The sequence below is a fragment of the Lepidochelys kempii genome, chromosome 7 (assembly GCF_965140285.1).
Source record: "Lepidochelys kempii isolate rLepKem1 chromosome 7, rLepKem1.hap1, whole genome shotgun sequence".
In the NCBI taxonomy this organism is placed as follows: domain Eukaryota; kingdom Metazoa; phylum Chordata; order Testudines; family Cheloniidae; genus Lepidochelys; species Lepidochelys kempii.
Window position 1 is genome coordinate 33,186,142 of NC_136386.1, and position 273,728 is coordinate 33,459,869.

General features: G+C 56.7%; 17 protein-coding genes and 1 long non-coding RNA gene across 55 annotated transcripts in view; 6 read left to right on the forward strand and 12 right to left on the reverse strand.

Moving 5' to 3' along the window:
- Positions 1-2,058: 2,058 nt before the first annotated feature.
- SF1 (splicing factor 1) lies at positions 2,059-19,040 on the reverse strand. 6 transcript variants are annotated; one of them, XM_073352012.2, is made up of 13 exons: positions 18,483-19,039; positions 16,286-16,414; positions 13,364-13,439; positions 10,353-10,505; positions 9,193-9,282; positions 8,087-8,270; positions 7,561-7,676; positions 7,352-7,459; positions 6,153-6,333; positions 5,016-5,256; positions 4,335-4,394; positions 4,069-4,242; positions 2,059-3,553 (listed from the first exon to the last, which is right to left on the reverse strand). In XM_073352012.2, the coding sequence occupies exons 1-13, from the start codon at positions 19,021-19,023 to the stop codon at positions 3,216-3,218; spliced, it is 2,391 nt and encodes a 796-aa protein (XP_073208113.1). In that variant the 5' UTR covers positions 19,024-19,039; the 3' UTR covers positions 2,059-3,215. The 6 variants fall into 6 exon arrangements, with proteins under 6 accessions (XP_073208113.1, XP_073208116.1, XP_073208115.1 ...); XM_073352014.2 differs by having other exon boundaries at positions 3,157-3,553; positions 4,335-4,389; positions 18,483-19,040; XM_073352013.2 differs by having other exon boundaries at positions 3,157-3,553; positions 4,065-4,242; positions 18,483-19,040.
- A 1,444-nt stretch (positions 19,041-20,484) lies between these two features.
- Positions 20,485-41,898, reverse strand: MAP4K2 (mitogen-activated protein kinase kinase kinase kinase 2). 3 transcript variants are annotated; one of them, XM_073352000.2, is made up of 33 exons: positions 41,690-41,898; positions 41,070-41,256; positions 36,316-36,373; positions 35,777-35,867; positions 35,475-35,539; positions 34,808-34,863; positions 34,291-34,338; positions 33,735-33,777; positions 33,251-33,323; positions 32,633-32,764; positions 32,330-32,392; positions 32,016-32,097; positions 31,580-31,687; positions 30,877-30,955; positions 30,389-30,447; positions 30,016-30,056; positions 29,589-29,627; positions 29,124-29,154; positions 28,879-29,038; positions 28,132-28,244; positions 27,782-27,823; positions 27,495-27,579; positions 27,009-27,088; positions 26,665-26,725; positions 25,839-25,962; positions 24,766-24,824; positions 24,528-24,631; positions 24,084-24,261; positions 23,701-23,769; positions 23,528-23,614; positions 23,230-23,300; positions 22,923-22,978; positions 20,485-21,969 (listed from the first exon to the last, which is right to left on the reverse strand). In XM_073352000.2, the coding sequence occupies exons 2-33, from the start codon at positions 41,163-41,165 to the stop codon at positions 21,882-21,884; spliced, it is 2,541 nt and encodes an 846-aa protein (XP_073208101.1). In that variant the 5' UTR covers positions 41,166-41,256; positions 41,690-41,898; the 3' UTR covers positions 20,485-21,881. The 3 variants fall into 3 exon arrangements, with proteins under 3 accessions (XP_073208101.1, XP_073208103.1, XP_073208102.1); XM_073352002.1 differs by lacking the exons at positions 36,316-36,373; positions 41,690-41,898 and having other exon boundaries at positions 41,070-41,152; XM_073352001.1 differs by lacking the exons at positions 35,475-35,539; positions 35,777-35,867; positions 36,316-36,373; positions 41,070-41,256; positions 41,690-41,898 and adding an exon at positions 35,220-35,448.
- Positions 41,899-43,169: 1,271 nt separating this feature from the next.
- Positions 43,170-51,547, reverse strand: MEN1 (menin 1). 2 transcript variants are annotated; one of them, XM_073352003.1, is made up of 10 exons: positions 51,463-51,547; positions 50,619-51,078; positions 49,990-50,198; positions 48,090-48,218; positions 47,721-47,761; positions 46,671-46,758; positions 46,179-46,315; positions 45,762-45,900; positions 45,365-45,535; positions 43,170-44,964 (listed from the first exon to the last, which is right to left on the reverse strand). In XM_073352003.1, exons 2-10 carry the CDS (start codon positions 51,058-51,060, stop codon positions 44,518-44,520), a joined length of 1,803 nt encoding a protein of 600 aa, XP_073208104.1. In that variant the 5' UTR covers positions 51,061-51,078; positions 51,463-51,547; the 3' UTR covers positions 43,170-44,517. The 2 variants fall into 2 exon arrangements, with proteins under 2 accessions (XP_073208104.1, XP_073208105.1); XM_073352004.1 differs by lacking the exon at positions 51,463-51,547 and having other exon boundaries at positions 50,619-51,206.
- An 849-nt stretch (positions 51,548-52,396) lies between these two features.
- On the reverse strand, positions 52,397-73,598 carry LTBP3 (latent transforming growth factor beta binding protein 3). Of its 7 annotated transcripts, XM_073352005.2 has the most exons (28): positions 72,851-73,596; positions 68,677-69,009; positions 68,101-68,336; positions 67,507-67,612; positions 65,413-65,505; positions 64,449-64,571; positions 63,924-64,082; positions 63,012-63,197; positions 62,354-62,370; positions 62,019-62,103; positions 61,758-61,853; positions 61,259-61,384; positions 60,517-60,648; positions 60,031-60,159; positions 59,450-59,569; positions 58,992-59,114; positions 58,589-58,711; positions 57,675-57,794; positions 56,948-57,076; positions 56,681-56,848; positions 56,251-56,334; positions 55,686-55,814; positions 55,116-55,253; positions 54,513-54,653; positions 53,975-54,136; positions 53,488-53,568; positions 53,122-53,253; positions 52,397-52,832 (listed from the first exon to the last, which is right to left on the reverse strand). In XM_073352005.2, exons 1-28 carry the CDS (start codon positions 73,107-73,109, stop codon positions 52,678-52,680), a joined length of 3,885 nt encoding a protein of 1,294 aa, XP_073208106.1. In that variant the 5' UTR covers positions 73,110-73,596; the 3' UTR covers positions 52,397-52,677. The 7 variants fall into 7 exon arrangements, 6 of the variants coding, with proteins under 6 accessions (XP_073208106.1, XP_073208109.1, XP_073208110.1 ...); XM_073352008.2 differs by lacking the exon at positions 53,122-53,253 and having other exon boundaries at positions 72,851-73,597; XM_073352009.2 differs by lacking the exon at positions 54,513-54,653.
- An 8,096-nt stretch (positions 73,599-81,694) lies between these two features.
- Positions 81,695-96,822, reverse strand: MAP3K11 (mitogen-activated protein kinase kinase kinase 11). Its single transcript, XM_073352026.2, has 10 exons — positions 95,699-96,822; positions 91,545-91,725; positions 91,075-91,223; positions 90,691-90,866; positions 89,892-90,132; positions 89,174-89,287; positions 87,393-87,534; positions 86,983-87,074; positions 83,629-84,147; positions 81,695-83,376 (listed from the first exon to the last, which is right to left on the reverse strand). Exons 1-10 carry the CDS (start codon positions 96,387-96,389, stop codon positions 82,907-82,909), a joined length of 2,775 nt encoding a protein of 924 aa, XP_073208127.1. The 5' UTR covers positions 96,390-96,822; the 3' UTR covers positions 81,695-82,906.
- Positions 96,823-99,652: 2,830 nt separating this feature from the next.
- Positions 99,653-125,707, forward strand: PCNX3 (pecanex 3). 4 transcript variants are annotated; one of them, XM_073352021.2, is made up of 35 exons: positions 99,653-100,919; positions 103,175-103,371; positions 103,710-103,815; positions 104,303-104,342; positions 105,063-105,158; positions 105,794-107,182; positions 107,587-107,716; positions 108,032-108,201; positions 108,717-108,813; positions 109,314-109,449; positions 109,818-109,978; positions 110,923-111,076; positions 111,574-111,606; positions 112,043-112,214; positions 112,536-112,646; positions 112,975-113,066; positions 113,459-113,568; positions 113,871-113,976; positions 114,583-114,675; positions 115,265-115,415; positions 115,798-115,945; positions 116,475-116,652; positions 117,076-117,184; positions 117,904-118,033; positions 118,331-118,389; positions 118,801-119,016; positions 119,351-119,604; positions 120,016-120,246; positions 120,599-120,702; positions 122,370-122,517; positions 122,869-123,099; positions 123,185-123,459; positions 123,661-123,869; positions 124,142-124,203; positions 125,060-125,707. In XM_073352021.2, exons 1-35 carry the CDS (start codon positions 100,767-100,769, stop codon positions 125,243-125,245), a joined length of 6,237 nt encoding a protein of 2,078 aa, XP_073208122.2. In that variant the 5' UTR covers positions 99,653-100,766; the 3' UTR covers positions 125,246-125,707. The 4 variants fall into 4 exon arrangements, with proteins under 4 accessions (XP_073208122.2, XP_073208119.2, XP_073208121.2 ...); XM_073352018.2 differs by having other exon boundaries at positions 124,142-124,545; positions 125,060-125,706; XM_073352020.2 differs by lacking the exon at positions 118,801-119,016 and having other exon boundaries at positions 124,142-124,545; positions 125,060-125,706.
- Positions 125,708-127,226: 1,519 nt separating this feature from the next.
- On the forward strand, positions 127,227-151,573 carry SIPA1 (signal-induced proliferation-associated 1). Of its 5 annotated transcripts, XM_078853664.1 has the most exons (18): positions 127,227-127,287; positions 134,972-135,032; positions 137,383-137,481; positions 138,521-139,910; positions 140,254-140,381; positions 140,573-140,761; positions 141,650-141,824; positions 143,097-143,200; positions 143,492-143,649; positions 144,153-144,735; positions 144,902-145,176; positions 145,814-146,047; positions 146,566-146,656; positions 146,994-147,159; positions 147,712-147,810; positions 148,076-148,157; positions 148,640-148,721; positions 149,036-151,573. In XM_078853664.1, exons 4-18 carry the CDS (start codon positions 138,944-138,946, stop codon positions 149,180-149,182), a joined length of 3,480 nt encoding a protein of 1,159 aa, XP_078709790.1. In that variant the 5' UTR covers positions 127,227-127,287; positions 134,972-135,032; positions 137,383-137,481; positions 138,521-138,943; the 3' UTR covers positions 149,183-151,573. The 5 variants fall into 5 exon arrangements, with proteins under 5 accessions (XP_078709790.1, XP_073208125.2, XP_073208126.2 ...); XM_073352024.2 differs by lacking the exon at positions 137,383-137,481; XM_078853662.1 differs by lacking the exons at positions 127,227-127,287; positions 137,383-137,481 and adding an exon at positions 133,935-134,005.
- A 19,777-nt stretch (positions 151,574-171,350) lies between these two features.
- KCNK7 (potassium two pore domain channel subfamily K member 7) lies at positions 171,351-176,737 on the forward strand. The gene is given in 5 exon segments (XM_078853939.1): positions 171,351-171,905; positions 174,316-174,717; positions 175,257-175,443; positions 175,445-175,504; positions 176,359-176,737. Coding segments are annotated over 5 exon segments (1,041 nt in total). The 5' UTR covers positions 171,351-171,580; the 3' UTR covers positions 176,426-176,737.
- A 7,547-nt stretch (positions 176,738-184,284) lies between these two features.
- Positions 184,285-211,561, reverse strand: EHBP1L1 (EH domain binding protein 1 like 1). 4 transcript variants are annotated; one of them, XM_078853665.1, is made up of 20 exons: positions 211,278-211,559; positions 210,683-210,910; positions 205,484-205,541; positions 205,220-205,315; positions 204,686-204,739; positions 203,137-203,315; positions 202,294-202,445; positions 201,523-201,636; positions 200,855-201,245; positions 197,252-199,880; positions 196,393-196,565; positions 196,115-196,163; positions 188,203-189,204; positions 187,827-187,896; positions 186,180-186,265; positions 185,961-186,081; positions 185,435-185,534; positions 185,235-185,308; positions 185,011-185,125; positions 184,285-184,919 (listed from the first exon to the last, which is right to left on the reverse strand). In XM_078853665.1, exons 2-20 carry the CDS (start codon positions 210,784-210,786, stop codon positions 184,832-184,834), a joined length of 5,655 nt encoding a protein of 1,884 aa, XP_078709791.1. In that variant the 5' UTR covers positions 210,787-210,910; positions 211,278-211,559; the 3' UTR covers positions 184,285-184,831. The 4 variants fall into 4 exon arrangements, 3 of the variants coding, with proteins under 3 accessions (XP_078709791.1, XP_073208128.2, XP_073208129.2); XM_073352027.2 differs by having other exon boundaries at positions 199,775-199,880; positions 211,278-211,551; XM_073352028.2 differs by lacking the exon at positions 197,252-199,880 and having other exon boundaries at positions 201,109-201,245; positions 211,278-211,550.
- LOC140914375 (uncharacterized) lies at positions 184,934-204,244 on the forward strand. The gene is made up of 2 exons (XR_012159839.2): positions 184,934-185,619; positions 202,767-204,244. It is a non-coding gene; the product is annotated as an uncharacterized LOC140914375 (long non-coding RNA).
- A 3,235-nt stretch (positions 211,562-214,796) lies between the features above and the next one.
- FAM89B (family with sequence similarity 89 member B) lies at positions 214,797-219,081 on the reverse strand. The gene is made up of 2 exons (XM_073352031.2): positions 217,879-219,081; positions 214,797-215,566 (listed from the first exon to the last, which is right to left on the reverse strand). The coding sequence occupies exons 1-2, from the start codon at positions 218,131-218,133 to the stop codon at positions 215,282-215,284; spliced, it is 540 nt and encodes a 179-aa protein (XP_073208132.1). The 5' UTR covers positions 218,134-219,081; the 3' UTR covers positions 214,797-215,281.
- Positions 219,082-221,336: 2,255 nt separating this feature from the next.
- Positions 221,337-224,786, reverse strand: ZNRD2 (zinc ribbon domain containing 2). Of its 2 annotated transcripts, none has more exons than XM_073352030.2 (4): positions 224,605-224,786; positions 223,946-223,992; positions 222,358-222,442; positions 221,337-221,903 (listed from the first exon to the last, which is right to left on the reverse strand). In XM_073352030.2, the coding sequence occupies exons 1-4, from the start codon at positions 224,699-224,701 to the stop codon at positions 221,524-221,526; spliced, it is 609 nt and encodes a 202-aa protein (XP_073208131.1). In that variant the 5' UTR covers positions 224,702-224,786; the 3' UTR covers positions 221,337-221,523. The 2 variants fall into 2 exon arrangements, with proteins under 2 accessions (XP_073208131.1, XP_073208130.1); XM_073352029.2 differs by having other exon boundaries at positions 223,841-223,992; positions 224,605-224,782.
- Positions 224,787-225,217: 431 nt separating this feature from the next.
- LOC140914381 (uncharacterized) lies at positions 225,218-230,981 on the reverse strand. Of its 2 annotated transcripts, XM_073352042.1 has the most exons (3): positions 230,898-230,977; positions 230,613-230,695; positions 225,218-230,426 (listed from the first exon to the last, which is right to left on the reverse strand). In XM_073352042.1, exons 2-3 carry the CDS (start codon positions 230,635-230,637, stop codon positions 229,087-229,089), a joined length of 1,365 nt encoding a protein of 454 aa, XP_073208143.1. In that variant the 5' UTR covers positions 230,638-230,695; positions 230,898-230,977; the 3' UTR covers positions 225,218-229,086. The 2 variants fall into 2 exon arrangements, with proteins under 2 accessions (XP_073208143.1, XP_073208141.1); XM_073352040.1 differs by lacking the exon at positions 230,613-230,695 and having other exon boundaries at positions 230,898-230,981.
- On the reverse strand, positions 230,907-256,144 carry LOC140914384 (RNA-binding protein 4B). Of its 6 annotated transcripts, none has more exons than XM_073352055.1 (4): positions 256,042-256,144; positions 255,020-255,442; positions 243,835-244,551; positions 230,908-230,995 (listed from the first exon to the last, which is right to left on the reverse strand). In XM_073352055.1, the coding sequence occupies exons 2-3, from the start codon at positions 255,429-255,431 to the stop codon at positions 243,842-243,844; spliced, it is 1,122 nt and encodes a 373-aa protein (XP_073208156.1). In that variant the 5' UTR covers positions 255,432-255,442; positions 256,042-256,144; the 3' UTR covers positions 230,908-230,995; positions 243,835-243,841. The 6 variants fall into 6 exon arrangements, with proteins under 6 accessions (XP_073208159.1, XP_073208156.1, XP_073208155.1 ...); XM_073352054.1 differs by lacking the exon at positions 230,908-230,995 and adding an exon at positions 238,360-238,517; XM_073352058.1 differs by lacking the exon at positions 243,835-244,551 and having other exon boundaries at positions 230,907-230,995.
- Positions 244,464-273,728, reverse strand: part of LOC140914383 (RNA-binding protein 4B) — a 71,458-nt gene continuing 42,193 nt past the window's right edge. The window contains exon 4 of the mRNA XM_073352049.1: positions 244,464-244,551. The gene's annotated coding sequence lies outside the window, so the exon portion shown is untranslated. The remainder of the gene's footprint in view (positions 244,552-273,728) is intronic.
- On the reverse strand, positions 262,633-265,847 carry CCDC87 (coiled-coil domain containing 87). Its single transcript, XM_073352033.1, has one exon. It carries the CDS (start codon positions 265,569-265,571, stop codon positions 262,809-262,811), a length of 2,763 nt encoding a protein of 920 aa, XP_073208134.1. The 5' UTR covers positions 265,572-265,847; the 3' UTR covers positions 262,633-262,808.
- The window catches only part of CCS (copper chaperone for superoxide dismutase), a 30,128-nt gene continuing 21,954 nt past the window's right edge, over positions 265,555-273,728 (forward strand). Inside the window, exons 1-8 of one of the 5 annotated variants that reach the window (XM_073352043.2) lie at positions 265,555-265,977; positions 267,067-267,139; positions 267,225-267,362; positions 268,096-268,273; positions 268,801-268,861; positions 269,765-269,842; positions 270,855-270,958; positions 271,377-272,804. In XM_073352043.2, coding sequence (XP_073208144.2) covers positions 265,570-265,977; positions 267,067-267,139; positions 267,225-267,362; positions 268,096-268,273; positions 268,801-268,861; positions 269,765-269,842; positions 270,855-270,958; positions 271,377-271,530 — 1,194 coding nt within the window. In that variant the 5' untranslated portion in view covers positions 265,555-265,569 and the 3' untranslated portion in view covers positions 271,531-272,804. Of the gene's footprint in view, positions 265,978-267,066; positions 267,140-267,224; positions 267,363-268,095; positions 268,274-268,800; positions 268,862-269,764; positions 269,843-270,776; positions 270,959-271,376; positions 272,805-273,728 lie in introns of those variants that run through there. The other 4 variants (XM_073352044.2, XM_073352045.2, XM_073352046.2 and 1 more) reach the window with 4 other exon arrangements.
- LOC140914380 (RNA-binding protein 14) overlaps positions 272,988-273,728 on the forward strand; it is a 36,171-nt gene continuing 35,430 nt past the window's right edge. The window contains exon 1 of one of the 3 annotated variants that reach the window (XM_073352039.1): positions 272,988-273,728. This exon is cut by the window's right edge and continues 227 nt beyond it. In XM_073352039.1, coding sequence (XP_073208140.1) covers positions 273,610-273,728 — 119 coding nt within the window. In that variant the 5' untranslated portion in view covers positions 272,988-273,609. The other 2 variants (XM_073352038.2, XM_073352034.2) reach the window with 2 other exon arrangements.

Sequence of the window (273,728 nt, forward strand, 5' to 3'; positions counted from 1 at the left end):
CAAGCTTTCACTCTCCTGCACTTAATCCAAGCTACCTGGAGTTGAAAAAGGTCTAACAGATAGAGCAATAGATTTCAGATTCAGGTAAGCCTAGAGGCCCTGAACGATAGGGCGCACCCCTACCCCCACATCATGCAAAGTGCAGCCTAGGCCTGTCAGGCCAGGGACAGTGCACGTGTGGGGAGAGTCCCTGCTTCAAGTTTACAGCCTAGACCCAGGCAGGGTCACACTATTTCCAGTCACAAGAGGAGTCTGTAGCTTCCTGAGCCCCAGACAAAAAGGTGGGAAAGACAACAGGTACAAAGAGAAGTGTCTTACCCAAGGTCACATAGTGGGTTATTGGCAGAGCCAGGAATCAAACCCAGGTGTTAGAGCCCCAGTCGTCTCTCTGTCCCATGGGCCACACCACCTCTCCCCACAGATCCTTCTTCCTGCTGTACAAGAGGAAGATGGATGTGTTTGGGTACCTGTCAAGCAGCTTGGTTTTGCTTCAAAATTTTTCCTGTTTCAAGGGTCTTGGAAGCTCAGGGAAGATGATCAGCAACTGGTAGAGGATACCCCTTCTGTAGATTTGGGAGCCACAACCCTGGGCTCTATGGGCTCTGGAAAGAGTGGGGGCTGATGCTTAGAGCAGGGGACACTGGGAGTCAGGACTCCTGTGTTCTATTCCCAGCTCTGGGTTGGGAGTAGGGACTAGGAGTCACTGAGAACTGGGTTTTATTTTACAAAAATCACAGTAAGGCCAATAGCTGAATAAGGATTAAAAACAAGTTGAGACCCTGATAGCAAGGGTATACAGTTACAGCCGGCTGTGAAGAAACACCAACAGGTTATTTCATAGTGGCCCTGAGACAGCATGCCAGAGTAGATGGACCCAGTGACAAGAGTCTGACAATTACCAAGCTCCTGTCTCTTGGTCGATTTCACTAAAGACAGAGCAAGAGACTGAGCACCACAGAACCTGGTCCCAACCCCAACTCTGCCACTCATGCATGTGATCTTGTGGATAGGCACTCCAAACATCACCCTTATTCTACTGCTGGAGAAACCCTGATCTCCCTCCTTACATGGGGGGCTGGGAGACCTAACTCCTGAGTGTTAAAGTGTCGAGATTAAATTGCCATCCATGTGATCAGAGCAGGAGATGTAGCTGCTGTTTGGTAACTTTGCAAGCAACCACCAACACCCAGTTTATTTTAAAGGGGTCAAAGATGGAAGAAGCTGACATTCAGCACCACACAGTGGAGACTCAGCCAGACAGACCAGGGCTGATGTCATTCTGACCATTCACACTTAGAGTCCCTAAATCTACATTTTACTACACCTCTAAGTCAACTGTGCCCACAGTACCACTGAAATGCTGCATCAGAGCTAGACGATCAACTGAAGTATTTATATGCAGTCACTGCATGCTTTTCCTGACCCAAATCCACTAGGGAAACTATCACAATGCAAGAATATTCTGCTGGCCCTACCCAAACAGAAATGATGTGCAATGCTTGGAGGAGGAACAGCACGCTGCAGTGAAGTGGAAGGAATGTTCCTCAGGGGACTAGTTTGAGAGGTTCAGTCATCTCTGCTCACATTTGCTATGGACATGGAGACTGTGGTATCAGTGACTGGACGAACCACGCCGCCCAGTGTTGTCATGCAAGACTTGGTGTTTTAGCTAGCTCTTGGCTTAAGGAGTGAATAGCTCTACAGAACATGAATGTTAATTGAGCCAGTGACCCCTTTAATGGGTCACACAATATGACAGCAGATCAGGCAGCCCTCCCAACCCTGTCCCACCAACAGGGGCGTCAGAAATATCCTGCAGTTGGATTACTGCTGTGGCACTGACCTCCCATTGCAGCAAGGACCCTGTTTGTAAGGCTGAAGGCCTCAAGAGCTGAGCTTCCAGGAGCACACACTTTCCATGCAAGTGTGCTTGGGATCATACCCCCAAACCCTGCCTTTAAGAAATATAGCCCAACTCCTACAGTAGAGCACAGCACCACATGTTGGTAGCAAATGGTTATGGGCTCCCTCATCCAAGTCCACAGAATTAATTAGGCCTTTATTAAAAAACTGCTTTTATTCATTGGAACCTCCCCTCTTAATGCAGTTTTATTCATACACAAAAAAAGCAGTAAGAAATGGCTGCGGGTGACTGAACGGAAGAGCATTTTACACATTATCGTCAACAGAAATTGCTCCAATTTGGGGGGCAAAGGGACCCCAGACCACAAAACATTCAGATGTTAAAAGATTCTAGGCACATGGCAAGAGAAAAGCAAATGGACCTTGAGTGTATGCAGTAGCAGGGCCTTCTCAGTGCCTACTGAAACCTCTTAACTACCCAATTAACCACTAACAACTCGCTACTGCCCCCTATGGGGCATTCCAATACCCAGTTAAGAGGACAATGGACCCACCCCTCCAGCATGCTTACCACTATTGTCTGGTATAGTTATCCCTTGACAGAAACAACCCTCACCAAGCCAAAGCCCTGACTTGGGGTGTATTACAGCTGGGGTTCATAAGGCCCAAAGATCAGCTATGGTACTTTCCTGCCTCTTTCCTCTGGTATGAAGTCATGTCCAAGGAGATCTCTAAAATCCATTTGCTTGCCCCTTGCTCGCATTCCAACCTACAGGCACTAGCAGTGCTGGAAAGTGTCTAGACTCAGAGCATTATTCTCCTCAGATGGATTTAAAATCTAAGTCGCAGAGAGAGTGAGAGAGAGAGAGAGAGAGAGAGAGAGAGAGGGGAAAATAAAGTAACAAACAGGTTCACAATATGGAGCCAGCATTCCGACTGCGTTCTTCAAGGGAAGAGTTGCGTCGCTTCACAGAACTGTCCTTTCTCCCAACATGGCCACCAGCCAACTACAGGCAGGTTCCTGCTGAGGGAGTGTCCTCACTGCATTCCCAGAGTCCTCCAATCTCACTGTGGGAGCCCCGGCAGCCCCTGCTTCAGAAGAGAGACTCTGTGCTACAGTGCCCTGAGAGCTAGTGTGGATTCTGCTACCCAAACACACCAGTCGGACAGGAATCGGACATGACAAAGTCCCGAGCCTTCATTCTGAATAGAGTAAGGAGGAGGGTGTGAGATGTCATCTCTGGCACGTTCCCAGCAGCCTGGCTTCACGTGCCTCTCCCCTCCGATTCCTGGCTCCATAAGGTGAGATTCAGCATTTTATGAGACAATTGAATAGAAAAAAAATCCATCCTTCAGTTCTGTGGTGGGGGTGGCGGAGGCGCGGGGGGCATGCCGAATGGTGGCAAGGCCGGCACCCCCATCCCCATCATGGTGACGAAATTAGAAGGGTCCATGGGGGGCGGGGGAGGGGGCGGGGCGTACATCATGCCCGCGGAGCCAGGCGGCGGCGGCGGCGGAGGCGGCGGGGCCCCGGGCGGCAGCGGAGGCTGGACCCCTGGAGGCAAAGGGACCATGGAGGGGTTGCCTTGCATCTGCGGGGCCCCCGTAGAAGCCGCCACCGCAGCCCCCTGCTGCTGCCATGGCGGGATGGACCCGGTGCCAGCGCTCGTGGTGGTGGTGGTCGTCGTATCTGGAATTTAAAGAAGAACAAGGTCACTTGACAGGATCAGGGGTGAAGCTCAGAGTAATTGCAGGTAAGGGAAGTGTCAGCCTCGCTAAAGGGACTGGACTGTCATGGGATGCAGGCTCACCACATGCACAGAGGGCACTACTGGTCCTGGGAGTGTAGGGAGCATTCTCTGGCATCAGTCAGGGCAAGGGAGTCATATGGAGAACTCTACGTGCAGAGAGCTATTTCCATCTCTGCTTTGGCACAGCTGAGCAAGTGGGGTGCAGGAGTGCAGCTCCCAAAAGCAGCCGGGGGAACTAACTGCTATGACAGTGTTTCCCTGCCAATGGGCAGCGGAGAGCAGCAATGGGGATGGGGAAGTTATACCACCACAGCCTCTGCAAACATGCTGCCGTGCTCCCACCTCCCCTACCCCTCCTTCTACACCCATGTAACCATATGGGTGAGTGGGGTAGCGTCCCTTTCTCGCACGCATGCGGGATGGGGATAAAGGTAAGAGAATTGCTCTTACTCACTTTGCTGCCATGGCAAGGGAGTACTGGACGCCATACTGCTGCTGGGAGGTGGCGGCGGAGGCTGCTGCTGCTGCTGCTGCCATGGGGGGAGAGGACCAGAGGGAGGCGGGGGAGGCTGACCACTGGGCGGAGGGGGCGGCGGGGCCATCATACCCATCGGCGGCGGCATCATACCTGCAAGGGAGAGGGGCGGCCGATTAGGGGCTGGGCATCGAGGCGACACTGAATCATGACTTGGTTAAGGGCTCGTGACACAAGACACTCACCTTTTCCTTGATGTAGGCGATAGACCCCAGAGCCCACAGGCGTATTTCCCAGGTACTGATCTTGAGGGAATGAAAGACCGTAGCCTTAGTGCCAGTTAATGAGACTAGGAGATTCTCCCCCCAACAAGCCTACCCGTTAGCCAATAGCCCAATAGTTCACAGACAAAAGCCCACGCAGACACCATAGCCCAGTGATACTTAAATTGTGGCTCTCCAGTCTCAAGTGGCTCTTTAATGGGTCTTCTGCAGCTCTTTGCAGCACGAAATTAAAACACTGATTTAAACAACAACCATTAACCACCAATCAGGATGCTTTTACTAGGTTAATAAGCAATAGAGTTACTGACTTGCACTAAGTTATTAACGTATTTGCTGTGAGAGAGAGAGAGAGTGAGTGTGAGAGTATGTGTAAACACTAAACATTTCTCCCGTCATTCACATTGCTGTGGCTCTTTTGGGTAATGCTGATCACTAACCTGGCTCCTGAACCACTGAGGTCTGAGTATCATTGCTGTAGCCTAAACTGGAAGATGTAAGGATAAACCCTTCTGTTTTGAGAGGGAGCATGCTGATTAGTGGAGTGCATCACAACTACGGAGCACTCCCCCATGGCCAAACCTCAACAGCAGTCCCCACCCAAGCCAACCCCCAAGTATCCCCAGTGCCTTGGAATGTACTTACCCATGTGGTGGGGGCCTGGGTGACCTGGAGGATGTGGCCCCTGGTTCATGGGTGGATGATGTGGCTGCATCCAGGGTGGTGGGCCATTGGGATTGTGCTGCATTGGATGGCCACCATGCCCACCCATGTTGGGCATGGGGTGGTGGAAGTTGTGAGGCCCACCTGGACCCCCAGGTCCTCCATGCATGCCATGGTAGGGCCGGTTATCAGAGGGGCCAGAGTTCATCCATGGAGGACGGTTCTAGAGTGGGGGTGAGAAAGGAGCTATTCAGACCTGGCTTTAAATACAATCAAAGCCATCTTATCACGTACTTCAGAGGGGAAAGGTGGAACCAGACTGCTAACTATTAACTGTCGTATTACGGGAACTACAGGACAGGACCAGACTTGGAGGGTCCATCTAGTGTGATATCCTGTCTGATAGTGGCCAGAGCCAGATGCTTCAGAGAAAGGTGCAAGAAACCACACCCTGCATCAGGCAGATGTGGGATAACCTGCCTGAAATTAGCTCTCACCCTGTTCCTTACCAGTAACAGACTGCTGTAAGCTCCAAAACAGGTGGTGTAACACCCCTACCAAAGCTTGTTAACATTGACTACTGTAGCTCTGGATATTCTTGATGTCTGTAGAAGCATCCAATCCTTTTTGAATCTAGCTAACTTTTTGGCCTCAATATTAGGGCAATTATGTGTAGTGTGGAAAAGTATGTGTCACTCGTTTTGAAATTGCCACCTTTCAATTTCACTCAACATTCCCTTGTGCTTGTACTGCGAGATACGGAGAACTGAAGCTCCTGATTTCCCTTCTCTAGGTCATTCAGAGAACATAGATCTGTAAATGAACAATCCCAACGTTTTCATTCTCTCTACATGAGAATTTCCAAACCCCTCAACATGGTTTGGGGCACCCCAAAGTAGGACAAAACCCAGAGCTGACTGCACAGTTGTTTCTCTCCCTATGAGCCATTCAAAAAAAAAAGGGGTGGGGGGGTGGGGGACAGGACGGACTGATTCCTGTCACCACCACTGAAAAGCTGTGGGACTGACACCACAGTCCATGCGGACGGAGAAAAGGGGCCTATTGTAAGGTGTTTCCTTTCAAGCAAACACTACCAGGTGAAAAGGCCCAATCACTCACAGGAGGCGGCGGGTTGTTTCCTGGTCCCGAGGGTCTGGGCCCGCTTGACAGAGGTGTATTGGTGGGGCCAGAGGAAGATCCCACAGATGCCGGGACTGGCGCTTCTCCCAACTCTGCCATCAGGGACAGGTATTCTTTGTCCATGCGGGCTTTGTCCTGAGCAGACTGAGGATCACCAGGTCTGGAAGCAAAGTCATATGCCACTAAGCCTGTGGTTTTCAACCTTTTTTTGTTTGCGGACCCCTAAAAATTTCAAATGGAGGTGCAGACCCCTTTGGAAATTCAACCTGTGGTCCACAGACCACTACCACAGAAGTTAGTTTAGTTCTGTTCAGTTAGACTGAAAACTATAAAAGTTGCACGTGCTTGGCACGACATTTGATGCAGCGTAAGAAAGGGTGCTAAACTGTGGGCTTCTATGGTAATGACAACAATTTGGGGGTTTGACCTGTAGATGGGGGCATTCACATACTTTTGATTTATCAGAAAAACAGAATGCCTTTCCTAGGATCTGGATTTTTTTTTTAAATTTATTATTATTATTATTAGAGTCACCTTTTGCAGACCTCTTAGATAGTCTGTAGACCAGAGATTGAAAACCACTGCTCTAAGCCACACACACCAGATACCAGTGCTATGGGAGGGGAGCAGAGTCCACTGTGCAGGACAGATGGATCCAAAGCTACATCATTCATCTCCTCGGCTTCATATGGAGCAAACTATCAAGCTAAATGAATACAGAAAACTGCTACCATGGATTAGGCCAGTGCCTCCATCTAGCCCCATCTCCAGCATCAGCCACTAGCTGCTGCTTCAAAGGAAACGTACCAGAAACCTTACAGTTAAGGAATAACCTATCCCAGGGAAAAGTTCCTTCATCCCAATCAGAGGCTGGTTTGGACCCCCATTTCTAATCACCATTAGGTATTGTATGGGATTCATTTCCAAGCCAAATATTTGCTAAATCCTACCCCTTCCCTGGATATTGTGCTCAGAGGAAGACTGATTTGTCAAGTGCTTCTGTGCTGGATAGTACATGGATTTCCTAGGACTAGCAGGATGGTCTGCTGCAACTGGCTGCCAAGACGCCCTTCTGGAAGGCTATAGCAGTCCAACCACAGAGCCCATCTACTGACACAAATGATGAGCAGGCACAGCTGACAGAAGATTGCTTAAACAAGCTGGCCTGTGAGATTTACCTAGAGAACTTGCAGTCAGAGGCAATGTGTCCAGCTCCTCCGCATTTGGTACACACAGTGGTGTTGGTGATGCTGCGGGTCTCCGCGCTTTGCCAAGGCCGCAGGATTCTAAGGGATAACAAAGCAGAATTAGATCAGCTTGACACGCAAGCAGCAGCAAACATATGCAGCTGCACTAACTTTGGTACTTCCAACAGGCAGGTACTTACCTGTTGTCATCTTCCCGCAGAGTCCCATTAAGCCGGGCCAGCTCACGCAGCTGCATCTTCCGCAAGTCGTTCTGGTCCTCTGGTGTTTCAATGCCTTGCTTCAGAATATTCCGGATCTGGAAGAGACACGTTGCTTAGTCGTATCAAGCTCAAACCCTTATCTGCCCTGGAGAAATTCAGCTCCCAAACTCAGGTCTACACCACAGTTAGAATTCCAGCTTCCCTGCAGGTCAATGATAAAGCCAGCCCCCTCATTCCAGTTCCTTTCCTATGTCCCTCCATATCGCTCTTATGAGTGGAGTGCTGAGATTGAATCTTCCTCCGAAGTGCCCAGACAGGTCTTATTTATTTCATCACCGTGACTCTTTAAAAGAATAACAGTAGTATGCAGAGCAAGAGGCTGGCAATGGATTACAGTGCAGGAGGCAAGCTGGAGTTGAGTTTCCATGATGTGATCTTTTACCATAGCTGAGACTGACTCCCCCAGATGTTTTCAGTTTGATCACCCTGAGCTTTGCATTTATACCTGTTCCACAGCCTTCTTCACATTCTCCATGGTGTTGGCAGTGACCAGAGCGTGAAGAGGCTCATCTTCTCCAGGCAGCATCTGGCCATCTTTTCGGCCCACCTTCCCTTCCTTCACCGACCCCTTGCCCCGGATCATGATCTTGGCATTGCATTCCTTCTCAATATTCTTCAGTGTATTACCTCTGTAGAACAAATGGTTTTGTTTTTCCCATGCAAACTGGGGGATTTCTCCACTCCCCCACAATGTGACTGTATCACTACCCCAAGTACTCCTCTTCATGTGATGCCAGTTTTACCCCAATCAACACCCTAGTTAGAACACTTCTAGGGGTAGGTCTACACTTAAACTATTAGTGCTGCACAACTGCAGCTGTAGCACTTTGGTACAGACACTACTTACACCAACAGGAGGCAGTCTCCTGTTGGCATAGGTAATCCACCTTCCAGAAAGGTGTTAGCTAGGTCACTGGAAGAATTCTTCCGTTAACCCAGAGCTGTCTACAACAGGGGTAAGGTCAGCATAACCACATCTCTCAGGGGTATGGAGTTTTCATACTCCTGAGAGATGCAGCTATGCTGGTGTAAATTCCCAGCACAGATCCAGCACTAGGTCAATGCCAAGCACACACTCCTCAAACACAGGAATATTTCTGCATTGCCAGTGAAGGCATAAACACACTGTCAGGCATGCTATCAAGGATGTCCTGTGAGAAGATAACATGACAGGTAGTAGTTTCAGTGCCACGAAGTTCTACATAAATATACTGGGGCTTGCAGGGTAGAGACAAGAACGGGAATAGCTTCCAAGCGCCCAGCGGGCTGCAAGGCAGTAAAGCTACTTTGAGTGTTTTGCCTTTAAAATCCCACAGTACATTCAGCTTGGCTCTCAAAAAGACATGCTTTGAATCATTTTAAAGGCTGACAATTCCTCTCTGGTCTTGATGTCACACCAGCTACCTGCTAGAGTCCTGATGTGCTTTTTCCAGCACCATCTCTCAAGCATAAGCAAGTAAGCCAGCACTGTCCACTACTGCCAAACTCCTGGACTCCAAATTTGATCACCTCTGAACTGCCCTCATTTCACAGAGAGGAGTAGCATCTCACCTGGGTCCAATCAGAAGCCCCACAAAGTTAATCTCAGGATATTCATCCTGTGGGATCATCACCTTATCACTCACTCGGGTCGCTGGAGGTCTGAAAACATCAAAAAGTGAACATCAAAACATGCACTTAGCTAGCCAATACATACATCCACAAGGAACCTGAGCCAGCTGAGATCAGAACTCTTTCCCCAGTTTAGAATGCATTGGTAGTCCAGGGAAACACAGTGGCTATATGCTTTATAGCACTGGTCTCCAACTCTTTTAAGCCCCAAATCACTTTTTGAATTTAAGGACAATCCAGGATCTACCCCGCCCCTCCCACAAGGTCCCTCCACTTCCCCAAAAGCCCCACCCCACTCACTCCATCTCCCCATCGCTCTCCCCCACCTGTACTCACTCTCACCTGGCTGGGGCAGGGGTTTGGCTTCTGGGCTGGGACCGAGGGGTTTGCAGGGTGGGATGGGGCTCCGGGCTAAGCCTGGGGCAGGGATTTGGGGTGCAGGAGGGGGTTGGGGTGCTGGCTCTGGGAGGGAGCTGGGGTGCAGCCTCCCACCGGGCAGCACTTACCGCAGGTGGCTCCCGGTTGTCAGTGAAGCGAGGTGAAGGCAGGCTTCCTGCCTGTCCCAGCCACACGCCGCTCCTGGAAAGGGCGGATGTGCCCCTGTATGTGTGTGGTGGTGGTGGGGAAAAGCATGGGGCACCGCACGCTGCCCCTCTCTGCCAGCACCACTCCCTCAGCTTCCATTAGCTACAGCTCCCCGAACCTGGCTAATGGGAGCTGCGGGGGCAGTGCTGGCAGGCAGGAGCAGTGCACCAAGACCCCTTCCCCCCAATGATGTGCTGGCTGCTTCTGGGAGCAGCGTGGGGCCGGTACAGGCAGGGAGCAAGCCTAATGGCAGCCCCACTACACCACCAGAGATCACAATCAACTGGGGGAGTCCCCAGGATCGACCAGTTGATCGTGATCAACCAGTTGGTGACTTGCTTTGTAGGCAGATCCCAAAGAGCTATTTACGCAGCAGCACTTGTGCAGAGGAAGCTGAGACCATCTGTAATAGGGCAATATTCAAACGTGGATTTTGGAACAGGATGAAACCATCCAGGAATGACAGTGCAAAGGCCTACCCATAACATTTGGCAGGATCTTCTCCCTCCACTTACTTGTAATCAGCTGGTGGCTTGAAGTCCGGGTTGAGGGCCACCATCTCTGTGATGAGGTTATGCCTCTCCTCCTCCAGCTTCTTGCGGGTACGGAACTCACGGGTATTCAGGCGCTTCCCCTCGCTATTGTAAATGGGCTCAGGGGAAGGGGACCTGCAGAAAACACCCATGGTTATTCTTCCTGTGGTCAAACCCAAGTGGCCACTTACAAGTACAGCTTCCCCTGAACCCTAGCATAATTTAGGCAAATCAGAGCTAAATGTGCTATTAAGACCACAGGAAAGGAAGGTGTAAGTTCATTCATGCCTGTCTTATTGCTACCTGGATAAGGAGGTTGCAGCAAAACACTGTATGCCACGAGGAAGGGGGAAAATGAGGTGCTTTATAGGGGTAGCAAGGCTGGAAACAGCGACAATGACAGCAACTCTGCCACAAGTGTGCTCATGTATTTTAAAGGGGAAGGTGGAGAGAGTTAATTCGCACAGAGAACAAACTTTCCAGCTTCACTAGGCAATGCAGCCATGAGTTTAGAGAGACTCTTAACGCAGGAGGTAATGCAGGTTAAATGTGGACTTTTAACACCATAACAGAGTAACAAAAGAGATTAGTCTTTTATCAAAGGTGACTAATCCTGCTGGCAACACCCATTAACTCTAGTTCACTGCCCCAGTGTAGAGAGATGGTCATGGCTTCTGTCCTGGCTTTTCCATCATTGTGCTGGCAGCTTCAAGGCCGACTCTCAACCTGTTTTCTGTGTTAAGGCTTAAAGGCTGGGTCAAACCGCCTTCTCTTGGTCCACAGTTTGGAGCTGTAAACCTCTATGGAGAACCCTGTTTTCTCCACAGGGTTTAGATGCCCAGAAAGCTGAATTTTTTTGTTTTTGTTTTAACAGCAAATGTTGTAAAGCTAAAATAAAAGAGTCAGTTTGATTTACCACAGCTGTGTTTGCGGTAAGAAAAAAGCCACACTCCTAGAAATTTGATTAAGTTATGGACCTTTTTTAAAAACATGAAGGAAAATTTAGGATTAGCTGCAAGAAGGGAAGAGATTATGTGGATCAGGTTATTAAAAAAAATACATCCCGGAAGTAATCAGAAACCTACACCTTTGTTTTAGGTTAAGAGAAACTTTTTCTAGCGGGTTAGAGCAAGGATTAAAATCAGTTGATCCCACTGTCTTCTGAGCCTAAAGTGAACCATCAACACATGGAATAAAAGGTCAGGTTTGATCAGGACTAATCATGTCTAAATTACACCTCCATTTCTAGGATTTGAATAAATGTAACACAGTCCAATAGCAGAGAGAGCAAAACAAAAATACAAGGTATCACCCTCCCAGCTTGTTTTTACTAAGCATCTTAAACTCATGTTAGCTAGTATGTGGTTTAGAAACACATTTTAAAGAATTCAAGGTACAAAGAATTATTAAATGGCTTAACTTGATATTACACCTTCAGAAATTAATGCTAAGACAGTCATTTCATGCATTTGATTCTGTTGAACTGCTGAGGAGCAATTAAGAGTTAGACTCTTCTGTAACTGAATCAGAAACTCCAATAAATTGTTTTTTTTAAACCACTAACAAGTTTGATATTTGACAGATCAGACGACTCTGGCTTTGGATTCTTTTGCTAAACTGATCATTAAAAATGTTAAAGGCTGTTACAGCAATGCCTCACCTTCACAGGAAAAAATTAAGACACCAATAACTCTCCCCTCATCAGTCTGGGTTATTGTTCACATAAGAAATGTCAATCTGTCAGTCAAATTACGACCAACTGCCCCAACTCAATCTTAAAAACCAAGAGCAAGGGAAAAAGGATAGGCTTTACATCTATTCCCTCCTGACAATAAAAGGATAAAAAAATCACCTTTCAAAGTTTACTAGTAACTTGTAATAACAGTTAAAGGTAATAGTCAAAAAGACACTATGCAGTGGTGCCCTGTAATGTAAAAAGTGCAATGGGAGTGCAAAATTTGTGCGCTAAAGAAAACTAGAGTTATTGCAAGGAAATAAGGCATAATAATTTGACTCCTAGCAAGGCTAAACGAAGATGCAGAAGTGAATGGCTTTAACATCCATGACACCATCTTACTGATCTAATACACCTTCAGCTGGGTAGAATTCAAGCCAAAGAAGGTTTCACTCCCATTTTAAAAGGAAAATGACTTCAGTTGTGCTAAATGCTATAACACAACAAATTCCAGCTGCAAGATTGGGGGGCGGGGGGGGGTTACTCCCCTTCTGTAAACAAACCAGACTCTGCTGTTCCATGATAACAACCCAATTACAAAAATAAAGCGGTTAAATGCTGTTACTTTTCAGAATGTCACTGAAGCCCAACATAGCCACAGCTGTCCAAAAACCTACTGCAACATTTTCACTTCAAAAAGAGTAAATGAGGCTGGAATTACCCCACCACCTTGAGTCCCCAGAATTCCCCGATGTTGGCCAATGCTGTACAATAGCTGGCAGCAAAGAAATTGGTTAGAAAACTCATCTGGCTTTTAAAAAATCATCCTCAACAACCAAGCAGAAAGCTCTGCCATACAAGCTGATCAGAGTATGTTTCCAGGCTGCTCAAACTCAATGATGCAAAAATAAAATAAAATAAAATAAGTGCTTAAAAGTTTGCAAGGTGAACCTGTGAGAAAGACCTCTAGATACTGGGCACGTGCACAAGTCAGACCCTGAAAAAGTACATTAATTGGCTACCTTAATTTCCCTTAAAATAAGTCAGGTTAATTAAACCTACAAGCTTATAAAAAACAAAAACAATTATATACCCTTATTACCCCTTTCCCTGTGGTTTTTGTAGGGCTAGAATTGGTTCCATTCCATCTTCCCTAACAGAAAAACCCCAGCTCTCCTCCACAACACTGTCACATCAGAGCATTGCAGTCATCTGACTAGAGCAGGATTGTATTGAACTGACACATTATGATGCCACCAAAAAAATGTATTAAAAAGGTAAAAGTGTTACTGTCAGCTGGTTAAAACTGTTTCCCAACCTGTCCTCTGGGTTAGGGGGGATGCCCAGGTCTCCTGTGCGCAGTTTACGAGTCAGGTCTTCAATCTGCAGTTGCACTGGAAGAAACCAGGTTAGGAAAGAAAAAAGGATGGAAAAAAGACATTGTTACCAAAAAACATTTCAAATCTTAACATCAAAGCATGAAGAACGGGAGACTTTGCAATGGATGACTGATATTGTGAACAAATCGAAGGAGACCCGCACAATGTTATGTCAGCCAGCTAAGTTCAGCAGGAATCCAGAAAGGCTCACATTGATCTTATTTACATCTAGCTAGCCTTCTTCAAAGAGGATTATTAATTAGAAAGCAAAGTGCTCAACTGAAATGTGGTTAGCAGAAAGAACTGTCTGATCCCTGAGACTACAACTAGCAAGTCACTGGAAGCCAAAACTCTTTCTGACCCGCTAAAACTGGTATTAGATCCAGGCCTAATGGAAAATGCCTTTGCAAGCAATTCCATTGTCCTACTGGACTACTTCTTTTCATAGCAGAGTAACAATTTTTGTAAATACCAAAATAATTTTACTGCTGATTTCAGAGCCAATTAAAAATGTGACTTGAATTAATGTTGCTGAAGTCAGACATACCAGTTTAGAAAAGGTCTCATTTCTTTTCCTAAGGCAAAAGCACATGGGCCATGCACCGGTGCATGTCTTTATTCTTAACAGAACTCCTTAAGGTAAATGAAAACAAACATACAGAAATTGCATGCACTGTACCATGCTACCTAACCCATACTATGTACAGACTCCAAAAGGCCTACTGCCGTTATAGGTCACAGACAAGGTAAGTCAGAAAGATTCAGGGTCAATTGTCAGATGATAAATTACTAAAATGTACAAGCAGCTAAGCTTGATTCTGTTCTGGGTGCCTGATGCTGTACAAAAGAAGAAAGATCAGAATCTCTGAACCCTGAGCAATGAGATCTGGTTAATTTCTGGAGAAGCTGAATAGTAAGTGGTGGAGAGGGGTGCTAATCTGATCCACACTATTTCTTCTCAACATCCCTCCCCCATTTACTATTATTTTTAAATAAAAGTGCTGGTGTTACATTTGCTTCTTACCTTAGCATAGACTGAGAATTCTGAGCTGCAGTTATTTCATCCAATTGGCAGTAGTTATATGCTGGTTCCAGTTTAAGATTGTGTCATTCACACAGGAACCTTGCTTTTGTTTTGTGTGCACTATGTCTTGCACTTTTAACTCCTTTCAAATGATATTTAGAGCCTCTGAGAAACTGGGATGCTCACTGTCCTTGCCTACCAATCATTTCCCTTCTTTAAACTGTTCTTCAAGCAATTCTAGCTCTGCCTACCCCCCAAACCCTACATCTCTCCTCCTCAATCCCTCGTCTCCCTCTTCTGAACTTGTATCCTGTGTTTTAAGTTATGCACAGATTATAAGCTCTTTGAGGCATGATACATGTCTTAGCTTTGTTGCTGAAATAGCATGTACACATAAGGCTCTACACAAGTAACAAAACAGCAACTTCAAAAAATCTGGAAGTCAGACTATTCATGTCTACATTTCCCTCTGTAGAGCAGCAGATGTCAAAGCAGCTAACAACTGGCTCTTCTCTTAAATATCAGATGTTTGTTTTACGATACTGTATCAAAATCAGCTTTAAATTTCTGCCTAAAGAAGATCTTCTGGTACAGAAACTGACAGAATCAAGGGCAAAACCCACACTGTCTAGAAATTGACCTAGCAACCTTGACAGCAAACCATTAACAAACTTAGCTCTCAAGTAGCTCTCAGCACTGCTGTGGATGAATAAAAAGACTAGTTACAATGCAAGTCAAAATTCTCAGTGGTTATGCAGAAGAAAGAAACCAAGGATTATTTTCAATCCCAGGGAGATGAACTGGATCACACTGTCTTGTGAAGAAGAGCTCGCTTTATGTAAAATGCAAGGACTAGAATTACATGTGACAATGCAAAGTCTCAGACACATTAAAAGGACTTTTTTGCCCTTTTTCACCCTCCTGGTTTATATTTGGTAGTTCATGAAAAGTGAATTTAGCATCACTGTTTGCAATTGAAGGCAAAGTTAACGTTAAACCTTGTATTTATAAACCAAGTTACTTAAACATTCTTATTCCCATACTGGAATGGGGTAGTCCCAAAGACAAATCTTAACCTTTGACATTCCCTGTTTTCACAATTAACATTTCAAAACCCTTCATTCCCACAGGACTGAGCAGTATCCCTTTCCCAGCAGTTTGTGTGCATGTGAATACAGAGCTCATTTAGCAGAGCTCTAAACTAGAAGAGATACTGAAGGTTTAGATTTCTTGCCAAAGAACAGAAGCGAAGTTTCTCTATTTCCCTCAGAGCAAAACCAACATGACCGATACCACCTTGAACACAAAAACTGAACTTCTACAGGTGTCTTTTTTAAAAATTAAGCAGCCTAAAAGCAAGTCAGAGACTAGGTTTGAGGGGATTTCTGGTGCAAGGCTGTGCTGTGAAAGAGGTACCTGCTTCCCACATAATACATTCAGTTTGAAGAGGGACCGGAGGCAGTGTTCTCCACTGGAGAGGTAATCCTAGAGGCCCCCACTGACTGTAATGAGATTACTAAATAGATGTTGAAAATAGGGGCTAATATACCCAGAGAAAGGACCACCCCACCCCTACAAAAACTGTTCTAGCCATTCCATTTTCACCATGCCTGTGGAGAACACTACTCCTGTCACAAGCAAGACAGGGGAGCTGCAACAGTGCACGACTGAGCAAAAATGTGCGAATTATTGATTTGAAGTTATGGAATAAGGCCACAATAACCTGAAGTCTAGAAAAAACACAGTTAACTTTCCAAACACTCAGCAACCAGAAATAGTCTCAGGATCACACCACTGACAGCAGATCAGATGGAAAAAGGGGAGAACGTGTATTTACCTATATAAGCTCTCTCTTGCTCACGAGTGAGTCCAGGAGGGATAACAGTGGGCATTCCTGGGATGACAGTCTTCTGTTCCATGGTGTCTTGGTTCCATCTGCTTCTCTTCCGCTTCTTATTAGGGAAATCTAAGGGCAAGCATCCTTCTTTAGACACACTTTGTATTTTTGAAGGTGTTTCTACTATTTGACTTACTGCATACATCTTACATAAACCATAATAGCTGCAACACTGAGCACACAGAATTCCCTTAAATCAGAAATACTCCTTTCAATACCAAATCTCTCATTGGGATGAGGAGAGCTGCTCACAGGGGCAGTAAGGTCAAGTGGGTAGCACACTGAACCAAAATTATATTCTAGTCTAATCACTGACCTGCCATGTGACTTTGGGCAAATCACTTCACCTCTCTGTGCCTGTTTCCCCTCACACCCCTTGTCTATTTAGCCTTTAAGCTCTTATTATCACTATGTTTGCACAGCACCTAGCACAGTGGGAGCGCCATCTCTGTTGAGGCCATTGGGTGCTACCGTAATATAGATAATAGCAGCAACGGCAGAATTTAATCAGCCAACGTTGCCACATTAAGACTTATTTATTATCTGCAAACCAGCAAGGGGCAGAACCAGAAGTGAAACTGAAATTCAACAGAACAGTGGTATCAACTAAATAAAGTTATGCCCCTCCATAAGTCAAGACAAATGGAAAAACAGGAAGATGCTTCAAGATCACCACTCCAAAGCAAAAGAACTGCTCTCAAATCCAACTAACATTTTTCTAGTCACTTCAGCCACCATTTTTAAAGGGAACGCTGCAGTTCTGATCTCCGTCAGCAAAACAACATGGCTGCCTCCCACAGCACCATTTCACATTCAGCCGCTCTGCACACATTTCAAGATCCCTTAAGGTAACAACAGTAAGTATTCTAGGGATATTTACATTGGATGATGTGATGGGAAACTATTAAACCACCAGATCAATTTTCCTTTAACACTAGTGTAGGAAATTGTTACCCCCCCCCCTTTTTTATGAAGCTGATCTATGACTGGTTTCACCCACGTACAACCAGAAAAGCATGTTGTATGATTTGAACACATTTTCAAAATGTGCTCTTCTAGAAAACATTAGAAACTTAAAAAGATTAACTATCCCTAATCATTTAAGTAAAGAGAGAGACTAATAAAAATAGGCAGTTAAAGGGACCAGGGCACCCCATTTCTTCCCAATCCTACAGAGACCTCCATTTTGGTTGGATGAGTATTTGCTAACTCCTACAGACAACACCAGGCCTTGTCTCTTCCAATACCACACATCTGAGGCTGTTCAGTGCCTTACGGACTGCAGTTATTTTGTGTCCAAAGTTCCCCTGATTAGCACATGCCCACGTGTTACCTAGAACCCCCATTTAAGTTATCAACCTCCAGATCGGTTTCCATTCCCTTCTTACCCACAACCAGGTCTCGCCACCCAATTAAGAAGAATGTTCTCTTTTTCACTCCCTCCCTCAGAAAAGAGAGCAGCCACCACCTCAACCCCATCCTGGCCCCCACCCCCACATTTGGCACAATTCCAATCCCTTTCTCCAACCTTGCCTCATTTCCCCTTTCCCAGTCTACTCTCTACCTACACCTATTATACCCCCATCCCACCCAACTCTTTATTTGCCACAAACTCTTTCCCCTCCCAGAGCACCCAACATCATTGCTTCCTCCCATTCGCAAATCTACCTCATCTCCCACAAATACCCCTACAACGTAGTCTCATAGCCTCCCATTCCCTAAGCCCTTAAACCCCAAATTTACCCCATTGCTGTTTCTACCCCATCCCACAATTGCCAAAACTATAACCACCCCTAAGTTTCAGCTCCTTCAACTTCCATGGACCATCTCAAGCCCCCCCGCCATTCCTTTGCTTTTAGTGCAACATTCTCCAAACTTGCCCCCTCAGCCTATACAACCAACTAACCTCAAGAAGCCCCAAGCCTACCCCTTCACCCCTTAGCACTGTCCCATTAGTGTATCCCCCCCCACTCCAGCCCTTTAGCTTCCACATCTCTTCCCTACTGTGCATAACTCTACTTCTACGTACCCCCATTACCCTATAGTTCCTCTACATCCCTGCCTCAACCCTATCCATATAACTGACCCCCACCCAACCCAACTCTTCCGAGTCCCCCCCTTTTACCCTGCCCCTCACCGTGATTACTGCCCCCTCCCGGACCGCTCTCATCCTGCTGCTGTTGCTGCGGCGGCGGCGGCTGCTGCTCGTGGCCCTGTGGGGGCGGCGGCGGCGACGGGTACCGGTATTGTCCGTACTGAGGGGGGGGCTGAGGCCCCCCAGCCTGAGGTGGCGGCTGTTGCTGCTGCGGGGGAGGAGGAGGGGGTGGGGGCGGCGGGGGCTGCGGCTGCTGCGGCGGGGGCTGAGGCTGGGGTGGCGGCGGGGGCGGTGGCGGAGGAGGGGGCGGCGGCGGCAGCGCGGCGAAGGGGTAGGCAGCAGCCGCCATGGGGCCTAGCAGAGCGGCTTGGGCCTGGCCCGGGCCTGGGGGTGGTGGAGGGGGAGGGCCTGGAAGGACCAGCCCTGGGGGACCCGGCGGAGGCATCGGGTAGCCCGGTTTCCCCGGCGGTGGGGGTGGATGGAGCTTCCCTAGCGGCGTGGCGTTGGCTCCAGTCGCCGCCATTAGAGTCTCCTCAGCTCGCAGCGTTCGCGTTTCGCGAACCTTCCAGCCTTTGCACCGCATAAAGCTGTTCGAAAGTCATTGGTCGCGGAGATGTCAGTCGTACTCGCGCTTCCTTCCATTGGCAGACTCTTACGTCCATTGTCCTTCCGCGGGGTTCCATTGGCCGAGATGCTCCAATGAAGGAAAGCGATTGGAGAAAAGCGGTCGAGTGGTGCAGGCAGCACGCATAGGTCAGTTGAGATGTCACTCTGCAGTGAACTGCGGTGGGAATGGTTGAGAGGCAGGATGAGTGAGCAGCGTTGGGGAAAGACAAGTTTTGATTGGTCGGCTGGGAACGTAAGGCGCGGTACTAGCTCTATGGCACGGTGGGCGGGAGCGTTGTTGAGTATTCGTGTTGGTACTGGATGAAGAGACGGAGGGCGGGTGCTCGGGGTGGCGAGCCGCGTAGGGATTGGTTGGTTGGGGGGGGTGTCTTGCCACACGCGCGGTGCGCCTGAGAGATTTTGGAAAGGTCGTTGGCAGACCCCGTACTGTGCGGGGGCGTTTGGTAGTGACGTTAATGCGGAGGGTCGCTCTCATTGGGCAATACGCAGAGCGGGCGGTCATGATTGGGGAATGGGGCCTTTCAACCAACGCAGCGTTCCTTCTCTGATTGGTGAGTGACAGGGCAGCAGCGATCCAGGCTGCCGAGTGGCGAGCTGAGCTCCAGGCCGTGTTGGGGCTGTAGTAGGACCCCCCCCTTCCCCCCACAGACATGCTAGGAGCCCCAGGGGCTGCTGGGAGTCACCCAGCTAGGGGGCCATGAGGCTCATGGGAGCTAGGCCAAGGGAAGGCTGCCAGCTGACGGGGGGGGGGGGGGGGGGTGTGTGTTAACTCCTCGCACCCACCAAGGGCTATGTGCCCAGCAGCAGGGGGGCAGGGGCCACACCTTGCAGTCACTGCTGAGCGTGCTCAGGCCCAGTCTCACCCCCTGCACCTGGCAGGGCCTTCGGGGGAGCAGGTTAGGAGCCCAGATAGGTACCATGGTGATAGGACCTGGGGACACCCACAGGAGTCCTTGGCCCCCCTGGCTGCAGTTAGGGGCATGGGAGTAACTGAGCAGTAGCCTGGGGCTGATCTAGTGCACTCTTCTCTTTTCTGGCTCCCCGCTCAGCAGCTATTTCTCCTTTTCCACAAAACCCCTCTGTCTCCAGCCACTCCCTGCTCTGGGGCTGCTTTTCACTTGCAAGGAGAGCATAGCCCCAGCCCCAAAACAAACATCAGTTCTCTATTTTCCTTCTCCCTGTCCAGCTCCCAATGATATTGGGTGGCACTCTGTGAGAACTGCAGAGGGGGCGGAGGGGCATAGAGGGCAGAAGGAGGTTTCAGGCAGGACTGAAGACCAGTCCTTAACAATTGGGGTGACAGTATTAAAGATTAGGGAGGACAGCTAGAACAGCAGTGGAGCTGAACAGCCAAAGAGGCCCCAGTGGCTCTCCCCTCTTCAGTGATTCACCCAATTAACACCAAGCAAACAAAAGACAGGTTTAATATCTCTTTATCTTTTAAATAGCATATTTTTTCAAGTTTGGTTTCTTTTACCCATAAATTCCAGCTTTCAGTTAAAAACCACAGAGAAATTAGCAAAACAGAAAGGAAAGCTTCCACTGCCTGAGTTACTAGAGCCGTCGGCCCCAGGATCCTGGTCTCTGTCACACTGGCATTTGGGGTTGGCACTGGTTTCCAAAGTAGCAAAAGAACAAGGCATCCTAGCAGCCAGCCAATGCAACATACTGCCTGCCAGTATGAAGCACTCTGCTTCACTTCAAAGCAGTCATCTGACCACCCATCTTTTCACACTCAAAATACCAGTCATGCCAGCCATGCACCCAGTCCCTCCATAGCAGACACACTCAAACCTCTCTTACACCAATCAGCCACCCACTCTACCAAGCGATTGGCCTGTTCAGTAATCAAGTCCCTTACCTAGCTACTGTACCTGCCCCATCAACCAAACACATATTTCCTCCCATTCAACCCAAGCACTGCCCCAGTCACTTCTAAACAAACCCTGCTGTCCAAATGGACTCATCTCATCCTAACAACCACCACACCCAACCAACAAGCACTCAAGCTCTCTGCAACCAAGCCACCAGCCAGCTGCTCAAACCAGCCAATCTGGACGCCCAGCTAGCCATCCCACTCATCCCCCATCAGAACCCATCCAGCCAAGCAATCGGCACAACCATTACCAAAATAGTCAAACAGCTATCCCAGCCACTGATTAAATTCAATAGGTTTGTCCCACCTCAGGCATTGCTCGATGCTCACACCTTGAATGACAAGATGCAGAATTGCTTTCCCACTCCTTTTGCAGCTGAAGGCGTGTGCCAGATTTCTGGACCTTAAGTGCTACATAGGGAACACAATGCATCCACTAGAAAACCGATTGTCTTCATGTTGAAGCTGGAAGAGGAGGACACTCACACCCTGTGTCTCCAGAAGACATCTTCTTAGGGTTAAGAACGGGGAGGGAGGGGGAAGCATTCAACAGGCACAGGTATCAGTCAAGACAGACTGCAGAGGTGTCTTTGGACTGGGTAGTCAATTATTGCAGACGTAACGGTCTCAGGAGATGCTGGCCCTAAAAGGGGAGAGGGAATCTCTCCATACACTCCTGAAAAGCAGGGGTATCTCAGGAAGACTTTGGACAATAGGACAAGTGGACTGTAGAGTTTATAGAGTAGAACTCATCTGACATGGATTCCCGCAGCAGAAGACAGGCCGCACTCATGGGAATATTTCCCCAAGGCTCCCGCTACCTGTGCGCCTCCACTGAGCTTCTCAGCTGTCAGCGGTTTAAACATCACAGCAGGATTTCCCCCTCCACCCACTCTGCATCAGTCTACACGGGATGTTGGAAAGGCAGTTCTGCACGCTCAGTAGCTGCTCTCATGTCCCGTTAGGATGTAGAGGTTGCTGTGAGCCAAGGGATTCTCTGTGGGCGTGCTCTCCAGGATGATATCTCTGGGAGGAGAGGTAGAGGCAAGAGCAATGAGTAAACGTGGAGAGACGATGGTCAGAGCATATTTTGAGCAGAACAGGAGGATTGGTAACCCCGACCTGACTTGAGAGGTGCCGCACCCAAGCAAGGAATGCAACTCGGCAAAGCCAGCCCCAGCCATGATTGTACCCCAAACCCAGCCACGTAACCCTGGCCACCATGCAAAACCAGCCTCTCCAACCCAACCATGCAAAATCAACTCTTGGTTCAAGTGCTGGGCACATTTCTCTGACCTCACCATTTATAATATAAACACAGAAGTATTTTATTATATAAACCCCAACCAAACCAAGCATGTGCCATTCCCTGCACATGCTTCTCCCCTGGCAAGATGATGGGAGAACAACCACCACTGCCTAATGTGCTACTGGCTCTGATACTGCAGTGAGAAGCACAATATAAGACTATATATAGAATAGAATAACTTCATCCCAGCCATGCAAACCCAGCCCCCAATGCAGCACATCCACCACGCAACCTCCAGCTACCCCAGAATGCAGCCCAAACCCTGACACAGCCCCGTGCATCCTCAAAACAGGCCTGCAAATCCACCCAGTCATGTAACGTCCAGCAGGAACAGGGGCACAGGATGGACACAATAGAGAGTCAGGGTGGTGACCAGCTACTGAAGTGACCCAGCCCATGCAAGAGGAAGGAAAAGAAGTTCACAACTCCTGGTCTCCCAGTCCCCCGATAATTTTCCCACTGTCCCAGCCTTGCAGCCCCGCAACACTTGATCAGAGGGTGGAGAGAGCAGGTTCCTACCAATGGCACAGACAGACTGGGGGTAGCCAGCCGGAGCAGGGCAGCCACACCACTTGATCAGAGGGTGGAGAGAGCAGAACAAGAATTCTCTGTTGGTGGTGCACTCCCTGCTGCCACCTGCCCTGACTGCATCCTCACTTTGGGGCCTCACCTGTTGGCTCCCAGCACCCGGAACACCCTGGATTTATCTGTGATTTCTTGGGTCACCTGTCAAGGAGAAGGGTCAGATCAGCACACAGTTCTCCTGGCCCAGATCCTTGCTGGGTCAGTGCATCTCCATCCCCCTCCCAAACCAGGGTGGTGGGAGAGAAGGGGACAGATCCTATACCACGTAGTCTCCAGCAGGAGCAATGCCAACTCCATGCATCATCTCCAAGTTAATCCCCCCTGCAGAGTCTGATCCCCCTCTTTGGGGAAGATAGGGAAATACATCCACCCAAGCCCTGACCTGCACTCACCTCGTTGCCCTCCAAGCTGCGGCCCTGCATGCCATGTTTCCAGAAGGCCAGTACGCTGTCTTGAAGGCACACTGCGGTGGGAGGGACAGAAAGAAGGGGGTGAGCAGCAGGTGGTATGGACAACCCCCACCTTGGGGAAGCTGGCAGGTGGAGGACACTGCTACCAGGACAGGGAGGAGAATGCTGGAGGAACAGAAGGCTGGACAGCTCCTGAGGTCACCAGGCCAGGCAGGAGTGTGGGCTGGGAGATGGGCAGACCAGTGGCAGCTCTCTCCCCAAGAGACCTCCCTCCACTCACCAATTGTCTCAATGGGGAAGTTGAAGGTCAGTTCTGGGGCCAGGGCTCTCTTGGGGGCCCCACACAGGTTCACCGTCCTTACATAGCCTGCAGCGGAGAAAGAGCAAGGCAGTCGGTACCAGCTGTGGCCAAGGCTGAGCCAATGAGAGGGCCACGCCGGAGGAGGGACTTACGCTCAAAGCAAACGAGGACTGTGTCTCTGTCCATCTGAGTCACGTGGCAGGCCACACTGGAAGCCCCATCTGCAATGACAGCAGGAGAGACGCATTGAGACTCTAGGGGAGCTGGTGCCCTCTAGTGGGAAAAGGCCCCATACCCCATTCCCTCCCCTAGGAGCCCACCAATTCCTCCAGAGAGGAAAGGACCTGAATCACATTCCCCACCCTGGGGCCAGATTCAAGTTGTCATCCCCTGGAGGGGAAAGGCTCTGAGTCCCATTCCCTGCCTCCCCTAAGCCAGCCATTCATCCCCCCCCACCACCCTGGGGCCCATGTGTGCTGGTACCCCCTAGAGGGAAAAGGCCCCATGTCCCATTCTCCACTTGGGTGTCTCTTACCTGCAGAGGGCTCAGTGCTGAGGCTGGAGTTGGTGCTGAGTGAGAGGACATTAAACTCCAACTCCTGGCCCGGCTGATCTCGGTCCACAACACGCACACACACCTGGGGGTACTCTTCCGTCTCCACCACAAGCAGCTCAAACAGGCTCAGGGGCATAGGCAGGGCCGCAGGAAAGTGCTGGGGTGAGGGAGGGAAGGCTGAGATCTCAGCAGCAACAGGTTTTCCCATGCGGCGAGCTTCCCTAGGGCAGTGCCATCAGTGAAAAGGACCTGGCAAGTTTCCCCCACCAGAGCAGCATCCAATCTATGGCAAGTGTTGCAAGCGTCCCTCCAGAGCAGTGCCCTAGATTTTAGCTCCATGCAGGCCTACATCAGAGTCAATGAGACTCTTGGGTTCACCAGTGGCTCCAGCACCCCGTTTCCCCCCACACACCCCGGACCTACCTTCAGCAGCATGAACTTCTGCAAGGGCTCGTACCACTGCAACAGCACCAGGCTCGAGGGAAGAGCAGCGCACAAGAAGGTGTTGCCGGAATAGGGGTTCCGAACTGAAAGGCAACCAAGGCAGGTGAATAGGTTTCCCCGGAGGGAAAGCAATCAGCTGAGGGGCTCCCCTGTCCCCAGGGAGACAGCAATCCAGACTACAGGAAGCACCCTGGCTGCATGTCAGGATCACACTCACCCACTCGGCACTTGAGGCAGCCCTTGGTATCCGCTATCTTGGACGAGAGCGCAAACTTCCTGCAGGGAGGAGGAACAGAATAGAAGGAAGGAATGAGCTGCCACCGGAGGACAAAAAGGGGCAGGATGAGGGGCTGAGTGGAGAGGGGATTCTACAGCCAGGCATGATGCAAACCCACCCACAATTACCCTGAGGGGAGAACTGTCAGCCAGTTAACCCATGGAACTCTCCAGTACAAGATAGTGGAACTGGAGGAGGGTTGAAGGAAGGTTGGGCGAGTTTTAAGAGAGAAGAGCACGGCTGCTGCTAGGATTGTGAGACGTATCCATGCACCCATCATGGTAAGACTGGCGGTTATTCTGCACTCTTAGGAACACAAGAGCCACCAGACTGGATCAGATAGTGGCCCTCTAGCCTACTATCCTGTCCCTGACAATGGCTTCAGAGGAAGCCCCACATCAGGCCAATTGGGGTAATCTGTCCTCACGAAGGTCTCATCCTAATCCCTAACAGGGATCTTCTTAAACCTTCAAACAGAAGGATTTAGCTCCCTTCCAAATTTGTTACCATGAGCTAGTCTAAATCTGGTTGTTCTCATTCTCCACTGAGCACCCGGTCCCTCTGGGAAACTCACTGCACTCTTTGCCTCAGCGCCAGCCAGTGGCAGAGTGTACCACAGGCTAATCGTACACTGCACGAAGGTTAGGTTTCAGGGCTTGACTACAGCCGGGGGGTCAGGAAGGAGCTTCCCCACCCAAAGTAGCATTGGAAAATGAAGCATCCGGCAGATGCTGCAAATGAAGACAGGAGACCAGGGTAGACAGGCCCATTGGTCTGGTTCAGGATGGCAAACATGAGATGGGGGATACTGGCCTGGATGGACCCAGGGTGGCACTGGGGAAGAGGGGCCCATTGATCTAATCCAAGGGGATACTGGGCCCTAAGGAACATGAGGGGTTCTCAGCCTGAAGCGGCCAGTTACAGGGCCACGAGGACACCTGGCCCCATCTGGGGGTTGACCATCACTCCCTCCTGGCTCGGTGGAGTTTCAGATGCGGAGCCAAGCACAGCACCTGGGGATGATGCGCTCAGTCAGCCGGTTGGTGGCAATGGAGAGGGGGACCTGCCGCTTCTGCAGCTGCCTCCGCTGCTCAAAGAGGCCCACGAGGTTGTGAGAGGAGATCTGGGAGGATTTCCCTGCAGAGAGAGAGCTGCATTAGATACTGGGATGGTGGATCCTAATGTGCTATCCTCAGGGAACTGCACCTATCTCTGCTGGTGTCCCTCACCCCCGCAGCCACAGCCCCGGCCATCCCAGCCCGGGTTCCACACCCATCCCTGCCGGTGCCCCCGCAGCCACAGCCCCGGCCATCCACGCCTGGGTTCCACACCCATCCCTGCTGGTGTCCCTCACCCCCACCCACAGCCCCGGCCATCCCAGCCCGGGTTCCACACCCATCCCTGCCGGTGCCCCCGCAGCCACAGCCCCGGCCATCCACGCCTGGGTTCCACACCCATCCCTGCTGGTGTCCCTCACCCCCACCCACAGCCCCGGCCATCCCAGCCCGGGTTCCACACCCATCCCTGCCGGTGCCCCCGCAGCCACAGCCCCGGCCATCCCAGCCTGGGTTCCACACCCATCCCTGCCGGTGCCCCACAGCCCCACCCACAGCCCCAGGACATCCCAGGCTTCAGATCCAGCCCTGCTGGTGCCCCTCAATCCTGACCTGCAGTCCCCTGCCATCCCACCCTGGGTTGCCTCAGCTCCTCCAACCCTGGGTGATGCCCCTTGATAACTTGTATGACATTCTGTGTACCTCACAGCAGCTGTAGCCAAAGGAATGTACAGTTTCCAGACTGGGCGGAAGCCCAGATTTGGTGCCTCCCCTACTCACTCACCTGCTAAGGAGAGCAGCACGTTGTTCATACAGTACAGCCAGGAACACCTGTGGGGCAGGAGCTGGAGGACACAGACAGACACCTCACCAGTTAGCTCTTCAGTCAACTTAATCAGGAAACTCCACACAGTGCTGCCATTATCTCTGCCCATATTACCCATTGTTTAGTTAGTTCATTACTCACTGCTCCCCACATCACGCCCTGCTGGTAGAGGCCAGGGCTGGAATAGCCAGGCACTCCCCCCCCAGCCAGAGCTCCTGCCCTGCTCCCTACAGTGGCCCCTGCTGGGAGAGGCCAGGAGCTCCCACAGCATTAAGCTATACCCCTATCTCCAAGCATCTCACCTTCTCCATGGTGTCCTCATGGAGTTCATGCAGGTTGAGTGTGTAAATACCCTCCTCAGCCCCTACCACCAGGTACTGATCTGAAACAAGGCCAGCCAGAGTTAGGTTGGGGGGTGGGGTGGGGGGCAGATTCCCAGCACCCACTTAGAAGCCAGCAGTGTGCCTGCTCCCCTCCTACCCACATGCCCCTCTTCGGCCCAATGGCTGGGAGCTCAGAGCTGGTACCCAGGGACTGGAGGGGGCGGAAATCAAGTCCCCAGATCAGCTCAGCTATGACAAAGGCTGGAGGGTGCAGCAAGGGTGGTGGGGAAACAGGAGGGCATAGGGTGAAACTGAACCAGTGCATCGGTGAATTGAATGTGGGAGGAGAATCAGCGTCCTGCCCCCAGCCCCGGATGGAGCAGCCAGTGGGAGATGGGGTTAATACAGACATTGTGGGAGGCAGAGAGCTGCATCGGAGGCATTCGGGGCGGCAGGGGGCCCTACCTCGGGTCTCCGGGTGAATCCACGTCACAGCTGAGTTGATCTTTAGAGGGCAGCCATTAAAGACTTTGGAAAAGCAAGCACCCATCTGCGAAGGAGAGACCAGGGAAGACGCTGGGCCTGAGTAGCAGGGAGCTCCCCCTATAGCCAGCACTCCCGCCCCGCTCCCTACAGCACACCCTGCTGGGAGAGACCAGGCCTGATTAGCCAAGAGCAACCCCAACAGGCAGCGCTCCCACCCTGCTGTCTATAGCACTCCCTGCACGGAGATGCTGAGGAATGGCACTTACATGGACCTTGGGGGTGGGGGGCAACCCATGGCAGCTGGATCTCTGAAAGAGAGAGAAAGCCAATCAACACCAGACACCACCAAAAGAAGGATGCCGAGCTGGCCACCCCAGATGAGAGACAACAAGAGCACTGGGATACCAGCCAACACCCAGACATCAAGTTGGAACCCAGGAGTACTAATTCCCAGCCCCCTGATCTAACCATTAGACCCCACTCCCCTCCCAGAGCAAGTGATAGAACCCAGGAGTCCTGCTGCATTGTTGCCTACACACCATGACCGCCAGGCCATCCCATAATCTCTTACCCCACATTTCTACCCAGGCCTGCTCCCCGAGTGGTTCGCACCTACCTCTGTCTCCTCCCTCCTCTTCATGGTGGCCCATTCGATGGAGAGCAGGGAGGCTCCAGGCTCCAGGGAGCCAGTGTGCCGGGGGGGTGGGACGTCACCTGACTCTGGGCTGCCTGGAAGTGGGGAACACGCACAGCACCCACCTATCAGAGACAGCTCTGCCCTGGCAGCCTCCTTCCTAGGTGGCAACGCCCCCGCCCCCCGCAGGGCTCCCAGCCCCACTGGAGATCCCTGCTCCTCGCCTGGGTTACACTGTGGTGCTTAAACAGCCCTGTTATCCCCTGCAAATGTCATGGCAGGGGCTCCTCTGGGCACCTCCACAGAGTGTCACACACACACTGGCCCCATCTTCCAGTCCCCTATCACACTGCCCCCCGATCTAGGGTCATCGTGTGAGGGAAGCAGAGTCCCCAGTAGCCTGTTCAGCCCCCGGCCTCTCTGCCAGTAAGGAGGTCAGTGTGATGGGAGGCCCCATCCTGTTAGGGACCAATGGGCTAAGATCCAGCCAACTTGTCTCACAGGTGGGAACAACTTTCATTCACTAAGGACCTGGGGCCTGAATGCAGCCGGCGCCCCCTAGAGAGGAAAGTTCCTGTGTCTCACTCCCAACCCAAGAGCCAGACAGTCCCCCACCCTGGAGCTGGCACGCCCTGGAGGCAAAGGCTCCGTATCCCATTCCTTGCCCCTCTAAGCCAGCCAGTCCCTCCAAGCCAGCCAGTCCCTCCATCCTCTGTCAAACCCCAGTACCTGCTGGGGTCTGTCTCCTCATGGTCTCTGAGCCACCCTCAGTCTCCATGCCCCCCAGCTCCCAATTCATCAGGTCCCATAGCGATGCTCTCTTGATTGTTCCCGTCTCATTCTCAGGGACACAGTTAGGGCCCACAGGCTGATCCTCTGGGGTGGGGACCTGGGCAGAGAGAGAGTCACAGAATGGGAGGGGACTTGTGCCAGGGCAGACAGCTGCCCGGGGAGATGTGTGTAGAAGAACTTACCTGTCCAGATGCTGGGCGGATGGTCAAACTCCTGTAAGGGAAAGACAGAGAGAATTGGGGGCCCTGAGGTGGAGGAACTCCCTGCTGTGGGGAGTCTCCAAGGGGACATCAGGGATCTCTGACATTCATCCCTGCCATGGTCCAGACCCAGGATTGAGGAGGGGGAGATACAAAGCAGCTGTAAAGTGCAGGGTCAGCAGAGTTCACACCCTGCCCCTACCCCCCAAAACAGCCCACGTGTCAATCCCCACCACACACACATCAGACGTATCTCTGTAAGGGGGAGTGGCAAGGATGCTTGTGAAACTCACTGTGTGGGGGCAGGGACTCTGCATTACTGCCCCCTCCACTGAAATGACCTGATCTCTACAGGTTGGTGGGAGGTGAAAGGACCCCCCACACACACACACACCTTGCCTGCCCCAACCACTCTAACCACCACCCCCCCCGGAGTCTCAGCTTTACCTTTCCTCCAACGCCTCCTCCACAGACTGCAGGAGACTCCTAAAGACAAGGAGAGGGAGTAGGGATGCGGGCCACACATTACCTGCTCCCCAACCCACTAGACCCCACTCCCCGCCCAGTGCTGGGATGGAACCCAGGAATCCAGACTCCCAGCCTCCCCTGCTGCAACCCACTAGAGCCCAGTGCTCAACACTGGAAGCCCAGGATTACAGCCACCCCCATCCTTAGAGCTGACTAAATTGCCTATCTACCCGCACTTGGAGCCATCAACCCCCCTGCTCCCAGATTATCCAGTAGGCAGTGCTGCTCAGTTCCCCGTACCCCCTCCCCATGATGCGACACTTCCAAGCAGGATGGGGGAGGCTGAACTTTGAACCCAAGACTCCCTCGGGCCGGCCTCCCCGCCCCTCCCCGGACTGATACTTACTCTTCAGCGCCTAGCAACGTCCAATCATCCTCCTCTTCCCTCTGTGGAAGGAGAAGACTTGTAACCCATATGGAGTTACCTGCTCCCCACAGTGCCCACGGCTAGCCAAGGCTGGGGATGGAGTAGCTGGGAGCTCCCTATGCAGCCAGCTCCTGCCCCGCTTCCTACAGCACCCCCTGCTGGAAGAGGCCAGGGCTGGAATAGCCAGGAGCTCCCCCCACAGCCATCTCCTGCCCTGCTCCCTACAGCACCCCCTGCTGGGAGAGGCCAGGGCTAGAATAGCTGGGAGCTCCCCCCACAGCTAATGCTCTCTCCCCGCTCCCCACAGCACCCCCCGCTGGGAGAGGCAAAGAATTAATGGGTTTCCACTCACCAAACCACAATATGGTTCTGTTTCTTTTCTCAGTGGGGGCCCGAATTTAACGTGATTAACTGAAAATCAAATGATACAAATTGGCTCATCTGCTGATTGAGACACACTCCATTCTCCCCCTGGGCTCCAGAGCAGCTAGGACTAACGGGAGGCATCCACTGTAATTTAGGGGTGAGGCAAACAGCCCTGCTGCTAACCACTCCTGCTTTTTGAAGATCCTGTGAACCCAGGCATCCGGGCCAAATCCCAGCTCTGGGAGATTCCATTATTTTTGCCCAGCCTTCCCAGTTGGATTCAGGATTCATCTTCTCTTCCCTAAGCTGTTCTGTAGCCTTGCTGTGTGACTGTTCAAATGCCCCCACACCTCACCCCAGAGGCAGCTGCATCTCAGCGCCATGCAATGGATCCCTGAATAAACAGCATGTGGGGGTGAGTAGCGACTGTGCTAGGGTGCCTGGATCTGGGTACACCAGTTGGGGATGACTTACACTGGATTTCGGAGAGAGTCCGTTCTGCCTGGCCATGTGCCCCATGGGAGTGGATTTTGTCTGGGAAGATGTCGTAAGCCTTATAGGAAATAGTGTGGGGGAAGAAAGGGGGCAAGGAGATTTGGGGGGCACACAGACAGGATGGGGGAGGGGGCAGGGAGATGGGGAACAGTTACTGATAGTCCATTTCAAGCCCCCAACTCTCCCACTTCACCCCTGGCCCCTCTTCCCAGCCAGTTCACAGAACTGGGCCCAGCTGGTTTCGTGGTGTGGGGCTGGATTGTAACGGTGGAGGGGGCTGATCGGGGTAAGTGCCAGCTCGGCAGCCCCCAGGGACTGAACAAACCCAGTCCTATGCATCCCCAGAGCGGGGCAGCATCACTGGGAGCAGCATGGTGCACAGGGCTGCCCGGTCGCTGGTCAAATTCCACCTCAGGACAGGGCCATTTCTAGCAACTCCCTTCCCTTCCCCCCCCCCCCGCCATTATCTTGGGCAACAGGCTTCAGTTTCATGGCTGGGGAGCTGGGCACTGGGACAGGGGAGTCATCGGAGCCAGGCTGCCCCCACCAGTGGCTGGTTGTCATGGTAACCGGCCCTAGTGACTGAGCTGAGCCGGCTGTGGGGTGGTGGGTCAGTGCCCAGGGAGGCTGCAAGGGGCAGGGGCATAATGGGCAGGCCTGGAGTCTCCCCCAGGGCAGGTACCTCAAAGTCTCCGTCATCCAGGGAAGGGGCAGCCAGGTCAGGGCTGTTAACCTTGTCGAGTAGCTCAGTGGCCAGGATGCGGGCAAGGGGCTGGCTGGTGAATGGGTGCTGGGGGGACAGGGGTCATGGTGCTGAAACTGGGAGACAAATGGTCCCCCCAGACAGCCCCCTGCTGTCCAATGCAGCATGCCCCATTTCCCCACCCCCAAACCCTCCCCAGAGACACACCACATCCCAACCCCCGGCCACACACACTGCCCCCAGTTCTCCCACGCCCCATGCCCTGACCTCTCTCCCCCGACACTTCACAGCCTGCCCCCCACTCCAGTAGTCCCCCCTATAGCCCCCAGCTTCTCCCACACCACCCCCAATGCTTCCCACACTCCTCACTCCAATTACCCCCCTGCTCAGCCACCACCCCTTTCCGCCGGTTCACCTGTAACAGTTTTTCCGCTGTGGGTCTCTTTTTGGGGTTCTTGGTCAGGGCCAGTTTGAGGAAATGGTGGAATTCTGGGGACCTGGATGGGGGGCGCAAAGGGGGAATCAGCAAATCCCCCTAGGTCCCTCTGGAGACCCCCTAGCCCTGCCAAGCCCCCCAAATTCTCTGTCACTTTTAAAACAGAATCCTCACCCTCCAACCCCAGCATTCCTGCCCCACTCCCTATAGCACCCCCCTGCAGAGAGAGGCCGTGGCTGGAGTAACTCCCCCGCCCAGCCAGCTCCTGCCCTGCTCCCTGCAGCAACACTCACCAATGAGCTTTATCTTTCAGTTTCGGGGGTTGGAAGCTGCTCTTGGACATGAGCATCAGGGCCCTGCAGAGAGAGAGATCAGGGGGCAGGAGAACCAGACAGACAGAACCAGAACATGAAGGGTTGCGAGGGAGACAGACAGAGCCGGGAGGGGGGAGATCTTCTCTTGCACCCAACTCTGCCTCCAGCAGCCCGACCCGATTCTCCTCGCTCCCACTGCACTCGCGTCACCTCCTCCCTGTGGGGAGAGGAGAGACCTGCTGGGCCCATGCCAAGGGGGTGCTCCACTCTTTGCCCTCTTACCTCATGGGGTGAAGGTCGAAGAGCGGGGGCTGCAGCTCGGCCAGCTCAATGGCCGTGATGCCAATGGCCCAGATGTCACACAGCTGGTTGTAGCCGCCCTTCTTCTCCACTGCAGCCACCTCAGGGGCCATCCTAGATAAGGGAGGGTCCACAGACCAATCAGACAACACCAGGCCATACAAATGGGACTCTAGCATCCAGCTATACTCATGAACTTCCCACCCCTCAAGGGGACCCAGGCATCCAGCTATACCCATGACATCCCCCGCCCACACACACCTGCCAAGCTATCCCTGAGACCCAGGTATCAGACTCAGCTCACCAGCTGCCCCATCAGAAGCCATTCCCTGCCTCCCAGCCCAATTCCCCACCTGCTGGGCACTCCAAAGCACCCCCATGTCCCCCAGGCGCCACACCCTCCTCCATCCCCCCCTCCAAACACCAAGATGCTGCCTCCCCACACCCCATCAAACCCCTCCTCCAGAGACACCCCAGACTCCAAGACAGCCCCAGATGGGGTGTCCCGACGGTGAGATAGGCTGAAGTGGCCAGTTCACTCCACTGCTCCCACCAGGTTCCCCTGGCGGATAGTGGGGCGAGGGTGGGGGTGTGAGGTACCAGTAGGGGGTCCCAATGAAGGACTTCCGCTTTGCCACTGATGCTGTCAGCTCAGCTGAGACTCCGAAATCCGCTGCAAGACAGGAGGTGGGGGAGGGGAACAGGAACCCTCGTTAAGAGGCACTCTGGGGAAGGGACCTCATATGCATATTGTGGGTCTGTACAGCACCTGGCACAAGGGTCATTAGTCACCACCAAGGATGGCAGACAGGTGGGCACACACAGCTTCACTGGTGCCCCTCAGTTCTGACTCTCAGTTTCCTACTATCCCAGTCCTGGGCTCTCCCCACCCCCCATTGGAGCCCCCCAGTCCTAACCCACAGCCACTCGCTATCCTAGCCCTGGACTTCCTCCCCGACTCCCAACTCTGCCAGTGCCCCTCTGTCCTGACACACACCCCCTCCGGTGTCCCAGCCCTGGGCTCCCCCCACCCACACAGGGATCCAAGGTTTCTATGGGGAAGGAGGAAGAGCAGGTAACTCACCCAGTTTCACATCTCCAAAGAGGGTGAGTAGGATATTGGCTCCCTGCACCAGAAAAGGGAAAGTGTCAGTGGGGGAAGAACCACTGTTCCACTGGAGCGACCTCCCCTGCTAAAGCAGCCTGCTCTGGAGATGAACCCAAGGGGCTGATGAAGGAGGGAGGGGAACGTCACTCTGATCTTTTCCCTCCTCAAGGCCAGTGGGATTCTTCCACTACCCTTGTTAACCCTGGGAACAACATGCTGCAGCATGTTACCACAGTGAAGGGCCAAGTCAGCTGCCTGGGTCCTGTTGGTGTTAACTTGGGAAAAGGGGATTAATAATCAAAAATGATCCCAAGCATAGGCTCATGGGTCTCATCTAGGGGGGTAGGATAGGATCTGGGGCTGGATGGGCCTCTGGGTCTGATCTGGGGTGTGGGGGGCGAGATCTGCGGCTGGATGGGGCCCTGGGTCTGATCCGGGGTGGGGAGGGCAAGATCTGGGGCTGGATGGGGCCCTGGGTCTGATCCAGGGGAGTAGCAGGGGATTTGGCCCTGGATGGGCCCAGGGGTCTCACCTTTATGTCCCGGTGCATCTTGCCTTTGGCGTGTAGGTGGCTCAGGCCCTGAAGGGGGAGGAATGACCTTCTGAGTGTCCCCCCCATCCATGCACGTTGCCACACGCCCCCCAAGACTGACCTCCCAGACCCTGGGGAGGATACTGGTCCACGCAGGGAGGAGGCGTCAGCCACCTGTGTCCCCCTATCCATGGTGACGAGGCTAGTGGCTGTGCTGCAACTCACACATCTCTTCCTGCCACCAGGGACAGAGGAAGCTGCAGGGCAATTGACAGGAAACAAGGACTTCCTGCCTGGCCCAGGCCCTGTCAGACACAGCCCCAGGCAGAGAACCCAGGTGTCTGGACTCCCAGCTCACCTCCCCACCACCCTCAAACCCCACTCCCCTCCCAGAGCTGGGGACAGAGCCCAGGTGTCCATCAGGCACTCATCCCCAATCTCACGTGCCCCCAAATGGGGGATGCCCAGCAGAGGCTTTGAAGCCTCCAATCTAACCCCTGGCTCCCTGTTTACTCACCTGCAGCGTTTCTCTGCACACGTAGGCAATCTGCTTCTCAGAGAGGGGGCCTGTGGCTGGAAGAGACGTACAGACGTGGACAGATACACACCTGGGGGGGTCACTATTCTCCTGCCACAATCCAACCAGTCCCCAAATACACCCCCCACAACCCCTTCCAATACCCAGCTACAAACATCCCAATTACTCCACCCCCACAGCCCCCCAAATATCCCCCACACACAATCCAACACATCAGGCTTCTGCCTCAGCACCTTCCCCATGTTCTAACACTGCCCCCACTTCCTCCCATCCACCCCCTGCCTGCCCCCCATTTCCTATCTACCCCCCTGCCCCTCACTTCCTCCTATCCACCCCAACCCCCACAGGACCAGGAACCAGAGGCATTTTGAAAACAGGAAGGGAAACCGACCAGAACGTGAAACAGATGGCTCTTTTACAACATCCTGATGAGAGCACATTCTGTCCCCCCGTGTCAGATAACATGGGAACCAGGACTCCGGCTCTGGGAGCAGAGTGGGACCTTGTGGGTGAGAGCAGTGGGGCTAGGAGTCAGAAGTCCTGGTTTCTGTCCCTGGAAGAGGAGTGGAGAAAAGAACCCAGGAATCCTGACTCCCAGCCACAGCCCTCCCTCCCTGCTTCTAGTTACACCAGGGCAGGGACTCACTGTGGTAGATTTCCTGCAGGGATCCTCCTCCACAAAACTCCATGCAGATCCAGAGACGGTCGTTCCTGAGGGAGCAAGGGAGGAGATGTCAGCACAGCACTGAGATGCAGCCCTCTCTGGGATGGAGCTGTTGACACCAAGTTTTGCACAGGAAGTGAAGCAAAATCATGTAAATGCTGAGGGTGGTGGTGGGGTTGTTGAAGGGAGTTAGCTGAGGTGATCTGTTCCTAGAGCTGCACTGACTGTGCGGGGAAAGCTCCCCACCCAGCTCCCTGCAGCACAGCGCCCCCGGCGTGTCTCACCTGAGATAGCTGCCGAAATACGCCACCACGTTGTGGTGCCCACAGTCCCTGAGCGTTGTGATCTCCTGCTGGATGGAGCTGATGTCATCCCCTGGGAATGAGAGGAGTTGTGGGTGTCAGGGAGGGAGTTGGGGGCTGTGGGCATCATCCCAACGGAGCTGTGTCAGGGACATAGCCAGCTCCACAAGAGCTAATCCCTGCAAGTCGGCTGCTGGGCTCCCCATTCACCATGGAACCCCCTGCCACAGGAGGCCCAGGCAGCACCAGGAGCTAAACAGGCTAAGGGACAGGCAGGTCTGGGGGTCACAGGTTGTTCCTTATGGACCAAAGGTAAGCACTTGGGGGGGAGCACTGGGGGGGGTGATACTGGGGGCAATTTGGGGGTGCACGAGGGTGAGTCTCAGGGCCTATTTGTGGGTAGACCTGGGCAATTTAGGGGTCATTTAGAGACACACTAGGCCAGTGATTCTGGGTGAGCCCTGGGGGTGATATGGAGACCACTGGAGCAGTGATTCTTGGGGGGACGTTTGGATTTTTACCTGGGTCCAGTTTGATGATCTTTATGGCAGCCAGCTCTGCTGTCTGGGTGTCCCGGGCCTAGGAACAGGGAAGGGGCCATCACTTGCAGAGGCCTCAGCATTAGCTGTTTACGCACCTATGGGGGGAGGGGGGGGCGGGGGCGGCTCGGGATCCAGCTCTTCCCAGATCAGTGCCCCACACCCTCCTCTGCGCTGCAGGGGGAGGGTTGTCTCCCAGATGCAGCCATCACCCCGCTCCCCAGGCTGGTAACCCCCCATTACCAGCCCAGACCCCCCTCAACACACCTTGCTGTCTGGCAGGCTCAGTTCTCAGAGCCCAGAGCTGCCCCCAGCCTCCTAGTGCAGAAGGATCCCCACTCCCCAAATAGTCTGGGTCTAGATACACTCTGCAAGGAGTTCCCCCAAACCCCATTTCTGAGTCTGAGGCTCAGAAGCCTGGACTCCACTTTGTACCCCTCCCTGAACCCCAGAGTTTGGGATCCCCCCAGCCCAGTTCCCACCTCTCCTCCAACCAACCTGAGGGCCCATCTCTCCCAGCCCAATACCCCACCTCCCCCCTGAGGAGAGGGTACCTCTCCCTGCCCACCTCATCCCCAGATCTGGAGCCTCTGTTGTGTCATCCGTCCCCCACCCACATTCTCCCCCTCCTTCCAATCTCAGGGTCTCTCCCCTGCTCACACTCGTGGTTTCTGACACCAAAACAGCCTTGTTCCGGGTTTCCGGTGCTGATCCCCCCAGTCGCCCCACCCAGTGCTTCCTGCCCCCAACTCCACCCCATCCTGGGGCCTAGTTGCAGATGGTCAGGGGGAGGGAAGAGACAGATACCTCCTCCTCCCAGCTGAGCTCTCCGACACCCAGCCCTGCGGCAGGTAGGGCATGTTGCAAAGTGCCCTTGTGCTGATGCCCAGACAGACAGGATGTGAACACCCTGTGCCAGCAGTCTAGGGCTGGGGTGGGGGCAGGGGGCTCTGAAGCCCCCTCCCCAGGGCACAGGCATGACAAGGCCAGGTGCCCACCCCAGCCCACAGACACAAGTTAAGCCACGCCACAGCACAGACGCCATCTCCACCCTGACGTTAAGCAACTTCCTTTTCACCCTCCCCATGTCTCTTGCTTGTTCTATCGCTCTGAGCCCTGCACCTGCACAAGGTGTGTGGGGGAGGGAGAGAGGAATTCATGATTTCAGCTTTCTAAAGAGCATTGGCGAGGGAAATGCTCTAACCACTAGACCCCACTCCCCTTCCAGAGCTGGGATAGAACCCAGGTGTTCTGACACCCAGCCCCTGCCCCTAGGGTGACCAGATGAAACGGACAAAATATCAGGACACATGGGGAAGCAAAAAAAAACAAAAGACGGCTGGAGCGGAGTTGCCGATGAAAAAAGAAGAAAAAGAAAAAACCGCCGGAGCCAAGTTGCGAAAGCAAAAAAAAAAACCCAAAATCTGCCAGAGCGGCCAAAGCCGCAATATCGGGACAAATGGCGGCCCGACTGTGCATAGGTCAGGACGCAGGACAAAGAACTAAAAATCGGGACAGTCCCGATTTTATCGGGATGTCTGGTCACCCTACCCGTGCTAAACCACTATACCCCACAGGCTCCGAGGGTCAGAGAAAGAACCCAGGTGTCCTGACTCCCAGCAATCCCCCAACCCCCAATCTCAGGGACCGGTAGGGCATAATACACCCCTAAGAACTACCTGTCTATGCCCTGAACAGTCCCCATGACTGAGATCAGGCCAGGCACTGCACAGACAGTGAGCACCAGTTCCTGCCACAAAGAGCTCACGATTTAATTAGACACAGGATGGGAAGGGAAACAGAGGCACCAAGAGAGGAATTGACATGCCCAAGTTAAGTGGCAAAGTCAGGAATAGAACCCAGGAGTCCTGGCTCCCACCCCATCTAACCCAGTGGCTCTCAGCCTTTCCAGCCTGCTATACTCCTTTCAGGAGTCTGATGTGTCTTGTGTACCCCAAGTTTCACTTCACCTAAAAACTACTTGCTTATAAAATAAGACCTAAAAATACAAGAGTGTCACAGGACAGTTACTGAGAAACTGCTGACTTTTGCATTTTTACCATATAATTATAAAATAAATCTATTGGAATATAAATATTGTGCTTACATTTCAGTGGCTAGCATATAGAGCAGAATAAACAAGTCATTGTCTGTATGAATTTTGTAGTTTGTACTGACTTTGCTAGTGCTTTTTATGTAGCCTGTTGTAAAACTAGGCAAATATCTAGGTGAGTTGATGTACCCCCTGGAAGAACTTGGCGTACCCGCAGGGGTACACATACCCTTGATTGAGAACCATTGGTCTAACCTGCCAGACCCTACCCCCTTCTCAGAGCTGGGGACAGAACCCAGGAGTCCTGGCTCCCAGCCGCATGCACCACAGTGCAGTGAACTCACCAGCACTTGGCCTCTATGGACCCAGCCTGGACGTCTCTCTCTCAAAGCTCTGCTCCCACCTGGCTCGCAGACCTGGGCGGGGCACGCATTGTAGGGGGGAGTCTGTGCCCAGGCTGTGTAGGAGGCTGGGCCCTTGTGGTTCTCAAACCAGAGAGCACTAGGGGGCACAGGCTTCACAGCGACTGTAGGCCCAGCGCATTGCCCACCCCAGCTTCTTGCCTCTCTCCGGCCCCACCACAACTCCCTGAGGCCACCCTCCCAGCGCCTCCATCACAGGGACCCCCTGCAACTCCCCCTCTCTCACGCCAGGGGCTCTGTGCCCACGTGTCAGGTACCCCATGCCCCCCCATGTCAGGGGCTCTGTGCCTCTCCTTCTCCCCAGTACCAGGTTCCCCATTCTCAGGGCTCTGTGTCCTCATTTCCTCCATCAAAGAAAACCAATTTCTGAGTCTGAGCATGCAGTGGCTGCCTCTTGGCCCCACTCATTCACTCCTGACCCTGGCAGATCTCAGCCTCGGAGCTACCCTCACAGGCCCAGCTCTGGGGGGACGTGTGGTGTTATGAGTGGCCCAGCAGGCAAGGGACACAGAGCCTGTCTACCCCACGCAACCCCAGCTGCATGACACCTTTGAGTCAGCATAATGGTGGCACAGAAACAGCTGGCAGCACAGGGTTCTGGTGGCCCTACTGCCTGGAAAGGATGAGCATTAGATCCCCCCAAATGGCCTGACATTGGTTCAGATCTGGCCAGCCACAGCCATGGTACCTCGGGTATAGGGGGCAAAGGAAGCCTTGGGAATTAACCCTCATTAGCTGATGCAAATGCCAGCTCATGCTTGGCAATGCTCAGTGGTGGAGCTGGCTTCACAGGCTGCTGAATCGGGGCTATTCCCCAAGTGCAGGCAGAGCTAAGTCTGCACCACCGGCAGAGCCGGGGCTAGAACCCTGGAGTCCAGGGTCCCAGCCCCCCACTCCAGCAAATATTACACCCCACTCCCCTCCCAGAGCCTGGGGTAGAACTCAGAAGTCCTGGCTCCCAGCCCCTCTGCTCAAACCCAGGACAGGTCACTCCATGCACTGGAGCTCTCTCGAGGGGGGCCCTCCCTGTCTTAGGAGTTTCCCTTCCATCCCCTCACACCTTCCTGGTCTGGCAATGAAGTGCCAGATGCAGAGGTCTGAGTTTCTGACAGCGCCCCAGGGACCCCTCACGGGGCTCCCCCACACATTTCTGCCTGTGCACAACTCCTCACCAGCCCCCCATGCCTGTAACCTCCCCACACATACAGCATGCCCCCCTCAGACCTGAACATCAGCCCCTTCCTCAGAATGCCCTGTGCAGTTCCCCCATCCACCCCCAGGACACTCCCCCACCCCTCGTCCAAAAGACAATCCCCACCCAGGGCAACCCACAGGAACCCCACTGCAGGTATCTGGGTCATGCCCCCCATGCATCAAGCTGGTCTTGCCAGCCACTGCTGTCCTGCTCTACCAGGACAAAAACCCTGCCAGGCGCCCCCAGCCCCTAGATTTCCCTGTGCACCCACCCCTGCCCTTAGCACAACCCCACACAACCCTGCCCTCCATACACCCCAACTCCCATATATCCCCTAGCTCCCCCTGAATCTCTGACCCCAATTCCCTAGGAGCCCCCGAAATACTCTAAGATCCTTCATCCACCCTAGTCTCCCCTTGAATCCTGGGCTGGCCAGGCCCTCCCCTGAGCACCCCCGCCTGGGCCCTCATTTCCCCCATTCATATACCCCACTGTATCCCAGCTCCTAAACCCCTAGGTTACTCCCCATCCCCAGGCCACATGATTCTCCCTCCAGTGTCCCCAGACCCATGGACTCACATACCTCCCAAAGGCCAGGAAATCCCCTAGCTTCCTGCAACTCCCACCCAGCTTCGCTGGCCCCAGTGTCCCCTCTTATTTTCCTGGGCTGCCATGCACCCCACCTCATCTCTCCAGCCTCACATACCTGCTCTTTTGCTCCACGGGACCACTGATCCAGCTTCCCATGCCCCAGGACCCCCTCTGTGTTCTGCCATGTCCCCCACACACACCCCAGCTCTCCATGCCCCTGGATCCCCTCTGTGCTCTGCCATGCCCCAGTTCCCCCTCAGCCCTTGGCTCCCCGCCATGCCCCCCCCACCCCAGTTCTCCCTCAGCTCCCCACCATGCCCCCCACACCCCAGCTCCCCAAGACCTCCTGTGCTCTCTGCCATGCCCCTGCCCCCACCCCAGCTCCCCATGCCCTAGGGTCCCCTCCACACTCCGCCATGCACCTCCACCCCAAGCTCCCCCCTCCCCCCGGCCCGTGCGCCCGGCGCCCCCTCACCTTGTAGACATCGCCGTAGGTGCCCGCCCCGATGCGCTGGATCAGCTCATAGCGGAGCCGGGGGTCCAGCAGGGAAACGTCCCGCAAGAGGCTCATGGTCCCTGGGGAGCCGCAGGGCAGCAGGGTACGGCGCGGCCCGGCCGGCCGGGCAACCAGCGGGGAGGGAAGCGGAGCCAGCCCTGCCCCCCTGGGGGCGGGGAGAAGGAAGGGGGTCACACCCCCAAACAGGGGAGGGGACAGGCCCTGCTGATGGGACGGGGGAGGGGAGGGAAAATCAGCCTTGCTGGTAGGGAGAGCAGCCAGGGCAGGGGGTTACACGCTGCTCCTGCCGGAGACCCTTCCCCTCCCCCCAAAAACAGGAGCCTGCAAAGAGCACAGCCACCCCCTCCCCTGCTTTAGAGCAGCTTGGGGAGGGGGTCCTAGCAGGTCAAATAGGGCCTGGGAGTCAGGGCTCCTGCGTTCTATCCCAGCTCTGAGAGAGGAGTGGGGGCCTCGTGGGGGGAGAGGCTGGAAGTCTGGACTCCTGGGTTCTGTACCCAACTCCGAGAAGCCCATTTGCACAGGGGTAGATCCAGCACAAGGCCATGCACCCGCAATAGTCTTGTGGCTCCACAACCCACCTACACACGAGCAGGAAAATCCATCCACGCTCTAAGCTGAGCAGTAGGCAGCTCCCAACCCCCTTCTTCACCCGGAGCCAGCACCAAATTATCCTTCTCTGCTGCGAACATCACTGATCACTTGTGACAGCCTGAGCCAAGCGCCCTGCCGTGGAGTCTGCGCAGGGCTGGCTCAAGAGCCCCCCCTCTCCAGGCGCAGCCTCGGCCCTGCAGGGAGCTCCACCGCAGGCTAGAACCAGACACAGGCATAGGCAGCAAGTTCTCTGGGCCTGGGGTGCTCATGTCCATCCACCCACTATTCAGGAACGGGGGCCCAGCTCCACCAATGCTTGGACTTACATTTTAAGAGCCATCCCGTCCATAGGACGGACTGGGGTTACTGCCCCACTCTTGGGGGGCCCCTGTGCTTCAAGAGGACACAGGGTCCAGGGCAGCCTGGGGGGATAACACAGGGCCTGGCACCCAGCAGCCAGCAACAGGGCCCCAGCCTGCCCCACCTCTTCCTCCCCTGCTCCACCCCCACTCCTCCCCCCACCAGCATGGAATGCGGCTTCCTTCTCTTTTAGGGGGTGTGGGCTCCAACCCAGCCCCTGGGCAGGGCTCAGGTGGGTCTGTATTTTGGAGACACCTGGCCCAGAAGAACCCTAGTGTGTGTCAGACAGGAGGGAGCCATATCTCCTCAGCAGAAGGGGTGCAAAGTAGAGGGAACCCCTGTAACTGGGCTCCAAGGGCTCCTCCATCCAATTCCTGCAGCTCTCCCAGATACATGGAGAACGCACAGAACTCATCACCCCTTCCCCCAAGCCTTCGCCCCGCCTCTTTCCGGCTTCTGCCCCCTCCCCCAAGCAATGCCAGGAGCTGGCCAGGGGGAGCCAGTTAGGACTGGGTCACTTGCTGCTGCTGCCAGTGCCAGGCTGCCCTGGACCCCAGTCCCCCTGAAGTGTAGGGCCCCACAAAGCACAGGGCCCAGGGCAGTAGCCCCGGTCTGCCCTGCGGACTGGACGGCTCTGCTTGGAGCTGTTCTGGGCACCACCAAAAATTATACAAAGCGGCGCCCACGGACACGCGACAGCCAAGCCCTGAGCTAAGGCAGCAGGGAAACTAGCTTCTCTGGGCCTGAGGGCCATGAGATTGGCAGGGGGCTGAGGCCAGGGAGGAAGGAGGGGAGTGTATTGGAGGGGGCCTCTGTCCTACTCCTTACAGAGACCCCTGCTGGGAGAGGCTGGAGTAACTGGGAGCTGCCCCCACAGTCAGTGCTCCTGCCCCACGCCCTACAGCAGCCCCTGCTGGGAGAGGCCAGAGCTGGATTAGTCAGGCACTCCCCCTGCAGCCAGTGATCCTCCCCCACTCCCTACAGCGCCCCCTTGTGGGGAGAGGCCAGGGCTGGAGTAGCTGGGAGCTCCCCACACAGCCAGCTCCTGCCCTGCTCCCAAGGAGGAACCAGCACCTGCAAGAAACAAACCAGCCAGTAGGGGCAGACTATTTTAAAACCAACTTTTTTATTAACCCTTCATGCTACTAAAAAATACACATTTAGTAGATGCGTCTCCCCCCTTCCTTTGTGGGGACCCTCAGGCTGTTTATCTCAGTCCTGCCAAAGCTGTCCCACCCCAGCACCATCCACCCCCGAACTGTACAAAGCCCTGCCTGCCCTCACCCCAGCTCTGCCCCCCATGGCCTTTAATGCAACTCCCACATCACCCACTGGAGGGAGACAGTGGGGCCCAGCTGGACATGCTGCTTAGGAGTCTGTGGGCTGCCCCAGTTGGCACAGCCTCAGGAGCTCTCTGTCTAAGCTGCACCGGGAAGGCAACACCCACTCCAGATGCGTTTGCCATGGCCCTGCTGGGGCTTGTTTAGTGGGACCCATCAGAGCCCATTAGAAAGCCCTGGGCCTGGTGGCATGCTCAGATTCCCCCCAGCACCCCTTGCTATCTGCCCCGCCCCCGACAGCAGATCTCAACAGAAAGGCCTCGGTTGAGAACAGAAGACAGATGCGGGGGCATGACCACACAGGGGGGGAGAGAGGAAGGGAGGGAGAATGACAGGGGAAGAAGTTTACATTACAAACTCTAGGGGGGGAGGGGGGGGGAAGAGGTACAAAGCCCCCCATCCCCCACGCCGAACAGCTGCGGCTCTACCCAGGGCTTTGTGCAGGGCCAGAAGTCACTTTGGAAGCTCAGGACACAGCAGCTGGACTCCGGAAAAATCAAAAGTCAGCTGCTAACCCACCCCCCCAGCCTAAAGAGAGAGAAGCTCCCCCCACATGACTGGCTCGGGGGCACAGTATGGGATGCGGCTTCCTTCTTCTTTAGGGAGTGTGGGCTCCAACCTGGCCCCTGGGCAGGGCTCAGGTGGGTCTGTATTTTGGAGACACCTCGCCCAGAAGAACCCTAGTGTGTGTCAGAGGGGAGGGGGCCATATCTCCTCAGCAGAAGGGGTGCAAAGTAGAGGGAACCCCCATAACTGGGTTCCAAGGGCCCCTCCATCCAATTCCTGCAGCTCTCCCAGATACATGGAGAACGCACAGAATTCATCACCCCTGAACCCCAGAGCTCAAGGGGGCTGAGGCCATGACAGCTCCTGTCTCTGGGGGTGGTAATATTAGAGCTGCCCCACCCGCCCCAGCATTGAACCCACAGAGCCCCCTCCCCCACGCCATGGGGAGCCCAGGAAAGCTACAACAGGGGTGAGGCAGCCCCTGCACCTAGGAGAGACGGGAGGCAGGGCGCTTCCCCATGCCCTATTTAAAGGCAACTATTCCTCGCCCCGTGAAGCTGAGCCTGGCAGAGCCTGGCAGGGGGCAGCTCTGCGCCCCAGCGCAGGGCTCAGAGGGACTTGCGGGGGCGCTTGAGGAAGGCCAGAGTATAGTCTCTCGGGGCTGACACCTTCTGCTTCTTCATCTGCACCTGGGACTGGGCCGTGAGCTGCAGCTTGATGGCACTCGAGTTGATCTTGGCGGCCACCAGCAGCTCCTTCATGCCCTTCATCTTCTCGCTCTGGAAGGTGAGGACAGGCCCCTCGGGAGGGGGGACAGGGGGGACCCCCGGGGCGGGGCCCCCCCCCTCCTCCTTCTCCACCGCAGAGGGCTTGTCTGGCCGCTGGCCTGAGCTAGGGCGCCGGCGCTCGGTGGCCTTCTTGGGCAGGGGTGGCTCCTCCGGCTTCGACTCGCGGCGGGGTCCACGCCGGCGCCCCTCACGGGGATCCTCACTACCTTGCTCATCGTCCTCATTGGCCTCCGTCTCCCGCGCCACAATTGTCACCTTCTGGCGCACCTGGGGGAGGGAGGGAGTCAGGGGAGGGGCCTGCACCCCACAGCCACTGCCAAAACCCCAACCCTGCCCCCCCCAGGAGCCCAAGCTCCCAAATCCAGCAGGGACCCCCCAAAGCCCAACCCTAAACCCCCTGCCCCGCTGACAACTCCAGTACTGAACCCCTAAAACCAGCAGGGTCCCCCACACGCTCAAACCCCAGCACTGAGCCCCTCAGCACTGATCCCCATCCCCCAGAGCTCCAGCCCTGAGCCCCCAAATCCAGCAGGGACCCCCCAAGTCCCAGCACAAAGCTCCCCATCCCCCCCAATACCACCCGAGCCCCCCAGATCAGACAATTCACCAACCAATGTGCGCTGCTTCCCAGACCCTGCCCTGCCTCCGTTACACCTGCCCCCCTCACCTGCCCATCAAAGCGCCCCAGCGACTGCACCAGGAAAGTGGCCCAGCCTACGTGCAATACAGGCGTGGGGCTGCCCTCCTCCCACTTGCAGATGCCATCATAGAAGCGCAGCAGATGGGCGAAGCACTCTGGGTCCTGCAGGGCTGAGCCCCCAGCCTGCACCGGGGACCCCTGAATGGGAAAGAGAGGGGTTAGTGCCTCCCAGGGGCCCAATGCACCAGGGGCTAAACAGGCCCTCCAGTCTGGTGTTCCCCCCACCCACCCCTGGATCCCATGGCCCCTCCCACCTGGTGTCCTCCCCTCCCCCACAGATCATCCCCAGAACCCTTCCAGCCTGGTGTCCCCTCCATCACCCCAACTCATCCAAGGGGCCCATCCAACTCAGTACCCCCCTCACCTCTCCTCTCTCCCCAGCAACTTTCTCCTCCAGTGGCTCTGCCAGGTTGGCCACCTCCTTGAGCAGGTTGGGAACCACGTCGTTGGCCACATCGAAGAATTCCTTATAGATCTCCTCGTCCTCCCGGCAGTAGTTATAGCTGGGGGAGGACAAGACCAAGGGAGGCAGTGAGCAGCTGGGGCCAGCCAGCCCCTAGGCCTGGGGCCAGCCCCTGTCCCATTCCCCTGCTGCCAGCCAGTCCTCAGGCCTGGGGCCAGATCAGAGCCAGTGCCCCCTTGAGGGGAAGGCCCCATGTCTTTCCAAACATGAATCACCCCAGTCTTCTTTTTAGGCAAGCAGTTCCATGGGCTGGTGGCCAGCCAGGCCCTAACAAAGGGAAGGGTTTGGGGCCATATGGCAGGCTGCTGGGGCACTCACTCCTGGATGACGGTGGCTGTATCAGCCCAGGCCTCCAGCGCCTCCTTGACATTCTTGTTGCGACAGTGGTAGCCAGCCAGGTACATGTAGGGGTAGATGTGCTCGTTGTTGTAGTACTTCCTGGCTGAGCTGATGCCCTGGACGGCGGGGAGACAGAATAAAAGGACATTCTCACCAAACTCCTCAGGAACATTTATGTTTTACTAATTACGTCCCAACCACAACCCCCTGCGATCCCCGCCCTGGGCTTCCCCCAGCTCTGCCAGTGCCCCTCAGTCCCGACCCAAGGCCCTCTGTGATCCAAGCCCTGGGCTCCCCCCAGCTCTGCCTGTTCCCGAGTCCTGACCCACAGTCCCCTGCGATCCCAGCCCTGGGCTCCCCCCAGCCCCGATCCACGGCCCCCCTCCCCCCCATGATCCCAGCTCTGGGTTCTTTCCAGCTCTGCCAGTTCCAACCCCTTGCCCTTGCGATCTCAGCCTTGTACCCCTTCACCTTATGGTAGATGGAGAGGGGATCTGGTCTGCCTGGTGTCGGCTCCAGCTCCTCCAGGTCGGCTAGGTTGCCCAGTGCCATCGGGTACCTGCCAGGGCAGCAGAGCAGACAGGGGTGTTACCTTGGGGAGACAGACAGTTGGAATGGGGGGGGAGGGACCCTCTATCCTGACTTCTGCCTGCCACAGGCGGCACTGGGGCAGCACTGCAATGCCTGGCACTTGGGGGCAGGGCACCCCAAGGCAGCAGAGGGCAAAAGACCCATTGATTTCAAGGGGCGCTGGGTAAGACCCACCCACTGGCTCCTGCCAGCACCATCCCCGGGTACGCCGTGACTGCCTGGTGCACACACCCCAGCGGCCAGCCCTGGGGGCAGGAAGAGGAGAGCCGACTTGACCCAGAGCTGGGCTCTGCTAGAGAACATCTCCATCACCACCAACGCTGCCTAGGTCCCAGCCCTGGAGCTCCACATACTCTGTGAAGGGAGGCTGGGGTTCTCCAGCTCCAGGCTGGGAGGGATTCCCAGCGTTGATTTCACCGCACACAGACTGGTTAAAACATACTTCAGTCGCTAAAAACCAATGGTTACAGCCAGACAAAGTCAGCAGAGCGCGGCCAACGTTGTCGGCTGAAGGACATTTCCTTGGCATACTTGGACATGGGACAGGGACAGTTTGTGCTACTGGTTACAAAGCTGCAAACTTTTGCCATCTCAGCTGCTCTCGTCTCTAAAGAATAGGCTGACCCCGAGAACGTCCTCCAGAGGTGAACATTTAAAATCGATACAAACAGGAAAAACACTTAAAAATAAACATCAACATTAGCTGTCAAAACTATACAAAATAAAAACTTGTGTCTGCCAAGCCTAATGATCCCCACCCTGCAGCTGGAGAAACTACTGCTCAGAGGTGATCGCTCAAGTCCACTGGATGCCCCGCAATGCCCCCCAGAACTGGGATAGAACCCAGGAGTCCTGGCTGCCAGACCCCCATGCTCTAACCACGAGACCTTCCTCCCCGAGCTGTGGTTTCAAAAGTCCAGCTGTACTGACCTCTCCAGGTGCCCCATGTCGTAGAGAACCCACAGGAGCCGCTGCAAGGAAAGCGGAGGGTGGGTTACTGAGGACACAGAGCCATGGGGGGCAGGAGCGGGGAGGACGAGACCCGGTTCACCTGTGGATAAGATCCCTGTGGAAGGGAGGGCCGTGCGTGGCGAAGGGACAAACGGTTGGATGAACATGGAGAGGTGTGGGGTGCGCACGGCGCTGGAGGGATGTGGGGTAGAGGAGATTGGAACAACTTGGAGGGGGCCATGTGGGGAATGAGGGAGAGAGTAGATGGGCCTGGGGATGGGGCAGGCATGGGGGTGCACACAGGGGGAAGGGGACTGGATGCACACGTGGGGAGGGGGCATATCCCACCTGCTGCAGCTGCAGCAGCTCCAGGCTGTCAGTGTGCAGGTCGATGGAGGGGTTGATGGCACACACCATGAAGGCCACCTCCATGTGCCGGTCACAGCGCAGGTACGAGCCCTTCAGGTACAGCCAGCTCTGTGGGAGACAGCGGCAAGTGAGCGAGGGAGCTGGGCCAGGCTACCCCTGAGCCCCACGGAGCTGCTCCTGGCCCATAGCAGGGGGGTGGGGCTGGGAGCCAGGACTCCTTGGTTCTATTCCCAGCTCTGCCTCTGATGCTGGGCAAGTCCCTTCCCTTCTTGGTGCCTCTATTCCATCTGTGAGCTCTTCAGGGCAAGGACCATCTCTCACTGGGTCTGGGCAGCCCTTGGCATCATACAGCCCCTGCCCCGATCTCAGCAGCACCTGGTCCAATGCGGGGGAGCTGGTCTCAGCGGCGTCTGGTCTGATGGGGGCCAGTGACTGAATGCACCCCTGTATTCACACCCTGCACACCATTGTAATAATCTTTGTACCAAATATGCCCTGTGAGCTGTCATTTGAAAAGTAACAACTCCCTGCTCAGTAATATCCTGGTGGAATGTGTGGAGCAGCCCTATATGGAGAGTAATGAACATAACCAGACATTAAGACTGAAATGTGTTTAGCAGACAAGGTGGGCGGGGGGGTGGCGGGGGAGAGAGAGTGGACTGTTCCTCAAAGGACAAGCTGGCATCTCTAGCCAGGTGTCACCAGAGTTAACTGGCAATCACTGGCCAAGCGGCCACTCTTTGGGGAAGGAACAGAGCACTCTGCATTTTAGCAAACAGCATGGAACCTCTTTCACCACAAGACCCCATGGCTCCATCCTCACCACAGGAAGGAACTTGATCTCAGGGTAACCTCAGGACAGTGCATGTCAAAGGGGGATGGGACTGAGAAAACGAGGGGCAAACGCACTGGTGGAGGGGCTGTCTGCCTGTCTGTCTCTCTCACCTGAGAAGTCAAAGGAACCAGTCTTTGCGAGGGGTTCTCACCAGAGAACTGGGGTTGTCCCATTGCTGGGAGCACGAGCTAAGGATTTTACCTTGAACCAAGTCCAGTTTGTTATGTTTAGTTGCTAGAATGCACTTTATCGGGATTTCCCTTGTAATTGTTTCTGACTTTACATCACATACTTCTCACTCACATTCTCTCTGTAATTCAACTGGTTTAATCTTTATAAAAATCAAGTCTAATGCCGTGCTGTGTTTTAACTGAGCTGTCTGGGTAATTCCAATTAAAATAGCAAACTACTGCATACCGACCTCTAATATCTGAGGGACAGGACGGATAGTGCAGAAAATTCGGGACCGGGAGTGTGTTGGAATCGCCAACCAAGGCTGCTGGAAGCAAGAGCATGGCTGGTGTTTGCTGACAGGCTGCTGAGGTCAGAGCTGCTGGACCAGGACTGCGGCTATCCACAGACCCTCAGGGTGGGACCTGCATGCTGCGAGGCTGTTTGTGGGAAACCCAGGTGGGAGCTACAGCCGCAAAGCATTGCGTGGCACCCAGAGAAGGTGGTGACACACCCCTCACTGGTCTGGATTGTGCCCCAGAATGTGACAGAGCCACCCCAGATCTTGCCCACGGTCTGAACAGCACCTAGCCCCACGGGTGGGGCCCTGATCTCAGTCTGGAAGATACCTTAGTGGCAGTAATTAATGCGGATCAGTTACTAGTTACCAGCTGCACCATCTACTAAGGTTAAAGCCCAGGGGATCTTGCACAGCAGCTTTCTGATCCAAGCAGACAGCCCCAGCCCCGCACAGACCCCAAGCCCCATTCCAACCCCCTCACTGCCCCCCACACCCCCACCTCACCACCTCCTGCAGCTACATCTCAATGCACCCCCCCAACCCCTCAAAGCTTATGGCCCCCCCTCACTTACCCGCTCAGCCACGCCGGCATTCACGGTCTGCCCACGCCGGTCCTCATTGCCTTTGCCGTGCCAGGTCACCTCGGCCGTCTGCTCGCCGTCCCGGCCAAACACCACCCAGGCATGGTCCTCCGAGAGCGCGAGGTGCACGTCCGGCAGCCCTAGCACCTGGCAGGCCCCCACCACAGCAAAGGCCACCCCTGAGCTGTCCAGCTTAGTGCCTGCAAGGAACACATGGCACTAGGGGGTGCTGTGCTGCAGGAAGCAGCATGGGGCTCAGGAGGGGGCGCTCTTCCGTTGCAGTCACTGCTGACCCCTGTGCCAGTGTGGTGCTACAGGGTGCTGTGCTGCAAAGGGCAGGGACACTCATTAGGGGGCGCTTCCCCCTTGCAGTCAGTGCTGACCCCTGCGCCAGTGTGGTGCTAGGGGGTGCTGTGCTGCAAAGAGAAGGGTGGAGCTCAGTCAGGGGTGCTCTGCTCTCAGTCAGTCCCAACTCCAATGCGCCATCACTAGGGGGCACTGTGCTGCAGGAAGCAGGCAATGGAAAAGCAGAGCTGAGCATTTTCAGGCTGCCCCAGAGCAGTGCCCCATACTGGGCCAGGGTGGTACTGTCCCCACCCCCATGCTAGTGGGCCCCCTACCTGTGATGAAGCTGAAGAGGGACTGGATGTGGGCCCGGTCTTTGAAGTAGGACCGGCTGAGGCTGTTCCAGATGACGTCTGACACCTTCTTGACCAGCTCGCGGGAGGAGAAGCCCTCAGGCCGGGGATAGAGGGACAGGTCGACAGCGCCGCGGATCTGGGCGGTGAAGCGGGCGTACAGCGCAGCCACGATGGACAGCTCGGCCACAGGGAAGTAGGTGAGGCTGTCGGGCTCGGGGCCCGGGCGTGGCTCGAAGCTGATGCCCGGCACATTGGTGGGTATGACTCGGTTCACGGCCAGGAAATGCTCCACAAAACCCAGCACCAGCGACAGCAGCACCAGATCGGGCTGCTCCTGCTGCAGCTCAGCCTCGAATAGTCGCACCACATCCTCCACCGAGCGCAGCGGGAACAGGGCCTTCTGCCATGGCTTCAGCCCCATGGCAGGCCCCCAGGGCAGCTGGGGAGAGGAGAGAGCGTCAGGGGTGGCTGAGGAGAGGGCCAGGGCCTTCCCAGAGCCGGGTCAGTCAGCTGCAGCTGGGAGTCTGGAGCTGTGTGTCTGCCTCTCTCCCAACCTGTCCCCTGAAGGGGACCCCCACCCCCGTCTCTCGCCCCCCTGCCCACTGAAGGGGACCTTCGCCCTCGACTCTGTCTATCCCCTCCCCCACGCCCACTGAAGGGGACTCTCGCCCCCCCTCTCGGGTGACCAGCTATTAGGGGCTTTGTCTTACACCGACAACTATCCCTCTCCCACCCCCCGCGAAAAGACGTGTCCCTATTTTTCACACTTGCTCTCTGGTCCCCCTCCCCACATGATGCTCACCCTGCCCCAGCCCCCCTTTACCAGAGGCAGCAGCCCCTCCTCCCCCCACCAGCTTCACTCCCCCAGCACAGGCACAGCAGCAGCCATGCTGGGCCCGCAAGGCACCATGGGAGCCGCTGTTCCGCAGGGCACGATGGGAATTGTAGTCCACCTGGCCAGCCAATCACACCATGTCCCCCGAGGCATGCTTGGAGTTTATAGCTTACAATTAACCCAGGTGTCTTATGGGAAATGTAGTCTGATGCATGCGGAGGGAAGCCAGCATGCCCCAGGGCATGCTGGGAGTGGTGGTCCCGTTAACTGCCTGCCCACGACCCCCTGGGAAACGAAGTTTGGCGCCCGAGGGGGAGGTCCCGCCTGCCGTGGTGCATTCTGGGAGCCGTAGTTCTTCCGGCAGTGCATTCTGAGACTTGTAGTCCCCCAAGGAATGATGGGCACTGTAGTCGCATGGCCTACCCCAGGCGGAGGCATTCCAGGGCTCTCTGCACCCAACACCGGTCTGGGCCTTGGAGCCTTTACTTTTTTTAAACCTTGAGGCCATTTGATCCCTCAAAGGCCTTGTGGGAATTTTAATGATGTCATCAACCCTCCCCTGCAGGCCTGGCCCAACAGCTGACCCTGGTGCTGTGAGCTTCCCCGCAGCAGTGCCCGACCCAGCCTTGCAAGGCAGGAGTTACAGCCTAGGGGAGCATGGCTGATGATATCACGGGTGTACTGCATGATGTCAGAGCTCTGCCAAGGCTTTCCACAGGGAGGCCATTAGGAGGTCAGGGTAGGGCGAGGTTATAAGGATGCAGACTGACCTGCCTCACTTGTCACAGCACCCACTGCTGGGGGGCAGCAGCTGCAGGCTTCTCTCCCTGCACTGTCACAGCACCCCCTGCAGGCCAGACAGCAGCTGCAGCGTCTGCCCTCCCCGACCAACGCGGACAGCACAGCACACAAACACCTAGCCCAGGATCCACTTCCACAGTTTAATTAATTCATTAGCTTCTTTCTCGTTATTTACAGGGTTGTTGGCTTTTGTATACCTGGTTCCTACAGAAATGAGTGCAAATAATGCAGCCCTAAGATAATGCTAATAAAAAAATCTTGCAGAGGGAGGAAAACCCAATAAAATGCCCCATTTTTAGCAATTAAAAAATATTACGTTCCCCCCAAACAGGATCTGAACCCTTAGCGACAGAGTCTCTCTCTTGTGTCAGCTGGCAGCGCCCCCGGTGGGTGACAAGAGGGCTATCGGCGACGCTGGGGGATGCACATGCCCCCATGGTGGCGGGATCGGACAAAGCCTGGCTTGCAGGCACAGCGGTATGAGCCATTGGTGTTGATGCAGCGCTCGTTCTTGCACAGCAGGCCTCGCTGGTTCAGCTCCCGGCATTCGTCGATGTCTGTGGGTAGGGAGAGGGAGGGAAGGGGTTAATGGAGTGGCTGTGGTGCGTGAGTATGGGTCTTGAACCTGCATCCCCCAACAGACCAGGCACGGAGAGACAGCTAGCAGCACTGTTTGCGAAAGGTGAAGAGGGAAGAGAACCCAGGAGTCCCGGCTCCCAACCCCACCCCTGCTCTAATCCACTAGACCAGACCCCCGTCCCAGGACAGTACTCAGGAGTCCTAGTGGTGTGGGCAGCACATCCCTTTGCAGTGCATGCTAATTCACGGGAGGCTTGGCACTCTTACCCAGGCAGCGGACGCGGGTGGTGTCTAGCTGGAAGCCAGCAGGGCATTCGCAAACTGCACCGTGGTAGGTCCGGACACAGCGGCCATTCAGGCAGTGACATTCATCTGAATCCTCCTCTGAGGTGTCATCCTCTTGGGGGGGGTGTACAAAGGCGGGGGGACACAGATAAGACGATGGGAATGGCAGGGAACCCATTCCCATGCAGCTGAAATTGAGGGAGGGGGCATGTGGAAGAGTGATCCCTTGTCTGGCACAAAGATGCAGCTAACTCTGAGGTGGGGTGTGGGTGGCTGTTCATACAGGAACCCCTTGGCCTGCAATGAGATGCAGCCACCTCTGGGGCTGTGTATAGAAGGATCACTAACCTTTGCGGGACTTGCCCAGGAACAAGGGGCTGAGATCCCAGAAGGAGTTGCTCTCGCTCTGAGATGGCTGACACTGCTGTCCTGCAAGGAACCATAACAACCAGCCTGGGACACATAGCCAGTGAATCACATCCCATCAGATCCTGCCCAGTGCAAACAGAGCTAGAGCCTCGAAAGGGGAAAGGCCCTGTACCCCCCTCCCCGCTTCCCTTAACCAGCCAGAGCCCCCAGAGGGGAAAGACCCTATAGCCCACTCCCTGCCCCCCTGAGCCAGCCAGTCCCCCGCACTGTGGGGCCAGACAGGAGCCAGCAACCTCCAGAGGAGAAAGGCTCCATACCCTACTCCCCGTCCCCTTGAGCCAGCCAGAGCCCACAGAGGGGAAAGGCCCCGTACCCCACTCCCCATCCCCCAAACCAGCCAGTCCCCCAACCCTGGGACCAGACTGGAGCCAGCACCCCCAGAGGGCAGGCTAGGCATGCATGCTACCTGGGCTGCGGGGGGGGCACGCACGGCACTGGAAGCCCCAGCCTTTGCCGTACCGACAGCAGCATTCCTCGTAGGTCAGGTGGTAGCCGTTGAGCGGGGAGGCGCACATGCTGTCCTCCCCCCGGTGCTGCCAGCAGATGTCGCGCCGGTCAGCCGCCCGGTCTGCCAGGGCAGAGAGAGGGGGGGGGAGCCCACGGCACCATCTCAGCCAGCGCCCGCAGGAGACAGTCCCACAGGACCTGGCATGCTGGACAGGCCCTTGTGCACACCACCACAGTCACTGCACATCTAGGCAGGTGCACACTCACACATGGGCACCGGCAACTCCAGGGGCACACTCACAATCTTCGTAACCACCACGGTCACAATCAGTGATGTGCTCACACTCATACCGGCTCACAATCAGGGACACGCTCACCCTCACAATCACTCATTCACACTCGCCCCCCTGCTCACGCACAGAGTCAGGTTCACAATCCCAAGCCCCCCGCAGTCTCCTGGGCCTGTGAAGTAGCAGTCAGCCCTGCATGCCCCTCACCTGCCTGCATGTCGGGGAGCTGGCACTCCTTGCCACTGGGATCCAGCATCCAGGGCAGGCTGCACTCACAGTAGAAGGAGCCCAGTGTGTTGATGCAACGCCCGTGCCGGCAGGCTCCGGGGTCCCGGCACTCATCCACATCTGCAGGGCCAGGGCACAGTCACAGGGCATCAGGGGCTTGACAGGGTTGCCATGGCATAGGGGACTAGCAGGGATCGCCATGGCACCACCAGACTGATGAGGGTTGCTATGGCATCGGGGCCAGCCAGGGTCAACATGGTAACACTGCACCTGATGAGGTCTCCATGGCACCAGGGGCCAGTAGGAGTCACCATAGGCTCTAATGTCACAGGCTCAGTGGGTTGTCATGGCACCAAGGACCCCAAACTGGTCATCATGACACCAAGGACCAGCAAGGGGCATCTTTGCTCGCACGTCCTCACCCCACCAATGTGCCCCCCAACCGGGCGGGAGAGAAGCTCAGTCCCCAGCATCCCACCTTCAAAGGGGCCAGGAGGAGGTAGGGCTGTGATGGGGCTGCCCACCTGGCCAGGGCCAAGACTCAGAGCCAGTGAGCTTGTGTCATGTGTGAAGGGGACTCACCGATCTCACTGGGTGCCAGGCACTTCTTGTGGGTGGGGTTGTAGACGGCAGGGGCGGGGCAGGTGCACACATAGGCCCCCCGCGTGTTCTCGCACAGCCCGTTCACGCAGTTCGACTCGTCCAGGCACTCATCCACATCTGGGGGGAAGGGGCATAGCTCAGAGCCCAGCCCCTCCTTTCGGCACCCCTCCTGGCTGCCTGGCCCCACCCCAATCACAGCCAGCGCCCCCTGGAGGGGAAGGCCTGTGTCTCATTCCCCCACCCCCTTCAGCCAGCCAGTCTCCCAGCCAAGGCCAGATCACAGAACCGCCCCTTTTAGGGTATACATCCTGTGTCCCATTCCCCATTCACCCCCCTAAGCCAGCCAGCCCCCCTGCCAAGGCCAGATCACAGCCAGCGCGCCCTAGAGGGGAAGGCCCATGTCCCATTCCCCACTCTGCAAGCCAGTGAGACCCCCCACCAAGGCCAGATCACAGCAGCGCCCCCTAGAGGGGCATCCCTGTCTGTCCCCCCCACAGTTCTAGACCAGGATATCTGCCCGACTGGGCTGATGCCACTCGCCCTCCTCACCCACACACTCGAGCAGGTTGCCATCATAGTAGAAGCCTTGCTTGCAGTAGCACTCGTAGCCCGGCTGCGTGTTGACACACTTCCCCTCCTTGCAGATCTCCTCCCTGAACAGGCTGCACTCGTCAATGTCTGCAAGGAGCCCGGAGTGGGGAAGGGGGGCTGTTTACACAGGGATCCCTCACCCAGCACTGAGATGCAGTTGGCTCTGGGGTGGGGTGTGGTGACTGTTTATACAGGGATCCCTCGCCCAGCGCTGAGATGCAGCTGCCTCTGGGCTGGGGTGTGGGGGCTGTTTATACAGGGATCCCTCACCCAGCGCTGAGATACAGCCAACTCTGGGGTGCGGTATAGGGGTTGTTTATATAGGGATCCCTTGGCTGGCATTGAGATGCAGCTGCCCCTGGGGTGGAGTGTGGAGGGCTGTAATGGCTAGGTAGGAGGGTTGCAGGGTTGGAAACCCTGTGACTCATGGTGGGGGGCAGGGGAAGGTGTAACCTTGGCTCCTAATCCCCCAGCCCTCGAGTGCAGGTGCCAAGCAGATCAGGGCATGGGCCCTGGCACTCACCCCTGTGGGCGGGGATGCCATAGTTCAGGATGTTGTCATCCAGGATGAATCCTTTCCCGTCGGGGCAGAGGGAGTGGAACTCAGCTGCAGGGGAGAGAGGTGACATGCACACTGGGGAAGAGGGATTAATGTCTAGACCAGGTATTCCCTCTCCCTGCCCCATGAATCAGACCTTTGGCCCATCCAGACTGGAATCCCCGCTCCCTGCCCCCACATCAGACCAACGGGCCCATCCTGTCCGGTATCCCCCCACTCCCTCCATGGGTAATGCTTTCCTGACCCCCCCAGTTGGATTCTAGTAGTTGCCTTGGAGCCTGGGGGTTAGATGTTCACAGTCACACCATGTCCAGTAGCAGCTAGTTCCTCGGTTCGTTGGTGGCAGTGGGAATGGGGGAGGGTGGCATGGAGGAGGGGGTAGGCTGTGTCCCACCTGAGTTGGGCACAGGACAGGGGTAGATCTCACAGTGGTCACCCCAGCCAGCCCCCAGTGAGCAGCAGCACTCCTGGCGGGTGATGTTGGTGGCCAGGACGCTGTCACAGAAGACGGTGTCATCGAAGTTCAGGTAGCATTCCTTCTTGTTGTTGGGGGGCTCCAGATCTGGGGGGCAGAGGGTAAATCAATCCCACAGTGCCCCACTCTGGTGCCATATCAGAGCTAGTGTCCCCCAGAGGGGAAGGCCCCGCATCCCACTCTCACCCTCACAGCTGTGTTGATCCTCAGATGGGGTGTATCCCTCATCGCACACGCACATGTAGGAGCCATCCACGTTCTCGCACGCCCCGTGGGGCAGGCACAAGCTGGGGTCCAGTGCACACTCATCGATATCTGGGGGGAGACCAGTGGGAGATAGAGGCAGGCGGTGTGCAATGGCACACTTGCTGCACAACCATACCTGTTCCCACTCACAGATACACACTCATCCACGCCACACACCTGTGCCCCGTGTGTGTCACCCTACAGTACACAAACTCACACTCACAGACAATCACACCCAGTTATACGCACACACACACACAGAAGCTTGTACTCATTCCTTTTCCAGTGTGGCACGCTCACTTAGACACACATGCATGGGCCCTTGCAGGGCTTTGTGCAGCTCCACACATTCTGTCCCTCACACACACCCTGGTGTTGGCTCTTACTCCTGGCAGGCCCAGTTTGCAGCCTATCAGGCTCACACTTGGGCACGAGGCGTTCCTGAAGCCGAGAGTTTCGTGTGCCTTCATACCCCGCCATGCCCAGACTTTACTACCTGCCCCCCGTATGCCATGTCCTTGTGTCGCCACACGCAGCGGCTCACACTTGGTGCAACACACTGCCCTCACTGTGTCACACTACCGTGTGAGGAACGCCAGACTCCTGACACGCCGGGCCCACGCACACCCAGATGCTCAACTTCTCTGCACCCCACCCGGCACCTCACCTTGGCACCTCCTGCCGTTCACCAGCTTGTACCCAGCACGGCAGAGGCAGCGGTAGGAGCCCACAGAATTGACACACTCGCCCCCGATGCAGGCAGCCGGGAAGTCACACTCGTTTATGTCTGCAACATGGAGAGCCGCAGGGTGAGGGGGCCACTCCCAGCCCCCACCCTACGCGTCTGTCCATCCTGCTCCCCCTCGCCCCCCCCCGCAGACATGGCCACCTAGCCTGGCCCTCTTACCCAGCCCCACCTGGACCTGGCCACCCAGCCCCCTTCCCCCCCTTGGCTGCCTGGCTCAGTCCCCTCCCCAGCCCCCCCGCAGACATGGATGCCCAGCCCCCTCGCCCAGCCCCCACCACATGGCCACCCAGCCCCGCCCCATCACACAGTCACCCCCCCCCCACACACACACACAGCCACCCAGCCCAGCCCCCTCAATACAGCCACCCAGCCCAGCCCCCTCACTAAGCCACAAGGCCACCCAGCCCAGCCCCCAAACCCAGCCCTCCCCCTGACATGGCCACCCAGCCCCTTCCCAACCCCCCCCACAAGGCCACCCAGCCCGACCCCTTCCCCCAGCCCCCCTGAACATGGCCACCCAGCCAGACACCATCACCTAGCCCCCCCCAGACATAACCACCCAGCCCCCTCCCAATGCCACCCCCTTGACATGGCCACCCAGCCTGAGTCTCTCACAGCTCCCATGTCCACAGCCCCGCCTCCCAGCCCCTTCACACAACTGCTCTATTCCCACAGGCAGCCCCTGCCCCCCCCACAACCCGCTCACCCCCCCACTGAGCCCCACCGCACACAGGCAGCTCCCTGGCCCAGATTCCTCACCCTGAGCCCTACATGCCCCCCCAACCACCAGCTCAGCCCCCTGCACCCTTCCACCCCATGGCCCAGCCCCTCACCTTCGCAGCGTGGCCTGTCCTTCACCGAGTGGAAGCCCGCTGGGCACTGGCACTTAAAGGAGCCCAGGGTGTTGACACAGACCCCGTTGGGGCAAAGCCCCCCATCCTCACACTCATTCACATCTGCAGGGAGAGAGAGCAGGGAACTGGGAGTCAGAATCCTGGCTTCTATCCTCCGATCTGGGAGGGCAGGGGGTGCAGTGGTTCGAGAAGGGGGCTCTGGGAGGGGAGAGGGTGCAGTGGTTAAAGCAGGGGGACTCTGGGAGGTCAGGGGGTGCAATTGTTAGAGCAGGGGACTCTGGGAGGGGAGTGGGATGCAGTAGTTAGGGCAGGGGGCTCGGGGAGGGGAGGGGTTGCAGTGGTTAGAGCAGCGGGGCTCTGGGAGGACAGGGAATCTAGTTACCCAGGCAGCTCCGGGCATTGGGTGCGGGTGCAAATCCCTCCCCACAGGTGCAGCGGAAGGAGCCGGGCAGGTTCTCACACCAGCCGTGTTTGCACGGAGTCTCATCAGAGCACTCATCCACATCTGGGGGGGACACAGACGCTGAACCTCAACCCTGTCCCCCACGCAACTTTTGGCCTGCAACCCACTCCCCTGCAGCCAAGTTTGGTTGGGGCCGAACGTCCCTCAGCCCATTGTGGGCTGCACAGGCCACCTCCCACCACAGGGGCATGAGAGTCTCACCCTAGATACTGCACCAACCCCAGCACTAGGGGGCGGGGGGGTTTACTGGGTTGGAGCCGGGGGCTGGGAGTCGGGACTCCTGGGTTCTATGCCCAGCTCTGGGAGTTGGGTGGGACCTAGTGGGTTAGAGCGGGGGCTGGGAGGCAGGACTCCTGGGTCCTGTGGCCAGCGCTTACCATAGCAAATCCCATGCTGGCCCCGGAAGCCCGGTGGGCAGGGGCTGCATTTGTAGGTACCCAGCCGGTTCTCACACTTCCCGTCGGGGCAGATGCCGGTGTCCAGGCACTCATCAATGTCTGCAGGGAGAGAGAAAAGGTGAAGGGTAAGGTGCCTTTGTGGGAGCCCCATGAGGGGCAGTGCACAGGGCAGGGCCCTTGAGGACTCAGCGAGTCCTCTGGCAAGTGGGGAGTTGGTTTGTTATTGTAGGGTCTCTGACAGTTCTACCTGACAGGTTATTGTGAGAAGGATTGCTCAGGGGCACTGTCTTCTTGTTCTGAGGTCTGTGCAAGCTCTGGGCCTGGACATTGGTTTGTTATTGTAGGGTCTCACTCAGTAACTCTGGGGCTGTGTGCACCTGTTTGTTCTTGTAGGGTCTTTGGAAATTTCAGGCTTTCACTACTGCTCAGGCTGTGCGCACCCGCTTGTTATGATCGAGTCTCTCAGGGCAATTGGTATGTTATTGTAGGGTCTCTGTCTCCCAGGCTGTTGGGGGTCTCCCCTCCCCCTCCCTCTCCACCCCAACCCGGCCAGCCCTTACCTTCACAGAGGGGCTGGCGGGAAGGCTTGAGACGGTAGCCAGGATGGCATTCACACTTGTAGTGCCCAGGGTAGTTGACACAGGCTCCCCCGTCCCCACAGATGTGGGGCTTGGAGCACTCGTCAATGTCTGCCAGAGAGGTGGGCGTGAACAGGGCAGAGGAGCGGGGACAGGACTTTACCGATCACTCCTTCCCCCCAAACCCCTTCCCAACCTCCATGCCCCCTTCCCATCCCGAGCCCCCCTTCCCCAGCCCTCCTTCTCATCCCCCTCTCCCCTTCCCCCAGCCCCCCTTTCCCCAGCCTTCCTTCCCATACCCCAGCCCTCCTTTCCCCATGCCTCCTTCCCATTCCCCAGCCCTCCTTCCCATCCCCCATGTCCCAGCACATCCCCAGCTCACCATGCGTGCCCTGTTTCCCACAGCTCCCAGCAGCCCCTCCTCCAGCCCTGCTGTTCCCCCCCAGCTCCTGCCCCCTGGGTGCTCACCCACGCAGGAGCGCACGCCCTTGTGCACCTTCAGCTGGTACCCCCGGTTGCAGTGGCAGTTGTAGGAGCCGCCCGTGTTCATGCAGACGCCCTTGCCGATGCCGCAAGGCTCCGCCTCACACTCGTTCACGTCTGTGGCAGGCGGGGGGCGGGAGGGAGAAAGCATGACTGACCCCCGCCATGCCGGGATGCAGGCCTGTCATAGCCCTGGCCACATGCGTATGTTGGAGGGGTCACAGGTTTGCATGTGTACTTGCACACGTGTTGCAGGCCTAGCTACCAGCATGCGCAAGCGGGGTGGGTGTCTCAGACTTCCACAGGCTGACGTGCGGGTGTGTCGCACACCTATCGTAGAGCTGTGTGGGCGTGTCACATATCTTTTGTACATGTGTGGGTGTGTCACACAGCTGTTTTACAGATGTGCAGGCGTGCCAGACTTTTGTGCAGCCATGCAGGCGTGTTGCACTCCTGCTGTGCAGCTGTGTGGGCGTGTCACACACTTGCTGTGCAGACACACGTGTGTTGCACCCTTGCATATAGGCTAGTTGGGGGGCGTCACAGACCTGTGTATGCAGGCATACCCAAGGGTCACTCCGTCATACAGATGCATGTGCCCCTCCAGGGTGCTGACACCTCCGTGAATGCAGTGGAGTGGGTGTCACGTGCCCCCAGACAGCCATGCACATGCGTGTCCCTCTGCATGTGTCGCACACCCACAAAGAAGGGCGAGGCAGCGTGTTACCTGTGCAGAACCTGCGCTGGGTGTGCCAGCGGTAACCCGGGTAGCAGATGCAGGTGTAGCCCGACAAACTCATGACGCACTCTCCATGGCCACAGATATTGCGGTTCAGCTTGCACTCATCAGTCTCTGCAGGGACAGACAGACGCAGCCCAGGAAGGGGGATCAGGATGAATAGCTCACACACAGGAGCCAGGAAATCTGTTTCTCATAGACCCCCAGGAGAGCCAGGAGTTCCCCCACCCCTAAGGCTGCTGCGATAGCAGCTCACAGGGACCACACTGCATCGGGCCAGGGGTGTTCAGGAGACATCACCAGCCCGGAAAGGACTTTGGGGACCCCCCTGAAAACGTGCACATCACTGGGGAATGTTTGGGGTTCACCCCTGATAATTAAGGGGGCCCCAGTAGGGAAGTTTGGTCCATAAATGTGAAGTTTTTCCCAAAGGGGAGGAGGGAGTTCGCTGGCGCGCAGCCCCCCACCCCTGCCATGAGGCTCTCACCTGTCACCTGCGTGGGTGCGATCTCCACGGCGCTACGTGTGTATTGGTCCGGCAGCACCTTCTGCACCATGGCAGTCGTGGGACGGGCCACCACCTCTGGGACCCAATGGAGACAGAACAGGGTTAGCAGTGCTGCGAGCTTCCCCGCAGCAGTGCACAGCTGGGGGCTCCAGCGCTGCGAGCTTCCCCGCAGCAGAGCCCAGCCAGGGACTCCAGTGCTGCGAGCTTCCCCACAGCAGTGCCCTTTCTTCCATCACTCACCAGGGTAGCGGGCGCCCAGGGTGGCTGCACTGGCATAGAACTGGTCCACTGACTGCTCCTCTGAGTTGGTCCGATATGCCGGTAGCTGGAGGGGGAGTGATTAAACAGTGGGGGCACCTGCTTCGCTCCACTACCCAGACAGGTGCCCTATTCCTCCCTCTGCTTCACTTCATTCCTCCCCCTCTCTCGTTCTTTCATTCATTCCTCTCCTCCCTCCTTTTCACCCGCCACCCTCCAGGGCTCCCTTTCCCACTCCCTCCATCCTCCCTCCACTCCCGCATCACCCCTCCGCTGCTCCTCCGCTGCACGCCTGCTGCTCCGGGGGCCCTACTCACCATGGCCGTGGTGACAGCTGCAAGAGACAAACACAGGGCCCGGGGTCAGATCCTGTCATGCCAGTCTGAGAATGTGAGGTTCACCTCTGAGAGCGGGGGGTCTGCTCTGAGAGCAGGGTCCCCCGGCTCTGGGATTCTGGGGTTCTTAGATAACAGGGTGTACCCCTGAAAACTGGGGTTTGCCCTTAGAGAATTTGGGGTAACAGCTCTGACAACATGGGGTTTGCACCCTGAGATGTGGGGGTTTGCCAACAAAGAAGGGAGTAACAGCTCTGAGAAAGTGGGATTCACCCTTAGTGAATTTGGGGTGCTCCAGAGAACATGGGCTTTGCCACAGGGGAATGTGGGGGACATCTCTGTGAGAACATGGGATTCACTGTTGGTGAATGTGGGCTTGTCCCTCGGAGGATGTAGGGAGCTCCAAATTTTCTCTCTGTGAACCCTACATTCTCAGACAGGGTTTCACAATGGGAGAATTTGGGGTACAGCCTGTGATAATATTGGGGTTCACCACAGGGCAATGTGGGGTACAGCCCCTGCTATTACTGGGGTTCACTAGGGGAAAATTTAGGGAACCCCCATGTCCTGGTGAGCAGAGCGACAGTGGCACCTCTCTGGCCCCCATGCCCAGTCCAGCCTCCTCCCCGGGGTCTCTGACCTTCGGACTCCTGAGAGTCCCCCTCGAGGGGCGGCAGGCTGGGCAGTTCACGCTGCTGCTGCAGGTCTGTGGTGCCGTCGGGGTGGATGTGCAGGGTGAAGTCGCTCTCCCCCTGGATGGTCAGGGTCTGGTGGGATGTCAGGATGTGGTAGCCCTTCCCTGCTGGGCAAATCTCCTTGAAGGCAGCTGCCAGATGGGAGAGGAGACAGGTTAACACTGGTGCTGCGAGCTTCACCGTGGCAGTGTCCCCAGCCGGTGATTCCAGGGCTGCGAGCTTCCCTGTGGCAGCGCCCCCAGCTGGTGCCTCCAGGACTGCGAGCTTCCCTGTGGCAGTGCGCCCAGCCAGTGACTCCAGCACTGCAAGCTTCCCTGTGGCAGTGCGCCCAGCCAGTGACTCCAGCACTGCAAGCTTCCCTGTGGCAGTGCGCCCAGCCAGTGACTCCAGCACTGCAAGCTTCCCTGTGGCAGTGCCCCAGCCAGGGTCTACAGCACTGCAAGCTTCCCCGTGGCAGTGCCCCAGTCAGTGACTCCAGCACTGCAAGCTTCCCTGTGGCAGTGCGCCCAGCCAGTGACTCCAGCACTGCAAGCTTCCCTGTGGCAGTGCTCCAGCCAGTGACTCCAGCACTGCAAGCTTCCCTGTGGCAGTGCGCCCAGCCAGTGACTCCAGCACTGCAAGCTTCCCTGTGGCAGTGCGCCCAGCCAGTGACTCCAGCACTGCAAGCTTCCCTGTGGCAGTGCCCCAGCCAGGGTCTATAGCACTGCGAGCTTCCCCGTAGCAGTGCCCCAGCCGGTGACTCCAGCGCTGCTAGCTTCCCCGTGGCAGTGCCCCAGCCAGGGTCTACAGCACTGCGAGCTTCCCCGTGGCAGTGCTGTGGCAGATACTCCATCCTGGCCCAGTTTGCAGTTCCTTACCTGCGCCATCAGCCGGGCAGCGCTCGCAGCGGGCCCCCCAGGCCTTGCCAACGCTGCAGCAGCACATCTGGCGGGTCAGCTTAGTGGGCAGTGGGTGCTGACACTGGAGCTCCGGGCTCACCAGCCGGAAACACAGGCTCTTCTCCCCCGACTTCTCCGCTGCAGCCCCGGGAGAGGCAGGGTCAGTGCCGCTCCGAGCCCCTCCCCCGCCCCCAGCTGGGCACCCCAGAGAGACACTGAGCCCCCATCACCCCCCCAGGAGACAGGGTCAGTGCAGCTCCAAGCCCCTCCCCCGCCCCCAGCTGGGCACCCCAGAGAGACACTGAGCCCCCATCACCTCCCCAGGAGACAGGGTCAGTGCCGCTCCGAGCCCCTCCCCCACCCCCCATCCCCAGCTGGGCACCCCAGAGAGACACTGAACCCCCATCACCCCCCCAGGAGACAGGGTCAGTGCCGCTCCGAGCCTCCTGCCCAACCCTCCCAATCCCCTCAACCCCCCAGCCTGCCCCCGGTCCCCCTACATACGGACACACTGGCTGCGGGATGGGCCCAGCATGTGGCCAGGTTTGCATGCGCAGCGAAAGCTGCCCTGGGTGTTGAGACACTCGCCATTCTGGCACACACCCTGCATGGCACACTCGTTAATGTCTGCACAGGGAGAGAGAGGGATCAGTAACACGACACACAACAACACAACGCACACACAACATGCACACACCCCACAGGGCACACTTGTTAATATCTGCACAGGGAGAGAGAGGGTCAGCAACACAATGACACACAACACAACAACACCCAATACAACATGGACACCCCACAGGGCACACTTGTTAATATCTGCACAGGGAGAGAGAGGGTCAGCAACACAATGACACACAACACAACAACACCCAATACAACATGGACACCCCACAGGGCACACTTGTTAATATCTGCACAGGGAGAGAGAGGGTCAGCAACACAATGACACACAACACAACAACACCCAATACAACATGGACACCCCACAGGGCACACTTGTTAATATCTGCACAGGGAGAGAGAGGGTCAGCAACACAATGACACACAACACAACAACACCCAATACAACATGGACACCCCACAGGGCGCATTTGTTAATGTCTGCACAGAGAGAGAGAGAGGAGTCAGTAACACTAGGACACACCACACAGCACACACACCTCACATGGCACATTCGTTAATGTCTGCACAAGGAGAGAGAGGGGTCAGTAACACTAGGACACACAACACAACACCCCCACAGGGCATACTCATTAATGTCTGCACAGGGAGACGGGTCAGTAACACAAGGACATGTAACACAACAACACAAAGCACACTCCCCACAGGGCACACTTGTTAAAGTGTGTTTGGGGAGAGATGTCTCAGCAGCACACCACAGCCCCACACAGGACCCATTCCCAAGGACACAACACACACACAGAAGCAGGTCTTCAGTCCCCCCACCCAGAGAGTGCCCACCGGGTACCCTGGCAGTGCGTGCTGTTCAGTCTCTTGTATCCCTGTGGGCAATCACCCCCATGTTCCCCTCGGATCGGGCCTGTCTTCTGCACCCCCGAGTCTGCAACACATAACAAACCCCAGAGGGGGAATCAGCGGGAGCGAGGACGCAGCATGGTGTACAGGTGAGGGCAGGACTCTTGGGGTCTAGCCCTGGCTCTGGGAAGGGAGCAGGGCCTAGTGGGTTAGAGCAGGGGCAAACTGGCACTCAGGACTCCTGGGTTCTATCCCAGCTCTCCCACTGACCTCAGGCAAGTCCCATTCCCACTCGGTGCCTTTCCTTCCCCTCCTATTTACTTGTCTAGACATTGAGCCCTACAGGGCAGACACTGTCTCTTGTATCTGTGCAGAGCCTGGGGCAGGGCCCTGATCTCAGGTGGGGAGGAGGAGGCTGTGGGGGTCTGCATGGCACCTGGCCAGACATGTCCAAATCTCCAGCTGCGGGGGGGGGGGGGGGTCGGGGGGGGGGGTCTCCATCACCATTGCAATAGCAGAGACATAGACATCACCCAGCACGGGTGCCAGACGATTGCACAGACGGCGGTTTGGCTCAGGGTCTCTGGCTCCTCGCCCCCCTCAGCAGCGGCCCCACTGGGGGTGGTGCTGGGGGAAGCAGTGATCAGCTAACCAGCGCCTGTGCTGGTCTCACTACCACAGCCAGGCTAGCAGGCGCGGGGGGCGGGGACATGGGACGATGTTCATTCCAGCAGGCGTGTGCAGCCAGGCTGCTCCTGATCCGTCCAAGCTGGGAAACTTTGGGGGGGGGGACAATGGAAAGAAAGACTGAGAAGAAAGAGAAAGAGAGGAGCTGGGGGGACGCTCGGGAAGAGGGGGGCTGTCCCAGTGAGATTCAAAAGGAAACAGAATTCCAAGGGACCATGGGAATTTGTTAACCTGAGGGACTCACCACCACTGGACTGTGCACAGGGCAGGGCTGGGAAAAGGGTGAGACATTATCACAACTCATGCGGGTGGCAGAGGCATTGAGGGACAGGGGGAACAGGGACAGCCCCCTGCCCCCAAGTCACAGCCAGCTACTGACTGATGGGTAAGGAAAAACTGCCCCCAGGGGTAAATTAGCTTAGAATGGCCGGCTGAAAGCTCCCCTCTGCTCCTGCCCCGCTCCCCACAGTGCCCCCTGCTGGGAGAGGCCAGGGCTGGAGTAGCCAGGAGCTCCCTCAGCCAGATCCTGCCCTGCTCCCTGCAGAGCCCCCTGTTGGGAGAAGCTGGGGTGGCAGCACCCATGCACTCCCTCAGGTAACAAACAGTTCAATTTTCCTACCCCACTTGCTCCTCTCACCCCCCCAAGGGGGGGACGACAGCGCTTCCCACGGGGGTGGGTGGGTGGCAGCTGCAGACAGGAAGTTGCCCAGAAGAGCCGGAGTGTGATGAAAGGGAGCAGGTTGGGGGCCTGCCCAGCCGGAGAACAAGGAGCCAGGCCATGAAGCACATTCTTGGCTACCTCTAACACAAACACCCTGCGGCTCACAGATCCCCGGGAGCTGGAAAAGCCATTGAGTGGGAGTGCCAGGAAGGAGGGTAGGTGCGGGGGGAGAGGGAGAAAGGAGGGTTGGAACCTGCCACCTGATCCATCCCCTCCAAATCTTAGCCAGCTGGGCATCCCCCCCCACTGTGGCATCCCCCGCCATGGTGCCCTGGAAGCTCTGGGAGGGACTGGTGGGCACTGCCCAGGCCGCTCCCGGGGCCACATGCTGGAATGTGGCAGCCCAGCCTGGCTACGTAAGGCCCCATCCAGGCTTCCCGTAAACCCTGCGCCAGGCTGGGAGAGGTCGGCGCCAGGCCAGGGGGAGAAGTGGCAGCACCAGCTAAACACCAGCTCTCACAGACCCTCAGTAGGTCAGTCCTGGCTCACCCGCACTGGGCAGCCCCTCTTGGCTAGCTGAAGGGCTGCAGGGCCACTGGCTGGGGGGAGCTCCCAGCTAGTCTGGCCCAGCCTCTCCCAGCAGGGGGCGCTGTGGGGCGCAAGCGGGAGCACAGGCAGGGGGCGAGCTGGGAGGGCTTGTGAGGCTGTACCAGGAAGGGGACCTCAGGCATTACTTACACTGCAGGTGGGGGCATTTGTGGCACTTGTTCTGCCCCCAGGAGGTGCCGATGCTCCCGCAGCAATCCTCCTGCTTGGTCAGGCCTGGCAGAGGGTTGCTCCCACACTGAGAAACAGTGCCCCCCATCGCCAGAGAGAAACACGACAGGCAAGTGAGACCATGACCACCACCTCCCACTGCAGCATAGTGCCCCCTGCTGGCCCCTCCCCGCTCCCTACAGCACAGCACCCCTTGCTGACCTCTCCCCGCTCCCTGCAGCACAGCGCCCCCTGCTGGCCCCTCCCCACTCCCTGCAGCACAGCGCCCCCTGCTGACCTCTCCCCGCTCCCTGCAGCACAGCGCCCCCTGCTGGCCCCTCCCCACTCCCTGCAGCACAGCGCCCCCTGCTGACCTCTCCCCGCTCCCTGCAGCACAGCGCCCCCTGCTGGCCCCTCCCCACTCCCTGCAGCACAGCGCCCCTGCTGACCCCTCACTGCTCCCTGCAGCACAGCACCCCCTGCTGACTTCTCCCTGCTCCCTGCAGCACAGCGCCCCCTGCTGACCTCTCCCCGCTCCCTTCAGCACAGTGCCTCTTGGAGGAGCGGGCAACTCACAGATTGTTTGGGCAGGGTCTCCTGGAAGCAGCGTCCCAGGGGTTTGTGCGTATGGGGCCGGGCATGGGGTGTGGGGGGTTTCTGACCCATGGAGCTCTGGGCCGGGTGCTGGATGAGGTGGTGTTGGGCGCCCGGCCCGGTGCCCTCGGTGCTGATGCTGTCGATGCGGTGGACCTGCACGGAGGCATCAGGCGGGTGGTGGACGCGCACATTCAGCAGAGGGGGGTGGACCTGCACTGGAGGGGGCCCGAGGGGGAGTCAGCACATGGACCGTCCCCTGACACTGACCCCCAGCTTCCCAGGCGAAAACGGCTGGCACTTCCCCTAGATGACAGAGGCCCTGGAGGGACACTGCCCCCCCCATGCCATCAACCCCCTGCTCCATCGCCCCCCTGCCCAATCATTCACCCCCAACAACCCCTGCCCCCATCACCCCCACCCAATCACCTGTCTTCTTCCCCCATCACCCCCTCACTCCAAGTTACGCTGTCACCCCATTTACCCTATCACTCCCTCCCTTGCCCTCCATCCCCATCACACTCCCCAGGTCCCCCTCCCCACTCCCAGCAGCAGTACCTTCGGACGAGTGGTGCCCAGGTCCCAGGGGCACCATGAAGGTGGAGTGGCTGACGGTGGCCTTGGGGCTGTGGCCGGCGGGTGGCTCCCCGGCACCGTGCGCATCGGAGATCACCTGCACGGCGTAGATGGCGTGTTTGCTGGAGCCCATCTCACCTGCTGGGCCCTCAAGGGGCCCCAACGCTGCCGGCTGCAGCAGCTGCTGCCCCCCCTGGGCCTGGGCCTGGCGCCCTGCCGGCACCTGGCAGAAGCGCCCCGTAAACTCGGGGGGGCAGAGGCAGTGGTTACGGGATGTGCACTGCCCGCCATTCATACAGGGCAGTGGGCACACCACTGGGGGGAGAGAGAGGGAGGTTAGACCAGGGACCCCCACCCTGCCCCCACTGCCGCACCGTCTGTGTCTACCCCATGGCCGCCCACCCCCACCCGCCCACAGCCACTCCCTGCCCCCACCCCATCCATCCCATGCTCCCACCCACCCCCTGCTTTCTGCCCCCCACCACATCCACCCCCTGCCCCCCACCCCACCCACCCTCTGCTCCCTGTCCCAACCCCGCCCCATCCACCCCCTGCTCCCTGCCCCCCTTCCCACCCACCCTGCTCCCTGCCCCCACTTCCCACCCACCCTGCTCCCTGCCCCCACCTTGCCCCATCCAACCCCTGCTCCAGGGCACACACAGGGGGAGCTGGCGGGCAAGCCAGGGCACATGTGGCAGGGGAGCCTGCAGGCAAGCCAGGGCACACATGGGGTTGAGCTGGTGGGCAAGCCAGGGCACATGTGGTGGGGACAGCCGGCAGGCAAGCCAGAGCACATGTGGGGGGGGGGAGGAACTGGCGGGCAAGCCAGGGCACATGCAGGGGGGAGCCAGCGGGCAAGCCAGGGCACACATGGCAGGGGGAAAGGGGTGAGCCAGCAGGCAAGCCAGGGTACGCACAAGGTGAAGGGGAAGATGGCCAGAGCACAAGAGGCAAGAACTCTTCCTCTGCGTGAGCCTGTGATCTCAGCCGGGCCTCCAGGGACTAATGTAACACCAATGTGTTAATATCCCTGTTAGTATCAGGGCAGCACCTGGAGGCCCCTGACCAAGATCGGGGCCCAGTGACCTGGGCGCTACCCACACACACCCCCCCGAGAACAGGGCCCAGTGCGCTGGGTGTTGTGTACACATACACGAGATCAGGGCCTGGTGCGCTGGGCGCTGTACACACACACACACACACACAACCGAGATCACGGCCCATGCGCTGGGTGCTGTATACGAACACACACACACAACCGAGATCAGGGCCCGGTGTGCTGAGCACTGTATATACACACACAGACACACGAGATCAGGAACCATTGTGCCAGGCACTGCACAGCCCCATGGTGAGAGAAAGGTCCAGCCCCAAAGATCTTACAGTCTAAATAGACACAGGATGGCAGAGTCACAGGCCTGGAGAGGGGAGGGGCTCACCCGGGGTCACACAGGGTGTCTGTGGCAGAGGCAGGAAAATAAACCAGGTCTCCTGGCCCCAGGGCCTTAACCACAAGCCCTTCCTCCCCAACATCCTTCCCCGCAAACCCACACAGGGTGAAATACCCAGCTGAGGCCATCCAGCCGGGAAGTGACATTCCTCAGGTCACAGAGTGAATCAGAGCTGGGGACAGAGCCCAGGAGCCCTTACTCCCAGCCCCCTGCTCTAGCCACTAGACCCCACTCCCCTCCCAGAGCCAGCAGTCCCAGCAAGCACCACCATCCCTGCTCTGACTCCCAGGCTGAGGCTGGGGTTCCAGCTGTTTTGGTTTATTTCCCTGGCTGGGGAGTTTGCTGGGGCAGCTGAACAGCCGCGGCTCAGGGAAGGGAGTGGTGCGTATATACCCGGTTCCCAGGCCCAGCCAGCTGCCCTGGCTCAAGCCCGGGTGACTCAGTGTTGGAGCAGGGATTATCCAAACATTCAGGACAATAACAAAAGGACAGCTAATGGCTCCTTCGGCAGCCCCATCATCAGAAACACCGACACAGCACACTCAAGGCTTGAGATGTGGCCACCTCTGGGGTGGGGCATGAAGGGCTGTTGATCAGCTACACACCAGGTTAGGACAGGAAGTGAAAGGAAATCGTGGTATCCAGGTGAAAAAGTGCACTGGGGTGGGAGAGGGATTTCAGGGACAGAAAATTGTGGGTCAGGACAGAGGGATTGTGTGGCGGAGCCCAGGGCTCAGATGGCAGGGGGCTGCGAGTCAGGACTGAGGGGCACTGGTGAGCGAAGGGGAGTCACCTGGCGCCTGCTCCAGCCCCCCTCACTTCCAGCAGCGACTCAATTTCATTCCCTCCCAAGTGCAAAGTCAGTAAAGGCCATGGTTTCTGGAGCCCGAGGTATTTTTAGTCTCTTTGTGTCACTGAGACAAAATGGGGGGGGAGGAAGACATGCTGCAGTGGGATCAAGTGAGGGGCACAGGGGAGGCTTGGGGAGAAGGGTGTGTGTGGCTGGAGCACACAGTGGGAGTGGGGCTGGATGGAGGACGGGATGAGGTGCAGGGGTGTGTGGGGGTTAAAGGGAGCGGGCAGGGAAGGGAGGGGTGTTGGGGGGAGGAGTGTGGAGGGAAGGGACGTGTGGGGTGGGCCAGCTGGGAGACAGGGGGAGGGGCTCCCCAAGGGTCTGTGACTGGGTGACTGGAAGGGGTGAGGTCTGGGTCAAACCCACAGTGGGGAGGTAGAACTGGTTCAGCAAGAATCAAAGAGTTTCCCCCCCAAAAAATACCCTCTCCTCCCCCAAATCCTCCAGCGTTCCCGCTGGGCGCAGGTGCTGGGCCCGCCCTGGGCCAGGAGGGGATTTTCCCGGCTGGGTCCAGCCCAACTCTGGATTCAGTTAGCCCCAGAGGTCACTCCACCCCCAACACCACCCCCCCCCGGCCTCCCCAGCAGAAGGATGAAGGGGCACCAGGGATCTTTCCCGCAGCTAGTGGAGGGGGTGACAGGGGGGAGGGCTGGCATGGTGCCTGGTGGGAGGGGCACCAGCATCAGCTGAGGAATGTTACAAACCAGGGAATTCGCAGCCGGAGCTGGGCCAGGCTGCTGTGAGTGCAAAGGAGCGTGCGTGTGAGAGCACGTGTCCGAGTGTGTGCCAGTGTGCAGGGGGGTGAGAGTGTGTGCAGGAATCTACATGAGTGTGTATGGGCAAGCGAGATTGCACGCATGTGAGTGTTTGACTGTGTGAGTGGGTGTATGCAGGTGCATTTGATTGTGTTTGTGTGTGCACATCCATGTGTTAGATTGGGTGTGTTAGCTCACGCCCGCGGTAGATGGTGTGGGTGTGTGCGTATGCATGAGATTGCATGTGTGCAAGTGTTAGATTGGGTGTGTGCGAGTGTGTGTGTGTTAGATTCTTTGCATGTGTGAGTTTTGGATTCCATGTGTGTGAGTGTGTACGCATGTGCATGTTAGACTGGAGGCCGGCTGCCGGAGGTGCAGGCGTCGGATGGGCCCCAGGGGACAGGAGCTGGGACGGGGCCATTCGCTGAGGCGAGATTTTCCTCCAGCCCTGAACTGCTGCTGGAAGAACTGCCAGGGGAAAGGGGGGAGCGAGCGCGCAGCTCAGTGAATACCAAGTGTGCGAGCCTCTGAGTACCAGTTAGTGCGCTGGCAAGTGCCCACGGGAGGAAACGCGCCCACTTGAGCATGACGGTGGCATAACATGCGAGATTTGTGAGTGCACAAGGGGCCCAGCCATGCACCATGTGTGGGTGAGGGGCTGGCGTCAGCATGTGAAAACGGGTATGTGTCAGGGGCACACGCATGTGAAGAGAAGCACGTGACAGGTGGAACGGAGCCGTGTGAGCAGCTCCATGTCCAAACTGCGCCAGGGTGAGTGTGCAAAGGCCTGCGTGCAACCAATGCTGGTGAGACAGGTGTGAGCCACACAGGTGAGTGCAGCCACACAGGCAGAGCCATGCATGCTGGCGCAGAGCGGAAATCCGGGAGACACGTGTTCCAATAGCCCCTCATCCCCCATGCCCCTGATCTGCGCCCAGCACCTCCCTCCGGCCCCAGAGGGGCTCTCCAGTGTGCCCCCTCCTCCAGACAGCTCCCCCATCCCCAGTGCAGCTCAGTCCCCTCCCTGGACAACCAAAGCCCCCAATGCCAACCCCAGCTGTCCCCCCTCCATGCCCCGGCCTGTGCCCCGTGCTCACCCACGCGGAAGCCCGAGCCGGTCAGGGTGTCGGCCGAGTGCCCATTCTCGCCGATCAGGGTCATGTTGCTGCCCTGCTTGCAGGTGTCCCGGCACTGGCCCTTGAGGCAGGTCCGTTTGCAGACCAGCGGGGCGAAGACCACCTTGAAGCGCTCCCGCGCTACAGCCGCCCGCTCGGAGGCTGCGGGTGCTGCGGGCCGTGCCCCGGGGGCACAGAGCCAGGGCAAGAGGAGCACCCAGAGTGCCAGCCCCCAGGGCATCTTCACATCGTCCCCCAGCCCCGCCCTGGCACCAGCCGCCTGGCAGGCGGTCAGAGGGGGGCGAGGGAGCCCCTGGAGCCAGGAGACAGCAGGAGGCAGCTCCGCCGCCCAGGGACCGCCTCCGCGGCTCCTTCCTCCCCGTTCGGCTGGCCGGGCAGAGGGAAACAAAGAGGGGCGGATGGAGGCAACGGGGGAAGGAGCGGCGAGGAAGGAAGGAGCGAAACCCTCGCTCCCCTCCCCGAGCCCCCCTCGACCACCCCGCCCTCTCTCCGCTGCCTTTTCTCCTCCCTTCGCTCCCCCGGGACAGACAGCGAGGGACGGAGCGACTGACAGACGCGCCCCGCGGGGGCCCCCGCGCCACCGGCCGGCGCCTGGTCTCCTCCCCGCGCGCCGCGGCCGGAGCGAAGGAGAAGGAAGCAAGGGAGAGGCGCCGGGCCGGGATGGCGGAGCGAGACGGGGCGGCTGGCCGGCCGGCTGTTTGTGCCGCGCTCAGCCAATCCCGGGCCGGGGGCAGGAATCTGGGCCGGGGGCCAAGCGCCAGGGCTGGCTCCGGGCAGCAGGGCGGCTCCGAGGGGCTGTCCCCGTCCCGGCCTCCGAGCCCTGCCCAGGACACGGCCACAAGGGGGCGATGGACAGAGGGGGGCAGCGCCCCAATCGGAGCGGCGTGGGCTCTCCGGGGCGGGGGGGAGGAACAGAGAGAGGGGGTGTATGGGGATAGATAGATAGAAGGGGTGTGTGGGGAGGGATGGATAGATAGATAGAGGGGGTGTATGGGGTTAAATAGATGGATAGATAGAGGGGGTGTATGAGGATGGATAGATAGATAGAGGGGGTATATGGGGAGGGAAGGATAGATAGATAGAGGGGGTGTATGGGGAGGGATGGATAGATAGAGGGGGTGTATGAGGATGGACAGATAGAAGGAGTGTATGGGGATAGATAGATTGAGAGAGAGAGAGAGAGGGGGGGGGGATGTATAGGGAGAGATGGATAGATAGACAGAGGGGGTGTATGGGGATAGATAGCTAGAAGGGGTGTATGGGGATGGATGGATAGATAGACAAGGGGGTTTATTGGGATAGATAAGTAGATAGATAGATAGATAGATGGGGTGTATGGGGATGGATGGATGGATAGACAGACAGAGGGGGTGTATGGCAATAGATAGATCAGATAGAGGGGGTGTATGGGGATGGATAGACAGATAGAGGGAGTGTATGAGGATGCATAGATAGATAGAAGGGGTGTATGGGGATGGATAGATAGACAGACAGAGGAGGTTTATGGGGATAGAGAGAGAGAGAGAGAGAGAGAGAGAGGGAGATAGAAGGGGTATATGAGGACGGATAGATAGATAGATAGATAGATAGAAGAGGTGTATGGCGATGGATGGATAGATAGACAGAGGGGGTGTATGGGGATAGATAACTAGAAGGGGTGTATGGGGATGGATGGATAGGTAGACGGAGGGGGTGTATGGCGATAGATAGATCAGATAGAGGGGGTATATGGGGATGGATGGATAGATAGATAGAGGGGGTGTATGGGGATGGATAGATAGATGGATAGATAAATAGAGGGGGTGTATGGGGATGGATAGATAAATAGAGGGGCTGTATGGGGATGGATGGATAGATAGACAGAGGGGGTATATGGGGATAGATAGCTAGAAGGGGTGTATGGGGATGGATGGATACATAGACAGAAGGGGTATATGGGGATAGATAGCTAGAAGGGGTGTATGGGGATGGATGGATAGATAGACAAAGGGGGTATATGGGGATAGATAGATAGATAGATAGATAGATAGATAGATAGATAGATAGATAGATAGATAGATAGAGGGGGTGTATGGGGTGGATAGATAAATAGAGGGGGTGCATGAGGATGGATAGATAGATAGATAGAGGGGGTGTATGGGGATGGATGTATAGATAGATAGAGGGGGTGTATGGGGATGGATGTATAGATAGATAGAAGGGGTGTATGGGGATGGATGGATAGATAGACAGAGGGGGTGTATGGCGATAGATAGATAGATAGATCAGATAGCGGGGGTGTATGAGGATGGATAGATAGAAGGGGTATATGGGGATGGATAGATAGATAGATAGATAGAGGGGGTGTATGGGGATGGATGGATAGATAGACAGAGGGGGTGTATGAGGATGGATGGATAGATAGATAGAAGGGGTGTATGGGGATGGATGGATGGATAGATAGAGGGGGTGTATGGGGATGGATGTATAGACAGATAGAGGGGCTGTATGAGGATAGATAGATAGATAGACAGAGGGGGTGTATGAGGTTGGATGGATAGATAGATAGAAGGGGTGTATGTGGATGGATGGATAGATAGACAGAGGGGGTGTATGGCGGTAGATAGATAGATAGATCAGATAGAGGGGGTATATGAGGATGGATAGATAGATAGATAGAAGGGGTATATGGGGATAGATAGATAGATAGATAGATAGATAGATAGATAGATAGATAGATAGATAGATAGAGGGGGTGTATGGAGATGGATGGATAGATAGATAGAGGGGGTGTATGAGGATGGATGGATAGACAGATAGAAGTGGTGTATGGGGATGGATGGATAGATAGATAGATAGAGGCGGTGTATGGGGATGGATGGATAGATAGAGGGGGTGTATGGGGATAGAGAGATAGATAGACAGAGGGGGTGTATGGGGATAGATAGATAGATAGGATGTATTGGGGTGGATAGATAAATAGAGGGGGTGCATGAGGATGGATAGATAGATAGAGGGGGTATATGGGGATGGATAGATAGATAGAGGGGTGTATGGGGATGCATAGATAAATAGAGGGGGTGTATGGGGATGAATGGATCGATAGAGGGGGTGTATGAAGCCAGATAGATAGAGGGGGTGTATGGGGATGGATGGATAGACAGAAAGAGGGGGTGTTTGGGGATAGATAGCTAGAAGGGGTTTATGGGGGTGGATGGATAGATAGACAGAGGGGTGTATGGGGATAGATAGGTAGATAGATATATAGAGGGGGTGTATGGGGATGGATATATAGATGGATTGATAAATAGAGGGGGTGTATGGGGATGGATAGATAAATAGAGGGGGTGTATGGGGATGGATGGATAGATAGACAGAGGGGGTATATGGGGATAGATAGCTAGAAGGGGTGTATGGGGATGGATGGATAGATAGACAAAGGGGATGTATGGGGATAGATAGAGGGGGTGTATGGGGATGGATAAATAGATAGAGGCGGTGTATGGGGATAGATAGATAGATAGATATAGATAGATAGATAGGGTGTATGGGGGTGGATAGATAGATAGATAGTAGATAGATAGAGGGGGTGTATGGGGATGAATGGATAGATAGACAGAGGGGGTGTATGGCGATAGAAAGATAGATCAGATAGAGGGGGTGTATGAGGATGGATAGATAGATAGAAGGGGTATATGGGGATGGATGGATAGACAGATAGAGGGGGTGTATGGGGATGGATGGATAGACAGATAGAGGGGCTGTATGAGGATGGATGGATAGATAGAAGGGGTGTATGGGGATGGATGGATAGATAGATAGAAGGGGTTTATGGGGATGGATGGATGGATAGATAGAGGGGGTGTATGGGGATGGATGGATAGATAGAGGGGGTGTATGGGGATAGATAGATAGACAGATAGATAGATAGATGGGGTGTATGGCGATGGATAGATAGAAGGGGTTTATGGGGATGGATGGATAGATAGACAAGGGGCTTTATTGGGATAGATAGATACAGGGGGTATATGGGGATGCATAGATAAATAGAGGGGGTGTATGGGGATGCATAGATAAATAGAGGGGGTGTATGGGGATGCATAGATAAATAGAGGGGGTGTATGGAGGCAGATAGATAGAGTGGGTATATGGGGATGGATGGATAGACAGAGGGGCTGAATGAGGGTGGATAGATAGATAGATAGATAGATAGAAGGGGTTTATGGGGATGGATGGATAGATAGATAGAAGGGGTGTATGGGGATGGATGTATAGACAGATAGAGGGGCTGTATGAGGATAGATAGATAGGTAGAAGGGGTGTGTGGGGAGGGATGGATGGATGGATAGATAGATAGATAGAGGGGGTGTATGGGGATGGATGGATAGATAGAGGGGGTGTATGGGGATGGATAGATAGATAGATAGATAGATAGATAGATAGATAGATAGATAGATAGATAGATAGATAGATAGATAGATAGAGGGGGTGTATGGGGAGGGAGGATAGATAGATAGAGGGGGTGTATGGAGAGGGATGGATATATAGATAGAGGGGTGTATGAGGATAGATAGATAGATTCATACGACTGGAAGGGATCTCGAGAGGTCATCTAATCCAGTTCCCTGCACTCATGGCAGGACTAAGCGTTATCTAGACCAGTGCTTCTCACACTATCTGATATGGGAGATTGGCAATTTTTTTTTCCTATGTGCGTGCAGACTGGCAGCTGATGGCTCACAGACCGGCACCGGTGCGTGGACCACCACTTTGAGTAGCACTGCTCTAGACCATCCGTGAGAGGTGTTTGTCTATCCTGCTCTTAAAAATCTCCATTGATGGAGATTCCACAGCCTCCCTAGGCAATTTATTCCAGTGCTTAACCACCCTGACAGTTAGGAAGATTTTTCTAATGTCCAACCTAAACCTTCCTTGCTGCAATTTAAGCCCATTGCTTCTTGTCCTATCCTCAAGAGGTTAGAAGAACAATTTTTCTCCCTCCTCCTTGTAAAAACCTTTTATGTACTTAAAAAAACTATTATCATGTCCCCTCTCGGTATTCTCTTTTCCAGACTAAACAAACCTAATTTTTTCTGTCTTCCCTCATAGGTCATGTTTTCTAGAACTTTAATCATTTTTGTCGCTCTCCTCAGGACTTTCTCCAGTGTGTCCACATCTTTCCTGAAATGTGGTGCTCAGAACTCGACACAATACTCCAGATGAGGCCTGATCAGCACAGAGTAGAGCAGAATTACTTCTCGTCTTGTTTACAACACTCCTGCTAAAACATCCCAGAATGATGTTCCCTTTTTTTTTTCAACAATGCTACACTGTTGACTCATATTTAGCTTGTGGTCCACTATGACCCCCAGATCCCTTTCTGCAGTACTCCTTCCTAGGCAGTCATTTCCCATTTTGTATCTGTTCAACTTATTGTTCCTTCCGAAGTGGAGTACTTTGCATTTGTTCTTATTGAATTTCATCCTACTTACTTCAGACCATTTCTCCAGTTTGTCCAGATCATTCTGAATTTCAATCCTATCCTCCAAAGCACCTACAACCTCTCCCAGCTTGGAATCATCCACACATTTTACAAGTATACTCTCTATGCCATTATCTAAATTATTGATGAAGATACTGAACAGAACCAGACCCAGAACCAATCCCTGTGGGACCCCACTCATTACGTCCTTCCAGCATGACTGTGAACCACTGATAACTACTCTCTGGGAACGGTTTTCCAACCAGTTATGCACCCACCTTATAGTAGCTCCATCTAGGTTGCATTTCCTTTGTTTGTTTATGAGAATGTCATGCAAGACTATTAAAAGCTTTACTAAAGTCAAGATATACCACGTCTACTGCTTCCCCTCACCCACAATGCTTTGACATCCCTGTCAAAGAAAGCTATCAGGTTGGTTTGACATGATTTGTTCTTGACAAATCCATGCTGTTACGTATCACCTTATTATCTTCTAGATCAGTGGTTTTCACACTTTTTTTCTGGGGACCCAGCTGAAGAAAACTGTTGATGCCCACAACTCAACAGAGCTGGGGATGAAGAGTTTGGGGTGTGGGAGGGGCTCAGGGCTGGGGGAGAGGGTTGGGGTGCAGGGGTGAGGGCTGTGGGGTGGAGCTGGGAATGAGGGGTTCAGGGTATGGGAGGGGGCTCTGGGCTGGGGCATGGGGTTGGGGTGTGGGAGGGGGTCAGGGCTCTGGACTGGGGGTGCAGGAGGGGGTCTGGGGTGGAACCAGGGATGAGGGGTTTGGAGTGCAGGAAGGGGTTCTGGGTTTGGGGGGGTCAGGGCTCTGGGCTGGGGATGAAAGGTTTGGGGTGCAGGAGGGGCTCCAGGTTTGTGGGGGCTCAGCGCTGGGGCAGGGGGTTGGGGTGCAGGAGGGGGTTCCAAGTTTGGGAGGGGCTCAGCGCTGGGGCAGGGGGTTGGGGCATGGGCACGGACTTACCTCCAGGAGCTCCTGGTCAGCAGCGCAGCTAGGGTGCACCATGGACTGTGCTGTACCCTGGAAAGAGGCCAGCAGCGGGTCTGGCTTCTAGGTGGAGGCACACAAGTGGCTCCCCCACACCAGTTCCCATTGACCAGGAAGCCAGTGTTGGGGGTGGGGGCAGTGCGTGGAGCCCCGAGGCCACCTTGCCTACAAGCCGGACCACTGCTGGCCACTTCTGGGGCACAGCATGGTGTTGGGAAAGGTAGGCACTAGCCTGCTTAGCTGGGCAGCACTGCCAACGGGACTTTTAACATCCCGGTCGGCGGTGCTGACCAGAGCAAGGTGACCCAGCACCTTACATGCCGTGACCCAGAACTGGGTTGCGACCCATGGAGTGAAAAACACTGTTCTAGAGGTTTGCAAATTGATTGCTTAATTATTTGTTCCATTATCTTTCTGGGTACATAAGTTAAGATGGCTGGTCTGTAATTCCCTGGGTTGTCCTTATTTCCCTTTTTATGGATTGGTACTATATTTGCCCTTTTCCAGTCTTCTAGAATCTCTCCCGTCTTCCATGACTTTTCAAAGATATCAGCTCCTTGAGTATTCTAGGCTGCATTTCATCAGGCTCTGGTAACTTGAAGACATCTAAGTTGTCTAAATAATTCTTAACTTGTTCTTTCCCTGTTTCTCTCTCTCTCTCTCTGTAGGAACAGAGGCTAAGAGAGAGAGAGAGAGTGTGCGTGCGTGTGCGCCCAGGGATGGCTATGGCTAACAAGATCCAGTGGCTAGAAGTTGAAGCTAGACAAAATCAGACTGGAAATAAGATCCCCATTGATCCCAGGGAGGGTCACTAGCCAGTGGGACACTATACCCACAGTGCTGGGTTCTCCATCACTGCCCACTTTAAAATCTCGTGGGGAGGTTTCTCTAACAGAGCCACTCTGATGGAAGCAGGAACTCATGCAGGGATGTCCTATGGCCCATGCTGTGCGTGTCCTATCAGGTATAATTCGTAACAGCAGGAGGTCAGACTAGTTGAGCACAGTGGTCCCTCAGAGTCTAAATAAACTGGGAGCTCTGTGCAGTGCCCGGCTCAACGGGGGCCTGAGCTGGGGGGGGGTGAATCTGTGTGGCACCCTCTCAGTGGGGGTCTGTGCAGCCCCCAGGTGGCCCCGATCTCAGTTGTGGCGGGGGCATGTATTGAGTCTACACTAGTACACATAATAGCAGCACAACCAATCTCTTGCAATCAGAGGTGGTTCCCCCTCTCTACCCATGTGCCAATCCTCCAAATGCCCCCTGGGGCAGAAACTCTTCAGGCCAGGGCTGGGCCACCACACAGGTCGTGGGGCGGGGGGACTGCTCCCGTCAGAAGTGTGTGTACGTAGGGAGGGGGAGGTACCCCCTACAGCTGCATGCGTCAGGGGTGAGCTGGGAGAGCGTGTCTGTCCCCTTGCTGGGGAGAATGAGCCCTGCTCTGTGTGTGTGTGGGTGGGTGGGTGTCTCCTGCCCCCTGCTGGATGCAGTCCCAGCTGCTCCCCTGCATGTGGCTAACAGCTCTGGGAGATTTGGCTGGAGGCTGCGGCTGCTGCTGCTCGGGGAAGTTCCAGCCCCACTGATGCTCAGGGCGGGTGGGTGGAATCCCCTCGCCCAGGGAAGATCACTGTGTAAAAGGGTCATGCTGGCACACGTGTGCAGCAGTCACTTGTGCCCCTCTTCCCCCCGGGCGCTGGGGGCGTGCGGCACCCGCAGCAGCACTGCTGGTTGTTGAAAAGGCGCCTGCATGTGCAACCGTGAGGTGTGTACACACACAAGCGTGGGCACGCAGAGTACCTGGGTCAGGGCTGAGCCCCCAGTGATATTCATACTTGGCACCTTCATGGGCTAGGGGCATGCATGCACGGGTGGGCAAATGGGGCCGAGCTGCTTTGGTGTCCTGAGCTTCCCTGGGGCTGGAGTCGGAGTCAGCCCGAACCAAGCCAGGAGCAAAACGTGGCACCTGCAAGAGTCATGCGTGCCCACACGCAGGCACCAGAGCCATGTGCCTGGACAGCGCCATGCGCCCTGGGCCGCCGTGAGAGCAAGGCAGCCATTGGCATTGCTGCAGGCAGGCATGCAAGGGGCATGCACGCTGCTGAGTCTTTTTTGCACCCAGAGGCCTTTGCACACCCACATTCGCTCCCCCCGTGCTAGGCTCGTGCCCATACCGGGCAGGTGTGCAAAGCTGGCCAAGCCTCTCAAGGGCCTGTCCTGGCCCAGTGCACCCTGGGAGGCCTCTCTCCTACTGGCGCTCTGAGATCATAACCTGGGGAGGGTGGGGGGGTGCAGCGAGCTGCGGTGGGAGGGAAGGGGAAGGAGACCAAAGCAGGAGCAAGAACGGAAGCAGCAGCTGGGAGTTTATTTGGTCTCAATCCACATGCAGCCCCAGCTTTGGCTGCTCCCCAGCCTGGGGTCTCGGTGCAGTTACAGAAGGTATTGACATGGCCTGGCCCTCCTCCCCTGACCCCAGGGCAGGAACTCACAGCAGGAGGAAGGGACAGAGTTAACGGGAACCCCACGGCTGGGGCAGGGAAGCAGCAGACTCCCACGCTGGAAGTGCAGGCAATGGCACAGCTGCTCCGGCCCAGGCCAGCCCTCACCCGTGCTCCCACACCTCTGGCTTCACACACGCCCACAGACACCAGCACAAAGGTACTGGGGCAGCTGCACACGTGCAACCCCTCATGCTTTGCACACTTGCCCAAGTACACCGCACTCCCAGCCTTGCATGCACACCTATGCTCACACACCCAGGCGCATACTCACCTGCAGCCAGTCCATGCTCGGGAATGTAGCAAATGGGGGGTGATCCCGTATCGGTCTCTCCCAGTGTCCTCCTCCCACAGGGATATCCCCAAGACACCCCTGCTATCAGCAAAAGGGGCTGCTACCTTGGGGGAGGGGTGGCTGGTCCCCAACCCAGACACCAGGACCCCATGCTGGGAACAGGGGGGGCCCACTATTAGTGTTCATGAAACAGATGGGCTGAGCCGGTGCCCCTCACTCCTTCAATCCCAGCCCTGGTCTCCCCCAGCTCTGCCAGTGCCCCTCACTCCCAAGCAGTGATCACTACCTATTCAGTGGTTCTGAGGACCAGGGTGGGAGTTTGGCAGAGACCCGACAACCTCATGCAATGTGTGGCTGGGAATTGCAGATCACAGAGACCATGGCACCCGGCTCAGAGGGTGTCCAAGCCACTCTTAGTCTCTTCTTTAAGGCAGGGGGCGGTGCCCCACTTACCCCACAGGAGCTCCCCAGAACTCCTCCACCTTTCCAGTGTATAGTAAAAGGTCCCCCACCCCCCCAAACATCCAACACAGAGACTTCCCCAACCTGAGCCTTGTATCTGGTACAATAATCCAAGCAAGATGGGACTTCTTGCACTCAGAACTTGAGGAGGGCAGGACTTCCAGTGTGCAATTGTCCAAAGAGGGCAGGACTTCCTCCATGCAAAGTCCGAGGAGGGTGGGACTTCCAATATCGCCCGCTTTCGTTGTAGGACTTCCTGTGTGCAACTGTCCAAAGAGGCCAGGTCTTCCTGTATTGCCCATTTCACTTTGGGACTCTGCTCTCCTCCTGCGGGGATCTGGCCATCCACCACGGCAAGGGGTGGGTCTCTTTGGTCTGCTCCAGGGGGGCAGGAAAGCCAGGGGAGTGGCGTGGAGGGGGCGAGGGGTAGGGACTAAGCTGGCCTTGGTCCAAGTGGCAGGAGAGACTGGTCAATCTGGGCGCCGAGGCAAAGGGGTCGAAGGTCTCCAAGTCAAAAGGTCCCAGTGAGGGGCGGGAGAAGGGGTCAGAAGTCACGAAGGGGTTGCTGGAGTCAGGGGTCCCCGCCCGACGCCGGCGCGGCTCTGGCTGGGGGGATTGGGCTGGGGAGGCACGGGGCCCCGCCGACACAAAACTCCAGGGGTCGATGCGGCTGCGCACAGGGGAGGGGCGGGGCCGGGAGATGAGGCTGGTGTGTGGGGAGGGGCGTGGCGAGTGGGGGCTGCAGGGGGACGAGGGCGATTGTAGGGCCCCACCTACGGTGAGAGAGAACAGGGGATATTAGAACAACAGGAGGGTGGGCACCTACTGACCAAACCTGAACCCCATCCCCCAAGCTGAACCAGCCTGTCCCCTGCCCTGGGGCTGGGTCAGAGCCGGCGCCCTCTGGAGGGGAAAGGCCCCATTCCCCATCCCCCTGAGCCAACCCATACCCCATCCTGAAGCTGGATTGCAGCCAGCATGCCCGAGTGGGAAAAGTCTCTGCATCTTCGTCACTCCTCACTTACCCCACTTATCTGCCCTGCTGCCAGGACTCCGCTCCTCCTCACATCGTGGGCTCTTTGGTGACCTCTGACCCCACAAGGGGGCCAGGGACCCTCTATCACCACCTGGGACCAGGTGGATGAGCAGCTCTGTGGACTCTGGCATCTGGGCTGACCCCTCCTGGCCCTGCTCCGTGGACCGTGGCATCCGGGCTGGCCCCTCCTGGTCCTGCTCTGTGGTCCCTGGCATCCGGGCCGGCTCCTCGTGGCCCTGCTCCACCAGCAGGGCAGGGCAGTGTGTGTCCTTGGGGGAGAAGCGGATGAGCTCAGGAGAAGGCGGGGGAGTGGGCACAGGTGGGGGCTCCCCTTTCTCCTCCCGTCGGGCCTGTGACAGGTCCCGGCCCAGCCCGAGAGAGGCCAGCAGCGCTGTGCCCCTCAGCAGTGCTCTCTGGATGAGTTTGGGGGTGCTGATCCGCTCCGGAGCCGGTGCCCGCTGCTCCTCAGACTCCTGGGTCCCATTGGGGCCTAAAGAGGGGACATCACCTGCAAAGAAGGGACAGAGCCATAAGCAACAATGCCCGTGCTGGGAATCCCCTGTCCGGTGTAGTGCAGGGAACAGGACACACAGCCAGCATGTCCCCAGCAACTTCCCCTCCATCCATTCACCCTCCCACAGATCCCTCCCATCTCTCCCTCCCTCCTCCTCCGCCCCCCTCCATCTTCACACCCACTCAGCTATTCAGACTTGAGCTCTTCAGGCCAAGGACGGTCTCTCTGTGCGTCCGTGCGGCACCCGGCCCAAGGGGGCCCCGGATCACAGGCAGGGGGGTCCGTGCGGCGCCCAGCCCGAGAGGGCCCCGGATCACAGCCAGGGGGGGTCTGTGCGGTGCTGGGCCCGAGGGGGCCCCGGATCACAGGCAGGGGAGTCCGTGCGGCGCCCGGCCCGAGAGGGCCCCGGATCACAGGCAGGGGGGTGTGTGTGGTGCTGGGCCCGAGGGGGGCCCCTGATCACAGCCAGGGGGGTCTGTGCGGTGCTGGGCCCGAGGGGGCCCCGGATCACAGGCAGGGGGGGTCCGTGCGGCGCCCAGCCCGAGGGGGCCCCGGATCACAGGCAGGGGTGCGTGTGTGGTGCTGGGCCCGAGGGGGGCCCCTGATCACAGCCAGGGGGGTCCGTGCGGCGCCGGGCCCGAGGGGGCCCCTGATCACAGGCAGGGGGGTCCGTGCGGCGCCCGGCCCGAGGGGGCCCCGGATCACAGGCAGGGGGGTCCGTGCGGCGCCCGGCCCGAGGGGGGCCCCGGATCACAGGCAGGGGGGTCCGTGCGGCGCCCGGCCCGAGGGGGGCCCCGGATCACAGGCAGGGGGGTCCGTGCGGCGCCCGGCCCGAGGGGGGCCCCGGATCACAGGCAGGGGGGTCCGTGCGGCGCCCGGCCCGAGGGGGGCCCCGGATCACAGGCAGGGGGGTCCGTGCGGCGCCCGGCCCGAGGGGGCCCCGGATCACAGGCAGGGGGGTCCGTGCGGCGCCCGGCCCGAGGGGGCCCCGGATCACAGGCAGGGGTGCGTGTGTGGTGCTGGGCCCGAGGGGGGCCCCTGATCACAGCCAGGGGGGTCTGTGCGGTGCTGGGCCCGAGGGGGCCCCTGATCACAGGCAGGGGGATCCGTGCGGCGCCCGGCCCGAGGGGGCCCCGGATCACAGGCGGGGGGTCCGTGCGGCGCCCGGCCCGAGGGGGGCCCCGGATCACAGGCAGGGGGGTCCGTGCGGCGCCCGGCCCGAGGGGGGCCCCGGATCACAGGCAGGGGGGTCCGTGCGGCGCCCGGCCCGAGGGGGGCCCCGGATCACAGGCAGGGGGGTCCGTGCGGCGCCCGGCCCGAGGGGGCCCCGGATCACAGGCAGGGGGGTCCGTGCGGCGCCCGGCCCGAGGGGGGCCCCTGATCACAGGCAGGGGTGCGTGTGTGGTGCTGGGCCCGAGGGGGGCCCCTGATCACAGCCAGGGGGGTCTGTGCGGTGCTGGGCCCGAGGGGGCCCCTGATCACAGGCAGGGGGATCCGTGCGGCGCCCGGCCCGAGGGGGCCCCGGATCACAGGCAGGGGGGTCCGTGCGGCGCCCGGCCCGAGGGGGGCCCCGGATCACAGGCAGGGGGGTCCGTGCGGCGCCCGGCCCGAGGGGGGCCCCGGATCACAGGCAGGGGGGTCCGTGCGGCCCCCGGCCCGAGGGGGGCCCCGGATCACAGGCAGGGGGGTCCGTGCGGCGCCCGGCCCGAGGGGGGCCCCGGATCACAGGCAGGGGTGCGTGTGTGGTGCTGGGCCCGAGGTGGGCCCCTGATCACAGCCAGGGGGGTCTGTGCGGTGCTGGGCCCGAGGGGGCCCCTGATCACAGGCAGGGGGATCCGTGCGGCGCCCGGCCCGAGGGGGGCCCCGGATCACAGGCGGGGGTGTGTGTGCGGCGCCGGGCCCAAGGGGGGCCCTGGATCACAGGCGGGGGGGTCCGTGCGGCGCCGGGCCCGAGGGGGGGCCCCGGGTCACAGGCGGGGGGGTCCGTGCGGCGCCGGGCCCGAGGGGGGGCCCCGGGTCACAGGCGGGGGGGTCCGTGCGGCGCCCGGCCCGAGGGGGGGCCCCGGGTCACAGGCGGGGGGGTCCGTGCGGCGCCCGGCCCGAGGGGGGGCCCCGGGTCACAGGCGGGGGGGTCCGTGCGGCGCCCGGCCCGAGGGGGGGCCCCGGGTCACAGGCGGGGGGGTCCGTGCGGCGCCCGGCCCGAGGGGGGGCCCCGGGTCACAGGCAGGGGTGCGTGAGTGGTGCTGGGCCCGAGGGGGCCCCGGATCACAGCCAGGGGGGTCTGTGCGGTGCTGGGCCCGAGGGGGGCCCCTGATCACAGCCAGGGGGGTCTGTGCGGTGCTGGGCCCGAGGGGGGCCCCTGATCACAGCCAGGGGGGTCTGTGCGGTGCTGGGCCCGAGGGGGCCCCGGATCACAGCCAGGGGGGTCTGTGCGGTGCTGGGCCCGAGGGGGGCCCCGGATCACAGGCAGGGGGGTCTGTGCGGTGCTGGGCCCGAGGGGGCCCCGGATCACAGGCAGGGGTGCGTGTGTGGTGCTGGGCCCGAGGGGGGGCCCCGGGTCACAGGCAGGGGTGCGTGTGTGGTGCTGGGCCCAAGGGGGGCCCCGGATCACAGCCAGGGGGGTCTGTGCGGTGTCTCAGGAGTGGGTGCATGTGCTGCCCAGCCCTAACCTCAGTCGAGGGCAGCATATGGTGCCCAGCCCGGCAGCAGGAGCTCCTCTTGTACATGCAGTGACACGCTCTCTGGATGCTGAATTCCCCAGGCCCTACGCTGGGGAGTCTGGGCCTGACACCAGAGCCAGCCCGTGTCCCCTCCCCCATGGAGACTCACCGTTCAGGGCAGGCTGGGATGGGGCCGACTCCACTGGATTGGGCTCCTCCTGCTCAACGTACCAAGTCGTCTCCTCCAGCCGGGACCTCCTTCTGCAGGGGATGGGGGTTAGAACCCTGAGAGGAACAGGGAGCGGGGACAGCCAGGAGGAGCAGCTAGAGGAGGGACAATGGAGACCCAGGAATCCTGACTCCCAGCCCCCCTGCTCTAACCCACTGGACCCTACTCCCCTCTCAAAGCCGGGAAAGCACCCAGGAGTCCTGGCTCCCATCTCAGTACCTGGCTCAACATTATTAATCTTATAGTTAGTGATCAGGGGGGCAGCCAGGATTTCTCCCCAAACACCAGGGTGAGGGGCTTAGGGAGGGGAGAAGAAAGATGTATGGGGGAGGGGAAGCAGCATCCCCTACCTGCCATTTTGGGTGCTGCTCTCCCAGGGCTTTGGGGATCCGGGACCCCAGTTCTTGCCAGGGCGGCGCTCCCCATTCCAGGCCTCATCTGTGCGGCGTGGTGCCTGTCTGCCCCAGCTCTGGCTGCTCTCGGCGGGCTCCACTGCATGGGAGGAAGCACATGGTTCAGTGGACGATGATGTCATGCCGGTCAGAAAGAAAGGGCATTGTGGGTGAATATTTTGTGATGTCAGCATGTCCCCCGTGATATCATTTCTTTCTGATCAGAGAAGCACAAGTGATGCTCTCACATATAATCCTAATTACATTATTTCCTTCCGGCCAATTAGAAAAGCACACATAACTAAGTTACATGTAATCTTTGTGTGATATCATTTCATTCTGACCAATCAGAAATCACAAACAATTATGTCACATATAATCGCTTGTGATGTCATTTCCTGCTGACTGGAGAGGTCCAAGAGATGATGTCACATGCTCTGATAAAATTTAATTCTCTCTGATCAACTTGTGTAATGATGTCATAAGCTGTGATGTCATTTTATCAGCCAATCAGCACAAAGCACAGACTATAATGGAAGAGCAAACCCCTGCGTCCTCCCCCACCAACTTCCTCCCCCAGTGTCATTTACTCTGGTCCAAACGGAGCTAGCCACAGGAAGTGATAACACAAGCAACTTCCTGTGATGTCATTTTCCTCCATCCAGTCAACACCATGTTGAATCATCAGAGCCAACAACAGGTGATGTCACTTTACTCCATCCAATCGGCATAAGGATGGACATGCTACAGGCATAGCAGCTATGTAATTTAATTCTGGCCAATCAGTGCTGAGGGGTTGGGTATGTGTGTGTGTATTGGGAGAGGGGGGGAATATAGAGTGACCCATGGATCATTATACCCTGGGCAACCAACCCCTGGGGCGGCTCTTATTGTGCAAAATTACATCATGGCCAAATAGTTATCACATCATAGTTAAGGCTAAGATTTTGTCACGGAAATTTTTAGTAAAAGTCACAGACAGGTCATGGGCAATACACAAAAATTCACAACTTTTACTAAAAATAACCCTGACAAAATGGGAAGTGGGGGGGGGGGGGGGTCCAGCACCCACCACTGCCGCAGCTCACAACGACTGGGAGCTGCAGGCCCCCTGCTGCCCGTGGAGGCTCGGAGCTCCAGGACTGGTGGCTGGGAGCTCCGGAGGCCTCCCACGGTGGCTGGGAGCTCCAGGGGCCGCCCATGGTGACTGAGATCTGTGGAGGCCCCTGCTGTAGCTCAGAGCTCTGGCAGTCTGGAGCTCTGGGCACGCACCTAGGAGCTGTAAGGCCCCCCCACCACCTGCAGGGGCTGGAAACTATGGGGTGGTCCCCTGCCACAGCTTGGAGCTCCAGGGCCCCGGAAGCTGAGAGCTCTGGTGCCCCGGCTGGCTGACAGCTCCAACCTCGCGGCCCTGGGGCTGAAGCAGAAAATGTCACGGAGGTCTCTGGAAGTCACGGATTCCGTGACTTCCGTGACATAATCGTAGCCTTAATCATAGTTTGTGCTTCTCTGATTGACCAGAAGGAAATGACATAATGGGTGAATACTTATGATGTCATCATCTGTACCTCTCTGATTGACCAGAAGGCAATGACAGCACAGCTCTCCCTCCCTAAGCAGATATACCCCAAATGACTGAGTAAGTTCAGGGGAGCCCCAAGACACTATTCCCTAGCGGGGGGGGGGCACGGAGCAGGCACAGAGCTCCTGGCCCCTTACAGCTGCAGTGTCTCACTCACACTGGATGGCTCTTAAGCGCGGGAAGGTCGGGGAGCCCCCAGCCCCCACCTCGAAGACGTTCTTCCTCTTGTCCAGTCCAGGGGAGGCCTGCACCGTGATGCGGTGTTTGAAATCTAAGGGGGAGGGAGAATGAGATGGGTGAGAACAGCCCTCTCTGCCCCTCCCCCAGAATTACCACCTCCAAAAGATCACTGCCCCCCACTGTACTGGAGTCAGGGCCAGATTCTGATCTCAGCTCCCCAGGGTCAACCCGGAGTCCCCCCTGACAGCACTGGGGTCAGGGCTGGATTCTGATCTCAGCTCCCCAGAGGGTTTCCGCACTGGTGTCTGCCCGGACACTCCAGATTTACAGTGGGTGTCTCCATTAGCAGCATTACCCGCCCCCGCTGGGAAAGGAGAGTAAACAAGGTAATTAACCTTGAGTAACCACAGCCTGGAGCCCTCCATACTCCCAGCCAAAGCCCAGAGCGGGGCGTGACCTGGGCAGCCCTGAGAAGGAGCCCGCACGCCCCATAGATGGGAGCAGGGTGGCAGAGGGAGAAATGGGGGCTCAGAGCAAGGGATGGGGGAGCAGCCCTCTTGCTATGAGCCCTAGGTTGCCCTAGCCCTCAGCCCTGCTAGCACCCCTCAATCCAACCCGTAGCCCCCTACCATCCCAGCCCTGGGCTTCCTACAGCTCTCCCGGTGAGTCCCAACCCGCAGCCTCCAGGCCTGTACCGAGAGGCATGCTGATCCTCTCGCTGTCCCGCCCCTTGAGCTTATTCCTCTTGAAAGTGCCCTTCCTGCGCTTCACATTGGGGGGGTCCTTGTTCATCTGCTGGATGAGCAGGGTGAGCTCCCGCTCAAACACCTCCAGCTCCCACTGGGCCAGCTGGTGCTCCCGCTGCCGCAGGAACTCCTCGTGGGACTTCTGCTCCAGCGCTGCCCGCTGCAGCTCCTCCTCCCGGCTCAGCAGCTCCTGCCGTGGAGTGAGGACAGGGTCACCGTGCCGCTGGGGGGAGGGCAGGGGGTCGCGCTTCGCTGGCAGCACTGACCACAATGCCCCTGGGCACCATTAGGGGGCGCAAGGATGCAGCACAGTGCCCCCTACCTGCTGGGATGGGGGCAGGGGTGGATTTGGCAGGGGGTGCGATGCTGCAGGGGGGCTCAGAGGGAAATGGAAGTGCCATGCTGTGGAGAACAGTCAGAGGGCTCACTAAGGAATTGGAGTCAAGGCTGTGGGGGCTGAGTGGGAAGTGGTGGGGGCTCAGTTGGGTGGGTGGGGGGCGAGTGGTGGGGCCTGGCTGCGGGGGCACAGTGGGGAATGGGGGCCGGGCTGCAGGGGCTCAGTGGGGGGGCTGGGCTTTAGGGGCTCAGTCGGGAGTGGGGGAACTGGGCTGCAGGAGCTGAGTGGGGGGCTGGGCTGTGGGGGCTCTGGAAAGTGGGGGGACTGAGTGAGGGGCTAGGTTGCAGGGGCTGCGGGGGGCCCGAGTGGGGAGCGGGGGGCTAGGCTGAGCAGGCCTTGGGGGAGCTGTACCTTTTCCTTGGCTCGAAGCTCATCGAACATGCCCTGGATCTCCAGCTTCCAGTCGTCCTGCATGGAGTGGAAGGAGTCCTGGGGCATCTCCTCCAGCACCTGGGCCTCCAGTGCCGTCAGCTGGGCCAGGATGGAGTCGAAGCTGGGCCGCCCATGGGGGTCCTGGTCCCAGCACTCTGGGGGTGGGGGGGAAACAGGACTTGTCAGGGTCTGTCTCATCCAGCAGGGGTGGGGCAAACTCTGCCTTGCTCAGACTCTGCCCAGCCATCCAGGATCTGGCCCTGGTGAGACACAGGTCCTGCCATCTCTCTACCTACTAGGCCCCACACCCCTTCCAGAGCTGGGATAGACTCCCAGGCATCCTGACTCCCTCCCCGCCCTTACCTGCCATGAGCTGGGCAAACGGCTGGGGGCAGGTGGAGGGAATAGGCAGTGTCAGCTTGTTGACGGCGACGCCGTAGGCCACAGCCAGCCCGTCAATGCTGCGGTACGGGACCTCCCCAGTCAGCAGCTCCCACAGCAGCACGCCATAGCTGGGAGGGGAGAGAGTGTTAGTGGGGCTGGGGGGAGACCATCTTCAGCATCCCTCATCCTCGTGGTAACCCAAGGAGGGGGTCAGGAAAGAGGGAAATGGACATTAGACCCCCTCCCCTCCCAGAGCTGGGATGGAACCCAGGAGTCCTGCCTCCCAGCCTCCTCGGTTCTAACCCAATAGACTCCCGCTCCCCTCCCAGAGCTGGGATGGAACCCAGGAGTCCTGCCTCCCAGCCTCCTCGGTTCTAACCCAATAGACTCCCGCTCCCCTCCCAGAGCTGGGATGGAACCCAGGCATCCTGGCTGGCCTGAGTGCTCACCTCCAGACATCGCTGCCCTTGGAGAAGGTGGAGGCCTTGATGACCTCGGGTGCCATCCAGGCGTAGGTGCCAGCTGCGCTCATCTTGGTGGTGCGATGCCACTCTCGCGCCAGCCCAAAGTCTGTGATCTTCAGTGTCTTCCCGTTCATGTCCTCCTCTTCAATGCGCTGGGACAGCAGGACTTGGGGGGTGAGGGAACAAGGGGTCAGCGCCCCTGCAGGGGAAAGGCGCCATGTCCCATTCCCCCCCTCACCCTCAGAGGCCATATCAGAGCCCCCACCCCCGAAAGGGGACAGGCCCCAAGGCCTCCCAGCCATGGTTGATGTGCTATTTGCAGCGCATTTCCTGTGACATTTTCCTGGGGATCCTGTTGTAGTAGGAAGAGAGCCTGAGACACAAGCTCTTATATTAAAGGCCTGGTATCACTTCCCCTTTCCCATGGCTCATGGGCCTAGTTCATGCTCAGGCAGGTGCCAGTAGGGACAGGTCACCCACAGCTGCTCCTTGGCAAAGGTGGCTCAAGAGCACGTCACAGCTGGGGAAACTGAGGCAGGGAGGGGGGGACTTGGACAAACTCTGTACAGCGTCTCAGTAGCAAAGCCAGGGATAGAATTCATGAGCCCCGACTCCCAGCCTCCCTGCTCTAACCACTAGCCCGCACTCGCTTCCCAGAATTAGAAAGAGAACCCAGGAGTCCTGGCGCCCAGCTCCGCCCAGCTGGGTTCTGCAGCCCCATGACCCGTAGGCGAAAGACAAACATTCCCTGGGTCTGTACTGCACTAAGCGGCCCATTGTACACGTCTGGCTGGAGAATTAGTGCTTTGTCTTCTGCCCCCACCAGTCCCCCCACAACGCTGCCCCCGCCAGCTCCCCGCACCGCTGCAGCCACACCCCCAGCGCTGCCCCCGCCAGCTTCCCCCCAACTGCAGCCACACCCCCAGCGCTGCCCCCCGCCAGCTCTCCCCCAAGCTCCAGCCACACCCCCAGCATTGACCCCTGCCAGCTCCAGCCCAAGCTATAGCCACACCCCCAGCACTGCCCCCACCAGCTTCCCCCCCAACTGCAGCCATATTCCCAGTGCTGCCCCCGCCAGCTCCCCCACAGCACTGCAGCCTCTGCCTCCCTCCCTTCTCCCCAGTACAGCCATCCACCCTGGGGACCCTCCAGGAGGGAGGGGGACAAGCAAGACAGGGAACTCCTTTCCCAGGCACCAGAGCACAGCTGGAATCCCCCCCCACACACACCACTGCCCCCCCATAGCCCTGAGTCCCTCCCCTTTTCACCTCTGCCACCCCCTCTCCTGGGTCCTCTGCACTTACACTCCCTCCCCAACTGCTGTTTTCTCTCTGCTCCCCCCACCATTGCCAGCTGAGGGGGGCAGGAAGCCAGGGCAGGAAGCTGCCGGAAGGAAGCTGAGAAGGGAGGCCTTGGGTCAGTCCAGGCGCTCCGACAGCTGGGGGCCGGGGGGACGGCTGGACAACAGCTCCAACTGCCCCATCAGCAGCCCCCCAATACTTTGCCCCCACACCCGGGGGTCCCCAGATCACAGCCCCCACTGTCCCATCCCACACCCCCTCTGCTCTCCAAACCACAGCCCCCAATGCCTACCACAGCCCCCATTCAATGCCCCTCCCCCAGCCTGCATCCACCAATAGCCCCCACCCCATAGTCACCCCAATAACTCCTCCCCTCCCTCACAGCCTCCAAACTGCAATCCCCATTTTATCCCTCTCCCCCATGCTGTGACCTCCCCCCACTGGATCCTGACATGCTGCAGTGCTCTATGCCCCCACCACAGCCCCCCAATACTCCTCTCTCCCGCCTAGTCTCTCTTCCCCATACTGTGGCCTCCCCTCCCCAGTCCCTCTCAGCCACCTCAATACCAGACCCCTGCCCAAGCAGTGTCCTCCCTCCCCCCGTGTCCCCCAAAGCCCACATTGCCCCTCAGGCAGGCCAGACCCCTGTTAAAGGGAACCCCCACTGAGTGGGGGCAGGATAGGCAGCACTGCCTGCCTCAAACACTGCCCCAGCTACAGGCACCTCCAGTGGAGCCGGTTCCAGGGCTGGTTGGGCAGACAGGAATCAGTCTAATTTAGAAAGACAGGAAATGGGCAGGGAGGGGGAGGGGCTCAGCCTGGGGACAGACCCCCCAACCGTATTAGGGTCAGAGAGACTGACACAGTCCCCACCCCACCAGTGTGGGCTAATGACTGCACCCACCACCAACCACACTGATTTCAGCTCCGGGAGAGGAGTGGGGGCTAGTGATTGGAGCAGTGGGGGCTGGGCGTCAGGACTCTTGGGTTCTATTTCTGGTTCTGCCTCTGATCTTGGGTAAGTCCCTTTCCTTCCCCAGTGCCTCATTTTTCCCTCCCACCCTTTAGTCAATTCAAACTGTGAGCTCTTAGGGGCAGGGCCTCGATCTCGGTTGGGGGTCTGTGCAGCGTCTGGCCCAACAGGGCCCTGATCTCAATCAGGGTGGGGGTCAGGGTCTGTGTGGAGTACAGTCCCATGGGGTCCTGATCTCGTTTGGTGGGGGTCATGATCTGGGTAGCAACCAGCCCCCCAAGGTCCCAATCGCAGCCTGCTCCGCAATGCTGCCCTCTCCCAGTCCCTGAGGAAGGCCACTCCTGCCTTGGGGGTTGGCTGCAGCCCCGGAAAGGGGAGGGAACCTGGGGAGTCAGCCTGGGAGGGGCCACTTGGACAGAGCCAGCTGTGGGCCTGCACCTCCCACCAGGCATGAGCACAAGGGGCATCTGGCATGTGTCCCTGTGCCCTCCCGCCAGTGTGGGTCTAGTCCACCCCAGCTGCCCACCCCAGCTCCTCCCAGTGCCACAGGAGTGCTGATCCAGGCACCACACAAGCCACAGCCCTCACCAGCCCACCCCCTGCAGCAGAGCATGCTGGGAACTCAATGGTGGCCTAGGCCAAGGGAGTGCCAGCCAATCAGCTCCTTAGGAGCCAGTGGGATCCTAACAGGAATGGGGTCAACCAGGGCGAAAGTCACAACCCCAGCCTTCCACTTAACCAGTTTATTATTTATTAGTTAGGAATAGAGAGAGAACCCAGGAGTCCTGGCTTCTAGCCCCACCCCCGCTCTTACCACTAGGCCCCACTCCCCTCCCACAGCTGTGGGTAGACTCTCAGCCTCCCCTGCTCTAACCATTCACCTCCACTCTTCCTAATCAAGCTCAGTCTGGCCCCAGGCTCCCTCACCGTTCAAGCCTCTAAGGGGACGTCTACACTGTGATGACAAACCCGCAGCATTGAGTCTGAGTCTGGCTCTGCTGACCAGGCTTGGGCTGCAAGGCTGTAAAACTGCAGTGGAGACATTCGGGCTTGGGCTGCAGCCGAGGCTCTGAGACCCTGGCGAGCCCAAGTCAACTGAGCCGGACCAGCTGTGGCTGTGCAATCTTTTATCACAGTGTAGACAGACCCTAACACTCCTAGTACCTCATTCAATCCAATGGAACCCCCTGAGCCAGCAAGTCCCCAACCCTGGGGCTAGATTGGAGCCAGTGCCCCCGGGAGGGCCAAAGCCTGAATCCCATTCCCCGCCCCCTGCATTTTATGTACATGTTAAAATCAAACATTTTTCTAAGGTCCCACAACTGTCATCATTTCCTGCTGCCCAGGGTCAGTGAGGTCAGAACTCAGATGCACCAGCTGGGCTGTGTGAGAGGTGTGGGGAGGGGGTCAGGGCTGGGATAGCAGGGGGCTGCAGGTTGGGATTGAGGTACAATAGTGGACCTGGGGGGATCCTGGGGGGGCTGCAGGTGGAGGCAGATTAGGGGTTTATGGGGCCCTGGGCCAGAGCAAGTGGGGGCCCCTCCCCACCCCCTCCCGGCACTCCTGCCAGGGAAATGGGATCGGGGTCCGGTGGCTTGCCCTTCCCCCCACCTTCCCAGCACTCTTGCCAGGAAGCGAGGTTGTGATGCAGAGACTTTCCCTGGCAGGAGCACCAGGCAGGCAGAGTTGGCCCCAGGGGCGTGAAGCGCCCATTTTTCCAGGGGCTGCCCAATTGGCCAGGGCCCCTGGGCACAGGCCCCGTTGGCGAAATGGCTATTCTGCCACTGGCTGCAGGTCGGGTTCGAGGGACACCAGTGGAGTTGGGGGGATCCCATGGGGCATCATAACTGCGGAGTGGCACTCACTGTTGTTGGACTTGAGGTCACGGTGGATGACTGGTACGATGGCCCCACAGTGCAGGTATTGCATGCCCCTGGCAATCTGAACTGCCCAGTCCACCAGCACGTGGGGGGGGATCCTGCGCCCGGCCAGGGCGCGGCTGAGTGGGCCCCCAGCAGCATACTCCATCACCAGGCACAGGTTGGGCTCCTGCAAGCAGACAGCCTTGAGAGTGATGATGTTGGGGTGGCGCAGCATGGCGAAGAGCCGGGCCTCCTGGCGCACGCTTTCCGCAGTGGCACTGATGTCCTCATCTGGGTCCTGGCGTGCCGCCTTCACTGCCACCAACTCACCCTTCCAGCTGCCGCGGTACACCTTGCCAAAGCCCCCCACCCCAATCACCTCCTCCAGCCTCAGTTCCCGGAAGTCGGCGTGAACTGGAGCTTCGCCATAGCCAACGGGCTGCAGGGAGACATAGCTGGAGGGGAAGATGCCCACCTGGCTCCGCACCCGACCTGCCCACCAGCCCTCATCACCAGACACGGTGGCATCCCACGACAGCACCTCCACACGGTCCCCCTGTCGCAGGCTGAGCTCGTCGCTGCTCGCTGCCTCGTAGTCGAACAGCGCCGTCCACACTGGGTTGGTGTAGGCCGCCCCACCACTCCGCTCCGGCCCCCATGCGCCTTTCCGCAGCAGGTTCTTCAGTGGCTCCATCCTGGGTCAAAGGCTGGGGGCAGCCTCTAGTGAGACCCTGCCCAGATGTGGCCCTTCACGGCACAGGCATCTTCCCAGAGAGGTGCTGCAAGGCCAGGCTGGGGGTCCCGGCTCGCAGGGGTCTCACAGGAGCAGGGTGGTTATGGGGCTGGGGAACCTGCCAACTTACAGGAGCCCCCTCCCATCTGGGAACCAGGATTGGCCCCTACAGTTTAATCCCCCCTTGCTGGGGCAGGATCATCCCAGTTACAATCTATTCCCTCTGCCAGGGGTCACGATCATTCCCTGCAGTCTATTCCCCCGTTCCCTCCCCGGGGGGCACAGACTTGTTCTCTCCGGTCTATTCCCCCTCACAAGGGGCGGGATCCCCCCGAAAGCCTGCTCCCCCCGACAGGGACCAGAATCACCCCCTACAGCCTGCTCCCCTCCCACAGGGGCTAGGATCACCCCTACACCTTTCCCCTCCCACAGGGACCAGGATCGCCCCCTACAGCCTGTCCGTCCCGTCCCCGTTCCCCACCAGGGACCAGGGCTGTCCCCTACAGCCTATCCCCTCAGAAGTGCCCCTCTGCCTCCAGGATGCTCCACTCCGATCTAGCTACCGCCCCGGCGATCTCCAAGCACCCAGAGGCCTCAACTCCCCGTGCCCTGCCGTGCCCAGACCCCGCTCCCTCCAGCTGCCCCGACCCGAGCTCTGTCCCAAGCCGCGGCAGAGCGAGGAGGAAATGCCTCGGCTGGAGAAGTTCCCCGGCTGGAAGCCGCCGCTCCTGGGGGCGTCTCTCCGGCAGAGTCCCGGCCGGTCCGGGGCATGGGAAATGCCTTTGCCCCTCGGTCGCTTGCCACCCTTGGCACCCACAGGAAGGCAGCTGGTTCCGGGCGCAAAGATCGATCGTCTGCGGCGGCGGCCCCGTCTCCCCGCCTCTCCCGGGGTGTGCTTCGGATCCCCCAGTGAAGCGCCCGCTGGCCTGGCCCGTCCCCCCGCCCCGCACAGGCTCTGGGGTGGAGTCTGGGACCAGGAAGGCGGAGCGGGTCACATTGTTACCGGGACAAAGGAAAAGGAACAAGAACGGAGACACAGTTCAGGAGTCCGACGAGAGTGGGGGAGGGGCTGGGAGCCAGGACGCCTGGGTTCTCTCCCTAGCTCTAGGAGCAGCAGCGGAGTGAGTTAGGCTGGGGGAGCTGTGAACCAAGACACCTGGGTTCTAGCCCCAGCTCTGGGAGGAAGTGGGGTCTAGTGCTTAAAACGCGGGGGCTGGGAGACAGAATGCTTGGGCTCTTCAGTCATTCCTCCCTGCACCCTTCTTGCTCCTGACTCTTTGCTCATTCATGAGTTGTTCCGAATTTGCTTTTTTGGGTTGTAGCAACAGTAAGCTCCCGCGCGGAGCTCCCCAGCCAGGAACTCCCCCATGGCAGTGCCCAAATAGGGACTCTGACACTGCGAGCTCCCCCCGATAGTGCCCACTGCTCAGCCTGGAACTCCGGAGCTGTGAGCTTCCTCATAGCAGTAGCCAAAATGGCCTTCGATGCAGTAAGCTTTCCCAGAAGCAGTTCCCGGCCAGGAAGTGGTAGGGAACTGTTGTGTGGGTACTCACTACCCATCCCCAAACCCATCCCCACTAAAGTCAGCAGTTCCCTTGGGAATGGCTTAGTCCCATGACCGTTTTCTAGAGGATCTGGGGAAATATTTCCTGACTGCTGGGCCATGGTAAGCTTTCTGGGGCAAGGACTATCTCAGACTGTTAGTGTGTGTATTACGATAGCGCTGGGCAGATTCTGACAGAGATCACGGCCCCTCTCCAACTGGATGCTGCACAGACCCTGACTGAAATCAGGGCCATGTTGTGCCAGGCACTGTATAAACCTTAACCAAGATCGGAGCCTCCATTGCACTGGGCACTGTATGGACCTTGACCCCGTGGTGATAGCACTTGTCTGGGACTCAGCACTCCTGGATTTTATTTTTGATTCTGCCATTGATCTGCTGTGGGACCCTAGCTGAGTCCTTTCCCTCACACTATTTAGACTGTGTGAGCTCTTTGGATTAGGGACTATCACTCACTTTGTGTCTGTACAGAAAGCTTTTGCTATTCTTATAATAATCATTAACTGTCAATCCTCATTGCTTCCTGTTGGGTCCTGATCTTTGGGCATCACTCCATTGACTTCCCCTCATCAAGTGGGAAGGGATAAGGGGTATGCACCCTGCTTATTCCTAACCCCACTCACTCTGACCCAGTTTTCTATCTCCAATACACAAGAGGAGTCCCTTATGGAATACTAGTCTACTACGGCAACTGGTTACAGAGTGACACCTGTAGCTTTGAGGATGGTACCAGGAGGCCTGGGTGGAGCTGTTCAAGCTCCACTGACAGCCTGTGATGGGGCAAAGAACCCAAGCGTCTAACTGGGGATCACAGTTTATTGGCTGAGGCTCCATACATCTGGGGCAGCCAGTGCCCATCAGAGCCCCAGGTCCTACCCAGGAGTCTGGGATCCTGATGGAGCAGCAGTGAACATCATCCCCTGTGAAACCCCCCTGGGAACCTGGTAAGGAGCCAGGATGGACATTACCACAGCCTGGGCTACCAAATCCAGCCCGGGCTACCAAATCCAGCCCCATGGAGACTGCCAGTGCACAGCTAACCGGGCCCTATGAGCGGGCAGGCAGGCAGGCAGTCACCCGGAAGCCCAGAATAGTGCAGCTCAGCTCTCCCACTCACCCCCTCCCTTCTTCTCTAGCCTACTATTTGGTTGGGAGAATTCGAGCCCCCAACACACCCCTTTAACCCTTCCTCAATGCTCATTGGGGGACTAAAATGTCGACCAAACTACCCAGTCCAATAGGAATTAAATCCTAGAGAGAGCGCGAGTTAACTCCCGGATCATGTGCATGCGCAGTTCACCATCATGTATCCACCTCGGGGATCAGTTGCCCATTTACGGCCCTCAGCTTATGTGCGCATGCGCACCTCCGAGCTCCTGAGTGCTCGAAGAACCCGATTGAGAGGGAAGAATGGCGGAGATTAAAACCTGCTGCGCATGCGTACACGAAGGTCCGTGAAATCTGCTCACGCGCACAGAGAAAATTTCTCATTGGACCGGGGAGCGTGGTAGTAGTGCGCATGCGTATAGAGGAAACAATTCAGTGCATGCGCAGTGATGCTTCAGCCGTCCACAGTCTCTCAGTTGACCCAAGCACCCTCACTTCCGCTTCCTGTCTGTGTGTGTGTGTATATATATATATATATATATTTTGCGGGGGGTGATCGGCGCATGCGTGCTTCTCCTGCTGTTCCTGCTGCTTCCCGGGCTCCTCTTCCGGCCTCCCCAGTTTCTAGTTGGGTTGAGGTGCCGCGGCCGGGTGCCCCCTCCGCTCGGGGCTACCGAACTGACCTCTGACCCCGGAAGTGAACCAGACCTTGGGTCCCCTTAGCGTTCCTGGGTGCCTGGTGGGCGCCGCTCGGGCTGGCTCCGACCCTCCTACCCTCGGGTTCCCCCGGCTGCCTGGGCCCTTCACCCGTGGGGTCCCCTGCCCCCGCCCCTCGGATTCCACCGGCTGCCGGGGCCCTTCACCTGTGGCGTTCCCCACCCCTTCCCCCCTGTCTAGGTCCCTGCTTGCCTGGGCTCCCCTGCTCCCCCCATCCTCTTGCCTGGGTCCCCACTTGCTTGCCCCCCCAGCCCTGCTCTCCTGCCCCCACTGCACCAGCTACCCTCTCCACAGGGTCGTGCTTTCCCACCAGCGGTCCCCCCTCACCACCGTGCTGACCACTCCCCTTCCTGGGCCATTCACCTCACTGAGCTCCCCCCCCCCACTCCGGGGTCCCCATCTGCTGGGCTGCTGTTCAGTGGCAACAAGGCAGGTGCCAGCCTGTTCCACAGGGTGCCCCTCTCCTATGTCCCCAGTTGGTCCCACCTCTACTTGAGCCTGCAGTCCCCTCCACTGGAGAGTTAGCTCCCTGTCACCCTACCTCCTTCCTTAGCCCCTCCACTGTTTAATTGTAATTTCCTTATGACAGTGGAGACCAGTCCTCCCCAGCAATCATAATGGCATGAGCGGAGGGGGGGGTGAATGTGGAGGGAGGGAGGAGGCTTGTTGCCGGGGAGGGAGAAGGGCACCCCGGACGGCTAGTGAGACATCACGGCAGCAGTAGCTGAGGTTCTCACGTGTGGGTGTATGAGGTGCCCATCCCTGCTGGAGGAAGGAAGCCTGGTTTAACAGGGAGAGAGAGGTGGGCATCGGTGTTTGGGGTCCCAGCCTGTGGATCATGGCCTTCAAGTTGCCTTGATGAAGGATATTGCAGGTGCAAGCTTGGTAGTCACATTCCCTGAGCAGGAGGAACAGGCGGAGGGGGAGGAGGAAGAGGCACCGCCGTGGCCATGGGCTCACAGGTGCTGCAGATCCTGCGCCAGGGTGTCTGGGCCTCGCTGACGGGCGGCTGGTTCTTCGATCCCCACCAGAGCACCTTCTCCAACTGCTTCCACCTCTATACCTGGATCTTCCTGCTCACCTTCCCTTTCTTGCTCTACATGGTGAGTCCACCTCAGGCCCCTCACTGCAGACTTGGAGTTAGGCTCCTGACACTAGTGCCAGTCGTGCAAGTCGCTCTTGGTAACCTGGGGTGTGGATGTTGGCATTGATGCCCGAACTTTGGGTCCTGAGACACCTGACCTTGCATTCGTGCCCTGGCATGATTTAGCATATGTCTTTCAGTAGGGCTTAGCACTCTGACCAGGGCCCTTGTTCTTCTGGGTGCTGTAAAGACACTCCTCACTGAGGTCGCCCCCTGCCCCATTTGTGCACAGACAGGCTGTGAGAGATAGTCCCCGCACTGAAGAGCTCCCAGTCTAAGTAGGCAAAGGGTGGAAGGGGAAACTGAGGCACTGAGCAGTAAAGGATGTGGCCCAAAGTCACCCCGCAGGTCAGTGGCAGAGCTGGGAGTAGAACTTGTATTTTTCTCACCCCGCTTCTCTGGCCCTGCTTTGCACTGAGCTGTTGCTCTGTAACCTGAGGGGATGATCCCCAGAGCTAACTCTTTCCTGGAGATGAGCTCCCCTCACCACTGAACTTGGCACAGAAATTAGAAGCAGCTTGGGGGACTCTAGCCAAGATGGGACTCTTGGTCCCTTGTTGTCACTGGGTGCCCTGGAGCGCTGAGCCTTTGGTGGAGGGGATGATCGGCATGTTGGGTTCAGAGAGAGGTGATGGGTTTGTGTGTGTGGGGTTGGAGTGGAGTGCAGGATGCCTGTGTTCAGTCCTCTGCCCTGCCTCGGTGTCTCACTTTATTCATCTGTAAAATGGGGAGATGACCTTAGCTTTGCTTGTTGTCGTGAGCTCTCTGGGGCAGGGACTGTCTGTCACTGTGTCTGTGCAGCTCATAGCACAACAGAGCTGTAGCCTTTAGTTGGAGGAGGGGTGGGGGGCTCCGGTCATGATTGGGGGGAGGGGTCAGAGTAACACCCAGCACGGTGGGCGCCACTCAGTCTCAGTGGGGAGAGGAGTCTGTGTAGTGCCTGGAGCTATGGGGGAGGGGTACATTCTTGGTCAGGGGGTCCTTGCCTGATCTCTGCTGAGGGCAGTTGAGTGGTCTGTGTGGAATGAGGGTGCCCCTGACCTTGGCAAAGAGCAGTAAAGGGGTCCAGGAAGCTCATGATGTGACCAGGATGCCCATTTGCAGTTGGAGACTGGGGTGCTCTGAGCACACCTGCTGAGAAAGAGGAGGCTTGAGCTTGGAAGCAGTTCGTGGGTGCAACCATAACGCAAACAAATAATGTCAGGGCTTTGCTTGAGTTGCTGTTACGAGCAATGCCCGAGGCAGTGAAATCCGAGAGAACCAGAGCAGGCCTGGTACCAGCCCTCCCAATGCCATTCCCTGCCCTGTACCTCACTGATGGAAATAGCCTGGCTGCGAAAAGAGCATTTGAAGCCACTTTCGCTCCTCTGACCCAAGACTGGGGTGGGGGGCGGTGGAGGGTGTGTGGCAGATGCTGCAGGAGAATGTCTGTAGCCAAAGAGAACAGAAGCCTATTTTGAGAAACTCGCATGGTTTGTGTTGGGGAGAGGGTGCTGGGGCTCCTGGCACTGTGATGTTACAGGTGGTAAATAAATATCAGCTTCACCTGAGTCAGGGAAAACGAAGGCACAGGGAGCACAGTGTTTCACACCAAGTCGGTGGGCAGTGCTGGGGATAGAGCCCTGGAGGCCTGGCTCCCAGCCCTTTGTTGTCACCCACTAGGCTGCACTGCCCTCCCAGCACCACGGTAAAACCCAGGAGTCCTGGCTCTGGTCCTGAGTGTCCCTTGGCAGCTGAAAACACTTAAAGCTGCTTGTTGAGATAGTGTTTAACAGAGGCGATGGCAGAGAAAATGACCCGAACACCGCTGCCCCAGAGCTCTGTTACCAGCGTCCCCAAGGGGCCAAGAGACTGGGTGTATAGAGCCCATATATTACAACCAGAAGTATTACCCAGTGGTTGGGAGGCAGGACTCCTGGGTTCTATTTCTGCCTCTGGGAGTGGAGTGGGGTTCAGTGGTTAAAGTAGGGCTGGGGATGGCTGGGAGGCCGGGTTCTTTCCCTGGCTCTGGGAAGGGAGTGGGGCCTAGTGGTTAGAGGGGAGGAGGAGGAGGAGGGCCTGGGAGGACTCCTGGGTTTAGCCTGACAAGTCATTGTCAGTGCCTGAGTTTCTGTGTAGCAGGCTAAGTAGGCTGAGGTCCCTGGTGGAGAGCATGGAGGCCACCTAATGCTCCGACTGGTGCTAACCCCATGCTGTCCCGTCTCTCTCTACCAGGTGCTGCCACCCAGCATGCTGGTAGCTGGCGTATATTGTGCGGTTATAGCGGTCTTCTTCACCACCATCAAGATCGTCAATTTTCGGCTGCACACCATGTTCGACCAGGGCGAGATTGTGGAGAAGGGCAGCTCGGTGCTGGGGGATGGGGCCAAGGCTGAGGAGGGCACTGCAGGGGATGACAGCAACCTGGCCAGGTGGGTCTCCAGCATCTGGGGTGCATGGGTGGGGGGAGCAGTGAGGTCCAGGGCTGTTTGAACAGGGATCCTTCACCTGGTGCTGAGATACAGCTTCCTCTGGGGTGAGGTGTGGGAGCTGTTTATACAGGGATCCTTTACCTGGCATGGAGATTCAGCTGCTTCTCAGGTTGGTTCATTGGTCTTGCCTGTGAGGGTGGGTGGGGATATCAGGCTTTGGGGGCCCGTTGGTCTGATCCCAGGCAGCTGGTCTGTTTGCACTGCTCTCCTCTGTACTAGTATTAACAGCGCTCACCCGTCAGTGCGTGCCATGCAACGCTCCCTCCCTCTCTCTACAGAGACCCGGGCGGGGGGGTCGAGATGACGGTGTTCCGGAAAGTCAGCTCCACGCCCCCGGTGAGATGCAGCTCCCAGCACTCAGTATTTGGTTTCAACCAAGTCATGGTGAGTACTGGGAGGATCCTCTGGGCTTCCAGTTGCCTTCCTGGCTGGGAGGTGTCCATTGGTGATCTCTCACTCCTGGAACACTGGGTTTCTACAACCTTCCCCAGCCCGGGGAGTTGAGGCGTGTGTGTGTGAGTGCTGGGCAAGGGGTCCATGTACAACCAGCCCCTCTGCCTCACCCCAGAGATGGTTGCATGTGAGTGGTGGGTGTTGGGGGATCAGTGAGGTACCTGGCTCTCCCGTGGCTACTGCCACAGGCTCTTTGCAGCCTGAGCCTGGCGTTTGGATCAGTTACGCTTGCATCAGGGTTTGTGGGGGGAAGTGGCTGCCCTGCAGCAGGGAGGCTAGAAAACCCCGTCCATGCCCCGCAGGCCCCATCGGTGCATCAGGAGGGCTGGGCTTTGGGCCCTCTGCAGCGAAGGGCTCTCCTGGGCCTGCCTGGCTGCGGACGTTGGCATGTAACCCCCTGACTGATTCCCCCTCGTAGGAGCTGCTGCCCCACTTGGAGGACGCGGGAGCAGTGAGAGGTGAGTGGGTGGCTGGCTCCCAATAGCCCAGCTGGCTCCCAGTGCAAATGTTTTGCCCCCCACCAGTGTCCCTGACCCTTTGAGGAGCCTGGCCCGTGCTGTAGCTGTGGGAATTGCCCCTCTCCAGGGTGTTCCCTGATTGCTTCTTCCTCCTTAATATCCTGCCTTGTCTCTCCCCCGGCAACCAGAACCATAGAGTTGGGGGTGGATATTCCACTGACTTCCCTGCCTTGGGACCAGACTGGAGCTGGGGTTCCCTAGAGAGGAAAGGCCTCGTATCCTCTTCCCCACGCTCCCCCATGCGCAGGCTGTTCCCACCACCCTGGGGCTGGATTGGAGGCACCGCCCCCTAGAGGGGAAAGGCCCCATGTCACATTCCTTGAGCCACCTAGATCAAAGTTTCCCAAAGAAACTCAGACTTGCAGGTACCCAGGGGGCACAGCTGCAACGCCTGTATATTGGTGCCCCTTTAAGGTGACTTGAGCCCCACTAGTTGCTGGATCCATTGTGGATATTGAAGCCTCACCCCACTTTCTGTGGGGGGAGCCTGACGGTGCCCTAGATGTCTGTAGCTGGTGGTGTAAGGTTGGGGGAGGGCAGCAGTGTAGGCGATACGGGGTGGCGTGGGGTGCGAAGGGAACAGGGAAGGCAGGTCTCCCCTTGGGATCAGCAGCCCCTGCTCTCCAGTAATGCCTCCTTCCCTCTCCATTCACCCTTCAGACATCAAGGAGCTAGTGCGGGAGCAGGGCAGCAATAACGTCATTGTCACCTCGGCGGACCGCGAGCTGCTCAAGCGCGGCTCCCAGGAGAACTTCAGTGGGTACCCTGCATGGGGGGTTGGGCTATACAGCCTGGGGGGAGCCCAGCTCCCAGGAGAATATCAATAGGTGCCCTGTGTTTGCGGGGCGGAGCCCGGCTCCCAGGAGAACATCAGTGGGTACCCTGCGTGGGGGTGGGGGGGGCTGTGTAGCCTGGGGGAGCCCAGCACCCAGGAGAACATCAGTAGGTGCCCGGGGTGGGGGTGGGGCTGTACAGCATGGGGGGAGGTCGGCTCCCACTGGGTGTGGGGGCTGTACAGCCTGCGGGGAGGCTGGCTCCCAGGATTCCTGGGGACAAAATGGAACTGGGCATCTCAGCCTCCAGTGCAGTAAGCAGCCTGGGAGCCACACCCAGGAAGGACCTGGGACGGGGGCAGTGTGTTACTACTGGAAAGAGTCTACTGCTTGGAGTGCAGGGTCAGGACTCCTGGGGTCTGTCTCCAGCTCTGAGATGGGAGGGGAGGAAGGTCTACTGGGTTGGAGGGGGGGTGGGGCGGGGCGGGGCGGGGGGCTGTGAGTCTGGACTCCTGGGGTCTATCCCCAGCTCCTTGGTCATTGGCTAAGCATGGTGCCCTGCCTGTGCCTCAGTTTTCCTGCTGTGTGTGTAACCCATGTTGTCTCGCTCCCTTGCAGTTGGTGACTCGCAGCTGGCCTCTCTTGTCCCAGGGTCCTGTGGTGAGGCACCAATGCCCCCTCCCAAGGGAGAGCCCCATACAGCTGGGAAGAAGCTACCCCCCTCACTGCCAGCTCAGACGTCCATCCAGAGCACAGACTCCTCCGACCAGTCCCCCTTGGGCATGGGATCGTTGTTAGGGGTGGGGCCAGCGGTGGCGGGGGTTGTGGCCCCGCGTCAGCTGCCCAGCAGCTGGCACGCCAGCGAGTCGGAGAGTGTGGGCGACACCCCCCTCAGCCCCCTGATCAAGAGCAGCCTGAGTGAGGAGCTGAGCCAGAGCTTCCTGAGCCTGGCGCTGCCCCACCGCACCATCCTGCGCACCAGCAGCCGCAAGGAGAAGCGCCGCTCGGGCACCGAGTACAGGCCCCTGGAGGGGCGGGGTGAGCCCAGCGAGGAGCGCCCCCGCAAGGCCGGGTCCTCCGACAGCTGCTTCAGCGGCACCGACAAGGAGACGCCCAGCACCCTCAGCAGCTACCGCAGTGAGAAGACCAACTCCACCCACCTGGACAGCCCCTCGCTGGGTCCAGCAGGGGACGCGGCGCCGGCCCTGGACGCTGGGGTCCTGCCGGACGGCAGCGACACGGACGCCCTGTCGGACAGCGAGCTGCTGCGTTCGCCCGAGCAGGGCCTGCTGGGGGAGCTGAGCCTCGCCAGCCACACGGACGATACCCAGAACACCCTGGCCTCGCTGGAGACGGTGCGGGGTGACGGGGAGCCCTGGGAGGGCCCGGCTGAGCAAGTGGTGCGGCCCAAAGACCTGGCCCTGCTGCGCCCGGGGCACAAGCCAGGGCGCCGGCGCCCCTCCCGCAAGCACGGCGGGGGCAGCAGCAGCTTTGACAGTGGGTATGCACGGGACTATGCCCCCGTGCGCACCATCCTGGACAGCAAGGCATACAGCGAGACCTTCTTCGAGGATGAGGACTCGAGCGACGGCAGCGACCTGAGCCGTGCCTCCAGCCTGCCCTCCCAGCACAACTACAGCTCCGACACCTCCTCCAGCACCTCCTGCTACTCCCCGGAAGCCGCACCCCAGCGCCCGCGCCACACCCCCAAGGCCAAGCCGGCCCCCGAGGTCGCCGAGCCCCCCAAGCGCCCGCACTACGCCCAGCGGAGCGCCAGCACGGCCAGCGCCAAGACCCACGCCCGCGTGCTCAGCATGGACGGGGGCAGCGGGGACAGCAAGGCCGCTGCGGTGCTCACCGTCTCCAAGTCGGACCTAGAGGCTCGAATGGGGCAGCAGGAGCACTTTCCCCCGTGCCGGCTAGAGTCGGGGGGCAGCACCCGCAGCCAGTCGGCGAACCAGCCTGGTTGGAGGGGGGAGCTGCTGGAGGAGGGGGCCGTTGGGGGAGGTGAGCAGCTGTGTGGGGCCCTGGCTCTGGCAGCCCTGGGAGCTGGGGTGAGGAGTGACACGCCCCTTCCCCCCCACACACGTGCACACTGTCCCACCCCAGCCTTCAGCCCCCGGGTCCTGTATGTGAGCCCACAGCTGGCATGGAGACAGGCCCAGGGACAGAGTGGGATTTAGCCTTTGTGGCCTGTTCAGTCCCTGGCCACGCTGCTGAGGGGCTGGGGTTGGTGTGATAGGGTCCCCCGGCCCATTCGGAACCCAGTTGAGACCCAGCACGCTCGTCTCACGGATGGGGCTGACTTGTAATCGTTATTGACCTAGAGCTGGATCGGATCCCTGGAGGGGGTCCCCATTGGGTGGAGTGCTCTCAGTCCGGGGTTCCTGACAGCTCTTTCTCCATTGCAGCCGCCACAGGTGAAGAGGGGAGCAAGCGGGATCGGGCGAGCAGCGTCAAACGCACCCAGGCCATGAGGCGGCGGCACAACGCAGGCAGCAACCCCACACCCCCATCCTCGGTGATGGGGTCCCCACCCAGGTGACACTTCTCCCCACCTGAGACACTGAAGCACCGGTCCACGCAGACGTTCGCTCAGTCCCTCCCCAAACAGCCCAGAGTCTGCTAACAGCATAGGCCAGCCCCGTGCCCCAGCCCCGTGCCCCATCCTGGCCCGGGCACCCTGATCCTGACCCGCAGCCCCCTGCTATCCCAGCCCTGGGCTCCGCGCAGCCCTGCCAGTGCCACTCTGTCCTGACCCGCAAGCCCCGGCTATCGCGGCCCTGCCCCTCTGTCTTCCTAACACTGCCTCCCCACCCTGTGCTCATGCCTGACAGCGCATTCCCCTCTCTGCAGCCTGCAAGACTTGCAGCGGGGCCGTGCCTCCTCCCACTCTCGGGCGCTCACGCTGCCTTCGGCCCTGCAGTTCGCCAGCTCCCTGCTGCTCCCGCGTGGCGCCATCCACGAGGCCTGTAACTTTGACGACACCTCCGAGGGCGCCGTGCACTACTTCTACGATGAGAGTGGTGAGTGCAGGTGGGCAGGGGGATTGCCACTGGTCTGCCCGTGGCTTGTCCCGCCCCCGCAGGGGCCTTGGGGCTCGTGGGGAGGTTACAAGTGTGGCAATCTAACAATGCCACTGCCCTGCCCTCCCCAGCTCTGCCAGTGCCCCTCAATCCTGACCCGGAGCCCCCTGCTATCTCAGCCCTGGCCTCCCACCCAGCTCTGCCAGTCCCCCCCAATCCCTATCCACAGCCCCCTGCTATCCCAGCCCTGGGCTGCTGCTGGTATAAATATTCTGCAGCCGGGGGTGGGGACTGCTCATTCCCCTGGGCACCCTCCACCTGAGGTAGAATCGGGGGGTATTCCCTTACAGAGGGGAGCCTGTAATTTCCCAGGGCTCCCCTGGGTGACATGGTGACTGTAGCCACGAGTTGGTCCCATCACAGGGCTGTTCCTTCCAGCCCCATGGTTGTGGGGTCTCCCCTCCTCGCCTGCTATGCTTTTCCCAGTCTAGCTGGTTCCTTGCCTCCCCCTGCAGGTGTGCGGCGCTCCTACACCTTTGGCCTGGCAGGAGGTGGCTACGAGAACCCGGTGGGGCAGCAGGTCAGTGTGGATCACGTGACCAACAGCGCCTGGTGAGTGACACCGCCTTCCTCTCCGCTTGTCATGGCATGCTGCTCTTTGTCCCTGGCACCAGGGGGCACCGGGGCAGCGCTCAGGGGAAATCACTGGCAGGGTCTGTGTTGCCCTCTGCTAAGCTGGGAGGGGCCAGGTCAGCGGTTGGGTGGGGGAGCTGCAGGGAGCGGGGCAGGGTCCCAGTAGGCGGCATTCTTACAGGCAGTTCTGGCCCCTGCGGACTGTAAGGGGTGTTGTGCTGCAGGTTTGGGGGAGCCAGCAGGGACGCTCTCCCCTCACAGGCAGTACTTGCCCTAGGGGGTGCCTTGCTGCAGGGTGGGAGGCCAGCAGGGGGCGCTCCCCCCTCACAGGCAGTGCTGGCCTCAGTGTCCAGTGTGGCCCTAGGGGGCGCTGTGCTGCTCATTATGCAGTGGTGGAGCCATGAGTCCAGGATCTGGAACTGTGGTGAGGAGGGGGCTGCTTCCTTCCCTCACCTCCCTGCCCCCTGCTGCCCTTTCAGGGACCGGCATTCGCACTCCTCCAGCTTCAACTCCACCGACGTGCCCGAGGGGACGCCCGCCCTGTCGCTGCTGCAGCCACGCCCTGTGGTGCTGCAGGGCATGCAGGTGCGCAGGGTACCCCTGGAGATCCCTGAGGTAACGGGGGGTCAGTGCCCTGGGAGTTGGGCAGTGAGGAGGGCTCTGTTGGCAGATGGGGGGAGGTCTTGGTAGGGTTCTGATGTAGGGGGTTAATTTGGGGCCTGGTCTTTGCGGTGGAGCAGGGTCTCTGCGGTGGGAGGCTCCCCGTTTGGTGTGAGTGGGTTACCCATGAGAGGGGCAGGATCTCTGTTGGAGGGGGTCTCGTTGGGGGCACCATTAGTTCGATTGGGTTTGCGGCATGGGGGGTGGTTTGCTGGGGGGTTCTGTGCTGTCTGGAGGGAGCACCCCCTCATCATGGCTTGGCTTGGCTGTTGGTAGTCTATGGGCAGGGGGCCTGCCCCCCACTGAGCCTGCTCTCCCCTCAGTTTGACCTGCTGGATCAGGAGTCCCTGCACGAGTCCCAGGAGAACACGCTGATGATTGAGGACAAGTCCAAGCCGCGGCAGTACTACAAGTACTGGGTGCTGCCTGGGCGCTGGATGCGGGTGCGCTACGATCGGCTGGCGCTGCTGGCACTTCTCGACCGGTCAGTCGCTCCCCCCATCCCGCCTAATTACTGCCCCCCCCATCAGCCCCATGGGCCCATCCCGCCTAATTACTGCCCCCCCCCCATCAGCCCCATGGGCCCATCCCGCCTAATTACTGCCCCCCAGTCCCCGATCAGCCCCATGGGCCCATCCCACCTGATTACTGCCCCCCACTCCCCCATCAGCCCCATGGGCCCATCCCGCCTAATTACTACCCCCCCATCAGCTCCATGGGCCCATCCCGCCTAATTACTACCCCCCCATCAGCTCCATGGGCCCATCCCACCTGATTATTGCCCCCCACTCCCCGATCAGCCCCATGGGCCCATCCCGCCTAATTACTGCCCCCCCATCAGCTCCATGGGCCCATCCCGCCTAATTACTGCCCCCCCATCAGCCCCATGGGCCCATCCCACCTGATTACTGCCCCCCACACCCCGATCAGCCCCATGGGCCCATCCCGCCTAATTACTACCCCCCATCAGCCCCATGGGCCCATCCCGCCTAATTACTACCCCCCCATCAGCCCCATGGGCCCCATCCAGCCTAATTACTACCCCCCCCATTAGCCCCATGGGCCCATCCTACCTGATTACTGCTCCCCACTCCCCGATCAGCCCCATGGGCCCATCCAGCCTAATTACTACCCCCCCCCATCAGCTCCATGGGCCCATCCCGCCTGATTACGGCCCCCCACTCCCCAATCAGCCCCATGGGCCCATCCAGCCTGATTTCCCCACCACACACACTGATCAGCCCCATAGGCCTGTGCAGCTTGGTTTATCTGTCCACCCCCGACCGGAACCAGCCCCATGAGCCCATCCAGCAGGCTGCCCAGGTTAGGGCTGAATAGACCAGGGCCCTGGCAGTGCTGGGTGCCTGGGGAACCTGCTGACAACTGCCAACAGTGGCTGATGCTGCCTTGTGCTCTGGGCCCCCCCAGAAACCGCCGGGTGATGGAGAACATCTTTGTGGTGTCTTTGGGGTCCTTAGTGGCCTTCCTGGGCTACGTGCTGCTGCTGGAGGGCTTCTTCTGTGACATATGGGTCTTCCAGTTCTGCCTGGTCATCGCCAGCTGCCAGTACTCGCTGCTCAAGGTGAGAGCCCGCCTGTGTGACCATGCCCTCTGGGCGCTGCACAGCTTTGCCATTGCCCTGCAGTCCTCACCTGCAGTCCCCTGCTATCTCAGCCCTGGGTGCTCTCCCACTGCCCCAGCTCTGCTAGAATCGCTTAATCCTGACCTTCAGCCCTCCTCTGACAGTTCTCGGGGCACCCAGCACAGTGAGCCCCACTGGTAGCCCTGCCTCCACAGTGAGGGAGTCTTGCCTGTGCCTGGCTGGTGCCTTTCAGCCACTCATGCACTATCCTCTGGCAGTGCCAGCCCTCTCTTCCCTGGCAGGCTAACAAGAGGGGCACCCCAGCCCTTTTGAATTACTCCCCTCTGAGATCCAGTCCCTGACACTGGCTAATCACAGAAATCCCAGCTCCTCTGCCTCCAGCGGGGTGCTGGGCCATTTTACTTCCCAGTCCTGCCCTGGTGAGCAATAACTGGGGAAACGGGCATCACTAAGATCACCTTGATTCTGTTTTTCAGAGCGTCCAGCCTGATGCTGCTTCTCCCATGCATGTAAGTGACCTTCCTGGGGGGGCTGCAGGGCCAGGAGGGGGTGCTCTCCCGTTGCAGTCAGTGCTGGCCCCCAGGCACCAGTGCTGCACTATAGGGAGTGGGATATTAGAGCTCCGAGTGAGCCATTCCTCTCTAACCAGCCCTGCGCCCCATCCCAGAGGCAGCTGCATGTCAGCACCGAGTGCAGGATCTCTGTTTAAATGGCCATGGGGTCCTCAATGTAGTTTGGTGCCCGGCTCTGCAGCCTCTGAGACTCCTGGGAGTTGGGGGTTTCTGGGAGTTGGGTGCGGGCCCCTTAGCCTGTGCAGTGCCCTGTCTGTAGGCTGTGGGGGTCCCTTAGTGCCAGCTGGGAGCTAGGCTGCCCCCCACCACTGAGGTGTGGGGAGGGCCAGCCGCTTGGCTGCTCCCATGCCCCTCACCCTACGCTCTCTTGCAGGGGCACAACTGGATCATTGCCTACAGCCGGCCTGTCTACTTCTGCGTGGCCTGCATGCTGATTTGGGTGCTGGACTTGTGCGCCCGGGCTGTGCCCGTCCCACCTGTCACCTTCTATGGGCTCACCCTCTTCTCGACAGATTTCTTCTACGGTGCCCGGGACGTCACCACCGGTGAGAGTGGGGCACCAGCCAGGGGTAGGGTCACCGCCTCCCCATGCCCTGCTGCAGCCTTCCCCTGTCCGGGGGTAGGGGGCACCACCTCCCCATGCCCTGCTGCAGCACCCCTCAGCCAGGGGTAAGGGGCTCTGTGAGTCCGCAGTCCCCCGGCGAGGAGTTAGGGGGTGCCATGCAGGTTTCTCTGTGGACTCCATTCACCAGTGTGAGGGGGGGTTCTCTCTCGAAGTAGGGGTGGGGGCAGTCCCGCTCTGCAGTGGGAATTGGGGGGGGTGGGGGTCACTGATTTAACCCCCCCATTTGTGGTGTCCTTCACAGTCTTCACTCTCTGCTTCCCTGCCATCTTCCTCTTCGGCCTCCTGCCCCAGGTCAACACCTGTCTCATGTACCTGCTGGAGCAGGTGGATATGCACATCTTCGGTGGCACAGGTACGGCCCAGATGCCTGGATTCTGTCCCAGCTCCGCAGGGGGAATGGGATCTAGTAGTGAGAGCAGAGTGGGGCTGGGAGCCAGGACTCCTGGGTTCTGTCCCAGCTCTGGGAAGGGAGTGGGGTCTGGCGGGTTAGAGCAGGGGGCCTGGGAACCAGGGGTTCTGGGTTGTCTCGCTTCGCTGGTGTGTTGCTGATGCTGCCCCATGCGAGCGCCAGTGCTGGGCAGCAGGTGGTGCTGCAGCCTTGGTGGGCGCACAGGGCCTGGAGGGGGCAACTGGGGGATATTCCCATGTGACACTGACCCTGCCACCTCTCTGCTTCCCAGCCGCCACCAGCCCCCTCACTGCCCTCTTCAGTCTCCTGCGTAGTCTCCTGGTCGCTGTCCTCCTCTATGGCTTCTGCCTCGGAGCCGTTAAGGTACCTGGGTGCATGGAGGAGGGACTTTCCCCTCGAGGGGGCGCCGTCTCCGATCCAATCCTAGGATGGGGGACGGCTGCCTCGGGGGTGGGGATTGGGGGCCTTTGCCCTCTGGGGGGCGCCAGCTCCCATCTAGCCCTGCAGTGGTGGGCCAGGGTGGCGAATGGGATATGGGGCCTTTCCCCTCTAGGCAACCCCAGTTTCAGTCCAACCCCAGGGTGGAGGACTGGCTGGCTCTGGGTGGGCAGAAGTCCCAGAACTCTAGTTCCGTGTGGGCTGGGCTATGGTTTAAGGTGCAGTGCGATGTGTGGGTGCTGATGGGCCGGGGGTTCTGAGGCTGGGGAGGGGTCTCCCTGCACCGGGACTCACGCTCTCTGCTCTCTCCTCTCCAGGCCCCTTGGGGTGACCAGCACGTCCCCGTCCTGTTCTCCGTGTTCTGCGGCCTCCTGGTCGCCCTGTCCTATCACCTGAGTCGCCAGAGCAGCGACCCCACTGTGCTGTGGTGTGTACCCCAGGGCTGGGGCATCTTTCACTGTGGGGACTGGGAGCCAGGGCCCCCGGCTGCTATCCCAGTTCTGCTGGGGTAGAGCAGGGACGGGGCTGGGAGTCAGGACTTCTGGGTTCAAGCCCTAGTTCTGGGAGGACAAAGGTTTGTTCTCTGTCCTGGGGAGTGGGGTAGGGGTATGCTCTGTCACGGGAATGCCAGGCTGGGCCCCTTGGAGAGGGGCTGAGGTGTCAGGGACCCGCCCCCGATGCTGCTCCTGTGAGGAGGGAACGAACTCCTATAGCCCCCTTGCCTTCTAGGTCCCTGATCCGGGCCAAGCTCTTCTCCGAGTTTGAGAACCGAAACGTGGAGAATGCACCAGCCGAGATCCGGGACCCGCTGCCTGAGAAACTGCGCAATTCCCTGGTGAGGCGGGGGCGGGGTAGATGGTGAGGCTTATGGGGCGGGGGATGGGTGAGGGAGGGGGCATGTGGCTGGGGTTACGGGGGGGATAGGGACTGGGTGGGTGGGGGAGGGGGTTGTCGCTGGGGCAGAGGGCGGAATAGGAACTGGGTGTGGGGGGCGGGGATGCTTGGCTGTGGTTACTGGGGCGGGGAACCGACGTTGTGTGGGGGAGGGGGCACGTGGCTGGGGTTACGGGGCAGGATAGGGGATGGATGGGTGGGGATATGGAGGGATGGGGCATAGGTGGCTGGATATGTGGGTGCAGGGCACATGGCTGGGAAGATTGGGGCAGGGGTAGGGGACTGCAGCCTGCATGGGGCGAATTGGAGAGAATGGAATCAGCTGGTGCCTGGATTAATGTGGTCAGTGGGGGCACATGGCTGGAGGTGGGGGGGCATGGATGGTTGAGGGGTTACATAGGTGGAGGGAATAAGGACTAGGCCTGGCGGTGGAGGTGGATGGTGGGGGCCCATGGCTGGGCATAGGGAGGCCCGTGCATGGCTCTGCTTGGAGGGGTGCATGTGCCTGATGGCTCCAGCTGCTCCCTCTCACCCTCCTCCTCCACAGCGGGAGATCCTGCACTCAGACCTGGTGATGTGCATGGTCATCGCGGTGCTCACCTTCGCCATCAGTGCCAGCACCGTCTTCATCGCCCTCAAGGTACCGCCTGGGTCGAGAGGGAGGGTACCGCCAGCCGTGGGGCTCCTTGGGCAGCGTGGGGCCATCGCAGCTCATGGCGGCAGTGGGTGCAGGAGGGACAGGCAGAGGGCACGGCAGCTTGGTGGGGTCAGAGACTAGGCTGTGTCAGGGTCCCCTTGATGGTAGTCTGTGGTGATGCTAACAGCTGAGAAGGCAGAACAAGGAACCCAGGAGTCCTGGTGCCCAGTCTCTACTTGGTCTAACTCACTATACCCCGTTCCCCTGGCAGCGCTGGGGTAGAATCCAGGAGTCCTGACTCCCACCATCTCCTGCCCTGGCAGTGCTGGGGTAGAAGCCAGGAGTCCTGGCCATTACGCCAGCCTGCTTCTCTGAGTGGACCATAGAGGGAGTTACAGCAAGCTGGGTAGGGGTGGGAGTCATTGGGGGGTGGTTTGGGAGAGGAAGGCTGCTGTGAGTGGTGGGTGGCAGCTGGGTAGGTGGAGTGGGGGGTGGTTTGGGAGAGGAAGGCTCTGGGGACCTGTGTGTGGGGTGGGCTGTTTGGGGGCGGACGGGGGTCCCGTCAGGTGCCCTGATCCTTCTGGGCGCTCAGTCTGTTCTAGGCTATGTGCTGTACGCCCTGGCCGGGCTGGTCGGGCTGCTCACTCACTACCTGCTGCCCCAGCTCCGCAAGCAGCTGCCTTGGTTCTGCTTCTCGCTGCCCATGCTGAAGCCACGCGAGTACAGCCAGTTTGAAGTGCGCAGTAAGTGCTCCTGGGTGTGCCCGGCAGGAGGCGCTTTCCCCCCTCCTGCTCAGCGCTGGCCCCAGTGCCCCAGGATAATGCTGCGGGGGTGTGCTGTAGGCAGCAGGGGAGAGGGGCTACTGTCGCCAATGCCCTAGTGCAGTGCTAGCAGGGTGACTTGTTCTTCTGGAGGTGTGACAAAAAACATCTCAGCGCGGGCGAGGGATCCCTGAACAAACCACCCTGGCCCCCACCCCAGAGGTGGCTGCATCTCAGCATGAGGTGAGGGATCCCTGCTGTTGGGTGTGGGGTTCATTGGGACTATCTGTGCATTAGAACCATGTGCTGTCCCCGGGCTGGTGCCTTCTGGTGAGTGCGGGGAGTAACCGCGTGTCCCCCGCAGGCGCAGCCCAGCTGATGTGGTTCGAGAAGCTGTATGCCTGGCTGCAGTGCGTGGAGAAGTACTTCATCTACCCGGCCGTGGTGCTCAACGCCCTGACGGTGGATGCCCACTCAGTCAGTGCCCCCCACCAGGACAAGATCTGCATCTAGTAGGTATCTGCAGCCCCTTCCCGGGGCTCCACCCCCGCAGCACCTCCCTGGCTACGGCTCCCCCTAGTGCTGCCTCAGGGAGTCCTCCCTTTCCCAAGGAGCAGATCCCTGCAGGGTCCTTCTGCCTCCCACCCTCCCTGGGGCTGAGTCGGCAGCACACATCCCGGCCCCACCCAGCTCCCCCCGCTAGTGACGGTGCTGTTCAGACCCAGCAGAAAAAGCAACTGGGAGCAAGAACTGGATACAGCGCAGGAAGGGGGGCCTGGAACAGCAATAATAGGCAGTGAGAAGCTGGCCCTCGCAGAGGGAGAGTTTCTAATCTTCCCCTTCATGCAGACAGGTGGGGAAGTAGAAACTCACAGTAGAAAAGGGGGGGGGGCTGGAAACTGCTCCTTGGTTAGTTTTTAGCATTCTGCTCCCGTCTAACTAACGGATCTAGGAAAGGGGACAGGGCTCCCTGCCCCACACCTGGCTGGGCTGGTGGTTACATGCTTGGGTGCCCCCTAATATTCTCCCTCTTGCTCCCAGCTGCCGCGCGCTCCTCATCACCGTGGCTGGCATGAAGCTGCTACGCTGCTCCTTCTGCTGCCCGCCCCAGCAGTACGTGGCACTAGGTTTCACCGTCCTCTTCTTCCACTTCGATTATCGGCGCTACTCAGAGGGCTTCCTCATCGACTACTTCGTCATGTCCATCCTCTTCAGCAAGGTGCCCACACACCCCTCTGCTTCGCTGGCGCCCCAGACCCCACATACCCAGAGTGACTTTGCCCCCTGCTCTTCTTCGTGGACCCACAATCCCCTGCTTCCGCTGCTCAGCAATAGTCTGCCTCCCACACGCCCTGGCACTCGTTCCTACTGGTTTTTCTGCTGATGTTGTGCAATAGGTACCAGAACTGCCCTGCCCAGAATGATCCTGCTGTCTGAGGATCCCTCAGCATTTGAGTCTCGCAGGGAGCCTGAGGATAGAACCCAGGCATCCTGGCTCCCAGTCCCCCCAATCTAATCCACTACACCCCTGTCCCCTCCCTCCCAAACTGGGATAGAACCCAGTGATCCTGGCTCCCTGTGGCTGAGCTGGGATCTGTGTTGCGTGACATATCTCTCTCTCTTCCCCCCCCCCCCCCCCCAGCTATGGGACCTGCTCTACAAGCTGCGCTTCGTGCTCACCTACATCGCCCCCTGGCAGATCACGTGGGGCTCGGCCTTCCACGCCTTTGCCCAGCCCTTTGCTGTGCCCCGTATCCTTGGGGAGCTGCCTGCGGGTGCCCCAAACTGTGGGGCAGGGCAAGGGCTGCATGAGTTGCTGGGAATGTGCATGGGGGAAACTACTGGAGGGGGGTATGAGCCAAGGAGTGTTGGGCGGAGGGGAATTACTTAGGGGGCTTATGGGATACAAGTGAGGGAGTCTGGGGAGGGGGGCTGTGGGATAGTGGAGTGCTAGTGGGATAATAGTGAGCGGTAGTTGGGCAGTGATGGGACGTGGGACCAAGGCGGTTGGGTTGTGGCAGGACAGGGTGCCATGGCTTCATGGTTGTTGAGCAGCGGCGGGATGGGGAGGTTGGGCAGGGTGCCAGGATGGTTGGGCTGCGTTGGGATGGGGCACTTGAGTGGTTGGGTGGTGGCAGGATGGGGTACTAGGGAGGTTGGGTGGCGGCGGGACGGGGCAGATGGCCAGGGCAGTTGAGCGGTGGCGGGATGGGGCAGTTGGCCAGGGCACTTGGGCGGTGGCGGACGGGACACCAGGGCGGTTGGGTGGCAGCAGGATGGGGTGCCATGGCTCTGCGATGGTTGGGCGGTGGCGGGACGGAGTAGTTGGCGGGGCAACGGCAGAGCAGTTGAGCGGGGCACTGGGGTGGTTGGGCGGCAGCAGGGTGTGGTGCCGTGGCTCTTTGGCAGTTGGGTGGAGGTGAGATGGGACACTGCGGCTCCACAGGGGTTGTTGCCTTGACACCCCCAGACTCAGCCATGCTGTTCGTGCAGGCCGTGCTGTCGGCCTTGTTCTCCACCCCACTCAACCCATTGCTGGGCAGCGCTGTGTTCATCATGTCGTACGCCCGCCCCGTCAAGTTCTGGGAGCGCGACTACAAGTGAGTGAGAGACGCCCTCTCCCAGCCAGCAGGGCCGCTTGCATCCCACCACACCCCTCACTGCAGGGCCCCCTCACGTCCCCCACCCCACCTAGCCAGCTTCCCTCCCCTTCATGGCCCCCCCCCCACTGGGTCAGCCTGCCCCATCCCACTCTCACACATGTTTGGCCAGTCTCCCCCCGCCCAGGCTGGCCCCCTCCTGGCCTAGCCAAGAGCTTCAGGGGGCCACCCCAGGTGGGAGACCTGTGCAGGGGTCCAGTGGCGCACTGTGCTAACCTGGCTCTCCTCCTTCCCCAGCACAAAGAGGGTCGACCATTCCAACACCCGCTTGGCCACCCAGCTCGACCGCAACCCAGGTGCGTACCCAGTGTGCCCGCTGAGCCCCCACCTCTGCCGTGTGCCTAGGGCCAAGGGGGCTGGGCTCCCCCGCCCAGAAAGTGGTGGCTGCAAAGGGAGAGCACACCCCACTGAACGCCCTGCTGCATCTTGCTCTCTGCAGCACAGCCCTTAGCACCACGATGGAGACTTAGGACCAGTGGTGAGTGCAAGGGGAGAGTGCCCTCTGCTCTGTGCAGTGCAGCTTCCCCCTAGTGAAATGCTGGGGCTTTGGGGCCAGCACTGACAGTGAGGGGGGAGAGCTCCAGCTACTGAGGCCCCCACTCCCTGCAGCACAGCGCCCCCTAGTGCCATGCTGCGTCAGCACTGACTGCGAGGGGAGAGCGGCCCCTGCTGAGCCCCCACGGCCTCCACTCCCTTTTCTATGCCAGGCGCTGATGACAACAACCTGAACTCGATCTTCTATGAGCACCTGACACGCTCCCTACAGCACACGCTGTGTGGGGACTTGCTGCTAGGCCGCTGGGGCAACTATGCCACTGGTGACTGCTTCATCCTGGCCTCGGACTACCTGAACGCGCTGGTGCACCTCATCGAGCTTGGCAATGGCCTCGTCACCTTCCAGCTGCGCGGCCTCGAGTTCCGGGGTGAGGGCTGGGCCCTGGCTGAGGGGAGTGGGGAGCCTTGTAGTTCTGGCCTGGTTAGGGCCCTTCTCACAGATCCCATTTACCCACAGCCCTCTAGTAACCTCATTCATACATTCATAGCATGTGCCAGGTCTCCTCAGCCCACGCAGCCTGGTACCCCGCCCCACCCCCAGATCAGGCCCCTGGGTCTACCCAGCCTGGTACGCCCCCATCACTCCAGATCAGACTCACAGGCCCAGCCAGCCTAGTGTCCTGTCTGCCTGTTCTCGTCCCATGGCGGTGGGTTGCCCTGAGGGAGTCCCTGGCAGCTCTGCTCACCCCCCACCCCCCACAGGTACGTACTGCCAGCAGCGTGAGGTGGAGGCCATCACGGAGGGTGTGGAGGAGGACGAGGGTTGCTGCTGCTGTGAGCCGGGCCATCTGCCCCATATGTTGTCATTCAATGCGGCCTTCGGGCAACGCTGGCTGGCCTGGGAGGTGGCGGCCACCAAGTACGTGCTGGAGGGGTACAGCATCAGCGACAACAACGCCGCATCCATGCTGCAGGTCTTCGACCTGCGCAAGATCCTTATCACGTACTACGTCAAGGTGTGGCGGCCGGGGCTGGAGATGGTGCCTGGGACAGGGAATGGGGGCAGGGCCTTGAGGATGAGGCCAGGGGACCAAGGCAGAGTACAGAAGGCAGATGGGGTGGGGGATGGGGCAGAGAGGGTGCAGCTGAAGGGTAGAGGGGGTGGGAAGACCCATGGGAGTTGGGGGCAGGCACAGGCAAGAGAGGAGGAGTTGGGAGCTCAGCGAGAAGGGCTAGAGGAGGTGGGGGTGGGAGGCAGGGAAAGCTGCAGTGCGGGGATGGGGAGAAGGCCAGGCAATGGGACGCGGGGCCTTCCCCCTCTAGTGGGCGCTGGCATTGATCCGTCCCCAGGCTAGGGGACTGGCTGGCTCACAGAGGTTAGTGCCAAAGTCTGTGCTCTGGACGTCTAACTCTTCTTGCCCCGGCAGAGCATCATCTATTATGTGACGTGCTCATCCAAGCTGGAGGAGTGGCTGGGGAACACGGTGATCCAGGAGGCACTGCGCCCCTGCACCACCCCCAGCTACGCCGACAGTGATCCCACCTTCAACCTGAACATCGACGAGGACTACGACCCCCGCATGGCTGGTGTCACCCTGTCCTCCTTCTGCAATGTCTACCTGGACTGGATCCAGTACTGTGCCGGCCGCAGGGACAAGGTGGGCACCTGGATGTCAAGGCCCACACCCGAGAGCCAGAGGAGCCTGGGAGCCAGGACACTGGGGATCTGGCTCAGCTCTGGGTGGGGAGTGGGGTCTAGTGGGTTGGGGGGGGGGGGAGCTGGGAGCCAGGACTCCTGGATTCTATCCCAGTTCTGGGAGGGGAGTGGGGTCTACTGGGTTAGAGCAGGGTGGGGCTAGGAGACGGGACTCCTCGGTTCTATCCCCAGGACATGGGGTAAGTCCTACATAGGAAGCTGCAGGTCTGTTAGAAGCAGGGGGTGTTGCGCTCCATGGTGGGGTTCCTGTCCTCTCCTCCCTCCCCCTCACAGCTGACTCTCTCTCCCTGCAGCCCATGGACAAGGAGTGGGACTCCCCGTTGGTCACCCTCTGCTTCGGGTTGTGCATCCTGGGGCGCCGGGCACTGGGCACGGCCTCCCATAGCCTGTCTGCCAGGTGAGACACCCCCTCCCTCATTGCCCCCGCCCACAGCATGTCTACCAGGCAAGAGAGCCCCTTCCGTGGCAGTGAGGCCCGCCTCCAGCCTGTCTGCCAGGCAAAATAATGGAAAAGCAGATACGGGGTTCGTTTAATAACAAATGGAAGGCTGGGAGTATAATTACTGCTAGTCAAATAGGTCTTGTCAAAGAAATGTGGTTTTGTTCGGTGATGAGATGGGTTGATGCTGTGCAGATGTAATAGACTGTTGTACGGTGTTCTGATAACACACGAGCGCTGTGCAATATCAGTAAAGCCCACGTTCAATGGCTGAATCTCTGGCTGGCTGACAGCTCTCAGGAAGTCATCGGGGGGACTGCTCACCTAGTGCTGGTGGTTCTGTGGGGATCGGTTCGAGGGCACATGCAAGTCAACATTTTCATCACTGATTCATAGCTTCCCAGGCCAGCCAGAACCACTGTGATCATTTGGTATGACCGGCTGTATCACACAGGTCAGAGGAGTTCCCCAAAATACTCACTAGAGCAGAGTTTTTAGAGGATACATCCTGTCTTAATTTTAAAAAATGGCTAGTGATGAAGAATCCACCACGACGCTGGGTAAATTGTTCCAGTTCCTCACTGTTGAAAATGTGTACCTTATTTCCACTCTGAATGTGTCAAGCTTCAATGTCCAGCCACTGGACTGTGAGACATTTCTCCGCTAGATTGAAGAGTCCGTGATCAGTATTCAGTCTCCCTGTAGGTACCTACAGACTGATCAAGTCACCCTTCTCTTGGATCAGGAAGTAAATATAAAATCACTGCTGATAAAATCTGTGCGTAGCACAAAGATGGGTGAAGTGATAAGGACAGGACAGCCCTGCAGAACTATCAGGATCACTTGATAAGCTGGGCCTATACAAACTGTTTTAATACAGCCCGGTGCAGAGATCTATACCCGGGGTGAGGAGTGCAGGCCAGACCCCACGGAATGTGGGACGGCATCTTGGCAGAGCCCTGAGGGACCAACAGCTCAACATGAGCTCCCAGCACAACGCTGTGGCCAAAAGCGCCAATGCGGCCCTTTGGTGAATGAACAGAGGAATAGTGAGTTGCAGCAGGGATGGGTTTTACCTCTGGCTACAGCATTATTGAGAGCAGGACTAGGGTACTGCGCCCTGTTCTGGGGGCTGCTTCTTAAACAAGAAGTTGGGGACGGTGCAGAGAAGAGCCCCAGCTGTGGTTGGAGGACTGGAGAAAACCCCTGCAGGGAGAGAGTGGATGAGCGCCATCTGTTTAGTTGATCAGAAAGCCGATGGAGAGGTGACTTGATCGCTGTATAAATACCATCCCTGGTGAACCACCAGGTGCCAGAGGGCCTTTAAGCTAGTGGGGAAAAGCAGGACAAGAACCGGTGTCTGGAAGCCGACCAGATGCTCTCCAATGAGAAACAAGACCCGTGTTTGCCAGGGCGGGCGATTGACCATTGGAACAAACGCCCCAGCGCAGGGGTGGAGTCTCCATCTCCAGTGCAGGCAGTAGACTAGGCCATCCAGTGGTCTCTTCTGGCCTGGCATGCCATGAATTTGTGAGACACACACACACCCACCCCTCACTGGCAGGACCCAGCACAGCCTGGCGACCAGATCCCCCACCCCCTGCTGAGCCATGCTATCCCTGCAGCCTGGAGCCCTTCCTGTATGGCCTGCACGCCCTCTTCAAGGGCGACTTCCGCATCACCTCGCCCCGCGACGAGTGGGTCTTCGCCGACATGGACCTGCTGCACCGCGTGGTGGCACCCGGAGTCCGCATGTCACTCAAGCTGCACCAGGTACCACCCCTGCCCGCATGCCCTGCCCCTAGGACAGATGGGCAGTGGGTTCCCCCTCCGTGCCCTAAGGGCCACGCCTGTGGGAGGGGAGAGGGCTTGTCCTGTCACCTGCCTGCATGCTAGGGAATGGCCTGGGGATGGTGGTGACTGGCTGAGAGAGAGGGGAGGGCAAGGGGTAGGGTGGGCTGGCCTGCTGGCAGGGAGGGGGTTGGAGCACTGGGAAGGAGGGGAGGGGTAACCCTGTTAGCTTGTTGAGGGAGGGGAGATGATCCTGCCCTATGCTGGAGAGGAAGGGTCTGGAGGTCAGAGGGTTGTAACCCCCCCTCCGTGACCCTCCCACTTCCCACCCAGGACCATTTCACGTCGCCAGACGAGTACGAGGACCCAGCCGTGCTGTATGATGCCATCACAGCCAACGAGGAGAAGATGGTGATCTCACACGAGGGTGATCCCGCCTGGCGCAGCGCCATCCTCACCAACACGCCCGCCCTGCTGGCGTTGCGCCACGTCATGGATGACGCCAGCGACGAGTACAAGATCATCATGCTCAACAAGCGCTACCTGAGCTTCCGTGTCATCAAGGTGAGACCCCCCCAGACCCCACTCCCCTCGCAGAACTGGAGCGAGAACCTGACCACCCCTCACCCCGTTTTCTCTCCTTGGCCAGGTGAACCGGGAGTGTGTGCGAGGGCTCTGGGCCGGGCAGCAGCAGGAGCTGGTGTTTCTGCGGAACCGCAACCCAGAGCGGGGCAGCATCCAGAATGCCAAGCAGGCTCTGCGCAACATGATCAACTCGTCTTGCGACCAGCCCATCGGCTACCCCATCTATGTGTCGCCCCTCACCACCTCCTACGCTGGCAGCCACCCCCAGCTGCGCTCCCTCTGGGGCGGCCCCGTTAGCCTGCACAACATCTCCACCTGGCTCATCAGTAGCTGGGAGAGGTGAGTGCTCTGGAGCTCCCCCCAGCCAGTGCTCCTGCCCCGCTCCTCACAGCACCCTCTGCTGGGAGAGGCCAGGGCTGGAGTAGCCGGGAGCTCCCCCCCACAGCCAGCGCTCCTGCCCCTCTCCCTACAGCGTCCCCTGCTGTTGAGGAATGCAGTGCTCTCCATGAATTGTTACCCCTGTGCCTCATCTCCTCACAGGCTACAGAAGGGCTGCGGTGCCGGGTGCAACAGCGGTGGGAACATTGAGGACTCGGACTGTGGCGGAGGCTCCTCGTCCATCAGCAACAACCCTGCAGGGCATGGGCAGCAGGGGAGCAGTGCCCCAGGCGGGCCAAGCATGGGCATGGCCATCCCGGGGGCTTCAAACCCCCAGGAGCCACCCGTCACCACTGCCCAGCCTCAGCCAGGTATGGAGACCACCAGCAGCACCTCCCTGCTCTGGAAGGGGTGGGGTGTAGGCACAGGCAGGGCCCATCTGTGCAGTGCTGGGGGGTGTTTTGGGAGACCTAGTGGGATGAGCTGGGGGTGCCAGGCTCTCTCTCAATGGTGGGGGTGGGGCTATCTTGCTGCGGACTGGGAGCTGGAGCAGGGGGATGGGGTGGGTGCCAGGGCCGTAGGTGGGTTCACGGTAGGGCTGTCTCAGCCATGCCAGCTCTAACTTTCCCATCTCTCCCACCAGGGTCGGAGCAGAGCCTTCCACTGGGCCAGAACTGGGTCGTGCGGCCGGTGCCAGGGAGCCAGGTGGAGAGCCGACGCGAAGCCCCCCCTGCCGCCCCCTGGGTGCCCGCCCAGTGCCTCTCCAGCAGCCAGCTGTCCTGCACCAGCTCGCTGGCCTCCATGGCCTCCCAGCTTGAGGGCGCAGGGCCAGGCCGGGCCCCCCTGCCGCTCCCACTGCCCCTACGGCCAGCGCTGGGCACCTCAGCCACCTTTGCCTATGAGGGGCTGTGTGGAAAGTGGAGCCTGCCTGGCCGCAAGGGGCTTAATGGGCTGGGGGGGGGCGAAGGAGATGCCTCCCCAGGGACCCCCGCTAGCACCGGCACCAGCCAGGGCACACCCCCCCGGGGGGTCAGTGCCAGGGCACAGGTGAGAATAGCCCCCCCCACCCTGAACCTCAGGGAAACCCCAGCCCCTGCCTGCCTCCAGTGGGAGACCCCACCTCCCTCCTCCACACCATGTGGCCTAGGGGGAGCTCCCTTTCATTCCCCCCACTCCCACATCCAGGGCACCATGGATGGCTGACCCCCTCCCCCCCTTAGGGGCTATGCGTGCTGCACAGAGCTCCCCTCCATATCGGACACGGCTCTTTCTTTGTGCATGGTGGAATCACCCCTGCACACACCGTGCCCCCACCCAACAGGTGGCTCAGGCCAGCTCTGGCAGATCAGCTTAGTGCTAATGGAAAGCCCTTAAGCCGGCTTGGGGCACCTGTGTGACGCCCCCGCCCCTACAACAAGCCATTTGAAGGGCACCTGGGATTAGTTGCAGCTCTGATGTTCCCCACCTCCACCAACCCCTTCTGTCCTCTATGGGGCCCTATCCTGGCCTGTCCCCCATTCCCTCCATCTAGCCTGTAACCTGTCTATTTCTTTTCCCACAGCCCTCTGCGCCCCTGGACTCAGGCCCTCTTGCCGACACCATGGAGGCTGACTCCCCCCAGCAGTGCCCCCCACAGGCAGAACCAGAGCAGCAGCAGCCCGGCCCGGGTGCCCCACCACCTGAGTGGGGCCGACAACGGGAGAAGGAGAGCCCTGCTGCCCAGCCGCTCCTGGAGCACCAGTACTGAAGGGGGGGGGGCAGTGGGAGCAGCTGTTGTCCTCCCCTCTCCCCCATCGATATCAATGGGCTGGTCCCACCACACAGTGCCCCCTTCCCCCCGCCTTCAGGACCCTGGACAGCAATAAGGGGGCTAATGGCTCCTCCACCTGTCCCTGCCTTCCCCCACCGGACTCTAGAGGGGACCCTATGGACAACAGTACTGTCCCTCTGTAGTGGGGGAGGGGCAGAGACTCGGCTGCCCCTCAGTCTCAGTACTGCTCCCTTGGCGCTGACCGCTCAGTGCTGTATTTAAGGGGGGTTGGGGCCTAAGCGAATAACACTATTTTTGATTTTTTTTTTTTGATGGTTTATTTTTCTCTGATCCTGGATTTTTGGTTGATACAAAAAATTAAAAAAAAAAATACAGGAAAAAAAAAAGCAAAACACCCCCCCCCCCCCGATGTGCAACCTTCCACCAAATCTGTGTTTGGGGGAGGGGAGGGACTGGGCTCCTGGGTTATATCCTAGTGCCGGGGAGGAGGAGAGGGTTGGGGGTTAGAGCAGGCTGAGGCTCAGAGGGCTCCTGGGTTCAATCCCAGGCAGGGGATGGGGCTCCTGGGGGTTACATCAGGAGGGGCTGCATTAGGACATGTAGGTTCCAATCTTGCCTTCTGCACCTCTGCTCAGATTCTCCCTCTGTCCAAGGGAGAAGTTTAACCCTTTATCCTGCCTGGGGGCCCTTTCCCTCCAGGTGCTTAGAGATGTGGGGAGAGGTCCGCTCCAGCCCCTGCCCTCCCCCAGGCTCTTGCCATGGAGTTACATCCTCCCAGGCGTGGCTACTCCTGGGGGAGTTGGAGGTGCCCCTCCTGTCGAGCTGCACTCCTCCAGAGAAACAGGGCAGCCCCCTCTCCTTTCCCTTCCACATCCAACCTGCCTCCTCCAAGGGGGAGCCAGCCCTTCAGGGGGCTGGGGCTCCCTGCTCTCCCCCATAATTGGTGAATCTCTGAACCCCAGGCGGTGGGGGAGCACATGGTTTCACAGAATCATAGACTATCAGGGTTGGAAGGGACCTCAGGAGCTCATCTAGTCCAAACCCCTGTTCAGAGCAGGACCAAACCCCCAAATGGCCCCCTCAAGGACTGAACTCGCAACCCTGGGTTTAGCAGGCCAATGCTCAAACCACTGAGCTCTCCCTCCGCCTCGGTTCCTAGCCGAGGGGATGCTGCAAGGCTGGTTGTGGGGTGGGCCCAAGAGGGGAAAGCACAAGGAGGGGTTCTCCTCTAGTGCCAGGGGTCTGCCTCAAGGCTGGTTCCTGTGTGGGTCAGGGGCCCCCTTTGCAGGTGAGAATCTTGTGCCTATCTGGGCCTGCCCGAAACTTCTTGTCTTGCCGAGCACAGGGCAGTTATTGGCAGGAGTGGGAATTATGTGGGGGAGGAGGGGTGGTCAAGGAACGAATGGGGTGCAGCTTGTGTGGCTGCATCCATCGACTGGGGTATGCTACCCCCACCCTAAATATTCACTGAGCCAACTGCCCCCCTGCCATACTCTTTGTATATGGGGATCTCTCTAGGATGGGTCTGCATGCCTGGTTATGGGTCCTGGCAGCAAGGACCTTGGCCCTATCCTGTCCCCCAACACTTCCCTTGCCCTCAGGTGGGGGGGTCTGTCCATTCATCCCTCCAGTATGCAGGTTGGGGGGGTCAGTCTGTCTGTCTGCCCCTTGCCGGACCAATCTCTTCCCTCTGTGCCTGGTAGCACACCGCATGCCTCTGTCTTTCTCCTCCTCCCGTCCCGCGCCTGTCTCTCTCCTTCCCACCCTCTCTGCCTGTCCCCCCCGCCTGTCTGTCTCCCCTTCCCCCCCCCCCACACCAGACTCTGTCCTCCCCACCGCCCCCGCGCCTGGCTGTCGTCCCCCTCCCCCGCCTGTCTGTCAGTTCCCGCTCCTCCGTCCGCAGCAGCGCCGGCGGCGCTAGGACACTGCGGGGACGGGGAGGGGGGTCCTGTCAGCTGGGAGGGGAGGGAGCGGCCGGTGCGGAGGCTGGGGGGAAACGCGGGACGCCGGACCCGGAGGTAGGAGCCCCCCGCGCCCATCCCTGCCCCCGCACCGCCCGCCCCACACGCTGCCCCATCCCCTGCGCTCCCCGCTCCCCCCTGCTCGACACAGCGCCCCCCCTCTTATCCCTACACAGCTGCCCCCTCCCCGCCCATCCCAGCGCCCCCCTCCTCTTATCCCCACAGCTCCCCCCTCCTCTTATCCCCACACAGCTCCCCGCTCCCCCCTGCTCGACACAGCGCCCCCCCTCTTATCCCTATACAGCTGCCCCCTCCCCGCCCATCCCAGCGCCCCCCTCCTCTTATCCCCACAGCTCCCCCCTCCTCTTATCCCCACACAGCTCCCCGCTCCCCCCTGCTCGACACAGCGCCCCCCCTCTTATCCCTACACAGCTGCCCCCTCCCCGCCCATCCCAGCGCCCCCCTCCTCTTATCCCCACACAGCTCCCCCTCCCATCCCAGTGCCCCCTCCCCTTATCCCCACACAGCTCCCCCTCCCATCCCAGTGCCCCCATCCTCTCATCCCCACACAGCTCCCCCCTTTCTGCTCCCCCCGCCCATCCCAGCAACCCTCCCCTTATCCCCACACAGCTCCCCGCTCCCCCCTCCCCCCGCCCATCCCAGCTCCCCCTCCCTTTATCCCCACACAGCTCCCCCTCCCATCCCAGTGCCCCATCCTCTTAGCCCCATACAGCTCCCCCCTCTCTGCTCCCCCCGCCCATTGCAGCGCCCCCTCCCCTTATCCCCACACAGCTCCCCCTCCCATCCCAGTGCCCCATCCTCTTATCCCCACACAGCTCCCCCCTCTCTGCTCCCCCCGCCCATCCCAGCAACCCTCCCCTTATCCCCACACAGCTCCCCCCTCCCCGAGCCCCCATCCTCTTATCCCCACACAGCTCCCCCCTCTCTGCTCCCCCCGCCCATCCCAGCAACCCTCCCCTTATCCCCACACAGCTCCCCCCTCTCTGCTCCCCCCGCCCATCCCAGCAACCCTCCCCTTATCCCCACACAGCTCCCCCCTCCCCCATCCCAGAGCCCCCATTCTCTTATCCCCACACAGCTCCCCCCTCTCTGCTCCCCCCGCCCATCCCAGCAACCCTCCCCTTATCCCCACACAGCTCCCCGCTCCCCCCTCCCCCCGCCCATCCCAGCTCCCCCTCCCCTTATCCCCACACAGCTCCCCCTCCCATCCCAGTGCCCCCATCCTCTTATCCCCACACAGCTCCCCCCTCTGCTCCCCCCCACCCATCCCAGCACCCCCTCCCCTTATCCCCACACAGCTCGCCTCTCCCCCCACCAATCCCAGCGCCCCCTCCTCTTATCCTCACACAGCACCCCCACTCACCGCTCCCTTGCCCATCCCACTGCTCCCATCCTCTTAACCGCACAGAGCACCTCCGCTCCCCCACCCATCCCAGTGCCCCATCCTCTTATCCTCACACTGCACCCCTGCTCCCACCCCTCACCACTCCCCCACCCATCCCAGCATGCCCATCTTCCTAACCCCTCACAGCACCCGCACTCCCCTCACTGCTCCCCTGCCCATCCCAGTGCCCCCATCCTCTTATCCCCACATAGCGCCCCTGCTCCCCCTCACCCCTCCCGTGCCCATCCCAGCACCCCCATCCTCCTCACACCTCACAGCGCCTCCGCTCCCCCCATCACCGCTCACTGCTCCCCCACCCATCCCAGCACCCCATCCTCTTATCCCCACACAGCGCCCCCGCTCACCGCTCCCCCGCCCATCCCAGCACCCCCATCCTCCTCACCCCTCATAGCGTCCCTACTCCCCTGCCCATCCCAGCACCCCATACTCTTAACCCCACACAGCGCCCCACCCATCCCAGCTTTCACATCTTCACCTCTCCCAGCACCCCCATTCCCCCCTCACTCCATACAGTGCCCCCGCCCATCCCAGCTCCCCCCCATCTACTTCACCCCACACAGCGCCCCGGCCCATCCCAGACAGTGCCCCTGCTCCCCAGCCCCACACAGCACCCTGGCCCATCCTAACCAGTGCCCCCACTCCCCATCCCACCCATCCCCCTGAACCCCACCCAGTGCTCCCATTCCCCACCCCGTCCTGCTCACCCCACACAGCACCCCTGCCCATCCCATCCATCCCCCTGCTCCCCATCCCCCTCACCCCACACAGTGCCCTCAACCCATTCATCCCCCTAATCCCACACAGCACCCCCAATGCCCACTGCCATCCCCCTCACCTCCTACAGCTCCCCCACCCATCCCAGCTATTCCCTTGCACCCAGCACCCATGATTTCCCCATCCCCCTCATCCTACACAGTGCCCCCTGCCCATCCTATCCATCCCCCTCACCCCACATAGCATCCTCACCCATCCCATTCATCCCCCGGTCCCCCACCCATCCATCTATCTCTCCTGTAGCCCTACCCAACGCAGTGCCCCTCTCCACAGCTGTCCTTCCCAGTGTCCCCCAATGCACACACACACCCTTAAAAGGCACCAGGTTTCCACTTTTCAGGTGAAGGGCAGACCCCCAGTGTGTGTGGGATGTTGGTGCCTCTGGGTTGGGGGGATTTGCTCCCACAGGAGTAATGGAAGGATTTACGGGAGAGCTGCCCCCCATTTATCCCGGGTTTGCTTTCACTGAGGGGAGAGTATCCAGCCGGGCATCATCTGGGACTATTTATAAAAGAATGGGATAACTAGAGGGCAGGAGTTGGGGAGAGCTATGGGGCAGGAGGGGCTGAGGGTTGGGGGGCTGGAGCTTGGAGGGCTGGAAGAGGGCAGTGGGTCTCATTTCTCATCTTTTAAAAATTCTTTTATTAATATTTTAAAACTTCCCTGATCCCCACACAACGCAACCCCCACCACAATGCCCATATAACACAACCCCCCAACACAACACCACCCTATCCCACAATGCCCACACTACACCCCCCTAACACAATGCAACCCCCTACACCAGCATCCACACAACACTGCCCCTCCCCCAATGCCCACACAATACAGCCTTGATCCAACACTGCCCATGCCCCAATGTCCACACAACACAGCCCCCCACTCCAACACAACACAGCCCTCTCCTCCTATGCCTACACAACACAACCCCCATCACAACACAGCCCCCCTTCACCGAATGCCCACACAACTCCACCCCCCAAAACAATAACCTGCCCCAACACAACGCAGCCCTCCTCTCCCCCCACAGCACCCACACAATACAACCCGTCTGGCACCATGCTCAGCACACGCAGCACCCTGGGTACAATCCACAACACAACCCCCTTACCCAGCACCCAGCCGCAGCTGGTTGGGAACCACAAGCAATGGGCAATTCCGACATTCTGGATTTTGTTTTTCTTTCCAAATCGGAACCAAAAAGCTGGAATCTTGGGCAAAACGAACATCCCAAAACGGTGATTTAGGGCCTTGGCCCTGCTTGGGTTTGATTAAAAAGTTACGCCATTTTGATTTTCTCAATTTGGTCCATTTCATTTTGACTTGTCCAGCGTACTGAAATAGTAAATCCAATACGTTCTAGAGGAGATGAGCTATTTATATATATAATAATAATAATGGAATTAAGATTGTAAAATAGTATGTCTCCAGTATATCACCATGCCTCTATTACAATATTCAATATCTATATCTATTTTAATATGACAAATGTCCTAGCAGTGCTAATATTTTGATATTTATAGCTAGTAGATTTAGTATTTTCATAAAACAAAAAAGTCCAAAGGAAACGAACCAAAACAATAAAAATCAAAACTGGTCATTTTTTCCTTCATTGAACCGGTGCAGTCAAAACCGTTCGTTTTTTTCCCCATGAAAAATTTTGTCGTAATTGGCAAGTTCCCGCAAAACATTTCACATTCAAAGAATGGCTGTTATCAGCGGAGAACTCCAGCCAAAAAATTCCAACACATAACGCAATACAACACAACCCCCTTACTCCGGGCCCGGCATGACCCCATATGCATAACATAACTCCTGCACTTGATGCTCAGTGAAACCCGATATACACAATACAACACAACCCCTTCACTGGATGCCTGGTGTGACCCAATATACACAACACAACACAACCCCTTCACCCAGTGCCTCCTGTGGCCTGATATACACACCACAGCCCCACTTGCACAGTGGACATCTCCCACCACAACACACCCACAAAATGCAGCATAGCTCAGACCTGGCCCAGTGCTGCCCCCTCCCAGCACACTTCCCATACACCCCACTATCTCAACACAACACCCTTGGCCCATGGCACAGCACCACAACCCAACACCCCTACCACTGCAACCCCCACACACACACACCCCATCCCACCACTCCTGCATGGCCCACACTCACATAGCCCCCTCCAGCCTACTCTCTGTGGGGCAGAGGGCAGGCTAGATGGGCTGGGCAGGGCAGGGCAGGGGATGGAATCCCTGGGGGGTGGACTTTTAATCAGGGGGCCCCAGTGTCTCCCCCTGCCAATCCGAATTGCCCAGATCAAGGAGATGGGAGGGAGCTGATGGGATAATTATAGTGTGGAATATAATTAAGCAGGGAGGGGTGGGTCACAAGGGAGCTTATAAAAGAATGAAGGAAATAAACGTGTAACAGAAAAATGGGAACAGATGAGTATTAATGGAGGGGCAGGGCTCAGTGCATTGTCGCGGGGGGGGGGGTAGGTTGTTCTGAGTAACACCAGGCCAGCTTTGCAGAACCAGAGATGCTTGAGGGGAAGGGAGGAAGCTGAAGGGGGGAACTTCACACATCTGTGTCCACTCCCCACCCCCTCCGCACCAGGGATCCAGGCCCTGGGACACCTGTCCAGCTCTGATCCACCTGCCAACACCCCTCCCCCTTTGTTCTGAGTGACTGGCAAATCCCTCAGGGATGCTGGGGCTGTGAGTGGGGGAAAGCTGGGGGGCGGGAGGGAGCAGTGGGGATTTTAGATGCAGTTGGAGACTCAATATCCTGCTATTAGGCAAATCTGAATAGAAACATACACAGCCCCCTAGTTCTGCCAGTGACCCTCAGTCCTGACTCGCAACCCCCCGCCACCTGAGCCCTGGCCCCCTCAGTCTTCTGAACCACAGCTCCCCGTCATGCCAGTCCTGGTCCCCCCTAGCCCCCAGCTCTGCCACTGCCCCTCAATCCCAACCCACAGGTCCTCATCATGCCAGCTATACCCCCTCCATTCCTAGCTCTGCCAGTGCCCCTCAGCCCCAATCTGCAGCCTACCCGCCATCCCAGCCCTGCCCCCCCTCCACCTCCACCTCTGCCAGTGCCCTTCAGTGCACCCCAGACAGAGCAGACAGACAAACATACCCAGGTGGTAGCCAGAGCATTAAGCTGATGCAATTGCTCAAAGGAGTAATTCGGTGGTGAATTTATAATCCAAATAATTAATTATAATAGGCAGGAGGTGTTTAGTGGTTAGAGCAGGAGGGCTGGGAGCCAGGACTCCTGGGTTCTATCCCAGCTCCGGGTTGGGCCTGGAGCGCAGTGGCGGGTGAGGGGAAGCTTGAGGGAAAGAAGGGAGACGTGGGGCCTAGGCACTGATAAACTGGGCAGTGAAGAGAGGAGGGGAAGGGGGGGGCCATATCTAAAGAGACTTCATTGTCCTGGGGCCCAAAGCTGGTTGAATTCCATCCCCTCTAGCTGGAAGATGGGCCAGATGCCGGCTGCAGGGGGGAGCGAAGGCCTAGGAGAGGGGATGGTTGCGGTCGGCAGGGTTCCCCTGACACTGCAGCCACACTGGAGCCCCCCAGGCAGTGGAGCCCTCCAGGCCATGGATCTCGAAGTACTGGGGCAGGGGAGCACCCTGGTGAATGCGCAGCGTCCCTCATACACGGGTTACCATTCTGTTAAATGGCTGCCAATGTCCCCCGTTCCCGTTCACCCCCCTCCGCATGTCCCTGAAAGGCCCCTTTGAGGGCAGCAGCCTCGGGGTGACGCAGCCCAAATAGCATCCGCCCCCACTACCCTGTGGGGGCGGGGAACCAATTCATGGCCAGGCAAGGGCATCTGCTTGCCTAAGTTCACTTGGACCAGGGGACCAGCTGCAGAGTCACTGGGGCAGCGTCGGGGCCTGACTCAGCACGTCCTGGTACCAGTAATAAGGATCCCCCAATATTCATAGAGCTCTGCTGGTGCCCCTCAATCCTGACCCATACCCCCTACTATCCCAGCACTGGACTCCCTTGCCCCTCCCCCACTGTGCCAGTACTCCTGATCCACAGCCTCCCCTCCCCCCCCACCCCTTATCTCCCTGTGGGCACGAGGCACCGATTTGTGGTTTCCACTCTGAACTGGCAGGGGAAAGAGCAAACGACCAGTTGGTTGGGTTCTGGGCTGGGCTGTGTGAAGCAGGAAGCCCAGGGCTGGGAGTGGGGGGGCCTAGGGCTGGGCTAGCAGGGGTATGTGGGCTGGGAGTGAGCGGCACTGGCAGGGCTGTGGGGGAGCCCAGAGCTGGGATAGCAGGGGGCTGTGGATCGGGATTGCGGGGCACTGGCAGAGTGGGGGGCGGGGGTGGCGTGGTTAGGCCTAGCTGCATGGCCAGGAAGCTGCTCACCGGTTTGGGGGTGGGGAGTTGGCAGGTCACACTCGGGGCCTGGCTCTTTCCTGAGGATGTTGGGGGGGTGGGGGGGGGTGGCTCAGGCTCCTGGTTGCGCCATCACTTCCTGCACAGCAGGAAGCGAGTCAGAGCGTCCGCGCCACCCAGCGCGTCTGGACCCCGAGGTACCGACCCCCCAGGTACCGAGCCCTTCGCCTGGCTTGGAGGGTGCTGGAGAATCATGGGGGGGGTACCAGGGGGCTGATGTGGGCGGCTCCCAGGCTGATGGGGGTGCAGGTCGTTGGGGAGTCCCTCACGCTGGAGCAATGAAGCAGGTCTGGGGGGCAGGTGAGGGGGGGCCAGCTTAGGCTGACCGGGGATCTTGTGGTGGGCTGGGGCCCAGCCGGTGGGAGGAAACAGTCAAGGGCAGCATGGCGGGGGGGGGGGTGCGTCTCCAACCATCCTTCCTGGGGGGTGCCCAGAGAGGGGGTGTTTTCCCAGGGCAAAATAAGTGCGACAGGCAGCTCAGACAACAGGTCCCAGAAGAGCTCTGGCCGAGTCCCTGTGTCCATGGCCATGCGGCTGCGGCCATGTGTCTGTCCCCCTCCCTGCCCCCATCTCCTCAGTCTAACCAGATGAATTTTGTGTTTCCTGCCATTGTCGCTTCCTGAGACCTGAAATCACACCCTGAAACTGAGCACCTTCAGCCCCCTGCCTGAGTGTGGAGTCCCCTGACCCCCCATGTCCCTTCCCCCCACATCCAAAACAGAGGGGGGGTGATGGGAGCATCTCCCACTTGCACAGACACCCCAGCCCTAGGCCCACCACTGTCCCCAAGCCTCCGCATCCCCCCAGACAGAGGGAGTGAACGCCGGTGTGCAGGAAAGGGTCCCAGCAAGCTGAAGCTCCACACCTTCCTAATTCCCCCTCTGCTGATACAATAGGATGCAGGATTCTCTTTCACTTCCTGTCCTAAATCCTTGGGAACTGTCAATGTGCAGCTGTTAAACAAGGCCCCATACACAGCTGACTCTCATCACCCCACAAGGGAGCTCTGTACAGAGAGCCCCTGTGCCCCACCCCAGAGGTGGCTGTGTCTCAGCTCTGGGCAAGGGATCCCCCTTCCCCCTGAGGAAATACTGATTTCTTGCTCTCTGTTTCTCCAGGTCCCTGTGACACCCCTGGTCTGAGACATCTGTTCCGTCATCCCCCGGTCCGGAGAGCTGGGTGAGTTGCTCTTTCCCACGTGTGGGGATGGGGGTCAGACACATCACCCATGTGTGTGTGGGGCGGAGGGCACTGTGCTATGGGGGATTATGGGAGCCCGAAGGGGGCTGGTTCAGCGACCAGCTCCACATTTGGTCCCCAATAGACACCAAGCAACCCCACCTCCCCCTCCCCCAGGCATTCAGCTCCCATTAACCCTTTCCCTGCCAACCCCCCCACAATAGAGACCCAGGAATTCCACCCCACTCTCTGGAAAAAAAACATTGGTTTGTCCCAAGTCCGACCTCCAAACTGGTGGGGAGAGTAAATGGGGTGTGTGTGTCCAGGGTGAGGTGGGGCTTGGTGGTTGCCCCAGCACAGTGATGGGGCACGATGGAGCTGCTAGGTGGGGGGAGGAGGGGCTGCATCAGGCGGGTCCTTTGTTAACACTCCAGCAAGCAACTAGGTTAACAAATATCAGAGAGGTAGCCATGTTAGTCTGTATCCACAAAAACAATGCGGAGTCTGGTGGCACCTTAAAGACTAACAGGTTTATTTAAACGCTTGTGCCTAAATAAACCTATTAGTCTTTAAGGTGCCACCAGACTCCTTGTCTTTTTAGGTTAACAAGCTCGTCTGCACCAGAGACTAGGAGATGGGGCCTTTCCCTCTAGGGGGCACTGGCTCTGATCCAGCCCCAGGGTAGGGAATGGGCCTGCTCAGGGGGCAGGGAATGGGGACACAAGGCCTTTCCCCTCTAGGGGACACTAGTTCTGATCTAGCCCCAGGTTCATAGTGAACATCGTTCCTGTTTGTGAGATGAGGTTGCTGGGTCTTAGGCCAGTCATCCCTAGTAGAATAGGACACCTCCCACACTGGGCCTGGACCCTGGCTAGCAGAAAGGCCTCAGGAGTGGGGCTGAACAGGCTCTGGGGACCATGTTTTCCTCTCTGCCCCCATGACACGGGGACCATACATGGTGCGGGGCTGTGTGTTTGGAAGGGAGCCCTGGGGGGGCAGGGGTGAAGAGGAAGAGGGTATTGGGGAATGGGGGAAGGGGAGAAGGAAGGGGAGAAGGATAGCTCAGTGGTTTGAACATTGACCTGCTAAACCCAGGGTTGTGAGTTCAATCCTTGAGGGGGCCATTTAGGGATCTGGGGCAAAAATTGGGGATTGGTCCTGCTTTGAGCAGGGGGTTGGACTAGAGGACCTCCTGAGGTCCCTTCCAACCCTGCTATTCTATGATGAGGGGTAGTGGGCCTCTCCCTGCTGTCTTCCCTGATTTGGGGACTGCACAAGGGGTGTATAGGAGCTGGGGCCTCTGAGCCAGCACCTGCCCCCGCCATGAGCATCACTTCAGACACCCACTTCCCCCATGCGTCCTCACCTCACAGATGTGGCTCTAGCATATTAGAGAGGGGGAGGGGGAGATCAGTGGCTCATCTGACACTTACAGGGCCAACCACAAATGGGGAAGTCCGGGCCACTCATGCACCTCCCCCCCCAAGAACGTCTGGGCGCTTCAGTTCCAATATAGATTATGTCACCATCAAAATGAGCTTGATGGGTCTTAACCTTGGCATTGTCTGGGCTGCAGGTTGGCAGTGAGGGGCACCAACAGAGCTTGGGAGGGGAGATACCAGAGCTCTGCGGGTCGTGAATGAGGGACACCAACAGAACCGTTGCAGAAGCTGATCTGCTGCCCCCCTTCTCTGTCTCTCCCTTCTGTTCTTGCCGCTCCCTGAACCTCTCCCCAGCCTGGTTTGTCACTGGCCAAGCAGTCAGCTCCCCGCCCCCAGAGTCCTGGGGAACCAGGGACCAAGGAGGGACTGGGAATGGCGGATCCAGGACAGGGGCTGTTCTGCAGATGTTTGGAACCCCAGTAGTTGTGGGGAGTCGGTGTGGGAGGGACAGGTTTGGGGGAGTCAGTTCCAGGTTGGCAGGGCCACAACTAGCTGGGGGGGCAAGTTCAGTTCTGGGGTGCAGGGTGATTATTTGTCCTTTTGACCTTCCCCCTGCCCCCGGCTGGTCTCCTTCACCTCCCTCCCCCACCCCCCACGGTCTGACCTTTCCCTGACAGATTCCACTCTGCAAGGCTCAGCAACTTCAGAGAAAGCAGAAATGTGACTGGGGGGGCACTGGGTGGGTGCAGGGAGTCGGGGGATGGTGCAGGGGGCAGGTGTGTGTAGGGGTGTGTCACTTCAGCTGGGGTCAGGGCAGCAACTCTGTTTCTGCCCCTGGGGGGGCATTGCCTCCAGGCTGGGCGCCTCAGCCCTTTGTCCCCAGTGTCCCCCCACCCCCTGCAGGAGGAAACTGCTACAAAAACAGGTACTTGTGCAAGTTCCTGTTTTTTGGCTCTTTCTGTTGGCAGCTCCATGTGAGGGCCCTGTTGGTCCTGTCTCTCTCCCAAACCGAGCCAGCCAAACCCTAGTTCTGGGCGCAAATTTGGGCCAGTGCCCCCTGCTATCAGGTCAGTATCTGGGTGGTTTTGCCTCAGCCATTATGCGTCACAGAGTGTACCTGTGTCAGGCAGCTGCTTGTCCCTGATCCTCCCCATTCAGCGCCGAGACATTCTCACACACACACACAGCCGCCCCGTCTGAGCGAGGGCAGGAAGCTGCAGCTAGAGGGGAGCATACGGGGAGATTTCCTGCACAGAGCCCTGACCACAGAGCCCTGTCCCGTCTGCAGCTGCTGCTAATGTCCCCACCCACCGGTCACATCAGCATCCCAGAATGCACCTGCCTCCCCATCGTTCATGTCAACCTCTCATAATGCACCTTCCCACCCATAATGGTCACATCAAACTCCTAGAATGCACCTGCCCTCTCTTTCCCAGACTGCCCTGGGTATGCAGCAATAGCCCTGTGTCCCCCCCACACTCCCCTGTGATAGGGCAAAGCTGCCTGACATCAGGGCTCCATCGGGCCCAGTCTACTATCGGGGGCATACCCAGAGGTCAGAGGGGAGAGGGCACAAAAGGGATTCCCACTGAGTGAGGATGACAGATCAGTGTCCCAGAACAGGACCCAGTTAGTAGAGAGAAAACGTGACCTAAACATTATTGAACCAGCCCAGGAAAGTGCCTACATGTTAGAGAGGGAAGCACAGGGGTTTCAGAGTGGAAATGTACTCTGGGTACTAGGTAGATAAACAGCCCAGAAAAGTACCCCAGTATTAGAAGGAGAGTATCCTGGTATCAGAGAGGGAATGGCTCAGTACTTGACAGAGAAATTTGCTGTAGAAATACCCCCTCCTCAAGCCCCTGCCCCCGTCACCTCCATGGCGAGCAGCCCAGGTTGGCACCTGGTGTGTTTCAGTGCTGGCCCCATCACATCAGGGGAAGGGTGTCCAACCAGTCGTCAGAAATGCTCCTGGTGTTTTCGGGTAGCTGGGGAGATGGGACCCAGCATAAGCTGCCTCAGTGCTGGGGGGACAGAGTCCAGCATCGCAGCCTGGGCCTCTCCCCATCTCCCCCATCTCAGATCTCCCCTCAACTCCTTTCGCAGGAAGGCGGCTCCCCACCCCATATCAGGATCTGGGATTGAGCAGGCTGCTTCACCAGGAGCTGAGAGCAGAGCGCTCTGCTCAGAACCCGGGCTGCACCAGGACCAGCCCTTAACCCCCAGCATGGCACGCCGGCCGGCCACACCCCATGGCTGGATTTGACGCCTTCCAGCACAGCAGCGCCTCCACAGCGGCTCCCCATGACGCTCTTGTCCAATGAGATGGTGGGCCACGCCCACTGATGGCCAGAGGCCATAAAGGAGAAAGCTGACTGGCAAAGGGTAGAGCACGTAGTTGTCCTTCCCAGCCAATTGGATTGCTTCCTTGACTCTCGCTCCCCCAAGCCTGTGTGCATGTGATTGGCAGCTGCGCCTCGCCGTCCGCCAGGCCGTCTCATTCCTGTTTTCCGGGGGGGGAGGGGGGGCATGTTGGTGAGGGGGAGGGCCATGCAGTCAGATGACCTCTTCGTCCGCAAGATCAGGCGCCACTCCACCCGGCCCCATCTGGCCTCCATCTCCTTTGACGCCAAGGGGATCCCGGCCCCCCTCCTGCGCCCCCCCCGGAGTGAGGTGACTCAGGGGCTCCCCAGAGGGCATGGCACCGCCCCTGGCCTGGCCTTAAGGCCTGCCAGCCACATCATGCACCGCAGCAACAGTGACGTGACCCTTGGGGAGGGGGTGCCTGGGGACGGGGCACCTCCCTCCTCGTCACTGGTGGGGGCTGGGGATTGCGGGCTGCACCGGGACTATGGCAGCCTGAGCTCCATCGAGAAAGGCCCAGGGCCTCCCCGCACCCGTGCCCACAGCCATGAGGAGCCACGGGCAGGCAGCCCAGCCGCTCGGCGCTTCTGGGACCCCCTGGTGCTGCTGGGGCTTGTGGGAGACGAGGTGTGGGAGGGGGACAGCCAGGGGGCTGGGGCTGCCATGTCAGAGCAGGACAGGGGGGAGGAGACCCCCAAGTTCCCCCCACAGGTCTGGGTGCGCCAGCTGGCCCACTATGACGTGCAAAGCATCCTCTTTGATCCAGGTGAGGCGGCCTGGTGCCAGGGCAGTGCCGGGCGCCGGGTGCGTAACATCACCACAGGGGCCTCAGCCGCCTCGACAGGGCCTGCCCCCACCCCTGTCCCTGAAGAGCCTGACCCAGGTGATGGCAAGGATGGGCCTCTGGTGCTCAGTTGCCCCCACTTCCGCAATGAGATTGGGGGCGAGGAGGAGAGGGGGCTGGGCCGGCGCCAGGAAGCAGGAGGGGGCGCCGGGCAGCTGCCCAATGCGGCCGTGTCTGTGCTGGAGGAGCCACGGGAAAGTTACCCCACCAGAGGCAGCCGGGCCACCCACTGCATTGAGTATGCCGACCTGGGCGCCAGCTACTACCGCAAATACTTCTATGGCAAGGGTGAGCCAGGGCAGGGGAGTAGGACACAGGGGGCAGAGTGCATGGGGGGGGTACAGGGTATGGGGAAGAAGGAGCAAGGGGCACAGGACATAGGGAGCATGGAGGTGGGGCAAGGGGCCAGCTGCTCTGAGTGCTGCTATGCAAGGGTGAGCTGGCAGCAGGAGAATGGCCCTGGCGGGGGCAAAAGCTGGGGGCGGGTGGCAGGAGGCTGGCACTCAGGAAGAGGGAGGTGCAAGTGAGGGTCCGTGGGGCTGGCATGCAGGAGGGGTCAGGGAATGTGTGAGAGGGTTGGGGGCAGTCCTGGCGATGCCCGTCTCTAACAAAAGCCCGTCCCCTGGCACAGAGCACCAGAACTTCTTTGGGGTGGACGAGCGCCTGGGAGCGGTGGCCGTGTCGCTGCGGCGTGAAGAGAAGGAGAAGGAGGGTGCCAGCCCGCAGTACAGCTACCGCCTCATCCTGCGCACCAGCGAGGTGGGCGCCACCAGGGAGCCTGGGGAGAGCTTGCAGCACAGGGGCACTCCCAGGGGGAGCAGGACACTGTGGGTAGGACACCGCCCTGGAGGAGGGGGGTGCTGTGGGGGGAGTCCTAGTCAGGAGGCAGTGCAGGGGTACAAAAATTCCCTGGCCTTCTCCCCACCCGCCACGGCTTCTCCTCCCCACAGCTGCGGACCCTGCGTGGCTCAGTGCTGGAGGAGGCACTGCCCTCCACCGCCCGTCCCCCCACTGCCCGCGGGCTGTCCCCCAAGAAGCTGCTGGAGCATGTGTTGCCCGACCTGAACCTGCAGGGGCTGCGCCTGGCATCCAACTCACCCAAGGTGCCCGAGACACTGCTCAAGCTGGATGAGCAGGGGGTGAGTATGTGAGTGACGGAGTGCCACAGGGATTCTGCCATGGGCCTGCCCACTATGGGGGGTACAGCGGTGGGGGTGGTGAGGGACCTGGGGGCAAGAAGGAAGCCAGGCTCTGTGGGAGGGGAAGTTCAGGAAGAGTATGATCAGGGTGGTTTGGGAATGGGGGGTCCTGAAGTGTTGTTTTGGGGGAGTTGGATCAAGGTCTTCTGTTGGGGGCTTGGGTCGGGGGGCTTGAGCACTTTGAGGGGGTCAGCTCAGGGGGCCCCATCAGGGGTCACTGTGTTGAGAGGTCTGGGCAGTTTGTGCGGTTGGATCAATGATCCTATCAGGGATGCTACATTGGTGGTGAGATTGGGGTATTTTGAAGGGTTGAGATAGGGGTCCCATCAGGGGTTGCTGTGTTGGGGAGGTTGGGGTATTTTGGGGAGTTGAGTTAGAGGACCCATTAGGGGTTGCTGTGTTGGGGGGTTGAATTGGGGCAGTTTAAGGGGTTGAGATAGGGGTCCCATCAGGAGTTGCTGTGTTGGGGGGGTCAGGGTATTTTTGGGGGTTGGGGTCTCACTGGGGTTGCTGTGTTCGGGGGTTAGGATATTTTGGGGGATTGAGTTAGGGGTCCCATTGAGGGTTGCTGTGTTGGGGAGTTGAATTGGGGCAGTTTGAGGGGTTGAGATAGCGGTCCCATCGGGGTTTGCTGTGTTGGGGGGTTGGGGTATTTTGGGGGATTGAGTTAGGGATCCCATAAGGAGTTGCTGTGTTGTGAGGTTGGGGTATTTTGGGGGGTTGAGTCAGGGGTCCCATTGGGGGTTGCTGTGTTGGGTGGTTGAACTGGGGCAGTTTGGGGGTGTTCCCAGTTTGGTCCCATGTTCCCCTCCCCATACCCCTCCCCAGGTGAGTTTCCAGCGCAAGGTGGGAGTTCTGTACTGCCGGGCGGGGCAGGGCTCTGAGGAGGAGATGTACAACAACGAGGGGGCCGGCCCCCACTTCCAGGAGTTCCTGGAGCTGCTGGGCCAGCACGTCCAGCTGCGTGGCTTCACCAAGTACCGTGCCCAGCTTGACACCAAGAGTGAGTGTGGGGAGGGGGCACTGGGGGTGGTAACTGTAAACAGATACATGTAAAGCCCCAAAGAAGGCTGGCCATGCTCCCAGCATTGGAGACTCTGTCCCAGGAAGCAACGACTCTGAAAAAGACTGGGGCGGGGGGGTTGGGGGGATAACCTGCTGAACAGGAGCTCCCAGTGCCACGCTGCAGCCAAAGGAGTATCATGATCCTTGGACGGATAAACAGGGGAATCAAGCGGAATGGGGAGGTTCTGTTACCCCTGTATCTAGTAGCGCTGTGCCCACAGCTGGAGAACTGTGTCCAGTGTGGGGGCCTGCACATCAGCATCACAAACAATGTGGATAAATTGGAGAGGGGTCAGAGAAGAGCCCCACGAATGTTTGAGGGGTTGGAAAACCTGCCTTACAGTGAGAGACTCCAGGACCTCAATCTCCTCAGCTTATCAAAGAGAAGCTGAACAAGTGACTTGGTCACCATCCCTAAACACCTACACAGGGAGCAGAGCTGGGGTAAGGGAGGCTCTTCAGTCCAGCTGACAAAGGTCAAACACAACCCTGTGGCTGGAAGTTGAAGCTAGACGCATTTGGACTGGAACTAAGGTACAGTCTGTTAACGGTGGGAATCAGTAACTGCTGTTACAGCTTCTCCAGGGCTGTGGTGGATTCTCCACCCTTGGACATTTTCCAGTCTCCACAGCTGTTTTTCTAACCAGTCCACTCTAGTTCAACCAGGAATTGTTTGGGGGTGGTCTAGTGGCCAGAGGTCAGATTAGAAGAGCACAATTGTCCCCTCAAGCTTTAAACTCTGTGGAAGGGAGGGTGAAACCCAGGAAAGGGAGCATTCTAGGGGGAGGAGCAAGGAAATATTGGGTGGCCAGACCTTGGGGGAGGGGGAACCGGGGTGGGGTTGGGCTACTGGAAAAGGGGTCTGGGGGGCTGAGGGCTGCAAGGGGGCTGGACTGCATTGGCAGCTGCCCCCTGCCATTTGGCACCAGTAGACACATTGGGGAGCTGTCATAGCAGGCTGCCCTCTGCCAGCCCCCAGCGCACCCCATGAGGTGGGGAGCCTGGTTTTAAAGAGTCCCTCCCTCACCCCAGGGTAGGGGGACACATTGGCAGCAGGGGGTGGGGAGGCTCTGAAGGAGGGGACTGTATTCTCCCCTCGACCCAGTCAAGGGCTTTCCCAGCTACGCTCTGCTGAGCCCCGTCTTTCCCTGCCCCAGTAACGCCCCCACTCCCCATCCCACTGACATCTCCCATCCTGTGTCTCCCCCAGCTGACTCCACGGGCACCCACTCGCTGTACACCACGTACCAGGACTATGAGATCATGTTCCACGTCTCCACCATGCTTCCCTACACACCCAACAACCGCCAGCAGGTGAGGCGGGGCAGGGCACTGGGATGGGGCTAGCACAGAGGATGGGGTGCTGGGGTTCACCAGGGGTCCAGAGGGAAGGATTTCTGGGAAGGAGGAATCCAGAGGGTGCAGGAAGAGAATCTGGGGGGCACCAGAGCATGGTGGAGAGTCCAGGCAGCTCAGGAAAGGGGGGCAAGGGTGGCTGACCTGGAAACAGGGAGGGTTCCCATCCTGCTTTCCATCCCCATCCCATGCCCAGCTCAGATCCTGCCCTTCCCCATCGCCGCAGTAACACCATCTCTCTGGTTGTAGTTGCTACGGAAGCGTCACATTGGCAACGACATTGTCACAATCATCTTCCAGGAGCCAGGTGCACAGCCCTTCACACCCCGCACCATCCGCTCACACTTCCAGCACGTCTTCATCATAGTGCGCACGCATGAACCCTGCACCGAGCGCACCACCTACAGGTGAGGGATGAGCACTCGGCCAGCAGGGGAGAGGGGACCGCGCACTAAGTGTGCCACCTGGAGGGGAGGAGTGGAGCATGCGCCAAGCACACCACCTACAGGAGATGGGGGAGGGCGTGCCCAGAGCGCTGCCTACAGGTGGGGGGAGTGTGCGCTGAGTGTGCCACCTTCAGATCAGGGGAGAGTGTGCACTTAACACACCACATACAGGAAAGGGATGAGCACGCTGCCATCGGGGAAGGGAGAAGCGTGCGCTGAGCGGGCCACCTACAGGAGGTGTGGGGAGCAAGTGCTGAGTCTGTTGCCTACAGGGGAAGGGAGTAGTGTGCTCTGAATATGCCACCTACAGTGGAGAGGGGAAGCATGTGATGAGTGTGCCAACTATGGGGTGATGCATATGCCAAGGTCTTTCCCGCCTTGCCTGCCTCCTTGCCATGCCATCATCCCTGTCGCTGGCTGAGCCCATGGCTGCCCCATGCCCTGACTCCCATCTCTCCCCTCAGTGTGGCAGTGAGCCGCACCAAAGACATCCCACTCTTTGGACCGCCCATCCCAGCTGGCCACCGCTTCCCCCGTACACCCGCCTTCCGGGACTTCTTGCTGGCCAAGGCCATCAATGCAGAGAATGCAGCTGAGCGGTCAGGCAAATTCCACGCCATGGCTACCCGCACGCGCCAGGAGTACCTGCAGGACCTAGCGCGCAGCCATGCTACCACCACCAGCCTGGAGGCCTCCTCCTCTCGCCTGCCCCTGCTCTCCCTGGGCGCCAAGAGGAAGGAGCGGGCCAAGGGGGCCAAGGCCTGCGAGCTGCAGAGTGCAGGGGCCCTGGTGTGGAGCGTGCGGGCACAGGACGGAGACCGGGCTGCCCCCGAGCTGCCCTCCCTGCTGGGCATCTCTGCTGAGTTTCTGGTGCTCATTGAGGCCAAGGGCAAGCGAGTCATCTTCAACTGCTCCTGCCGTGATGTGCTGGCCTGGACCTACTCGGACTGCGGCCTGGACCTCTACTACGGCTCCGGGGACTACATCTCCGTGCGGCTCCCTGACGGCCAAGGGGATGAGGTCAAGGACATTGTGCATCGGCTGCAGGTAGGGCCTGGGCCACTGGCAGGTGGGGGTACTGCAGGAGAGCTCCCGGCTACTCCAGCCCTGGCCTCTGCCATAGGGGGTGCTGCAGGGAGTGGGGCAGGAGCACTGGGAGGGGTGTTGTACAGGAGGCAAAGCCAGCCCTGCCCAATGCTCTCTCTCCCCCCAGCTGGTGACACGGGGCTGCGAGACGCGGGAGCTCACTCTGCTGCGGAACGGGCTGGGCCAACTGGGTTTCCAGGTGGACAGCGAGGGCTTCGTCACTGATGTCGAGCGCTTCACCTTTGCGGAGAAGGCCGGCCTGCAGCCTGGCGCCCGGCTGGTGCGTGTGTGCGAGCGGGCACTGCCCAGCCTCAGCCGCGCCCAGACTACCGAGCTGCTGCGCACCGCCAAGAAAGTCACCATCACCATGGTGCCTCCTGACGAGAATGGCAAGCCCCGCAGGTGAGCACAGCGCCAGCTGGAGGTGCTGGGGGGGAGCTATGAGGTGCTGTGGGTGGCATGGGTTCTCAGGGGTGTTGAGAGGGGAGGGTGCCCAGGAAGGGGTGCTGTGGGGCAGGAGCTCCCAGCAGGGTCACTCAGGGTTATGGGTTACTGGCAGGGATGCTCAGGCATATGGGTTGGGGGTCCCCAGCAGGGGGCACTAGCAGGAGGGGGCAGGAGCTTCCAGGAGAAGCTGCTGTGGGACACAGGGTGGGAGTGTTGGTAGGGAGCTGTGGGGAAGGATGCCGAAGCATTGGCTGCAAGAGTCCCCAGCAGGGGGAATGGCGGAGTGGGGGTGCTATGGGGCAGGAATCCTTGGGGAGGGACACTGTTGGGGGACAGTGAGGGTAGGTGGCATATGCAGGGAGCTGTGTGGGGCAGGGTAGAAGGTGCGATAGGGTAGAATGGGGGGCAGTGGCGAACACTGTGGGACAAGGAGGAGGGCTCTGGGGGTGCTGTGCGGCAGGATGGAGGGATCAGTGTGGACTGAATGGGGTGGGATCACTGTGGGGGCTGCTGTGGGGCAGGGTGGGGGGGGACTCAGTGGGATGGGAGTCAGGGGACTCTGGGACCCTGCCCCATCATCTCTCTCTTACAGGAGTTTCTCGGAGCTCTATGTGAAGTCCCTGCAGGAGAAGCGGCGCAGTGATTCCCCGGCAAGGGAGCCCCCACAGCCGGCTGGGGACCCGGGGCCCGAGGGGGAGCTGAGACCAGCCACGCTGCAGCTGCTGCGCTCGCTTTCCCTGCAGGATGGACCCCCCCATAGCCTGGCTGAGGAGCGCACCGAGTTCCTACGCAGCCACAGCGAGGGCACTGCCCCTCCCAACCTGCCGTGAGTGCCCCCACCTCCTGGGACCCCACCTCCATCCCACCCTGTCCCCCCCACTCTGAGTGCCCCCACCTCCTGGGACCCCGCCTCCATCCCACAGTGTCCCCCCCACTCTGAGTCCCCCACCTCCTGGGACCCCGCCTCCATCCCACCCTGCCCCCCCGCACTGTGAGTGACTCCCACCTCCATCCCATCCTGACACCCTTCCCCACCATACGTGCCCCTCTCCATCCCCCCCCGGCCACCCCCCATTCTCCCCCCCAGCTCCCCAACCTGCCATGAGTACCCCTTGCCTCCTCAGACCCCCGTCTCCACCCCACCCCCATCAGCCTCCAACCTACTCTGAGTGCTTCCCCAGCCTCCTAGGAGTCCTGCCTCCCCCCCAGATCCAAATCCCACCCAACAGACTGGTTGACACCCACCTCCTAGGCTCCCCACATCAGCTGTTATCCCCCCCGGCATTCCCGCCCCCTTTTTCTCAGCTGTGTTTGCCACAGGCTAATGTTCCTCTGCCTCTGCAGGTCCCAGAGCAGGGAGATCCCCATGTTATCTGACCCCACACCTGACCTCATCCTGGCAGCCACACCCAAGGGGCCCCCTGAGCGGGACACGGTGAGTGTGTGTGTGTGTGTCCCGGCTTCCCCTACAGGATGCAGTCAGGCCCCTCGGTTACGTGTGTGCTGTTGCTCTGGAGGTTTCACATGCACTGTCATTCTTGGCATTCCATGATGTGCACTGTTATTTGCAGCTATTTATTTGTGAAATAAATCTGTTAACCTGTTTAACAGCCCCTGTGTCCCACCCCAGAGATTACTGCATCTCAGTACTGGGTGAGGGTTCCCTGTATAAACAGCCTCCGCATCCCACCCCAGAGGTGGCTGAAACTCCAGGTGATGGACCCCTGGCTTATAGAACCCCAGTCATCAATCACTGTGTTCTCTTGTCCCAGGACCATCCAGGAGACCCTACATCATTGGAGCAGGCTCCCACAGATCATGGGGTCATGGGTAGCCAGGCCCCGCCCCCTAGCGAGACAGCTCCACCCACCTCGGACATGAGTGACACCGAGAAATTACTACCCCGTACGCTCTCGCTGCGAAACTCCATCACCAAGAGTAAGACAAACACACACATGCACCCCCAGTTTGATCCTGTCCCATTAGCATCAGGGGAACTTTCCCTTTTCCAGGTGCAGGGTCCAGCTCCAAGTGCCAGCTGGGTGCTTTGTGCTGGGATTTTTCTCCAATTAAAAAAAAGAAGAAGTGGGGGATGGGAAGGAAAAATGGAACTAAAGTGTGGGGCTGGGGCCCCAAAGCGGGTTTTCACACATCAGGATTCGACCCCTATTTGTTTCCTTTGAGATTTCTTTGTCGAGAACCTACGCCTGTAACAAAATCTCAAATCCATTGACCAAAGGGGGCTTGCGGGGAGGGGGAATCTCAAGTCAATAGATTTTCCCCAACTCTAATTAACTCTGAGGATGGACGTTAACGAATAGCTGCGACTGAGCTGTGAGGCTAGAACCCGCTGGAGGATAACAACAACCTTCTAGTACTTTAGCCCAAGCTGGGGGGCCTGGTTCTGGGTCTGAAGGGCCTTACTTTGGACAGCTGCTGGGCTCCTTGCCCTCATTCATGCCATTCTTTCTCCTGCCCCACCCTCTCCAGTTCTGTCGGAAGCCGGTGAGTCCCTGGAGGAGGAGTGGGACTCCATCTCCAACCTGGCTACCACCTGCAACAGCATCCTAGAGGCGCTCTCGAAGGAAGGTGAGCAACAGATTTCCATGCTGCATCATGGGTGGGAGTGCCCAGCTTGCATAAGCACAGAGAGGGGCTGGAGTCTGAGAGTTCCTGGTGGAGGACTTGGTTGTGGTCTGTAGCAAATCCCTAGGCAAAGAGCTTTGTTAATGGGGGGCTAAAGCTGGGAAATCCCTAGGCAAAGAACCTGGTTAAAGTTGTCTGGGGCCAGGAGTCGCAGCAAATCCCCAGTCTGAGGAGGAGAATCTCACTCTGTCTCCCCTCTTTTCTGCAGCAGGGCAACATGTGCTGGAGAACAGAGAGCCCCCCGGTGGGAGTGGCCAGAGGAACCCAGGCCAGCAGCCCCCCGAGGATGAGTAAGAAGCTACACAGAGGGGTGGGAGGAAAGATGGGGGGAGGTTTTCATCCACTAGCCCCCTTTTCACTGTATCCTCCCTGCTCTCATCCTCCCCCTTACATATTCCATGATGATAACACAGTCAGAGCAGGCAAAAACAGCAACAAACCATCTCTGGCTCAGCTCGCATCCCAGCTTTGTGGGACTTGTTTATCAGGAAGCAACCAGGGTCATCTGGTGGCTGAACAGTGAACTCCAAGTGGGTGTGCCACAACACTCCTCCAGTGGGAGGCTGACACATTCACTGGCTCTGCACCTTTGGAGAGCTCTCTGACAATCCTGGGGAGGAGAGGATACTGAGCGGGCTGGGCTCTTGGGAGACGAGGGATCTTTGCTCCCCCTGCCCCATCTGATCTCAGCCTGACTGATGCATATTGTCATCCTATGAATCTCTCCATCCCCACACTCCTCTGTCTCTCACTCTTTCTTTCCCTCGCCCAGAGGCCATCAGTCCCGGTCGCTGTCGGAGAAGGTCTCTCACTTGGAGTCCATGCTAAAGAAGCTGCAGGAGGACTTGCAGCAGGTATGTTCGGGGTGCACAAGGGAAGGAGAAAGTGGGTTAGGGGAGGAGTGCAGAGGGAGTGGGGGCAAAGGTGAGGAAAAGAGGGAGGGGAGCGGAGGGCGGTGGAGGCTGCAGGAAGGAGGGCAGGGGGCAAGGCACTGCAGAGGAATTACAGGGCAGGTGTGGTGCAGGCGTTAGAAGGAGGTGCCATGAGAGGGCCAGACGGGGGCAGGGGCTGTGGGGTGGGAGGGTCAATGGCGAGTGAGTGGGAGGGACTGGGTTGGTAGTGGGGGGTGCTGTCCCTCCCCACTGACCCTGCCCCCCTGTTCTTCCAGGAGCAGGCAGCCAAGGCAGCACTACAGGCCGAGGTGCAGAGTCTGCGGCAGAACAACCAGCGGCTGCAGCAGGAGCAGGAGAGTGCAGCTGCCCGGCTCAGCCAGGTCACCCGTCTGCTGTGTGGCTCCCCTGGCCAGTCCCTCTAGGGGCCTTGGGCCGCCTCCACCCTCACTTGCCCAGTCATCCCCCCACTGCCCTTGTCTCCCCATTGACCCCACTTCCACTCCTCCCCTCTCTGGTCCCCAGGGGGCGCTGTGGTTACCTCCAGGAGGGACCACAATCTGAACTGCACTCTGGGGGGCCCACTTTGCGACTGGCCATGCACAGGGGATTCGGGCTACCAATCCCCCAAAACTGCCTGGGAGGGAAGGGAGCCCCCCCTGGAACATGGCTTCTCATCTCTCAAGACTTTTACCGCTGGGGAGCCCAGCACAAACTCACCAGCCCAAAGGCTACTGCCAGGAGCAGGCTCTGATATCGGGGTACAGGCAACACCCCCAGTTCCAGCTGGCTAAGCTCATACACAAATCTCAACTCTTTGGTAAATCTGACTGTAATGGGCAGGAGGTTGTAACCTTGTCATCTGTGGGGTGGGCACAGGAGGGAGGGCTGGTGTTGCTGAGCAGGAGTGAGAAGGAGGGACTTAATGGCACGTTTGACCTTGACCCCCTTGGAAAAAATCAACTTGCAATACCCCCCAATCCTGCTGCATCAATCCAGGCCTCAGGAAAACCCTGGCATGAGAGAGAGAGATGATTCTACTCTCCCACTCATACAAATGCTCACACACATGTGACTGCACACATTCATGCACATTTGCACACACACATGACTGCACACACACACACATACATTTGCTCACCCAGATGCACTCCTCACACCAGCTCAGAGTGCTCCCAGTCCCACACACGCCCTCACACTGATGCACGCCTGTGCAGACTTGCTCCCACTCGTGCTTGGGCAGACTATGCTCACACTGATGCATGCTCACACTCACGTGCTCTCACTCAAGCGCCCATGCACTGACACATGCTCCCATGCAAACACACACTGTAAAACCTTCACTCCGGCTGCCAGATCCCCCAGACTCCTAAGGGTCCAGAGCCCCACCCCCATCCAGCTCTGACCTGGCCAGCGGGGGAACCTCTTGGCCTGAAGAGGGTGCCACCCTGCCTGGTAACTGTGAAGATACTGCAAGCTGTGAGTTAATGCCCCCTCTCCCCCAACCCACCCCAACCCATGCCAGCTTCCCACATAGCAGAAAGGAGGTATGGGGACATTCAGAGGTGAAAGTAAGCTGGTACGCCCCGGTATGGCAGACCGGTAAGAGCCGGTGCGCCGTACCAGGACCAGCTTTCCGAGAGGGCAATTGAAAGCCCTGGGGTAGCGGCGGCAGGGCAGGTAGCCGCTGCTACCCCCTGGAGCCCTTTAAATCCCCACCTGAGCCCTGCTGCCCGAGCCCTGGGGTACAGGGTGTGGGGGCTCTGGCAGGGATTTAGAGAGCCCCGGAGCTCCAGCCACTTCTACTGCCCTGGCCCTTTAAATCTCCCCCAGAGCCCCGCTGCCGAAGCCCTGGGGTAGTGGCGGTGGGGCTCCAGCGGGCATTTAAAGGGCCAGGGCGGTAGCAGCGGCTGGAGCCCCAGGGCCCTTTAAATCCCTGATGAAGCCCGGCCACCGCTACCCCAGGGCTCAGGTGGGGATTTAAAGGGCTCGGGGCTCTGGCAGCTACTACCACAGCGGAACCCCAGGCCCTTTAAAGCTCTGCCAGAGCCCAGAGCCCCGGGGTAGCGGTGGCAGCCGGGAGCCCCCAGGGCTCCTCAGTGATTTAAAGGGCCCGGGGCTCCGCTGCGGCAACTGGAGCCCTGGGCCCTTTAAATCGTCCCTGAGCCCCGGGGCTCCCAGCCACCTCTGCAGCTGGTAGCTCGGGGGTGATTTAAAGGGCCCTGCGTTCCCAGCCGCCACTATTGCAGCTGGAGCCCTGGCCCTTTAATTTCAAGGGCCCAGGGATTTAAGGCCCTTCCTCTTCTGGTTGAGGCCACGCCCCCTGCTCAGGACTCCGTTGTATGGGTAAGTCCTCTAACTTACTTTCACCCCTGGGGACATTGCTTCTGGTCATTTGCTTCCCCCCCCAGCAGTGCCCCTCCCTCTGCACAAGCCCATCCCTTACTACCTTCCCCCCACGCTCCATCGAGACATAGCCTCCATACTGTACTGGGGGGAGGGAGGTGGTACAGGGCCCAGCCCCCCATTTGGTGCTAGGGGATATTTCTGGAGAGTGTCCCTTATTTCTGGAGGGGGGTCCCCTGTGACATGGGGGGTTGTCATGTCTCCTTTCGGGTTGTAAATATTTTAGTACCAAGCAGAACACAAGTCCTTGTTTCAGGTTTATTTGTTTGTTTGTTAGTTTTTTACACTGAAAATGGCCAATCTTAGAGGCAGAGAATCTGTGTCTGATGTGAATGTACAAACCCAAGTGTGTCTGTCCCCCGGCCCCTCTGTGCAATAAAGAGCCAATATGCAGCTCCCAGGGTCCGACACCATCCTGCCTACTGTGTTAGCTCACTTGGCCCTGGGCACATATGAATGCTGGTTCCGGGGGGCTGGGAATGGGACTGTCACGGAGTGGGGGGTGTGGGGGAGTCCGGGCCCTACACTCCTCTTCCTGGGATTCACTGTGACTCTCAGCCAGCCAGTAAAACAGAAGGCTTATTGGACAATAGGAACGCAGTCTAAAACAGAGCTTGTGGGTACAACCAGGACCTCTCAGTCAAGTCCTTCTGGGGGGCAGGGAGCTTAGACCCCAGCCTTGGGGTTCCCTGTGTTTGACCACCCAGCCCAAAAACTGAAACCCAAACATACACACACCCCCAGCTCCTCCTCCAGCCTTTGTCCAGTTTCCTGGGCAAAGGTGTCACCTGGGTCCAACCCCCTCCCAGCTCAGGTTACAGGCTCAGGTATCTTCACTCCAGTGGAGTCATCCCCGGCTCTCCCATCTCCCATGCAGACAGTCCCAGCAGAACTAGATGGCATTCCCTGGTCAGTCCACCCCACTCCCTGCTGTGTCACATCTCTCCCCCCTTCGAAACTGAACTGAGCAGGGTCACTCTGACCAATGACCTGGGGAAGTTCAGGGCCCCCTCTCCGGGACAGCGCATCTGCTATCATGTCAGCACTTCCCTTCACATGGACCACATCCATGTCATAATCCTGCAGGAGCAGGCTCCACCTCAGGAGCTTGGCGTTGGCTCCTTTCATCTGGTGTAGCCAGGTCAGGGGTGAGTGGTTGGTGTACATTGGTGAAGTGTCGCCCGAAGAGATATGGCTCTGGTTTCTTAAGGGCCCACACCATGGCTAGGCATTGCTTCTCGATGGCTGCGTAGTGTTGTTCCTGGGGTAGCAACTTCTTGCTCAGGTACACAATGGGGTGTCTCTCCCCCTTTTCATCCTCCTGCATTAACACTGCCCCCAGCCCTGTGTCTGAGGTGTAGGTGAACACCATAAAGGGCTTGTCAAAGTCTGGGTTTGCCAGGACTGGGCCACTCACCAGAGCCTCCTTCAGTGTGCAGAGAGCCTCCTGGCACTGTCCGGTCCAGACCACCTTGTCTGGCTTGCCCTTCTTGCATAGCCCAGTGATGGGGGCAGCTATGGCGCTAAAGTGGGGCACAAATCTTCTATAATACCCTGCCATCCCACTAAAGGCCTGGGCCTGCTTTTTGGTTTGGGGCGTGGGCCAGTCTCTGATCACCTCCACTTTGGCTGGTTCCGGCTTTAGGCAGACGGTCTCCACCTGATGGCCCAGGTAAGATACTTCCGCCAATCCCACCTTGCACTTCTCAGCTTTTACAGTCAGCCCAGCCTCCTGGAGTCGGTCCAGCACTTGTCTAACCTGGGACACATGGTCCTCCCAGGTCTGGCTAAAGATACAGATGCCATTGATATACGCCACGGCAAAACTCTCCATCCCCCTCAGTAGCTGATCCACCAGGCACTGGAAGGTGGCCGGCGCTTCCTTGAGGCCAAAAGGCAGGGTCAGGAACTCATAGAGCCCCAGAGGGGTGATAAAGGCCAATTTCAGCCTGGCATCTGCATCCAGCGGCACTTGCCAGTAGCGCTTTGTAAGATCCATGGTGGTAAGGTACCAGGCTCCTCCCAGTTTATCTAGGAGCTCTTCAGGCCTGGGCATAGGGTAGGCATCAGATACAGTGATGGCGTTGAGCTTCCGATAGTCTACACAGAACTGGATGAACCTGTCCTTTTTGGAGACCAGCACCACCGACCGGTGAGGCCCAAGGGCTGGAAGATGGCTGGATCACCCCCAAAGCCAGCATGTCCCTGACCTCTCTTTCCAGGTCCTGAGCAGTTTTCCCTGTGACGCAGAAGGGGGAGCATCTTATAGGGGAATGTGATCCTGTCTGCACATGGTGGACAGTCAGATTAGTGCGTCCAGGCTGGTTGGAAAACAGCTGTCGATACAGGTGCAGCTCCCCTCTGATCTCAGCTTGCTGGGCAGGGGTTAGCTGATCCGAGAGGGGAATTGTTCCCAGGGGGGAACCAGCTCTGGTCCCAGGGAATAGATCTACTAAAGGGTCATCTCCCTGCTCCTCCCAATGTCCGCACACGGCCAACACCACATTCCCCCTGTCATAATATGGCTTCATCATGTTCACATGATACACCCGGCAGTGGTGTGCCCGGTTAGACAGCTCCACCACATAGTTTTACCTTATTTAGCTGCTTGACAACCTTGAAAGGGCCTTCCCAGGCAGCCTGTAGTTTGCTTTTCCTCATGGGGATGAGAACCATCACCTGATCCCCGGTGGCATAGGTGTGGGCCCACGCCGTGCAGTCATACCAGGCCTTCTGCTTCCTCTGGGCTCTGGCTAAATTTTCCCTGGCCAGGCCCATGAATTCAACAAGTCTTTCTCGGACGGTCAAGACATACTCCACCACGGATTCTCCGTTGGGCATGGCCTTCCCCTCCCATTCATCTCTCATCAGGTCCAGGAGCCCCCTTACCCTCCTGCCATGTAACAGTTTGAAAGGCGAAAACCCGGTAGACTCCTGGGGCACCTCCCTGTACGCGAACAGCAGGTGAGGTAAGTACTTGTCCCAGTCCTGCGGGTGCTGGTTCATAAAGGTTTTCAGCATCATCTTTAGCGTCCCATTGAACCTCTCCACCAGCCCGTTGGCTTGGGGGTGGTATGCAGAGGTCCAGTTGTGCCGGACCCCACATTTCTCCCACAAGCACTGGAGCAGGGCTGACATGAAGTTGGACCCTTGGTCTGTCAAGTCTTCCTTGGGGGAACCCCACTCGGCTAAAAATGGTCAGCAGCACATCTGCCACGGTGTCTGCTTCAGTGGAAGCTAAGGGCACTGCCTCGGGGTAGCAGGTGGCGAAATCTACCACCACCAGAATGTATTTCTTCCCCGACCGGGTCATCTTGCTGAGAGGTCCCACTATGTCCATGGCCACCTTCTGGAAAGGTTCCTCTATGATGGGCAAGGGTCTCAAAGCCGCTTTCCCCTTGTCCGGGCCTTCCCCACCCTCTGACGGGTCACAGGATCGGCAATACTGCCGGACCGTGGTAAAGACCCCAGGCCAGTAAAAGTTCTGCCACAGCCTCTGCCGGGTGCGCCGGATTCCCTGGTGCCCTGAGAGGGGGATGTCATGGGCCAGGTACAGTAACTTGTGGTGAAACTTCTGGGGGACCACCAGCTGCTTCCTGATCCCCCATGACTCCATTTCCCTTGGGGGGGCCCATTCTTGGTACAGGAACCCCTTCTCCCACAGGAACCTCTCCTTGCAACCTCTCCTCATGGTCTGCACCACACTGAGGTCAGCCAGGTCCCTTAGCTTCCACAAGGAGGGATCTGTCTGCTACTCGTCCTGAAACTCAGCGGCTGGGGAAGGGATGGGGACCAGTTCCCTCTCGCTGGCTGGGTCTGAGGCCACAGCCTCTCTGAGCCGTGCCCCTCGGCGCTCCCTCCCCTCTGGGGTAGGGTCCTGCGCCTCGGGCAAGGTACCCTCCCCGAGGTCAGGGCACAGTGCCTCTCGCCAGCTCTGGCTATGGATCACGACCAGGGCACCCTGGGGTTTGCTGGGCCAGTTCTCCAGGTCCCCTCCCATTAACACCTCAGTGGGCAAATGGTGGTGCACCCCCACGTCCTTGGGGCCCTCCTTGGCCCCCCATTTCAGGTGTACCCTCGCTACGAGCACCTTGAATGGGGTCCCACCCACCCCCGTCACGGTCAGGTAGGTGTTGGGCATCACCCGTTCTGGCACCACCACCTCAGGCCGGGTCAGCGTCACCTCAGCGCCCGTATCCCAGTATCCACTGACCTTCCTCCCATCCACCTCCAGGGGAAAAAGGCACTCGCTCCGCAGGGACAGTCCCGCGCCCACCATGTAAACGGAGAACCTTGAGTCCGGGGCATCCAGCCCCCCAGAGGAGCTGGCCTGGGGCCCTCCCCCATCCTGAGCAGTTGATAAGCTGCCAGCAACCCTTGCCTGGGAAGTCTGCCCCTCATCTGGCTGGGTCCCTACCCAGTTAACCTTGTGTGGGTTCGGTCTGCTCAGTCTGTCCCTGAGCTTGGAGCACTGGGTCTGTATGTGGCCTCTCTGGTCACAGTAATAGAAGCCCATGTCCTGTTGATCCCCTCGAGTGGGTCTGTTGGACCTGACACTGGATGTTCCCCTTGGGAAAGGGTCCTCCATATTTCCCTGCTGGGAGGTCCCATGTTGACTCTCTCTCTGCATTGTGGTGGGCCTGTTCCTTTGGGACTCCTCCCTGCCACCCCCTGTCTGGCTCTTCACAAACTCATCAGCCAGCCTCCCTGCGTGTCGTGGTTTCTCTGGCTTTTTGTCCACCAACCATAGCCTCAGGTCGAATGGGCACCACTCATACAATTACTCTAGTACGATCCGTTTAACCAGGTCTTCCTTTGTCTGGGTCCACTCTGCCCACTTGGTGGCATATCCCTCCATGCGGACGGCTAGTTGCAGATATGAGGCCTCAGGGGTTTTACGCTGACTCTGGAACCTTTCCCAATATATCTCAGGAGTCAGCCCAAACTTGCGTAGCAGGGCCTTTTTGAATAGTTCGTAGTCCCCTTTCTCCACCCCTTCCAGTTGGCGGTACAATGCCACGGCCTTGGGGTCCAGTAAGGGGGTGAGAAACTGGAGCCTGTCCGCAGGATCAACCTGGTGCAGCTCGCAGGCTGTCTCAAAGGCATCCAGGAAGTCATCCATGTCCTCCCGCTCCTTATGCTGGGCCAGGAGGCACTTATCAAAGCTCCATGCCGTTGCGGGTTCCCCATCACTCACTGTAGCCGGGGGCTCGCTACTCCTCAGCCTGGCCAATTCCAGCTCATGCTGTCTCTGCTTCTCTTCATGCTGCCTCTGTTTCTCCTTCTCCTCCAGCTCATGCTGATGCTGCTTTTCCCGCTCCGGACGCTGCTTTTCCTGCTCTTCCCGTTCCTCCTGCAGTTCCCGCTGCCTGAGCTCCAACTCTCTCAGTTTTAGCTCCCTCTCCCATTGCAGCCACCTCAGATCCAGCGATGGGGAGCTCTGCCGGGAGGATCCCCTGCTGGTCGCAGGGGTCACAGTGCCCTCAGTATTTGCTGGGCTCCTCCCAGCCCTTCCCCTAGGCATAGGTAGGAGGAGTCTTGGGAAGCCCTCAACAGCCGCCTGTTCACGCCCCGCTGGGACAGACACCGGTGCCTGTGCTGCATCTGCCAGGCTGCTTCCCTCAGAGACAGGGATCAGTTCGTTCCAGTGATCTCCCTCCTCCAGCTGGGCACTCAGCTGTTCTTTGGTGAGCCTCCCAGTGCGCAGCCCCCCCTGCTTGCACAGCTCCACCAGGTCGCTATTAAGGCACTCGCTATACATCTCCTTGCTGGCCATTCTCAGGCCTGTGTGCTTGCTGCTCCCCACAGTTTCCAGGGAGAACCCCTAGGGTGCCAGCCCTTTTTGAGGTCACCACCTCTTTGCCAGGGTCGAGCTGCAGACTCCTCCGCCCCGGGACAGCTCGCTGCAATCCCCAGGGGAACCCTGTTACTGCAAAAGTCCTTCTTGCTGGTCACACACTCCCAGGGGTAACCGCCCCCCCAAAACCGCTCCTCTCTGAGCCTTCAGCATGCCTGGTCTTTGTCCCTTCGTTTTACTGCTCCCCAGTCACTTACTGCAGGAAGTGCCACCCACGGGGTGCAGTAGATCCCACGACTACCACCAGTTGTCACAGAGTGTGGGGGACTCCGGGCCCTGCACCCCTCTTCCTGGGATTCACCGTGACTCTCAGTCAGCCAGTAAAACGGCAGGTTTATTGGACAATAGGAACACAGTCTAAAACAGAGCTTGTGGCTACAACCAGGACCCCTCAGTCAAGTCCTTCTGGGGGGCAGGGAGCTTAGACCCCAACCTTGGGGTTCCCTGCGTTTGACCACCCAGCCCAAAAACTGAAACCCAAAAAACTCCCCTCCCCCAGTCTCACTCCTCCTCCCTCAGCTCCTCCTCCAGCCTTTGTCCAGTTTCCTGGGCAAAGGTGTCACATGGGTCCAACCCCCTCCCAGCTCAGGTTACAGGCTCAGGTATCTTCACTCCAGTGGAGTCATCCCCAGCTCTCCCATCTCCCGTGCAGACAGTCCCAGCAGAACTATACGGCATTCCCTGGTCAGTCCACCCCACTCCCTGCTGTGTAACAGGGACATAGGGCCTTTTCCTTCTAGGGGGCGCTGGCTGTGATCTGGCCCCAGGTCCAGGGAGACTGGCTGGCTCAGAGGGCAGGAAATGGGACATGGGGCCTTTCCCCTCTTGGGAGCACCATCTCTGAACCAGCCCCTGTGAAGGGGGACTGGCTGCCTCAGGGGCTGTTTGGCTGGGGGGAGCTTTCCATAGAAACAAAGAAATGTCGGACTGGGAGGGACCTCAAGAGGCCATCTAGTCCAGCGCCCTGTGCTGAGGCAGGACCAGGTATACATAGACCAGCCTTGACAGCTGTTTGTGTAACTAACCTATCCTTATAATTTCCAGTGGCGTGGAGTCCACAGCCTCCTAACCTGCTCCAGAGCTGAGCTATCCTGAAAGTTAGAAAGTTTTTTCCAACTTGAATTTCCCCTGCTAGTAACAAAGTCGATGACTTCTTTTTGTATCTTTGGTGGACACAGAGAACAATTGATCACTGTCCTGTTTAGAACAGTCCTTAACATATTCGAAAACTGTTAGCAGCTCTCCCTCAGTCTTCTTTTCTCAGGATGAAACATGCCCAGTTGTTTTAACCTTTCCTCAGAGGGTAGGTTCTCTAGACCATTGTCATTTTTGTTGCTCAGTTCTGGACTCTCACCAAGTTCTCCATATCTCTCCTAAAGTGTTGAACACAGAATTCCACCTGAGGCCTCAGTGGCGCTGAGTAGAGCAGGACACTTACCTCCTGTGTTTTACTAATGACACTCTTCTTAATACACCCATCACATTGTTAGCTCATTTTCAAGTTGTGATCCGCTATGACCCGCAGAGCCTATTCAACAGTGCTGCCACCTAGCCAGTTATTCACCATTTTGTAGTTGTGCATTTGATTTTTCCTTCCTCAGTGCAGTCCTTTACACTTGTCTTTATTGAATTTCATCTTGTTGATTTCAGACCAATTCTCCAATTTGTCAAGCTCATTTTGAATTCTAATTGTGTCCTCCAAAGTGCTTGCAACCCCTCCCAGCTTGGTGTCATACACACATTTTACAACCAGACTCTCCACTCCATTATCCAAATCATTAATGAAACCATTGAATAGTACCAGACTCAGAACTGACCCCATGCGGAACCCCACTAGATTCATCCTCCCAGTCTGAAAGAGAACCCATGGACAACTACTCTTTGAGGACGGTCTTCCAACTTGTTGTGCATCCACCTTATAGCAATTTAATCTAGACCACATTTCCCTAGTCTGCTTTTGAGAATCTCACGTGGGACTGTGTCAAAAGCCTTAATAAAATGAAGATATATCACATCTACCACTTCCCCACTATCCACTCTAGGCCAGTAACCCTGTCAAAGAAGGAAATGTGGTTGCTTTGGCATGATTTGTTCTTGACAAACCCATGCTGGCTATTCCTTATAACCCTGTTATCCTATTGTAATTACAAACCAATTATTTAATAATTTGTTCCAGTATCTTTCCAGGTATTGAAGTTAGGCTGCCTGGTCTATAATCCCTGGGTCCTCTTTGTTCCCCTCTGTAGAGATAGATAGTATGTCTGCCCTTTGCCAGTCCTGTGGGACCTCACCCATCCCCCATGAGCTCCCAAAGATAAATTAGTGATTAAAGATTGATTCAACTAGTGCCTTAAGTATCTGAGAGTGAATTCCATAGGTCCTGCCAACTTGAATATATCTACTTTAGCTAAATATTCTTTAACCTGCTCTTCCCTATTTTGGCCTGCGTTCCTTCCCCCTTTTTGTTAACATTAATTGTACAGAGTATCTGGTCAACATTAACCTTTTTAGTAAAGATTGAAGCAAAACAGGGAGTAAAGACCTCAGCCTTCTTGATGTCATCTATTATTAGCTCTCCTTCCCCACTAAGTAGTGGGCCTACACTTTCCATCTTGCTCCCAATGTGTTTATAGAAACTCTTCTTATTGCTTTTTATGTCTCAGGCCCTGCAAAAATTGCATGTTTTGGGGTTGTTTATTTTTTTAAATCACAACAGGGTCATGGGTGAGAGTTTGAATTTCATGCAATATGCACAGCAGCCAAGTCCCTGCATCCCAACACTGCTGTATTTCTTCCAACAGCTGAGAGGCGGAAACAGACATATCCGCTTCCACCTCACCACTGAAGCCTCAGGTGCTCCTGTGGGGTTTGCAGGCTGGTTCCATTCCAGAGAGGTCCGACCGAGAGAGTGGTGAGGTGGTAGGCCAGGCGGATATCTCACCTCATCATGCAGGCAATCTGGCCTGGGGGAGGGATTGGGGAGAGGGGGAGAGGGCCCTGCCCTGCTGGGAGAATCAGGGATGTGTGAGGTTCTGCTGCTTGGAGCATGATCAGTTGTGTGAAGGGGGGGAGGGGGGGCGATTCCATCCCCCCCACCCTGATCCCCCTGCCAGGGGAGGACCCCCTCACACCCCTGTTCCTGCTCCAAGTGGTAGATCCCAATCTCTCCTCCTTGCCAGCTGGTGCTACAGTGTCTCCCCCCCAAGTCTACCAGGGGCCACTATAGGTCAAGCCAGCCAAGGCTCCTCATTGCGGCACATTGGCAGTGTTACCCCGTCTCCCTGCCGGCTGGCCGGATAGGAAACAACAGCGACAGCTTGGGCCAGAAATGAGAATGGAGCGACCTGAGCCCCAGTCCCTGCCCTTACTCCCCCACAAGCAGCCAAATTAGCCCAATTCCATGATTTTTTCAACAGCCCTGCTTCTGCCTCCCCGCTTCTGGAAATACCACCATCTTGGACTAATTTCACCATTTCTATGAACGCCTGATTTACACAAGGCCTTAGCCCTGGTCTACACTAGGACTTTAGGTCGAATTTAGCAGCGTTAAATCGATGTAAACCTGCACCGGTCCACACAATGAAGCCCTTTATTTCGACTTAAAGGGCTCTTAAAATCGATTTCCTTACTCCACCCCTGACAAGTGGATTAGCGCTTAAATCGACGTTGCCGGCTCGAATTTGGGGTACTGTGGACACAATTCGATGGTATTGGCCTCCGGGAGCTATCCCAGAGTGCTCCATTATGACCGCTCTGGACAGCACTCTCAACTCAGATGCACTGGCCAGGTAGACAGGAAAAGAACCGCGAACTTTTGAATCTCATTTCCTGTTTGGCCAGCGTGGCAAGCTGTAGGTGACCATGCAGAGCTCATCAGCACAGGTGACCATGATGGAGTCCCAGAATCGCAAAAGAGCTCCAGCATGGACCGAACGGGAGGTACGGGATCTGATCGCTGTTTGGGGAGAGGAATCCGTGCTATCAGAACTCCGTTCCAGTTTTCAAAATGCCAAAACCTTTGTCAAAATCTCCCAGGGCATGAAGGACAGAGGCCATAACAGGGACCCGAAGCAGTGCCGCGTGAAACTGAAGGAGCTGAGGCAAGCCTACCAGAAAACCAGAGAGGCGAACGGCCGCTCCGGGTCAGAGCCCCAAACATGCCGCTTCTATGATGAGCTGCATGCCATTTTAGGGGGTTCAGCCACCACTACCCCAGCCGTGTTGTTTGACTCCTTCAATGGAGATGGAGGCAATACGGAAGCAGGTTTTGGGGACGAAGAAGATGATGATGAGGAGGAGGTTGTAGATAGCTCACAGCAAGCAAGCGGAGAAACCGGTTTTCCCGACAGCCAGGAACTGTTTCTCACCCTAGACCTGGAGCCAGTACCCCCCGAACCCACCCAAGGCTGCCTCCTGGACCCAGCAGGCGGAGAAGGGACCTCTGGTGAGTGTACCTTTTAAAATACTATACATGGTTTAAAAGCAAGCATGTGAAAGGATTACTTTGCCCTGGCATTTGCGGTTCTCCTAGATGTAGTCCTAAAGCCTTTGCAAAAGGTTTCTGGGGAGGGCAGCCTTATTGCGTCCTTCATGGTAGGACACTTTACCACTCCAGGCCAGTAACACGTACTCGGGAATCATTGTAGAACAAAGCATTGCAGTGTATGTTTGCTGGCATTCGAACAACATCCGTTCTTTATCTCTCTGTGTTATCCTCAGGAGAGTGAGATATAATTCATGGTCACCTGGTTGAAATAGAGTGCTTTTCTTCAGGGGACACTCAGAGGAGCCCATTCCTGCTGGGCTGTTTGCCTGTGGCTAAACAGAAATGTTCCCCGCTGTTAGCCACAGGGAGGGGGGAAGGTTGAGGGGGTAGTCACGCGTTGAGAGGAGGCAAAATGCGACCTTGTAACGAAAGCACATGTGCTATGTATGTAATGTTAACAGCAAGGTTTACCCTGAAAGAGTGTAGCCACTGTTTTATAAAATGTGTCTTTTTAAATACCGCTGTCCCTTTTTTTTTCTCCACCAGCTGCATGTGTTTCAATGATCACAGGATCTTCTCCTTCCCAGAGGCTAGTGAAGCTTAGAAAGAAAAAAAAACGCACTCGCGATTAAATGTTCTCCGAGCTCATGCTGTCCTCCCACACTGACAGAGCACAGACGAATGCATGGAGGCAAATAATGTCAGAGTGCAGGAAAGCACAAAATGACCAGGAGGAGAGGTGGCGGGCTGAAGAGAGTAAGTGGCGGGCTGAAGAGAGTAAGTGGCGGGCTGAAGACAGGGCTGAAGCTCAAATGTGGCGGCAGCGTGATGAGAGGAGGCAGGATTCAATGCTGAGGCTGCTGCAGGACCAAACCAGTATGCTCCAGTGTATGGTTGAGCTGCAGCAAAGGCAGCTGGAGCACAGACTGCCACTGCAGCCCCTCTGTAACCAACCGCCCTCCTCCCCAAGTTCCATAGCCTCCACACCCAGACGCCCAAGAACGCGGTGGGGGGGCCTCCGGCCAACCAGCCACTCCACCACAGAGGATTGCCCAAAAAAAAGAAGGCTGTCATTCAATAAATTTTAAAGTTGTAAACTTTTAAAGTGCTGTGCTTAAAGTGCTGTGTGGCATTTTCCTTCCCTCCTCCACCACCCCTCCTGGGCTACCTTGGTAGTCATCCCCCTATTTGTGTGATGAATGAATAAAGAATGCATGAATGTGAAGCAACAATGACTTTATTGCCTCTGCAAGTGGTGATTGAAGGGAGGAGGGGCGGGTGGTTAGCTTACAGGGAAGTAGAGTGAACCAAGGGGCGGGGGGTTTCATCAAGGAGAAACAAACAGAACTTTCACACCATAGCCTGGCCAGTCATGAAACTGGTTTTCAAAGCTTCTCTGATGCGTACCGCGCCCTCCTGTGCTCTTCTAACCGCCCTGGTGTCTGGCTGCGCGTAACCAGCAGCCAGGCGATTTGCCTCAACCTCCCACCCCGCCATAAACGTCTCCCCCTTACTCTCACAGATATTGTGGAGCACACAGCAAGCAGTAATAACAGTGGGAATATTGGTTTCGCTGAGGTCTAAGCGAGTCAGTAAACTGCGCCAGCGCGCCTTTAAACGTCCAAATGCACATTCTACCACCATTCTGCACTTGCTCAGCCTGTAGTTGAACAGCTCCTGACTACTGTCCAGGCTGCCTGTGTACGGCTTCATGAGCCATGGCATTAAGGGGTAGGCTGGGTCCCCAAGGATACATATAGGCATTTCAACATCCCCAACAGTTATTTTCTGGTCTGGGAATAAAGTCCCTTCCTGCAGCTTTTGAAACAGACCAGAGTTCCTGAAGATGCGAGCATCATGGACCTTTCCCGGCCATCCCACGTTGATGTTGGTGAAACGTCCCTTGTGATCCACCAGAGCTTGCAGCACTATCGAAAAGTACCCCTTGCGGTTTATGTACTCGGCGGCTTGGTGCTCCAGTGCCAAGATAGGGATATGGGTTCTGTCTATAGCCCCACCACAGTTAGGGAATCCCATTGCAGCAAAGCCATCCACTATGACCTGCACATTTCCCAGGGTCACTACCCTTGATATCAGCAGATCTTTGATTGCGTGGGCTACTTGCATCACAGCAGCCCCCACAGTAGATTTGCCCACTCCAAATTGATTCCCAACTGACCGGTAGCTGTCTGGCGTTGCAAGCTTCCACAGGGCTATCGCCACTCGCTTCTCAACTGTGAGGGCTGCTCTCATCTTGGTATTCATGCGCCTCAGGGCAGGGGAAAGCAAGTCACAAAGTTCCATGAAAGTGCCCTTATGCATGCGAAAGTTTCGCAGCCACTGGGAATCGTCCCAGATCTGCAACACTATGCGGTCCCACGAGTCTGTGCTTGTTTCCCGAGCCCAGAATCGGCGTTCCACAGCATGAACCTGCCCCATTAGCACCATGATGCATGCATTGGCAGGGCCCATGCTTTCAGAGAAATCTGTGTCCATGTCCTGATCACTCATGTGACCGCGCTGACGTCGCCTCCTCACCCAGTATCGCTTTGCCAGGTTCTGGTGCTGCATATACTGCTGGATAATGCGTGTGGTGTTTAATGTGCTCCTAATTGCCAAAGTGAGCTGAGTGGCCTCCATGCTTGCCTTGGTATGGCGTCCGCACAGAAAAAAGGCGCGGAATGATTGTCTGCCATTGCTCTGACGGAGGGAGGGGCGACTGACAACACGGCTTACAGGGTTGGCTTCAGGAAGCTAAAATCAACAAAGGGGGTGTCTTTACATCAAGGAGTATTTCAGGCAGGACTTCACGGAGGGTTCCAATAAGAAATGGTGCACCTAAGTTATCGTTCTTATTGGAACAAGGAGGTTAGCCTGGCCTCTGATTGATACATGGCTAGATTTACCTCGCTGCACCTTCTCTGTGAGTGACTGCAGTGTGACCTAGAAAAATGAGTCCCCTAGACAGGGGAGGGGGGAAGCAAATGAGTACAAAACAAATCTGGTCTATTTCTTGTTTTGATCCACTCCATCTATCTTTTACATCTTTGGCTGGCAGCAGACGGTGCAGAAGGACTGCATGCCATCCACATCTCATGGCTGCTCGGCAGAAGATGGTACAGTACGACTGCTAGCAGTCCGTATCGCCTGCCCGCTCACCATAAGACGGTTCAATAGGACTGACTGCAGGACTAAAGAGAATGACCTGGTCAAGTCACTCCAAATTTAGTCCCTGCGCCCATGTCTGCCCAGGCGCTCCCAGCCGACGTGGCCAGGAGCACCTCGGACATGACGATGACGGCTACCAGTCGTACTGTACCGTCTGCTACCACAAGGCAAGGGGTTGCTGCTACTGTGTAGCAATGCCGTACCACGTCTGCCAGCACCCAGGAGACATAGGGTGACGGTTACCTGAGCGGGCTCCATGCTTGCCGTGGTATGGCGTCTGCACAGGTAACTCAGGAAAAAAGGCGCGAAACGATTGTCTGCCCTTGCTTTCACGGAGGGAGGGAGGGAACGGGGGCCTGACGATATGTACCCAGAACCACCCGCGACAATGTTTTAGCCCCATCAGGCATTGGGCTCTCAACCCAGAATTCCAATGGGCAGCGGAGACTGCGGGAACTGTGGGATAGCTACCCACAGTGCAACGCTCCGGAAGTCGACTCTAGCCTCGGTACTGTGGAAGCGCTCCGCCGAGTTAATGCACTTAATGCACTTAGAGCATTTTCTGTGGGGACACACACACTCGAATATATAAAACCGATTTCTAAAAAAACGACTTCTATAAATTCGACCTTATTCCGTAGTGTAGACATACCCTTATTTGTGTCCCTTGCTAGGAGTAACTCATTCTGTGCCTTAGCCTTTCTGCTTTTGTTCCTGCCTGTGGGTGCCAGTCTTTTGTATTAATTCTTAGCAATTCAGCCATGTTTCCACTGTTTGTCAGATTCCCTTTTGATTTTCAGGTCATTAAAGAGCTCCTTGCATACAGAAACATGCCATTATCGGGCCCATCAGATCAGAACCACAGCGGTATTGCAAAATGTGTCCACAGACACACTAGACAACCCACCCACAAACTGACACAAAACACACCCCATGCAGCATAGGAACACCCCCCCACCCCAGATACACAGTTCAAACAAACTCCTCCCATACAGACACACCCACTGTTTCACCCACACAATAATCTCAACCCAAACCCTTCTGTTAAGACATGCCTTCCCCCAGGCACAGACAGAGCTGCCTTCCTAAGCAGTGCCCAGGGTCATACCATGCCAGCGTAGCTCTGCTCCTGTGCCACGCTGAGCATGGCAGCACCCCTTAGGCTGGGTGGTGCTGGTGTGGGCCTCTCTCTGCCTGTGGGCTACCAGGGACCCACGCAGAACAGGGCAGTTGTTGCAAATTAACCCCCTCCCCACAGTGCAGGATCTTCAAGGCAAACGTCTCAATTTTTCAGAAGAGCAAAGCCGCAGGGAGTCTGTCTGCTCCTGGTCTGCCCAGTCCGTGAGTCTGTCTAGTACACATCTGACACCAGCGCTCAGGATCTGGGGAAGGCGAGGCCCTGGGCCAGCCTGACCTGAGCAGTTTTCTTCTTTGAAAACAGTTCTTTGTTGCTCTCAGATCTTCATGATAAAATCTCTGTTACACAATAAATAGGATTGAGGGGTACTCCTATAGCGGGGGGACGGTGAGGGCTGGGATAGCAGGGAGCTGTGGGTTGGGACTGAGGGCACTGGAAGGGCTGGGGTGAAGGAGCTGAGGGCTGGGATAGGTCAGGATTAAGGGGCCCTGACAGAGCTGGGGCCAGGGGGGAAGCCCAGGACTGGGATAGCAGGGGGCTGTGGGTCAGGACTGAGGGCATTGGTCTAGGGTAGTAGGACCTGTGGGTTGGAATTATGGGGCACCGACAGAGCTGAGGGGGAAGCCCGGGGTTGGGGTAGCTGGGGGCTGCAGATTGGGATTGAGGGGCACTGCAGAGCTGCTGTGGGGGGAGCCCGAGCTTCACTAGGGAGGGCTGATCAGACCTCCCTTGCCCTGGGAAAGGCTGGGGGAGACAACCACCCACAGCGGACGGGGCTGAGAGGCAACAGCTAGGCCCAGAGCCCCCTCCTTTGGCAAGCAGAGCGGGGTTGGGGGGCGGTTGCCATGGAGATGCTGGCTCTGGCTCAGCCCTGGCCCAGCCCGGTGTAGATGCAGGTGTCTATGCAGGTCGCTGCGGCGCCGGAACCGCCTGGTGCAATGGGTGCAGCCGAAGTTAGCCCGGTGGGAGTCGGGACTGATGCCTGGCTCCGGGCTCTGGTTCTCCTTGGCTGCCCCCTGTCCGCAGGGTTTGTGCCAGCGCCGGTGGGAGGCCAGGTTGGCCAGGCAGCCGAAGGCCTTGGGGCACTGAGGGCAGCGGTACTCCAAGCGGGCCAGGCCTGAGCAGCCGTGCCGGGCCAACGAGGGTGGGTCGCTGTAGGCCTGGTGGCACAGCTGGCACACAATGGCTCCCTGCCCCGAGGAGGAGGGGGAGGCTGCCGGCAGCAGGGGATTCTGGGGCAGAGGGCAGGCTGCTGGAGTCCCACTTGCACCAGGGGGGCTCCCCTGGGTGGGGGGCAGTGGTGTGGGGCAGCCTGGAGGCCAGGGGTTGTCACCAAGGGGCTCAGCTGAGGGGGCTCGGATCCGATAGGAGGCCGGGCCTGCCTTGTGGGTTCTCTTCACCAGGAAACCGCGGGGCATTGTGGGCACTAGGGGCTCTCTAGTCTGGATCTTGATGCCAGGTCTGGGGGCTCCCTCAGCCTGTAAGAACTTCACTGTTGTCAGCCCTGGGGGCTCTCACAGCCGGCCTAGCCCTTGGTTCTGGTGGCTCCCTCGGCCCGTCTGCAGCTCGCTGCCCGTTCTGGTGGCTCCCTCGGCCCGTCCGCACCTCGCTGCCTGTTCTGGTGGCTCCCTCGGCCCGTCCGCACCTCGCTGCCCGTTCTGGTGGCTCCCTCGGCCCGTCCGCACTTCGCTGCCCGTTCTGGTGGCTCCCTCGGTCTGTCCAGCCCTCAGTGCTGGTTCTGGGGCTCCTTTTGCCTGTCCAGCCTTTGTGCCAGTTCTGGGGTCTCCCTCAGCCTGACTGGACTTCAGCATTGTCCACACTCTCTTCAGTCTGTGTGTCCTCTGTGCCCCTATATGCCCTAGCCCTATATATAAAGCCCCCGCCCTATTGTGCAGCCCCACAGCTCCAGATGGTCGGGCTGGGGAAGCCAATGGCTGTGGGGCTGGCAGCAGGGTTAGGGGGTCCCCAGGGAGTGGGGGGCAGTGGCAGATGGCAGGTGCCCCCACACGTGATCCCTGCCTGCACCAGACACAAAAGGACCCCCTATTATAGGCACAGCACGTGCTGGGGGGGTTCCAATGAGTCATCCCCCCAGACAGAGAGTTCACACTGGAGGTGGGCTGTGGGGTAGGAGCGGGGGGTGGAGGGGGGAGGAATTAACGCTTCACTGCACCCCTGAGATGCACATGGGGAAGGAGGGAATTCTGGTTCAGTTTCTAAAGGGGATCAGGCAGGCAGGCGTGGGGGGGGGGTATATATATCAGAGTTGTATCAAACCCAGATTCCACCCAGCCCCCACAGCCTATAGGACAGGATCGCCCCTTAAGGTTTATTTCCCCTGCACACTCTGTGAGTGGAGAACCATCCCCCTACAGTCTCCGTGCCCCACAACCCCAAACCGGGGTGTAGGCTTGTCCCCTGCAGTCTAGTATCTATGTGGTGTCATTTATTCATCCACACAGGCAGTCATGTTAGTACTGTTTGTCATCATGTTTTATATTAATAATTTATTTTTAAATATACACTGTATGAGCTCTTTGTTATACTTATAAATTGTTTATGGTTTCTTAACATTAAATTTGTCCTTAGTGACTTTTAAAAAATGTATTATCTCTCCACTTTATTATGTCTGCCTTCCTGTATTTTGTTTCTTCTTATTATGCATTTCCTTTTTATTGGGTTAATTTCATTTTTATTTGTTCACATATTTTCTATTGCTTTCCCTGTTGTAGTTAATGTTTCTTATTTATTTCATTAACTGATTTTAAAATATATCTTATTGATTTTATTATTGTATATATTACATTTTATTAATTATCTCGATCATTCCATTTATTATTTTTGTTTTTATTAATTATATTGTGTATTATATTTTATTAAATTGTATCATTTAATTTTATCTGATTTATTATTATAGTGATTTTATAATTAATTATATTTTATTAGTGTTTTCTTTAATTGATTATAGTTATTGATAGATTTAATTGGTATAATTTTATTATATTAATTTATAGCAATAATTATCCTTTATGTTATACATTTTATAATTATTAATTATTATAATTATTTTATTGTTGGCTTATCATTTAATGTTATTGTATTTTATTATGTTTTAAATGTTCTATTTTATATTTATGTTTATTTTCATATAATTTTGTTAATATAATGTAATTATTATAATAAAATAGCTTTATTTCAGGCTCAACTTTATCACAAAATATCAATTTATTTCATTAATTTTATAACTAGTAATTGAGACTATAATTGTTTGTTTTATTTTGTTGGTAATGTTTTTATGTATTATTTTACTGTTATATTTATTCTTTAATTATATTTATTTGTAAATTTTATTATGTATGATTTGTCATGGGTTAATAATGTAATAATTTTATTAACATCTTGATTAATTACTCTATTCATTAGCGATATTGTGTGGTTGTTCTTTTATTTATTTCATTACAATAATCTTTCAGTTCCTTGTTACTTCATCTCTGGATTCTCCAGCACAACATCCCAGCGAGGTATCATTTCCTCATTCTCAGTTCATTATTGGTTCCCAATGATCCTATTAATCCTTACCTCTTGTTTCTGCACTGCCCTGTGAGAAATCCTCCCCCGCCTCAAAACACACACCTTTTGCCTGTGGGACTCATTGCCACTAGATTTCCATTCAGCCTTTTTACAAAAAAAAAAAAAAAGAGGGGGGTGGATATAGCCACCATATCCAGAGTTAGACGAGATAAAAAACAATCAGTGGTTCCATCTAGCCTGGTCCTGTGGCTGGCTTAAAACCCACTCAGGTCTGGGATAATTTGTTCCTGGGAAAAGGTTCCTCCAGTCCTGGAGTTTGGCTGAGATATTAGCTACAGCACTACTGAACTATACCTCAGTTTCCCACAGTTTTGGTTGGGGTCCAAGCTGCAGCAACACTGAGCCTTGCCTCAGTTTCTCCAATTTTTGGTGGAGTCTAAGCTTCAGCAACACTGAGCTGTGTCTCAGTTTACCCAGTTTGGGTTGGGGGTGTGGGTCTAAGCTTCAGTGGCACTGAGCCATGCCTCAGTTTTCTGGAGTCTGGCGGAACCTTTACCTGGGGCTAAATTATCCCAGAGCTGCCAGGTTTCTGAATCCAGCAGCCACGATACTGGGCTAGATGGGCCCAGTGGTCTGATCCACCCCAGGCCTGGTGTGAAGCACGTGTGAAATGCTACGAGCTCGGCCACACTCTTTCCATCTGCACAAGTGGCCTCTGCATGTGGCCAGTGGTCCCCAGTGTGGGACAAAGGCCCTGGGGGCAAGGGAAGGGCATGGCTGTTCTAGGAGACAGGATGGGATCACTGCACCCATTCATTTTGTCCCTGGAGCGCAGGTCTTCCCTGTTGAACGGCTGCTTCCCCTGGTGCCAAGTGGGCATGCAGCATGCCAGGGCCTGGGATTGGGCCCAGGATGGGAGGTGATTGGGGCTCGGGGGGGCCAGACAACATTGCCCAAAGAGACCAGCTGCTTTACCAACGATTATTGCAAAAGATCCCAGCTGTCTCCCCGGTTTGTGTAGGGGGTCACTGTTGGTTTCAATTCTATACACACACCCTTCCAGTCCCTGGGGGTGGAGGGCGGCTTCATACCCCACTGACCCCCTTCCCCAACGCCGGCCACTTTCAATAGCCTAGCCAGACACATGCCTGCTCTGACCTCCTGTAACCCCCATGCAGCTGCTGGGAGCAGACTCTCCCTCCCCCCAGTCAGTCCTCCCCACCCCGTTTGGGGCACTCAAGGGTTAACCGTTTGTATGCTGGGGTCTCTGAAATTTGCTGGATATTTTGTGCAGAAGAACCTTGCCCGTAATCGGGGAGCAGAGAAGGGTTTTGTGGTTGGGGGGCTGCAGCAGCACACCTAAGTTCACATCCCATCTCTGCTGCCGATGTTATGCAGGATCATGGGTGGGTCCCCGCATCTCCCCTGCGCTGCAGTTTCCCTCATCTGCAGGGTTGCAAACTCTGACCGAAGCTAGTCCAGGAGACTCCCCCCCCCCCCCCCCCCACACACACGATGTAATGTCATGAATTGTACCCTACCTATTACAATCTGCTCCACTGCTTCCAATAGTTACCAGGAGATCAATGCCAATGCCGGTAGGGCTGGCAACCCTACCCATCGGTAAAATAGGGAATGATCCTGGTTTTGTCTAATCTGACTGGGGCTGGAGCTGTTCAGGTCAGGGGCTGCTCTCCCTGGGGGGGTCTGTGCAGCACCTGGCAGAGATTGGGGTCCCCACTGCTGCAAAGACCCACAGGGAGAAACAGCCTCTGCTCTCAACAGCTCCCAGTCTGACGAGGCACCGGCTGGGAGGAGAAACTGAGGCACTGAATGAGGGAGACTTGTCCAAGGTCAGCAGCAGAGCCAGGCGTGGAACCCAGATGTCCTGGCTCGCAAGGTCCTGCTCTAACCACTAGACCCCACTCCCCTCCCCTCGCTGGGGTAGAGCCCAGGTGTCCTGGCTCGCAGCCTCCCCAGGGGGCTGGTTCTCTGGGTTCAGGGCACTGAGGGAGTCGATCCGACTGCAGGGTCCCTTCCGGGGGTTTCCGCAGAGGCCGGATCCGGGCAGGCCGGCGCCGGAAGGGTTAACACCCCCAGCTCAGCAGCTGCGGCAGGAACCGGCTGCACCCGCCTGGCCCGGGGCCAGGCAGCCCCACCTGCGGCAGGTGGGGCCCGGCCAGGGAGCAGCAGCCCGGCCGCTGCCCCAGTCCCCTGCGCCCGGCCCGGCTGGCCCCATGGAGCTGCCGGCGGTGCCCCGGCCCTGGCGCTACTGGCTGCTGCTGGGCTCCTACGGGCTCTTCCTGCTGCTGGGCGCCGCCGTCTTCGCGGGCGTCGAGGCGCCGCGGGAGGCCGGGCTCCGGGAGGCGCTGCGGGGCGCCAGGGCCGGCTTCCTGCGCCAGCACCAGGGCTGCGTGTCGGAGCCCGGCCTGGAGCGGCTGCTGGAGCGGGTGCTGGGCGCCGACAGCTCCGGGGTCTCCGCGCTGGGCAACGTCTCCGACGACGAGAACTGGGACTTCAGCTCGGCGCTTTTCTTCGCCGCCAGTGTCCTCAGCACCACGGGTAGGGCCGGCCCGAGGCGGGGTGAGGGGCGCCGGCGGAGCTGGCAGCGGGGAGCCCAGGGTGGGGGAGCGGGGGGGGGCGGGCTGGGAGGGAGGGGCACTGGGGGGGGCGAAGGGAGTCCAGGGTGGGGGAGCGGGGGGGAGGGCTGGGGGGGAGGGGCACTGGGGGGGGCGAAGGGAGTCCAGGGTGGGGGAGCGGGGGGGAGGGCTGGGAGGGAGGGGCACTGGGGGGGGCGAAGGGAGTCCAGGGTGGGGGAGCGGGGGGGGAGGGCTGGGAGGGAGGGGCACGCGGGGGGGGAGGGCTGGGAGGGAGGGGCACTGGGGGGGGCGAAGGGAGCCCAGGGTGGGGGAGCGGGGGGGCGGGCTGGGAGGGAGGGGCACTGGGGGGGGCGAAGGGAGCCCAGGGTGGGGGAGCGGGGGCTGCGGGCTGGGAGGGAGGGGCACTGGGGGGGGCGAAGGGAGCCCAGGGTGGGGGAGCGGGGGGGGGCGGGCTGGGAGGGAGGGGCACTTGGGGGGGCGAAGGGAGTCAGGGTGGGGGAGCGGGGGGGGAGGGCTGGGAGGGAGGGGCACTGGGGGGGGCGAAGGGAGTCCAGGGTGGGGGAGCGGGGGGAGGGCTGGGAGGAGGGGCACGCGGGGGGGGAGGGCTGGAGGGAGGGGCACTGGGGGGGCGAAGGAGCCCAGGGTGGGGGAGCGGGGGGCGGGCTGGGAGGGAGGGGCACTGGGGGGGGCGAAGGGAGCCCAGGGTGGGGGAGCGGGGGGCTGCGGGCTGGAGGGAGGGGCACTGGGGGGGCGAAGGGAGCCCAGGGTGGGGGAGCGGGGGGGGGCGGGCTGGAGGGAGGGCACTGGGGGGGGCGAAGGGAGCCCAGGGTGGGGGAGCGGGGGGGGGGGGCGGCTGGGAGGGAGGGGCACTGGGGGGGCGAAGGGAGTCCAGGGTGGGGAGCGGGGGGGGAGGGCTGGGAGGGAGGGGCACTGGGGGGGCGAAGGGAGCCCAGGGTGGGGGAGCGGGGGGGGCGGGCTGGGAGGGAGGGGCACTGGGGGGGGCGAAGGGAGCCCAGGGTGGGGAGCGGGGGGGTGCGGGCTGGGAGGGAGGGCACTGGGGGGGGCGAAGGAGCCCAGGGGGGGGAGCGGGGGGTGCGGCTGGGAGGGAGGGGTACTGGGGGGGGCGAAGGGAGCCCAGGGTGGGGGAGCGGGGGGGCGGGCTGGAGGGAGGGGCACTGGGGGGGGCGAAGGGAGCCAGGGTGGGGGAGCGGGGGGGGGCGGGCTGGGAGGGAGGGGCACTGGGGGGGGCGAAGGGAGCCCAGGGTGGGGGAGCGGGGGGGGGAGGGCTGGGAGGGAGGGGCACGCGGGGGGGAGGGCTGGGAGGGAGGGGCACTGGGGGGGGCGAAGGGAGCCCAGGGTGGGGGAGCGGGGGGGCGGGCTGGGAGGAGGGGCACTGGGGGGGCGAAGGGAGCCCAGGGTGGGGGAGCGGGGGCTGCGGGCTGGGAGGGAGGTGCACTGGGGGGGGCGAAGGGAGCCCAGGGTGGGGGAGCGGGGGGGGGCGGGCTGGGAGGGAGGGGCACTGGGGGGGGCGAAGGGAGTCCAGGGTGGGGGAGCGGGGGGGGGGCGGGCTGGGAGGGAGGGGCACTGGGGGGGGCGAAGGGAGTCCAGGGTGGGGGAGCGGGGGGGGAGGGCTGGGAGGGAGGGGCACTGGGGGGGGCGAAGGGAGCCCAGGGTGGGGAGCGGGGGGGCGGGCTGGGAGGGAGGGGCACTGGGGGGGGGCGAAGGGAGCCCAGGGTGGGGGAGCGGGGGGGTGCGGGCTGGGAGGAGGGGCACTGGGGGGGCGAAGGGAGCCCAGGGTGGGGGAGCGGGGGGTGCGGGCTGGGAGGGAGGGCACTGGGGGGGGCGAAGGGAGCCAGGGTGGGGGAGCGGGGGGGGGCGGGCTGGGAGGGAGGGGCACTGGGGGGGGCGAAGGGAGCCCAGGGTGGGGGAGCGGGGGGGGGAGGGTTGGGAGGGAGGGGCACTGGGGGGGCGAAGGGAGCCCAGGGTGGGGGAGCGGGGGGGGAGGGTTGGGAGGGAGGGCACTGGGGGGGCGAAGGGAGCCCAGGGTGGGGGAGCGGGGGGGGCGGGCTGGGAGGGAGGGGCACTGGGGGGGGCGAAGGGAGCCCAGGGTGGGGGAGCGGGGGGCTGCGGGCTGGAGGGAGGGGCACTGGGGGGGGCGAAGGGAGCCCAGGGTGGGGAGCGGGGGGGTGCGGGCTGGGAGGGAGGGGTACTGGGGGGGGCGAAGGGAGCCCAGGGTCGGGGAGCGGGGGGGGCGGGCTGGGAGGGAGGGGCACTGGGGGGGGCGAAGGGAGCCCAGGGTGGGGGAGCGGGGCCTGCGGGCTGGGAGGGAGGGCACCACCCCATCCCCCTCCCCACTGACTCTCTTCCCCCAGGCTATGGCCATACGGTGCCCCTGTCAGATGGGGGGAAGGTATTCTGCATCTTCTACACCCTCCTGGGACTCCCAGCCACTCTGCTCCTGGCCACCTGTCTTCTGCAGCGACTCATGGGGCTGCTGAGCCACCGGCCTGTTCAGTATCTCCACACCCACTGGGGCATCCCTCCTGGCCACGCAGCACTGGGCCACGCAGCTACCATGGGACTGAGTGTGCTGGGGCTTTTCATCCTGCTGCCAGCCCTCTGCTTCTGGGCCCTGGAGAAGGGCTGGAACTTCCTGGAGTCCGTCTACTTCTGCTTCATCTCACTCAGCACCATCGGACTTGGGGACTACGTGCCAGGTCACAGCAGCCCTGCCTCACTGCGCCATCTCTACAAAATCAGCATCACCTGTGAAGCCATTCTCCAGGCAGTCACTAGGGGATGCGGTGCTGCAGAGAGTGGGGGGACTAGCTCAGCAGAGGGCCCTGTGCTGCAGGGAGGGACATGGGGGCCTCAGTAAGGGCGCTGTGCTGCAGGGAGGGACATGGGGGCCTCAGTAGGGGGCGCTGTGCTGCAAGAAGGGGTGGGGACTCTGTAGGGGGCGTTGTGCTGCATGGAGGGACATGGGCGGCCTCAGTAGGGGGCGCTGTGCTGCAAGGAAGGGGTGGGGACTCTGTAGGGGGCGCTGTGCTGCATGGAGGGACATGGGCGGCCTCAGTAGGGGGCGCTGTGCTGCAGGGAGCAGGGTGGGGACTCTGTAGGGGGCACTGTGCTGCAGGGGCAGGGTGGGGGCTCTGTAGGGGGCGCTGTGCTGCAGGGATGGGGTGGGGCTCTGTAGGGGGTGTTGTGCTGCAGGGAGGCAGTGGGGTCAGTAGGGGAGCTGTGCTGCAGAGGAAAGGGGAGAAATCCCATCTCAGCACCCTGATCATCATCTCTTCCCACGCCCCCAGGTTACCTCTCCTGGGGCTCCTAGCCATGCTGCTGGCCCTGGAGACCATCTATGAGCTGCGTGAGGTCCACAGCCTTGTCCGATTCTTTGCCCCCACACAAGCCCCTGCCTCCCCCTCCAATGAGGACGATGACCGGCTGGAGATCCTGAGCCGTGACCAGCTGGGCCTGGCTACTGTCTGTGGGCCCCCCCCTCTTGAGTCAAGCGGACAACGAGGCAGATGGGAGATCGGCGCCCCCTGACGGCCCCTCTGGGTAACCTCAATGGACAATGTGTTGTGTCCCCCGCCCCCCCACCTCCCTTCATGCATCAATAAATGAAACTGTACAGAATAGACACTGACCATGGGCATGTGGAGTGCGGGTGCCAAGCTGGTACTGGTACCATTGTTTTGTCCCAGGAAGGGGGTGAGAATATGGGCTGGATGAGCCCATTGATCTCATTGGGGGAGGGGGAGATACAGGGGTGGCTGATCCCATGGGTTGGATCTGGGCAACAGAGAAGGGGAGACACTGCCATGGAATGGCCCACAAGTGTGACCCAGAGTGGGCAGTGGAGGGGGAGATACTGGGCTGGATGGGGATGGGTAGACACCTAGTACCCTCAGAGTAAACAAGCTGCCCTCCTGTGTCCTATCCCCCCACCCCCAGGAATTACCCAGAAGCTGCTAAGAGCTGTTGCCCAGGAGGGGGTAAGTCCTGGACCCTGTGCCTGTCCCGGAGCCAGGCCAATGCCAGCCTCACAGACCAGGGGAGCAGCAAAGGCCACCAGGTATCTGGGCCCTATGGTCACTCCTACCTCCTGGCCCAAGGAGTTGAAAATTCCCTTCCCAGAGGGGTACAGCTCTGGAAGGGAGGGGGTCTAATAGGTTAGAACAGGGGGTACTGGAAGCCTGGACTCCTGGGTTCTAATCCAGGATCTGCACAGTCCAATATAGGTAAAAAGTTCCTAATGCCAGTGTGACGAAGTGGGGGAGTTTCTTGTTTTCCTTGTTTTCTATGGGGGATTTGCTTGGCTTTCCTAGGGTTGGCAAGCAGGGGGGGGAGGGACTCAGTTTCCCTAGGTGCTACGGGTTCAACAAGGTGATGGGAGAGGGAGTTTGTTACAGAGGACCAGCGAGGGAACTTGGGAGCTCAACCACTGGCGTGGAGAATGGAGACCCCAGCGACTGGTAATCTGTGACCCGGAGGCCCAGCTCAGGAGTCACAGCCGGGTCTGGCCAGTGGGAGGACAATGGGCTGCGAAGAGAGAGGAGGCCCAGGCGACCCTGTGTACCTGGAGAGAAGACAATGGACAGAGGCAGGGCTTGGGGCTGGTGATATCAGATGCCCAGCTGGGAAGCAGGGGAGCTCTGGGCTGGAGAGAAGGAGCAGGCAGAGCCCACCTGGATGCAGGAGAGACTTGGATATGCTGTGCTGAGGGAGGCCAGGCCTGAGGCCCTGAGAGTTTCCTGTGCTGTGTTCAACGCTCAATAAACCCTCCTGTTTTACGCTGGCTGAGAGTCACTCCGGTCTAGAGAATAGGGTGGCATCATCCCCTTTGGGCGTGGAGGCCCTTGGGGTCCAGAGCAAGTGGGGCCCATGGCAAGAAACAGGTGTGCTAAGGCTCAGAGAGGTGCGGCTCCAGGAGGTGGAGGGGCTTAACCCCAAGAGAGAGTGGACCCCTGGGAAAAGGGCTGTCTCACTGAAAGGGGCACACACACCCCCAGACCGCACGGGGCCAAGAGTGGGCACGATCTGTGAGTCCGTGACAGCCAGTTACAATGTGGTGGTGGTTTATTTATTTTTATTTTTTTTAATAACTCTTGCAAGGAAATTCCTGGGTGGGGCACTGCTGTGGAGGAAGCTTGCAGTGCTGCACTCATCCTTTCCTTTCTCAGGTGAGCACCCCCATGTGCGGATCCCCTCGCCGGACAGCATTGCTGGGCCTGGGCCACAGGGAGGGTGCGGGGTGGGGCCCTGATGGTGGCTGGCATCCCCTTGTCCTGGGTATGGGAAAACCACTGTGCCCGGCTTGCCCTGTCTGCCTTGGATGTACACCCCTCTTCATCACATGGCTCAATACCATCTGGAACTGCTTCTTCCTTCTCCTCTATCCTGCTGGGCACAGCCCGCTCCCCCATCACCCCCAGCCAAGACCAGAGAGTCTGGGGAGGGAGGGCTGGCAGCCAGGACTCCTAGGTTCTTCCTAGCTCTGGAAGGGGAGTGGAGTCTACTGGGTTAGAGCAGGGGTGGCTGGGAACCAGGATGCCTGGGTTCTGTCTCCAGCTCTGGGAGGGGTGTGTATGGGGGGAGAATTAATCTGAGCTAAATGTTCACTGTAATTTCCCTAACACACTAATCCTGGAGCAGGGGAGTTAAACTAACCAAATCCCCCACAATCCCTTGGAAGGGACATGGGGGGAATGAGAGGGGGGAGAAGCTGAGGGTCCAGGGGGAGGGACAGTCAGTGCAGTGGAGGAGACACCCCACCGCTAACCACTGCCCATCCCCAGTGGGAGAGAACACAGGAGTTGGGTTCTCTGTAGGCACCATCCTGTTGGTCGGTGGCACTGGGTTACACCTGGGGCTCTGGCTGTAGGGTGGTGCTGAACAGCCTTGAAAACTGGAATCATAGAAATGGGATGAAATGTGATAATGCAAAGTGCAAGGCCGTGCACAGGGACTAGCGACAAGAGCTTTTCCTATAAGCTGGGGACATCTCCCGAGGAGAAAGATCTGGGTGTATTGGTCGATCACAGGATGACTATGAGCTGCCAGCATAATGGGGCCGTGGAAAAGGCTAGTGCAGTCCAAGGATGAATGAGGCGAGGTATTTCCAGTAGAGACAGGGAAGTGTTAGGACCCTTGTACAAGGCACTGGTGAGACCTCATCTGGAATACTGTGTGCAGCTCTGGTCTCCTGTGTGTAAGAAAGGTGAATTCAAACGGGAAGAGGTGCAGAGAAGGGCTACTAGGACAGTCCAAGGAATGGAAAAGAGACTCAAGGAGCTTGGCTTGTTTAGTCTAACCAGATGAAGGCTGAGGGAAGATCTGATTGCTCACTATAAACACATCAGAGGAGGGAAAGGAGTTATTTAAGCTAAGTGCCAATGTGGACCCAAGAACAAATGGCTATAAACTGGCCATCAACAAGTTTGGCTCCTAATTAGTCAAAAGGTTTCTAACCATCCAAGGAGAGAAGTTCTGGAACAACCTTCCAAGAGGAGCAATGGGGGCAAAAAACCTAACTGGCCTCCAAACTGAGCTTGCTAAGTTTATGGAGGGGATGGTATGATGGGACTGTCTACAATAGCGTGTGGCCCTCCATGACTGATACTAGCAAATCTCTCCAAGGGCCAGTGATGGGACATTAGATGGGGAGGGCTCTGAGTTACTACAGAGAATTCTTTCCCAGGTGTCTGGCTCGCGGGTCTCGCCCCACATGCTCAGAGTCTAACTGATTGGGTTGGGAAGGAATTTTTCCCTGGGTCAGATAGTCCCTGGGTTTGTTTTTGTTTGTTTATTGCCTTCCTCTACAGCATGGGGCATTAGTCCCTGGGTTTGTTTTTGTTTGTTTATTGCCTTCCTCTACAGCATGGGGCATGGGTCACTTGCTGGTTTGAACTAGAGTAAATTGTGGATCCTCTGTAACTCAAAGTCAGTAACTTAGCCAGAGGTTAGGGGCAAATGATGGGGAGGGGGCGGGGGGCGAGATCCTGTACCCTGCAATGTGCAGATCAGACTAGGTATCATGCTGGTTCCTTCTGGCCTTAAAGTTTGAGCCATAGCCTCTGCTCTGCCTCAGGTGAGCATCAGTCCTCCATCCATCCCCACACGCGCCTCTATCCAGCTCCACGGTATCTGGGCCTGTTCATTGCCCTCAGGAGGGTGGGGGGGGGGATTTCATGTCAACTCATCGGCTCTGGAGAGGACCATTCATCAGAGGCCTGACTCCCTTCTCCCCCCCCCCGCCCCCACAACCCCCATTCCCTCCCAGAGCTGGGATAGAGCCCAGGAGTCCTGGCTCCCAACCCTCTCCCCTTGCTCTATTAGACGCCACTGGGTTTTTCTTCTTTTTTTGTTTTTAATGGTGAAGCAGACTTGACTGAATAGTCCATCGCCACCAGCAATTATGATTCCTCAATACTCAGCGGTTTATACGGTCTTGCTTTGCCCTGTGCCCTTCGGGTAATGTAACGACGCCCTGCTGCCACTGCCCCATTTCCCTGCTATTTTTACTAAATAATAATGTAACTTTTGTTGCCTTAAGACATTAGAATGCCTTTATCAAAGCCCTTATGTACCCATCACAGGTGATTCGTTTCTTCCGCCCATCTAGTGCGTGTCTATTTATTCAAAAAAGATTTTTGTTTAAGCCCCAGTGGTCAGTTATCAGGCTAAACAAAGTCACTTCATTGTCCTAGGTCAGGCCCTTAAGAACGGCCTTATCCTCAACTGTAGGGCACAAATCAAAAAATCTCCTTTCTCTTCTTTCATTAGCCCCAATTTTTTTGCCATTCCTCTTTTACATTCTTCTGTACGAGACTTTTGAATTCCTGTTCACTCAAGGGCATTTCTACGGCAACCCTTCCATTTCATATCATGTTTTTAGCTGCTTTCTCATGATCAGAACTTCTATTTTGTCAGTCCCAATGAGACGTGGGACATGGCTATGTTAATGTCAATGAAACGCCCATGGTGATCCACAAGCACCTGGAGAACCATTGAGAAATACCCCTTTTGATTAACGTAGTTGGAGGCTAGGTGGGCTGGTGCCAGCAGTGGAATATGCGTCCCATCTATCGCCACTCTGCAGTTAGGGAAACCCATTTGTGCAAAGCCAGCCACAATATCATGCACGTTACCCAGAATCACAATTCTTCTGAGCAGGATGTGATTAATGGCCCTGCAAACTTGCATCAACACAATTCCAACGGTCAACTTTCCCACTCCAAACTGTGTAGCGACTGACCAGTAGCTGTCTGGAGTTGCCAGCTTCCAGATTGCAATAGCCACCCACTTCTCCACGGGCAGGGCAGCTCTCAGTCTCGTGTCCTTGCGCCGCAGGGTGGGGACAAGCTCCTCACACAGTCCCGTGAAAGTGGCTTTTCTCATCCGAAAGTTCTGCAGTCACTGCTCGTCATCCCAGACTTGCGAGATGATGTGATCCCGCCACTCAGTGCTTGTTTCCTGAGCCCAAAGCCGGCGTTCCACAGTGGTGAGCATGTCCGTGACTGCCACAAGAAGTCTCGTGTTGTATGTGTTACTCGCATCAATATCGCCAGAGTCCTCGCTGTTAGTTTGGATCTTAAGGAGTAACTCGACTGCCAAATGTGACATGCTGGCGAGACTCGTCAGCGTACTCCTCAGCAGTTCGGGCTCCATTCCCACAGACCGAAAGGGAAGCCAGAGTGTGCAGCACAAAAAACATTGAAAGATGGGGTCAAATGTGGACAGAAGCACAGGGATTGCTGGGATGTGAACCGATGCATCACGGGGCATTGGAACAGGACCCAGAATGACCAGCACCCCCTGCACCCTTCCCACAAGTCACAGCACCAGAATGGGAAGAGGGGCTCTGTGGGATAGCTACCCATCATGCACCACTCCCAATGCCACTGCAAGTGCGCTTGCAGCTGTCAGTGTGGACACACTGCAGCACTTTCCCTAATGTGCTCTCCGAAGGCTGGTTTAACTCACAGCGCTCTACATCTGCAAGTGTAGCCATGCCCTTAGGCAGGTCTACACTTAAAATGCTGCAATGCTTCAGTGAAGACGCTACTACACTGACAGGAGAACTTCTCCATCAGTGAAGTTAATCCACCTCCCTGAAAGATGGTAGCTATGTGGATGGGAGAAGATCTCCTGCTGACATTGCGCTGTCTACACGGGGAGATAGGTCAGTATAAGTGTGTCACTCCAGGGTGTGGATTTCTCACACTCCTGAGCAATGTAGTTATAGCGAAGTTTATAATGTAGACTGACCAGGGCTTAGCCTGAATGTTTCTGATGTCTTGGCATGTTTGTCTGCCCACAGCATGGATTCCAACTTTGTCTTTGTTCTTTAGTTGTTTGTTTTTAATAATGCTTTGTGCTATTTCCTTATTACTTTTTTACTTTGTTAGATCTCTACTATTGATTGTCTTTTTTGCCTTTTTATAAGCTTTGTTCCATTCTTTAGCTATCATTTTGCACAACTCATTCTACCATGGAAGGGAGGGTATTGTTTTGGGATATGTACTTCAGTATCCTATTTAATAGCAACAGCTACAGTAGCCATAATTCCTTTATTACATCGTCATTGAAATTCTCTGTCATCACTCTCACAATGAACAGTCACAAAATCAGTAACTTACTTGTAAATAGTTCCCAGGTAGCTTTCTGAAAATACAAGGGGGGGTCATTTTTCATTACCTTCAACTCACCTCATCCTTGAAAAGTAATAAGTGTAGGCAAATGATCACTCCCATTCCTTCCTCCTTACACATTTTCCAGTTGCATCTACTTGCAATATCTGCTGTTATAATTCCCAGGGCTAAGCAAGAAAAACGGTCATCTGCTGCATTAAATCTAGTTGGGCCACCATCGGTCAAAACCACGAGATAATTTTCAACAATAAACCCTTTCAAGCATGCGCCACTGGTCTCAGCTGCCGGTTAACGTCACCTAATCGTATTGCTTTGGCTAGGGATCTTGTTATTATAATGTTTTGGTTTATTTCCTTCCTCAGCTTTGTTTTTTGCTTACTTTGCTTCTGGGTTCTGACCACAAAGAAGGGAGAAATGCTTGGGGTGCTGCAATTTGCTTGGGTCCCTGCCTATCAGGAGTGTTTGAGCTGGGTTTAGCTGTGCCTCTGAGCATGACAGGAAAGGATCCCTGTATAAAAGCCTCTGTGAAAGCAATAGGAAGCCATCTGCCAGCAATGCTCTCTGGGGCTGACGTGGTACAGCTGTTGTGGGCTGGTGGCTCTTTTTTTGGCTACAGTTTTTGCTGCATTTAGTATTTTTTATTGTAGAGGCTGCAGATGTCTCCTGGGGAGAGCGAGGGTGTATTCCTTCCCATCCCAATCTATGGCGGGGGTAGGGGGCTTTTCACCACCATCTCTCAATACGAAGAGAGGACTGAGAGTCAGGACTCCTCATTTTTGTGTGCCTTTGAATAAACCACCTGTCTTCGTGCATCAGTTTCCCTATCTGTAAAACTGGGACAATACCTTCCATGAGGTAGGTTACCTTTGCTTCATTACTGCACCTGGGGAAGGGGAGGGTGTACTGCTCCGAGGATGCTGGTAAAGTCACCATGACATTCCAGTGTAAGTGTGTACAGTTGTTTAGCCCCAAGGCTCCTGGTCTTCCATTTCCAAGCTCAGGCACGGGGGGGGGGGGGGGGGGGGGGCTGTTTTTCTCGAATGCGAGGCGGGACCGTGCCTGGCTGGCGGTGCCCGCTCTGAGCCCCAGCAGCAGCATCCCGTGCTGGGCACAGGCTGGAGGACCCCTGCAGCCATTCCGGCCCCCAGGGCGTTTCCCTCCCTGCTAAACCTCCCTCCCCCCGCATGAGATTCCTGCACCCATGGGGGTTAGAAATCGCCCCCCCCCCCCCGTGGATCCTCGAGGCTGGGCTCTGCCCTGGGGGCTGAAGCGCTGGCTCCATTAACCTCGCTCGGGGGAGGTCCCAGGGGCAGCCCCAAGTGTGAAACATCAGGACGGGGGCTGTGGGGGGGTAATAGGAGCCTATATAAGAAAAAGACCCCAAAATCGGGACATCTGGTCACCCTTTGGCCTCCCCAGAGCCCCCCTCTCCGCGGAGGAGTGGATCACGCCAACCCTGCTCGAGCCACGCTCTCCCTCAGCGCAGCACCCACCAATCGCGGGGCTCCTGCTGGGCGAGCCCGCCCCCGCCAGACGGGCGAAGCGGCGCATGCGCCCTGAAAAAACCAAGGCCCGGCGCGTGCGCTCTTAGAAACAGACCCCCGCCCAGCCGTGGAGCCAGACGGGGACTCAGCTCGGATTGGTCGGGGCGGCGGCCAATGGGGCGGGGTATAAGCCCGGAAGCGGCCTACGCGGGGGCGAGCGGAAGTTGCTGCTGCACGCGGAGCCAAAGGAGAGGCGTAAGCCGAGGCAGCGCGGGTGGGTTTGACGCTGTGACCCGTTTCTTGGCGCGGGCGCTGGAGCAGCAGCAGCCCCCCCCCCCCCCAGCCCCGCACATTTTAACCATCGTGGGGGCGGGGGTTACTCTGGCCTGGTCTGTTCGTGACTCACTGACAAGGTTACTGGGGCTCAGACAGGGGGAGGGCGGGAGTTAGCCCGGGCGTTTCAGACCCCCAGTAGGGGGCTCAGGCATCCAGCAATGGGCACCCACTGCTCCGGGGGGGGGGGGGGGGGAAGGTGTCAAGCAGAGAGTCTCTGAAGATGACTTAGAGCCGTGGTACTCAACCAGGGGTCCAGGGCCAGCAAGAGACTTGCTGGGGCCCAGGGTAGAAAGCCAAAGCCCCACTGCATGAAGCAGAAGCTACATTGCTCAGGCTTTGGCTTCATCAGAGCTCTTGTGGCATGGGGGGGGGGGGGCGGCTCAGGCAATTGTCCTTATAGCATGTTGTTGTTGCTGCTGCTTGAAAAAGGAAAAGGTCGGGGAGCGCCCCCCCCCAACAAGTAAACATTTGTTCCTGGGTTCACCTGTATGTTACCATCACTTTTCACAGTTTTAAACTACATAAATAAATTACAGTGATTTGTGCATGTGCATATTTACTTGTTATTCCTGAAGTTAAATTGGCAGAGCCACCAACTCCTTTTTAAAGCCACCAAAACATTTGTGTACACACACACACACACACCCCTTGGGGCAAATGGCCTGGTCTTATTCTCCTCCCACCACCCATCCATGGAGGCATCACAGCAAAGTTGACTTGGTGGCCAACAGAATGTAGTAAGAAGAGTGACTATACTGTGTATAGATCAGAGGATTTGCTACATAGATAGCCCTGTAGCAGATCTCTGGAAATTTTGACTCCTTTTGAGTGCAGCTGTTATATACAACTCAGTTGCAGCAGTGTATGAGTTGGCTTTCTTTCACATCTCTTTATTTCATATTTCAAACAGTTACAAATTAGTGCAAATACCCAGGGAACAAGGAATTGAAACTTGCCCTTACAACACATGGCTGGACAGCATTCTCAAGGCACTTCTGTTCTCTGCCCTCCCCTCAACTTTGTACCATGATAAAACCCCAACAACTTGGCTGTGAAATGGCAGCTGACAGGGTGGGGAAGGGACACCCAGCTGAACAAAGTCTCTCACACACACACACAAATAAATAGCCCCACCCTACCCCCAATAGACTGTTTCCCTCTGCCACAGGGGACAGCCAGGCTCCATGTGCTCCCCTTGGCATTCATTGGAGAAGGCTGGGAAATTGCATCTGTCCTAGAGTGGGGCCAGACTGGAAGGGAAACCAGCAAAATGTACAAGGGTAACACAGTGAGGCACTGAGGTAACAGCAGCAGCAGGCAAACCTTTGAGCCCTTTAAGAGGCAGGCGGGCATCCTGGGTAGAATCCCAGCCACAGGACACTGACAAGGACTGTGGAGTGGCCATCTGCCTCTTAGCTGATGCGGCACTTATCTTTGCGGCTGTATTTGCGCCGTTGCAGTTCCAGGCCCCGCTGCAGCCTGGCATCTTCCTCCAAGGCTCTGTTGGGGGAGGGGGAAGATGCAAGTTAAAATGTAGGGTGCAACGCCTGACCTCAAACCCCCCCCATCTGAAAACCATGCCCAGACTCACATTCTCTCCTTGATGTCCAGGTCTCGCACCAGCTCATCACGCTGGTTCACCAGCGACACCAGTTCCTCCAATAGGAGCTGCTCCCGCCTCTGCTGGGCTTCCGTCTTGAGCCAATCTGCAGGAGTTGGAGAGACATCTCAGCTGAGAACCCAGAGGAAGAGCCAGTCCCCACCCCCCTTCCACAGACTGCCAGTCCCCTTTGCTCTCAGGGACCCAGCCCTCACCTTCAGTAGCTAACATGGCTCTCAACTCCCGGCTCAGTAGTTCAAATCGTCTTTCCAGATCCTGCTCCTCCATCCTGGGGTGGGGAAGGAGAAAATGGTGTGGGGGTGTGGTTAGTCCCAAGGTTACACCTTCTCTCCCCTGCAATGGTTTGGATGATCACGAAAAGCCCAGCCACCACTCTCCCCCCAGGATCACTCACAGCAGCTGCAGCTGGTCCTGGCGCCGGATCAGCGCATTCTTCTTATTGACCAGTGTGAACCACTCCTGGATCAGCTCCTCCTCCTGGGTCCGGTTTGCGCCTGCAATGGCAGGTAGGGGAGACTGGGGTGTGAGTACACTACAGGAACCAGCAAGTGGCATTTGCACCTGTGTGGCAATGCAGCGGTGAGTGTTGATGGGGCAGGGGGGTGAGCATGGCTCAATGATGGGATGGGGTCGTCCCCTGGTGAGTTCCCCACCTTCCCTCCACCCCTATTAACTGCCTGTTCCCTTCAAGCCCAGCTGGGGGTGGTAGGGCAGCGACATGGCATCCATGCAGAGCACATCCCCCCCATGAGGGGTTCCCACTTCATAACTGCATCACCAAGGGGTCCTGAGCAGTTCCAGAAGCCGCCAGCAGGTGGTACTGAGAGGCCACAGTGCTGGATGGGGTGAGGGCACAGGACAGTGCCTGATCTCTAGTCCCAGCTGCCCGCAGGGCTGTTGTATGTGTCCCGGCGCAGCACCTGACTCCATGAGGCGACGCAGATCCTTCTCCACCACGGCTGCCCGGGCATCAATCTGCTTCTGCTCATTCTCCAGCGCCTGCAGCTCAGCCACCACGTACTGGCTGGTGTCTTGGAACCGCTGCCAGGGAGGCAGGAGGTCAGACCCAGTGCCCCCTTGAGGGGAAAGGCCCTGTTTCCCAGTCCCTGCCACCACCTCCCCCAATTACCCATCCTTACCGGAACCTCCTCCTCTGCGGTGCTGGTTTCATTGCTGGGATCCCGGGACGGCTCCTGAGGGGTAGCACTGTGGGACGGGGCTGTCTCTGGGGGGGAGAAGACAGAGAGAGGCAGTTAGATTGGGGTCTCGAGAGGCAATTAAACCCCATTCGCCAGCCCTGTTGTAATTATTGGGGTGTGAACAATAGCTGCTGAGGGGCAAAGGTGAGGCAGGGAGACAGACACAACTACTCTGAGCAGAGGGCAGCTACTGTATGGTAATTGTGTCTGGCAAATGAGGCGCATGGGCCTGGAAATCAATGGGCCAACATTGGGATGTTGGAAACCAGGCCTAAGCAGTGGCCAAAACACAGAGGGGAGTGGAAGCTAGCTGGCTGGGTGACAGCGGCCAGGAAGGAGAAGCAAGTTTCCCCAACATGGCTGCCACCCCCATGGTCTCCTGGAACTTGAGGAGGCAGCACAATACCATGGTGCCTCCTTCACCCTAATCCTGAGGGAAGCCCGGGGCCAGAGAGAGGGACCCACCTGACATTGCCATCTCTGCCGGCTCCAGCTGAATCCCAGCCGCTACCAGCAGAGGTCTAGGGTTGCCCCGAACAGGGAGTTGGGTCCCGACTATCCTGGCTAATAGTTCATGGAGGACGGGTCCATCAATGGCTATCTAGTTTGTTTTTTAGTATGGATCTATTTTTGACCATCACAACATCCCATGGCAATGAGTTCCGCGGGTTAATTGTGAGTTGTGTCCTCTTGGCTGTATTAAACCTGTTGCCTATCAATTTCATCAGGTGACCCCATTTTTGTATTTAGAGAAAGGGTAAATAAAACTTCTCGTCACCTTTCCCTCAGCATTCACAATTGTCTAGACCTCTATCCTGTCCCCCCTTCGTTGTCCCTTTTCCAAGCTGAACGGCCCTTATCTTTGTAGCCTCTCCTCATATGGAAACTGTTCCGTCCCTTTGATCATCTTGCCAGCCCTTCTGTGAACCATTTCCAGTGGCACTCTATTGTTTTTGAAACCAGAACCTGGCACAGTATTCAAGGTGTGGGCGTACCATGGATTTCTATAGTGGCATTATATTTTCTATCCCTTTCCTAATGATTCCAAACAGCCCATTAGCCTTTTTGGCCGTTGCTGCATACTGAGCTGAAGTTTTCAGAGACCTCTCCACAGTGACTCCAAGATCTCTTTCTTGGGTGGTAACAGCTAATTTAGACCCCCACCATTAGATCTGCATACTTGGGTTATTTTTGCCAGTGTGCATTACCTTCACTTATCAATGCTTGAATTTCATCTGCCATTTTGTTGCCCACTCACCCTGTTTTGTGAGACACCCTCCCCCTGGTAACTCTTTCTCCTGCCTCTTCTTTTTCTGTGTCTTTAATACAAGGTTAAAGGGATTTTTAATGGAGTATTTGCCCTGGGAATAAGCAGGCTGAGGTCTCCGAATTCCACACCCTGAGCCTGGATTAGCACTTTAGTATTGTGCAGTGATAGGGGTCTGCTAACATCTTGGACACTCTGGGCTTGCGGTGTGTCAAAATTGACACAACCACCCTGCTCCCCCTTAAGGATCCATCTTGCCCCTTCATCCTAAAACCTGATGCTGCTAAATAAAGCAGACCCTGCAGAAAGCCCGGGCTCACCTGGGGATGGCTGAGTCCTGGCAGAAGTAGGGGGTCCCGCCTTAGGGGTCATCATGCCTTCACGGTCGTCCTGGTGGTGGGAGGTGGAGAAAAGGGATAGGGGATGTTACAATAATAAACCAGCTCCCATGAGACCCTACCATAACAAACCAGTCTATGCAGCCGCTAATGCATAGGTTGCTATTAGAGTATTCCAGGAGGGAGGGTCTTTCATAAATACTAGGACTATGTACGCTGTTTATGAGCTACCCTATAATAATGAACCAGTGCTCCTGGGAGACTCTACCATAACAAACGAGTGCATGCAGATCCTACAACAAAGCAGTGCCCTGGAGAAATCCTGCAATAACTGAGCCCCTTCCCATTCCCCACTCACCGTTCCTAGCCAGTCAAATCTCCTCCGTGGTGTCTCCCCTGGGGGGCCGCCTGCCTCCCCCTCATCCATCGACAGTGACTCGCTCTTGAGCCGCGAGCGCCGCTTCTTGAGCAGGTCTGCATCACGCACGTGGGAGAAGCTCGACTTGCTGCTATGGGAGCGTGGTGGGGCCACAGGGCCCTGGCTGCCTGTAGATAGTGAGCGCTGCAGGGATCGTTCGGCCTGGTCTGGCGCATCCCCATTCCGCACAGACTGACGCTTCAGCCGTGGAGGAGGCACCAGCTTCTCGTCACCGTTGGTCGGCACCTTCCCAGCATCCTCTGGGCCAAGAGGCTCTGGCTCTGGTTTCTTGGCCGATTGGGACATTGCACCATTGACCAATGCTTTCCCAGCATCCTTTGCAGTTTTGTTCCCTCCATCCTTTGGGGTGGGTGGCTCTGTCTCTGGACTCATGGCTGGCTCGGTTGTCGCACCATTGACTGGCACCTTCCCAGCATCCTTTGCAACAGAGGGCTCCACCTCTGATTGCACAGCTGTTTGAGATATGGTACCATTTATAGTCACTTTCCCAGCATCCTTTGCATCACCTGTCTTGGCATCAGTCCCAGCATCCTTTGGGGCGGTGAGTTCTGCCTCCAGTTTCTTGGCTAATGCAGCTTCTCCTGTCACAGTTTTATTGGCCGCTGCCTTTCCATCATCCCTTGCAGCAGGGGCAGTGCTCCCAGGCTCCTCAGGCCCCTTGGCAGCGCCCTGGAAGCGCTCAGCGTAGAAGCGGGCGGGGTCAATGGAGAAGGCGGGGTCTGAGTCAAACTTGCCCACCTTGTAGGTGCTCTGGCTGCTGTGGTTCGCAATCTGCACCACGTTCAGCTCCTGGCCCGTGAAGAAGGCGCGGATCTGGCACAGGTAGGTCATGACGATGAGCTTGTCGGGCACCGTCAGGAACACCATGTCAGCTGGCTCCAGCACCCGCGAGATGCCCAGGGAGGCAAAGCCGTCGTAGGCCTGGGGGGAGGGGACAAATGGGGGGGTGACTAATCCCAATATCCAGCCCCCTCCCTGAGTTAGGGATCAAACCCAGGAGTCCTGACGCCCTGTGGTCATGCTCCAAGTCCCCATGAGCTCTGATCACCAGGCCACATACACCGCAGCCTATATTCCCATGTGGGGGAGGGAGTCTCCCCAACCCAGAACAGCTCCTCTGTCCTCTCCAGGGGAGGGGACTCCTGTTCGTAGGAAGAGCCGGGTAATAGTAACTGGGGATTCGATTATTACAAATATAGATGGCTGGCTCTGCGATGACCAGGAGAACCACATTTGGCTGAATTCAAATCAGCAGGGCTGGATACTATTAGCTCCAGGGTACAGAAGGAATTAGCTGAAGAAATCTTGGAGCCACTGGCAATAATATTTGCAAATTCGGGGATGACAGGAGAGGTCCTGGAAAACAGGAGAAGGGCTAATGTAGAAAGGGGAAAAAGGAGGAGCTGGGGAACTGTAGACCAGTCATTTAACCTGACTTCAATACCTGAGAGCAATGTATAAAACATTCCATTTGTGAGTACCTGGAGGATGAAGGGATGATCACTAGCAACCAGCAAGGATTTACCAAGAACAAATCATGCCAAACCAGATTGATTTCCTTCTTTGACAGGGTAACTGACTTGGTGGATGTGGGGGATGCGGAATACATAATATACCTGGACTTCAGCAAGGCTTTTGACACAGTCCCACAGGACATTCTGATAGATAAGCTGGAGAAATGCGGGCTCAGCGGAACTACCATTGAGTGGATACATAACTGGTTAAACAACCACAAACAAAGAGTAACTATGAATGGGATGATGTCGGACTGGAGGGAGGTCTCAAGTGGGGTTCCATAGGGAGCTGTTCTGGGCCCGGTGTTGTTTAACATCTTCATTAATGACCAGGGATGTAGGAATAGGGAGCAGACTGATCAGACTTGCAGATGACACAAAGGTGGGGGGGAGGGTGGATTGCCAATACTTTGGAGGATAGAGCTAAGATTCAGAGGGATCTTGATAAATTGGACAACTGGGATATACAGAACAAAATGAAATACAACAAAGACCAATGTCAGGTGCTACACTTAGGGAAGAAAAACCAAATGCACAAATACAGACTGGGGGATAACCGGCTTGGCAGAAGCACGGCTGAAAAGGATCTGGGAGTTGTGGTGGATCACAACCTCAACATGAGTCAGCAATGCGATGCTGTTGCAAAAAAAGCAAATGCAATTTTAGGTTGCATTAACAGAGGCATAGCATGCAAGTCACGGGAGGTGATAGTACCTCTCTACTAAGCACTGGTTGGGCTTCAGCTGGAGTACTGTGTCCAGTTTTGGTCACCAATGTATAGAAAGGACGTGGAGAATCTGGAAAGGATCCAGAGGTGAGCAACAAAGATGATCAAAGAGATGAAATGCAAGCCATATGAGTGAAGGCTGAAGGAACTGGGTATGTTTAGTTTAGAAAAGAGGAGATTAAGGGTGGACATGATGGTGGTCTTCAAATACTTGAAAGGCTGCCATAAAAAAGATGGAGAAAAGTTGTTCTCTCTTGCCATAGATGGCAGGACAAGAGGCAAAGGATTCAAACTGCAGCATCGCAGATTCCAATTAAACCTCAGGAAAAACTTCCTAACTGTAGGAACAGTAGGACAATGGAACAGACGCCTCGGGAGGTTGTGGAAGCTCCTTCACTGGAGGTTTTCAAAAGGAGGCTGAAGAGCCATCTGTTGTGGATGGTTTAGACACAACAAATCCTGCATCTTGGCAGGGGGTTAGACTCGATGGCCCTGGCAGTCCCCTAATATTCTCTGGTGAATTGGCTGCTAGGTGCGAAGGTTGCGGACCACTTCAGACATCTAGACAGACTCATGTGCAGTGCTGGGGAGGAGCCAGTGGTTGTGGTACATGTAGGTACCAATGAGATAGGAAAAGATAGGAGAGAAGCCTGGGAGGCCTAATTTAGGCTCCTAGATAAGAGATTAAAGTCCAGGACCTCCAAGGTAGCATTCTCTGAAATGCTTCCAGTTCCATGCGCAGGGCCAGTCAGACAGGCAGAACTGCAGAGTCTCAATGCGTGGATGAGACAATGGTGTAGGGAGGAGGGGTTTAGGTTTATATAGAACTGGGGAACCTTTTGGGAAAGGAGGAGCCTATACAGGAAGGATGGACTCCACCTACACCAAAATGGAACCAGACTGCAGGCATGTAAAATTAAAAAGGTGGAAGAGGAGAAAACCAACCAGTGCAGAGGAGCACAGGGTTCAGACAGAGACATCCCTTAGGGGAAGATCTATTAATGGAGATTCTCTATGTCCTAGTAAGGAGGAGAGAATAGAAGTTGACAAAGTGCACAGGTAGGAACTGAAGAGAGTCAGTCAAAGGAAAGAGAGTCCCATTCAGTTATATCATATGAAGGCAGACAACTGAATATTGACAAATTGTGTAAGTACTCGTACACAAATGCTAGAAGTCTAAACATTAAGATGAGTGAACTGGAGTTCCGGGTACCAAATGAGGATATTGATATAACAGGCATCACAGAAACTTGGTGGAATGATGATAGATATTGGGACACGGTAATACCAGGGTACAAAATATATAGGAATGACAGAGTAGGTCGTGCTGGTGAGGGAGTGGCACTATATGTGAAAGAAAGCATATAATCAAATATAGGGAAAATCTTAAATGCACCAAACAGTCTATCCATAGAGATTCTATGGCAAATTCCATGCTTGAATAATCAGAGTATAGCACTGGGAATATACTGACCACCTGCCCAGGAAAGTGATGGTGACTGTGAAATGCTCAGGGAGATTAGAGAGGCTACAAAAAACAGAAAACCCAATAATAATGGGGGATTTCAACTATCCCCATATTGACTGGGAACGTCACCTCAGGATGGGATGCAGAGATAAAATTTCTAGACACCATTAATGACTGCTTCTTGGAGCAGCTTGTCCTGGAACCCACCAGAGGAGAGGCAATTCTTGATTTAGTCCTAAGTGGCGCACAGGATCTGGTCCAAGAGGTGCATATAGCTGAACCGCTTGGTAATAGTGACCATAATATATTTAAATTTAACATCCTTGGAGGGGGGTGGAATACAAAAGAAACCCACCACAGTAGCATTTAATTTCAAAAGGGGAACTACACAAAAATGAGGCTAGTTAAATGGAAATTAAAAGGAACAGTCACAAGGGTGAAATGCCTGCAAGCTGCATGGGAACTTTTTCAAAACACCATAATAGGGGCTCAAACAAAATGTGTATCCCAAATTTAAAAAAAAAAAAAGCAAGAGGACCAAAAAATGCCACCATAGCTAAACTACAGAGTAAAAGAGGTGGTTAGAGACAAACGACATCTTTTAAAAGATGGAAGTCAAATCCTACTGAGGAAAATAGAAAGGAACATAAACTTTGCCAAGTCAAGTGTAAACGTTTAATTAGGCAGGCCAAAAAAGAATTCGAAGAGCAACTAGCAAAAGACATAAAAACTAACAATAATTTTTTTTTAAGTACATCAGAAAAAGGAACCCTGGCAAACAGTCAGTGGGGCCACTGGACAATCGAGGTGCTAAAGGGGCACTCAAGGCCGATGCAGAGAAGCTAAATGAATGCTTTCCATCAGTCTTCACAGCAGAGGTTGTGAGGAACATGGGTCAGCCCCTCACCAGCATTCTGGGCAGGCGGAGCACAATCCCCCCATGCCCCCTGAGCGCTGGGCAGGCAGCCGGTGGCACCCCCCCACCCCCAAACGCTGGGAAGTGCGCAACCCCCTCCAGCCCTAGAGCAGTAGATGGGCAGGCCAGTGGCACATGGCCCCCCCCCAAGACCCCAACCCTCAAATGCCAGGCAGGTGACGCACGGTCCCCCAGACCCCGAGTGCTGGGTGGGGGGCGCACATCCCCCAGCCCCAGAACCTCCAGCCACCCTGAGCACAGGGCGCACAGCCCCAGGGCCGGAGCGCACCCGCCTCCCCCAGCATGGCACCAGACATCCCAAATCCAGACCACAGGCTGGCTGCAGCCACCCTAGCCCCAGCTCCAGCATGCTTCCCTGAAGACGAGCAGCCTGCCTGGGCTGGGTCCAAAGGAGAAGGGCAAACAGGAGGGGGCCCTCCAGGCAGGGCCACACCAGGCTGTTTGGGGAGGCACATACATGCCGCCCATGGTGAGGAAGATCCCCAGACCTGAGCCATTCTTTTTAGGTGACAAATCTGAGGAACTGTCCCAGATTGAGGTGTCAATAGAGGAGGTTATGGAACAAACTGATAAATTAAAAGTAATAAGTCACCAGGACCAGCTGGTATTCACCCAAGAGTTCTGAAGGAACTCAAATGTGAAAATGCAGCACTACTAACTGGGGTATGTAACCTATCACTTAAACATCACCCTCTGTACCAGATGACTGGAGGATAGCTAATATAACATTGATTTTTAAAAAAGGTTTCAGAGGTAATCCCGGCAATTACAGGCCAGTAAGCCTAACTCCAGTACCAGGCAAATTGGTTGAAACTATAGTAAAGAACAGAATTATCAGACACATAGATGAACATGATATGATGCTGAAGAGTAAACACGGCTTTTGTAAAGGGAAATCATGCCTCACCAATCTACTAGAATTCTTTGAGGGGGTCAACAAATGTGGTCAAGGGTGATCCAGTGGATATAGCGTACTTGGACTTTCACAAAGCCTTTGGCAATGTCCCTCACCAAAGGATCTTAAGCAAAATAAGCTGCCACGGGATAAGAGGGATGGTCCTCTCATGGCTTGGTAACTGGTTAAAAAACAAAGGGTATGAATAGATGGTCAGTTTTCACAGTGGAGAGAGGTAAATAGTGAGGGAGAGTGGTCACTTTGGATGAGCTATTACCAGCAGGAGAGTGAGTTTGTGTGTGTATGGGGGTGGGAGGGTGAGAAAACCTGGATTTGTGCTGGAAATGGCCCACCTTGATTATCATACACATTTTAAAGAGAGTGGTCATTTTGGATGGGCTATTACCAGCAGGAGAGTGAGTTTGGGGGGGGGGGGCGGAGGGTGAGAAAACCTGGATTTGTGCTGGAAATGGCCCAACTTGATGATCACTTTAGATAAGCTATTACCAGCAGGAAAGTGGGGTGGGAGCAGGTATTATTTCATGGTCTCTGTGTATATAATGTCTTCTGCAGTTTCCACAGTATGCATCCGATGAAGTGAGCTGTAGCTCACAAAAGCTCATGCTCAAATAAATTGGTTAGTCTCTAAGGTGCCACAAGTACTCCTTTTCTTTTTGCAAATACAGACTAACACGGCTGTTACTCTGAAACCAGTCTATCTTTTGTAGTCAATAAATTTGTTTTACTGTTTATCTTTACTGGTGAGTTTGTATGAAGTATTTGGTAAATCTGCTCAGGTGTTGCAAAGGCTGGTGTATATCCACTTTCCATTGATGAAGTGGTGAACCAATTAATAAATCTGCACTGCTCATCTTGAGCAGTGCAAGACGGTATATTCCTGGGGTACAGTGCTGAGAGCTGGAGGGATTTGGCATTGGTGCCTTTCTCTGTGTAATTCATAAGTGGCTCTGGAAGCATTTATGCAATCTAGCTGGGTGTGGGGCTCCACATGTGATTGCGCTGAGTGATAATAGCATCTGGAGGGGTTTGCTGCTGGTCACTAGCAAAGCATTGTGAGAGACAGCCCAGGCTGTAGAGAGTTCAGGGGACACAGCGGTTCCACAGTCCCAGGCTGCACCCTGGGGATCCTGTCACAGTGGGGTCCCCCAAGAATCTGTTCAACATATTCATAAATAATCTGGAAAAGGGGGTAACCAGTGAGACTAGTAAAGTTTGTTGACAATATAAAATTACTCAAGATAGTTAAGCCCAAAGCAAACTCCAAAGAGCTACAAAGGGATCTCACAAAAATGGGTGTCTGGGCAACAAAATGGCAGATGAAATTCAATGTTGATAAATGCAAAGTAATGCACACTGGAAAACATAATCCTCGCTATACATACAATCTACTAAATTAGCTGTTACCATTTACGAAAGAGATCTTGGAGTCATTGTGGAGAGTTCTCTGAAAACATCTGCCAATGTGCAGCAGCAGTCAAAAAAACTCACGAATGTTGGGAATCATTAGGAAAGGGATAAATAATGAGACAGAAAATAGCATAATGCCTCTATATAAATCCATAGTACGCCCACCCCTTGAATACTGCGTGCAGTTCTCTTCACCCCAGCTCAAAAAAAAATATTAGAATTGGAAAAGGTACAGAGAAATGCAACAAAAATGAGGAGGGGGATGGACCAGCTTCCATCTGAGGAGAGATTAAAAAGACTGGGACAGTTCAGTTTTGAACAGAGACAACTAAGGGGGCATGAGAGAGGTCTATAAAGTCATGACTGGTGTGGACAAAGTGAATAAGGGCGTGTTAATTACCCCTTCCCATAAGGGTTGGAGGGGGCTAGGTCACCCAATGAAATCAATAGACTGCAGGTTTAAAAGAAATACAAGAAAGAACTTCTTCACGCAACACACAGTCACCCTGTGAAACACATTGCCAGGGGATGCTGTGAAAGCCAAAAGTATAACTGGACTCAAAAAGAATTTGATAAGCCGATGGAGGACAGGTCCCTCAACAGCTATTAGCCAAGATGGTGAGGGAGGCTACCCCGTGCTCTGGGTGTCCCTAAGTCTCCGACAACCAGAAGCTGGGACTGAACACAGGAGGGACCACTTGGTAAATTGTCCTGTTCTGGTCATTCCCTCTGAAGCATCTGGCACCAGTCACTGTTGGAAGACAGGACACTGGGCTAGATGGATCACTGGGCTGAGCCAGTATCACCAGTCTTATGTTCTTACAGTGTCCTTCCCCACCACCTGCCGGGGTCCCCAACTTACCAGCTTGTTATTCTCTTTGATAGCGAGTGGGTCCAGGGTCTCATAATTGCTGGAGGGGGGGCAGACAGACATAACAAAGATAGATCCTGCTTAGTGAATGGGGTCTCTTGAGTCCCCACCCCACCTCGCCTTGCCTCTCAGAGACACGCCCCCCTCCATACCAAGACATAGCCTCCCCCCCAACACACATGTCTCCCGGTGCCCCTCAATCCTGACCTGCAGCCCCCTGCTATCCCAGCCCCTGGCTCCCCGCACTGCCCCTCAGTCCCAGGACTCACATGTTCTCGGGATGGAAATGGTGCAGGATGGCGCAGAACGCTAGCCCGTTGCGCCAGGAGGTGGTGAAGTTGATGACCCGGACACCCCGGTAGCCAGCTGTGACTTTTTGGCACCATTCCAGCAGCGACTGGCTGCAGCTGACCAAGCCTGGGCTGGTTGCTGGGGGCTCCTCCTAGGAGATAAACAGGGGATGGGGTGGGATATGGGTGGGGGAGGTGAGGGATCACCCCACACCAGGCAAAGCACCCCCACACCAGCACTGGCCAGCCATACTGCCCACCTGGCTCCCCCATTCTCCTGCCTGCATAACCCCACCACTACCACGCGTCACCTCCCCCATGATTATGGATCCCCCACACCCACAGGCACCAAGCCACCCCCTTGGCTCATGGCAGCCAGGGGTGAAGGGCTGGGGCTGTATGGGACAAAGACCCAGCCAAGTCCTGACTGTTGCACCCTCCCCTTCCCCCTGCTAGGCAAGGGTGTTCTCCTGGCTGGGCTTGACCCAGGGCTCACTAGCAGCTGGGATCCAGCCACCCCCATGCAGCACAGTGAGCAAGCCAGATGCAGCGCAGGGGTCTGTGGGCCACACAGCGAGGTGGAGGGGGTTAGTGAGGGGACTGTGGGCCCTGGGGATTCATCTCCAGGTGTTATCCTCAACCCCGATTAAAGGGGAGGAGGCAGTTAGCCCACTATGAGTTTTATCCCCTCCACACACCCCAATTAAAGGTTTTATTCCTTCCACAGCCACCGCCCCCCGCACACACACAGAGCCCATAGGATTAGTTGGAAGCAAGGGCGGGCAGGCAGCCATGGCAGCTGGCAGGGCTGGGGGGCACAAGCATTCGCTGTCCCTACCTGGGCCGCCTCCTGCCCTACGCTATCCTGGACAGCGCCGCAGGGTGGGGGAGATGGCTCCCGCCCGGACGCCTGGGTCCCCTTGTTGGATGATGGGCTGGCACTCTTCTCCTGGGCAGGGCGGGTGGGCGGGAGGCTCAGGGTGAAGCGGCACTGTGAGACGTAAGACTCAGCGAAGGGGGACGGGGGGCCCAGGATGGGCACATCCTGGGGGGGCATCAGTGCGAGGGCTGCAGCCTGTCTGCTGCTCCTTCCTGGGGCGGTGCGGCTGCCCAGCTTGTTTGTGCAGAGCCCTGACTGCCATGTCTCCAGCGGGGGCCTTGTCCCACTGGCATCCTCCTTGCTGGGCAGGGAGCCCACAGCCACACCATGATCTCTGGAACCAGCTGCCTCCTCTGGCCCAGCCCTCTCCAGCAGGGGCTCACCTGTGCTGGGGGTGGCACCCCCGGGCACTCTACCATTGGCTCCTGGGCTCTCCATGGCACCCTCCAGCGGGGCAGAGGCCTCCAGAGATGGGGCGTCCATTGTTACTGACTGCACCACACCTCCGCATGGTCTTCCGGCCGCTTCTCCCCCTGCCGCACCTCCGCCCGGCCTGCCGGCCGCCTCTCCCCCTGCCGCACCTCCGCCCGGCCTGCCGGCCGCCTCTCCCCCTGCCGCACCTCCGCCCGGCCTGCCGGCCGCCTCTCTCCCTGCCGCACCTCCGCCCGGCCTGCCGGCCGCCTCTCCCACTGCCGCACCTCCGCCCGGCCTGCAAGCCGCCTCTCCCACTGCCGCACCTCCGCCCGGCCTGCAAGCCGCCTCTCCCACTGCCGCACCTCCGCCCGGCCTGCAAGCCGCCTCTCCCACTGCCGCACCTCCGCCCGGCCTGCCGGCCGCCTCTCCCCCTGCCGCACCTCCGCCCGGCCTGCCGGCCGCCTCTCCCCCTGCCGCACCTCCGCCCGGCCTGCCGGCCGCCTCTCTCCCTGCCGCACCTCCGCCCGGCCTGCCGGCCGCCTCTCCCCCTGCCGCACCTCCGCCCGGCCTGCCGGCCGCCTCTCCCCCTGCCGCACCTCCGCCCGGCCTGCCGGCCTCCTCTCCCACTGCCGCACCTCCGCCCGGCCTGCCGGCCTCCTCTCCCACTGCCGCACCTCCGCCCGGCCTGCCGGCCGCCTCTCCCCCTGCCGCACCTCCGCCCGGCCTGCCGGCCTCCTCTCCCACTGCCTCCTCCAGCCTGCCTCTCTCCAGCTGGGCTGGGGCCTCCACAGGCGAGGTGTCTGCTCTTACTGAGTGCCCAGCACCACCACCCGGCTTGCCAGCCGCCTCTCCCCCTGCCCCTTCCAGCCTGCCCCACTCTGGCCAGGCTGGGATTGTCCCCCACAGTCCATCTCCTGCTCCTGCCTTCATCACACTGCTGGGGACCTCCGCAGCACCCTGTCCCACCACATCCTCCGACCGACACCTCCATGGCTTGGGGGGGGGCATCAAAGAGGGTGTATTGCCTGCCCCCCCCTGCACAGCAGCCCCTGCAGTGTCCTTCCAAGCTGCCCTTTCTGCTCCCGGCCTTTCTGGCTGGGATGCTGTCCTGGGTCTCTCTCCTGCTGCCCTGCGCTGCTCCAGCTGGGGGGCCGTCACTGCGGGAGCCGGGTCTGGTGCTGGGCTTGGCCAGAATCCTCGCCCAGAATCCTCCTGTGCCACCAGCTCTGTTCTGTGCCCTTCCAGCGAGGGCACAACTTCTGCTGCGCTCTGAGCTGCGCCCCCACGTGCCTTCCTGTCTGCCCTGTGGTTCTCCCCTTCCGCGGGCTCCTCCGGCCTGCCCCTCTCCAACTGGACTGGGATTGCCTCCATCACCCCTCTGGATGCCCCCTCAGCATCCTCTCCCACCACATCTTCCAACTGATACCTCCACGGCTTGGGGGGGCCCACCAGAGAGGCTGCACCTCCTGGCCCCCCCTGCACAGCAGCTCCCCCAGCATCCTTCCCGGCTGCCCCATCTGCTGTCAGCATCTCCAGATGGGATGCCCCCCTGGGACCCTCTCTTGTCGCCCTTCCCTGTTCCTCACTGAGGGGCATCACTGCAGGAGCAACAGCACCCCCGATGCTTGGCCAACCAGTAGCATCTGTTGCTGCCTTCGCCTCCTCTCCCTGCCTGCCCCACGGCACTGGGGGCAGCCCCACCACAGACGACACAGCCAGCAGTGCAGCAGCCGAGGGCACACCCGGCCCCCGGCCGCTCCTGGCCAGGCCGATGCCCTCCCCAGCAACAACGGCAGGTCCTGGTGCATCCTCATCGAGGTACATTACTACAGAGACGCCTGGAGATGCCGAACGGGCCCGCCTGTCCCTCCGGGGCCGGGGCAGTGGCTTCGGCCGAGCTGGCAGTTCTGCTGACCTAGGCCGGGGCTGCCGGGCCCTGGTGGGCACCACCGGCACAGGCAGAGAGGTTGCGGGTCGAGGGCCCTGCACTGACTTCGCTGCTCCCACTTTGAGCTGGGAGGGAGGTGGCTTGGCACCTTCCCATCGGCGTCTCCGCGTGGAGGGTACCTCAGGGGGTGGAGCTGTGGGCGCAGCGGGTTCCGGCAGGAGAGGTTTCTTATGCCGTGGGGCAGGGACAGGGCTCTCCGCCCGGGGCATCCAGATGTCACTGGGCCTGCAGGGAGGGACAAAGGGGACAGAAGGGGAGTCAGTCTCATCACGAGGGCAGAGCTGCCTCCTGGGGGGATTTCTCATCCTCCCAACTTGACAATGAGCCCAATCTTCTCAGCATGGGGACTGAAAGGCCCAGGAACAGACACCAAGCATCCTGGCTCCCTGAACCCCTCTGCTCTAACCACCCCACCCCCCAGATCCAGGGATGGAACCCAGGAGTCCTAGCATCCAGCCCCCCCTCTCTAATCCACTAGACCCCACTCTCTCTACACTCCACTTAGAATATTGAAAATGTCCTCTAAACACAGGAGTTCCTCAGCACAGATGAGCAGTTTTGGGATATTCCAAGCCAGCCCATCCCTCACCATGGGGCCAGATCACAGCCAGCGCCCCCTAGAGGGGACAGGCCCCATTCTCCTCTCCTCTGAGCCTGCCAGTCCCCCACCCTGGTGCTGGATCACAGCCAGCGCCCCCTAGAGGGGACAGGCCCCATGTCCCATTCCCTGCCCCACCCCCCAAACTTCCTCCTTTGTTAATCTACTGGGCTCAGTAGGGAACAGCAGTTTCCTGCAGAGCCAGCTGCGTCCCTTCCCCCACCCCCTGGAAGGGGCAGAGCTGGCAGCCTGGCCTGCAGCTCCCTTCCTGGGCAGGAGAAGTGAGGCTTCCGCCTTGGGTTTGAACACGCACTCTTCCCTAAGCGGGGGAGGGGAGGGGAGGGGACTGTCAGACCTCCTGAAGGCAGAAGCAAAACCAACCCTGGGTAGCTGGGTTTATCCATAAGCAGCTAGGCACTAACCTTTTCCCACCACAGCGCCATCCTCCGAGCCCCCCTGCCCCCTACTTCCAATCACTGGACCCCCCTCCCTCCCAGAGCCAGGATAGAATGCAGGAGTCCTGGCTCTCAGCCCCCTGCTCTAACCACTAGACCCCACGCCCCTCCCAGAGCCAGGATAGAAGCCAGGGCTCCAGACTCACCTGCCCTTAGTGTCACTCCCTGATGCCGGCCGCTTCATCAAGGCTGCTGCTTTCTCCTCCTCTTCAGCCCTGGGGTTGCCACCACGTCGTCCCGTCTCCTGCGAGGGGCCTGTGCCTGGCTTGTGGGCCTGATCCGGGGCTTGGGCCCCTGTCTCCCCCTTAGCACCTGGTTCCACAGCCCCCGCAGCTCCCATTGGGTTCCCACCGGCTGCCATGTTCTGCCCAGCCCTCCGGGCCTGGCCTGCACCACTTACTGGGGGTGCCCCCATCAGCTCTGGGGGAGGGGAGGGTGCTGCTCCCTGTAGGACCAGCTCCAGGGCTGGGTGTGGGGTGTCCCTCAGGGGGGCATCTGGGGTGTCAGCCACTTGGATGGTTTCCTCCTTGGCAGAGCCTGCAGGAGAGGGGAAAGGATCCCAGGAGTCAGAGACTGGGGGCAATGGAAGTGGGTGACAGCTATACAGCACCTCCCCATATCCCTGCCCTGGGGGAGTTGATTCCCCCTCTTCTCAGGTCACTAGACCCCACTCCCTTCCCAGAGCTGGGCTAGAACCCAGGCATCCTGACTCCCAGCCCCCGCTGTTCTAACCACTAGACCCCACATCCCTCCCAGACAGAACCCAGGAGTCCTGGTGCCCAGCCCAGGACTCTTGCACCCACTTTTGACTTACCTGCCTCCTGGGGCATCCCATAGGAGGTTGCTCTTCCAGCTGCTGCCCTGCTGGTCCCCGGGGCCGAGGGATTCTCCTCTTCCTCAGCAAGAGTATTGAGCTCTCGTGATGTGTCTGGGGACGGGAGGAGTGAGGGAATGTGGAAGGAGGCAGGGAGAGAAAGAGAGAGAGATGTAGCGGTTTGCTGCCTACTCTGCACCCCACCTGCCCCGAACCCCACTTGGCGGGATGGTCCTACCTGTGAAATAGCCCAGCAATATGGTCTGAATGAAACCTACAGTGCGGGACACAGATGGACAGCCAAAAAGTGGTGGAGACAGACAGACAGACAGACAGGAGAGAGAGAGAGAGAGAGAGAGAGAGAGAGAGAGAGAGAGAATGACTAACGCCAAGACAGCACAGTTGCCCCGTGGAGTGAGGACAGAGCCGTCAATCCCAGGGGACAGACGGGACCTCAGTCACTGCTCCCCAGCAAAGAGAAGCCTAGAGAGCGCCCCCTGCTGGAAGGCAAAGAGACACTAGACGCTACTATCAGGAGCCACAGCAATAGTGGAGCTGAGGGAACCCCACCAAACAGCAACCAAGGCAAACTGCAATTACGAATGGACCAGGGTGGGAAAGCAGGGGGCTGTGGGACAGGACTGAGGGGCACTGGCAGAGCTGGATGTGGGTGTGCCCAGGGCTGGCATAGCAGGTGGCTGCGGGTTGGGAGTGAGGGGCACCGGCAGGGCTGATGGGGGTGAGGGCTCAGGACTGGCTGGCTGGTCCCACCTGTTGGCGCTGTGCCCTGGCCACTCCCATCCTCTTGCCGCACCCTCCTGACTGCCTCGTCATCCTCGTCGCTGTCGGCAAAGTCATCCAGGTTGCCAATGTCGCTGGGTTTGACGCTCATGAGGCTGGCCAGGCTCTGCATGTCCTCGTCCCTGAGGGGCAAGGCACGGCGTAAGGGGGGGAACCCCCTGTGGGGCCACAGGGCAGGGGGGTCACGGTAAGGTGGGATGGTGCAGCCCCATTTCCCTTCCCCCTCCAGCCTGGTGTGACCCTTGCAACCATTCGCACTGTCCCTCTGGAAACATGGGGCTTTCCTAAGCCACGGGCGAGGGCAGCCCCACCCCTGCCTCTGTGGCCCTTACTGGCAGGGGAGGGGACTGTTTAAACGATGCATCAGCTGTGGCTAGTGGCAGGGCGTCCTGCTATTAAAAACTGCCAAGGTGACCTCTCTAAACCAGCCTCTTCCTCAACAGTGGTGCCAACGTGGCTGCCCGGAGAGACCCTCTAACCAAGATGGCTGCCCTCTGCCGCCCTCCTCGCTCATGCCAAGATGACTGCCTAAGCCACCTTCTTCCCCTGCAGCCATGCCAAGATAGTCGCTCTCAGGCAGCCATCTGCCTGCACCAAGATGGTCACCAAGAGCACTCATCCTCAGTCAAGTCTTTTGCTCTTTGCCCAGCCCTTCCTTGGGCCAAGCCCCCATGCTGCCCCCCCGTGCCGGAGCAGCATGGAGAGGGAAGTGCAAGCCAGAGCCCCTTCCTGTCCCACCCCATCCCACCAAGGGACACTGCTGTTCCCAGACAGGCCTGTTTCCGTAAGCCCCACTTTATTGACAGAACTCACGTGGCTTTGCCCTCGCGCAGGAAGACGCAGGACAGCGTGAGCTGCAGCGTGGCAGCTACCACCTTGACCGAACGCGGCTTCAGCTTCAGCTTCAGCTCGGCCTGGGCAGGCGTGGGGCGGGCAAAGCGCTGCAGGTTAACATCGGCCGAGGCCAGCACCTTCCGGTGCCCCTTGGACTCCTGGGAAGAGGGAGTGAGCACTGTGAGCAGGGGGCAAGAGGAGAGTCCTGACTCCCAGCCTCCCTTACCCTAAAACCACTAGACCCCACTCCACTCCCACAGCTGGGGAGAGAACCCAGGAGTCCTGACTCCCAGGCCCCGTTCACTCTAACCACTAGACACCACTGCCATGTTACAGATGGGGATAGAACCCAGGAATCCTGATTTCCCATTTTTCCCTCAGCTACACTGTCCCCTTTACAGACTATGTGCTGTTAAACGGCTGCTGTGTTCCTCCTGTGACCTAGTAAGCTCTTGGAGCCAACTGGGAGAGGGCACAGAGGGGGTGCTTGGGGCTACAGAAATCCCTTGGGTCTGGTACATGCACAATAATTCACCAAAGGGTGGCAGGCAAAGTCTCTACTGAAAGCCAGTAGCCCACTGGTTGTCATAACCATTGCAAAATGTACATACAGATAATACTTCAGGAGCTGTATATCTACAATAACAATTATGTTCTTAAGGTCTGGGAACTGGGGCTGGTCACCCAAAGGTGACAAACAGCGGGAGGCAATTGACGCTTCTCCCCTGCCTGCTCCTGTGTGCGGCACATCCTGCATGGCTCCCAGCGGATACCCTATTAGCATTACTACGCCTGAAGCTAATCAAAAGTTTGCTAAACTCTGCAAGGAAGATGCAGCCAGGGAAAGACAAGCAGCCAGGGGTATCCTCTTATTGAGCAGAGGGGCACAGCCAGCCTGGCTGTTACGCACTGGGAGGAAGACTTTGGGGGAGCTACTCTTCATTAGACAGGAAAGTGACTTGTTAGGTAAGTCTAGGCTCGAGAAGGCAAGTTATGAGTTTATTGAAAGTTGCGGTTTGTTCCCTACACCTTCACTTGCTACTTCTAGAGGTCTAGTCTTTGTTAATTAAACTGACGCCTGCTTTCACTGGGCGCATGGCTGAGTGCTATGTTACCCGGAGAGGTGATCTCAGCTGGGGTGTCCTGTACCCCTGGGAGCAGCATATCAATGAACCCTGAGAGTATCCAGCGGAGCAGGGGCTGGGCACTCCAGAGAGACGTTTGCAGGGCTGGTGGCTGGAACAGGCCGGTTGCTAGCCTGCAGAGGGACAGCATTGGCCTGGGGGACACTTGTGCTGCCTGTGGCTGCTGGAGTTGGGCCCCGATAGGCACAAACAAGAGTCCCTCACACTAAGGACAGGAGGTGACAAGGTGCCTCCTAGCCTTAGCGCCCTGGGAAGCGTCACACCACCCCAGAGGCAGCTGCACTTGACAGCCCTGCATGGCTTTGCGATGGAAGATCCCATGTCCTGGCTGGCCACTGTCATCCAGCCCTGAGTTACCGCACTCTGGTTCTCCCTGGACGTACGTTCTCAATCACAAACGTCCATTCCTTGTCTTCATACTCCTCCACGTGGGGGTCCTGTGGAGGGGATAAGGCAGAAGGTGAGAGGGGCTTTGCACTGTTTGTTGCACTGGGGCATGGGGGGAGTTGTACGCAAGGGTGCCAGTGTGTGTGTGTTGTCGGGATCGTACAAAGGGAGGTCTGAGCGCGTGCCAGCCCCACGAGACTGCACCCAGCAGTGTGCGGATGGGTGTGTGACCGCAAGTGTGAGTGCCCAATGTGCACCCACAGGTACGCAGAGGAGCGGACAGGCACAGCAGTGCACGGGAGGCTGTGAGTTGGTGTGTAACTGTGAGCCAGGGAGCACGCCCCAGTGCTTTTGTGCAAACCCTGGCACAACCACAGAAGAGCCGCACATCTGGGTAAGAGCCGTTTGTTGCTGGTGCTGTGCCGAGTGTGTAGGCCAGTGTCAGAATACACGTGTTAGTGCAAAGGAGTGCATGAGCGTGCGTGTGCAACAGGGCGATGGCGTGCTTGTGCGAGCGGCAGCTGCCATACCCGGTACAGCGTCACCATTATATCCACATTCTCCGGCACCATCCACACGACCATCCCCCGGTATGGATTCTTGATCCCCGGCTGCCAGCTGTGAGCCTGCAGAACACACACACAGCCAGATCAGAGCTCATGCCCCCAGGGGGAACAGCCACGTGTCACATTCCCTTCCCCCCCCTCCACCCCCCCCAAGCCAGTCAGTCCCCCCACCATGGGGCTGCAGCAGAGCTGGCCCCCCTACAGAGAGGGGATCCTGAATCCACCCACCTTGGAGCAGACGCGTCGGTTCCTCCTGGTCCAAACCACAATCAGCTTGTCTGGCTGCCTGTGAGGCGAGAGGGAGGGAATGAATGAACAAATTAGGAGGGGAGGGGAGGAAGAGCAGCTAAACTCCCGAGGACCCTCCCCACAACCCTTCCCATTGGGATCAGGGTAGCAGGTGACCCAGGTCCCAGCCCCACCATCTGCCCCTCACTACCCCCATGGAGAATCTTCCCTCCTCACCCCTCTGCCAATCCCCAGAACTGCCCCCCTTTATGCAGCTTCACTGACTCTCCCACTCCTTGCCCAGTCCCTAGAAGTAGAAGCCCTTCTAACCCAATATCCCACACTTCCTGCCCCCCAGATCTGACCAATGTCCCCCTCCATCCAGTAACCCCCCTGGTTAGAGCAAAAGTCAGGACACTTGGGTTCTACCTCGGGAAGGGGAGTGGTCACCAGTGCATTAGCTCAGGAGGGGCTGGGAGCCAGGACTCCTGGGTTCTACCCCAGCTCTGAAAGGGGCGTGGGGGCTAGAGGTTAGAACTCTGCTCCCAGTTTGGGCTGCCCAGAGAGCAGCACATTGCAGAGCTGGGTGGGGAGGATTTTTATCTTCCCCCGCCTGGCTGCTGGGCGGGTATGGCCCAGCCTGAACCCCCTGCTCGCCCCACACACAGTGAGAGACACTGGGGCAGAAAGAGATAAGGATTGGAGGAAGGAGCCTGGAGAGAAAAATACACTGAGGCATTGGGATCAGCAGTGACTGCAAGGGGCATGCACCCCCTGCTGTACAGCACCACACTGGGGCATTGGGGTCAGCAGTGACTGCCAGGGGAGAGAGCCCCCACTGAGCCCCCACCCTGCTCCCTGCGGCCCAGTCTCCCGGGTCCAGGTAGGAGCAGGCGCAGCCAGCCCTAGCATGGTACAAACCAGTGAGTCACTCTGTAGATCTGAGAAGCTGTGTTTGCCGGGACACGGCAGACAGGGTGTTTACTCAGGAAGCGTGAACGCCATGGCTCACTTCGCCAAGGGGTGTGGGGATCCCAGCCCTGCTCTCCCTGCAGGCCACTGTCTGGGCCAGGAGTCTGAGGCCTGTGTCATAGTCCTTGAGAGGTGCTGGGCACCTCCTCCTCCCCTACCCAATGCCTCTGCTTCACCCCTTGACATCAGAGCGTCTGGATCTGAGACATTTTGCTCTGTATCTTTCACAGCCATGTGGGCCAGACCCTGGGGTGGGGCCGGCTGGTGCTTGCACTCTTGCGCCCCAAGCCCTGCAGAGCTGCAGGCATTGTAGGGAGTTGGGGGGGTGTCAGGAATCCTGGTGCTATCCCCAACTCTGGGAGGAGAGTGGTCTGGAGGGTTAGAGCAAGGGGAGAGAGGGACTGAGAATCAGGACTCCTGGGTTCCATTACTGGCTGTGCCACAGATCCTTTGCACAACCTTGGGTGATTGTGTGTGCGTCCCAGTTTGCTAACTCCCTAGCAGGGATGCAGACAGGGCTGCAAAGTTGTATAATTCATTACAGGCTGTAAAGGCTGGAATTCCTGGCTCGAAGGCACGAGGGAAGAGCTGAAGGCTTCTTGCTCCTCCAAAGGGATGTTCTGGAAACTCTGCATATGCAGCCCAGCCCTGACTGGCTGGGACGCACTTCCAAAGCATACTTGTATGTGAGGTTATCTCAACTCCTCTGCAGCTCCTATTCTCCAGTCTGAGATGCACCCACCTCTGGGGAAGGGCATGGGGCTGTTTATCCGAGGATCCCCCACCCAGGGCTCAGATGCAGCTGCCTCTGGGGTGGGTCACAGGGGCTATTAAGGTGGGGTACTGCCCAGCTGTAGAGGAGGGCACTGGCTGCCAGTGGGTTTATCACATGGGAGCACTGCCGACTGGACATGGCGTTCGACTCACCAGCTGTACAGGGAGTTTCTGGCCACAGGTCAGTGGCTGGCTGAGTGGGGGGTGTCACTGCTGCTCTAGCTGACTGTGAGCTGAGGGGGGGCAGGGACGCAATGGCTGGGGGGGGATTTCTGACCAGATGGGTGAGGTTAATGACAGCTCACCCTGTTTATTTACACAGTCCAGCCCCCAGAATCACCATTCACACCATGAAAAAAAGCTGGGAACATCCTGACAGCAGGTGGATACAAGTGATCAGGGCCTAGCCTCCCCCACATCCACCACACAGCCCCAGGGCTCCCCCCCCAGCTCTGCCGGTGCCCCTCAGTCCTGACCTGCAGCCCCTTCCTATCCCAGCCCTGGGCTCCCAGAGGGGTCGGGCTGGCCTGCAATGCTATGGCGTCTATAGGTCAGCTCCCCATCTGCCTGTGTCAGTCATGGCCTTGCTCCCCCACCCCGATGCTGTCACTGATTCCCAGGGTCCCCCCTCTCCCAGAGTCTCAGCCAAGGCCCTTCACCTCCAACCCACAGACGTCACTCTCCCAAGGTCAGCGGGCAGCCCCAGAGCAGCCCCAAGGGCCCATCCAGCCTGGCACCTTCACAACCAGGAGTTTCTAAACCTCCTGCTCGCCAGAATGTCTGAGCCCTGCCAGGACACCCAGGAGGCACCCCTCCCCCATCCCGGCACTGTCACAATATTGACCATTGCAGGGTATTCTTAGCTCTTGTATGAGGTGGAAATATAAACACACGCAGCTTGTAGCAAATCCTCAGTCCCCGCTTACAGCCCCGCCACAGCTCAGCTGCAACCCAGCTCTGGCTTCCCCCACCTACAGTTCTGCCGGTGTCCCTCGCTCCCGGCCCACAGCCCCCTGCTAGCCCAGCCCTGGGCTCCCCCGCCTCCAGCTTGGCTGGTGTCCCTCACTCCTCCTGGCCCACAGCCCCACGCTATCCCAGCTCTGGGCTTCCCCTCCCAGCTGCCAATATTCCTCACTCTCAACCTGTAGCCCCCTGCAACTCCAGCCCCGAGCCCCTGGCCGGGTGAAGTGCTCTGAGACCTGGGCCAGTTTACAAGCACCTTCCTCCCTCCTGGGCTTGTGGCCAAGGGGCTAAATTTAGCTCTTTCAGGAGGGGGTCGGAGATCAGAGCATCTATGCAGGTGCTGAGCTAAATTGGTGTCTTGCTGGGAAACTTGATACCCCCTAACTCCTCCACAGACCTGGATTGGGGCAGCCAGAGCCCAGGGGGCAGGAAGGCTGGGGAGAGATGGGTTGGGGCTTTGGGCCCCATCCAGGGACTGGGGTGGGGGAAATCCCTGGGACATAGCAACAGGAGAGCTGGGAGAGGAAGCATGAAGGGTGGGGTGGGAGAACAGGGAGGGGTCATGGGGAGAAGAGGAGGGACAATGAGGAAAGGGGAGGGGCATATGGGAAAGGGGGAGGAGCCCCTGAGGGAGAGAGATTGTGCGGAGGAACCATAAAGAGGGGGAAGGAGCGTTTGAGGGCGGGGATTTGAAGGGAAGGGGAAGGGCCTGGGGAACCCTGTTGGGACACTTCTGCTCTGCAAGGGCCCCATATCTAATTCCACAGAGAAGCCTTTATCCTGCCCACCCCCTACAGGCCCACTCTTCCTACAGTCTCTCTGCCTCTCTCCCCTGCACCCCAGGCCCCCTACCCCCCTCCCCACTCCCTCCTGTTTCTATTTTTAGCTGCTGTCACTAAATATTTATCATTTTTCCATTAATCCCTTTTAAGGTCATTTTAGTTTAAAAAAATCCCAAGAGCTCCCTCCCCCGCTGGCTCCTCCCATTTCCATGGAGATGGTCCAGAGACTCAACCACTGTAAACTGGAGTGTGGTCCAGAGGTTGAGAGACGGGGATCTTTCCACTTCTAGGTTCCCCCTAAATCACAGAGGATGTCTCCAGATCTAGCCACCCCCTTCACCCGCCAAAACAGGAAATGACGAGATTCCCCCATCTCCATGTTCTAGAGCATGCTCTAGACTCCAGCCCTATCCCAATCCTAGAGGAACCCTACCACCACCTGTCACTTCCCATGGTCTAGTGCACGTTCTAGATTTCTCCTGCCCCAGCCCCTCCTCCAGGTCTCGAGAGACACCCACCTTCTGCCAATCCCTGTGTTCTAGAGCATGGTCTCGATTCTTCTGCTTTGCCCCCCATTCTGGAGAGACCCCCCCCACATCCTGCCAGTCTCGAAGTCCTAGGTTCAGCTCTAGATTTCACCTCCTCCACAAGCCCTGCATGGACAGGGGCACACCTCCACAGATGGCATGGTGGGGGAGACCCCTGGCTGGTTCTCCACTTGGGCCTGAGGGGCCAGTCTGCATCGACCAAGCCCCACAGTGGGCTGGACCCTTAGACTTTGCCCCTGCCCCATCAAATCTACAAACACCCTTCCCAGCTCCACAACAACCAAGCCTCCTTACACCTCTGTGCAGAGGCCAGCCCCAGGGCACCCCCCTCTGACCCAGGAGCTGCTAGGGGTGCTTGGCTCAGCAGGAGTTTGGGGGGGGGGAGATTTGGAAATGGGGAGCATTGGGGTGGAAGCAGCAACATGGGGGCAGAGGAGGAGGGGGAAGTCTCAACCACTGTAAACTGGAGTGTGGGGATTGACCCCTTTCCTCACCATGACCGGGGATGGAGGTGTCCCATCTTCCAGCCCAGACTTGACAGCCCCCCCATGACAACAACCTGGACTTCTCTCATTCAGTCACCCCTCCCAACAGTATTTGGGGGCTCCCTTCCTATGGCTAAAATAGAGGGGGAAACCCTTCCCAGAGTGAAACAAGTGAACGCCTTCCCCCCCGCCCTGGTGTATGGCTGAACTGCCCCCCCATTGGGGTCTGTCAGTAGAGAAAGAGTTAATTCCATCCCTGCCAGAGGTACCTGGCCCCCTCCTTAAATCTCCTTGATTAAGTAACTCATATTAATAAACAAAAAGAAGAGGCTGAGAAGAGCTTCCCTCTCCCTGTGACAACACCCCCCCCCAATGCTCCAGGGGACACAGCCCCTCATCCTCCCATCCCTAATCTCCCCTTTAGATATACTGGGGTACCCCGAGCCAACCTCTGCCCCTTAGATATCCTGAGGTCTCCCCATGCCCACCTCTGCCCCATAACATATACTAGGGCCCCCCCACGCACACCTCTGTTCCTTAGATATACTGGGGTCCCCCCCATGCGCACCTCTGCCCCATTAAATATCCTGGGGTCCCCGTGCCCACCTGTGCCCCACTCCAGGCTGGCTGCGAGCCGGACTGTGTCTGCCCCAGGGCGGGGCTGGCCCCACTCACCATTTCTTGGTGCACTCCACCATCAGCTCCTGGTAACAGGCCACGAACTGAAACTTGGAGGCGCGTTTGCCCACGCGCTGGAGTCTCTTCCACGCGGAGCTCATCGCGGCTCGTGGGGGGTCCCGCGGAGCAGCCCCCGGCCGAGCCGGGCCAGGCGCCTCTCAGGTCACGGCTGCCTCCGCGGCCCCGGCCGATGCCCCTCGATGCCCATAGCCCCAGACCCCGAGGCTGCCGGAAAACGACACCCGAGCGGCGGCGGCTTGGATGCGGGCACTGAGCCAAAGGGGCTTCCCGAAAAATCACGGGTGGCTTGATTCACCCCCCGGACACCCCGATCCCTGGGGGGGCGCTTGGCTCTCCCCCTGGACACCCCGATCCCTAAGGGGGCTGCGCTGCCCCCGGACACTCCGATCTCTGGGAGGCTGGGCTCCCCCCCGACACATGGGGGGGGCTGGGCTCCCCCCGGACACCCGGTTCCTGGAGGGATGGACTCTCCCCCCCTCCCGTGGGGGGCTTGGGTACCCCCGACACCCCAATCCCTGAGGGGGTTCTTGGCTCTGCCCCCCGGCCCGCACACCCCGATCTTGGCTCTCACCTCCGGTGTCTCCCCGGTCCCGCTCTCTGCCCCCGGGCCAGACGCCGGGCGGGTCAGTTCCAACTCGGTTCCCGTGTCCGAGCCCGACAGGGAGAGAAGGGAAACTCCGGCGACTGCGAGAGAACGAGGGGCCGAGGGAGCCGTGCCAGGCTGCCAGCGCCTGTCGGCCGGCCGTGTCTGCGCTTCCTGGATCCCGCACGCCCCTCCCCGGGACTCGGGGTGCCGGGGGTGAGCGCTGGGCCGGGCTGGGCCGAGCTCGCCCCGCGCAGGAAGTTCGCGCGGAGACGAAACTAGAAGCAGAAGGGGGCGAAAGGAGAAGTAGAGACAGGCGCAAGCCCGGCTCCCCCCAGCCAGGGAGTAGGGGTGGGGGGCAGGGCGGGGCTGGGGGTAAATGGGGCCCTTACTGGAAATGCGACCCACCAGGGTGGTCGCTTTAGCCCAGGCACGTCTGGGGGGTAAGGGAGAGCTCTGACATTGGGGGTGGGGGTATATGGGGAGAAGGGGAGGGGGCTAAATGGAGGGGATGGGGAAAGAGTGGGGGTAGTGAGGGGGGATGGGAAGAGTGGGGGGTTGATGGTGTGGGGGAGGTGCAGATGGGGGGCAGCCTGGGAGATGGACAGCAGCTGCCCCCCCAACAGTCAGGGATTCACAGTTGAGGGGCACAGGTCTTGTGGGGGTGGGAGAAGGGGTAAATAGATCTGAGGTTGATTAAAAGAGTCCCACTGCACTCCTATGCCACCTTCTCTGGACACCCCCCCAATATGTGCCCCCCCATCATTACTTCACTGAGGAACTAGGTTATCTCAGTCCTGGGGGGGATGAGGCAGGGGAGGTGACACAGCGTGAGTGGGGGGAGAGGATCACAACAGGGGGTCACAAGTGAGACTAGACTGGAGACAGACTCTCCCTCTCCCTGTAACTTTCCCAGCCCAACCCCCCTGCCCCTCCCCCACAGAACCCCACCCCCACCCCCCTGCTCACATAGCTGCCCGTGGGCTCAGCGGGTATAAATACCCAGTAAGCCGAGCTGGGTCCTGGCATCGGAGCCGCCTGCGCTCTGGGGTGGAAAATTCACCACCCCAAATTTAGAAACGGCCTGCCAGGCCCAGAGAGCAGCCAGTTCCCCCAGCCCCGGGCAGGGGCCTCCTGCCACACGCAGCCTCCTGCAAATGTGCATACACCAGCACAGGTGTTGGCACAAGGATCCCTGCCCAGCAGGGTCACACACACACAAGCCACAAGCCCATAGGCCTCCCCCTGGCTCCCCTGCGGTTACTCACGCCCGGCCACAGGCGGGTGCACAAGCCTGTGGCCACACGTCTGCCTGTCACTTGTGTGTGTGTCACGCGTCTCAGGGCATCTGGACAGCCAGGGGCAGTTGATGGTGAGCTCATGTGCCCCATCCTGGACTCCTGCCACACTCCAAACACAGGTCTGGATATGGGATGAGCCCTTCCCCGCCCCCCACCCCGCCCCAGGGGTTGACATGACCATTCCAAAGCGTGTGTGTGTGGAGCGGGGGGCAATGCCCCCATCAACCCTGTGTCCCCGCTGCCCCATACAAAACCAGCTGCCTCTCACTTAACGGCTGAATCACCAGTCCCCACCTCAAAGTTTACTCACCAGAATCTGCATCTGAACCAGGGTGTCACATCTTGGTCCTCACTCCTGTCGCACAGGCCCCTGCTACCCCAGCCCTGGGCCTTCCCCCAAGCCCTGCTGCTGCCCCTCACTCCTGTCCGACAGCCCAACGGATGCACTCCCAAACCCACCCAGACCCTTTCCATTGTGATTTCTCTTGCCAAGCACTGAGCGATCTGTGGGCTCCTGGGCTCCTCTAGCCATGCACACCCCACCTGGGAAGGAAGGGCGAGAGGGGGTGGGCTGTCAGTTTGGGAAGAACTGGCAGCTCCTTCCCAGTCTGCCTCTACCCACCCCACCCTCCAATTCCGGTGTAGGGGGCACAAATCTGGGGGCTGACAGCAGAGCAGGGATGGGCAGCTGCAGAACACACTGCTGAACCCTAGGGGGCACAGGGGGCAGGGCAGACGAACAGACTGGTGCACCGTGTGCTCCAAGGGCACTCAGCCATGGGAGTCCTGGAGCCTGCGGAGGTCTCTGGACTCATTTGGGGCAAAAAAAATAAGCAAACGAGGAGTAGAAAGCTGACCCCCAGCCCCACACTGTGCTCCTAGAGGTGAGACTAGAACCCAGGAGTCCTGGCTCCCAGCCCACCCACTAGACCCCATCATGCTCCCAGAGCTGTAGAGTTGGTATAATTTAGACCACTCAGCTGCCCTGCAGCTGGGAGAAGGGTTGGGGTAGGATGTATTGTCCACAGTCCAGCCAAGCCCAGGCCCTGCTGTGAGGCCCGGCTCCCTCCCTGGAGTGGGATGGGGAGGGGCTAAGGATAACAGGCTCACAGAATTGCCCCCCCACCCCCTGCAGGGGGCTTCCTGCCAGAGCTGCTGGGTGAGAATAGGAGGAAGTGGGGCTGGCAAGGCCACTGTGTGTGGGGATCCTGCCGACCTGAGCCGGACACGGCTTGGGCCTGAGGGTTCAGGGACCCCAGTGTCCCCTCAATCAGCCAGGGGGGGATGGACACCAAGATTGGCTGGGCCTGGAGGGATAGGATTCCTCCGCCCCCCACATCCTGCTAATGGAACCATGAGCCCATCTCCCTGGAGGTCGAAATTCAGACCCATGGCCCCGCCTGCTGGCCATGAACAGTCCCTGCAAGAATTCTCTCCAAGACAGTTTTTGCCAGGGCTCAGCCTCTGGGCTTGGCAGTTCCTAGCCCCGGGACCTCTGGGCTTGACTGTTCCTAGCCCTGGCACCTCTGGGCTTGGCAGTTCCTAGCCCCAGGACCTCTGGGCTTGACTGTTCCTAGCCCTGGCACCTCTGGGCTTGGCATGTCAGTTATGAAAGTAAAAAGATTGCTTGAGCCCTGGCATCTCTTTCATTACAAATTAAACAGTGCACAGAGCCTGCCAGGTTCAACACCCCTGCCCCTTCTGTCCCCAAGCAGGTGGGGCAGGAGCAACCGCTGGGGTTTTTGGGGAGAACATGGTGTCACCAACCCCGAACATTCAAACACCACAAGATGAGCCCCAAAATCACACCATGAGAAGGAAAGATGAAACCATGGTTTGGAGTCTGTCTCCCCATGTTCCTCCCACACTGCTGGGACCCCTCCCATGGGGCTGCTTGCCCTATGCCGCCCTCCTCCCCCACTGCCAGGACCCCTCCATGACCCCCCTTGCCCTGTGCTCCCCATGTCACTCTCCTCCCCAGCTGTTGAGATCGGTCCTCCATCCCCCTCCCCTCCTGCAGTCTTCAATGGGCCCAGCTGGCAATTGGAACGGGGACCAGGTAACTCTTGGTCCTGTCAGTTACTCTGTGGGGCCAGTGAGGGTGTGGGGACAAAACTAGAATTCCAGTGGGTCTGACACAAATGCTGCAGTTATTTTCCCAAGTCCTGACTCCCACTCCTAGGTACTGGAATAATACACGGCCGAGTCAGTTTCTGAGGATTTATTCCACAGCTGTGGTGGGGTTCGAGCCCCAACATGCTGTATATATTACATTTCACCTCTCCCACTTCTGGAAGGGTTTGGTTTTTTTTCCCCTATGTGTCAAATGTTTTTAATTTTTTTTTTTTAAATATCTTTAAAGTGGCCATTTTTGGCTCATGGCTGAGGCACTAAAAACTGCTAACATGATCCTACCCACAGCAATGCCGGAAAATGCACTGCCCCAGCCTCTCCCCACATGGGGCGCTATAGGGAGCGGGCAGGTGTGCTGGCTGTAGATCCCAGATACTCCAGCCCTGGTCTCTCCCAGCAGGGGGGGCTGTAGTGAGCAGGGCAGAAGCAAGCGCTGGCTGCAGAGGGAGGGCCAGGCTACGCCAGCCCTGGTCTCTCCCAGCAGGGGATGCTGTAGGGCGCTCCCAGCTACACATGCTACTACGTCCAAAGGGGGTGAGGCTGTGGTGGCCGTGGGGCTCAGATGGTGATGTGGAAGGAGTCCTGCAGCCACTGGTCACGGGAGTTCTGGGGCTGAGGCAGGCTGAGCCGGCCCAGCAGTGGGGTCTCCTTGCGCACGTCGGGGCCCGGTGGCTCCACCTCAAACTCATCGTCCTCATCAGAGAAGCCGTTCTCAGCAGCGTAGGAGCCCTCGGAGTGCAGGGACGATGACATGTCCTGGAACAGACCCTTGTACTCCTGGATCGACTCGTACAGCGACCACAGCTGGCACAGCAGGGACATGTCCAGCTGGCGCAGGCCCACCTGGGGGGATAGGGACCGGGAGGGTCTGTCACAGTTGGGTCTGTTCCTTCTCATGGCTCCCTGGTACCCCTCAGGCTCAGTCCCAACCCACAGCCTCACGGCTCAGCCAGTGACTCAGTCCACACCTCGGCTGCCTGCTATTCCACCCCACCAACAGTGTGGCTGTCTCTGCTGTCCCCTGCTGGGAGGAATGAGACCTGCGCTGTGTGTGTGTTCTCATACCTATAGACACTCACAGCATGTGTGCACTATTTAATGAGTGTCAGGGCCTGTACACACAGCTATCACCACACGTTTATTCTATGAACACAGTGCACATTCACAGCAGCATGGCAGTGTGGGCGCACACGCGCTTTCATCTGGGTTTGTTCAATGCCTAGCGCAATGGGGGCCTGCTCCATGATGAGGGCTCCTAGATGCTAGTACTCTTCCTCTTCTTCCTTCTTGCTACTTCCTTATCCAGGGTTGGTGACCTTTACAGCCTTCTTCTTCCAAACCCCATGATCATACAACTGGCTGTTGTGCAAACTGATCTCTCTAAGTTCTGCTTATATCTGGTCCATGTCATAAGAACATAATGGCCATAAAGGGTCAGACCAATGGTCCATCTAGCCCAGTACCCTGTCTTCCGACAATGGCTGGTGCCAGATGTTTCAGATGGAATGAACAAAACAGGGCAATTACAGAGTGATCCATCCCCTGTTGTCCAGTCCCAGCTTCTGGCTGTCCGAGGGTTAGGGACACCCAGAGTGAGGGGTTGCATCCCTGGCCATCTTGGCTAATATGTATATGATGTCCCAAGTCTTTGGCTTTCCCCTGGGCCGTCTTCTCTTCACAATCATTGTAAGGGCCATCCTACCAATATATCTTTGGGGGTCCCCACTGGACATGCCTATGCCAATGCAGCCTGTCCCTCAACTTGTCTTCAATGGGGCAACCTCCATTAGGCCCCTCACAACCTCATTTTACTACTGCTACTAATTACACAGAAATGAAGCTTTCAAGGCCAGAAGGGATCATTAGATCATCTGGTCTGACCTCCTGTATAGCACAGGCCAGAGAATATCCACCATATGTACAGAACACACTTTATACACAGCATGGACGTTCACACAGACACACGTGCATTTGAGCCCAGCCCCAACACAATGCTACACACACAGGTACACAAACATGCACCTGTCTGCACCCCCCACATGCTAGATATTTGCAATACACACACACCACAATACCCACATGCATGTGAGGCACATGCTGTTGTATATACTCCCTCCACCTACACATACAGAGACACCAACACAGAGTTACACATGCACATGGACACAAACACAATCAGAGACACTTTGACCCCGGTGCCAATCACATTCAGTCATGCCAACTCCAAGCAGTTGAAAAATTGTAAGCCAGACACTCCCTGTCCCCGAATATATAATCATGGGTCCTATTTCTTTGCCTGCTGCCTTGGAGCCCTGCGGTGGGCGTAGGGGGACAGCTGTAGCTTGGCCACATTCTCCAGCTTTTCCCCAGGAAAGAAGAGCTAGACACTCTGGGGGGAGGGATAGCTCAGTGGTTTGAGCATTGGCCTGCTAGACCCAGGTTTGTGAGTTCAATCCTTGAGGGGGCCATTTAGGGATCGGGGCAAAAATTAGGGATTAGTCCTGCTTTGAGCAAGGGGATTGGACTAGATGACTTTCTGAGGTCCCTTCCAACCCTGATAGTCTATGATTGATTGACTAGCTGGTGTTGTTTGTCAGGGTGCAACCGTGTCAGTTGGGGTGTGTGTGATTTTACACCTGTAGAGCTGTAGGAGGACAATACCTAGTGTGGCTGCAGTGATACTGGGATAAAGGTGCCTTAGCCTAGTTTTGTTTAGTCCCCTTCTCAATCAGGAATAGCTATTCTGGGATTAGCATCTTTATCCCATTATAGCTGCATCCACACTAGTAGGCATTGCTGTACTTTAGCCCAGAGCTGTTTGAGCAGGACAGCTTTGGGGTGTGGACAAGGGCTAATCAAAGAGAGCTGGCAACTCTCCCACAATTCTCTGCCCGGGGCTTCTAGAGCAACACCGAAAATGGTGAGACTCGCAGTGAGACATGGTGAAATCCCCCAGCCCCACAAAGGTCCCGAGCTCTGGGAGGCAAGTCTTTCCCCTCCCCCAAACATGTATACACACTGCCTGCTCCCCCAGGGACCCCAGCAGGCCCACCCCGGCTAAGGGGAGCATCGGAGGCCGAGGGAACCTCGTGGGAGGACAGAGGGGCTGTGCCACATGGGAGAGGCTGTGCTATGGGGGGCAGGGGCGCAGTTACCATCTCCTTGCGCAGCATGGCCAGCGCCGAGTCCAGGTTAGCCGGTTTGCTCCGCAGCAGCTTCTCAGAGGCCACCCGTGACTTGCTCAGGTCGTCCTGGATCCGTGTCTTCTTGCTGTACACTTTCTCAATCTCACGCCACGAGCCACCACTGGAGTTGAGGATCCCGCTGAGGCCCTTGGGAAGTGGGGGGAGCCCTTCGATGGAGCAGACATTGCCCCCCAGGCAGTCCTGGGGTGGCTGGAGGCCGTTCATCGTGGACAGGAGACGGGGAAAGAAAGAAAGAGCTCCTAGGGAAATAAGCCCAGCCAATGGCAGAGGTGTGTCTGGGCCACGCTGGGTTATACAGGAATCTCCCTTTCTGTCCCCTTCCAAAGCCTGATTCTCCGGGGTCGGGGACAGGGCTCTTTTACTAGGCTCCCAAACAATGTCTGCGAGGAGTCAGCCAGAACCGAGCTAACTATGCCCCAGTAGGACCGTCCTGGCGGCCAGCAGCCCCTGCCCGGGGGCCGTCTGCCCTCGGGAACGTGCCTGTTCCCCTGCAGCTCTCTAACGGGCCGATTCCCCGCTCCGCCAGCCCGCCCCTGCAGCGCCGAGCGCAGACCAAGGCTGACCTAGCAGCTCAGGGCGGCCGGGGGCATGCTGGCCTCACCGCCCCACCCCGGGGGGCTAGGAAAGGGCCGGCCGGGTCATCCCGAGCCCCTGCTCAACACCACCCTCGGCTAACCCAGGATCTCAGGGCAGCTCATCTTCGAGCCTCCTGCCCCTGCGGCGCAGGCGCCTCCCGCGGCCATCCGCGCTCCTCCGCTTCCCGGCTCGCTACTTTTCCATCGGGTCTCTTCCTGCTGCCTTTGTTCCGCGGGCTCCCGGCCCCGGCCCCCGCCTGTGCGGGGCCGCGGGGGGGCGCGGCCAGGGGTGGGTGGCGGGAGAGAGAAAGACTTCTCAGGCGGAGGGGTGCGGACGCCGGCCAGCCACACTCCCGGCGGCGCGGGGAGGCCGGAATCCGGATCCCCACCCAGGCCCGGAGACGGGCGGGCAGAGGGGGCGTGGCAGCCTGACAACAGCTGGCGGGCCCCCTAATCCGTGCCCCCGAGCCGGCCTTTGTTTGCTCTGCCTGCCGCTACCACACCCCACCTGGTCCTTCCAGGCCCCCCTTCCCAAAAGGGGGCCGGCTGCCGCGCGCTTAAAGGGGCAACAGCAGGTGGGGCACAGGGAGACCCTTTCCTGAGGGCAAACAGGCCCCTGGCTCCTCCGGGGGTTGGGGGTGGGGCGGGGGACAGGACTATGCGATGAGATTCCCCCCCTGCCTCCACCAACAGGCTCTTTCCAGGGCTGCGGTGGGGCCCATCGTCAGGGAAGGCTGGCCCTAGGATGCTAATCCTCTGGCCAGACGCCTGGGGTGGGGAAAGCCGCTTAGCTGGAGAAAAACAAGGGCCCCAGCTAGCAGCAGGGCTGGGGGGAGGGGACAGATCGGACATGTCCCAAACCCAAAAGCTGATTCCTCCCCGGCTCAGACGCTTGGGCCCATCCAGCCTGCTACCCCTGCCCCCCCCCCCATCCAACTGATAGCCAGGACTCCTGGGTTCCATTCCTAGCTCTGGAAGGGAACTCCGGGCTGAGAGCAGGGGCAGTGACGGGGGTCAGAACTCCTGGGTTCTATCCCTGGCTCTGGCACTGACCTGCAGTGTGACCTTGGTCAAGGCCCTTTGCCCCTTGGTCCATTTCCCATGTCATATAGCAATATACTCCTTACTTTGGCTCCTTTGACTGTAACCTCTTGGGGAGCAGGATTGTCTCTCACTGTACAGTGCCCAGCCCAAAGGGGTGCCCAATCTCAGCCTGGACAGAACACCCAGCCCGATGGGGGCCCCCCGCTCTCAGTGGTGGTCTGGGCAGCGCCTGGCCTGAAGTGGGGCTCCCCACTCTCAGGCAGAGTCTCGGGAGTGCTCGGACCAATGCTTCCCCCTCCCCCAGTCAGGGTCTGGGCAGCACTTGGCCACACCTGAGTGGCATTGCGACCCTGTGCACCAGGTGGCAACAGCTGGAGCAGAGCAGGGAGCTGAGTCCAGCTATGGTAAGGGAGCCTTCACTGCAGCACAGGGAGGCCACACATCTGCCTTTGAACTGGGCAGTCCCCTTTTTGGATGGTTTGTCCCCCATCTGGTACTGAGACAAAACTGGACATGGTTGTATTCGGTATCCGATGGGGGATGCCCTTCTGAACAGTGCATCACTCTGCCCCTGACCTTGCACATGCGGTGTGTGTGAGGTCTGGCCGATGGGGTGGGGGTCCCACGCCATTCCAGGTATTCTGCAGGGTGAGCTCACTCTCCAACCTCCTCCCCCCCACCACACGCTGGGCTGGAATTAGGGTTGTGGTGCTGGGAAGAGGGTGTATATATGTAACGGTGACAATTCAACAAAAACAATTCAGAAGGAAGCTGGTGACTCGCCTTAATAACCAGTCTGGGAATCTGCACTAAGGAATCACAAGGAGCAGAGAAAAAGCTCATTGAACGGTGTGTTCCCCTTTTCACAATCAGATCTCAGTCAATTTCAATGCCCACATCTCAGGCCACAGGTCAAGGTGTATGGCCGGGGGTTACACACTGGGCATGACAATGGCCTGACCTGACCTGAAATCCCTTCTGCCTGGTACTGAGATGCAGCAGACTCTAGGGTGGGGGCTGTTCTATACAGGGGTCGCTTGCCTGGTGCTGAGGTGTGGCTGACTCTAGAATGGGGCAGAAAGGATGTTTACACAGGGGTCTCTCTCCCATTACTGAGGTGCGGCCACCTCACTCATTGCTTAAAACCACCAACAGGAAGCAAAGGAGGATTTCACGGCAAGGAAGAATTTAGGGAATTGGGGGTGGATGCGACTGTTGGTGAAACTCCAGTGGGCTATTTAATGATCACTGACGAAGGGGAACGTGCCCTACCGAGGCCCCTCCCGACTCCCTGCAGCAAAGCATCCCCTAGCACCATGCTTGGGCATTTGGACCAGTACTGGCTACAGATAGAGAGTGCCCCCTACTGAACCCCCATAGCAATCCCCTAGTGGTGAGCTGGGGCATTGGAGTCAGGTACTGTCTGGGCTGCAGTCAGGAATCCTCTCCTCTCCCCCAGCATCATGAGTTCCATTGGGCAGTAGACAGGGCATGACAGGCAGGAAGCCCAGCCCAGTGGGATCCTGGCTGCATAGCAGTTGTCTCAATATTACAATAGGCCCGGCAGATGCCTGCTCCATGGCCCCTGCCACAGCTGCCCGGGTGAGACCAAGAGACAATGGAACAAAGGAGAACTGGGATGACCCCATCTGCTCCTCCTGCCTCAGATCAGACCCATGGCCCATCCAGCATAGAATCCCCCCTCTCCAGGTCAGATACAGCCTGGCATCTCTGTGGATCTGATGCTTTGGGTCACCCTGACCCCAAATTATCAGATTGAGTCTTGCACAAGATTTTGGAGTTTTTATGGGATGCTACAGACAAAAAACAGGATCTTTGTCCAGCCGAAGGGGGCTGGCAAAACAGAGTCTCTGGGGGGCGTCCTCACCCCCTCTCGGCCTGGCTCTGCCAGGTGTAGTCAGCATTGAGGGGCCTGGCCACTGCCCCTGAGGAGGCCGGGGTTGGCCTGGGCAACTCACTGGGGGGTCAGCTCCTTGAGGCATTTCAAGGACTCAGCACAGGAGCGGATGAGGCTGCACAGCTGGAGGCTGAGCTCGATGGAGGCACTGTGCTGGAGCTCCTGGCTGGCCCAGCCCAGCTTCTGGAGGATGGCATCCTCTGCAGCAGCCAGGGGGCTAGCAGGCAGGGCAGGTGTCGGGGCAGGCCGGGCCTGCGGTATGGCAGCCGCAGTGGCGGCAGCTCGTAGTCCCGAGGCTGCCCCCTCACAGTGCTCTGGGCGCGGCACGTGGGGCTGCTGGTGGGCGGCTGGGAGGTACCCAAGGGGCGCAGCCTCCTCTGAGGTGGAGGCCAGCTGGTGCTCCCGGACCTGGGACAGGGCCGCCTGGGCGTTCAGCGCTGGAAAGAGAGAGAGGACAGATGGGGTCAGAGCTGCAGGTCCTAGAGCTGCCTCCGGGGTCAGCAGTGTGCAACATGGGCCGCAGCCACAGCTAAACTGAGGGAGGGCAGGCGATGGCCACTGCCTTGGGAGCCAGGACGCCTGGGTTCTATTCCCAGCACTGCCACTGATCTTGGGCAAGTCCCTTCCCCTCTCGGTGCCTGTTTCTGCTCAGACTGTGAGCTCTTCGGGGCAGGGACCTTCTCTCACTGTGGGTCTGTGCAGTGCCCGGCCTGATGGAGCCCGGATGCCAGATAGGTTCCAGGCAGTGCCCAGCACTAGATCAGAGCTGGTGCCCCTAGAGGGGAAAGGCCCCATGTCCCATTCCATGGCTCCTGAGCCAGCCAGTCCCCCCATTCCCATGCCACTTGAACACCTCCCTGGCAGACAGCACAACGCTGGGAAGGACCGTACCCGGGTTGTCCTTGTCGATGTCAGAGTTGAGCTCCTGGCAGGCCACACAGTAAAGTTTCCTCTGCTTGTCTTGGAGCAAGATGGTCTGTAAGGGAGAGACAGCCCGGTGCGGGACTTCAGGGCAGAGCAATGAAAGAGGGCGTTGTCCTAGCATGGTGAGGGCAGAGACACCAGAGCTGCTCCTCAGCTCTAACTCAAGGGCAGACTAGAACCACCCCCAGGCCTCTGATGAGGAAGAGGGAGCAAAAGGAAGGGCATGAGGCCAAGAATTGTCTCCCAGAGGCTGGGAGCCCCGTTCTATGGGAGGGACTAGACTGCATGGCCCCAGGGTACAGCAGCTTCCCCTACAGCAGGGGTGGGCAAACATTTTGGCCTGAGGGGCACATCGGGGTGCAAAACTGTATGGAGGGCCAGGTAGGGAAGGCTGTGCCTCCGCAAACAGCCTGGCCCTCACCCCCTATCTGCCCCCTCCTACTTCCCACCCCCCTCAGAACTCCCCCCGCTCTTTGTCCCCTGACCGCCCCCTCCCCGGGACCCCCGCCCCAATCACCCCTGGGACCCCACCCCCATCTAACCCCCCCGTTCCCTGTCCCCTGCCCCCCCCCAGAACCTCTGTCCTGTCCAACCACCCCTGTTCCCCGTCCCCTGACCACCCCCCCTCCCCGAACCTCTGTCCCATCCAACCACCCCTGCTCCCTGACTGTCCCCTGGGTCTCCCTGCCCCATATCCAACCCCCCGGACCCCTTACCATGGCGCTCAGAGCAGCATGTCTGGCAGCTGCGCCTCCTGGCCAGAACCAGACATGCTGCCACGCTGCCCTGCATGAGTGTGCAGCCCGGCTGCCCAGAGCGCTGCCCGCGTGGCAGGGGGAACAGCAGAGGAGGGGCCAGGGGCTAGCCTCCCTGGCCAGGAGCTCAGGGGCCGGGCAGGACAGTCCCGCGGGCCGTAGTTTGCCCACCTCTGCCCTACAGCCTATCCTGCTCTGGGGTGGGGGACGGGAAGACACACATACACAATGGGTGGAATAGTCCACATGGGAAGGGGAGGATCCCATGCTGTGGGGGTGGGGGGAACCCTCCCTCTCACCGCTGTGTGATAGAAGCTCCCACTCCAAAACCACTGGGCACTGAGGTCCATTCAGCTTAGTATGCCTCCCTTTCCCCTCAGGCAGACCCATGGGCCCACTTAGCCTAGTATCCCATCCTTCCCACCTCCGAGATCAGACCAATGGGCCCATCCAGACCAGTATCCCCCTCTGGATCAGACCTGCAGGCCCATCCATATGGCAGGGCTGGCCCGAGCCTGCTCCCTGCTGGATCCCAGCACACTCGGGCATCAGCCCAGGCTAGAAGAGATGGAGCTGGCCTAGGACACTCCCTGCAGAGCTAGTGATGGGTAGCTGGGGGCCCGCACACTGCCCTCTTCTCCTGTCTGGAGCACAGTGCCCTCTATTGGGCTTCCCGTGCAGGCCCCAGGTCGTACCCCACACTCTTCGCAGCACTCCCCCAGCATGCGGTACCCCTTGAGCAGGTAGTCGCCCATCACTCTGCTGATCTTATCCTGCCGCTCCCTCCGTGCCTGGATCACCTTCAGCTCTGCCTCTGAAGGTGGCTCCCAGTTCCCATCATCGTTGCCTGAGGGGGGAAATGGGAAGTTGGCAAAGCCATTGCACAGCGTCCTCGCAAGCTGTCAGAGCAGGGACACCATACCTGACACTGAGATGCAGCCACCTTTGGGATAGGGTCCAGCAGATGTTTATACAGGGATCCCTCACGCAGCACCATGCCTATCTGCAGTGATGCCAGCTCTGCCCATCCAGAAGGGATGGTGCCACTGCGCCCATGAGAGGCTAAGCTGGGCTGAAGCAGTTAAATAGGGTCGGTGTTGCCCCCTCCCCTCTGCTGCCAGATGCCACCAGCTCTATCACTGCTTGGGGAGCCAGCTCCCACCAGAACCAGCCCCCTGACAGCATACTCCTTCCCCGCAGCCCTGACTAGAGCCCTTATGTCCCAAGCTCCCCAACCCCGTCCTCACCTCTGGCCGGGCTGCCCCTTCCTCTGCTTCCCCAGCCCCCACTCCTGCTCCCAGCATAAGGCTCAGCTCCCCGATCCATCCCCTGCCCCTCCCACTTCTTCCCCAACCCCATCCTCTGCCCCTCCCTCTCCTGCCCCATCCCCGCCCCTCCTCCTGCCCAGGGTAGCCCTTGCCCCATCCCCGGCCTCTCCTGCCCCGCCCCCAGGCGGTACCTGCCGCGTTCAGGGCCATGCTGCTCGCTCGGGGCGCCCTCGCTGCTGCGCCGCTTCCGCCCCAGCCCCTTCCCGCTCTGGCCGGAAGCGCCTCCATGTGGGGCTCCCGGACTGCGTACCGCGACGGAAGTGACGTTGGGCGAAGCGGGGGACAGGGACCACCGGCCCGGAAGCAAGGCGCCGCTCTACCCTCTCCGGCCGGAGGGACCCGCCTCCTGGCTTCCACCCCCTCCCCCCCCCCGCGCGTGACCGGCCCTACCTGAGCCGGCCTCGCTCCTCCCCTCCCAGCCCTGGCGGCCTGCAGGAAATGCCAGCTCCAGGGACACCCCCACCCCGGGGCCCGCTGCCCTCACAAGCCAACGGGAGCCAGGACGCCTGGGTTCCAGCCCCAGGATCCAGCCTGCCGCCCCCCGCCCCTGGGGCCAGGTCACTGCTCCCCATAACGGCACGTGCAGGGGCCAACCTCACAGCGCCGCGGCTCACCAGGCACCAGGGGCCACCCGCCCTGCTCGAGCTGGCCCCGCTCCCCGCCAGTGCTGGTATCAGCCAGTTTCTAATCGCTGCTGGGACAAGTGCTCATTTAGTGAGAACGAACTGAAACAAGACAAGGGACCCGAAGAAAAACAAGTCTTTATTCGCCCCTACACCGATGCTAGGAGCCTGGGTAATAAACAAGAGGAACTGCAGTTTATTGAGCAATGAGTAATAATTTGCCCCAGTAGGTTTCTGAAACCTGCTGGGATGATTTGCGTGATGGGAATGTTAAAATTCACTGGACACAACCTATTTAGGAAGGGTCAGGTGGATGACAGGGGAGCAGCACTCTCAAAAATGGCATGATCTGCTCCTGAGTCACTGACAGCATGGAAGCAAGAAACCATGAATGCCCACGGATCAATATCCTAAGTGATGAAAGTACATGGTGGGCCACTACTTGGCATCTTCCACAGACCACCATATTGCACCTGCAAATTTTGCCATTTCACTGCTCACCCTCCACTTCCTGATCATGAAATATATCAAACACTGGCCTGGTGTGGAACCCGGTAGACTCTGCTCTGAATCTTTCACCACAATCAAAGCAGACCATGTATTTAACACTACCCATTGCTTCCGGTCTCCTAGCAAGTTTCTGGTAGAGGGCAAAAGTTTCTCTCTCTCTCTCTCTCCTCCCCTCTTCTTTCTAGCTTCCTTGCTCTTGGGACGGACTCTGCTAGTGCTTTTGTGAATTCAAATGAATGACAGGAGCTGATTCTCCTTCACTGACATTTAGTTTGGAGACATGCTCCATGAAGTCTAATACACAAGCCCAGCATGACTTTCCTGGTCAGTCAGCTCTTCCTACCACCAGTGTTGAGGGCTTTGATGATTGTGTTTCTTCCAAACAGTTTAGTGAGATTCCCTGGAGCTTTTTTAAATAGGCACAAAATTTATCATCATCCCATAGAGCAGCTGTTTATAGGGAAGTGCTCCCAGTCCCTGGTAGCACCGTATCTTTATTACCACAGAAGAGCAGGTATCTCTCAGCATCCTCAGTGCAGAGGGCTGAGGAAAAGGAACATAGCATGTCAGCAGTGTCCTTATCCTCCTTGACTGCTCCCACAGCAGTTTAGGTGGTTCATAGGGAGAACCTCCAGGCACTGCTACGGAGTCACTGTCATGCCTTCACAATGCTGCTTGGTAACAAAACTGTAACAAAGAAAACCAGCAAGGTTGACAGTGTACTCCCCCACTGCAGCAGGACTAGATACCTCTCCCACCTTGCCTGCCCCTTGCTTCCCACCACACAAGCTGGGCCTGAGGTTTTCAAAGCCACCAGCGGCATTTAGGCACCACATTCCCATTCTAAGGCCATTTTATGAGTCTACTTCCACTTCCTGCATAGCACCTGCCTAGTATCTCCTGCAGGGGTCCTTGCATTCAGGTCATCCTTTGGGCTGAGCTATAGTGCTGCTTCTCGAGAGACAACCCATCTGGACTAAAAGACTCCAGGCAATGGAGAATCTTCCCTCCCCTTCTGCAGGTCAATTCTTCCACTGGGGGAATCCCCTCCCTGGGAAATACTTGCCACACAAATTAACTCTGGCAATAAGGGGCATCAGCTCCCAGCCCTGCTGGGCATTTGTCTGGGAGATTCCCATGCCCTTGACTGTCAGAAATTTCTCCCTGTAGGGACTGACAGACTGGGATCAAATCACCCCAGTTAGCCTTGCTCTCACTGAGTTAAATGGGTTGAGCTTCTCAAGGCAGGTTTCCGCACCCTCCAAACATCCTCATGGCTCTGTACTGAGCCCTTTCCAATTTTTCCAGTCCCTGGCCTGGATATGCTGTCCCACTGACAGTCTCACCTATGCCATACAGAGAGGTAACACCACTCCCTCCTGGGCACCCAAATCCCTTTGGCAGCTTTGAAACTCTTCTACACCAAAGAGGTGATGGCCCTGCTCAAGAGCCAGGCTGGAGGTTGACTTGTACCATGGCTTGAGATTTATGTTCAACAGACAGAGTGAGGCTCTAGGAGGGCAGGGCAGTTTGCGCTGGTTCTGCCTGCTCAATGGGGTGGCTCAGAGCTAACCAAAGCTGTTGCACTGAAATGTTCTGACCCATTTTACTGGAACCCCCCACCATGACAGTGCTGCAACACGAGGTTTTGGGCTAGCTGTCTGCTATGCTTCCCAGTGTTCCCACTGCGGGACGGGCCAGAAGCTGCTCGTCCTGCTAAAGTTCAACCCCAAGCCCACCTTGCAGGATGCCTTAGGAAACAGCGATGGCCTCTGAGCAGAGCTCCTCCAAAACGGGGGGCAGATGTGATCACCCCCCCAAGCCAGACTGGAAGAGCACAGCCAAAGACTGTCACCTGTACCTTTGCAACATGCATCTTGGGGACTAGACTGAGAAGGGGATGGTTCTGGAGAGATCGTTCAGCGATAACATAGCCCTTGATGAGCTAAGCATCACTCCCTAGAAGTGTTACAATGCAGAAATGGGGGTTTGTTCATCACCAGAGGAAGCTAGAGTGCTGGCAAGAGATACCAGAGAACTGGCCAAGAGACGGGAACCAGGATTGTTGGAAGCAGCACAGACTGGGTTAAAGGACAGAATAGGACAAGGTTGTACAGCCCAAGGCCAGAAGACACTATGGTGATCCTGTCTGACCTACCACATAGCACAGAACCTCACCCCTGACTTCTGCATCCAGCCCAGCTATCAGTGTGCTCCTAAACTAGCAGCCTTCTATGAAGTAGCCACAGGCTGGAGATGCTGCCAGGGGAAGGTGATGTTAGTAGCACCTCATCTGGAGGCGTGTGGTTGGCTGGATTTTCTGGGAGCACCACCCCCATCCTTGGGAATCCTTTGGCCTTTACTTGCAAGTGTCTTGTTTGAGTGCGAACGAAGCTCAACCCTGGGAAAAGGGGAGGAAATGCGACTGCTAGGCAGATGAGTGAAGGGGACTGGACTAGATGACCTCTTAAGGTCCTTTCCAATCCTATGATTCTATGTGGGGTGCTGCAAATAGAAGGGCCCAGAACCAGCTTTTAAGACCCTGGTTCACAAGAGCCTCCCTCTGTACAGCTGGGCACGTGTGGGAATGCCATTGCAGATAACAGGAGAGAAGGGACCGTACCCATCCCCCAGCATCACATGGCCTGGAGGTCCACCTGCAACCATTCCTGCCCCTAGCCCAGATCTGGTGCTGGAGCCAGAGCACAGCCTTTAGAGACATTTGGCCTGGATGTAGGGTCCCCAAGGGATGGAGCATTCCTCCCATCATCCCAGGGGGAGCTGCCTCCTTGGGGAATCCCCCATCCTAACAAACATTTGCCCTTCATTGCTAGTCTGAATTGACCCAGGGTGGCACCTGCCTGCTGAATCTCACTCGGCCTCTATGAGATTCGAGTCCTCCACTCTCTGGAATCTCCTCCCAGCAAAGCAGGGACCCTCATCCTCAACTCAGCACCTTGGCACAGGTGGGAGCTAGATTTACAGATGGCTGGGATCACACAAGGGCTTGGCTGCTCTGACCTGCAGGTTGCTGTCACCGTGTTTACACTGGGCCTAAAAACTGGCTTCTAAACCAATTTAGATCAAACCAGGGCAATTTAAACAAGACCAAAAGGCTGTGCAGGAGCCAGTGTTGAGTTGTTGGATGCTTGATAGGCTGGCTAGAGTTGGGCCAGGTGGCTGTGAACCCTATTGCAGCATAGTCTGATGTGTGATACATTGTGGGTGCTGAGTGATGTGGCCCTTAAAGCAGCAGTAGGGTCTGCAACATTTAATAGGTTCCCAGCTCTGCCCAGGACACCTGGCTATGGTTCCCAATTCCATCCTAGACACCTGGCTATGAGGCTGGGAGTGGGTTCCCAGTTCCGTCCAGGGCAGGGTCCTGTGATGTTTAATAGATTCTCACCCCATTCAAGTGATCTGGCTAGGAGGCTGGCGATGATGGTGTGGCAGGTCCCGCGCTCCAAGCACCGCCATACTCTAAGGCTGTGCCTGCCCCTCCTCCACCTCCTTGTCAGACCCACCATCCTGAGGACCCTCCCCTCCCTCCTTGAGGGGCCAGCAGGGCTGCCAGCCATGCAGGTGGGTGCTCTGGTGCTTGATGAAGTTGGAGCCATGGCTGAAGCTCTTGCCACAGTGCTGGCAGTGGTAGGGGCGCTCACCCGTGTGGGTGCGGCGGTGCTGGGCCAGGTGGGCGGCACGGGAGAAGGCCTTGCCACAGTCGGGGCACTGGTAGGGACGCTCGCCTGTGTGCACGCGGTGGTGCTGCAGAAGGTCAGAGCTCAGCACGAAGCTGCGCCCGCAGTCGGTGCAGCGGTAGGGGCGCTCGCCCGTATGGATGCGCTGGTGACGGATCAGGTTGGAGCTGAGGCTGAAGGCCTTGCCGCACTGCTGGCACCGGTAGGGGCGCTCGCCGCGGTGCGTGCGTTGGTGCTGCAGCAGGTTGGAGCCATGGCAGAAGCTCTTGCCACACTGGGCGCAGCGGTAGGGGCGCTCCCCGGTGTGGGTACGCTGGTGTTGCACCAGGTGGGAGCTGCGGGAGAAGGCCTTGCCGCAGTCGGTGCAGCGGAAAGGCTTCTCGCCTGTGTGGGTGCGGCGGTGTGTGGCCAGGTCGGAGCTGAGCCCGAAGCGCTTGCCACAGTCGGTGCAGAGGTAGGGGCGCTCGCCAGTGTGGGTGCGCTGGTGTCGTGCCAGGTGGGAGCTGCGGGAGAAGGCCTTGCCGCAGGCCGGGCACTTGTAGGGGCGCTCGCCAGTGTGGGTGCGCTGGTGCCGGATCAGGTAGGAGCTCTCGCTGAAGCTCTTGCCGCAGTCGCCGCAGTGGAAGGGACGCTCGCCGGTGTGGATGCGTTGGTGCTGCGCCAGGTTGGAGCGGCGGCTGAAGGCCTTGCCGCAGGCCGGGCAGCAGTAGGGGCGCTCGCCGGTGTGCGTGCGCTGGTGCCGGTGCAGGTTGGAGCTCTGGTTGAAGCTCTTGCCGCACTCGGTGCACTCGTATGGCTTCTCGTCCAGCCGCAGCAGCCGGCGGGCCAGCCCGGGGTTCAGCTCGTAGCTGCGCCCCCCCTCGATGTAGCGGCACGGCTTCACGCCCATCTGCGTCACCCGGTGCACGATGATGTCGCCGAGCTCCTCTAGCCCCTGCTCCAGGTCACCAGAGTCATCCGGCGCCTGTGCCCCAACGCCTGGGCTCTGGTCAGCCATGTCCCATGGGGAGCCAGGAGAGACATCGCCCTTGGAGACCCCTGGCCACATCTTGTGGGATGGCGCCATCTCAGGGCCTTCCTGGTCAGAATCCTCCTCCTCCGAGAGACAGGCGGCACTGTCGTCTGCCGGAAGAGAGCAGAATGCAGGTGAGCATTGCTCTGGGTATGGGAAGAAGGGTACGAGGGTGGGCAACAGGGCACAGGTAACGCATGGCCAGAGATCAGGGCCCTGTCGCACTGCACAGCCTGCCCCCGCCCAAGATCGTGGGAGCCTGTCGCACCATGTGCGGCAGAGGCACAGACACACACCTGACTGACATCGGGGGCCTGTCATGTTGGGTGCTGCACAGACACACAGGGAGAGAAAGACCTTGACCCAAAGAGCTCACCATCTAAATAGACAGAAGGATGTGAGGAGAAACAGAGGCATCAGGAGGGAAAGGGAATCGCCCGAGATCAAAGCTGGGGATAGAACCCAGGAGTCCTGGCTCCCACCCCAGTGCCCTGCCCACTAGACTCCATTCCCTCTTTTTTAAGCTCTAAATTATGCTTCACTCACTGCCAGCTTCCAAAAGGACTGACCCAGTCACTCACCTGCTCCAGCCTCCATTTCCTCTGAGCCCTGGGGATCCGGGACACTGGACTCCTCCCCTGGTTCCATCTGTGTCTGGGTCAGGGGCCGTTAGCCCTGTCTGGAGCAAGCAAAGGGGTGAGATGAGATCCTTTCAGGGACCATCTGCATGGGCTGAGCCCCAGCTCCAGAGGGGGCATTGGGGAAACCCCCTGGAGATGTATTAGTGAGGAAAACACCTGCTGCCCCCTACTGGATATTAAGGGATTTGCAAGTCTATCACATGGCCTCTCTTAAAGGCCCAGCTCCTGGAGGCAGGGGATTCAGTGAAAGTTGCAACTTTTGTTCTTAAAAGCTGAACCCCACACAGATCATTTTTAAGATGCTCATGATTTCTAAGCCAGCCTCATGATTTTTTTTTTAGTACTTGGGGGTGCTGTTTGTTCACTGGAAACAAATCATAAATGCACAACACCAGGTGTTACACATCTTCTTGCAAATCACCTTCAAAACACTGATGAACAGCCAGCTCTCGCACAGTGCTTGTGACCCATGATCTCAAAGCTGTTTACAAAGCAGGTTGCTATTGTCCCCATTTTACAGAGGGGAAACTGGGATACAGAGAGGGGAAGGTCACCCAGCAAGTGAGCTGGGAATAAAATCCAGGAGTCTTGGCTCCTCCTAGCCCCTCCTCCACTATAACTGACTAGACCCCGCTCCTCTCCCAGAGCTGGGATAGAACTCAGGAGTCCTGGCTCCTAACCCCCACTACTCTAACCTACTAGACTTTACTCCCCAACCAGAGCAGGGACAGAAACCAGGAATCCTGGCTCCCAGCCCCCCACCCCTGCTCTATCCACCAGATCCCACTCCTTTCCCAGAGCCATGGATGGAACCCAGGAGTCCTATCTCCCAGTCTCTACTGCTCTAACCTCCTAGGTCCCACTCTCCTTCCAGAGTTGGGGACAGAACCCAGGAATACCCATCGTTCCAGGTATTCTAGTCCAGGAACTAGGTGAGGGCACTCTGAAAACACAAGGAAGGAAGCCTGGGGAAAAAATCAGCCCAGACCACTCAGGGTCTTAGACACTATGGCCAAAATCCCTGATAGAAAATCCCACCGAATGAGGGGAAATTAGGCCCCCAAACCTCTCTTGGTCCCTAGTGCCCTGGAGCATCAGCTTTCAAGTGGTAGATGGCAAATATCAGGCGAGAAGTTGCTTCTACCCACCTTATAGTAGATTGTTGTCTTCCAGGACACCATGCCCCACCCTAAGCAGCTGCACTGTAGACATGAGTATGTGTGTGGGTATGTGTGCATGACAGAAAAGCTTTAGAAGGCTTTGATCATTGTCAGTGAGACAGAGGAGATTAGAACCCAAACACTAACTGCCTATTGAAGTTAGTCATAAGGGCAGACTGGTCCAGTGGGCAGACCACTGGACTGGAACTCCTAGGTTCTAGCCTAGCTTGGGGAGAAGAGTGGGATCTAATGGTTAGAGAAGGGGGGACACTGGGAGTCAGGACTCCTAGGTTCTATCTCAGCTCTGCGACTGACTTTGGGAAAGTCCCTTCCCTTCTCGATGCCCGTTTTCCTTCCCACCTCTTGTCCATTTAAATGATAGGCCCTGGGGAAAACTGAAAAATTGATCCTCCAGAACCTGCTTTGTGACACACAACAAGAGACAATCCCTGCCCCAAAGAGCTCACAGTAAATCCATGCTTTTCGCAGCCCCCAGGTGGGCTACGAAAGGCCAATCAGGAGTCCTGAGGCATTGCAAATGTTATTACAATCTCTCTCCCTCCACACTCCCTCCCCCATATACCTTGACCCTTCAAGGTCAAATATTTTCCATCAACCTCTCAAAATAAACACTGCATTATATCTCTACAGTTAGCATTGTTGTCAGTGATAGATGATTTTACTATAAATTTGATAGCAAAGCTGAAGGGGAAAAAAAAAAATCACAAAAAATGTTGATTTCAATTAAGAGGTGACTGACCTGGGAAGGTTGAGAAACAGCAGTGTGTGTATACGAAAGGTGGGGTCAGAAACAAAGGCACCAAGAGGGGAAGGGACTTGACCAAGGTCAGTGGCAGATCCAGGAATAGAAACCAGTCGTTCTGACTTTCAGCCACTCCCTTTCCCCTAACCACTAGACCCCACTCCCCTCCCTCAGCTGAGAAAGCAACCCAGGAATCCTGGCTCCCAACCCCCCTTGCTAGAGCCACTAGACCCACTCGTCTCCCAGAGCTGGGAATGGAGCCCAGCAGTCCTGATTCCCAGACCACTGCCCTTTCCACTGGCCTGTGCTGCCCTTCATTAGATCTTTTATCATGCCAGCCCCCTCCCCATGTAATCAGTCCCTGTAAGTACCCACTGTACGAGAGGACCTGTGCTCAAGGGGGTGGTTCGGCCCAACTCCTGATTTGCGGCAGGGTCCCTCACCCAGCTGCCCACGCCATCTCGGTGTCAATGACCCTGCATGATGCACAACATCCCAATAACTCCCTTTCCAGAGACCCCATAGCATTAAATTGCCCTTGCACCCTCAGCACGACAGGAATTGACAAGGTGGGTGAGGTAATAGCTTTTATTGGACCAATTACTATTGGTGAGAAAGACAAGCTTAAGGTCAGACCTGAAGAAGAGCTCTGTGAAAGCTTCTCTCTCCAAGTTGGTTCAATAAAAAGATATTACCTCACCCACCCGTCTCTCTAATATCCTGGGACCGACATGGTTACAACAACACTGCACACAGGAATTACCTCGACTATCCCCACAGACCTGGGCACACATATAACCAGCTCCCAAAGGACTTTACAGGCCATACCTCCTTTTCTGTTTGGAACATTGGAGGTAACTGTACACACATGGCACCCACTGAAATGCAGCTGCCTTAGGGGTGAGGACTGTTTATACAGGATCCTCATTCGGAGCAGTGATACAGCCATGGCTGGGGTGCGGCACAGGGGGCATTTACATGAGATCCCTCATCCAAAGCTGAGATGCAGCCACCTCTAGAGTGAGACACACAGGCTGGTCATACAGGGATCCCTTGCCTGGCACTAAGATACAACTGCCTCTGGGATGGGGCAGTTCATACAAAACTCCCTCACCCAGGGCTGAGATACACACGTCACTGGGGTAAGGCACGGGGTCTGTCGTATACAGGCATCCCTCATCTGGTACTAAGATGCAGCCACGTCTGGGGTGGGGCACAAAGGCTGTTCACACACGTATCCCTCACCACAATGCTGAGATGTGGTAAGACCTAATTGGTGTTCACAGCCAAGGGCAGATGGCAGCCACTGGGTAGGGCAGAGATGCCCCAGCACAGAGTGAGGGAGGGTGGGTGGGATCTATTCCGGGTCCTGTGGCCCGCAGCCAGGACAGGGCTATCTCTTTGTCCCCAGCCCCTCTGGGGCTGCCCCTGCTGGTCACTCACCTGGCTCTCCACAGGACACGGGAGGAGGATGCAGGCAGGGGTAGTGGGGGTCTTGCAGCAGCAGCAGCTACCTAAGAAGGGAGAGCGCAGCCTGACCCCTTTGTGTGGCTTCCCCTGCACGGCACCCTGGGAAATATCCAGGCTCTCGCAAGTCGCAAAGCACTCTGGGGAAGGTAGTTCCTATGGGGAGGGGACGCCAGAGGTGATGGTTGCTTGGCTTCAAGAAAGGCGGTTGCTAGGGGTGGAGTCCTTTCCCGGAGGCAGTTGCTATGGGGTGGGGGAGACGTGATTTCTATTGCGGGGGGTGCCTGCTGCAGGAATGGCAGTTTCTAGTGGTGGGGGAGGCACCGAGGGTGGTGTCTATGTTGGGAGCTCCAGAGGGGTTTGCGGCACAGCTTCTGTATTTTGGGGGAAGTACTTTCTATTGGCAAAAAGAAAAGGAGGACTTGTGGCACCTTAGAGGCTAACCAATTTATTTGAGCATAAGCTTTCGTGAGCTACAGCTCACTTCATCGGATGCATACCGTGGAAACTGCAGCAGACTTTATATACACACAGAGAATATGAAACAATACCTCCTCCCACCCCACTGTCCTGCTGGTAATAGCTTATCTATTGGGGGCAGCTCTGGGAGAAGCGGTTTCAATGTTGGAGCAGAGCTCCCCCCTGCAGGGTCAGCTCCCCTATGGCTGTGCCTAAAGCCCTGCCACTGCATCATGGCCCCATCCCCACTTGGCTTGTTGGTGACAGAGATCCCTCAGCATTTGTCCCAGCAGCCAGGGTGTCTGCATGAATAGAGGAGCTGACCCCACTGCACTCTGTCCCACAGAGACCCCTTCTGGGGCAGGACTGCTAATTAACACCCATCCTGAGATGCACAGAGCAGTTCCCCCTGCTCGGAGCAATTAGCTCAGGCTCCCTACAGTCTCAGCCAGAGTCACTGCATTGTTTACACTGCTCCAAGCAATCAGCTCAGGTTTTCTGCAGATGCAGCCAGTGTCCCTGGAGTGATTAGACTAAAAGCAATTCCTTCTCTCAGGTAATTGTCTCAGGATCTCTACAGACTCAGGCCATGTCTAAACTAGTGATCTTACAGTAGCACAGCTGTACTGATGCAGCTATGCTGCCGTACGATCTCCCATGTAGCTGCTCTGTGCCTACAGGAGAGCTCTCCTGTGGACAGACAACCCCCAACAAGCGGCAGTAGCTATGTCAGCGCTGACATAGCACTGTCCACAGCAGCACTTCTGTCAGTGTAACTTTTCACACCCCCGAGTGACATAAGTTATAGCAACAAAAGTGCTAGGGTAGACGTAGCCTCAGGCAAGTGTCACGACATTGGTTACAACTGAGCTTTCCTCCACTTGGAGTGATTGGATGAGGCTCGCTGCAGGCGAGGCAGGCAAGCAACCAGGTATTGCTGCATCAGATTACATGTTCAAGCTTTTCTCCCTAACCCCAAGGGCTGGAAATGAACTTTTTATTTGAAATTAATAGAGCCCTATAAATCCACAGATATCTGCAGACCCTTTTTGTAGACTGGATGCGGATAAAATTTTTCTATCCAAACAGGGCTCTATATATGGAAGTTGAGACTCTGGTATAGTCATAAATCCAGACACTGGTGCCAGAACCTGGGCATGGTCATATACTGCCTTAATCCAGCCCTGCTGAGTACAGCCTGAGTTCCCAGTGCTGCTACAAACCTCAGCGCATTATGGGTAATTTTGCACCATCATCTGGGAGCCAAATGCACTCAATTCCCACAACCCTGCATGGGGCAGTATGAACTGGCTGATAGCTTCTGGCTGGGATGACCTCTTGGCACCAGAGGGCAAGATAGTGGCACGATGGGCATTGTGAGACAGCACTAGGGGAAAAGTCCACCACATCTGTGGTATGACGCTGCCCTTTGTTGAACTCAGACTTGAGTCAACCTAAACCAAGGTTGACCCTTGGTTGCTGCAACTCATACCTCAATCTGCACACGACTGTAGGTTGTGTCTGGAAGGAGGGTGGGTGCAATCAGTTAATATGCTAGACATGAGCACAGGCTGTTGCTCTCCTAGCTACCTGGTAGCTCCTCAGCTTCCCTGCTGCAGAGCTCAAATTGGAAGGTGAGAAATTCCTGCTCTCCCATAAAGAGCTGTGCGTTATCTCCAGTGCACTGCCCGAGGGGAGCCCGTCTCCATCCCTAACCCAGGCTGTAGCAACCATGGTAGCCAGCAGGATCTTTGCACATTTCATAGAGTGGGAGGAAGCAGGATTTGAAGACGCAGGAGAGACATGACAGGCATCTCTGACCCAGGATGGGAAAGTCATGGGGGAGAGCACAGGGCCCTCCTGAAATTACTTCCCCAGCTATCCTATGCATCTAGGGGGTTAAACACTCAGTTCCCACTTGAACTAGTGAATGGTGCAGAGCCCATAACTTTAACTCTAAGTGCTGGCACAGAATCTGAGCTCCACAATCTTCTTCTGCCTAGGGCAGCCCTCCCGTATAATCTGACCCCTTTACTCTGCATCTCATTCCCATGGGTATTGCCACAATGGAGCAGACCTGTGGGCCTATCTAGCCCAATATCCCATCTCTGTGAGCTGCTTCAGAGGAAAGTGCATGAATCCCCAGAGGAGGCAGCACTGGGATAATTAGTGACCTTCTTTCCCCCTTAGCTAAGGGTCAGCTCATACTCTGAAACAGGCAGGCTTCGAGCTATTCACAAGGTTCTTTATTTTTCATTGTTTAATTTTAGTTATTCCCAATACCCCTATAAGCATTCGATCCCTTTTTGGAGTCTACTCAGCTCTCGCTCTCAGTGACATCTTGTGGCAACAAGTTTCCCAGATTAAGTGTGCGGAGAGAGTGCGTGAAGAAGTATTTCCTTTTGCCACTCTTCAGTTTCCCTACAACCCTTGTTCTTGTATCATGAAATGAGCTGAACTGAAGCTCCCACCTACCTTCTCCAGTACATCGTCTTTCACCAAGTCCCAGCCTGTCTCCTCTCTAAAGATGAGCAACCACTGTCTTTCCACTCTCTCTTAAGAAGAGATTTCCCCCTCCATTCTTGTCCCTCATCTCTAAAGCCAGTTGGATTCATACAGTTTAAGGCCAGAAGGGACCACTAGATCCTCAAATCTATAACAGGCCATACAATCTCAGGCAGCAATTCCTGGATCAGGCACCTCCCTTCTACCTGAACTATAGCATATATTTTAGAAAGACATTCACTCTTAAGGCTTAATGTATGAAATGATCAGAACCAAACACAGAATTTCAGAAGTGGGCAGCCCCTGCTTTGGGAAGGATGGTCCAGTGGTTCAGGTCCTTTGAAATAAATATATTCTCACTAGGTGAGAGCTCTTTGGGGCAGGGACTGTCTCTCACTATGGCTGTTGGAGACTCCAGGAGTTACTCTAGTAGAATACCACTCCCTCAAGCCAGCTCCTGCATGACTGGATTGTGCCCCTGCACGGATTGAAGCAAAGAGCTTGGCCCTGAAGCATAAACCTCTACTGCTCAAGCTGAACAATGAGGTTGCAGCAGACAAATGCTCTGGGCCCTGCTGGGGGTAGGAGATGAACCCATCAGGGGCTAAGGTTTTTTTCCTGGAAGAAAGAACAGCCAGGGCCCTCTGTTGGAAATTTTTATTTTGCTGGAAAAGCCGTGGTCAAAACTCCACAACAGATTCTAACAGATAAGCTTCTATGCAAGCACTAGCTGCTTTGGAAACACCTCAGCCACAGTCTAGTCTCAGAGGAGGTGGGTTTGAACTGGGATTCAGATCAACTCCCAAGACAAAAACAACAAATAAATAAAGAGGAGACTTGGGATTCTCCATCCACAACGCTGAGAAGAGAAAGGAAATAATGACGTGAACTCTATCAGTAAGTTAGTTACCTGGAAGACGGTGAATCCCCACCCCAACCCATGCAGAACCTGAGCCCAGAAAGGGCCAATGTGGAGTTAGGGGAAGAAAGGAACTATGCTTGCAAGTGTGGGGAAGTGCTCAAGGACTGAAAAATTAAGAAAAAAAGATACAGTGGGTCACAACTTTACTGAAACACAAGAACCTCCATTAAAAATAAACACACTAGAGGCAGCCAATACCCGTCGCAGGCAGCGGGATGGTGGGGGAAGTAGGACAAACTTTCCCGTGTAATGGGAGCCCGAGGGTCCGCCCGAGAATACGCTACCTGAAAGAAAGCACAATACAGTTTCAAAGGCTTATGTCAGAAGTAGCCACGGTGGCAAAAAGCCCAGAGATCTCATGCCCACCCCAAGCCCTCGCACTGTCCACACACAGAACCCATGCTGATTTAAAGTTGGCTTTAAACTGGTGCAAAGCCCTGGGTGGACACTCCTATTCTGAAGAACTTTAAACCAGTCCATAACCAATTTACACTGAAATGAAATAAGCCTGGTTTAAAGCCCACCCACATGTCTTTCTTGCACTGGTTTCTGTCAACCAGTTTAAAAATCATGCCTTAAGTGAAAATTCGTGCAACTTTCAAGTGTAGGTAATGCTAAATCTCCCTAGGAGTTAGCTCAACTTTACCGCAAGGTAGCTCTAAAACGAAAGGAGCTCCTTGCCTAACACGATACATGAAGTGTGGTCCAGTTGATAGGAAACTAGATTGAGAATAAGGAGACCAGTGATCTATTCCTGTCTCTGGGTGAGGAGTGGTGGCTGGAGCAAGGAGGAGCCTGCAGAACAACTGATTCTATTCCTGGATCTGTCATTGAGCTGCTGAGACACCTGGTCAAGTCTTCTCTCCTCTCTGCACCTGTGGTCCCCCTCCCAACCTGGGTCTATTTAGACTGCAAGCTCTTCAGGGCAGGGACTATCTTTGTCTGCAGAGTACAGTGGGACTCTGATCTTAATTGGGGACCCTATGTGCTACCATAACACTAGGCTGACTGGGCCAAATTGCTAACACTTTAGCTGTATAGACACTGACGAATCTCCACAACAGCCCCTGGGTGGTAAGATGACAATGGTGAAGTGACTCACAGCTTGTCTACACAGGGACACTCTGGAAAGTGAAGATGAATTAAGTAACGGTGTGAATTTTAAGTGCATTAAGCCCCTGTGTGAATGCTCTTATTCAGAATTAAAATGGCCTTACTTTGGTTAGCATAATTCACTTCCAAAGTGAATTAAACTAAACTGAACGGAGGCCACTGTAGTCCTGAATAAGAATGTCCACACAAGGATTTAATGCAGTTTAACTAATCCACTTTAAAAGCTAAGTCACAATTTTCTCACGGGCATGGCTACACTTGCAGATGTAGAGCGCTTTGAGTTAAACCAGCCTTCGTAAAGCGCAGTAGGGAAAGCGCTGCAGTCTGTCCACACTGACAGCTTCAAGCACATTGGCGTGGCCACATTTGCTGCACTTGCAGCAGCATTGGGAGCGGTGCTTTATGGGCAGCTATCCCAGCATGCAAGTGGCTGCAATGTGCTTTTCAAATAGGGATGGGTGGGGTGGAGTGTGACTGGGAGTGTGTATGTGGGGGGAGACAGAGTGGGTTTTTGGGGGGCTGAGAGCATGTCAACATGTGGTCTTGTAAGTTCAGACAGCACCAGACCCCCCTCTCCCACCCCTGTCTCTCTCTTATACAGCATTCCACAGTAATGGTTGCTTTGTCTCATAGGAGATAAGCAGCCTGCTGTCAGAACATGAACTTTCAACGGGCATTTCTGCATTCCTACAGCGGGTTCCAAACAATGACAAGAGTGGCCACTTGACTTAAGGGGATTATGGGACCTTTCTGGAGGCTGATCAGAGCGCAGTAAAGCAACACCTCGTTCACACTGGCGCCGCAGCACTCCAGTGGGGGTGCAGCAAAGTCATTCCACTCGCCGAGGTGGAGTACCAGCAGTGCTGTAGCCGCGGAGTCAGAGCGCTCTTTGTGCCTTGCCAGCGTGGATGGGTAGTGAGCTAGTGTGCCTGGGGCTCCTTTATTGCACTGTAACTCACAAGTGTAGCCAAGCCCCAAGTATCCCCGTGTAGACAAACCCTTAGTTTGCTGTAGCTTAACCCTCACTACAGCCAACTAAGGACACTTCAACTCTGAATGACAGTGTCCACATAGGGGTTTGATGTGCTTTAACTTCACACCTTGAGTTAATTAGTCTTAACTCCCCAAAGTGTTCCCCTGTGGACTAGACCTCACAGTTAGAGAGAAAATTAGATCTCAGGCCTAACTGCCTCCCAGTGCTGCACTTCTTTCTCAGTGTAGACCACACTGCTGCTGCCACAGGTCTCACCCGCAGAAGCCAATGGAGCTACATCTGCTTCTGACTGTGCAGCACTTACTGCAAATATTCAGCAGTGGGTCCCAGTTAGCTCAAGATGACTTTGAAGTCCCTGGAGTTTAATTTTAATGCTAAGTGAAGTCCGTTCTGTGCTCTCACTCTGGTTCCCATTCAGCAAAGCCTGTGCTTACATCCATCACCATTCAGCAAAGCACATGCTTAAGTTCCATTGACTCAAAGCATGAGCTCAGTTTTAAGCATGTGGTTCACTGTCTGGCTGAACTAGGGCCACTACCTTCTATCACATATATTCTGCTGACAACAGGAGCCAATGGCATTTTGGGAGGCCCTTTGCTCTTGCAATGACTTGGCAGCCAGAGTGCTGAGTAAGTTACAGTAAGAGGTTATCAAACAGAATGAACGAGTTAAAGTTTTAGCTAATCACTACTTTGGGGTTTCGTTGCCTCCAAGTGTCACTCCCCACACCGGCTACCACAATCTTGGACAATGCCCAGTTTTGCCCATCCAACACGTACTGACAGGTTATAGAGCTGGTGCATTTACAAACTGCCATTCACAGCCAAATTCCCACCACTGCCCCTGTGGAATACTTTATGGGCTTTTACAAGACAGTGGTGAAGCTGGCATAAGAGCTCATGTCAGAGGCAAAATGCATTCGCCGATTCAGCCACTCCACTGGTTGAACACAGTTGTCCACATTAATGTGCGTTGTTTTGCTCTGCTGTACTCAAGATTCCTTCAAGCTAAAACAACACAGCACAAACTATCTGCTCTGATCACTGTTAAAACCTGAGGGAACTGAATCAGAGGTATGTTTTTAGAAGGATTTTGATATTCCAGTGCAGCATGTGCATTCTAGTAGTCTCGCAAACTTGAAAGCCCGTGCATGATGATGATTTATAAATGTAAAGCCAGACAGGACCATTAGTATATATGTGCTGCCACTCCCATATAACACAGGTGAGAGAATGCCACTCAGCCCAATATTTTGTATTTGAATAAAGCACTTTCCAGAAAGACAGTCAGGCTGGACTGGAGGCTTCATGAGATGGAAAATGCACCACTTCCCCTGGGAGTTTATTCCAATGGTTAATCAACCTCACTGTGGAAAATTTGTGCCTCCTTTCTAATTTGAGTTTGTCTGGCTTTAACTCTCAGCCATTGGTTCTTGTTCTGTCTCTGCTAGATGTAAAAGCCCATTAGTAGCCAGGATTTTCTCCACGTGAAAACACTTATACATTGTAATCAAGTCACCTGTTGAGCAGGACCTGGTTTGGGGAGACATAAGGAATGGGACTAGGATGACAGAAAAGGCAGTAGAAAGCTCCCAGAATTTTCTTTCCATTTGCGATTTCTGCCACTGCCCCCAAATGTAGGGGTAAAGAATGAAGATTAAAAGAAGCCGGGTGCACGGGAGGGGCAGGGGAGACAGGAGAAGATGAGCAGGGATTGGGAAACAGACCCCTAAAACCTGTAACCCCAAGCCAGGAGTTTGGAGCAGGACAACAGGTCAGTCCAGAGCGACTGATTTATGAAGACATGGTCAGGCTGGACAGCACAGCTATGGACCTGTAGGAAGGAGAACAACCACCAGCATGTCCATAGCATTAGAAGGGCCCTGGACAGCACCAAGTGTCAGCAGAGTATATAAAGGCTGTGGTGGCAATGGGGGCGAGAGATGGTTCAGAGTTACACAAAGGGGAATTAGTCAGGAGTAATAGGATGGAGTTAAAGGAAATAGCAGGAGAAAACTGAGGGATAACATCCCAAGAGAAGCAGGAATCCAGGTGTTTGAGTTGGAACTGGACAAGACAAAAACCCTGAGAACACTCCTGAGTTACAGTTGGTGCCAGGGTGAACTCACTTCATGTTTTAAAGATTTGCTTTGCAACCACAAGGCCTAACAACTTAAACAAACAGATTCTCACACAATCACATGACTGCTGGGGCTTTAACATCAACTATTGTGAGACTTGTGATACAGTTGAGAGACTCAGCAATACAGAGGTTCCTGCCCATGTGAAATGTACTTTTAAGATTAAAGCTGATAGACTTTTTAAAACTTGGAGTTTACTCTTGTTGCATTTCACTGAAACAATGAAAACAGATTGATTAACTAGACTTTGTTTAGTCAGTATCTATTGGCTCTCAGATGCTGCAAACAACATAGGGAAAGATTTCTTTCATAAATCTTACTAACAAACATCTCTACTGACCCAAGCATTTTAGAGGTTTTCATGCCACAAGGGACCTCCTGTAGTCAGGCCTGTACAACAGGCCAGGGAATTTCATCCTATCATGCCCGGATCCTGTTCAATAAATTGCAGCTGAGCTGAAGTGTGGCTTTTAGAAAGCTTTATAACCTTGATTTAAAGATTTCAAGCAATGGAGAATTGCAAAGGCTTGTTTTAAAATTAAGACTTGTTGGGGCCAAATCTGACTTGACACTGTATTTTTAAATGTTGCTCAGGGACAGAAAAAAAGTCTATTTTATAAGGCCCTTAAACAGGAAGATCAAAATCTCTGCCAGTTTTAGAGTATGCTTTTAGAGCAGCATTTGCATGGCAGAAATAAGTGTGCAAAAATAATTCTATCCTCTTCTCAAGAATAAATTGCTGGGTGATTTCAAGGCCTATAAAAAAAAAGGCACATAGACAACACTTCAGATCCAGCATGGAGATATGGATCTTGTCAATTTCCAACAGGGGAAACAGTGACATATTCCTTACTGACCTAGAGCCATTATAGTAAGTGACTGATAAACATAGCTTTAAATCTGGAGTTGCTTTAAAGTCCAGATTTAGACCCTGTGCTAAAATAGCAAAGCAAGGTTGACACTGACCCCATACCAACTGTCTGAGTGCATACTGCCTATCACAAATCATCTTCACTGAAAAACATGATGAATGAGTTAGGATAGGACAAAAAAGAGCTGGGCCCACTCAACACTGGTGGTAAAGATTATTCTAAAAGACTCCATGCCCGTCCCATGTGAATGCACACTTGTTCTGGCTGCTTCACGATGTAGGTAGTTCACTGAAGTGCAAGTACTCCATTAATGTGGTAAAGGTGTCAGGCTTTTACCAGCAACACTAACAATATCCTTTCACTCGGCTAAAGTTGGTAGATCACAGAAAGATGCTAGTAGAAACCTTGGTAAATCTTACTGTGCATCAAGCCCAATTTATACTCCAGCAGCACACACGTCCTGCCACTCACAAAGCTCTCACCTCCGACTCAAAACGCAGAGTACCGCGCCCTGTCTGCGTATGACTCCCGCTCGAACCGCTGCACATCGTAGAGGGAGGCCCGAGCGACCGACGAGACTGGAGACAGCTGACAACGTTCGTAAGCATACGCCTCTCCAACGGTGGTGGCCGCGGTTGCCGTGCGACGCAGGGGGCTTCTATCCCGGGTGTAATAGGTGGAGGACGCGGCTGCCGCAGCAGCAGTTGCAGCTGCAGCGACTGCTGCTGCTGCTCCCGGGGTTGGCAGCAGCGCTCTATCGTAAGGGTCTAGGGTAGTAGTGAGGCGATTGGCCATGGCTGTGGTGGCGGCCATGGCTGTGGTGGCGGCCATGGCTGTGGTTTGTACTTGGGAGTATTGCGCGTACTGCGAATACTGGGCCATTGTTTGCTCTGCATAGGCGTCGTATGCAGATGCCGTAGCATAGGGCCTCACGCGGTATCTTTTGTAGTAGTCGACCATTGCTCCATACCCATCATCGTAATACATGGTCTCCCCATAGCCCGCGGGGTAGGGAGTGCGCACCGCTCCGTACTGCTCATTATAGGTTTCGGTAAAGTCAGGCACTTGCCCCGTGCGATCTACCGGACACTCTTTAGACCAGTGCCCTTCTTTCCCGCACCGATAGCAGCCGCTCTTGTCTCCCATCCCAGGTATCGTCCGAAGCCGACTGGTGGACAACTGCACGCGCATCCGCTTGCCTTTAAGAAACAGACGCAAGAATGGTTGCTATAATAACTGATGCCACATGGAAAACCACAAGATTTGCAGTGTGCAAGAACCAAGTAACTCAACCATCTCATTCCCTGAGCAGCCAATCAAAACCTAGCCTTTCCACAACCTTCCGCATCATTCACAATAGGGACAGGTTTCAAAATAGCAGCTGTGTTAGTCTGTATCCGCAAAAAGAACAGGAGTACTTGTGGCACCTTAGAGATTAACAAATTTATTTGAGCATAAGCTTTCATGGGCTACAGCCCACTTCATCAGATGCATAGAGTGGAACATATAGTAAGAAGATATATATACACATACAGAGAACATGAAAAGGTGGAAGAAACCATACCAACTCTAAGAGGCTAATTAATTACGATGAGCTATTATCAGCAGGAGAAAAAAAACTTTTGTAGTGATAATCAAGATGGCCCATTTCAGACAGTTGACAAGAAGGTGTGAAGTCAACTTCCACCTTTTCATGTTCTCTGTATGTACATATATCTTCTTACTATATGTTCCACTCTATGCATCTGACGAAGTGGGCTGTAGCCCATGAAAGCTTATGCTCAAATAAATTGGTTAGTCTCTAAGGTGCCACAAGTACTCCTGTTCTTTTCACAATAGGGAGGAATCCCAATTGGCCAAGCTAAATGGTTTTACGGTAAGAATCCTGCCATGAATAAAAAGCAACTTCTCCTGAAAAGTAACATTTGAGTGGCATTAAGGCCTGCTTCAGGAAGGTACTTAGGTCCTGATCCAGATAGCTACTTGACAGATGTGAACCTTTAGCCCTGTGACGCTATTCATGTGCTTAAAGTTAGACATTTCCCTAATTCCTATCTTGATCTGGACCTAAGTCTGCTCCAAGACCAGACTGTCAACTGCTTCTTCACACTAGTGAGCAGCTACATGTCTATCTAGGGACCTATATGGCTCCTGTAGGGTCCGAGCGCTTCACAAGCATTAGCATCTTCACACCACCACTGTATAAGATAGGAAAGTGGTGTCATCATTGTATAGGGACTGAGGCACAGGGTACATGCAGCGACTTTCCCAGGACCACACAAGGAGTCTGTGAGTGAGCCAGGAATTGAACCTAAGGCTCCCAAGTCCTAAGCCAGAGGCCTATTAGGCCATCCTTACTACCCTGGGGAAATAACTGGGTCTGCTCTCATGAGTAAGTGCTCCCCAAGGTGACTATCCAATTCATAGCCTGGCTCTAGACAATTCTCTAATCCAGTCTCTGCCTTTTGGGATAGGGAGGTAACTATAGGGGATATCAGGCTCAAGAGTGGATTTCCAGAACCTTCAATTAGCTTTCACACACTCTTGAGATTACCCCCTCCCTCGACCCCATAGAGCTTGCAATGACAAGTGGCCTATTACTGTAACTCATGCTGTAGCTCACTCTCTCTAGGCCTGTATGCTACAGCTTTGGCTGTGCAGAACCTCAGTTCTACGCAATGCACTTTCAGCTAGTCAAGCCAATTGTCGCTTGTACGGAGCTTTTCCATTTGGAGAGGCTGCACTCCTAAACCCTTCCTAGCATCCTCAGGGTCCAACAAGGGGGAACCTGTGCAACAGAGGAAACTGAACCAGATTATTATCTCTGCACTCAACTGGCCTAGTTCAGAAGCCACACCCCACAAGCACGAAACTCGGATAAGTCAGCAGCTGCGTTCTGCACCCAGGAGGTTGGAATTTTCAACACGCTCAGGTCCTAGCTAAAGGAGAAGGCAGATGGGAGTCTAACTCCTCTGGGCTCCTTTGAAAATCCCAGTCAACATGGTTAAACAATTGGGCTCAAAGTCCAACTTCTCCAAGAAGTAATATCAAATAGAGGGTGGGGAAAAAGCCACCTGCTCAGCTCTCCCAAGGTGGATTGGAATAATGGTAGCCAAGGGCAGCACGCAGTGTTGGGATCAGCAAGTTGTATCAGACAAAAGAAAAGCCTCTGAAAGCGAACAAGGATAGGGTAATCATGATAACACTACTTGCGACACAGTCCCAATGGCTTTATGGGAGACTGGATTCAGAGTAAGGGATACACAAGGCAAAGAGCGTGACAGCAATTGGGGAAGGTCAAGAACCGCAGCCTGGTAGGGAGGAATGGATTCTGATCCAGGTGCAGTTGTATGCCACCTGGCCTCCCACCTAGCTTACAGCTCAGATCAGCTGTTTGAAGACAAAGCTACTCTTGCAGGTTAACTGAACTAGGAATTAAAAGCCCTCTCCTCTACTGCTGGAGAACTCATCATAAGAGCTATATGTTCTCTTTTGAATTTTCAGTTTGGCTTTTTGTGGGGCAGTTAAATCTCAGTGTGGATTTTTGTCTGGATGGCCAGTCATATAACACCCAGGAAAAGCAGCATCTAGACACCTTGTGGCCACTTAACCATTGAGGAATGTAAAAAAAAAAAAAAAAAAGATTTTCAAAAAGAAACATTTGACTAGCTACATTCCAGCAATTTTAAGCAGCTGAACTACCATCATAGTGACAAGGAGGCACTGTGGGTCTAGTGGGCAGACTGCCAATCAGGAGACCTGAGGTCTGTTCCCAGCTCTTTTACTGACTGGCTGGGTGACCCCAGGCAAGCCCCTTCCTCTTTCTGCACCTCCTTTTCCATCTTTTGGCTATTCAGGGGAGACACTGTGACTTGCAATGTTTGTACAGTGTCTAGCAAAATATGGCCATGACCTGAGTAAGGATCTCTCTGTGCTATTGCAATACAAATAACCGTAGCAATCTTTTTAATTTCTAAAGGTGGAGTGTAGTAGGCTGAGTAGAGCTGGCCATCTAGCAGGGAAAGTGGGTCAGATCATGAAATCATGGCTCATGAAAAGCTATCCATTTGGAGAAGACAATGTGAGAGTGTCCCCAACACATCTCCAGCTCCTCAGAGACTGTTTTGGGGAAAGAGGACATCTAACTTCCTAATACCATACTGCCAAAATTAGCTTCTCAGATTATGTGGATTTTTATTTGACAGAGAAATCAAGTATATTTTAATGTATAGAGCAGAGCCATTGAACAGTACACAGCACAACCCCAATTGGGACCTTGGGAACTATCACAATATGAAGTTACTACTAATGGCATCTGTCCCACAAATCAAGGGGCCTGGGTATTGTTTAACAATATCTCTCTCTCAGTGGAACTTTCTACCTGTTACTTCACCTCATTTGTAGGTAACAGTATTCCTACTATGCAGAGGGAGAAAGTGGCACAGAAAGGAGAAGGGACTCGCCCAAGGTCACTCAGCTGAGCTGGGAATAGAACCCAGGTGTCCTGGCTCCCAGCACAGTGTCCTAGTACTGGGCCACTTCAACAGCCCGAATGGATCTGCCCAACAACTTGAATGAAAATGGTTCTGGTCGCCTGATAGCCACATCAGTATATACTGGCTGCTAGACTCTGGTGCCTCTAGAGAAGGGATTCTCAATGTGGGGAAAGCCAACAGGTGTCAGAGAATCACAGCCATACTGCCATCCCACATTACTGACTGGAGGGGGGATTCAGATCTGGAAGAGGTTGAGAACTACTCCTCCAGGACACTTGGAAGAAAACACTGTGGTACCGACTGGACACCACCCACCTCTTTCAGGTAACATGCTTGGTGCTAAGCTACAATACACCTCTTACCAACAGACCAAGCCTCCAACATATTAAGCCTGAAAAGGTGGTAAGATTTACTGCTTAAGTTCCTACAAGTGTACTTGCTTGGGGTAGGGGAATCGTGTAAGTGAGGACTTCAGACAAAAACGTCTCTAACCACTGCACCAGCAGAGGCTGAATACAGACATTCCAGGGGACACTTATGAAACTGCAGAGAGATTCAAACCTACCAAACATAGATAAGTGCCCACTCTTTTCCTTTGCTCACGCAAGTGGGTGACGAAGTGGGAATTTTCTGTAACGTTTTCATGAATCCTAGGCATGTCTCAGTTTCCCTCTCTATACTGCCATGCTACCCAGTGGGTGCACAAGGATTAACATTGCTCCTGGAACAGTGCAGGAGACAGGAGGTGTGTGTGTGTGACCTTGCTGTCTGGGTAGAACTATAAAAGTCATTAAAGAAACTGACCCAAATCAAGAGGGCCCAGCAAGACAAAGACTCCCCAACAACTGAGGAACCATCACCTAACAGCAGGAAACCCCTGCAGGAGCGACATGTGAACAGAGCTGGAGAACAAGGTGCCAGGGGACTGGAATAAGTGCTACCCTTTTGGAGCTCTAAGCTTTGCCCTGAGGGGAGGGAGAGGAGTGGAGTCCATCACAGCTTGGCTGGCTCATCATGGCATTGGCTCGGCCAGGATGGACTATAGCTTAACTTCTGCCTCACTTTGCTGACCCAAGAATTTTCAGATTCAGTAGCCAGATGACTACCAGATGATTACCTTGTTTTGAAAAGGCTGCCTGTGTCACTATGAATACTCACAGAAAGCATTGCGCCCTGAAGGGTTACAGTACAAGCCTCCAGTAGGAGTTGCGATTGGCTGGATTCACTGCAAGGAGGCAGAGAGAGAGAGAGGCAGGCAGGTTTGCAGTGCCAAAAGCCTGGTCTCAGTCCTGGAAGCCACAGGCTTGCCCCTGTGGAACTGTGTGGGTCCTTGGGGCCTGGCACATTAAAGGGGTCACTCCCAGGAAACTGGTAACAGGCTCGCATAGATCAGACGCTGTGACTCCATGACAAAAGGCAGTGGACTTTTCTTCTTCACAGAATCATAGAATATCAGGGTTGGAAGGGACCTCAGGAGGTCATCTAGTCCAACCCCCTGTTCAAAGCAGGACCAATCCCCAATTTTTGCCCCAGATCCCAAACGGCCCCCTCAAGGATTGAACTCACAATCCTGGGTTTAGCAGGCCAATGCTCAAACCACTGAGTAGTAAGTGGTGTTGAGAATCAGCACTATGGGCGATTCTGCTTTACGTGTTTATTGCTCTTTTGGGGTATTTTTGGGGGGGAGGGGAAGGGGTACAGGTTGTTTATTGCATAGCCTCAGAACGAGCCCGTGGCGTAGCCACTAGACACGCTCAGTGCAGCGAGCCCAGCCAGGCACCACAGGGCTGGGGGAAGAGCAGCCGCTCATACCAGCCCCCCACGCCAGCCCCCAAACCTCAGCTTCATTTCAATAAAAAGAACCAAGGACAAATGCAACTTCAGAGAAACAGTGTTAAAACAGCGCCAGATCCACAGGCAGCAGACGCGCCAGGGCCTCGCTCACCTCTAGGCACAAGCAGAGTCTAGCTCACCCCAAATCATGAGATGGTTTAGAAAGAATCATGCATTTAAATCTAATACATTTTGGGTTCTTTTTACCAATCTCTGGTTGGAGCCTTTACTATTCAAATTCTGAAGCTTTTCTCTGTCACTAGAAGGGCTACAATGGGATGGGGGACCCTGGTCTTGGAGGACACCCATAGGCTGGTGGGCTTGACAGCAGCAGGTATTCTTCTTCTGAAGCCTGCTGGCCTTGGTGTGGAACGCTCCCCTTCCTACAAGAACATGGTGGTTCGGTCCCTGGCAGTCTGGACAATGCCACTTTGCCTGCTGACAACCTGTGTTCAGGGGTAGAAGCCCCTTAACACTCCAATGGAGCTGCAGAAGATGGCTCTAGGTGAACAGCTGGCCAGGCCAGCTGTGGGCTACAGCACTAGGCAGAAGGGCCAATTGCTCTGTGAAGTTACTGGCAGTTTGTCAGGGAAGTAGGCAGCCAGACACTTTTAGCAGTACACAAGAGAGGCCTTCCTTCCAGAAAAGAGGCAGGATCCCATATGCCACGTGGGGGAAAGAGGACAGCAAAGAAAAACTCTCTCTCAAAAATAATAGAGATGTTGGACTCAAAAGGACCTCGATAGGTCATCTACTCCAGTCCCCTGCACTGAAGCAAGACTAAGCATCATCTGGACCATCCCTGATAGGTGTAAGCCATATCTGTTCTTAAAAACCTCCAATGATGGAGATTCCACAATGTCCCTAGGTAATTTGTTCGAGTGCTTAACTACCCTGAAAATTAGGAAGTTTTTCTTAATGTCTATAAAGTAAATCTCCCCTATTGCAATTGATAGCCATGGAAAGGCCTGAAGAAGCTGGAGGTAGCTGAGCTGAGGATATGTGCCTCAAACAGCCTCTTAAAACACCGGGGGTGTGTGTGAAGATACTTGTTTCTCACTGACACAAAAGCCAAGCTGTTTGAGCACAGACAGAAGCAGCCATGCATGTACCAGGAAGGCCATGCAAATGTCCCTTAACTACATGGACCCATCTTCGACCAACCCACTAAATCCAGACCAAATTATGCACCAAAGACATTCTACTCTGAAGCAAGAAAGAGCAAGCACCATCCTTTGTCAAGTCGCAATGGGTGACAGTGCAAAAATCAAGGAAAGTTACATGAAATTTTCTGAATACATGCTATTCCTCCCACCACCACTCCCACTCCCCAAATGCTACTCACTTACCAACCCCGCTCCACAAAAATATTTCCTTAAGGTGCTCCAAGTTCTAATGAGAACTCACTGACGTCATACCTGACCTGGTGCAGAACAAGACCACCCTTTTGGAAAACTTAAATTTGAAAATCCCCAAAGCAGCTGCTAGGAGGTGGCATTGAGAAGATGCTTCTGCCTTTTGAAGGATTTTGCTGTTATTTTAAAAACCTCACTCATAAACCCTCCCCTACCTACTACCTTACCCGAGAAAGAAGGCTACACCAGCATAATCCCACCCCAGAATTAGAATGTCAGGTAGCTCAAGCCAAGGACTCTGGCTGGGCTAAAAACAGTTTTACAAAACCCCAGAGGAAACATTTCTGCTATATTTTAGTGGAAAGTGTGTTTGGATTTGACCATCATAGATTAAGGCCTGAAGGGACCATTCTGACCACCGAGTCCGACTCCTGCCTAACACAGGCCAGAGAACTTCACCGAGTCATCCCTGCATCCAGCCCAGAGGTTCTGTTTGAGATCTTTTAGAAAGACATCCAGTCTTGATTTAAAGACTTAAAATGCAAGGTCCAATAATTTGCTCTTCTACCTCCAAGGCTTCTCTAGCATTTGAACTCAATCTCTGGTACTGTCCGTAACAGCATAACTCTAGGCCAGCCATTCCTCTCAGGTGGGCCTGCTCCTGTCCCATATAAGCCAATATTTTGGTCTTGATTTCAGTGATCAGGCCAGCATCTGAAGCACCAACACAGACTAGTCCACGGGTTCTCGCAATACATTTTTGGTGACCCCAGAACGTGGTCACCAACTCTCACTGGTGGACGCACTGACACTTTTTTCCTAAAATACTTTAGGAAAAGCAATTAAATATGCACAGATATACATTACAGTGATTTGGATGTGTATTTGTAGGGTTTTTTGGCAGACTCAACAACAAAAACAACGCTGCCTCCCCCTTTGGCTCCTGCATCCAAGGCTTAGTGGGTCCTGGGGCTTGCTGTGAAAAGTGATATTTGTATATTTGTTACTATCACAGCACACTTAGTACCACTTTTCATAGCCTCCCAGGTAGCTAAGTGGTATTAACAAACATACAAGTATTATTTTTCACAGATACCTAGTAAGTATGCTGTGAAAAGTGATATTTGCATGTTTGTTAATATCACTTTTCTCAGCAAGCCCCAGAACCCATTAAACCCTGGATGGGGGTGGGGCAAAGGGGGAGGCAGCAGGGACCAGAGTCGATGGTGGGATGGATGTGGGGCCGGGGGAGGCAGTGGGGGCCCAAGGCAATGGGGGGGGGGGGGGGCGGCGGAATGGATGCGAGGCCAGTAAGGCAGCAGGGTCCTCGGGGGGGAAGGATACAGGGCTGTGGGAGGCAGCAGGCGCCATGCACGATGGGAGTGGGTGATGAGCCCCACTGTTGTGTGGCCACAGCCAGGACCTAGTGTCTTCTGCCATGCAGCCCCCGGCCAGAACCCAGAGCTGGAGACAGAAACTGCATGGCTGGAGCCAGGGATTGGAGCCTGCTGCCCCGCAGCCAGAGGTGTGGGTCAGTGCCCAGAATTAGTGCCTGCTGCTGCATGGCCAGAACCCGGAGCTGGAGCCCAAGAGTGCATGGCTGGAGTCAGCGCCCACCGCTGCGTGGCAGGAGCCAGCGCCCGCTACTGTGTGGCCAGGGGTCTGCAGCCGGGGCCAGCTCCCACCACTGTGTAGCTGGAGCCTGGAAATAGAGCTGTGGGTCAGCACCTGCTGCCATGCAGCTGGGGCAGGGGGATCAGCACCAGAGGCTAGGGCTGCATGGCTGGAGCCCAGGCCAGCGCCCACCACTACATGGCCAGAACTGGGGGCGAGAGGCCGACAGAAGCTCCGCGCCTGCTGTCACACAGCTGGAACCAGGGGCCGGAGGCTGAACCCCGCAGCTGGAGGCCAGGGCTGAATGGCCAGAGCTGGGGCAGGGGTCAGTACCCGCTGCCCTGCGGTTGGAGCCCGGGGCCGAATAGCCCGGCTCCTGAAGTTCCACCACAGGAGCCCGCTGCCCAAACCCCTTCCCCCGCCCACCCCCCCCAAGGTGGGTCAAGAACGCACCTCACTTCTGCAGCGTTGTGCCCCACCTCTCTCCAGAGACGGTGCAGGGCAGCACATCCAGGAGCAACAAAGAGGGAGTGGGAGGGGCCAATGCTTTGCCCCCGCCATTACCGCCCAGGAGGCTGTTGTGGCCGCACGAAAAGCCCCTGGTGGCCACATTTGAGAAACGTTGGGCTAGTCTATTTTCATTGTCCAAAAGCAAACAGAATGAATAATGGTAATAAAGGAGATTGATGTGCCTTGTATCTTACTAACCATGGGATTGCTGGGCACAAGGGGAGCAAATACAACCTTGAACTGTGGTTTTTAACCCTATGGTTCCACATGGAGGTGCTGATTCCACCAGTAAGAGAAGCATGGCAATCACAGAGCTCATTTCCACGTGTTGAGGCAGTTACATTTCACATACGCACGCATCCAATGTGAGGAAAACTGACAACTCACAGGGAAAGATGAGATTTTCTGGTAATAATTCAATTAGTAAGACTGGGGATCAAGAGAGACAATCCCCTCACCCCAAGCAAATCACTTCCATCTTTCTCCTCTTGTCCTCAGAGGTTAGATTTGGTCCCACTTCCCTTACTGCCCAAACTCCTTCAACCCCACTGCACACACGCTCCCACAACTAAGAAAGCTTTGTTGTAGCGATGATGGAGCCAAGTTTCTCCAGTCAGTGGCCTCAGAAGTCAAGAGCTGAGTGAGGTAAAGTTCAGAGCCTACTAGGGAAAGCAAGGACTGACTGACTGACACACACACACACACCCCCTACCCCTTCAGGAGAGAAGGATCCTGCTCAGCATGTTTGGTTCTTCCTGTTTCCCTGGAACAGCTACAGGGATGGCAGGGAAGGTAGGTTCAACTACTCACTTCCTTCAGGTTCCAGGGCCAGCGACCAAGCTGAGGCAGGGAAGACCCATATGACCCTGTACTATGCTGACTTCAGTTTGGGCTGCTTTAAGGGTTTATGATGGTGCACACAAGAAACTCCCCATTCAAAACCCACAAAGCCACACACATTGTCCTCCTTAAGACTATCCTCTGCTGTGATGCCTACAAGACATAAGAATGGTTAAGAGGCTTCCGTGCTGGGGCAGCTGCTTATTTCACTGTTACATCGCGGTACTGTATCCTCCTGCTGTGTCTTGTTTTAGACCGTAAGCTCTTTGGGACAAGGACTATCTTGCTATGGATTTGCACAGAGCCTAGCACAATGGGGCTGAAGCCTCCAGGCATGCTACTGCAATGCTCTGTAACTGAGCAGGCAACTTAAAGCCCCACAGAGGGTAATGCCACTTTATAAGATACATCAACTCCTTAGACAACACTGAGTCCACATTGCCACCTGGCCCAACATTTCCATCTTCTTTCAATAATGGGAAAAAGACTGGACAGGAGCGAAACAGAGGGAGAGTGAGGAGTGAGACCCTCCCAGAACAGGGATGGTACAAGAGATAGGGTGTCTCCCATCCGCTCCCCACACCCCACAGGAGTCTCCTATCCTCCTCCACCTGTGGATTTCTCATCCCCTCCCCTGCCAACCACACAGGGGGCTGGTCCTGCAGTGAAATCTAGAACTAGCGGCCTAAACATTCTACCCTGAGTTGCTTACATATTGTAGAAGAAACAAATGCAAAGTCCTCTGAGAAATAATGGAGTTAACTTGGTTGAACAGTGCACAGACTCAAACACGTCCTTCGCAGACTCTCTAACACAGAATCTGGTTTGCACAGTTACCTTGTAACACTTAACGTCAGAAGTGAGAGCTCACATCTCGAGCAGACCCTCCCCATACCTTGGCTTCATACTCAGAGATACAGCCTCGCCATCCTGCATTCCCACCTGACCTGCTCTTCTGGACAGAACCTGGCGCTACCTAGTCTTAGCGAAGGCTGCACTTTCCCTGGTTCATGTTTCACCTTGGAACTCTGTGTTGTCTAGGCCCCTGATGGCCTCCACCGCATCCTCAGCCCGCTCCATGTGCACAAAGGCATAGTCCTTCACTATGTCGCACTCGATTACCGGGCCATACTCTTCAAACTTGGCCCGCAGCTCCAGGTTCGTGCAGGTGGTGCTGATGTTGCCCACATGCAGCTTGGTGGACGCCTTGCTCTTGTTCTTGCTGGCTTCCACGTTGATGCAGACACCATGCAGCTTGTGGTGATGCAGGTTACGGATGGCATCTTCGGCCGCTGTCTTGTCTTCGATGTGCACAAAACCATAGTTTTTGATAATGTCACATTCCAGCACCTTCCCATACTGCTCAAAGAGCGACCGGATCTCTTGCTCCGTTGCCTCCCGGGGCAGATTCCCAATGAAGAGTTTCACCATCTCAGCAGAGCCTGTGGGTGGAATAGTTGAAGATGAGGCACTAGCACAAGGAACAGTTTGACTTAGTTGCCAGTGTCCCTGGCCAAAAGACATCAGCTGGGGGTAAGGCAACACAGTGTGGAAAGACTTGTTTTTAAAAGGCAACATTATATTTGTGTAACAGAAACCTCCTGCTTTCAAATATCAGCTCTCGAGTTATATTGTCAGACTTAAGAGGCCCACTTTTTATTCAGCTAGTTGCTCTTTAATTGTAACTCAAGATAAAGTAATCTGCAATCATGGAGTAGGTATTCCCAGCACTCCTGTGTTCTTTCCAGCCCTGCTCTGGGAGGGGGTCAGGTCTAGTAGGTCGAGGGTCCAGTCAAAACGGGGAGGGGGCTGGGCGCCAGGCCTCCTGAATTCTAGCCCAGCTATGGGAGGGGGTGGGGTATAGTGGTTAAAATAGATGAAAGGGACCTGGGAGCCAGGACTCCGAGGTTCTTTCCCAGCGCTAGGGAGAGGTGGAATCTAGTGGGTCGGGGAGGGCTGGGCGCCAGGACTCCTGGGTTCTATCCCTGCCCAGTCCCATTTGCGAGGGGGAAAGCGGGGGACTGAGGCCCGGCTCTCTCACCACCAACAGCACCTCTTCCTCAGGCCGCGGTCTTGTCTCGATGACGATAACAAAATGGCGGAGCCTCCCACCCGCTCCGCCCGGCCATTGACCTCGTCTGGCCCCGCCCCATTCTTCCAACGCCACGCTCCTATTGGCTGCTGATCGCCATCAACGAGCCGTTATTGGACAAGTAGGCGTTTACGTCACAACAATGAGTTGTGTAGACGACCGGCCTTCTGTACCGCGGGCTTCCCAGCCAATGGCATTCCGATAGGGGCGGGTTCCGGTCACATGAGGGGACTGCAGCCAATTAGGGCTGGCGGGGAAAGGGCGGAGTCTCTTCGCGCTGTGCTCGCTCCGGCGTCTGGGCCGCTGGAGCTGCCGCGAGACTGTGGGAAGAATTTGGTTGCCGACGGGGGACGGCGGCTTCGTGCTGCCCGCGCGCGGGTCCCTCTCCCTGCTCGGCCCCTGCCCCCTTCCCGGGTGTCTCCTGCTCCCCTTTTCTGGGGGTGTGGGAGGCGCCTGCTGGCGGCATCAGTACCCCATAGGCGGTGGGTAGATGGGGCTCTCCCGACACGCCTCGCTCGCACCTCCCACCCCTGCTGGGGGTAGGGCTCCTGCCTGAGGGGCTCCCTGCCTCCCGGGCTGCGCTGCCAACCCTTCTCCCGCCCTGCGGGCATGGGGGTGGGTCTCCTCGTCTCTCTCCCTTAACTACGGTAGGGGTTGGGGGCCCCGGGGCCCGGTAGGCGTGGGGTGGCTCCTGTCTGCTCTGCCCCGGGGCCGCGCTAGGTGTGGGAAAGATGTCCGAGGCAGTGCTGCTGTTGCGGCGGGTGCGGGAGCGCAGCAGTGAGGGGGCCACGGGGGCCCGGAGGAAGCGGAGCAGGCGGCGCCGTTTCTACCCCGAGCACCGGGTGTATCGGGCCCGCAGCTCCTTCCTGGACCTCAGCGAGGAACAGGTGCTGCGGCGCTATCGTCTGGACAAGGCAGCTATTGCGGGGCTCTGCAGCGAGCTGGGCTCTGACTTGGAGAGCCTGACAGGTCGCAGTCACGCCCTGCCGGTGGCCGTCAAGGTGACCTCGGCCCTCACCTTCCTGGCTTCGGGCTCCTTCCAGACAGCCACACGGGACACTACAGGCATCAGCCAGTCAGCCATGTCCAACTGCCTGGCCCAATTCCTGGAGGCACTGCAGCGCCGGGCTGCCCGCTACATTACCTTCCCGGTCCCAGGCCCCACAGCAGGGCATGCTGAGGGCCGCTTCCCTGGGGTGCTGGGCCTGCTAGGCAGCATGCATGTGGCACTGCGGGCCCCCTCGGAAAACGAGCTTGCCTACCGCAATGTCCGCAACTACCACTCCATGAACATGCAGGTGGTGTGTGATTCCCACGGCACCATCATCAATGTAGTGGCCAAGTACCCTGGCTCTTGCCCCAACGCCGCCGTGCTGGAGAACTCTGCCCTGGCTCGGCTGCTTGATGGAGCCCGGCTTGACGGGCTGTGGCTGCTGGGTGAGTCAGGACAGACAATGATGCTCTGGGGGGTGGGCAACCAGAGAGGCCTCTCCATGATGGAGCAGCCCCCTGACCTAGTTCACCAAACGTAGTGATCCCTCACGCCCGGCACCTGGTGGGATGATCTGTATCTCCGCATGACTGACAATAGGTAAGAAGGATGGCCCAGGGAATAGGGTGCTGAGTTCAGTTCACCACTCTGCCACTTACCTGCTGTGTGACCTTCAGCAAGTCACTTAATCCCACCCTGTGCCTGTAAAAGGAACTTCTCTGCCTCATGGGGGTATGAGGGTAAAATGGTGAGTTGCGTGGACACTCCACTGGCAAGGCTCATCTAGAAAAATAAGAACTGTAACTATTCCCAGTGTGAATAAGGAGCAGACTTAGACCCTGGTAAGTACTTAGCACGCAGGTATCTTTCAGTCTATGAACAGTCCATTGACTGCAGTGGGACTAGTAACGTGTTTAGATCTTCATCTTTGCATACCCTTAAACTATGTGTAGTCTTTAACAGCGCATTATGGGGCGGGGGGGGGCAGGGAGTGCTTTTGTTTAATTTCCCCCAAAGAAGGGTGGGAGCCCAGCTTCCAAAGGCCTGAGGGAGTCTGCTAACATATTTCTTCTATCCTCCTTCTGTGTCTGCAGGAGACCGAAGTTACCCGCTGAAAACATGGCTCATGACTCCAATTTTATTCCCATGTAGTCCAGGAGAGGAGAAGTACAATGCCATGCACCAGGAGGCCCTTTCAGTGCTCAAGCAGACATGCACCCTCTTGAAAATGCGTTTCCGCTGCCTGGATAAATCAAGTGGCTCCTTGCAGTACACCCCCCAGAAAGTCTGCCAGATCTTCCTGGCCTGCTGTATACTGCACAACATCGCCCTGAGCCGCAGGATGCCCTTAGACCTGGCAGAGGGGGAGGAGCTGGTGGAGGGGTCGGATGCTGACCCAGAGCTCCCGGTGCAAACCCCCTTTGTTCAGATCTCCAGTGAGGCCCGGGCAGTGAGAGCGCGGATTGTGCAGCGATTCAGAGAGAGCCTGACCTAGAGCAGCATCCTTGTGTTGCACCAGCTGCTTCTGAAACAGCTCTTGGTGGGGAAAAGGACCTTGCATGCTAAGTTTTTCCCCTCAGCATCTGATACAAGCCCCGCACTTCACCCTCTCTATAAGCAGCTGCAACATATCTTATCCTGGAGCTAGTGGCATTCCCAACACTGACCTGTCCTAGGAAGAGCTGCCAGCAATTCCAGCTTCTGACACTGGATTTCACTGTGGGGATTGCATTTCGTTTAAAAACCTCTGTCTAATTTTTTCCATAGGGTAGTGACTGTGAGGATGGTTCTATGGGCCTGGAAGAAGCTACCACCTTCGTGCCCCGAGCCGTTACTGGGTTGTGGACTGGCTGTTCCTGAAGCCAAACTGTACATCACTCTCACATGTTGTTGCTCTTTTAGTCTAGCTGTGGGTGAGATAAAATACTTAGCTGCTCACAGATTGCTGCTTGGCTGAAACTGGCAGCACGGAGTGAACTGAACCGCTCCAACGAAAGGAGGGTAATGAATGGAAGTGGCCTTTATTGAGAGGCAGTGTTTCCTCCTATCCTGAGCAAAGCTGGGGATTGGAACTCCCCAAATTTCATCCCTGTTCTATCCCTGAGGTGCTCGGCAGTCTTGGCCAAGTTGCCTCTGTAGATTGGGGTTCTAGTAGTAGTGACTTCTCCAGACAGGGATGTAGTGAGGACAGGTTAGTCCATGTTCTGAAAATGTCCAAGTTCCAGCTTGGAAAAGTGCATGCCTGCAGCCTACTACACTCTAAGTTAAGGACCCCCTTCTCGATGTCACAGACCATCCTGCTCCTGCCTTGTCATGTTTGTGGGCCCTGGCTAATGCCTTCATTTCCAGGGTAGGGTGCTGTATGCTGGCATGAGGAAGGGGTTCTGGCTCTTAGATGGCAGAGGCCTAACTACACCCCCTCTGCTCTGTTGGATGCTCCCTGCGCTCTGGTCCATGAAGCTGGGAATCTAAGGGGGAGTGGTGAGCAGTGGGTTGGGGAGAATGGTCTCTGAGTGGAGGCATGGTGGCTCCCTGCAAGGGAGAGGCAAAGGCATAACAACATTGGTCTTCAGCATTCTAAAGGTTAACTGTTCCTCACCCGCTTTCCAGTGCTAAAGTACTGATTGCCAAGAGATTGGTGTGCCCATAGGATTGTCCTGACACTGCCCATGCCACTGTAGGCCAGCTTGTGGATCAAGGGGGTGCAGGCAATGGGAGACAGCTAGAGCTGGGAGCGATTAGAGTGACACTGGAGAGCGCAGAAGGCAGTGGAGGACATGTTCATGTTTCTGTGCCCAACTTAAGCTCTTCTGCTTTATTTCACCCCCAGGGGAGCAGAAACTAGATGTACTGACGGACCCAAATCAGATTATGGAAGCCAGAGTTCTCTCACTCTCAAAACTGGCTACTTTGTTCTCCAGTTTAGCATGCAAAGCACCTGCTCTCTGTGATCCAGTCCCTGTTGCAGGTGATGCTCCCTGTCGCATGGGGAAGGAAACTATTTTTTTGTGAGGGGGAAAATAAAAATATTTTCTTAGAGATGTTTGTTTGGATTGTTCTTGTTTAAAGGAGTGTCTGGAGGAGAGAGGGGCGGGGCCAGATCCTGCATTCTGTGCCTGGCTCTGACAGTGAGTCACTGCACCTGCTTGCTTAATCTCTGCTTGCCAATTGGTAAAACTGACTATCCTCAGAAGCTGGATGCTCCATCCATGTTGCTATATGAATGCAGACTAACTTTCTTGGTGGAGTTTGCACCCAGGCACACCCCATGTGTCCATCTACACCACTCTGTCCTTCCCTTGTGTATATATATTTCCCCTGCCTGTCTCTGTGTGGTTATTCTGGAGGAACATAAGAACAGCTACAATATATCAGATGAGTGAATCCCTCTAGCCCAGTATCCTGGGTCTGATAGTGATTAGTACACAAAAGGAGGGCTAAGAAATCCTGCAGTGATGGCATAACTTGTCCTGAGCTATTCTCGCCTGACCTCAGGAGTTAGTGGTTGATAAATGCCCCAATGCAGGATGGTTTGGATCCCTTCTGGAACTCTTGGAGATTCCCTTTGACCATATACTGTCCAACCCCTTTATGAATGCTGCTAAGCTGTTTGTCTTGATGTATTGTGGCATTGAGTTCCGCAGGGCTAGGGTATAGGAATGGCCATTGGCTGGACTGTATGGTGGCCCATGTGTGCACCTGCAGCTGAGCTGAGCACTCAAGCAGTTGGATAGCCTGGCCAGCAGCTGGAGCTTGCAGCCTGGTCTGTAAATGTGAGGTGCTCCTATGGCCAGCTGTGAGAAATAGACAGTTATTAAGTGCTACCCACAGGTTTCTCTGGCTGTGGAGAGGAGACAGCTTTCCCTGCACTGTGGGATATAGAAGTGGTGTCTCCCTTACTAATGCCATATGAGAAGGGACCCAGGTGCCTCTGACATGAGGGAACACTGCAGCCTATCCCTGTCCTCGTGCAGCCAGGGTCCCATCCAGCTCATTTAGCCAGTAGGAATCTTCTCTAGCAAAGTCAGCTGTGGATGCTGTGTGCTGATTCTCTGTGACAGTGGATGTCTCACTGGGGCAAGGCTGCATGGCCTAGTGGATACAGCAGTGGACTGGGACTTGGGAGAGCTGGTTCTAGTCCCAGTTCAGTCACTGGCCTGCTGGGTGACATTGGGCAAATCACTTCCTCTCTCTGTGCCTGTTTTCCCTTTTGTAAAATGGGGATAATACTGATCTTTGCAAAGTGCACTGAGATCTACAGATGAATAGTACTGTGTAAGAGCTAGGGATTGCTGTCATTAAAGCTGAAGGATGGTCTCTGTTTTAAGTTGGACAAATTCATTTTTGGGGGTGTAATTTTTCAGGCTCAATCTATCCCTGCAGCTGACTTTAATAGTTTGCAACTGATGTGGTTGTGCCATTTTGAATAGGGTATGGAGGGGTTAATAGATATTTCCCATAATAAAATATTCTTGCTCCCTATGTTGGAAAGGTCCCCTTCAGCTGACACTGGGAAGATGACATTGGGTCTGGGAAGAACCCTCACTGCAGAGCATGTTCTTGGGGCAGAGGACATTGGGTTGGAGTGACTTCCAAGTATTGAAGCAGTCTGGTTTTGGCTGCCTGTGAGGATTGATCCACACAGGGACACTCTGGACAGCTGAATTAACTAAAGGAGTAAAGTTAAGGGCATTAAGCCCTGTAGATGCTCATATTCAGAAGTGAAGTGGCCTTAGTTTGCTGTAGCTCAATCTTCCTTCAAAGCCCTGCTGAGCTGTGGTATCTGGACTGACTTCCAACTCTTCTTTCTCCAAGGAATTGCCAGTTCCAATCCCCCCCAGCACTGAGGAGATGTGGGTACCATTTTTATAGCTGTGTTAGGGGTCCCAGGCCCATTGGGTTAATTGATATGCCCAGTTGAATCATACAGTCCAACTCCTTGTATAACGTAGGCTGAAGAATCCCAGCCACCTCATCGCTTGTTCCTGCCATTACGCTGACCAAACTCCTCCTGCCCACTCTGGGCCTTTTAGAGAACGCTGGCCCTTCAGAGAACATCAACCCTCTAGAGCTAGGCTTTGCAAAACCTGACTCTGCTCCCATTACAGTGAGCGCTAAAATCCCACTGATGGCAGTGGGAGCAGAGTTAGGCCGACGCTGAGGGTTTTGCACCCCATCTCTAGGGGGTTTATGGCCCAAAATGACTTGGTTTGTTTTCTCTCCCTGCATCACTCCTTCCCCCTATTTGTCCCCTACTCCAATGAATCCTCTCTCTCCCCCCCCATCCCAGTTCTATTCCTTCCTGAATGGTGTTCCAAACTTCCTCACATTTTCCTCCCCACCTTCCCCGAAGGAGTGCTCTGTCTCCCCTACCCTCTTCTAGCTGCTGCATTCCACCTTGGGTGCTCCAAACACTGGCATCTGCCACCCTTAGCCCAGCTTTGCTCCCTGGATTTTCTACAAGGCTAGGCGTGTGAATGATGCTGCTCTAAGCTGTGTACACTGAGTCTGGAACAGATGCACCAGCCAGTAATGGATCCAGGGAATAATTTACTGCTCTGGTATTGTAATGTATTTATTGCTCTTGTTTGGCACTTCCCTTACCCTCTTCTGATGATTCTCCATCACAGGGTGACTGTACAGAAGATCCTTACTTTGGCCTGGCAAGATCAGAGAACTGTCCCCATTGAGTCATTGGCCCAGCTGATCTGTTTTCCTTTGCATATTACTGGGATGGGGGAGAGAATCCTGCACTGCTACCTACCGGAGCCAGTGGAGGTAGCTTCCAAAGCCTTGCCTCTCTCCCTGTTTCTTTTGCCAGGGCACCAGCACGGCGTTCCTGCTGCAGCCAGTACAGCATCTCCACTTTGTCCCACTGCATCTTCTCCAAGTATGGGCGGCCCTTGAAAGTTACAGTGTCATGGAATCTCTCCTTGATCTGATGCAGAATGATGTAGAGGTCCATGTCGTACTTGGCGATTGCTGCATATAGACGGCCTCTGGTCCTCGACTCCCATGTGCGTGTGGGGAAAGACTCAAGGCTCCTTTCAAAGAAGCGGTTTGGGTCAGAGGCAGCTTGCTCAAACTTCTCCAGCTCTACCAGCAAGAGCTCCCGTTCCTGGATACTCTTTGCAGCTTTCTCCCAGACTTCGAGCACAGCTGGGAGCTGAGTGAAAGACTGGTTGGAGCTGTACTTAATCGCCATATCAAGCCTCTCCCTACCAGGGAAATGAAGAACTGCCCAGAGTCTCTCCAGTCGCTTCTGCAGCAGTCTGAGATCTTCAGGCTTATGGTCCTGGTCCTCAAAAGTCCCAAGCCCACCAAGCATGATGGTGTTTGTGTTCCACATCCCAGGCATGTACTTCTCTCTCTTTGAGCGGACCTCTGCCACTTTCTGTTTTACCTCCCTCTGTGCTTCCTCCAGCTGTTTCTTTTGGGCTTCATCTATGAAAAGTGGCTGCTCCTCCTCATTGTACAAATGAAATATCACATGCAGGTAATCAGACTCCTTGCTGGAGACATATTTCAGGTACTCATCAACGTTAAGGGCGGATTTCCACCACTGATACCAAGTGGTTTTTTGTTGATGGGCAATCATGAGGGGCAAACTTGATTGTACTGGTGTAGTCACTTTCTGGGTGCTGAATGGTCCAGCAGGCAGCAGCTTATTCAATTCTGTATTGATCACCTGCTCATTTTTCCTTTTCGTCAGAATGGAGGATGCCAGGCTGTTGGATAAATCCACGTTCACAGCTGCAGGCTCTATCAAGGGCCCTTGGTCAAATTTCAGATACTCTGTGGGGATGATTTTTATCAGTTCCTTGTAAATTTCCCGGATCTTTTCGCCAGCTGAAAGGTTTGCATCCAGATAACTCACTGTAGCAGCATCAATCTCTCCCAGAAAATCATTATACAAGGGGGGGTATCTCTGAATAGCCACAGAATCAACAAGTACTCTGTCGGACACTTGTAGGTCAGCCGCCTTTGCTACCATGCCATGGTGTATTTGAAGATTCACCGTGGCAGCTTGAGGGTGAGTGGGTGGTGCAAAAACTACCATATCTCTCAGCTGTTGCTCAGCCGTCTCCTCTTCTTGGAGGCATCTAAGTGTCTCCTGAAGCTGCTGGAGTTTGGTTACATTGGCTCTGCGTCGTGTCAGTGCTCCAATGAGGGGAGGCAGCTCTGCGTCCTCACTGTCGTCTCTTCTGCAACCACTTCTGAGGAGGGAGCCTTGAATTAGCTTGCGGAGGTCCTCAGCTATGGCTGTGGACTCTTGGAGATTGCCATCTGTTGCTGACTCAGCGTAGTGACTGGGCATTATCGGTGTGAGGGGGCGAGGGGGAAGATGGATCCCAAGTTCATCTGAGAGGAGTTGCCCGGCTCTCATATTGGGCAATGAATGACTTTTCTTGGAAATGGAGCCAGCCTCATGCCTGACCCACTTTGTGTCTTCCCGATCTTCTGAAGCAGGGGTACAGGAGCAGGGGGTTCTCACTGCTAGACATGGCAGGTTGCTAAAGCAGCTGCCAAAAGTCTCTACATTAGGGATCAAGTGATAGACTCTGCTTAAGTCCAGTGGGGGTATCTCCTCAAGTTCTTTGATATCCTTTGCTATTTTCTGCCTGCATGTCTTGATGTGGGGCCTGGTCAGTTTGATAAAGTGAGTGATGGTGAGGCCGAGGCGGCAGCCCACAGTGCTTCTGGCTGAGTGCCGGCCTCTCTGCGGTGGCCGTTTTCGCCCTGGCCGAGCTGTCTTGCTGTCAAGAAAGAAGTGGTTCTGTGGGGTCTTCAGCTCTGCAATGAGATGGTGCTGGACGGCAGCCATGTTGAGGAGACTGGAGCAGTCCAGAGAGAGCTGGGCTGCGAAGCGGGTGAGGTTAGCATAGTCAGTGAAGACAGCCATGTCCCGGTGGAGCTCCATCAGGCAGAGATAGTGGAAGAAGAGGTGTTCAGAGACAAGTGTGATGTATGACACCAGATGCTGGTATAGGTCCTTGTTCTGCCAGCTGCTGAGGGCTGGGTTGGAGAGTGAGTGACTGGCATCCTCCCAGGCGAATTTTACTTCTGCCAGGATGATCTCCTTGAAGACCTGTCCTGCCTGGCTGGAAATGGACAACGAATCACTACCCAAAGAAAGGCGCCCTTCGATCAACTGGGTCAGAGCAGCTAGGGAAATGGGGATAGAGAATGCAGGCACTGGAGTCTTTGGGGAGCCAGATGGTAGCGTGTGGCTGGTCTCCGGGGTGCCAGGAGGCTCGGCAGAACTAGTCTCCTGTGTACCATGGAGCTGGTGGCTGGGTGCGGCCGGGGCTAGGGTGGGCTGTGAGGCTCCTGGGGGCCCCTTTGAAGGAAGCTGGAAGAGGGAGAGCGGGGCCAGGATGCCCTGGTAGACTTGGTGCAGCGTCTGGGTCACTTCCTCCGTCTCCTCCAAGGCATAGAGATCCCAGGAGGAGCCAGCGCGGGGCCTGGCGCCACCGAACCCGGGCATGGCGGACCCGCCCGCCCAGGGGCCCACTGAGGACTCTGACCCTCGGCCTCCCAGCAGCCCCTCGTCCCCGGGCGGGGGACCAGGCCCCGGGGCTCACAACAACCCCCAGCCGCTGCGCGCTAACCCCAGGGCTCAGCGCGGCGCCCGCTTCCCGCTTCCCGGCTCAGAGCTGGGAGGGCGTCTCAGCAAGCAGCGTCTCCATGGTAACAGCGCACCGGAAATAGCTCGTGCCTGCACTGCGCGTTGCTTCTGGTGGGGCCCAGCTTCCGCCCATCAGGCCGGCGGCCGGAAGTGTTGCTACAGGCGCGTTTCCTGGAAGCGAGGCCAGTGCGGGCGGACGCAGCCGAGGGATCCAGCGATGGAGGCGACGCCGGGGCCCGGAGGAGCAGGCGGCTCTAGCTGCCGGGTAAGGAGACTCCGCAGCGGGGAAGCTGGGTTGTGCCTCTCGGGGGCAGCGTTCTGTTCCTGGCTCTGCTGCTGATCCTGTTGGGCAAGTCCCCTCCCCTCTTGGTGCCTGTATTTGTTTGCACTGCAAAGCCCTTCCGAGCTTCATCAAAGCTGGGCTGGGATTGTCCTACTGCCAGGAGCCCGGGGCACGCCAGACACCATGAGACTCATGATAAGATCTGTCCTCGGAGTTGTCAACCCTTGTGGGTGGGGGAACATAGCGCCCTGTGTGTGTTTGGGGAGGATAGGGTCAGTCTCGGGAGCCTGGTGGGGGAGGCTCACGTCTGTAGGGCTAAATCCCCTGTGTATGTGCCTGGAGGAGAAAGAAATTGTGTGCCGTGGTGGAGGGAATGAGAGACCGTCTCTTTCTGGAGGACGTATACCTCTGGGGCAAAGTCCCCTGTGTAAGGGGTAGCAAGGAGAGGGATGAATGGGGCAGAACACATTGTGGGTGGGTCGATGAACATGGGGGCAAAGTCACCTTATGTATGAGTATGTGGGGCACAAAATGCAGAATCTCTGCATCAGAGGGATTGAGAAAGGGGAAGCTGCTGGAGATTAGCAATCCAATTTGCCCAATATAGGGAGGATTGTACAGCTGTAGGGTATGAGGTGGTTAGTTTAGCTTCCTCTGGATGGGGGGCAATTCTGGAAAGGACAGGAAACCCCTGTCTGCTGGAGTGAACATACTGGGTCAGACCAAAGGTCTGTCTAGCTCGGTATCCTGTCTTCCGACAGTGGCCAATGCCAGTTGCTTCAGAGGGAATGAGCAGAACAGGTCATCATCAACTGATCATCCCCTGCCGCCCATTCCTAGCTTCTGGCAAACAAGAGGCTAGGGACACATCCCTGCCCATCCTGGCTAAGAGCCATTGATGGACCTTTCCTCCATGAACTTACATAGTTCTTTTTTGAACCATGTTCAAAAGAGGTGATGCAGTTCTGGGCCAGGGGAGGGGTAGGGCTGATGGATGAAGACCCCCACGGTGGGGAGTTGGGTTGGTTTCCATGACAAACTGTGTCTCACATGTCTCCTAAAATCAACCAGCTGGAGTTCGCCGTGCAGATGAACTGCCAGGAATGCGTGGATGCCGTGCAGGCCTCTCTGCAAGGAGCAACAGGTGAGAGACACTCCAGCCCTCCCATTCCCCATAACAGCTGCTGTGGGCTCCTGCTGTTCTCACGATGCTAGGGCTTTTCCTGCAGGGCTCCGGGTACTGGACATTCGGCTAGACTCTCAGAGTGTGCTGGTGGAGACCAGCATGAGTGCTGGGAAGGTGAAGGGCCTGCTGGAGAGCACAGGCCGCCGGGCTGTGCTGAAGGGCATGGGGAGCACTGCGCCACGTGAGTATGGAGTCCCTGGGTTATAGCCTGAAAGGAACAGGGTAGCATGGGGTAGCAGCTAGGAGTCCCAGTTTATTGCTGTGGGTTCTATTCCTGGCTCTGCTGCTGACGTTGGGCAAATCCCTTCCCCGCTTGGCACCTGTGTGTGTTTGTTTATGCTGTGAGCTCTTCAGAGCAGGGACTGTTTCACACCGTGTGTCTATGCTGCACCTGAAAGGGGGAAGAGCATGTGGTGTCTGGTACAGCAGCGGCCCCGATATCAGATAGGTGCCTCTATATGATCTATCTGTGTTAGGTAGTTTTATGACCTTCATCACTGTAGTATTTGGGTGCTTCACAGTCTTTACTGTATCTACCCTCACAGCTTCCCTGGGAGGCAGGGCAGTGCTATTATTGGGAAACTGAGATACAGAAAGGCTAAGGGACTTTCCCAGTGTCACACAGGGAGACTGGGGCAGAGCAAGGACTTGAACCTGGATCTCTCAAACCTAGGCTAGTGCCCTGGGCCATACCATAATACACAGTTCTATTGTGCTGAGTGGCCAATATCTTCCCCTTCCCTAAACAGCCTGTGCTTCATCTTTTCAGCTCTTCCTCAGGGAGTTCTTGGGCACTGGTGCTGCTCTGCTTGCTATGCTGTCTGGCAGTAGGGGCTCCCCTACATCTTGGTTGGGGAGGGGAATGCGGGCAGCTGTGACTGTCTGTGTCCACCTGACTTTGCCCTCCTGCTTAGAGAACCTCGGTGCAGCTGTGGCCATGATGTCAGGCCCCAGCCTGGTCCAAGGGGTGGTGAGATTCCTGCAGGTCTCGCCAGAGAAGTGTCTCATTGAAGGGACTATTGATGGCTTGGAGCCAGGGTTGCATGGGCTGCACGTCCATGAATTTGGGGATGTCACGAACTCCTGTGACAGGTAAGAGACCTCTCCCCTGCATGGAGGTGTTGCTGTCCAGTATAGCAGGCTGGGGTTTGCAAAGGTACTTCAGGGAACTGGGTGCCTTCCAGCTTAATGGCATTTAGTGTCAAGATTCTCATTTAACAGATGGGGAAACTGAGGCACTGAGCGACAAAGGGAGGGACCTTCCTAAGCGTAGGGCCTGTAATAGAACCGAGAGCTCCCAACCCAGTGCCCTCTCCATTAGGCCCTCCATTTTTCAGCAACTGTGAAGAGTGCAGCAGATGGCACTAGTTCAGTGAGATTGGCCTTCTCTTGGGGAGCGTCTGGGGGAGGCATGTAGACAGACACAGCAAGAGGACACGAGCTGTGAGGGAGGGGGTGAGGTCTGTTTCCCTGTTCAGCTCCTTCCCCTTTGGCCAGTGCACATTCCAGCCCTGTGTTGAAATGTAGTGTGGAGCAAGTAGCAGGCTAGATCTCTCTGGAGGCTGTGGTGTGAGGCCTCTGCACTAGGTCACACTGGCTTCCGTTTTTTCCCCAAACAGTTGTGGAGATCATTTCAACCCAAATGGGGAGCGTCACGGGGGCCCGCAGGATGCGCACAGGGTGAGTTCTGGTCATGTTCACCCATTCTGCCCTCACGGTCAGTGCTGGCTCCAGTGCCATTTGGTGGCACTAGCGGGCGTGGTGCTGCAGGGAGAGGAGTGAGTGACTCGGGAGGGGGTGCCATCAATGCTCACCCCCGTGTGATGGAAGGGGTGGCTGTGCTGCATGGAGCTGGGGGCTCGGTAGGGCAGTCTCCTCTGAATCAGTTCTGGGAGTGACTGGGGGAGAGTGAGTGACTTGATAGGGGGTGCTCTTCTTTGGCAGTCAGTGCTGACCCCAGTGTGGTGCTGAGGGGTTAACACAATAGAGGGCAAGCCAGAAAGAAACAAAGTCAGTCACCTGTCTAGAGACAGCAAAGACTTCAAACATTGTAGTTCTCCAAGAAAAGGCACCTTTCCCAGTCCTCAGGCTGCCACATTCCTGCCTCTGCTGCTCTTGGAGACCATTGCTCAGAGGTCCCCATTTGCACGCCCACATTAGTTGGCTCTCACTTTGCCACGTGGGGCCAGACACAGCCTGGCTTTGAAACAAACTAAACTGAAATACTTGTCCAACAGAGCCTGATCACAGCCCACAGAGTCGTTATCCACCTCCTTGGAAAATGCCAATTGTTGTTTTCTTTGAAATTTTGAAAAACAAACATTTTCCCCCAAAATCTTTCCATGAAAACGTAAAAAATTTTGGTTTTCAAAAACCGTTTTTGGTTAAACATCAGGTTTTGGGATCATTTCTTTGTCAAAATTCCAGAAATTTTCAACCCAGATATTGGTTTTCATTGAAAAGCTGGGTTTTTTTCAGCCACAGAAGAATTTGAGTGAAGAAAATTCGCTCTGCTCTTGCTGTGTTTGTGGTTCAAGTCAAAGTTCTTAGTGTCTGACTGTGTGGGTGGATGCTCTGTTCCAGCATCTCGGAGACCTTGGCAACGTGCTGGCTGGCAGTGATGGAAGAGCAGACTTCCGGATGGAGGACAGCCAGCTAAAGGTGAGGTCCCCTGATCTACACAAGGGATCACTGGGGAGACACCAGTGGGAGCTGTGTCAGACTGGGGCATGTTGAGGGATCCTATTGTTCCTTTCAGAAAGGCATCACTACAGTGGATCAGAACAGCAAGCTCATCCAGCTGTTCCACAGCTGCTTCAGGGGAAGGGGCTCTCAACCCTCCATTAGGCTTTGATGGGATAATCTCACCCTGAGGAACATTCCTCCTGACTCCATTTGCTAGGGGTAGACTCCTGCTGTGAAGCAGGAGGGATAACTCCCTTCCTTGGCTCCAGGTTCTCTAATATTATAACTCTGGACACTTTATCAAGCACTTTTGGTCTTAAGGATATCATAGGAATGAGGCACTGCCTGAGTAGCTCAGACCCCAGGGTCATGTTGCTCAGGATCTCTTCCTCCACAGGGCCAGCACCAGGTGCTTCTGAGGAAGGTCTGCCTCCAGTACCAGGTGTGGGATATTCTGTCCCCAAGCACTAGGTCTCACCCTGGTCTCTTAATAGTTAAACTAGTCAGAACCCTGAAGCAGTAGGTGTAGTATCCCAGGTGGGAAGGAGGGAGCAAAAAGAGCATGTAGCAGCTTGGGGTTGCCTCTGTTTTCCACTCCTCTAGTCAAAACCTTCCGTTGGCTGCTCTCCTGTGAACTGCAGGAGTGGGAGTCTTGTCTTCCCTCCAAACTCAGCCCCCCTCCAGCTGATGGACCACCCACATGGTGCAGTGGGACAGGGAGCCGAGCTCTGGGGAGGAGGCAGAGGCTGAGATGGCAGCAGGAGAAGGGAAGCTAGGGCGCAGGGGTGGGGCATTGTTCTCTTAGAGCTCCTTTTGAGCTGATTGCACTTTCCCTGGCTCCAGGGAACAAACCCCTCTCCAAGCTGTGCCTGGATGCACTGGCTCTCATCATGCAGAAGTCCCTTCCCAGGACTGTACTGGCCTCTGCCAGGGAAACTGGGGATCCACACGTGCAACAGGGATGGCCAAAGGCTGTGATCCTTCCTAGGTCTGGGACATCATCGGCCGCTCTCTGGTGGTGGATTCTGGTGAGGACGACCTTGGCCATGGGGGTCACCCACTCTCTGAAGTCTGTGGGAACTCGGGTAAGAGGTGAGGAGCTAGGGGGAAGAAGCAGGGGCCAGGGAAGTAGCTCAAGGCAGCATCTTGCTGGCACAAATACTTGGGGGTCAAGCTGACTATCAGACCAGTCAACAGTATGGAGGGGTGGGATCAACTGTGAGCATGGGAGGAAGGATGGCTTGGCCTAAAGGAGCTATAGGAAGTTGAGGGGGGTCAGTCTCTCCCCCTTGCCCAAGGGGCATGACACAAGAGTGGTCAAAGAAGGGGTTAACTCCTCTTTATTGTCTTGGTACAGCTTGCCTCTTGCACTGTAAGGAGTAAGATGTGTCTGGCCTTGCCTGACTTCTGACTGGGCAAATGGCCAGGCCATGGGGCTGCCCATTCAGTCTGCAATGGCTGGAGCCCCTGGCAGCACAGCATTGGCTAATCCTCCCTCCCTCCCTTCCAGGCTGGCCTGTGGGATCATTGCCCGATCTGCTGGGCTGTTCGAGAACCCCAAGCAAATCTGCACCTGCGATGGCGTGACGCTGTGGGAGGAGCGGGAGAAGCCAGTGGCAGGGCCAGGCAGGAGGGTGCTTGGCCAGCCTGCCCCTCACCTGTAGGATTACAGCCTTCCTTTCTCCACGTTGTGCCTCCTGGTTGTTGCTCTATGCCAGGGCTCAGTGTGGTTCTAGCATCAAATGGGTGGCGCTTTGGGCCTGCGGTATGGGAGCTCTGACGTGACCTTTAGGTGGGGACTGGACTTCTCCACAGCATCTCCCTCTCATAGCACAGTCTTGTTCTTCTATTGTCAACCTCTGAGCAGCTTTGTGTCCTGACCCTTCCCCAGCTGGGTGCTGCTAAACTCACTGCAGATGATGTCTCATTTTATAGGGGAAGCTGAAAATAGGCTCTGAAGTTTTTTGCTGCTTTGGGATTTGTAAAGGCAGTGAAAAAAGCATCTTAATTTTTTCCCCCTTGCTTATTTGTTCCTTTTTAAACAGCAGGGATATCAAGGGTGGTTTTGCTGCGGGAACTAGAAATGGGGAGGCAGGGAGCTTGGGAGTTCTCATGATCACTTTTGCACTAAGTAGATTGGTTGGGGGTTGAATCTTGAATAATAAAATATTAATAATTAGTTTATATCTAGCACTCTGAACCAGCATACCACCAAGCACTTTACAAAGGAGTTTAGTATCATCTGCATTTTACATATGAGGCAACTGAGGCGGGGGGGGAAGTGATTTGCCCAAGGTCACCTAGCAGGCCAGTGGCAGAGCTGGGTTTAGAACTGAGGTTTCCCAAACCAGTGCTCTTTCTACTAAGCCACGTAAACAGATAGGACATTGTCCATAGAAAGAAAAGGAGTACTTGTGGCAGCTTAGAGACTAACCAATTTATTTGAGCATGAGCTTTCATGAGCTACAGCTCACTTCATCAGATGCATGCTATAGCTCATAAAAGCTTATGCTCAAATAAATTGGTTAGTCTCTAAGGTGCCACAAGTACTCCTTTTCTTTTTGCGAATACAGACTAACACGGCTGCTACTCTGAAAATTGTCCATAGAGATCATTAGTGACTGGAGTTACATGAGTATGTACAGGAAACCTGCAAAGGTTTCTTTGAGCTCAGGATCAAAGTCCCGTGCTGCTCTGCCCAGACTGTTTTGGGAAATCTGTCAGTGCCCTGGATTGCATGCATTGCAGAAGAAAAGGTACTGAGCTACCTAGACCTGACAAATGTTTCTAGATGGCTCCAGCCTGAGCATAGGCAGCCACAGAGGAGGGCCTGGGTTAGGTTGCAGCCTGTTTTCAATTTAAAATCAATTGTGGAGGCTGAGATGACTTTAAGTATCTTTCATGTGCACTGAATCTGCCATTAAATATTATTTTCCTAGCTTGCCGTGCTGTCTTGCTGCCCAAGGTGATCAGCTTGAATTGTGGTGGTGCCCAGTCCTTTGTCAGGCACCTACTGTGCAAGATGCTGTATAAATGCAGAGGCACAACCCCTCTGGGATAGGTTCCGCGGGTGGGCGGCAGTTGCCCTGGAGGAGGGGGATTTGGGAATGGGGGATCCCTAAGCCTCCAGCAGGAGAGGGGGAAGGGGTTGGGGATGGAGTAGGAGTAGTTCCCATGGCAGAAAAACAACATGATGCGGTCACTGGGTGTGGGCAGAGCTTGCCTATGACGGTGCCGTTGCCTGAGGGCGCACTCTCCACATGGGTGGCGGTTGCCCCATTTTGTTTACTGGCGAGTTAACACAACCTTGGGCGTGGCGCATGCGCCCGGAAACCCGAATAGGTGCATTTGTCACTACGCAAGCGCCGGGCTGCTCTGGAAGGGAGACGCCGGAAATACGGAGGCGCGCTAGGGCCGGTCTCGCGGATTGTGACGGATGCAAAACAAAGGTTACAGGCAGTTGGGGTTCAAGTGCGCAGGCGGAACGACGTTGCTAGGAGAAGAGCGGAGGCGCGGATAGAGAAGCAGGAGTGCGCAAGACAACAGTAGTACGCAGGCGCGGCATTAGCCAAGCGTCTCTCTTCGCAGGCGCAGTTGCTCGTAGGCGGTGGTAGGCAGCGCGCTGCGCAGGCGTGTCGAGGGGCGGGTGGTTCCTTCCTCTTTCCTTCCTATCTCAGCGTTCGGAGGGTGTGAGGTGCTGCCGCCATTTTGTCAGGAGTCCCGGTGCCAGCTCGGCCGCGGCCATGCGTCCTGGAGTGAAGCTGTTCGTGGGGAACGTGCCCGAGGAGGCCACGGCCGAGGAGCTGGGCGAACTGTTCACGGGCGCGGTAGGCCCGGTGCTCGGCGTGGCCCTCATGAAGCA

Bases quoted from the DNA above. Each gene is read 5' to 3' on its own strand.
- LOC140914381 (XM_073352040.1), bottom strand. From the start codon at position 230,964: ATGGAACCAGGGGAGGAGTCCAGTGTCCCGGATCCCCAGGGCTCAGAG. The intron at 230,427-230,897 runs GTGAGTGACTGG...CTCTTCCGGCAG, and splicing joins GGAAATGGAGGCTGGAGCAG to ACGACAGTGCCGCCTGTCTC.
- MAP3K11 (XM_073352026.2), bottom strand. From the start codon at position 96,389: ATGGAGCCACTGAAGAACCTGCTGCGGAAAGGCGCATGGGGGCCGGAG. The intron at 90,133-90,690 runs GTACAGCTCCCC...ACTCCACGGCAG, and splicing joins AGCTTCGAGCCAAGGAAAAG to GAGCTGCTGAGCCGGGAGGA. The intron at 87,075-87,392 runs GTAGGGGATGCT...CATCCCCTGCAG, and splicing joins AGCAGCACCCAAAATGGCAG to AAGGAGGTCCCGGCTGGAGG.
- SF1 (XM_073352012.2), bottom strand. From the start codon at position 19,023: ATGCGGTGCAAAGGCTGGAAGGTTCGCGAAACGCGAACGCTGCGAGCT. The intron at 13,440-16,285 runs GTAAATACACGT...GGTTTCTTCCAG, and splicing joins GCAAGAGAGAGCTTATATAG to TGCAACTGCAGATTGAAGAC. The intron at 10,506-13,363 runs GTTGGGAAACAG...TGTTTTCTGCAG, and splicing joins CCCCCTAACCCAGAGGACAG to GTCCCCTTCCCCTGAGCCCA.
- CCDC87 (XM_073352033.1), bottom strand. From the start codon at position 265,571: ATGCCCGGGTTCGGTGGCGCCAGGCCCCGCGCTGGCTCCTCCTGGGAT.
- LTBP3 (XM_073352005.2), bottom strand. From the start codon at position 73,109: ATGCCCTGGGGGCTGGCACTCTGGGTGCTCCTCTTGCCCTGGCTCTGT. The intron at 64,083-64,448 runs GTATGTAGGGGG...CCGGGGCTGCAG, and splicing joins ATCCCGCAGCCAGTGTGTCC to CGGAGAAGTCGGGGGAGAAG. The intron at 57,795-58,588 runs GTGAGGGGCTGG...TCCATGTTGCAG, and splicing joins GGACAGGCCACGCTGCGAAG to ACATAAACGAGTGTGACTTC.
- ZNRD2 (XM_073352029.2), bottom strand. From the start codon at position 224,701: ATGGAGGCGCTTCCGGCCAGAGCGGGAAGGGGCTGGGGCGGAAGCGGC. The intron at 223,993-224,604 runs GTACCGCCTGGG...TTCCCCCCTCAG, and splicing joins CATGGCCCTGAACGCGGCAG to GCAACGATGATGGGAACTGG. The intron at 222,443-223,840 runs GTACGACCTGGG...TCTCCCTTACAG, and splicing joins AGTGCTGCGAAGAGTGTGGG to ACCATCTTGCTCCAAGACAA.
- PCNX3 (XM_073352018.2), top strand. From the start codon at position 100,767: ATGGGCTCACAGGTGCTGCAGATCCTGCGCCAGGGTGTCTGGGCCTCG. The intron at 107,183-107,586 runs GTGAGCAGCTGT...TCTCCATTGCAG, and splicing joins GGAGGGGGCCGTTGGGGGAG to CCGCCACAGGTGAAGAGGGG. The intron at 115,946-116,474 runs GTAGGTATCTGC...TCTTGCTCCCAG, and splicing joins CAGGACAAGATCTGCATCTA to CTGCCGCGCGCTCCTCATCA.
- SIPA1 (XM_078853664.1), top strand. From the start codon at position 138,944: ATGTTGGTGAGGGGGAGGGCCATGCAGTCAGATGACCTCTTCGTCCGC. The intron at 139,911-140,253 runs GTGAGCCAGGGC...CCCCTGGCACAG, and splicing joins CAAATACTTCTATGGCAAGG to AGCACCAGAACTTCTTTGGG. The intron at 147,811-148,075 runs GTGAGCAACAGA...TCTTTTCTGCAG, and splicing joins AGAGGCGCTCTCGAAGGAAG to CAGGGCAACATGTGCTGGAG.
- EHBP1L1 (XM_078853665.1), bottom strand. From the start codon at position 210,786: ATGAGCTCCGCGTGGAAGAGACTCCAGCGCGTGGGCAAACGCGCCTCC. The intron at 196,566-197,251 runs GTAGGGACAGCG...TTTATCTCCTAG, and splicing joins TAGGGCAGGAGGCGGCCCAG to GAGGAGCCCCCAGCAACCAG. The intron at 189,205-196,114 runs GTAAGTTGGGGA...CCCTCCCCCCAG, and splicing joins TCAAAGAGAATAACAAGCTG to GCCTACGACGGCTTTGCCTC.
- MAP4K2 (XM_073352000.2), bottom strand. From the start codon at position 41,165: ATGAGCCTCTTGCGGGACGTTTCCCTGCTGGACCCCCGGCTCCGCTAT. The intron at 27,089-27,494 runs GTAGGGCCCCCT...GCCTTGTTTCAG, and splicing joins GATTCACCCGGAGACCCGAG to ATCAGTACCTGGTGGTAGGG. The intron at 25,963-26,664 runs GTGAGTGAGTAG...CTCTCTCTGCAG, and splicing joins CGTGCTGCTCTCCTTAGCAG to GGAAATCCTCCCAGATCTCC.
- MEN1 (XM_073352003.1), bottom strand. From the start codon at position 51,060: ATGGGGCTGAAGCCATGGCAGAAGGCCCTGTTCCCGCTGCGCTCGGTG. The intron at 50,199-50,618 runs GTAGGGGGCCCA...TGTTCCTTGCAG, and splicing joins CCTCTTCAGCTTCATCACAG to GCACTAAGCTGGACAGCTCA. The intron at 44,965-45,364 runs GTGAGGGGGGCA...TCCCTCCCCCAG, and splicing joins TGGGGCGCTTTGATGGGCAG to GTGCGCCAGAAGGTGACAAT.
- FAM89B (XM_073352031.2), bottom strand. From the start codon at position 218,133: ATGAACGGCCTCCAGCCACCCCAGGACTGCCTGGGGGGCAATGTCTGC. The intron at 215,567-217,878 runs GTAACTGCGCCC...CTATCCCCCCAG, and splicing joins CCATGCTGCGCAAGGAGATG to GTGGGCCTGCGCCAGCTGGA.
- LOC140914384 (XM_073352055.1), bottom strand. From the start codon at position 255,431: ATGGTGAAACTCTTCATTGGGAATCTGCCCCGGGAGGCAACGGAGCAA. The intron at 244,552-255,019 runs GTGAAACATGAA...TGTTTCTTAAAG, and splicing joins AGACAACACAGAGTTCCAAG to GCAAGCGGATGCGCGTGCAG.